The sequence below is a fragment of the Somniosus microcephalus genome, chromosome 6 (genome assembly GCF_052327205.1).
Source record: "Somniosus microcephalus isolate GS21.2 chromosome 6, FLI_Smic_1.0, whole genome shotgun sequence".
Classification (NCBI taxonomy): Eukaryota; Metazoa; Chordata; class Chondrichthyes; order Squaliformes; family Somniosidae; genus Somniosus; species Somniosus microcephalus.
In genome coordinates, this window is record NC_140992.1 from 36,499,458 (window position 1) to 36,787,815 (window position 288,358).

The window sequence follows — 288,358 nt, forward strand, 5'->3', positions numbered from 1 at the left end:
TTTCCCCTCCATTACAAAGTCTCCCAATTCCACCTCTGTAATATATTCTGCTTTCTCTTAATCTTTATTTTTATATTTTACATCAGATCTCAAGACATTTATACAAGGAAAACCTATTCCATCTCCAACTTTTTCCAGTTCTGACGAAGGGTCATCGACCTGAAGCGTTAACTCTGTTTCTCTCTCCACAGATGCTGCCTGATCAGCTGAGTATTTCCAGCACTTTCCGTTTTTATTTCAGATTTCCAGCATCCGCAGTATTTTGCTTTTATACAAGGAAGTAAATGGTCAAGCGCTAAATGATGTTTGGTGGCAGTTAGAATTTTATCAAAATAGTCGCTCAAGAAGGATAGAACTCAATGTTAGGTGCAAATCTGATGCAAGTACCTATTTAAATAGAGTGGCACCAAATGAGAGTTTCTAGCTGGATTGTGACTGGCTTAAGCATGTAAAATTTAAAGCCATGTGAAGACATGTACGCTTATGAACCCAATGTAGTGTTGAGGTTTGGACAACAGATCCAATATTCCAGGTTCCTCCTCAAACTAATAGCAGGTGGTGCTATAGATACTGGGGTAAATTTCCATGGGGTTCCCCTATCTCCTGTAAATGGCAGCTACTCCGGGGATATTGGGGAACCCCTGCGGAAATTCTGCCCCATTTCATATGTAAGGAGATGGAAAAATACAGGGGTTGAGTGTTTAGTGCATTCTGATTTAATGGGAAGACTGGGTGTATGGATGATGTGTATCTATGGGAAAGGAACCCTGCCAGATTGCTGTCTAAAATCAGCCTTGCTCCCGAGTGGAAGCTTCATTAGAAGCATAGAAGATAGGAGCAGGAGTAGGCCATTCGGCCCCTCGAGACTGTTCCGCCATTTAATGAGATCATGGCTGATCATCCAAATTCAGTACCCTGTCCCTGCTTTCTCCCCAGATCCCTTTAGCCTTAAGAAATATATCTAACTCCTTCTTGAATATATTTAATGAATTGGCCTCAACTGCCTTGTGTGGTAGAGAATTCCACAGGTTCACCACTCTCTGGGTGAAGAAATTCCTCCTCATCTCAGTCCTAAATGGCTTACCCCTTATCCTTAGGCTGTGAGCCCCTGGTTCTGGACTCCCCCGCCATCAGGAACATCCTTCCTGCATCTAGTCTGTCTAGTCCTGTTAGAATTTTATAAGTTTCAATGAGATCCCCTCTCATTCTTCTAAACTCCAGCAAATAATCTTCGCTGCACTCTCTCCATGGCAAGAACATCCTTCCTCAGATAAGGTGACCAAAACTACACACAATACTCAAGGTGTGGTCTCACCAAGGCCCTGTACAACTGCAGCAAGACATCCTTGCTCCTGTACTCAAATCCTCTCGCTATGAAGGCCAACATGCCATTTGCCTTCTTAACCGCCTGCTGCACCTGTATGCTTATCTTCAGCGAGTGGTGCACAAGGACACCCAGGTCTCGTTGCACTTCCCCTTTTCCCAATCTATTGCCGTTCAGATAATAATCTGTCTTCCTGTTTTTACCACCGAAGTGGATAACCTTGCATTTATCCACATTATACTGCATTTGCCATGCATCTGCCCAATCACCCAACCTGTCCAAATCATACTGGAGTTTCTCTGCATCCTCCTCACAGCACCCATGCCCACCCAGCTTTGTGTCATCTGCAAACTTGGAAATATTACATCTAGTTCCCTCGTCTAGATCATTTATATATATTGTGAGTAGCTCCTAGCTCCGATCCCTGCGGTACCCCACTAGTCACTGCCTGCCACTCGGAAAAAGACCCGTTTATTCCAACTCTTTGCTTCCTGTCTGTCAACCAGTTCTCTATCCAAGACAGTACCTTACCCCCAATCCCGTGTGCTTTAACTTTGCACGCTAATCTCTTATGCGGGACCTTATCGAAAGCCTTCTGAAAGTCCAAATACACCACATCCACTGGTTCTCCCTTATCTATTCTGCCAGTTACATCCTCAAAAAATTCTAGTAGTATTGTTGTATTATTATATAGTACAACAGTGACTACACTTCAAAACTACTTCATTGGCTGTAAAGCACTTTGGAAGTCCTGAGGTCGTGAAAGGCACAATATAAATGCAAGACTTTTTTTTGTATACAAAATAGTTTGAGGAGGGTGCTGCTCCATTTTGCAGCCAGTGGGTGTGCTAAACACCAAGTCCCCAGCATGAAACCTAGTAGGATTTGGGCCGTTGGCTATACCTTCTTTGAAAGGCCCACAGATGTTAAAGGTATGTTTTTCTGAGCCCTTGGTGATATTTCTTTTCTGCTGTCATTTATGTTTTCATGAGCCTTTGTGCCAATAGTTATTATCTTTTTGCCCTGACTCCAGCAGGATTCCCAGTGGGAATCCTTCAAGCTGACATGTTTGGTGGAAGAGAAGGGCCTGGGGTGGGATACCAGGTAGATCAGGCTGCCTGATGGGCGCTCCTTGCCCTCCCACTGGAACCTCCACTCCCACAATTGCAGAGGGAGGTGAAATAACAATACCGGTGAGACTCCACTTCCCAAAATGGCTGTGCAGGCAGACCCTTGCTGGCGTCACGATGAGATGGGAATGCCTGACTAACCTTTATGCTAAAAAGTTCTTTAGAAGCACCCCAGTCACAGTATGTTATACTTTACATGGTACTGCATGAAAGAAGGCATCATAGACTGCTGGAGAGTTAGCATTGACTGTTCCTACTAAGCTGCTGCTAACCATTTATCCTGGGACACCTATCTGGCAATGGCATGCATTCTTGTCTTTTCGGGGTCTGGGTCAGCAGAGAGGCACATGCTGGGCAGTGCCATCTGCTGCAAGGACGCCTGCAGTGATCTTGCAGTAGAGGTCTGGAACTTGCAGTGACATGCTGAAACGTGACTGAAGCTCCTTGTAGGTATGTTCCAATGCTGGTCTATGGAAATGATGCCATGAAGTGGCACAGAGGGCAACCCTCGCAAGCAGCTCAACTAGCTGCAGAGAGGGGTGAAATTACTGTGCTTTGCAATAGTACTAGTGAGGCTACACTTCCCAAAGTAGGCAGACACCACCTTGACTTCAGCAGCTATCAAATTAGGGGTCGAATGCTGGGCTGCTTCCTTGCTTGTTTGTTTGGAGACTCATTCCTCCAGCTAAGATTCCTTTTCCCTCTATGGAAACCTTCCCTTCAAACCTGCTACTTCTTAATTCCCTGTGTCTTCAGCCTTGGTAATGGCTGCCGAGGGGTTGAGATGCCTTTTAAGCTCTCCGGTAGCTTGTTGAATTTTTCTCCCTCCATTGTGACACATCCCTATAATAAACCGCAACCCTTTGTATTTCACTAACACGATTTTCCTCTTTCACCAGTAGGGTCTTCCCTAGGTCCATTTGAGATTATACCTGGAGTTGTGAATAATTATTTAACTTAGCTTATACTGGAGAATTGAGCACTATTGCACTTGACCATTCAGGCAGGATTAGCATTAGTTCTAAACCATTTTGAACTGACTCAGATAAATATTTATTCCATAATGCCCACTAATTAAACTCTAACTGGGGTTGAAGCTCTGAAAGAACATAAAAATGAAAATCAAAATTTAGTAAGGTGGTTGTTATATGGGGAGTGGAATAGAAAACAAAAATTAGACTGGGTGTAAAGCTGGCTGCCGATTCGCTATCATTTGTTTTGCATAACTGGCGAAGACCAATTTTGCCCCCATAAGGCCTTTGCGATCCAAATGTATGAGTTGACTGACAATGCTCAGCTGATGGAGTTTGTGTGCTACAAATGGAACAACATCATTTATGAGAACTTGCTTCTTCTTCTTGAGCAGTCCCTCGGAACCGAGGATGACTTGCTTCCACACTAAAAATAAGTTCTCAGGTGACTGATGAGTCCAATGTGGGACTTACAGTCTCCGTCACAGGTGAGGCAGACGGTGGTTGAAGGGGCGGGTGGGTGGGGTGCCTGGGTTGACATGCGCTCCTTCCGCACTTTGCGCTTGGCTTCCGCTTGCTCCCGGCGAAGAGTCTCGAGGTGTTCGGCGCCTTCCCGGATGCTTCTCCTCCACTTTGTGCGGTCTTGGGCCAGGGAGTCCCAGGTGTCAGTGGGGATGTTGCACTTTTTCCAAGGAGGCTTTGAGGGTGTCCTTGAAGCATTTCCTCTGCCCACCTGGGGCTCTTTTGCTGTGTCGGAGCTTCGAGTAGAGCGCTTGTTTTGGGAGTCTCGTATCGGGCATGCGGACGATGTGACCCGTCCATCGGAGCTGATTGAGCGTGGTCAAAACTTCGATGCTGGGGATGTTGGCCTGAGCGAGAACACGGACGTTGGTGTGCCTATCCTGCCAATGGATTTAAAGGATCTTGCGGAGGCAAGATTTATGAGGACTTGCTATTTTGCCAATGACTGTTGCACACAGCAGGAGAAAGTGGCTGGGGGTTTCTGCCTCTGTGCTCGCCCGCCCGCCCTTTTGCAGCCATTAAAATTAATGAGTAGAAAATTGTGGGCTGGCTAGTGCAGAAGGTGAAAACTGGGAAAAGGACATCAGAGGATCCCGATTTACATTTTAAAGAGGCCTACTGCCTGACTCAGGAGCTCGCTCCGGCTGCCCAACGGTAAGCCTGGGGGGGGGGGGGGGGGGGGGGAAGACTGCAGTGGCAGTAACAGGCTGGCAAGTCATTCCCCACCATTTTCTGGGCGCTATTGCACTGTTTCCAACAGCTGGGAAGCCTGAAAATCTACTCCCCAGTGTTGATCTGGACATGAAGGGAGCGTGGGTTGTGATAGGGCTACAACATCGTAGCACTGATAACATAAGAAGTAGGAGCAGGAGTAGGCCATACGGCCCCTCGGGCCTGCTCCGCCATTCAATAGAATCATGGCTGATCCAAACCTAGACTCACGTCTGTGATGAAATATTTCCATTCATCACTGCCTGTGACTGAGATCGGTTTCAGTGTCATTTCCCTTCCCCCAGACCTCATTGTATTGTGTACTGGAATGTGCTGTATTGTATACTGGAATGTGCTGTGTGTAGGGCTCCGCCCATACCTGGCCCCGTTTGTAAGCTAGTTCAGTCTGGCCTCAGTCTCCAGAAGGACGACATCTCTCTCACTTACGTGTTACGTTCTAAGTTAATAAAAGCCTTGTTTTTGTTCTGCTAACTTCGAGTCTCGGAATTATTGAGGCACATCAACGTCCACTTCCCTGCCCGCTCCCCATAACCCTTAATTCCCTTATCTGCTAGGAAACTGTCTATCTCCATTTTAAATTTATTTAATGTCGCAGCTTCCACAGCTCTCTGAGGTAGCAAATTCCATAGATTCACCACCCTCTGAGTGAAGAAGTTTCTCCTCATCTCAGTTTTGAAACGGCAGCCCCTTATTCTAAGATTATGCCCCCTAGTTCTAGTACATAAGAACATAAGAAATAGGAGCAGGAGTAGGCCAATCGGCCCCTCGAGCCTGCTCCGCCATTCAATAAGATCATGGCTGATTTGATCCTAACCACCAATCCACTATCACAGAACCATCTCCTGAATCTAACAGAATTAGACACATGAAATAGGAGCAGGATCAGGCTACACGGCCCCTGGGCCCGCTCCGCTACCCACAGGGCCATGACCGATCCGAACCTAGACTCATGTCCAAATTCCTGCCCGCTCCCCGTAACCTTTCATTCCCTTTACTTCTAGGAAACTGTCTATTTCTGTTTTAAATTTATGTAATGATGTAGCTTCTACAGCTTTTTGGGGCAGCATATTCCATAGACCTACCACCCTCTGAGTGAAGTAGTTCCTCCTCATCTCAGTTTTGAAAGAGCAGCCCCTTATTCTAAGACTATGCCCCCTAGTTCTAGTTTCACCCATCATCGGGAACATCTTCCCCGCTTCCACCCGATCCAACCCCTTCACAATCTTATATGTTTCAATAAGATCGCCTCTCATTCTTCTGAATTCCAATGAGTAGAGTCCCAATCTACTCAACCTCTCCTCATATGTCCATCCCCTCATCCCCGGGATTAACCGAGTGAACCTTCTTTGTACTGACTCGAGAGCAAGTATGTCCTTTCTTAAGTATGGACACCAAAACTGTACGCAGTATTTCAAGTGCGGTCTCACCAATACCTTGTACAACTGAAGCAATACCTCCCTATTTTTATATTCTATCCCCCTAGCAATGAAAGCCAACATTCCATTGGCCTTCTTAATCACTTGCTGCACCTGCATACTAACCTTTTGAGTTTCGTGCACCAGGACCCCCAGATCCCTTTGTACTTCAGTACTTTCCAGTTTCTTGCCATTAAGATAATAACTTGCTCTACGATTTTTCCTGCCAAAGTGCATAACCTCACACTTTCCAGTATTGTATTCCATCTGCCAAATCTCTGCCCACTTACTTAGCCTGTCTATGTCCCCTTGCAGGTTTTTTATGTCCTCCTCACTCACTACTTTCCCTCCCATCTTAGTATCATCTGCAAACTTTGATATGTTACACTCGGTCCCCTCCTCCAAATCGTTAATATAGATTGTAAAGAGTTGGGGACCCAGCACTGACCCCTGCGGAACACCACTAGTTACTGGTTGCCAGTCTGAGAATGAACCATTTATCCCAACTCTCTGCCTTCTGTTAGATAGCCAATCCTCTATCCATGCCAGAATATTACCCCCAATCCCGTGATATTTTATCTTAAGCAATAATCTTCACAATCTTATATGTTTCAATAAGATCGCCTCTCATTCTTCTGAACACCAATGAGTAGAGGCCCAACCTACTCAACCTTTCCTCATAAGTCAACCCCCTCATCTCCGGAATCAACCGAGTGAACCTTCTTTGAACTGCCTCGAGAGCAAGTATATCTTTTCTTAAATATGGAAACCAAAACTGATTTTCCAGCCTGCTCTCTCTTCAAGTGAGGTTCAGGGTGAGGAGAACATGAATATGCTGAATTGAATCGAGTGTTCTGATTCCTTTTTAAAAGAGGCTCCAACTTGAACACAGACAAAGCAATGATTTCCCTTGTAACCTTCATTTCTGCACTGCAGGCCAACACATTTAGAAAATGACTGCCAAGATTCTCAGAGAATAGGTGATGTTCCTTCATTCTTAGCAAGTTACAAATATTACAAGTTTCAGATAATATTTTTCCTATATGCATATGACTGACAACACACTAAGCAAAGTACTGACAAAGATAATCAAATATTTGCAGAACATTATGACTTCAGTTCCGTTGTGGTAATGGAAATGTCATATGCAAACTCCAACTAGTCAGAGTAAAAATATAATGTTAGATTAATATCCAGGAGTTTTTATTGAATTTCAGACAGAAATTGCAATCCTTCCACCTCACCTCCGTCCTGTTGTTAATTGCTCACTTGATTTAATTTCCTGAGGGAGGGAGAATCCGGTAGAGTGCAAAGAATAGCCTTGTGGCAGATATTAAAGTTAACATAAGTGGCGATGATAAGTTTTTTTTAAAAAGAGAACCAATCATGTGAAGTAATATGTATTCTCATCACTTGTAAGCTATGCCCATTAAGTATGCTTTTCTCTAACCACAACTAGCTGTCTTTGGCATTGTTATTACCTGTGGTTTGGACAGTTATCAATTTTTCACTCACATTATTCCATGATGTATGTTTTCATAAATCATAACGATTAGGACTCTACCGTGTTTTACCTCTGGTTGTAATTAGTAGTTTTCTGCTTGATCTGTCTCGCGATTGTTTTCAGTGTCAAGGGAAATATCAAATGTGTAGCTCCTCTTTACTCAACAATCATTAAGTTAGTGAGAGACTGCCACAAGCTTGTTTCCTCAATCATAACAATCCAGGATTTTCTGAGGCACTGGTGCCAGGACATTTAACTGTGAATACCAAATATGTGTTGGAGAATTAGTAAAAAATGAGGAAATGACAAATTTCAATAAATACTGTGACACATGAAACTGGAGGAGGTGGAGGACCCAGAAAGACCAATCTTCTGGGTGGTCTTATAAATAGCTCATTTGTTAGAACAGCAGCTTTGGTTGCTGTGGTGATGAATCCGAGTTTTGTATTAATTCCATTCTCTGAGCTTCTCGACACCAGATTCGATTGGTTGTCTTGGTTAGCACCTGAAGTTTTAAACAAAAAAGAAACTTAACATATCAAAGTAGGTTGTTAATTTATACTTACTGCTGTAATGAAATAAAACGTCAGCCCCCAAAATAAAACTGCAGAGAAACCTACTGACAAACCTACAGGAGTTTTTTGAGAATGTAATTGGTAGAATAGATAAGGGAGAACCAGTGGATGTGGTGTATTTGGATTTTCAGAAGGCCTTTGATAAAGTCCCACATAAGAGGTTTGTGTGCAAAATTAAAGCACATGGGATTGAGGGTAATATACTGGCATGGTTTGAAAATTGGTTAACAGACAGGAAACAGAGAGTAGGAATAAATGGGTCTTTTTCGGGGTGGCAGGTGGTGACTAGTGGGGTACTGCAGGGATCAGTGCTTGGGCCCCAGCTATTCACAATATATATCAATGATGATTTGGATGAGGGAACCAAATGTAATATTTCCAAGTTTGCTGACGACACGAAACTAGGTGGGATTGTGAATTGTGAGGAGGATGCAAAGAGGCTTCAAGGTGATTTAGACAAGTTGAGTGAGTGGGCAAATACATGGCAGATGCAGTATAATGTGGATAAATGTGAAGTTATCCACTTCGGTAGGAAAAACAGAAAGGCAGAGTATTATTTAAGTGGTGGTAGATTGGGAAATGTTGATGTACAAAGGAACCTGGGTGTTCTTGTACACCAGTCACTGAAAGCAAACATGCAGGTGCAGCAAGCAGTTAGGAAGGCAAATGGTATGTTGGTCTTCATTGCAAGAGGATTTGAGTACAGGAGCAAGGATGTCTTACTACAGTTATACAGGGCCTTGGTGAGACCACACCTGGAGTAGTGTGCGCAGTTTTGGTCTCCTTACCTAAGAAAGGATATACTTGCCATAGAGGGAGTGCAGCGAAGGTTCACCAGACTGATTCCTGGGATGGCAGGACTGTCGTATGAGGAGAGATTGGGTCGACTAGGCCTGTATTCGCTAGAGTTTAGAAGAATGAGAGGGGATCTCATTGAAACGTATAAAATTCTGACAGGGCTAGACAGACTGGATGCAGGAAGGATGTTTCCCCTGGCTGGGGGGTCTAGAATGAGCAGTCACAGTCTCAGGATACGGGGTAGGACATTTAGGACTTAGATGAGGAGAAATTTCTTCACTCAGAGGGTGGTGAACCTGTGGGATTCTCTACCACAGAAGGCTGTGGAGGTCATGTCACTGAATATATTTGAGGAGATATAGATTTCTGGATGCAAAAGGCGTCAAGGGGTACGGGGAAGTGAGTGGGAATATGGTATTGAGATAGAGGATCAGCCATGATCATACTGAATGGCGGAGCAGGCTCGAAGGGCCGAATGGCCTACTCTTGCTCCTATTTTTCTATGTTTCTAAAGCACTCTGTTGCCAAGTCTATAAATGGCTGATGATCAGTAGTAGTTAAAACTAAATAAAGTTTCAAAGACATTTAGAGAAGCAAAGTGGCTGGCCAATGTTTTCAGACTGAGTATGCTACCCTCGAAATTAGAAATTTCCTCACGTCCTGCTGAGATCCGAGAATGGAATGATTTGGGCAGTGCTGTACCTGCGGCAAGATACGGTAGTCTGGACTTGGTAATGTTTATTTTTATGCTGCAAGAATGGTTTGATTCACAACAACACACATAATTGGTTGGAGAAGATATGACTAACCTTTATGTGGCTGTGGTGTAAACCTGTGGTGTTTGAAATGTTTTAACAGTTGCTGGGCCTTTGCCAATTGTAGACAGGATTTGAACTTGAATCCGATAAGTCGTCAAAGGCCGAAGATTGAGGATCGTAATAAAAGGCTGATCCTGTAAACAATACAAGAATAGATCAAAACTCAGAGTTATAATCTGTAATTTAGCCAAGGGGTTCAAATAATTTATATATGGAACAATGGTGACCTGGGTGCGCTTCCATCTGTCCCTCAGACAGGTTAAAGACGGTACTGTATAGTACAAATTTCCAACTCTAGAGGTCACTATTACAATATAAAAATGCTGAGTACAATTGGGAGTTAATCAAGAATGTTCCAGCAATATGAGATCAGTGAATCAGTGCTCAGCCTCTGCTAACATTAACATCTGGGCTGTATGATGATTCTGGCTAGAAGTTATGGCAGGATCGAACAGAAGAACTGGGCCAAAGGCAGGCAGGCAAGAATCAACAGGGCAATACCTGCACTTCCACAATGCCTAATTATGACGACCACTGCTCGTGCTTGTAAAGGTGGTGCAGAGCAATCAGCCTCAACCTACCAGTAGTAGGTAGATTCAGACCTATGATTTTTCCCACATAAAAAGTTTTCAATCTTAGTTGAATTGTCAAGGATGCTGCTTTTGTTGAGAATATAAATAGTATGCGTCATGGTCAGAGAGGAAGTACCATTAAAGTTTACAACAAAGAAGGAAGTTTGCGTTGGCTCTTTGCTAAAGCAACCTAAAATTAATCGTACTGCTTCATTTTCCCTAGTTAGTTCTGCATATTCCTCTGCTTCAAAGGTGTATCCAAATTTCCATTCAAAGATGCAAGTCTCTGCTTAAACCATCCCCTGTAGCAAAGCATTCATGCTCTGAAGACCCTCTGTGTAAAGACAGTTCTCCTAACTTCTCTCCTCATTCTCTTAATGACAGTTTTAAATTGACGACCCTCTCGTCACTGACTTCTTAATCAGAGGAAATAGTCTTTCCTTATTCACTCCATAAAAACCATCATTGTTTTAAAAACCTCTTAGCCTTCTGTTTCAGTGGAAATAATCCCAGTATTTTAAATCTGCCTTCAAAGCTATAGTTCCACATCCTGGCATTATCTTGATGAATCTATTCAGTTTGCTTTCCAAGGCTTTAATCTTTTTATAATGGGGTAAGTTCATCAAAGCGATGAAGATTGAAGTTAAAATACTTTGTGGCAAAAAACTGGCCTGTGTGGCACCCTATTTCTGGGGGTGCTGAATAAGTGTTCGAGAAATGAATTTTCAATGCCGGCATCTCGCACCCATTTCCCCTGCAAATGCGCTGGCAGCCACATTGGAAACTGGCAACTTCTGAGTGCCTAGGGCAACCACTTGAAACAGGTCTGGGCCCACTGAATATGTTATTTTTTTTAGTTTTTGGACCACGCTGCCAAATTCAACAGAAACGTGTACTCCGCTCAGTTAATTTTGGTTCTACAGTGGCCTTACCAGCAGTTCTTAAAAAGAAAAGTAAAATTATTTGATTTTGATTTTTTACCTAATGTGATGCTAGGACAAACATTCCTACTCCTGCTGGCTCCACACAAATACGGCTCGCTCCCTCCCACGCACCCCCCCAGGACTTGCATGTGGGCCAGATCTGAGTCGGAGCCTGCCAAATTTTCAAGGGCTCTGACTGGCGAAATATATCGATATACCCAAATGGCATTCGCGGCTCTCCGGTTTTATGAAAATGAGGCTTGAGGCTTGTTTTGGAGTGAACTTTGGGCCGACATCTTTGGCTGCATGCTCTCTCACTTCGTACTGATTTCAGGTGCAAAACCATTTTCTCGGCCTTTACCACTATGCTTCATTTTTTTTGAGGTTTTAGAGCAATTAAAAAAAAAAATCTAATATTTAGAAGCCTGTAAACAAAATGACAAATTATCACTGCAGTTGAAATAAAAATGAATGCTTTCTTCCCCTCCCCCACAATTCACATGAACACAGCACCTTACTGGTAACTTACTGGTGGCAGTATTTGAGTTCGGGAAATGACCACGTCTGGTATGACAACTGGTCTGTTAACAGTGGATATCTCCGTCCAGTTCAATTGGTATCCAGTGACCAGCTGATGAGGTTGATTCTGTGAAACCTGCCAGTGAAACTCTCCGGTGATCGAGCCATTTTCAGCAACAAAACTAGCAGTTAGTTTCTCTGCTTTCAATATGACCTTTCCAGAAGCTGGACTGGATGCCTGGCGAAGCCCTGGTATCAAGACAGAAGAAATGTAGTACCATTCAATTCCATGTTCATCTCTTAATGTGCAAATATGTACTGTATGTACACACATTTCTTTTTACAATGGGTTTTATTTTGAAGTTACTTAAATAATCTTCCACAATATACTAAAATATCCCCTGTTGTGGATTTAAGTGTTTCATTCTTAATTCTTGAAAAAAGTTTAAAGAATAAGAATAGCTTAAAAATGAATTGAAGTTAATTAGAACCACACATGTACTTTACCATAAGGAATGAACAACCCCAACAGAAACTGCACAGAATGGCATTCAGACAAAGCCATCTCTTGTTCCCCTCGAATTCATTTATTTATCTTGCATATGTGGACTGCGTATAATTCCAGCCATCTCAGAACACTGTCATCGCCAGCATGCAAAGCGCGTGGGCCAATAGATAGTTTAGTTAGTGGGCACGATTCAACGTCGTGGGACCTGGTTTGTATTTGTCCGCAAGGACATTTGTCTTCGCCACGAAGGTCCCATAGGTGAAGATTGGAAGCGCGCTGTCCCTGTAAAGTTTGAAAGTGGTTCAGTAGCACCCAATGACCAAAAGGGGGACAATGCATCGGCATTCTCGTCATGCCCCGTGAGTAATCGATTCGTGGGTGAAAGTAATGATGCAACCAGCAGACTGAATCAGAGAAATTTCAGATCCCAGTCAGTCAATCAGCTAATAATGAGCCTGCCAATGTTTGAAATGGACTGTGAAATAACCCCCCACCCTCCAGTGGATTACTGATTGAAATACAAGGGAAATTAAAATATTCACAAAGGGGAGAATCTGATTTTAAAATGGAGGGGAAGAATATCTGGGGTGGTGAGCAGCTGCTGTCTTGTATTTATATTTGTAATAATACATCCATCTTGGATCTTTTATATCACTTTTTATTGACTTGACAACCACCTATCAGATACTTGGACATATGATCACATCCAACGCTGCCTGGGAGTGTTCCCTGATTGAGCAGGCAATTTAATAGGTCTAGGACTCAGCCTAGGGTTTTCTAGATTTCCACCTGCTAATTTGGCCTAAAATTTTTTCTATTTTTTTTCTGTCTCCTTGGAGATTGTATAGCTGGCTAGTGGGGTTGGGTGGGGGGGGGGGGGGGGGGGCGGAGTTACAGTATTAAGTTGCACCATGACTGGCCTGATGGACCAGCTGGTCTTTTCCTGTCCGTCATTTTCATATGTTTGCATCATTGGAGGAATCTGGGTGAGAACTAGCACACAAAGTTGAAAGTGGAGTACCTCAGATTATTGATTTTATTCCTGTTGATGTGGGTCCAGCAACACACAGAGCGGGTTCCAAATTGATGAGGTGGTTCTTTGCGAACTGGTTAAACTGGATGGAGTCTACTTTCCTGTTATTGGGCTTGAGCATATTGGATCACCTTGGTGCAGTGCATGGAGCAAATGTGCTGCCTCCAGGTGATTAAATTTAAAATGGACAGAAAATCTGTCTGGCTTCATTACTGGTGTGTGATCCTCTCGCTAGATTTTCCTCTATACACTGCGCCCCAGTTATCCAATGTACTAAAACAGGAAAATGTGTCGCGGTGTCTCTGCTTTTGCGCTGTTATTTATACACATAATAAGGAAGCTGTTGCAACTGTTAGAATTTTGATCCGATATAAAAAGATATATAAACCTACGTACACAAGATCTTTACGGCGGAATGCTAATGCTAGAAGGAAAAAACTCTGCTACATGCTGTAGATAAAGCATAGAAAGTGAATAAAACCAGGGACATTTAGCCCAAGAGTCACACAACAACTATGCAACACAATCTTTTCACCCCCACTCACCATTTCTTGCACAAAGTAAGCGCTTCAACACTTTGACTTTAATTGAACTGCTGCAATGAGGAGTTGTCACATAGGTCACGGCCTGTGTTGCCTGCCCCTGGAGAACGATGGGTTCCACAGTCACCTTATACTCACAAGCAAATAAGAGACCAGTGATAATGAAGTGAGTGCCCTGAAGGGGGAAAATAAATAAATAGCAGAGTGAAGAATAAAGTCTTGTTTTCCTGGTTACATTTAACAGTGGACACAAAGAGGAGCAATTAATAAAGCTGAACCATGTCTAATCTTTAACACACAGCAAGGGCAAATAAAGCAGGCTTTGCTCTGGCTACATTGCTATGCTTCTCATGCATTCATCATTAGCCTCAATGATTTCAAGCACACAGGCGATTGCAAGTGCCGGTTACACTGAAATTTATCTTTTTTTTTAGCTAAAGAATTAACTAGGTCTGTTTCAAGGCTGCATCTGGCATTATGTCAAGAGATATGGAATGCGAGTCTGATGATGCAAAATGAAGGTGAAGAGTAAAGTGAGTTTAAAGGGCCTCCGAATTGCTAAAAATGTGCAACTATTACAATCTGGCCATTTAAATATAATTTAAATTAAAAATTAGTGTTTTCCTTTGCATAAAACAATCACTAACAATAATATATTGATTTTAAAAGCTGTTGCAGCAATGATTTATTATAAACAGTAATCCGTTATTAGAAAATAAATTACTTTAAATGTGTTTTAGGCATCAACTCAAAGCAGCTGAACTCAAATTTCAAGCTTATAAATTTCATTGGAACACACTAAGGCCGCGATTTTGCCGGCGCTCAGAGGGCGGGTTCGGAGGCGGGTCCGCTGTCAAAATCGAAATGATTGACAGTGGGTTGGGAACCCGCTCCGAACTCACCTCCATGCAAGTTTCCAAAGTGTCATGTCTGCGATTTCAGAACAGACCCGACACCAAGCGGCATGGGAGGCATTTAAGATAGTTAAATGCTTGTTAACAACTATTTTGTCATCCTATTTCTATTTTACCATTTTTTTTAAAAATGAGGTTCACGTCGTTCAGAGATCACGTCAGGTAAGTAGGTCGGGTTCTCTAGGTCACTCCATTGTTGTGAATAGGTGACAGCTGCAAAAGTGGTATGAAAGCTACCATTTCACAGCTGTTCACTTTCCAATGTCAGAAGATTGAGCCTTCAGGACTTGGAAGACACTTTTGAGCTTTATGCAGTTTGGAAGTGTTTGGAGTAAACTCTCTATCCACTGTCACCTCCTTGGAGCAAGCTCTCTCACCATTGACATCGCTTCTGTCATCTCAACTTCAGCTGCCATCTATTCCAGCAACACCGGTGCCCTTGAAAAAAATCTCACCTTGGTCCTCTGTATCCCTCCACGATCAGCCCCAACACCAACATCACAAACAACAGCACCAACCTTCTCCACAATCACCTGATGCTGCACAGGACAACAGCACCCGACAACATTGCTGCCCGGGAGGCTAGCGATGGCATCACCATGACCAAATTTACTTCACTTGGCGCTGTACACCCTGGCTGCCACATGATGCGCTGGTTGACACCACCCCACACCAGCACCATAAAGCATCCCTACAATGTCCAAGCTATTCCATGCACAGTCATCACAATTGTGGGGGGGGGGGGGGGGGGGAGTTATGTATCAACATTCACTGGAACTCACTAAGACACTTCCATAAGTGAGCACAGACCTGTCCAATAAGGTAAAGTGTTGAAAATATAGATTTCAATGTTTGACAACACATTAACAGAAACTTTACATGAACATTGGCTAAACTACCCAAGTGTCTACCCTTGTGTGTTGTTAGTTCGTATGGTTGCAGTATGATGAGGGTGAGCGGTGGCTAGTGAGATGGGGAAGTGATAATGTAGATAGAGAGGGATGGGTGGAGATGCAAGGTAAGTTGGTGTGAGTAAAGATGTGCAGGAATAGGGTAGGGAAGGCAGAGTGATGTGGATGTGATGAATGGCACAGCAGGATGAAATGGAGTGTGCCTTGGCAGTAACGTTTCGTGATCTACTCAGATCATTGAAAGGTTTGTGCCACTGCAGCCTGGTCCTCCTGACGACATATCTGCTTGTGCTCTCCTGTCAATGTGCAACCAGGCTGTGTTGATCTCCTGGGGAGGTCTCTCCCGCCCATGGGAAGGGAAGAGAACCTCCCTGTGTGCTGTGACTCCCTCCATAAGCATATGGAGGGGGTAATGGGAGAGCCTGGGTGCAGCCGTGCAACTTTGTGCAGTGCTCGTCAGTGTTTGCAGCACCTCAGTGCTGTAGAATACGGACAGCACAACTGTCAAGATCAATTTGGACATGGCCCCTTTAAGGAAACCGGCTGATGACATGTCATCAAATGACGTCATCAGACCCGCATCCTATTAATTGGCCGGGAACCTCGCAGGGCGGGCTTAACAAACCCTATTAACATAAAATCACTTGGAGAGTGCGGGCTGCAGTAGGCAGCGGGCTGGGACCGTGACACCGACCCGGCCGGCGGAATCGCGGCCTAAGAGTCCTCAGATTTCTGTTTTGCAAGCTTTTAAGTTTCAGTTTTGCAGTCGGAGCGCACATCTTTCTATTCTCACCAAATTTAACCTGGTTTTGGGTGGCGGGGGGAGGTGATGGTTGGTATGTGGTGGCTCTATCGCACAGTATCAGATGAAAAAAGAGTTTTTAGTGAAAAACAGACCTTTTTTGGATGAGGATTAAGAAAGAATTATTGGCTTGTAGCTGGGCCATCCGATGAAAGGCTGCACTGTAGAGTTTGAGTTTTTTTTATTTTTGGTGGGGGCGGTGGGAGCGAAGTAGAATGATCTAGACAACGGAACTAGATGTAATATCTCCAAATTTGCAGACGACACAAAGCTGGGTGGGCGTGTGTGCTGTGAGGAGGATGCCGAGAAACTCCAGGATGATTTGGACAGGTTGGGTGATTGGGCAAAAGCATGGCAGATGCAATAGAACGTGAGGTTATCCACTTTGGTGGCAAAACCAGGAAGGCAGATTATTATCTGAATGGCAATAGATTGGGAGAAGGGGAAGTGCAACGAGACCTGGGTGTTCTTGTGCACCAGTCGCTGAAGGTAAGCATGCAGGTGCAGCAGGCGGTTAAGAAGGCAAATGGTATGTTGGCCTTCGTAGCGAGAGGGTTTGAGTACAGGAACAAGGATGTCTTGCTGCAGTTATACAGGGCCTTGGTGAGACCACATCTTGAGTATGGTGTGCAGTTTTGGTCACCTTATCTGAGGAAGGATGTTCTTGCCATGGAAGGAGTTCAGCGAAGATTCACCAGGCTGATACCTGGGATGGTAGGAATGACGTATGAGGAGAGATTGGGTCGATTGGGCTTGTACTCGCTGGAGTTTAGAAGAATGAGAGGGGATCTCATTGAAACTTATAAAATTCTGACAGGACTGGACAGACTAGATGCAGGAAGGATGTTCCCGATGGTCGGGGAGTCCAGAACCAGGGGTCACAGTCTAAGGATAAGGGGTAGGCCATTTAGGACAGAAATGAGGAGGAATTTCTTCACCCAGAGTGGTGAACCTGTGGAATTCTCTACCACAGAAAGCAGTAGAGGCCAATACATTAAATATATTCAAGAAGGAGTTGGATATATTTCTTAAGACTAAAGGGATCAAGGGGTATGGGGAGAAAGCAGGGACCGGGTACTGAATTTGGATGATCAGCCATGATCGCACTGAATGGCGGAGCAGGCTCGAGGGGCCGAATGGCCTACTCCTGCTCCTATCTTCTATGTTTCTATGACCCAATGTAAATGCCTTATCACACCTGGATAAGAGGAACACCTATGTGAGAATGTTGTTCATTGATTATAGTTCAGCATTCAATACCATTATCCCCTCCAAGCTTGTCAACAAGCTCTGAGCTCGGACTTAACACCTCCCTATGCAACTGGATCCTGGACTTCCTGACGGGAAGACCCCAGGTGGTGAAAATAGGCAGAAACACCTCCTCCACACTGATCCTGAACACGGGAGCTCCCCAGGGTTGTGTGCTCAGCCCCCTTCTGTACTCCCTGTTTACTCACGACTGCGTGGTCACGCACAACTTCAACTCCATCATCAAGTTTGCTGATGACACTACCGTTGTAGGCCTGATCACAGATGGCGACGAGACAGGCTACAGGGAGGAGGTAAGAGCCCTAGGAGAATGGTGCAAGTACAACAACCTCTCCCTCAACATCAGCAAAACAAAGGAGATGATCGTGGATTACAGGAAGCGGCAGGGGGAGGGACACACCCCAATCTACATCGAAGGGGCTGAGGTGGAGAGGGTCAGCAGCTTCAAATTCCTGGGTGTATTCATTACGGAGGACTTAACGTGGTCTCATCACATTGACGTTGTAACCAAGGAGGCATGCTAATGCCTGTTCTTCCTCAGGAGACTGAAGAAATTTGGAATGGCCCCCCAGATTCTCACCAACTTCTACCGGTGCACCATCGAGAGTATCCTGTCCGGCTGCATCACTACCTGGTATGGCAACTGCACCGCCACAGACCGCAAGGCTCTACAGATGGTAGTGAAAGCTGCACAACACACTATAGGAATTAAACTACCTGCTGTGAAGGATACCTACCCCGAGAGGTGCTGGGGGAAGGCCCTGAGAATCATTAAAGACGCGAGTCACCCCAGCCACAACCTCTTTGCCCTGCTCCCGTCCGGTAAGAGATACCGAAGCATACGGTCTCGTACCAACAGGTTTCGAAACAGCTTCTACCCCCAGGCCATAAGACTCATGAACGATTAATTTATTATTATTTATTACTGTTGTTCTATTAGTATTTCTATTAGTATTTTTATCATTGTTATGCCATATTTATTCCAATGTTGGGAGGACTCGTAAAAATCAACATTTCATTGTGCAGTACACATGTCTGTTGCATATATGACAAATAAAATTGAATTGAATTGAATTGAATTGTATCAGAAAAATGATCTGGAAACACCTCAGTTTCTCTGTTGATTTTACCAGAATGACCAATGCTGATGAAGTCGCAGACCAACCAATCCTCCCAACTGAAGTATGAAGCATAGATCTGGGGGCGGTAGGAGAAGAGGGACATGTCAGATGGGGAAGGACTGAAGACTAGCGGAAATCTGAACATATCTGAATCAGTCAGCATTAGGCTTGGCCGAGGAGCATGCTTAATGTTTGCTAATCCTGTAATGGCTTTCCCAAGACTTCTGGTGACCTACATAAATTTAAATGATGAATATGACTAGCTTCTGCACTTTTATCTTTACAATAAATTTCTTGTATCTGTTGTGTGCATTGTGTTTGTCACCTGTACTATGACAATTAAATCTATCAACTTTCTCCTTACTCACTGATCAGTTTTCTGGCCCTAAAATTCTACGGGGCCATTTACACCAGTGTTGCCCCCCCTGACCTCAGGCTTGTGCCAGCTGATACTATCCAATGCTGACCTTGCTGCAAATTGCAAGGGCTAGTTCATTTAAATATCCACCGGTGCTTTAGTAGAGCAACTCCCCTATAACGTGGAAGTAACATTACATTACATAATTTCCTACATTACAACAGTGACTCCACTTCAACAGTACTTCATTGGCTGCAAAGTGCTTTGAGACGTCCGGTGGTCGTGAAAGGCGCTATATAAATGCAAGTCTTTCTTTCTTTCTTTAATGCACAGGCTGGGAATTAGGAGCCCAGCTGATAAAAAGGCAAGCATGGCTGAAAATTGCAGTAGCAGGCCAGTAAACAGCAGGTAAGTAGTAGAGTGTTGAGCACAGTGAGTTGACCGTCAGGTAGCTGTAATGGACAGCTTGTGTGCAGTTTTGTGCCGTGTGTTAAGCATGTCTTCAAGCAGAGGACCTGGCAGAGGCGCCCAAAAAAGGGAGTCGAGCTTTGTAAGGATTCAGCATAGAGGACATCATTTCAGCGAGACCAATCTTCAGACACTCCTGGATGATGTGCAGCAAAAGAGACAAAGGGGGAGAAATTCGGTTGTTAGCGCCACCGATTAACGCCTAGAGACCGAGAAGTGGGGTGCTAGCCAATTTCCGGGCGGGCGCAAGGCGCCTAGCCCCATATTGAGCATGCATTTAGCGCCGGCGCTAAATCTTAGCGCCCGCTCATGGGCGCAGGCTGATTATGACGTCATTTGAGTGTGCAACGCCTTTTGGGCGCCCCGGACCGGAAATTCAGTGGCGCCCCCCTCCGTAGTGCCTGGTGCTAATAGTGACAGCTTACCTGGACCTTACCAAGTCGCTCTCGGGCTGGAGGAGCATTATTTAAAGGGGACTGGTGTGGTTTAAAAGCGGCAGCCATTTTTGGAGCACAACTTCCTCGAGAGCTACAAAGAGTTGCTGAGCTGCACACTGAGAGCCATTTGACCACTGAGCCAGCGCAGGCAGACGATCTTCAGCCTTCTGACCATCACCTTGCTGTTGGTGAGCCTTGACAATGGGAAACCTTCCTGTGGGCACTTATTATGGGGGCTGCATTGGAGGGGAACATGCTGAATCATCTGCAAAGGGCACGGAGACGCTGGGAGAGGGGGGCGGGCATGGCCAGACCTTACGCTGGCAGGGTTTTCCGACAGTAGTTTTTCTACATGAACATGCCGGAGGAGCAGTGTGTCAGAAGGCTGCGATTTAGAAAGGAGGTGATGACTGAGCTGTGCCAGCTGCTTCAGCCAGATCTGCAGCCTCAGATAAGGTGCAGGACATCTCTGTCGGTGGCTGAGAAGATGCCTGCTGGCCTGAACTTCTACGCGAGCGGCTCTTCTCAGGCTGCGCGTCAGAGGCTGATTAGAAGTAGCTTCTAGGCCCCTCTCACAGAATGCTTGCTACCATTCCAAGAACAGGAATGGAACCGGTCTGATACCCCCAAGCCTGTGAAGGGCAAGATGCATGTAAATAGCAGGCATGGCCATTGTAAATGAAGAAAGTGTTTCATTACACAAAATGTGGTTCCTTCAAACATGAGAAAGCTATGGCAACAGAAAGCAAAACTAATACACTGGTGGTTAAAAAGGCATATGGGATACTTGCCTTCATTAGCCGAGGCATAGAATATAAGAGCAGGGAGGTTATGATGGAACTGTACAAAACGCTGGTGAGGCCACAGCTGGAGTAGTGTGTGCAGTTCTGGTCGCCTCACTATAGGAAGGATGTGATTGCTTTGGAGAGGGTGCAGAGAAGATTCACCAGGATGTTACCTGGGATGGAGCGCCTCAGCTATGAAGAGAGGCTGGACAGGCTGGGGTTGTTTTCCTTGGAGCAAAGAAGGCTGAGGGGGGACCTGATTGAGGTGTACAAAATGATGAGGGGCATAGATAGGGTAGACAAAGAGGAACTTTTCCCCTTAGTAGGGGGGTCAATAACAAGGGGGCATAGATTCAGGGTAAGGGGCAGGAGATTTAGAGGGGATTTGAGGAGGAACTTTTTCACCCAGAGGGTGGTTGGAATGTGGAACTCAATGCCTGAAAGGGTGGTAGAGGCAGGAACCCTCACAACATTCAAGAAGCATTTGGATGAGCACTTGAAATGCCATTGCATACAAGGCTATGGACCAAATGCTGGAAAATGGGATTAGACTGGACAGGGATGGATGGGCGGCGCAGACACGATGGGCCGAAGGGCCTCTTTCTGTGCTGTAAAACTCTATGACTCTATGACTCTATGACACTGACACATAACTGCCTCTCACACCCGGGAGACTGTCCAAAACATAAATCACATTCCGACCATCTTCCTTGGCCTTGATTCCACTGCACCAACCAAAGCATCCAATGCCCCATCAGTGAGGCGTTCCACCCTCTGCCTCACCCTTTCCATGTCTTGCTAGGCTGGTGCGCCACAGGTAGGCTCCCACCGCTTTGAAGGCCTACAAGGCAGTGAGTGTGTCTGGTGATGCCAATTGACCTGCCCCTTTAAGAGCTGGCCGGCGCCACTGTGTCTTAGGGAAAGTGATTATTGACAGCACCCTCGCTGCGGCAAAATTGGGTTGCGCCGCTGGGTTAAGAGTAGCGTGCAGCACCTGATTTAGCGCCACAATCACCTTTAGGGGCGCTGCAACCCAATATCGCGCTAGGTGGCGCTAAATTGCGCCTGGCACTAAACTTTGCGCATCGCCAGGACTAGCGCCCCAAACGTGGCTATACCGAATTTCTAGGCCAAAGACTGCTAGGTGCTCACGGGAGGAAACCACAGAAACATGTCTCTAATGTCCCTGGCATAGCACCGATTCAAGACTGTGACCCTGAATTTTCCTCTGTTGTTGTGCTGGGAAACCTGGATGAGTGGGGATGCAAAATGGGGTGGGAATGTTTTCCACTGAGTCCCTATCACTTTTTACAACAATCCAACATTCTGCTACATCAAAAATATACTATTTTTGAGTAATAACAGAAAACGCTGGAAAAACTCAGCAGGCCAGGCAGCATCCGTGGAGAGAGAAACAGAGTTAACGTTTTAGGTCGAAGACCCTTCGTCAGAACTGGAAAAAAGCAGGAAATGGATAGCAAGTTTAGGGGCTGGGAAAACGGGGAGGGGATGAAAGAACAAAAGGGAAGGCCAGTGATAGGATAGAAAGCAGGAGAGATTAAGAGACATTGAGAGATATTAAGAGATATTCAAGGCAAGAGGAGGTGGTAATGGGACAGGTTAAGGAACAAAGGATTGCTCTAGATGAAGTGTGAATTGCGCTGGCAGAATGAAGGACAGCTGCCATGTGGGAGGGAAAAAAAGGCCAAACAAAAAGTGTGGATAAAAAAAAGGAAATATATATATATATGTGATAGGGGCCAAGGTTATGATCTGAAATTGTTGAACTCTATGTTGAGTCCAGAGGGCTGTAGTGTGCCTAATCGAAAGATGAGGTGCTGTTTCTCGAGCTTACGCTGAGCTTCCGTGGAACAATGCAAGAGGCCGAGGCGGTGAGGTCTGAGTGGGAATGGAGCAGTGAATTAAAGTGACAGGCCACCGGGAGCTCGGTTCCCCCTTACGGACTGAACGGAGGTGTTCCGCAAAGCGGTCACCCAATCTGCGTTTGGTCTCCCCAATGTAGGGGAGACCACATCGTGAGCAGCGAATACAGTATACTAAATTGCAAGAAGTAGAAGTAAATCGCTGTTTCACCTGGAAGTGGTGTTTGGGGCCCTGGACAGTGGGAAGGGGGGAGGTATAAGGGCAGGTGTTGCATCTCCTGCGCTTGCACGGGAAGGTGCCGGGCGAAGGGGAAGGGTGCTGCGGGTGGTAGAGGAGTGGACTAGGGTGTCGCGGAGGGAGCAGTCCCTATGGAATGCTGAAAGGGGAGGTGAGGGGAAGATGCCTTTGGTGGTGGGATCACGCTGAAGGTGACGGAAATGGCGGAGGATGATCCGTTGAAATTGGAGGCTGGTGGGGTGAAAGGTGAGGACAAGGGGAACTCTATCGTGGTTCCGGGAGGGAGGGGCAGAGGTGAGGGCAGAAGTGCGGGAGATAGAACGGACACGGTTGAGGGCCGTGTCAACCACAGTAGAAGGGAATCCTCGGTTGAGGAAAAAGGAAGACGTCGGAAGCACTGGTATGGAAGGTGGCATCGTCAGAGCAGATGCGGCAGAGACGGAGAAACTGGGAGAATGGAATAGAGTCCTTACAGGAGGCGGGGTGGGAGGAAGTGTAGTCCAGGTAGCTGTGGGAGTCAGTGGGCTTGTAGTGAATGTTAGTCAATAACCTATCCCCAGAGATGGAGACGGAGAAGTCGAGGAAGGGAAGGGAAGAGTCGGAGATGGACCATGTGAAGGTGAGGGAAGGGTGGAAATTGGAAGCAAAGTGAATGAAATTTTCTAGTTCAGGGCGAGAGCAGCAGATGGCACCGATACAGTCATCAATGTACCGGAAAAAGAGGTGAGGGAGGGGACCAGAGTAGGACTGAAACAAAGAATGTTCCACATATCCCACGAAAAGGCAGGCATAGCTAGGACCCATACGGGTACCCATAGCAACACCTTTGATTTGGAGGAAATGAGTGGAGTCAAAGGAGAAGTTGTTCAATGTGAGAACAAGTTCAGCCAGGCGGAGGAGGGTGGTGGTGGATGGGGACTGGTTGGGCCTCTGTTCAAGGAAGAAGCGGAGCGCCCTCAGGCCATCCTGGTGGGGGATGACGGTGTAGAGGGATTGTACATCCAGTGAAAAGGAGGCGGTTGGGGCCGGGAAACTGGAAACTGTTAAAGTGGCGGTGGGCGTCGGAAGAGTAGCGGATGTAGGTGGGAAGAGACTGGACAAGGGGAGAAAAAATAGAATCGAGATAGGAAGAGATAAGTTCCGTGGGGCAAGAACAGGCTGAAACGATGGGTCTACCAGGGCAGTCCTCTTTGTGGATCTTGGGAAGGAGGTAGAAGCAGGCTGTGCGGGGTTGGGGAACTATGAGGTTGGCGGTCGTGGGGGAAGATCTCCAGAGGAGATGAGGTCAGTGACAGTCTTGGAAATGGTGGCTTGATGTTCGGTAGTGGGGTCATGGTCCAGGTGGAGGTAGGAGGTGGTGTCGGAGAGTTGCTGTTCAGCTTCCGCTAGGTAGAGGTCGGTTCGCCAAACAACAGCACCACCCTTGTCAGCAGGTTTAATGACAATGTCGGGGTTGGATCTGAGAGAATGGAGTGCTCTCTCCACAGATGCTGCCTGGCCTGCTGAGTTTTTCCAGTGTTTTCTGTTATTTCGGATTTCCAGCATCCGCAGTATTTTGCTATTGTACTATTTTTGAGTGCTGGGCATTGGCGTTCAAGTTCACCTGATGGTGGCAGTGTTGATTAAAATAATGCTGCCTACAATGGTGACCTCCCTGGATCCTGCCAAGCTAGCTTTTTGTACATTAGGTTTGTACTGAGCTTTCTTCCAGGTACCAACACCTCCTGCAAATTGTTCCCAGCTCCCACTGACTTTGCTTTGGGAACAGCAGATGATGGAAGGCTCTTAAAAGATTTCTAATATCTTTGAGGATTGTAAATAAACTTGAGTTTATTAAAATGGTTTGTTGTTTTAGTGGTAAGGAAGACAAAGTAAATATTTAAGAATCGTAGCAAAGATATTTCTTAACCTACCTACTCTTTTTTTCTTGGTGAAAGTTATTTTACATTTTCTCTTTCTTCTTTTTTAGGATTGTTTGCATCACACTATAATTTGGCCTCTGGATAAGCACCTAACCTCAAGTTGATACCTGCACAAGATCAGCAACAAGCCTGTGTCCTACCTCCTCACCTTCAAAAGCAACATGCCAGACTGCCTATGTACATGCTCTTAAAATGTAATAGAATGAATGTTGTTTGTGATCTAAAGTAGAGACCGGTGCCCAGTGTGACTAAATAATTTACTTTACCAGTTAGGTAAATCCTCTGTCAACATAATAATGATTGATGCTTATCCCAGGTTCTTTAAACAGTGTTGTATGATAGGTTTCAGTGAACAGGCTGTCCATCTGTACTTTATTATAAACAGATGCCAACTTCAAACATGTTGTAATATGACCAACATTACTGGCTGCAATTTCACAGTAAACCATGAAAATAGAAGCATTGCTTTTGATAATTGCCCAACTTATCTGAAGAAACCAAGGCCGTCCCTCAAAAAGTGTTCAAAACACTGCAATGTGTAAAAATTAACTACTACAGATCCAGAAAAATCTGTAGTTTCCCACATTTCTGCCAATAATTTATGAGAGCCCCTCATAATTCAAAGGATTTTTGTCTCTATCCCATCCATCACACAGATTGACATTTAATGATACTTGTCTTAAGAAGAAACATTACACCTTGATTCACAGGCTAAACATTCAGGGGAAGGAAGAGAAGTGCAACATCACCCATCAGATAAGACAAATGGGTGAGGATTGATTGAAGTCCAACTAAACATTTGTAATGAGATTTATTGAAGGGATAGTCACAATACTCTCTGCAGGAAGACAAGAACCAATTAAGGAAGTAATGGGGAAACCAAAGAGTAGATGTTTATTTTTATGTTGTTCATATGTTTGCCAAAGATTTCTTTACGAAATAGCTTTTAGTTCAAATAGTGAAAGGAAATTGTATTAAATATCTCAGTGCAATTTCCAATTGTCACATTCTGAATGTACACAAGCAAGAAGCACACAGAAAATCTGTCCTCATCTCGAACAGGGAGGAAACTGAAATTAAGCCAATTCTAGTTTCAGCTTTTTCAGCAGGGGACACGTCAGTGGAGAATATAGACTAAAGGAACCGAAGTACATGACGTCCGATGTCACGGTACATCATTTACTGAGGTTCTGAAATGCAATGCTCTGTCCAGATAGAACATTTTGATAAACCACGTTAACATTGTTTCTCTCTCCACAGACGATGCCTGACCTGCTGAGTGTTTTCCACCATTTTGTGTTTTAATTATTAATGAATCATTCATTTGTTTTCTAGTGCAAAGTAAACAGGATTTGATAAATGGAAAGTGCATCATTCAGCTGATCAGAAACTTTAAAACATCAGACCTCTTTGAAATGTTTTGTGGTTCCAAAAGTTTGTTTTAAAAGAAATGAAATGTCTAGAGATCAAAGTTGCAAAATCAACTCATTTAAACTATGAGAAACACTGAGGAGGTAATGTGTTTTTAATTAGAACATTCATCTGCAAGAAATAAAAAAATAATTCAGCTATTATTCGTTGTCTGTTTTTAACAGTACGTAGAAACCAAGCAGATGCATTTTCCTAACCTTGACAGTTGCATGTTGCTGTATTTGTGAATTGTTCTTGGCACAGGATTCTGGTACCCATGTTAACAGGTAGATATTGTGATCCTTGAGACTTTCTGGAGGAACCAAGGAAAAATTCTATATTTATATAAAAACACACACACAGACACACAAAAGTCACAACCTGCTTCATCCTGTCTTTTTAAGGGGGTCATGCAGGTCTCAGGTGGGTACCTGAAGAGTATGATGCACAGCTCACACTGTCGGCTGCACATTGCACTCAGCTCACCAACAAAGCAGTTCTGCGCATTAGTGCTGACATGCATGCGCAGTGCCTCACTTCCCATCTGGTTAATATTTTTATGTTCAGAGACAATACTGCCCACTAGCATTAAAAGAATTCAAAAAGTACGTTTAAAAAGTGCCCTGTTTTTTTTTAAAAGTGGGGCTTCACACTAAGGCAAAGCCCAAGAAATGAGAGGCTACCTGGGTGGTCTCACTACTGTTGCCTTTAATGTGCTGTCAAGAGTCAAGTTGCCAATCTGACTGCTGATTTTCTTTATCATGTGTGCACTGATGCACATTGGAAGCCACACTGCACTGATACAAAAGAGGAAGCATAAAGACATCATTCGTTTTGGAGCCTCTTTTAACGTTAAATTGGATTCTTGTAATAATACCACTTTAGAGCCCAATTGACCAAAATGTGTTAAAATTGTGTACTGCTTGGTAGGATTGTTAACCCTTTTGACATTCCAGAAGAACATTATAACTGAGCTTTACTGTAATTTACATGGTTTTGAAGATATCTTAACTATCGGCAGGCTGCCTGGCGGTAAATATCCCTCTTTCGCGAGGAGGGATCCTATGTTTCATTCCTGACTCAGGATAATAGTGAATCTTTTATATTGAAATTTCACGTCATTCCAGACCTCGGAGTATTTCGGTTATACAGGTGGATTTTACACATTAGCGCTCTAACGCAGACGTTCATGTAATGGGACCATATATCGGGAATTTGGGAGCTGAATAGTTGAAAATCGGAGAGGGTGCACTGACCTCTGCAGCTGAATTCCCAATATGTGCTCTACCACATTGTTTCTCTAGCTGAAAAGCATGACAAATGCAAAGTTACTGCTATAGTTACACTCTTTCTGTGAGTTGCGGTCCCAGTGCTCTGCATATCCAATCCCTATGACAGGGAAAATTGCTAGTTAACTGCAGACCTCAGATAAAAATTGTTATAAAAAACCTCTGGTATTTTTACTTTCCATTCCAGAGGGAGCAGCTATTTGGGGAAAGAACGAGCCAAGCAACATTTTGGGCACACCATGACATCAGGCTCCGATGAAGCTGCTGAGTCAGGCTGATTTCTCTTCATTTCTTTGGATATTCGTTCCCCCTACCTCAACATAAACTGTTCACAAGCCATCCACATTGCATATTTTAAATCATACTCTACTGAATTGGCACATAAGCGATATAAAGATTATGGGGGAGAAATTCGGTATCGTCCCCGTTTGGGACGCTAACTTTTTTAAAAGTTGAAAAAATTAGCGGCAGGCGCTAATGCTTTTCAACTTTTAAAAAATTTGGGGTTTGCGCTCCAGGAAGGAAGTGGAGCACTCAATCAAGCGCGGGACGGTAGGTGTGCAGCGCTGCACAATGTGCCATGCAGCGTTGGAAGGCTCCTTCCCTCCCTTAAAGGGAAGGACCATCGCTGCAGGCTCTGCAAGGGGAAAACTTACCTGGTCCCCGACAGCAGCCGCGATCTGGCCCGATCAGCCCGATGCACTGCAGCAGAGGGCCGGGCTGATCGATCGCTGGCGAAGACAAAGGAAAAAACAAGATATCGCCCCCGAAGTGCCCGGCCTCCCGATGAACACCTCCTGCAGCTACGGGGTTTTCGCCCGGTGATGCTGAAGGGGACGGATCCGAAGTTTGGGTCCGGGGCACTACCGGGGCGATGTGCACGGAGATGACGTCACGATCTCTGGGCGAAGGAGATCGGGGCGCAACGCCATACTGCTGGCGCAAACTTCCTGACAAATTTAGCGGCAGTCGATCTTCTTGCCGCGCCCGGTTGATAAGTGCTTAGCGCCCCGTTATTGCACCCCCCCCCGGAGGTGATAAAGGAAGGTACTAAAGAGGCCAATTTCTAGCCCCTAAACTTAAACATTGTAATTATGGGCTTGTCAGTCCCTTGTATTCTTTAGAACTGCTGGCTAGAGTTAGCTTGGGAGCAGATATTTTCCATACACTTAGTGTTACAATTTGGGCTACACTCTTCATTTAGGCTCACCATAAACCCATGCTTCATATAAACCAGAACTAATGTGAAGCATCTGGGCTATCATGCTGCACGGAGAGCAATCTACCCTCAGCACTGAGTTATATCTAGAATGGGATACCACCAAAAACTCCTGGGCTGAGGTTTTACTTTAATGGGGGTTGGAAGATGATGGGCTGGCTAGTGAAGATATGGAAAACCGCAGCTCCGATCCATCTGATAGAAAACCACCATGGTGACAGAATGTGTAGCTCAGGCTAAACTACCAATTTGAATTTATTGTAAGACATACATTTTTTACACAGTGATCTGGAGGTATGGTTAATCCAAAGAAACACCTGAACAAGCCAAAGGCTGCAGCATTTATTTCTTTAGGAGGCCTCCAAGTGTAGAGTTATCATTCAAAATCCAGCAAAGACACACTGGAGCACCTTGACTATGGCACCAGCTTAGCGTGTAAAGTTAAGGCACATGGAATTGGGGGCAAGGCATCGACTTGGATAGAGAACTGGTTGGCAGACAGAAAGCAAAGAGTTGGAATAAACGGGTCTTTTTCCGAGTGGCAGGCAGTGACTAGTGGGGTACTGCAGGGATCGGTCCTTGGACCCCAGCTATTCACAATATATATTAATGATCTAGACGAGGGAACTAGATGTAATATCTCCAAATTTGCAGATGACACAAAGCTGGGTGGGCGTGTGTGCTGTGAGGAGGATGCCGAGAAACTCCAGTGATTTGGACAGGTTGGGTGATTGGGCAAAAGCATGGCAGATGCAACAGAACGTGGATAAATGTGAGGTTATCCACTTTGGTGGCAAAAACAGGAAGGCAGATTATCTGAATGGCAATAGATTGGGAGAAGGGGAAGTGCAACAAGACCTGGGTGTCCTTGTGCACCAGTCGCTGAAGGTAAGCATGCAGGTGCAACAAGCGGTTAAGAAGGCAAATGGTATGTTGGCCTTCGTAGCAAGAGGGTTTGAGTACAGGAACAAGAATGTCTTGCTGCAGTTGTACAGGGCCTTGGTGAGACCACATCTTGAGTATTGTGTGCAGTTTTGGTCGCCTTATCTGAGGAAGGATGTTCTTGCCATGGAAGGAGTTCAGCGAAGATTCACCAGGCTGATACCTGGGATGGCAGGAATGACGTATGAGGAGAGATTGGGTCAATTGGGCTTGTACTCGCTGGAGTTTAGAAGAATGAGCGGGGATCTCATTGAAACTTATAAAATTCTGACAGGACTGGACAGACTAGATGCAGGAAGGATGTTCCCGATGGTCAGGGAGTCCAGAACCAGGGGTCACAGTCTAAGGATAAGGGGTAGGCCATTTAGGACAGAGATGAGGAGGAATTTCTTCACCCAGAGAGTGGTGAACCTGTGGAATTCTCTACCACAGAAGGCAGTAGAGGCCAATACATTAAATATATTCAAGAAGGAGTTGGATATATTTCTTAAAGCTAAAGGGATCAAGGGGTACGGGGAGAAAGCAGGGACCGGGTACTGAATTTGGATGATCAGCCATGATCACATTGAATGGCGGAGCAGGCTCGAGGGGCCGAATGGCCTACTCCTGCTCCTATCTTCTAAGTTTCTATGACCGCATATTGGTCCATCACTCGTTAAGCTCTTGAATCCCCAACGAATACTTTAACAAGGCATAATCATATTACACTTGGAGATATCTGGTTGATCTGCAGATCAAAGCACTTGGTTTATATTATAATAGATCCTCACAGCTCTGGCATCAGGTTGTGAACATTGGGCACAAAACTGGATAACATCGGGTGGTAGATACAGCAGTAAGTGTTCTGATACTACCTCTCTTTATATTAAGATTATGGAGCATACGCCCCCTTCAAAACAGGACTTTTCCACACAAAGGATTCACAAATACCAAGTCTAGGAACTTTCAGATCATATATTTGGCACTCTAACACATCTCTATCTTTGCTCAAGACTATACTACCTCTCTGTTGCAAGGCTTCTGGGACCTTGGCTCTTAAATTTCCCAAACCTAGATTGAGCAATTTGTTAAACATGCAAAATACTCGTCTTGTTCCAATTAAACTGAATAGTCAAATACTAGCTGTCGCTAAAGGTTCAGGTATAAGGTAGTAAAATAATGTGAGTTGTTATATAAAACAAATACAAATTCTGCTTCTGAGGACTATATTACAAGAGTTCATTACAACTGAAGCTTAGTTGGCTGTCTTACCTCCTTCTGCTTTTTTCCAGTGTACTTTAACTTGCAGCTGGTTGCCATGGAAATAGGGGACTGCTGCCTCCAGACTTGGAATGTCAAACATCTCGTGAATGGATGGAAGTTCATTGGACTCTTTCTCTGTAGTGCTAGCATAATTTGATTGGATGTCTAGATAAAGGAACTCAAGTCAAGTCAAGAGCAATTTTTCTTCCTAGTCCCCCCTCCCAAACTTTGGTTTGCACAAGAACTTGAAATATTTGTATAAAATGCAAAATGTAGCAACTGTTGGAAAAAGGCTTAAAATTGATATTCAAGTAATTTTCATCTCAGCCACACTGTTAAGAATATTGTTATTAAAAAATTTCCGTTGTATATTTTTATGTATTGTCAATTCTTGATGTGGTATAAAGTTCTACTGCAATTCATTTCAACTAAACTTCAAAGTGTTGTAAACATTCTCTCGCCCTATTCCACAGGCAGTATATTTACAAGACCCCCAGGCATAAATGTTTGACCTATACACTAGATCAGACAATGTGACTGGCACAGTTCAAATCTCTTTGCGCTCTCTCGGACACATTTCCTTTCCTTGGGTTAAAGCTCCATTCCTCACACTTAAACCAGATGTTTCAGATTCAAGAGCTTCTCATGCTTCAACCAATGTTACAGTGCCAAATGTCATAACAATTACAGGCCACTGAATGTGAAATCATCACACATTTATCAAAACCAAAATGTGTGCACTACAATTATACTTTTGAGCTCTGACAAGTAAAAGATATGGGAACAGTACCTAAACCATTTGCTTCATCACAGCATTGGTGCTGTGCACCTGTGTATATAAAAACCTGTACACAACTATGAAGGGATCTGCAGACTGGTTGGGCAGGATTTTCATTGGGCCGTGGAGACGGGATTGGAGGCATGTGGGGGTTAAAATCCTGAAATCGGGGGGGCATGAACTCATCCCGCTCCCAACCCACCTCCATGCCAGTTTCATAGGAGGCGGGCACCCGACCCGCACTGGGACCCGCCTCCCCGAGACGGGAAGGGGATTTATGCCAATTAACTGCCTGTTAACAGGTAGTTAACAGGCAGTTTTTAGCCTAATCCCTATTTTCATTCTTGAAGTGTGGGATTCCCGATGGCTCCAAACCACGCCAAGTTAACGAGGCGGGCCGTCGGGATGAAGGGCTTGGAGGGGTCGAGATGTCCAGTGTTCAGGTGAGTGATGGGTGCATGAGTGCAGAGGTAAGTGTGTTTGGTGCGTTTAAAGTAGTTTTACTTACCTTTACAGCCTGCCTTCCTTCAGGTCTCGGGAGGCCCTCATCTCACCGGCACAGAAAGCAGAATGGCCGCGATCGGTCAAAAATTGCAGTATTCAGCTTTCTGTTCCGGACAGATCTCTAAATCATCCTGAGAGGAAGGAATTAACTTAGAGTACAGATTGTCAGTGTTTGACAGCTTCAAACAGCTGTGAAATGCGGATATTTCATCTGTCAAAAGGTCTTGACAGATGAAATATCAATCTGTGACGTCACCTGTTGCCGGGTGGCCCTTAATTGGCCTGCTGAGACCGCTGGGTGGGCTCAACAAGGTCAATCAAGTGAAAATCGTGTGGGTTGGCTACAACTCGATGGAGGCGGGACTACAACACCGAAAGTCGTAGTCCCGCCTCCTCAATGAAAATCCAGCCCGTTGAGTCTGCCACAAGCTCACTTCAATAGCTCTAATAACTGTTATTCCTTGGGGAAGACAGATGCAAAGTACTCATTTAGTACCTCAGCCATACCCTCTGCCTCCATGCATAGGTCTCCTTTTTGGTCCCTAATCGGCCCCACCCCTCCTACTACCCTTTTACTATTTATATGCCTATAGAAGACTTTGGATTACCTTTTATGTTGGCTGCCATTGTATTCTCATACCCTCTCTTTGCCCCTCTTATTTTCTTTTTCACTTCTCTGACCGTGCTATATGTAGCCGGATTCTCAGATGTATTTGCAACCTGACATCTGTCATATGCGCTCTTTTTCTGCTTCATCATACTCTCTATCTCTGCTAATAATAAGTTATTAGAGCTATTGAAGTGAGCTTGTGGCAGACTCAACGGGCTGGATTTTCATTGAGGAGGCGGGACTACGACTTTCGGTGTTGTAGTCCCGCCTCCATCGAGTTGTAGCCAACCCACACGATTTTGACTTGATTGACCTTGTTGAGCCCACCCAGCGGGCTCAGCAGGCCAATTAAGGGCCACCCGGCAACAGGCGATGTCACAGATTGATATTTCATCCGTCAAGACCTTTTGACAGATGAAATATCCGCGTTTCACAGCTGTTTGAAGCTGTCAAACACTGACAATCTGTACTCTAAGTTAATTCCTTCCTCGCAGGATGATTTAGAGAGCTGTCTGGAACAGGAAGCTGAATGCTGCAATTTTTGACCGATCGCGGCCATTCTGCTTTCTGTGCCGGTGAGATGAGGGACTCCCGAGACCTGAAGGAATAAAGGTTGTAAAGGTAAGTAAAACTTCTTTAAGCACTTTAAACACACCAAAGACACTTTCCTCTGCACTCATGCACCCATCACTCACCTGAACACCGGACATCTTGACCCCTCCAAGCCCTTCATCCCGACGGCCCGCCTCGCTAACTTGGTGTGGTTTGGAGTAGTCAGGAATCCCACATTTCAAGAATGAAAATAGGGATTAGGCTAAAAACTGCCTGTTAACTACCTGTTAACAGGCAGTTAACTGGCACTAATCCCCTTCCCGCCTTGGGGAGGCGGGTCCCAGTGGTCAAGGTGTTGACTTGGATAGAGAACTGGTTGGCAGACAGAAAGCAAAGAGTTGGAATAAACGGGTCTTTTTCCGAGTGGCAGGCAGTGACTAGTGGGGTACCGCAGGAATCGGTCCTTGGACCCCAGCTATTCACAATATATATTAATGATCTAGGCAAGGGAACTAGATGTAATATCTCCAAATTTGCAGACGACACAAAGCTGGGTGGGCGTGTGTGCTGTGAGGAGGATGCCGAGAATCTCCAGGATGATTTGGATAGGTTGGGTGATTGGGCAAAAGCATGGCAGATGCAACAGAACGTGGATAAATGTGAGGTTATCCACTTTGGTGGCAAAAACAGGAAGGCAGATTATTATCTGAATGGCAATAGATTGGGAGAAGGGGAAGTGCAATGAGACCTGGGTGTCCTTGTGCACCAGTTGCTGAAGGTAAGCATGCAGGTGCAGCAGGTGGTTAAGAAGGCAAATGTTATGTTGGCCTTCGTAGCAAGAGGTACAGGAACAAGGATGTCTTGCTGCAGTTGTACAGGGCCTTGGTGAGACCACACCTTGAGTATTGTGTGCAGTTTTGGTCGCCTTATCTGAGGAAGGATGTTCTTGCCATGGAAGGAGTTCAGCGAAGATTCACCAGACTGATACCTGGGATGGCAGGAATGACGTATGAGGAGAGATTGGGACGATTGGGCTTGTACTCGCTGGAGTTTAGATGAGAGGGGATCTTATTGAAACTTATAAAATTCTGACAGGACTGGACAGACTAGATGCAGGAAGGATGTTCCTGATGGTCGGGGAGTCCAGAACCAGGGATCACAGTCTAAGGATAAGGGGTAGGCCATTTAGGACAGAAATGAGGAGGAATTTCTTCACCCAGAGAGTGGTGAACCTGTGGAATTCTCTACCACAGAAGGCAGTAGAGGCCAATTCATTAAATATATTCAAGAAGGAGTTGGATATATTTCTTAAGGCTAAACAGATCAAGGGGTATGGGGAGAAAGCAGGGACCGGGTACTGAAATTGGATGATCAGCCATGATCTCATTGAATGGCGGAGCAGGCTCGAGGAGTGTGGTAAACCACTGTTTGTATTCCACTGTGTACATGTCTCGGCTCACTCCTCCCACGAGTCCAGGTATAAAGGTGACTGCTCCACAGTCCTTCTGTATTCTGGACCGGTTGACCACTCGAGGCACACCTTCATTCTCTTGTTAATAAAAGCCTGTTAATTACTCGCTTAATCTCAGTCTTTTGAGTTATTGATAGTGCATCAATTTTATTAACAAGATTTTCTATAATGGAGAAGATCCTCACACCAGCATGCCTGGACTTAGATCATCGGGAGGCGGACTCATCCACCAAGTTTACTCACTGGCTTAGGTGTTTTGAAAAATTTCTGATCGCCTCCGCTGAAACGGTCAAATCGGATGAGGACAAACTGGACGTCCTGACCTCCAAAGTGAACCACCGAGTGTACTCGGTCATCCAGGATGCGACCTCGTACGCGGATGCTATCAAGCTCCTCAAGGACCAGTACACGCGCCCAGTGAACGAGGTGTACGCTAGGCACCTCCTGGGGAGTCGTAAACAACAACCTGGGGAATCGACCGAGGAATACCTTCAGGCACTGTCTGTGCTTGGCCGGGCCTGTGGTTGTAAGGATGTAAAGGCCGCCGTGTACACAGAGGAACTTATCCGGGACGCTTTTGTAGCGGGCCACAGGTCCAATTACACCCGACAGCGACTGTTGGAGCAGAGTGACCTCTATCTCAACAAGGCCTCTGAACTCGCACTATCATTGGACGCAGCCTACCGGGGCATGGACGCCTACTCCTCTGCACCGTGGACGCTGCGGGGAACGACAGCCTGGGACACGGTAGGACCGTCTCATAGCGCCATGCCACCCCAGCCACATCCCAGCAACGACCCAACTACCGCAGCAGTGTCCCAAGGCCAGACAGCAGTGCCCCAAGGCCAGAAATACTACTTCTGTGGCCAGGCCAAACACCCCAGAGCGCGCTGCCCGGCGAAAAATGCGATCTGCTCGGGCTGCAGGAAGAAAGGACACTACGCCAGCGTCTGCAGGGCCAAAGCCACCCCGAACCCCAGCAGCGCCGCGTGTGGGCCGTGCGGGCCGCCATCTTGGGCCTCCCCAGCCATGTGCGAACCACCGGAACAGCAGCCATTTTGGACGCCTCCAGCCACATGGGGATCATGGACGCCGCCATCTTGGACGACAGCCGGGACGCAGCAGGCCCCCAACACCGCCTCATCTGCTACCCGCAGCGACACACCGACCCATACGCTGGCCTCCGTTACGCTGGACCAAGCGAGACCGCACCAGCTGGCCCGGTCCACAATGGACATTAAGGTAAATGGTCACGAAACAATCTGCCTTTTTGACTCTGGGAGCACGGAGAGCTTCATCCACCCCGACACGGTGCGGCGTTGCTCTCTCCCAGTCCTGCCTGCGCACCAGCGGATTTCTATGGCCTCCGAGTCCCAGTCGGCGGACATTGGCGGCTACTGCGTGGTGACTGTCGTAGTAGACGGGACTGTGTACGATAACTTTAAACTTCTGGTCCTGCCCCACCTCTGCGCTGCCGTTCTACTGGGGTTAGATCTACTGGGGTTAGATTTTCAGTGCCACCTTAAAAGTGTTACGATGGCGTACGGTGGACCCCTCCCCCCACTCACAGTCCGCAGCCAGCAGCTTCCAAATTGCCTGCCGCGCACCAGGTGCAACCTCTCCACACTCAGAGTCACCCCCCCCACTGTTTGCTAACCTCACCCCCGACTGTAAGCCCATCGCCACAAAGAGCAGGCGATACAGTGCCGGGGACAGGGTTTTCATTAAAACCGAAGTGGAGCGGCTCCTGAAGGAGGGGATTATTGAGGGCAGCACCAGCCCCTGGCGAGCCCAGGTTGTGGTCGTTAAGACCGGCGAGAAGCAGCGCCTGGTCATCGACTACAGCCAGACAATAAATCGCTACACCCTGCTGGACGCTTACCCACTCCCCCGTATAGCTGATATGGTCAACCAGATCGCGCAGTACCGCGTCTTCTCGACCATTGACCTGAAATCAGCGTACCACCAGCTCCCTATCCGCCCTGAGGACCGCCAGTATACTGCCTTTGAGGCAAACGGCCGCCTCTATCACTTCCTTAGGGTTCCCTTTGGCGTCACCAACGGGGTCTCCGTCTTCCAAAGGGAGATGGACCGGATGGTCGATCAAAATACGTCGCAGGCCACCTTCCCATATCTGGACAATGTGACCATCTGCGGCCACGACTTGCAGGACCATGACGCAAATCTCGAAAAATTCCTCTGCACCGCCAAACTCCTCAACCTGACGTATAACAAGGAGAAGTGCATATTCTGCACAACCCGCCTCGCCATCCTTGGCTGTGTTGTGGAACATGGAGTCATCGGTCCCGACCCCGACCGGATGCGTCCCCTTATGGAACTCCCACTGCCCCGCTGCCTCAAGGCCCTGAAGAGGTGCCTAGGGTTTTTCTCCTATTACGCCCAGTGGGTCCCCTACTATGCGGACAAGGCCCGTCCGCTGATCAAGTCCACCTCTTTTCCCTTGACGGCAGAGGCCCGCTTAGCCTTCCACCGTATCAAGGAAGACATTGCCAAAGCCACCATGCACGCAGTGGACGAATCCATCCCCTTCCAGGTGGAAAGCGACGCGTCCGACTTTGCCCTGGCCGCTACCCTTAATCAGGCGGGGAGACCTGTGGCCTTCTTTTCACGAACCCTCCAGGGCCCGGAGACCAGACACTCCGCTGTTGAGAAGGAGGCCCAGGCTATTGTGGCGGCTGTGCGTCATTGGAGGCACTACCTGGCCGGAAAACGATTTACCCTGCTCACTGACCAGCGTTCAGTTGCGTTTATGTTTAACAACAAGCAGAGGGGCAAAATCAAAAACGACAAGATCTTGAGGTGGAGAATCGAACTTTCCACCTACAATTACGAGATCTTGTACCGGCCCGGGAAGCTCAATGAACCCCCGGATGCTCTATCGCGTGGCACCTGCGCCAGCGCGCAGATCGATGGACTGCGGGCCCTCCACAATGACCTCTGCCACCCGGGGGTCACCAGGTTCTTCCACTTCATCAAGGCCCGCAACCTGCCTTACTCCATTGAGGAGGTCAGGACCATGACCAGGAACTGCCAAGTCTGCGCTGAGTGCAAACCACACTTTTATAGACCAGACACGGCTCACCTGATAAAAGCCACTCGCCCCTTCGAGCGCCTGAGCGTTGATTTTAAAGGGCCTCTCCCCTCCTCCGACCGCAATGTGTACTTCCTCAACATTATTGATGAGTACTCCCGTTTCCCGTTCGCCATCCCCTGCCCGGACATGACCAGTGCCACGGTCATTAAATGTCTGAACGACCTCTTCACCCTGTTCGGTTTCCCCAGCTATATCCATAGCGACCGGGGCTCATCGTTTATGAGCGACGAACTCCGTCAGTACCTGCTCGCTAGGGGTATTGCCACAAGCAGGACCACCAGTTACAACCCCCGGGGGAACGGACAGGTGGAAAGAGAGAATGCGACAGTTTGGAAGGCCGCCCTGCTAGCCTTAAAGTCTAGGGGCCTTCCGACCTCCCGCTGGCAGGATGTGCTCCCCGATGCGCTCCACTCTATTCGGTCACTGCTCTGCACTGCCACTAACGCCACCCCTCATGAGAAAATGTTTGTCTTCCCAAGGAAGTCCACATCGGGGACATCGCTACCGCCATGGCTGACGTCCCCAGGGCCGGTCCTACTGAGAAGACACGTGAGGACCCATAAAATGGACCCCCTGGTCGAAAGGGTCGACCTCCTCCACGCCAACCCCCAGTATGCTTACATTGCGTACCCGGACGGGCGGGAGGACACAGTCTCCATACGAGACCTCGCACCCTCGGGGGCCGCAGTAACCCACTACCACCCCCCCCCCCCACGACCCGATATCCAGCCCCAGCAGACAGCGGGCCTGGGCCCTGCGACCCGCTCGACACCTATGAGGACTACACACCAGTGCCCCAGCCTACGCGGGACTCGACGCCGGAAGCTTCACTACCCCTGCCGTCGCCACGTCGATCACAGCGGCAGACAAGACCTCCGGAGAGACTCCAATACACTAACTTTTAATACACTTCACCCCGCCGGACTCATTTTTAAACAAGGGGTGAATGTGGTAAACCACTGTTTGTATTCCACTGTGTACATGCCTGTACATGTCTCGGCTGACTCCTCCCACGAGTCCAGGTATAAAGGTGACTGCTCCACAGTCCCTCTGTATTCTGGACCGGTCGACCACTCGAGGCACACCTTCATTCTCTTGTTAATAAAAGCCTGTTAATTACTCGCTTAATCTCAGTCTTTTGAGTTATTGATAGTGCATCAAGGAGCCAAATGGCCTACTCCTGCTCCTATCTTCTATGCTTCTAAGGAAGAGGATGCTGCCATAGACATAATAAAAGGAGGAGGTAGTGGAGATGCTTGATAGGATTAAAATTGATAGAGGTATTAGAACAGTTGGCTGTACTTAAAGTAGATAAGGGCAGCACGGTGGCATAGTGGTTAGCACTGTTGCCTCACAGCGCCAGGGACCCGGGTTCGAATCCGGCCTCGGGTGACTCTCTGTGTGGAGTTTGCACATTCTCCCCGTGTTTGCGTGGGTTTCCTCCGGGTGCTCCGGTTTCCTCCCACAGTCTAAAGATGTGCGGGTTAGGTTGATTGGCTATGATAAATTGACCCTTAGTGTTAGGGGGATTAAATACGTGGGGTTACGGGGATAGGGTGGGATATGTGTTGGTGTAGGGGTTACAGGGATCGGGTGGGATATGTGTCGGTGCAGGCTCGATGGGCCGAAATGGCCTCTATCTGCACTGTGGGGTTTCTGTGATTCTGTGAAGTCACCAGGAGCAGATGGGATGCATCCTAGGATGCTGAGGGAATTGAGGGAGGAAATCACGGAGGTACTGGTCATAATATTCCAATCCTCCTTATATATGGGGGTAGTGCCAGAGGACTGGAGATTTGCAAATGTTACACCATTGTTCAAAAAAGGATGTAAAGATAAACCCAGCAACTACAGGCCAGTCAGTTTGACCTCGATAGTGGGGAAGCTTTTAGAAACAGTAATCACAGACAAAATTAACAGTCACTTGGACAAGTGTGGATTAATTAAGGAAAACCAGCACAGATTTGTTAAAGGCAAGTCGTGTTTAACTAACTTAATTGAGTTCTTTGATGAGGTAACAGAGAGGGTTGATGAGGGTAATGCAGGTAACGTACTGTACATGGATTTCCAAAAGGTGTTCGACAAAGTGCCACATAATAGGCTTGCCAGCAAAGTTGAAGCCCATGGAATAAAAGGGACAGTGGCAGCATGGATACGGAATTGGCTAAATGATAGGAAATAGAGAGTAGTGGTGAACGGTTGTTTTTCAGACTGGAGGAAGGTATACAGTGGTATTCCCCAGGGGTCAGATCTAGGACCACTTGATATATATACGGGGATGGGGGATCTTAGCTACAAGGACAGGTTGGAGAAGCTGGATTTGTTTCCATTAGAGCAAAGGAGGTTGCGGGGTGATTTGATAGAGGTATACAAGATTATTATGGGTTTGGATAGGCTAGGCAAGGAAAGGCTGTTCCCACTAGTTGGTGGTACAAGGATTAGGGGGACACAGATTTAAGGCTTTGGGCAAGAGATACGGTGGGGGGGGGGGAGGGGGATGTGAGTAAAAACTTTTTTACGCAGCGAGTGGCGAGGACCTGGAACTCGCTGCTGATGGAAGTGGTGGAAGCGGAGACATTCAATGTTTTCAAGGGGAGACTGGATAGGCACTTGAGGGAAATAAACCTGCAGGGCTACGGGGATAGAGCGGGGGAATGGGACTGACTGGATTGCTCTACAGAGAGCTGGCACGGACTTGATGGGCCGAATGGCCTCCTCCTGTGCCGTTATTGCTCTATGACTCTATATTAATGACCTGGATGTGGGTGTACAAGGCACAATTTCAAAATTTGCAGATGAGACAAAACTTGGAAGTATAGTGAACAGTGAGGAGGAGAGTAATAGACTTCAGGAAGACAGACAGGCTGGTGAAATGGGTGGACACGTGGCAGATGAAATTTGACACAGTAAAGTGTGAAGTGATACATTTTGGTACAATGGTACAATCCTGAAGGGGGTGCACGAACAGAGACACCTGGGGTACATGTGCACAAATCGTTGAAGGTGGCAGGGCAGGTTGAGAAAGCAGTTAAAAAGGCTTACAGGATCCTGGGCTTCATGAATAGAGGCATAGAGTACAAAAGTGTGGAAATTATGATGAACCTGAATAAAACACTGGTTCGGCCCCAACTGGAGTACGGTGTCTAATTCTGGGCACCACACTTTAGGAAGAATGTGAAGGCCTTAGAGAGGGTGCAGAAAAGATTTACGAGAATGAGTCCAGGGATGAGGGACTTTAGTTATGTGGATAGACTGGAGAAGCTGGGGTTGTTCTCTTTGGAGCAGAGAAGATTGAGAGGAGATTTGATAGAGGTGTTCACAATCATGAGGAGTCTGGACAGAGTAGATAGAGGGAAACTGTTCCCAATGGCAGAAGGGTCGAGAACCAGAGGACACAGAATTAAGTTGATTGGCAAAAGACCTTTTTATGCAGCGAGTGGTTAAGATCTGGAATGCACTGCCTGAAAGGGTGGTGGAGGCAGACTCAATCGTGGCTTTCAAAAGGAAGTTGGATAAGTATCTGAAGGAAAGAAATTTGCAGGACTACGGAGAAAGGGCAGGAGAGTGGGACTAGCTGAAGTGCTCTTGCAGAGAGTGGCAGGGGCTCGATGGGCCAAATGGTCTTCTCCCGTGCTGTAACCATTCTATGATTCTAGCAGGTATGAGGAACAGGGGGTTGTTTGATGGTACCATATTATGCAGCATTTTGTGACTATGTGGTACTATGCATTGAAGTACTATTGCACTGCCCCATAGAAAAACCTGGATTTATGTCTTACGGTCATCAAACTGGCGAGCTTCTGATCTCAGCCACTCCATCTGCGGATATGGGCGGGGGAGGATTGAATAAAGATGTATTTGCCCATAGGGGAGAAGATTGGAAATAACAGGCCATGTTATCTGAAGGCTACTTTTAACATATATTCTAGCAGTATGAGGAGCATTAGAGAAAAGCAGAAAGGGTTTCAGTGCTCTAATGTACATGTTATTAATAGCAGGAATGGTTCCATTGCTCTTACCTGTGGAAGGGGTATTAAAGAAAAACAGGGCTTTGCTGCTCTTTAAGCGTTTTTGTCCCCAGTTGGCCACTGCTTGCATTTGTACCAGATATTCTGCGTTTGGCTGCAGACCTTCAATCTCAACTTTGTTCTTTACCTATAAAAGAAATGCATAATTTGCAAGGTTATAAACTGGTTGAAATGTTATCTTCATTAATGCAAAGGACATTTCCTGAATGTTGTCAAGTTTTTGGATTCTATCAGGGCTTGGACTTGTATTTCTACTGAACCTCATTCTCACTGGTTGGGAGAGTGGGATAACCCAGACAGTAAAAACCTGCAAAGGCAACCCTCAATATGCTCAGAGGTTGATTCACAAGGAGGTACATGGGGGGGCGGGGGTCAAGCATGAAAAGCAGATCCCTTTGCATGACATTTAATCTGCTTCTCAGCTTCTCCACATCCTTCCCCTATTCAGACAATTAAATTCAGCATAGTAGCAAAGACCAAATGCTCAAAGATCAATGTGCCTTTTATAGAATCCCTTATGCTTTTAAATCATAAGTTAGTGTGTTGTCAAAACATCTATGACCATACTGCTGAAAATTAATTGTACTGAAAAGGTGGAATTCACATTGGACTTGTGGCAGAATCACCTGCTTTTGCCAGCTGCGAGCTTGCTGCTTTTCTGAACCATGTTATTTAATGTCAAAAATGCCCCTATTAAAGCAGGGCATTTCTGACTAAATTCAGATGCAATACACTTGCTACAGTTGACTTCAGGTAAGTGCAACATGATCACAACGTTGAATTCCAAGCCTGCCAAAGCAATCCATTACTGGATTTTTTTCCCCCACCTATCCACAATAAAAAGGCTCGGAGAGAGGATTTAGAACAGCGCAGGGGAATTGGAATGGTGGCAGCACTGAAACAAAGGGAGGGAAGAATTTGAAATAGTGACATGATACAGAGGAAGGAACGGCAGAACTCAAGGAATAACAGCCAAACGTTCAATTATTTATTTATACTTTAATATTTAACCATACATAATAGATTAAGGGACTAATTAACTTTGGAAAAAAAGGAATGAATAAATAAGAGGCAAGGGCAAAAACCTAACTAGCAGTTGTAAATAAATAATTCAATAAAAACTAAGAAATAGAACTAAAAGAAATCAAATTAAATCCATCTGTTAATCATAATTTTGAATTAAAGGCAAATCAGTTAACAGTAGAAATAGATAAATAAATAACTGCTGTACATTAAATAAATATATAAAGTAGATAAAGGCAGGTCAAGCAGTGTGCTGGGGCTACAGAATGTAGGAATTTCTGGACATTGAGACTGTCATGGATGATCACTTGTGGGAAATGTCAATGTCTTCAGGCAATCTGGCTCAGAGTCATTGAGCTGTCACGCTAGGTAGAGACACTCCAACAAGGGAAGGGGAGGAATATCTGGGTAGTTTACTCCAGAACACAGTTACACCACATAAAGAGATACAGGTACAGGAAGAAGGGTGTGTGACTGACAGTCAGCAGGGTAGGGGGAATCTACCCTAGGGGGAAGTGGAGGCAGAGGAGAAAGCTGCAGAAATTGATTCTGTCCAACAGGGGTGGTGTATTCGCTATCTGTGTGGATAAGGAAGACGACTGCCGGGAGGATGGCCAGAATGCTAACTGAGGCACCGTGGAGCCGGAGGCAATTTAAGGGTGGGGGGATCGGAATAGAAAGGTTGTAGTCTTAGGGAGGTGATGCGCTATCAATTACTCATAAAAGACTGAGAGTTAGAAGAGTAACTAAAGGCTTTTATTAACAACAGAATGGAGGTCTGCCTCGAGTGGTCGACCGGTCCAGGATACCAAGGGCTGGGGAGCAGTCACCTTTATACTAGGACCTGTGGGAGGAGTCAGCCGAGGCATGTCCAGGCATGTACACAGTGGAATACAAACAGGACAAACAGGAATACAAACAGTGGTTTACCACATTCACCCCTTGTTTAAAATTGAGTCCGGCGGGGTGAAGTGTATTAAAAGTTAGTGTATTGGAGTCTCTCCGGAGGTCTTGTCTGCCGCTGTGATCGGCGTGGCGACGGCAGGGGTAGTGAAGCTTCCGGCGTCGAGTCCAGCGTAGGCTGTGGCACAGGCGTGTTGTCCTCGTAGATGTCGAGCGGGTCGCGGGGCCCAGGCCTGCCGTCTGCTGGGGCTGGATATCGGATCGTGGGGGGGGGTGGTAGTGGGTAGTGGGTTACTGTGGTCCCCGAGGGTGCAAGGTCTCTTATGGAGACTGTGTCCTCCCGCCCGTCCGGGTATGCGATGTAAGCATACTGGGGGTTGGCGTGGAGGAGGTCGACCCTCTCGACCAGGGGGTCCGTTTTATGGGTCCTCACGTGTCTTCTCAGTAGGACCGGCCCTGGGGACGTCAGCCATGGCGGTAGCGATGTCCCTGATGTGGACTTCCTTGGGAAGACGAACATTTTCTCATGAGGGGTGGCGTTAGTGGCAGTGCAGAGCAGTGACCGAATAGAGTGGAGCGCATCGGGGAGCACATCCTGCCAGCGGGAGGTTGGAAGGCCCCTAGACTTTAAGGCTAGCAGGACGGCCTTCCAAACTGTCGCATTTTCTCTTTCCACCTGTCCGTTCCCCCGGGGGTTGTAACTGGTGGTCCTGCTTGTGGCAATACCCCTAGTTAGCAGGTACTGATGGAGTTCGTCGCTCATAAACGATGAGCCCCGGTCGCTATGGATATAGCTGGAGAAGCCGAACAGGGTGAAGAGGTTGTTCAGACATTTAATGACCGTGGCACTGGTCATGTCCGGGCAGGGGAAGGCGAACGGGAAACGGGAGTACTCATCAATAATATTGAGGAAGTACACATTGCGGTCGGAGGAGGGGAGAGGCCCTTTAAAATCAACGCTCAGGCGCTCGAAGGGGCGAGTGGCTTTTATCAGGTGGGCCCTGTCTGGTCTATAAAAGTGTGGTTTGCACTCAGCGCAGACTTGGCAGTTCCTGGTCATGGTCCTGACCTCCTCAATAGAGTAAGGCAGGTTGCGGGCCTTGATGAGGTGGAAGAACCTGGTGACCCCCGGGTGGTAGAGGTCATTGTGGAGGACCCGTAGTCTATCGATCTGCGCGCTGGCGCAGGTGCCACGCGATAGCGCATCCGGGGGTTCATTTAGCTTCCCGGGCCGGTACAAGATCTCGTAGTTGTAGGTGGAAAGTTCGATTCTCCACCTCAAGATCTTGTCATTTTTGATTTTGCCCCTCTGCTTGTTGTTAAACATAAAAGCAACTGAACGCTGGTCAGTGAGCAGGGTAAATCGTTTTCCGGCCAGGTAGTGCCTCCAATGACGCACAGCCTCCACAATCGCCTGGGCCTCCTTCTCAACAGCGGAGTGTCTGGTCTCCGGGCCTTGGAGGGTTCGTGAAAAGAAGGCCACGGGTCTCCCCGCCTGATTGAGGGTAGCGGCCAGGGCAAAGTCGGACGTGTCGCTTTCCACCTGGAAGGGGATGGATTCGTCCACTGCGTGCATGGTGGCTTTGGCAATGTCCTCCTTGATACGGTGGAAGGCTAAGCGGGCCTCTGCCGTCAAGGGAAAAGAGGTGGACTTGATCAGCGGACGGGCCTTGTCCGCATAGTAGGGGACCCACTGGGCGTAATAGGAGGAGAAAAACCCTAGGCACCTCTTCAGGGCCTTGAGGCAGTGGGGCAGTGGAAGTTCCATAAGGGGACGCATCCGGTCGGGGTCGGGGCCGATGACTCCGTGTTCCACAACACAGCCAAGGATGGCGAGGCGGTTTGTGCGGAATATCACACACACACAGAATCACAGAATCTACAGTGCAGATAGAGGCCATTTCGGCCCATCAAGCCTGCACCGACACATATCCCACCCTATCCCTGTAACCCCACGTATTTAATCCCCTAATACTAAGGGTCAATTTATCATGGCCAAATCAACCTAACCTGCACATCTTTGGACTGTGGGAGGAAACCGGAGCACCCGGAGGAAACCCACGCAGACACAGGGAGAATGTGCAAACTCCACACAGACAGTCGCCCGAGGCCAGATTTGAACCCGGGTCCCTGGCGCTGTGAGGCAACAGTGCTAACCACTATGCCACCGTGCCCCCCTATGCACTTCTCCTTGTTATATGTCAGGTTTAGGAGTTGGGCGGTGCGGAGGAATTTTTCGAGGTTTGCGTCATGGTCCTGCAAGTCACGGCCGCAGATGGTCACATTGTCCAGATATGGGAAAGTGGCCTGCAACGCATTTTGATCTACCATCCGGTCCATCTCCCTTTGGAAGATGGAGACCCCGTTGGTGACGCCAAAGGGAACCCTAAGGAAGTGATAGAGGCGGCCGTTTGCCTCAAAGGCAGTGTACTGGCGGTCCTCAGGGCGGATGGGGAGCTGGTGGTACGCTGATTTCAGGTCAATGGTCGAGAAGACGCGGTACTGCGCGATCTGGTTGACCATATCAGCTATACGGGGGAGTGGGTAGGCGTCCAGCAGGGTGTAGCGATTTATTGTCTGGCTGTAGTCGATGACCAGGCGCTGCTTCTCGCTGGTCTTAACGACCACAACCTGGGCTCGCCAGGGGCTGGTGCTGCCCTCAATAATCCCTTCTTTCAGGAGCCGCTCCACTTCGGTTTTAATGAAAACCCTGTCCCCGGCACTGTATCGCCTGCTCTTTGTGGCGATGGGCTTACAGTCGGGGGTGAGGTTAGCAAACAGTGGATTTGGAAGCTGCTGGCTGCGGACTGTGAGTGGGGGTAGGGGTCCACCGTACGCCATCGTAACACTTTTAAGGTGGCACTGAAAATCTAACCCCAGCAGGACGGCAGCGCAGAGGTCAGGCAGGACCAGAAGTTTAAAATGATCGTACACGGTCCCGTCTACTACGAGTGTCACCACGCAGTAGCCGCCGATGTCCGCCGACTGGGACTCGGAGGCCATAGAAATCCGCTGTTGCGCAGGCAGGACTGGGAGAGAGCAACGCCGCACCGTGTCGGGGTGGATGAAGCTCTCCGTGCTCCCAGAGTCAAAAAGGCAGATTGTATCGTGACCATTTACCTTAATGTCCATTGTGGAACTAGCCAGTTGGTGCGGTCTCGCTTGGTCCAGTGTAACGGATGCCAGCGTAGGGGTCGGTGTGTCGCTGCGGGTATCAGATGAGGCGGTGTCGGGGGCCTGCTGCGTCCCGGCTGTCGTCCAAGATGGCGGCGTCCATGATCCCCATGTGGCTGGAGGCGTCCAAAATGGCTGCTGTACCGGTGATTCGCACACGGCCGGGGAGGTCCAAAATGGCGGCCCGCATGGCCCACACGCGGCGCTGCTGGGGTTCGGGGTGGCTTTGGCCCTGCAGACGCTAGCGTAGTGTCCCTTCTTCCCGCAGCCCGAGCAGATCGCGTTTTTCGCCGGGCAGCGCGCTCTGGGGTGTTTTGCCTGGCCACAGAAGTAGCATTTCTGGCCTTGGGGCACTGCTGTCTGGCCTTGGGACACTGCTGCGGTAGTTGGGCCGTTGTTGGGGTGTGGCTGGGGTGGCACGGCGCTATGAGGCGGTCCTACCGTGTCCCAGGCTGTCATTCCCCGTGGCGTCCACGGTGCAGAGGAGTAGGCATCCATGCCCTGGTAGGCTGCATCCAACGATAGTGCGAGTTCAGAGGCCTTGTTGAGGTCGAGGTTACTCTGCTCCAACAGTCGCTGTCGTGTGTGATTGGATCTGTGGCCCGCTACAAAAGCGTCCCGGATAAGTTCCTCTGTGTACACGGCGGCCTTTACATCCTTACAACCACAGGCCCGGCCAAGCACAGACAGTGCCTGAAGGTATTCCACGGTCGATTCCCCAGGTTGTTGTTTACGACTCCCCAGGAGGTGCCTGGCGTACACTTCGTTCACTGGGCGCGTGTACTGGTCCTTGAGGAGCTTGATAGCATCCGCGTACGAGGTCGCGTCTTGGATGACCGAGTACACTCGGTGGTTCACTTTGGAGGTCAGGACATCCAGTTTGTCCTCGTCCGATTTGATTGCTTCGGAGGCGGTCAGGAATTTTTCGAAACACTTAAGCCAGTGAGTAAACTTGGTGGATGAGTCCGCCTCCCGATGATCTAAGTCCAGGCATGCTGGTGTGAGGATCTTCTCCATTATAAAAATGTTGTTAATAAAATTGATGCGCTATCAATTACTCATAAAAGACTGAGAGTTAGAAGAGTAACTAAAGGCTTTTATTAACAACAGAATGGAGGTCTGCCTCGAGTGGTCGACCGGTCCAGGATACCAAGGGCTGGGGAGCAGTCACCTTTATACTAGGACCTGTGGGAGGAGTCAGCCAAGGCATGTCCAGGCATGTACACAGTGGAATACAAACAGGACAAACAGGAATACAAACAGTGGTTTACCACAGGAGGTTCAATAATCAGGAAGATAGAGGATATTCTCTGCAGTTGTGATCGAGTGTATAGGACAGTGTATTGCCTACCTGGTGCCAGGGTAAGGGGTATTTCGATGCGGCTAGAAAGGAACTTGGAAAAGGAGGGGTAGAACCAATTGCCGTGGTCCATGTTGGAACCAACAACATAGGAAAGAATAGGGAGGTTGTCCTACTAAGGGAGCATCAGTGGCTAGGAACTAAATTAAAAAGCAGGATCTCAAGGGTGGTAAGCTCCAGATTACTACCCGAGCCAAGTGCTAAAGATATAGGGGGTGATTTTAGCTCAGGTGCGGGATGGTGTCGTGTTATCCGAATTTCGTGTTTCCCACACGAATCTAAATGGATGTGGAAGATTGATGTAATTTTAACTCAATTGGCCAATTGATTTCCAACATGCGGGAAGCCTTTGCAAAGGCATTTTTCATGACTGAAAGTCCCCTCTGATGATGTCATCATTGCTGCTGTATTTAAGGTCTGCAACAAGCCTTGCTTCTTTTGCAGACTGCTAACCTTTTGCCCTTTCATGCTAGAGGAACCTGGAGGCAGAATGACCATCGAGAGAGCTAGGTCTGCTCCCAGGTTTGATGATGTGGCCCTGCAAGCTTTAGTTGAGGGAGCAAGAGCTCATAAAGAGGTGCTCTTCCCTTCTTCAGGGAGGAAGAAGCCTCCCCAGCAGACCAAGGCTGAGTGGATACAGGTGGCAGAGGAGGTCAACTCATTATCAGTACCCCGCAGAACCTGGATTCAGTGCAGGGAGAGTTCATGACCTTCTGCGCACTGGAAAAGTGAGTATGGATTTCCCATCACCCTCAATCTGATCCCCATTGCCTTTCCTCACCAGCACTCAGCTTTAGCAATCTCTTCCTCCACATCCCACTTGACATTGACATCCATGCACCCTTATCCATTCCCTTTCTCTCTATGGTCACATTCACATAACTATTCGGCTATGCAGCCCTCACACTCCTTATCACTCTGATGCTTTGAACACAACTGACAACACACAGGGAGGGCCCTTGGTCTTGCCACCTCACTCCATCTTTCTCTCCTAAGTATCTATGCTATGGAATCTCTACACTCACTCCTTCATTCTCACTGAACCTTCACTTGTCTCCCTCATTGCAGGAAAAGAGAGCTCACAATAAGCGAGAAAGAGCGAGGACAGGAGGAGGGCCACCCTCACTAGCCCACCTCACCCCCTGGGAGGAGGCGGTCCTGGAGATCGTAGGAGTGGAGGAAGATGCGCAAGTGGGGGGATGGACAGACGGGTGCATCACAGCAAGCTGGTGACAGAATAGTTTTCCATCTCTCTCATTGACATTGCTTGAGTCGCTGATAATGATTCTGAAGTTCTAACAGATGGACTTATGATCATCTGCAATATGCAATGTGCATGTAACCTTGGCATCACATCTCTGACTCTTTCCTTTACTCCCCCACAGGACCATCGCAAGCACCTGTCCCCACTAGCCAGGAGGAACAGTCTGAGCATCCAGACTCCTCTGAGGAAGCTGCAACCTCTGAGGGCGCAGCGTCAGCAGAATTCAGCGCACCCAGCACCAGCGCAGACACTCACACCTCAGTGGGACCTTCGGGACATAGAAGTGTTGTCACCTGGTGTATCACAGCTCACAAGTGAGCATCAGCAGATTGTGAAGACAGGGACAGCAGTGGAGAGTGCTAGTCGGAGGGCGCAGGGCTCAGCTGCATGTTGACCCTCTGCCTCTGGGTCCATCCATAAGATCAGCGGTGCTGGAACTCCAGGAACAGATGCAGGAGTCTCTGGCAGGTTTTGTCTCCAGGGTCGATGCGAGTGTGGAGCGAATGGAGGAGTCCATAGCGAACATGAGCAGAGGCTTTGTGGAGTCATTGGCACATCAACGCGTCACCATGGAAAGGATGGCAACCTCCATGGAGGAGATAAGTCGCCAGAGTGCAGAAAACATGGTGAGTGTTCATAATAGAATGACATCTCTTGCGGAGCGATGGGCATCTATTGATCAGAGAAACCAGACCTTCATGGAAGTCCTTCCGAGTAGGACTGCCAGTACAGATACGGGTCCCCATGGCCCCCTGATGTGCAGCAAGGTGCTCTAAAGCCACTTCCAAGCGCTGGCCCCTTCTGGCCTGTGCAGCTTCAGGTGGGTGAGCAGCAGTCTGGCGCTCCTGTTGCTGCTGCAGTTGTTCTTGGTTCTGCTGGTGCCACGGCTGGTGTTCGAGCTCATCTAATGCCCAGAAGGGAAGGAAATAAATGGCTCCCATGCATCTGGTATATGCCTCCGTTGAGGAAGCGCTGAGTGAAGGTGGCGAGAGGGGTTTCCCAGGACGTCACACTGGAGATGGGTGTGAGGCTCCAACCTTCCACAGGTGTGGTTAAGCCTTCTAAAAGTTGCCCCAGACCTGAGACCACTAAGTCCTGCCACCTGCAAATGATGGCTGTTCAAATCTCCTCTTTAATGGTTGACCTGCAGTTGATAGTCAGCAATCGAATAGTGCTCCCGCCAAGTTTCACATTTGTGATTCCTACCAGGCGTGTTTTACGTGGGAAAAGGGTTAAAGTTGCAAAGACCTGTTAAAATAGGATTATATAGGCCATTTAGTGGTAATTAAGGGCCTTAAAGACCAGTCCCACCTGTTGGATGCGGGACGGAGTCGGGACCATCAGACACGCCCGAGTTAAAATTGCTCGGAGTCGGGAACCAGGCTGGGGGGGCCCGCCCGCCAGTTTTTGCAATTTTAACCCCCCCCGGCCGCCTCCAAACCCAAATCCACGGCTCAATGAAAATCAAGGCCATAAAGTGATAAACAAAAACTTATGGAACAGAAAAGGTTGTAGGAAGTACTAATAAAATACCTGTTAAAAATAAAGGAGTAATGAAAAATAGGAGCATATTAAATTGCCTGGAGAGCAATGTACAGAGCATCGGCAACAAAACAGGAGAAATGGAAGCAGTAACTAGAAGTGAGTAAACAGATGTATCACGGATAACGGAAACATAGCTACAGACAGTACAGGATTGGCAGTGAAGGTCAGGGCATATGCAGTTAGTGGACAAGTAGCAGAATGGATTGCAAGACAGCTACAAAACAGAGGGTAGTTTCTCACACTGGCAGGAAGTAGAACATAAGAAATAGGAGCAGGAGTAGGCCAATCGGCCCCTCGAGCCTGCTCCACCATTCAATAAGATCATGGCTGATCTGATCCTAACCTCAAATCTTCTATCACTCTGCATCCACCCGAACCCATGTGATCTCCCGGGAGAGGCGAAAAACCAGATAAAGACCCAATGGCCAATTTGGGAGAAAAAAATCTGGGAAATTCCTCTCCGACCCATCTAGGCGATCGAAATTCTTCCAGGAGATCACTCTGTCCCTATATTTTCTACAGTACTTACCTTCTGTAAAGGCGATCTCCACCCCAGCCAGGAACAGGAATAAAACCATCTCCTGAAATCTAACACAGAATTAGAACACAGTAGGAGCAGAACCAGGCTACACGGCCCCTGGGCCCACTCCACTACCCACAGGGCCATGACCATTCCGAACCTAGACTCATGTCCAATTTCCTGCCCGCTCCCCGTAACCCTTAATTCCCTTTACTTCTAGGAAACTATCTATTATGGTTTTAAATTTATTTAATGATGTAGCTTCCACAGTTTTCTGGGGCAGCAAATTCCACAAACCTACCACCCTCTGAGTGAAGAAGTTTCTCCTCATCTCAGTTTTGAAAGAGCAGCCCCTTATTTTAAGATTATGCCCCCTAGTTCTAGTTTCACCCATCATTGGGAACATCCTCACCGCATCCACCCGATCAAGCCCCTTCACAATCTTATATGTTTCAATAAGATCGCCTCTCATTCTTCTGAACTCCAATGAGTAGAGTCCCAATCTACTCAACCTCTCCTCATATGACCACCCCCTCATCCCCGGGATTAACCGAGTGAACCTTCTTTGTACTGACTCGAGAGCAAGTATGTCTTTTCTTAAGTATAGACACCAAAACTGTATGCAGTATTCCAGGTACGGTCTCACCAATACCTTGTACAACTGCAGCAATACCTCCCTGTTTTTATATTCCATCCCCCTAGCAATAAAAGCCAACATTCCATTGGCCTTCTTGATCACTTGCTGCACCTGCATACTAGCATACTAGAAAGTGGTGTCTGCAGGGTTTCGTGCTGGGACCACTGTTGCTTACTATTTACAGAAGTGATTTGTGTTATATCCGTGTATCTTAATGTTGTGTCCTTCAATAATCAGACAACAGACTGCAGGGGACGATTCAACAGGTGTTTACTGAATGAGGGTTACTCTAGAACTAACTGTACAGATCACTACTCAGGGTTTATAGACAGGTGTGGTCACTGCCGGTACTACAGCATACAGGAGCTGTAAAAAGTAGTTCTCTCCCTTAAGGTATATATACATTACATACATTACAATTTGGACTCAGAAATTTGAGGTATGGTGTCAAAATTGGAAGGTCATACCAAATTGGGTGTACAGCTAATAATGTGCAAGACTGCACCAAAATATAGGGACGGCATAAACGGGCTTGCAGAGTGGGTGGATAAATGGTACGACATTCATTACTGCGATTTGCAAATCAATGATCAACAACCTCTTACAATTATTCATTCAGCAAGTTAATTGGGAAAAAAAACATGGATAGAAACAGGTCTTATAAAATGTGTAGGATCCTGGAAGAAACAAGTTAGCTGCTTTCTTGCTAAAAGCAGCCATTGAATGAACTCCATTGACTTAGTTTCACTGAACCGCCAACCTGGATGTTGTGGATCAAATTATTGTGGAATGCTCTGCAATTAAGCCCATCATATATGGACTTTATTTGATTTTGGGTGTGTTTAGCAATGGCTGTCATTCATGGACTATTATTGTCCAATGTATTATTCTTGAAAGCAAATTACTTTATGATTGCTTTGCCATCTTTATTCCACTTTAATCTGCAAAGTGGTAGGGTTTTAATATACAAATTAGCCAATAATCAGACTGAGCACAGTGCCACACAATCATCTAACGTAAGTATTGAATGCATGAGCTATGTCAATATACATATAATTGAATGCAAAATTAAACATGAAACGCAAGACTAACTGCATCATCTATAACCTCCTGAGGCTCTGCAGGGAAATAGAATGAAGTTGAAAACTGCCCAAATAAAAACAAACAATAAAAAGGAAATCGTTTTGTTTCATGCTAGTTAACACTCAAAAATGATCCCTTTGTCTCAAGAAACTAGAGTTGAACATCTGTTCAAAATATGAAGACTAAAGTAGCCAAAACAAAACTGATCGGTGTCACGGCAGTTACTTGAAAATAACAACTCATTCTCCTATAACTGATTTCTCAATTATACGTTAGTCAAAATAAGAAAATACCAAGCCTACTCTGAAAGACCATATGGAGAAGCAAGCGTTTTATAAACCGATTCAGAATAGTTATCAAGGACCTCTGAAGGAAAACTTTACTTGTGGATGATAATATTACACATTCTAGATTGTTGACTGTGATCCATAGCAATACTCTGGTTGTGAAAACTAGAAGCCAGGCTTTCCCTAATGATGATTTTTTTCAGAAATCCTTTTTTTCTTTCATTTTTTTGTTGTTGAGGCAGGAGAAAATAACTTTAGTTTCTGCTAGTATCACATATCAGCCCCAACAAGCCTTGAACTATTTCTAGGAGATGTGCCAAAAAATATGGCTGATTCTCTCCAACTTATGCCGCCCCTAGATCTCTCTTAGGCAGTCCCTCGGAACCGAGGATGACTTGCTTCCACACTAAAAATGAGTTCTCAGGTGACTGATGAGTCCAATGCGGGACCTACAGTCTCTGTCACAGGTCGGGCAGATGGTGGTTGAAGGGGTGGGTGGGTGGGGTGCTTGGGTTGACGTGCGCTCCGTCTGCTTGGCTTCCTCTTGCTCCCGGCGAAGAGACTCGAGGTGTTCGGCGCCTTCCCGGATGCTTCTCCTCCACTTTGTGCGGCCTTGGGCCAGGGTTTCCCACGTGTCAGTGGGGATGTTGCACTTTTTCAAGGAGGCTTTGAGGGTGTCCTTGAAGCATTTCCTCTGCCCACCTGGGGCTCTCTTGCCGTGTTGGAGCTCCGAGTACAGCACTTGTTTTGGGAGTCTCGTATCGGGCATGCGGACGATGTGACCCGTCCATCGGAGCTGATCAAACGTGGTCAAAGCTTCGATGCTGGGGATGTTGGCCTGAGCGAGAACACTGACGTTGGTGCGCCTATCCTGCCAATGGGTTTGCAGGATCTTGCGGATACCTAGGTACCTTGGCTGAGACAGTTAACTCTGGGTGCGGAAAATCACAAGTGTGAAGCCCCATCTACCACTCTGACATAGTGCCTTACTGCTGCGTCCTCAGACTACCACCAGGTACAGCATTGAATAGGCTTTTTTTTTAATAAACAATTACACGTTTTTTACAGTAATTTGAAGTTATCTCTGATTTTTGTGTTGCTTAAACTCCCCTCCAGTTTAACAGAACTACTGTACCACATATCAGACTTGACCGTAACATTTCAACTCTCTCAGCTGACACAGGTCAAACAGCATTACAACAGGCGTGAAAACAACGTTCCAGTAACTGATAGCTATGTGATCCTACAAATTATTCTCATATGTTTATATCTTTTAACCAGATGTGCAGCTGAGGCTCTCTGAAGCCTTTTGATGGTGCAGTAGGAATACTTTAAGAGCAATTGCCCTGAAGGGCCTTTGAAACATCAAGAAGCATTTTAACGGTTTCCATGGTTACATACAATATGCTTGCAAATATGCTTTCTGATACTTGCTCTATCATCACATACAGAGCCATTCCACTCTCCTGACCTTCAGCCTGGGGGGGGGGGGGGGGGGGAGGTGGCAAGTCGGAGGACCTCCTCGTGGGTCTGCTCCTGGGCCTGGCCAAGGTGGCCATCCACAGGTCCAGGTTGTAGGCAGCCAGTGCGGGTGGTCGCTCTGACTGCCTGCCTCTCTTCTTTGGTATTATGCACGCCCGGGTGGCCCTGGAGAAGGAGCATGCAGAGTCCGCCGGTACACTGGAGGCTTTCCGCGACCGGAGGGACTGGAGGATGTGGTGGTGAGGGTAAATAATATCATTTAAGTTATAAGTTTCCTTTGTTTTTGTTTAGGTTTTCTATTAGTTGGGCTCCTCTAAAAAGTGAGGCACCTTTGTTAGTTTTTTTTTCTCGTTTGATGCCACTAGGGCAACCCGGTGTCTCCTTATAGTTTAATTTAAAAAGGCCTATAGAGGCATTCACAATGTTAGCTGTTACTCTCTGCTCAATTTTGAGTAGATACTGTACATACAAGGACAGTACATTATTCTACACTAATCAAACAGTGTGTGTGTATATATATTATGTACAAAATGCAATATATGTATCAATATAATTTGTTGAGTGTATTCAGTCTGTTCTTGAAAAGAATGAGCAAACATTATATCTAAACACAAGATAGCCATCTACAAATACTCAGTTAGCAAGTACTGACAACGCTGTGCATTTCCAGCATTTTTATTTCAATTTCTAGCATTTTTATCTCAGCTAATCTTATGGTTAAAACCTCGGTCAGGAAAACAATTTAACAACGTCTGTGGATGTTTTGTTACACTCGGTGTTAAGGTCTACACTATATAGTCTCTTGGATTCGACATCACCTGACATTCCTGTAAGTGGACCATACGTCCCCTATGATCAGAAGTTTACCTTTATCTTCACTGTCCAAACTCTAGTTACATGATATTGTTACGACCCTTGTGACGCACTAAAACTCTCTTGTTGTGTGTACAGGATACTCTGATCTTGTATGTGTTATCTCACCTTCCTGAAGGTGGACTGATCAGCACTTTAATGACTGAGGCCAATTGTAAATAATAACCTAGTTTATTTTATGCAAAATTTATGACTGAATATATCTTAAAACTTTTCTGCTACAAGTTTAGGTGCAACCATGGGAGAAAGTAATATCCGATTGAGTGCTTCCAGCAGCCTTCGCTGTAATCTTCCAACAGATCTAATCAGTTCATATTGACAACTTTTGATCTTAGTGAGAAAAGCTTATTTTTCCTGTGAAACACTAACAAACTGACAAATGGGTTGAAATGCCCATCAGTTTAAAAAGCTGATAGTTCACACACATTAAAACAATACAGAAAGCACGTCCTATGATTAACGCAATCCGCAAATAGTTACAGATTATTGGAGGTGAATTTCTTCACTGTTTTCAGTGCATTAGCAGTGCATAAATTATGTAGGAATTTTTTTGTAGTAAGGAAATTCAGGTGGACGTCAATTCCACTGCTTGTGCGGCTTGAAAACCCTTCCCCCGTGTTATTTGCGCTTTCCAGTGATCCACCCACTGGCCTCATTTGCGTATCTGAATGAAAGCCAATGGTGCAGCAGCTGTCAATTTCATATTTATATACTGCCTTCGCACTCTGGGTAAGTCAGATTGAGATAAATGAGATGCACCAGCTGCCAGGACCACCTAATCAAGGCAGTTTACAAGATTGTGAGCTTGAGGAGTGATTTCTACAACTTGGTAACGCTTTATGAGCCAGTTTTATTTTGTGCATTTTTTTTTCTAGAAAGACATTTACTTGCTTCTGACCACCTCTCACAGGGTCAGCTGACCCGAAGATTTGCAGACCCCCCCCCACCATCAGGGCATCTCGGGAGCAGATATGGCTTTCCCTATGGGCATGCATCATAATCATGGAGAAAGAGGAGCCGCAATTGATGGAGCTAAGCAAAGTCAGGCAGCATTCAAGAAGGATGCAGCCCCACCAGGTATTAGCCCCCCTGAAGAGAATATACAGCAACACAGGGCACATCAGGAACTCTCTGAGTAACTTTACCAAAGAGGTAATAGGGTACTTTGTGACTTGCTGAATGAAGACCTGCCACCACTCTCATGTGCCCACACTGCTCTCTGTGGCTACGAAGCTGACCATTGCCCTCAACTTCTACAGCACAGGATCATTTCAGGCAGCCGCAGGGGAGCGCTACATCATCAGCCAGCAAGCAGTATGGGCATGCATTTGTCAGGCCACTAATGTCCTTTACAGCAGAGCAGCACAATTCCTAAGATTTGGCATTATAGCAAGGCGGCTGAGAGATAGGGACATAATTTAATGGGTTTGCTGGTTTCCCAAAGGTCTAGGGTACAATAGATGGCACATACATCTGCATTGAGAGTGCCCACAGAACACCCACTCAGCTACCTCAACAGGAAGGGATTCCACTCCCTCAATGTCCAGATAGAGACTCCATGACTAGTGTGGGACAACAATCAAAGTACCCACTATGTCAATGCCCGATATGCAGGAAATTGCAATGAAGCTTCATCCTTTGTCACTCAACCTTCCCTGACCTTCTGGGGGGCAAAGCACATCCCCTGCTTTCATGTCTGAGTGCCCCACATAGCAGCTGGTGATCAAGAGGACCATCAGGGTGTTGAAAACACGCATTGCGGGCTGGATTTTCATTGAGGCGGCGGGTAGGAGGCGGGACTACAACTTTTGGGGTTGTAGTCCTGCCTCCATCGAGTTCTAGCCAACCCATGCAATTTAGAATTGATTGGCCTTGTTGAGCCCACCCAGCAGGCTCAGCAGGCCAATTAAGGGCCACCCGGCAACAGGTGACGTCACAGATTGAAATTTCATCTGTCAAGACCTTTTGACAGATGAAATATCAGCGTTTCACAGCTGTTTGAAGCTGTCAAACACTGACGATCTGTACTCCAGGTTAATTCCTTCCTCTCAGGATGATTTAGAGATCTCCCCGGAACAGAAAGCAGAGGCTGCAGATTTTGACAGCTGGTGGCCATTCTGCTTTCTGTGCCGGTGAGATGAAGGACTCCAGAGACCTGAAGGAAGGCAGGCTGTAAAGGTAAGTAAAGGTTAGTAGAACTTCTTTAAACACGTTACCCAGACCAAACACACTTACCTCTGCACTCATGCACCCATCACTCACCTGAACACCGGACATCTTGACCCATCCAAGCCCTTCATCCCGACGGCCCGCCTCGCTAACTTGGCGTGGTTTGGAGCCGTCGGGAATCCCACATTTCAACAATGAAAATAGAGATTAGGCTAAAAACTGCCTGTTAACTACCTGTTAACAGGCAGTTAATTGGCACTAACCCCTTCCCGCCTCGGGGAGGCGGGTCCCAGTGCGGGGCGGGTACCCGCCTCCTTTGAAACTGACATGGAAGCGGGTTGGGGGCGGGACCCCCGATTTTGGGATTTTAAACCCCCACATGCCTCCAATCCCGACTCCACGGCCCAATGAAAATCCAGCCCTGTGTGTCTGGATGGGTCAGAAGGGGATCTGCAGTATGCTCCGGACTGAATGTCCTCAATGGGTGCCCTTTAAAACTTTGCCATTCAGGAAGGGTTGTGCTTTCTTGGTGTCAGCCAGTTGCTCCGTTGGTTGCACACTTGCCTCTGAGTCAGAAGGTTGTGGGTTCAAGTCCCACTCCAGGGACTTCAGCACATAAATCTAGGCTGACACTCTAGTGCAGTATTGAGGGAGTGCTGCACTGTTGGAGGTGCTGTCTTTCAGATGAGACGTTAAACCGAGGCCCTGTCTGCTCTCTCAGGTGGAAGTAAAAGATCCCACGGCAGTATTTCGAAGAAGAGCAGGGGAGTTATCCCCGGTGTCCTGGCCAATATTTATCCCTCAATCAACATCACTAAAACAGATTATCTGGTCATTATCACTTTGCTGTTTGTGGGAGCTTGCTGTGTGCAAATTGGCTGCTGCGTTTCCCACATTACAACAGTGACTACACTCCAAAATGTACTTCATCCAGTGGTCATGAAAGGTGCTATATAAATGCAAGTCTTTCTTTCCTTCTTACAACTTTTCTTCCAACTCACACTAATTTGGGTTCAATCCTCAGTTTTCACTCCCTGGTACATTTACTTTTTATTTCATTAATGTTCATTTCTGCTGTCTGAATTTTTCTCCCATCAAATTTACTGGCCATCTTTGTCATTGAGACTCTAATTGTATCTCACTTTCCTTTAGCTTTTCTTAGCTGTGTCTCTGGTTCTTTAACATGTTTTTACATACCCATTTACTTCTTGTCCTTTTTTTGTGATCTGTGTGGTCTCTGTCATTACAAACTTACCATAAAATTCAGTTTTCCAAGCTGGTGATTCGAACAAGCATCTGCCAGTCAATTCCAGCCCCTGCCGTTTGATAGCAGTGCGTGAGCATTACAACTTCCATTTAAATTCAGGCCCTAGCTGCTTTAGCTGTCCTTTCCTCCTTTCCTCTGCACAGTGCTAGTCACTGTGTGTCCTTATCTAATTTGTGACCCAATCGAATCACGCAAACCTCACACATGCCACAACAACTGGTGTCTTCGGCACTTATTCAGTGTACAGAAGGGATTTGTTGTCCTATTAAAACAGACAATGCTGGGCAAATTGTAGGCATGAGCTTTTCAGCTGTGAATCAACTGAGGCATCACCTCGTGCCACAAACATCCATCCATCACTTATCTCCACCTTGGTGGATGAAGCCAGCAGATGAGCCACTATAGCTGTGACTATAGTCGAGTCTTTAGCAGGACAGGGCTCTATCCTTGCATGGAAAATGGTGGAAGGGGAAAAAAGGCAGATCAAAGAATACTAATATATACTTATGGCATTAAAAACAGAAAATGCTGGAAATAGCAGGTCAGGCAGCATCTGTCAGAACTGGAAAAAGTTAGAGATGGAACAGGTTTTTAAGCAAGTGCAGGGGCAGGGAAAGGGGGGGAGGGGAGGAAAGAACAAGATACTTAGGACGTCATTGTCTGCAGTTCACTGCCAGTGACCAAGAAAATGCCTAGTGCAGCACTTAGCATTCCCTGAACAGACATAGAGATACAGTACTAAAAAGGAATGGTTTCTTGGACAGGATTTTCCATTACTACAGCAGAACTTGAAACACCGAAAGGTACAGCCACTTTAGACCCAATTTAAAACTTACTCCTTCAATTATCTTCCAGTTTTCCTTCTTTGTGAGAAAAACAGTTTTCCTAGAAACCCACTGACTCCAGTACATTTTGTAATGGTGAATGAAGAGATCTTCCTCTTGGAGTGGATCCCAGTGAATCAGAAGACTGAAAACGCCGTTGTGCCTTGCAGTGAAGTTGCCTTTCCACAAATTTCTCGGCGCACCTGGTGGTGAAGGATCTGGAAGAAATGTTAAGTAATGGAGATTAAGAAAAAGCGACAAGAAAGCAATCGAATGAAAGGATTAGATGAGACTTGCTCGTGTATAAAATGTCACAAAACTCCTGACATAGAAGTCCCAGGACACTGCATTTAATCCCCACCCACTGCTCGAGATTACCAGCCATGTTGGATTATGGGAAAGGGATGCCTTAAACACAGCTAATGACAAACGCTCTCACTGCTACCAAACTCTTCGGTAGAATTTTTAATCAAAATGGGAAAAAGTTAATTATTTGAGTTGTTTCAACCATTTCCAATCTGCTGATATTAGTACCTGGACAATATCCTAACACAGCTCCTTTGCAAGATGGTAGATGGCTTGAGGATCAAGTATTGCCTGGAGGTTGATGGTTCCTGTGCTGCTGGGAATATGGAATTGTCACCGGTAAAAGGCAATTGGCTAGGTCTAAATAATGAACATGTAAGCAATGTTCCCTCTAAGCTGTGCGCGGGCGCGGCCGCGCAGCAATGTGGAAGATACCGCGCATCGAAATAAACAGGCCGCACTCAACGAAGAAAATTCAGAGGGAACACTGCATGTAAACCTGGTGAAGTTTAGCTGGACTTTTTTGGGGGGTTGGGGAGCAGTTTTGATTTTATAAGTGCAACCCATAATAGATCAGATTGATCATTTTGATCCACGGGTTGCATCCATAATGCAGCTTGCTCACGGTCAATGGAAGAAGCAGGCTTGATGGGTTATTTTTCATTCTATGATTTCTTGTGCAGACAACTGTGATGCCATAAAACATTAAGCTTCAATTCTTCACAAAAGAGTTGACCAGAAGGAATAAAAATGGGAGGACATTTTATATGTGGTGCAAAAATAAATGCAATGAATCATAAAACATTGGTTTAGAGTCATACAGGTGAGGATTATGATTCACAAATGACTCCATTATTTAGAAAGTATTGGCCTATTTACACAACTAAGGCAATAAATATAGTGACACCTCATTATTAGTGATGAGTTTGACTATGCTATTTTATGATTCTTCTTTCACTCATGAAGCAAGATTTTGTATATTGCAATAAATCACTGATTACAGTGAGTTTACAAGCCAATACACAGAACAATAACAACAGCTTGTATTTCTATAGCATCTTTAAAGTAGTAAAACGTCCCAAGGTGCTTCACAGTCTAAAAATAAAGTAAACATACATATAATGCCTCAATAGTACTGTAATTAATTGTTCTCATGTAGATTACTGGCTACAGACAATGTTTTTTTTTTAAAGTCACGGGGATGACTTAGCATTTGGGGTGCACACATTATCAAAGGAAATCCAATATTGCCAAATTGAATGAGTGAATTTCAGAGTTGGCTCTCTGAAGTTTTTTTTCTCCTAATTTATCAGCTTGTGTTGAGGAATAAAAGGCTGACAGCTCCTTTATCACTTGGTCTAGGGCACTAGGTCCTCACAGTGGCCTATTGTCACAAATCAAACTTCAAGGCTTGGCCTCTTGCTCAAACTTGCTGCTGTTTTTTTCCCCACTGGCAGAGTTTGTTTGAATGGTGTCTTAGAAAGCAACAAAATAACTTGAGGTTTTAACTTTTTTTTTAAAAAATAGGCCAACAATCAATGAAATCTTTTTATAATTAACAAGGAGACCTCAATCAGCAGAGTTCTACTAAAATCCTAATGCACCTGTTTGGGTTGTGATCCTCATTCAAGTCAGGCTGAACTCTTTAGCACTTCAACCCTGGGGTAAATGTTCCATGTGATGAAAAAAGAAAAAAAGTCACTGCTGGAACAAAGGTCTATTTTGTATTAAGAAAAATGGTAAACCTTTGATAACATCAAGGCTTGGGGTAGTTTGTGGACCAACATGTTCAGTTGTATCTTTTCTTCACCCCATTATCAGTAAGGGCTCGTCCTTCATCAGGAGGACTTTTGGGGTTACATGTGGGAGGCTGCTGGGTGGAACCTCTGACCTGCCATTTTCTTATTCAAATAAAAGCAGAAATGTAGAAACAGCTGGTCAGCTCAGTCTACAGTTTCATAAGAAATAGGAGGAGTAGGCCATTTGGCCCTTCAAGCCTGCTCCTCCATTCAATAAGATCATGGCTGATCTGCTACCTCATCTCCACTTTCCTGCACTATCCCCATATCCCTTGATTCCCTTAATATTCAAAAATCTATCGATCTCTGTCCTGAATATACTCAGCGACTGAGCCTCCACAGCCCCCCAAAGATTCACCACCCTCCGAGTGAAGGAATTTCTCTTCATCTCAGTCCTAAATGGCCGACCCCTTTCTGGCTCTGCAACTCTCTGGCATCTTCCCCATGCCTGGTCTTTCTGCTATGCCCCCACCTCCCACCCAATTAATGGAGCAGCCAGTAGGGAAAAATGCAAAATGCAAACTTGTAGGAAATACACATCTTGAAACTTTAATACTGTGTCTGTCACAGATACATTAGTTCTACTTTTTATCAAATGCCTTGCTTGGAAATGGACTAGACACATAGGGCCAGATTTTCAGTGTGCCGTGAGGAGGGCTTTTAGGCGTGCGGGGGGGGGGGGGGCAAAAATCCCGAATTCGGGGGTCCCAACACCATCCCGCCCAAAACCCGCCTCCACGTAAGTTTCAAAGGAGGCGGGCACCCGCCCCGCACTGGGACCCGCCGGCCCAAGGCGGGAAGGGATTAGTGTCAATTAACTGCCTGTTAACAGGTAGTTAACAGGCAGTTTTTAGCCTAATCCCTATTTTGAGGGGTGTCGTGTGGGATTCCCGACTGCTCTAAACCACGCCAGGTTAGAGCAGGCGGGCCGTCGGGTTGAAGGACTTGGAGGGGTCGCGATGTCGGTTCAGGTGAGTGATGGGTGCATGAGTGCAAAGGTAAGTGTGTTTGGTATGTTTAAAGTGTGTAAAGAAGTTTAAATTACCTGTACTTACCTTACCAGCCTTTCTTCCTCTAGGCGTCGGGAGTCCATCACTCAGCCGGCACTGAAAGCTGAATGGCTGCAATGTCAAAAGTGACAGCCTTCAGCTTTCAGTGCCGGTGAGAGTTCTAACTGAGTCTGCGTAGAAGGACTCAGGTTAGAAATCAGACTGTCAGTGTTTGACAGCTTCAAACAGCTGTGAAACACTGATATTTCATCTGTCAACACCTCTTAACAGATGAAATTTCAGTCTGTGACATCACCTGTTGCCGGGTGGCCTTTAATTGGCCTGCTGAGCCCGCTGGGTGGGCTCAACAAGGTCAATCAAGGGAAAATCGCGTGGATTGGCCGGACGTCGATGGAGGTGGGACTAAAACCCGAAAGCTGTAGTCCTGCCTCCTTCCCGACTGCTGAATGAAAATCCAGCCCATAGAGGGGGTGGGGAGAGAGCGGGGAAGAGAGAGAGGAGGAGGAAAGAGATGGTAGAGCAAAACAGAGAGGAAAATAAAACAACATCTTGAAAATATTGCTTGTTACATGCAGAATTTTGAACGGCAATAAATAGAATGTACTCAACTCTGACTTTGTGCAGTGCAAATGGTGGACTGTTTGGCTTTGATTTTAACTGCGGGGCTGTTTTGGGCAGGTGAACAGTGGTGAGAGTTAGAAAGTGTTGGGATTGGCTGCTGGGCCATCCTGTGGAGGTCCCACAATTGAGAGAGAGGTGTGATCGAGGGGTAAGCCTAATCTTCTTTTGAGGAGCTCAGAGGAGCTCTCCTGCTCCTCCTGGCTCCACAAGAAAAGTAAACAAAAAATTAAAACTTACCTTTTCGGCCTTCCCCTGAACCACTTCCTTGCTGGGTTGGCCTGGAAGGAAACTCACTGTCGCTTCCCACTGAAGTTGCCTAGTAACAATTGTAATCGGGTACCGATCACGCCATTGGGACCCAACATGACTATGTTAAAAAGGACTTTTGTCATCTTTGGGCACGTTTCTTTGCCACCTGCCCAGTTAAGCAGGTTAAAATCATGGGAGGTCAGCTTCTGGGCAGGTAAGTGCCCTGGGCGATTTCTAATGCCCACCTGCTCGATTAAAAGCGCCCCCTTTGGTAAAGGCCTTAGGGTTCGGTTATTTCCAAAAGGCACCCATTTCAATTGAATGCTGAAGAATTAATAATAAACCACAAAGTTAGAAGGTGGCCTGGTGTGGGCTTACTCCCAAGATCCACCGCAGGATGTGGATCCGATCTCAGCCAGACAATTGGGGTAAAGTAATAAGCAAAAGTGAAGCACTCTGCCACAGGGAGGGGAAAAACTGGTCATCTCCAACCTAATCTCATGCAGTTCTTAGCATTGGCAGCGGTTTCACCGACCTATTTTCTTGATTGGGGTAAAAGAGAGGAGTGTAAAAGCAGAATAAAATATAGCAGCAAACTGCATCAGCAATAGTTACACCGAATATGGGGCCCATATTCAGGATTGTCGGGCCCATATTCAGAAACAACATCAACGCTTTTCATTTGGTACCTCCTGTGTTACATAGCTGGGGACAGTTTCTTTTCAATGATTAGTTTTATCATTGTGGTCCCCCAATATTTCCATTTTTCAACAGCATAAATAAATCTCTTTGTATTAAAATATATTTTAGATTTAGGGGGTAATTGTACAGGCCTACACTGTATTGGGAGCCCATTTCAGAAATTCAGATGCACATTACCTATAACTATCTTTAAAATTAATGTGTACACCAAAATTTCTGATGTGCACAGCCAGCAGGCAAAGTACCTCACCGGACTATTAAAATTTCTCCCTTACACTCAGGTGAATACTGGAGTCACATTTGGTACTGAGCTTTTCAGTTGGTTTCCAGTGACTGGTTTGGTATCCAAGACTGCAAAGGGTGATAGTCCCAACTCAGCTCAATGACAGTCAGGCAGAGACGATAAAGATGAAGATAATAACAACTTGCATTTATACAGTGTCTTTTAATGTAAAATAAAACATATATCCCACTGCACTTCACAAAAGGAAATAGATTCACAAATAGATGGATGCTGAGTAATGGAGGGGGAGATTAGGAGGGGTCAACTGATAGCTTAATTGAAAAAAAAACATGGATATTGAGAACATTTTTAAGGGAGCAGAAATGGAGAGGTAAACGGGTAGAGGGAGGGACTCCAGAGAGTGAAGCTGAAGCAGCTGAAGGCTCTACCATCAAGGCGCAGGCTGTGTTTTGACTAGTTAGGGTTTATTGAGGGTGGAGGCCAGCAGGAAAATATTGGGGTAATCACGTCTACCGATGACAAAAGTGTGGATAAAAGTGTCAGTGGCAGAGGGTTGGAGGGGGGGGGGGGGCGGGGGCAGGAGCAGCCAATATTATGCATGGAAATTGGTGGCCTAGGTGATGGAATGGATTTGGGATTTGAAGCTGTGCTCTGGTTGAAGAGAATGCCAAGGTTTTGCAGAGTCTGGTTCAGCTGCAGACAGTGGCTGGGGAGGGGAACAGAAGCTATCGCAAGGGAGTTGGAAACAATTGCTTTGGACTTCCCGATGTTCAGTTGGAGGAAGTTGTGACTCATCTGCGCCTTTTTGTCAGACATACAGGTTACACAATGTTGTTGGTGGGGCGGGGGGGGGGGGGGTGGGTAATAACGTGTTCTAGCATCTTAGAGAGGAAAGGAAGGTTGGAGAATGGAGAGTAGTTAGAGAAGGTGAATGAGTCGAATGTGGGTTTTTGTGGAGTGGCCTTAGATCAGGGGTTTTGAAAGGGAGCCATTAACTATGTCAGTTAGATTGAGAACAGAAGGGGGAGTGGAGTAGTCAGGAGCTGGATGGCGAGGAGATAGAGACTGGGGGAAGATCAGGAGTGGGAGGTGGGAAAAGGAAGCAGAAGTAGTGGTAGAAACAACTTCTTCACCATCCTCTCAGGATTTGAGAGAGAGTACGTTAGACCATTGAATGTTACAGCACAGAAGGAGGCCATTCGGCTCATTGTGACTTTGCCGAGTCTTTGAAAGAGAAATCCAAATTACTCCCACTCTTTCCCCATGACCCTAAAAAAAATTCATTTTCATGTATACAGCCAATTTCCTTTTGAAAGTTACTATCGAATCCCACAACCCTTTCAGGCAGTGCATTCCACATCATGAGAAGATCAAAGTGACCTTCCACCGCGTTTTAAAACAAAGGAAAACTGGGATGGTACAGATCTTCTGCCAGTAAATCTCAATAAAACATTTAGCCAATACTGCTTTGTGTTTACAAAGCATGCAAAAACATCTAGTCCATAACATTAGTAAGTGTACCATCATTTTCTCTATTCCAACATTGATGAAAGTTGATCACAGTAGTTTGAATGCACTCTTAGTTTCCAAGTCTCTGCAGATTGGAATGTGACTGGGGTGGGAAGGGGGTCATTGATGTCTGATGGGTCTCTATTACAAACAAGCATGCTTATTATCACTATTCAGCAGCAATCACTCACCTCGGGACGAGTGGAAATGTTTACTGGGGGTGGTGAAACCTCGAGTTCCATGGATGTTGACTGCAGCTACTCTGAACTGGTACCATATGTTTGGTCTCATATTTTTCAGACCAACATGTTCTTCCGTTGTCTGGGGTATTGGAAAAAGGGAAATGAAGAGCAATTATTCACTGTGGACTTCAGTGTAATATATTTTTGAAACCCATAGGGATCAAAATGATGAATGATGAGATTTCTTGGACTTTGTAAAATCTCAAGCGTCCCAAAATTAGATGCCAATTGGTCTTTAAAATATTGCATCAGAATATGATGAAATGTTTTAATGGTAATACTTCACATTACTAAGAATTAGCATATTTAGTGGCAAGATCAATAAATAGTTGGACTACTGCCAACTTCCTAACAAACAGCTTTCTCACGGTGATGTGTCGATTTCAAGGGCAATTATTGCTAGTAAAAGGTGTTTATTCCACTGTTCAACATACTGTACAATGTAATATCACAATCTTTGTCAATAGAATCAATGCATTGCTCACACTGGACATTACAACAAAGGTGACCTGCCTCAGCTCTGACTCTGCTACAATTTGGAAAAAATTTGGACATTGTGATCCATGAATTTCCAGTGAGAGACTTTCAATAGTGTAATTAAAGTGCCTACCAGTGTGGGGGGATTGAAGAAAAGGGGTGGCATTTGAGAGAAAGGAAGCATATCATGGGCAAAGGACTGAGTTTTTAAAATTTTATTATATATAAGTTTTCATGCACTCTCAGGAACGGTACATGCTATAATAAAGATTTCACAATAATTGCAAGTAAATGCAGTGATAGTCATGCATAGTTAGAGAGTTCTATGCATTAAGGTGATAGTTGCTTCGATAGGGCCAGCTGTCAGGGTACTAGAAGTATGCAAGGAGGGGGCGGGGTGTGAGATGCTGCATTACACTACAGGAGCAGAGGTCCTCGTCAGGATTGTGCAGGGTGCTGAGGCATATCTCCTCAGCAGGTAGCCCTGGTATCAGTCCAGTTATGGAAGCTTTGGGTGGGTGGGAGGCAGGCTTATAGGAAGGATCCATATCTCCTGGTGTTTCCTCAGCTCCAGGCATAACCCAGGTGTAACTTGGGGGACCATTTAGTGCAGGTGGGATGTGGGGCAGCTGAGATTCCCCCGTGGAGAGTTGAATGTGAGGCCTGGGACATTTGAACTCCTGGTACTCAATAGCATTTGGAAGAGCTGCCTCCCAGCTGAAACCGGCAGGATTGATGCCAGGGCTGGCGGATGGGAGCAGAAATTTGCCAGGAGCCCGACACTGCTGGGGACCCAAAGGAATGATGGACCCTGGCATAAAGTTAGCGCTGATTTGGGGGGGGGGGGGGGGGGGGTCGGTGCTTGAAAGGAGATGCTGGCACTGGGAGGGAAAGGCAAGATCGGGGCTGTGGAGGCCCAAGGACTCCATGCGGGGCCTGGTGGTGCACTCCTGCTCCTCCTGGCCCACAAAAAATCCTAACAAAAGTTAAATAAAAATACTTAACTTGGCTTCTTCTGGCCACTCTGCTGACTCCTGCCAGGTCTGGCCATCGGGATAGAACAAGTGTAGGCCCCCTGATTTTCTGAGTTAAATACGCTGCCAATTACATCATTGGCTATGACATTTGAATGTAAAGTAGGGCCAAGCCTGCTTTGGGTAGGCAGCCCATACCTGTTTTTAGTGGAGCAGAAATGGCGTTGGTGGGAACACATCAAGAATGCAGTGGATTCCTGATCGCCATTTTAATGACTCCTCCGCCCCTAGTGACAGTAGGCAGCCTCTCGGCAGTGCCACCTGCCACAGAGGTGGACAATATCGAGTTTAGGACTGAGGTGTGCATGTGAGGTGGCTCTGTGTTGTAGAGGGTCAGCTGTAAGGGGATCAATTTGTGTTAGATTTTAAGAGCACGGGATCCTGGATGAAGTGCTGGGCATAGACATAGTGAAAATAGTCATGTTGGGTGAAATGACATTTATGGGCCAGCTGGTGGAAGGACACGATTCTGTCCGGGTGGAGCAGTTTTCCTAACCTAGCGATACCTTTTTCATGCCACGCCGTGAAGCCACTGGCATGTAGATCTTCAAAAATGTTACTCTACACCATACATGGGGCCGGCTTCCCTCTAGATTGCTAGTACCAGAGATACTATTGGGTGCTTCTGGTCTTTCCTGGGAATCTGTAAAGAGAAGTGGAGCTGGTAAGGTGGTATTTGCCTCCATGCCAAGCCAGAGGTTTTGGGATAAAGTCTTTTTCCAGGGAATAGTACCCTGTAATTGGGCTGCCCAGTACTAGTGCTTGAAGTTTGGGAGACTCGGCCCACATTGTTTGTTGCAGAGTCAGAGCTCTCTCAGACATATCATTAGCCTTTAAGCTTTGGAATTTTTTAAAAATTTTTTATAGCTCTGACTCCACAACAAAGAATGTGGGCTGAGTCTCCCAAACTTCAAACACTAGTGCTGGCCAGCCCAATTACAGGGTACTATTCCATTGAAAAAGACTTTATCCCAAAACCTCTGGCTTGGCATGGAGGCAAATGCCACCTTACCAGCGCCACTTCTCTTTACAGAATCCCAGGAAAGGCCAGCAGGTGCCCAGAAACACCCAACAGTATCTCTGGCAGCCATTTCAACAAAAAGAATCAAGAGCGTGTCTGCTTTGTGACGTGTGCCTCATATGACAAGCTTACATAAGCAACTGTCTCCCATTTGCTAGCATCATCTTCACTTGGATACATTCCAGAGTTCCACCTTCTCTGCAATATATAAAATACTGGTTCCATAGAAACATTAAACTTGGACATCCATGCAACTGCTAGCTTCCCATTTTTGTCTTCGGTGAAACTCAATTCCTTCCTGGGCTTCAATGGGACACCTGAAGGGCAAAGAAAAGTCTTAAAAACACAACTGTATTTCACAGCATTAAAACGCAATACATGGACTCATGCACAGATATGGGAGATCTGTTGTGTTTGTATAAAAGATCAGTGCAGTCAAGATGCTGAACAAATATCAGATCTTCCATCACTACTGTACCCTCAAATACCTGCTCCTCTGCTGAGGAAGGCAAGTAAGTTACACACTTGGGGTGTGTGCATTGTACATTTTTTAAAATTCGTTCATGGGATGTGGGCGTCGCTGGCAAGGCCAGCATTTATTGCCCATCCCTAGTTCCCCTTGAGAAGGTGGTGGTGAGCCGCCGCCTTGAACCGCTGCAGTCCGTCTGGTGAAGGTACTCCCACAGTGCTGTTAGGGAGGGAGTTCCAGGATTTTGATCTAGCGACGATGAAGCAACAGCGATATACTTCCAAGTCAGGATGGTGTGTGACTTGGAGGGGAACTTACGCGAGACTTGTATAAGAAAAATAGCACCAGATGGGTACTAATACACTGTGTGTAATGTAGAAAATAGGTCATTCATACACATGTAATGTAGAAAATGGATCATTACTGTCAAAGACTGATTTCCCCCAAATGGAGATATTATCCAGTCAGGGTCTTTATATGGCTTATATAGTAATGAGGGAGCCATAAAACAATGTGTGTAATATTATCCTGACAGGATCTTTATATGTGTTTTTAATTAATGAGAGAGGCATATTTTATAGACTATTTTATGAGGTGTGAGGGTATTTTACAGAGGAGCCTTATACAGGTTCTTTCAGAGAGAGAGGTGTCAGAGGCCATGTTGTCATATGGTTTCCCTCAAATGAGCTGCAGCTTTTATGGGACACTGTTATGGACAAGTGTGCGGGGTATGTATAGGCTATAACACAGTGCTATGAGAGAATTCTATCTAGAAAATGTGAGGGGATTTTCGTGGGTCTGTAACAGAAAATCAGGTGGGTTGGAGCATATGCCTGTAAAGGAGCCCGCCCAGTTTTCCCAACATTAAATTAATGGAAGGAAAATTGGGTGGGTTCCTCACAGTTGTGTACTCTGACCGGCACAATTTTCCAATACAGTATTTGCTGTGCCCAGGCCATCCAGCGCTCCTGGGCACAGACCCAAGAAAATCTCCCCATTAACGTGAATAGTCCAATATAAAATAAATTAGGGCTATTTCAGTTATGAATGCTGTCTAGACAATGATCGAGTATATTACAGTGAACATTCTAGAGGCATCACCATCAATTGGGTGATTTTGAAAAGTGAACTTGGGGAAAATATTAATTAGAAGAAACTTTTTCCTGTCTATTTTCTATGGCCCGGATTTTACGACCCCCACGGGTGTGTACGAGGTGTGTACGCACCCGAAGGGGCCTCGCAAGTGCCGGTTTCAGGCATGCGAAGCCTATGCGCCAAAACCCGGCATTTGCGACTCTTGACAGATCATCCACCTGCCCGGGAGAAGGGCCTCTGTGAGCAGAGTTCCGCTTTCTGCATAATTTCCGCCCGCTGAAAACCTTTAACTATCTTGCGCCTGGTAAAAGCATGCGTAAGGCCTGCTTTTACCAGCATAAGAGTTTTAAAAAATTTACATTTATAATTTTAAAATACTTCTTAAAAAAGTTTATTTTTAGCCCCGTAAAAAACTTAAATTTTTAAAAAAAAAATTACATTTTTGTTTAAAATCTTTAATTTAATGTAATTTAATAATTTTAAATGTGATTTAAAAAAATTATTTAATGTTTAACTTTTTTTTTAAAAAGTGATCCCCATTCATACTTTTGACAGATCTGTGCGTAGAGACCTGTCAACAGTGTGAAGGGGTATTTCCTTCTTTGATTGGTTCCCCATGGCCCACGTGATCCCAGGGACACTTGCGAACCGCATGCACCCCTGGGATAGCTGGGCCTCTGCGCATTTCATAGAGCAGAGGCCCAGGATCGCAAGTCTCGGGACCTTCGGAGCCAGCAGGTAAGTGTGTAGATTTTTTCCGATCGGAGGCATCCGCACGCAGGAAGCCTCCGATCGGAAATTCGGGGCCTATATATATTGTTCGAATAGGGAGTGCTAAGGACACTGGGGGAACAGGCTTGGAGGAGTTATTGAGACCAGTGAAATGAAGCTAAATAACCATCAGTAGAGGATTAACCTATATACCTAGGATTGGTTTCTTTCTTTAACCTAAGGTGTTACAGAAATTTTAGAATTCCAACTTTGTGTATTTTAAGTTATCTTCCCTGTGCTCTGCTGGTGGTGGGGAGGGTCCCGTCAATAGCCCCACTTTCCCGGAATTGTCACAAACAGATCATCAAAAATAAAAAGACAGGAGAAAAAGTTAATTGCCTGCCCCAGGAGAGGACAAAAACCTCTGTTACAGAAACAGGCCATGGGGGTCCATCAATTCTGTGCCAGTTTATTTCTCAATGAGCCACTGATTTAATTACACTCTCCTGTTCACTCCCCATATCCTCGAATATTCCTTTCACCCCCTGTATAAAGAATTTTTCTTTTAACCTGCTGGCTAATTGTAGGTTTTTAAACAGGCTAAATTGCCCCAATTTGTTTCTATGGAAGGCTGTTGAGTGTATTGAAAATATTTGGGTATTGGTTTAGCCCAAACTTATTTGCATCTCTGCAAAACCAAATTGTAGGTGAACAAGGACCAAAATGTATACCCAGCACATTCTTGATCTACATGCTCTTGAATGTAAAGCAATGACACAAAATATATTTTGACTTAAACTATTACACTACAGTATACATCATACATACGCTGAATTATATAGCCCCATAAATATATAAAACAAAAATCAACTATGCAATAAGACTTTGCCTTATGCCTATATGTTCCTTACCCTTGAACATATTTGCTGGTGCTTGGCAGGTCTGGCCACAGCCATTGGAACAACACTTTCTAGAGCTTGGGCACTCTGTGTCTGTGTTGCAGCTCTGGACACAGGCTGCTGCAAAGCCCGAGGCTCTCTGTGGTGCTGGACAGTCACCTTGCTTCACTATCTGAATGGATTTCAGAAACTCACAGCTAGTCAAACATTCATGGTGCTTCTAGAATACAAAAAGATACAATTCACTGAATTAAAAACATTCTTTTTCTAACTGCTAAATAAACAGACGCTAAAAGAATCACTCCCGTGTACTTGGGGAGTTGGTTATGACAAAATTTGACACCAGAGTTTAAGTCTGCCTCAGACAGCTTAAAAAACCCATCTTGATGACAGACACAGAATAAATTACAGAAACATATCACAAAGAAACTGGACAGGTCATAGCTATGCACAGTTCATTCTCTCCTCTACCAAGGTTTTTTGTTACTGCTGTTGGAGTCCCTTTATATATTTCTTGCCACCATAGCCATGAGATTTCTAAAGTCACTTATGATAGGTAGACTGTTAACACATTTTTCTTCACTTCCTGGTGCATGAAGTTGAAATATAACCACAATCCATCAGGATAGACTTTGTAGGTACACAAGGGCAGTGGTTTTCAAACTTTTCGGTGTGGGTAATCCCTGCAAATACTGACACTCTTCACATGACCTCTTGTCCAAATTTCTCAAAAAACAATGCTAGCTACCAAAGGAAAACAGTGTTAATGTTGCAATTTTGTACTAGTGCTGGAAAGAGAAACAATATTCAACAAATACAGAAAAGCTATAGGGACAGAATACAGAATTCACGAGACACTTCAGACACTCCGACATGCTGTGTCAGTCAGTAGGAGGGACAAGCTTGCTTTGACCTGTGCAAAATGGATTTGTGGGACAATCGCTGAAAGGGCAGCCGAAAGCTTAAGTTGTTTTGAAAGCAAATTCCAGAAAGCAGGTGTGTAGTAGATGAAAGATTAGTCTTAGATGGGGCAATGGAAGGAGCTAGCAACGAGCAATAATCGAGAGTGAGGAACGGAAGATGTGGGCTGGGACACAAGGCTGGAGGAAATTCTCCATATAGAACTGATCTGTTATATTTTGTATAAAAACTCTTTTTCCTTTGGAGGGGTAGGTAAAGGAAGAGGAAAAGTGAAAAACATAACACTTTACATCTTACCATTATAATTCCTAGGTACCAGTGTAGGGACTATAACTAGAAATACAACCAGAAACTTTTTAAAGTCAATTCAACATTATTACAAAATATATCTAGCATGTTTCTTTTACTGTGATTCAGTCTGTATGATTACCACACAATAAATGTTGTGCTGAGCAAGTAACCTGGGTGAGACACTGGTTGCATTGCCACAGTTCATCTCCTCTTGATCCAGGTGTGACAAACGATGGCCGGGGCTTTCTTTCAGTGTGGATGATCACAGGAAGTTCTGCTGAAAGATCCCCAACATTGAGATACCCCTACTTTCCACAAAACGTTTGGAATGATACACAACTGCCACCATCAGAAATCTTTTCACGCCATTTTAAATTGCTGACAAATATGGGCCTGTAATTTCCGATGCCTACGGGTGTGTATGCATCCGTAGGGGCCTCGCAAGTGCCGGTTTCAGGTATGTGAAGCGCATGCGCTGAAAACCAGCATTTCCGATCTGTCAAGAATCCTCTTGACAGATCGGACGCCTGCCCTGGAGTAGGGCCTCCGCGGGCAGAGAGTTCCGCTTTCTGCACAACCTCCGCCCGCTGAAATCCCTTAAAAATCTTACGCCTGGTAAAAAAGCAGGCGTAAGGCTGGATTTTACCAGCATAAGAGTTTAAAAAAAAGGTAAAAAAATAATTTTTTGCCCACTCATTTATAATGTAAAAATACTTTTAAAAAAGTTTATTTTTAGCCCCGTAAAAAACTTTAATTACTTTTTTCAAAAAATGCAATTTGTTTAAAATATTTGATTTAATGTAATTTTAACTCATTTTAAAAACGTGATTAAAAAAAAATTATTTAATGTTGTAGTGTCTTTTTTCAGTGATCCCCATTCATACTTTTGACAGGTCTACCTGTCAAAAGTATGAAGGGGGATTTCCTTCTCCCATTGGCTCACCTGGCCCACGTGATCCCAGGGACGCTTGTGAACTGCCTGCGCTCCTGGGCCTCTGCGCGCGCGCACCAGGTGAGGCCCAGGAGCGGAAGAGTCCGGACCTCGGGAGCCCTCAGGTAAGGGCATAGATGTTTTCCCCGATAGGAGGCTTCCTGCGTGCAGATGCCTCCTATCAGAAATTACGGGTCATAGTATTTCAAAAGAGAAACTTTCATTCTGATCAAATGGTGCGTCTGCTCTGGAAGCCTTCACAAATTTTCCAAAAGCATCGATAAACATCAGGGGCGCATGTACGCCAAACAACTTGATCCTGGCAGAAGTATATTAAAGGTTACTGACTCCATCTGGAGCGGTTAAAAATATAACTAGGCTCCAGTGCAGGAGGAGTCTTGTGAACTACTGCTAAAACAAAGCAGAGTTTTGGTACAACTGAGTAAGCAGAACTGCAAAGAGATCACTCTCTGAGATTTAAAAAGTGTAGCACAGGCAAAAACAACCTTACAGCCAATTTTAAGAACTGTGGAGGAAAGCCAAATTAAAAGGTGCGCACACCTTTGATAATTAGTTAAATGGAGTCACTTGAGTTCAAAGGGAATAAAAGTGAAGTAAAGACGCAAAAGAGCACCTGAGTAAAGTTAAACTATAAAAGGAGGCAAACAGGAGAAACACAAGAAAGAAAGGGCATCCATGAAAAGCTAAAATCAAAGGGGGCAAACAAGAGTACTGAAGACAGCTATGGGGGACAGAATGAGGGGTTTGCTGTTGTCATGGTACTGGGATCCAGGCAGCACTGGGAGAGGCACCAGCCACCTCAGAAATATAAATATTTAATTAAAATACAATCCTAACTTTAACCTTTTAATTTAAAACCAATCATAATAACACAGGAGCAAAAGTAGGCCATTCAGCCCGTTCCGCCATTCAGTTAGACCATGGCTGATCTGTACCGTAGCTCCATCTACCCGCCTTGGTTCCGTAACTCTTAATACCCTTGCCTAACAAAAATCTATCGATCTCAATTTTGAAATTTTCAATTGACCAAACTTCAACAGCTTTTGGGGGGGGGGGGGGGGGGGAAAGAGTTCCAGATCCTACTACCCCCTGTGTGAAGAAGTGCTCCCTGACATCACCCCTGAACAGCCTAGCTCTAATTTTAAAGTTATGACCTTTGTTCTGGATTCTCCACCAGAGGAAATAGTTTATCTCTATCTACCTACCCTATCAACGCCTTTAATCGTCTTAAACACCTCAATTAGATCACCCCTTAATCTTGTAATCTCAAAGGAATATAAGCCTAGTCTATGCAACCTGTCCTCACAATTTAACCTTTTTAGCCCAGGTATCATTCTGGCAGCACAGTGGCATAGTGGTTAGCACTGTTGTCTCACAGCGCCAGGGACCCGGGTTCGAATCCGGCCTCGGGTGACTGTCTGTGTGGAGTTTGCACATTCTCCCCGTGTTTGCGTGGGTTTCCTCCAGGTGCTCCGGTTTCCTCCCACAGTCTAAAGATGTGCGGGTTAGGTTGATTGGCTATGATAAATTGACCCTTAGTGTTAGGGGGATTAAATACGTGGGGTTACGGGAATCGGGTGGGATGTGTGTCGGTGCAGGCTCGATGGGCCGAAATGGCCTCTATCTGCACTGTGGGGTTTCTGTGATTCTGTGAATTTGCGCTGCACTCCCTGAGGTGTGGTGCCATGCCCAGCACTGAACGCAGTACACTGTACTTTAAATGGGGTCTAACCAGAGCTTTATATAACTGTAACATAACTTCCACTCCTTTATATTCCAGCCCCCTTAAGAAAAAGGCCAATATTCCATTAACCTTTTAAAATTATTTTTTGTACCTGTCGACTAGCTTTTAGTGATTTCTGTACTTGGACCCTTAAATCTCTCTGCTCCTCCACAATTCCTAGCTTCTCACCATTTAGAAAACACTTTGGTTTATCTTTCTTGGGTCCAAAGTGGATGACCTCACACTTCCCCACATTGAACTCCATCTGCCACAGTTTTACCAATCAAACTAACTTCATTTGTAACAGTCATCATGTACTAGCTCTGGGCAGTGGCAATTGGTAAGTTTAGTTGCCTTGGCTATAGATCTCTCTTCGGATTGGTTGGAGTGGCTACCCTCTTGGCGTACCCTGATGGGAAGGAAGTGGAAGGTGGGTTCAGCATCAACAAACTGAGAGGCTCCTCACTGGATGTGACTGCTGTTTATCAAGAGGATTGTCATTTCACCAATTTGTGTAAATATAAAGGGGCATGTTCTAAGTAAGGCAGCAGATGCTCTGAATCATTACATGTCTGCCCAAAGTCACTAGCTACAGAGTGTGCTGTGTTAGAGGGCCAGCGGGAGTTCAGCATTTAAGGAAATCGATCAGGTAGATTACGGCTTTGAACAGCGTCAACGTGAGTTGGAAAAGCTGAAAAATTGGGTCTTTTCTCATTCAAACAATGCCGATTATGGAGCAATATGATAGAAGTGTTTAAAATTATAAAAGGATGGGACAGGATAGATTGAAGCAAACTGTTCCCAGTTGTTGCGGGGTCTAGAATGAAGAGTAATAGATACAAGATTAAATGAAGAGATTTAGAACAGAGGGCAGGAGAAACTTTACACAAAGAGTTGTGAGGCTGTGGAATTCAGTTCCAGGGTTAGTGATTGAGGCAAAAACTATGTCAACATTCAAGATTAGATTAGATAGATGGATGAAGGAAAAGGGGTTGAAGGGACATGATAGCAGGGTGGGTAAATGTGATTAGAACTATTTGCTCGTGCAGAGGGTAAACACTGGTTGGACCGAATGGCTTGTTTCCATGTTGTAACTTCCATGTATAAATGGCTAAGGATGAAGCCAGAAGATACTCAGGAATCTTAGTGGACTTGACGCTCAATATGTCCAACCAGTTTGGAGCTGCAATCCACAAAACCAATAGAATTTTGAACTAGATCGCCAAAACAGTAGAATACAAGTCAGAGGACATTATGATCAAACTGTATCATGCTCTAGTTAGATCACAACTTGAGTAGTGCATCCAGTTTTAGTCACGGAGATTCAGGCGCTGGAAGCAGTGCAGAGCAGATAGAATCAAAGATCTTGGTTATGAGGAAAGACTGGAAAAATGTGGGCTTTTCAACCTGAAAAAAGAGGCAATTGAGAAGTGATCTAATAGAGGTATATAAGATAGTTAAGGAAATGGAAAAGATAAACCAAGAATATTAGTTCAAGTTAAACAGTGGTGAGAGTAGGACAAGTCAAACTAAAAAGATAAATTGAGGACTGATGTTAGGATTTTTTTCTTTACACAGAGTGATAGACATATGGAATAGACTTCCAGAAAGTGGTAGAGGTGAAAACCTTGGAATGTTTTAAGAAACAATTGTATGATTAAAAGAGGAAGGGAAGGGAAGGGACTTTAGGATCTCTCTGGGTGGATGTACAAAGAGGGACCAATTGATCTTCCTCATCGTGTGATGACTTAGTTTACTTTTGTAAACTTCCTCATATTTGTTTCCAATATAGCAGAGAAATAAAAAAAAAACCTAAGAAAAATCAAACAAAGGGAACGGTAAAATTTAAGTATTTCATTTAATTAGAAGTTGAGTTGAATTGCATGCCGAGCAGTTGAGTTTGGCAGTTTAAAGAGGCGAATGCAAAATACAGACTTAAAAAAGTTCACCTCAAAAGAGAACTAAAATAAAATACCAAAGATACATACATTAATGAACGTCTCATTGTTTTTGGATTTTATGTTCCTTGGCAGACGAAGCTCAGCACGAAGGTTGTGACTGGTTGATCAGGACAAATGGTATTCCCTTCTCCCACAATCCCCTCAACAGTGGCTGTTAAGTCTGTGTGTTCCAGTTGTATTAAGATTAATTACTGACACAGACTACAAGAATAAAGTTCAACAGGTCTTTACTAGTTGGAGGTCAGGACTATACTAAATACAATATCACTACACAGTACTTATATACCGGTGGTCACCACCGGTATTACATATACAGCAGCCAGAGAAAGTAGTACATCTCTTAAGGTGGAACAGGCTTAAGTTCTCTTAAGGTGGAACAGGTTACGTACACCACAATCCTCCCTTTTTAGCTTAACAGTCATATCCCCATTTAACATAACATAATAACATATATAACTTCAGGTATAAACAGTTCAAAGGTTCAGTCTCTCAGGAGGCCTTCTGATTCGGTTTGGATAACGCCTTTCAGTGGTCTCTGATTCTTGTTGCTGAGGTGACTCTTCTTGTTGGTTTCCTATGTATTGGACGTCATCATCAGGTACAGTCCCTGCCGAGGTAGATGCTTCAGGTTCATTAACGTCTTCCACAGTTGTCTCTGTCGCAACCATGGGTTCGACCCTTGCTCTTGATTCTACCAGTTGATCCGCATGACGCCTTATCACATTGTTACCAATATCTACTGTGTACATCAGAGGTCCTTGTCTGGCCCGAATTGTTCCGGACTGCCATTTTTCGTTTCCATAGCCCCTTGCCAACACTGGTTGTCCTACGTCGAAACTTCGAGTGGACTTGTTATTAATATGCCGGAACTGTTTGTTTTCCACTTCCCTCCGCACATTTGGTTTTAACAAGTCCAACCTGGACCGCAACCTCCTGTTATAAAACATCATGGCAGGACTTTGGTTAGTCACTGCATGAGCGGCGTTTCGATATGCCATTAGGAAATTGTCCACCTTGTGTTGTAACGGAATCTGATCATCGTTCATGGCCTTTATTGCCTTTTTGAATGTTTGGACAAATCTCTCGGCCAACCCGTTTGTCGCCGGATGATATGGGGCAGAGGTATAATGTTTCACCCCATTCTTCTTTAAGAATTTTTGGAATTCTTCCGACACGAACTGTGGTCCGTTGTCCGAACATATCTGTTCTGGCAATCTGTTCCTTGCGAATATTGTTCTTAACACCGCAATTGTCTTTTCTGAAGTAGTGGTATTCATCTTGATCACTTCTGGCCATTTGGAATGTGCGTCCACCGCAATTAGGAACATGGAGTCCATGAATGGACCAGCAAAGTCAATATGTACGCGTTGCCATGGGGCTGAAGGCCATTCCTATGGGTGTAGTGGTGCGATCGGAGGTGCATTTTGCACTTTTTGGCACCCAGCGCAGCTTTTTGTCAACTCCTCTATCTGTTGGTCAATGCCCGGCCACCATACATAAGCCCTAGCAAGACTTTTCATCTTAACTACCCCCAGATGACCTTCATGCAGTTCCTTTAGAACTCTTTCCCGTAACTTGGGAGGAATAATCACTCTTGTCCCGTACATCAAAGTACCATGGCAGACGGACAGCTGGTCTCGCCTTGCCGAGAATGCCGGTAACAGAGGATCACCATGTGTTGGCCATCCCTTCTGTCACCTCGTAAACTCGGGACAGTGTTGGGTCGTTCCTGGTTTCTCTTTCAATACTTGCATTGGTGACTGGTAAACACTCGATGATGGTAAACACTCGATGATGGTCGAATGAAATAACTCAACAGGGTCAACTTTCGTCATCTCTTCTGCTTCAGGTAGTGGCAGGCGCGACAGCCCATCAGCATTGCCATGCTGCTTTGTACCTTTGAATTCTATTTGATATTGATGTGCCCCTAGGAAAAGGGACCATCTCTGGAGTCGCTGTGCTGTCATCACCGAAACACCCTTCTTAGGGTTAAAAATGGATACCAACGGCTGATGGTCTGTCAGAAGTGTGAATTTTTGGCCCTGCAGGTAATGATTAAACTTCTTCACTCCCCATACAAGGCGGAGAGCCTCCCTATCGATCTGCGCATAGTTGCGCTCAGCGGAGGTCAATGATCTGGATGCAAACGCGACTGGCCTTTCCATGCCATTTGGCAACTTGTGTGAGAGTACTGCCCCAATACCATATGGAGGAGCATCACAAGCCAACCGAATAGGCAGTGTCGGGTTGAAGTGAGCCAACACTTCCTCTGAGGTGATCAATTCTTTGCTTTTGCGAAATGCCTTCTTACAGTTTTCGCTCCATTCCCATGGTACCCCCTTCTGTAAAAGAGCGCTCAGCGGGTGCAGTACCGTGGATAGATTCGGTAGAAACTTATGGTAATAGTTAATCAATCCCAGAAACGACCTCAACTGAGACACATTATCCGGAGCGGGAGCCTTTACAACTGCCTCTATCTTGTCAGGAGACTTATGAAGCCCCTCCCGGTCAATGACATGACCACAGTACGAGATCCGCTTCTGAAAGAACTCACATTTCTGCCGATTAACTCGAAGTCCATACTCTTTCAGTCTGTTGAGCACCAGTTCCAAGTTTGCGAGGTGTTCTTCATCACCATCACCTGTAATCAGAATATCATCCAGGTAACATTGTGTGCCTGGAATTCCCTGTAATACCTGCGCCATGGCCCTCTGCCAAATTGCCGGAGCCGATGCCACTCCAAAAACCAGCCTATTATACCGGTACAAACCTCTATGCGTGTTGATCGTGAGGTACTGGCGTGACTCTTCTTCAACCTCCATCTGCAAGTACGCCTGCGCCAGGTCTATCTTGGTGAAGTGTTTCCCGCCAGACAACGAAGCAAAAATATCCTCAATCCGCGGAAGCGGATACTGCACCATGTGAAGCACCGGATTAACGGTGATCTTGAAATCTCCACAGATGCGAACCTTCCCTGGTTCTCCTGGCTTGTTGCTCGAAGGAAGTTTCATAACGGGAACAATGGGCGTAGCCCACTCACTCCAATCTACCTTAGACAGTACACCTGAACGTTCTAGCGCTTCCAGTTCCACTTCTACAGTAGGTCGTATTGCATAGGGTACTGGTCTGGCTTTGAAAAATTTTGGTTGTGCATGTTCATCAACCTTGATGTTTGCCGTAATTCCTTTCAGTGTTCCCAGTCCTTGCTGGAACACCTCTTTAGCATCATCCAATATTTTGGACAATCGTTTAGGTTTGACATCTTGTTTCCCCGGAATCTACCGTTAGTGCTTTTAAGGAGTGCCAGTCCATATTCATTTTCCTAATCCACTCCCGTCCCAGTAGTGGTGGACCTCCTTCAGGTAGCACATATAAGTCCATTACTTGGCTTTCTTCGCCCTTGTGGACCACTTTTACCTCTATCTTTCCGATGGGGTACACTCTTTGCCCCGTGTATGTTTTCAATATAATCTCCGTATCCCGTAGGGGAATATGTTGGAATAACCTTTTGTAATCTTTCTTATTCATGACCGTCAATGCCGATCCAGTGTCCAATTCCATCTTTACTTGGACTCCTGCTATCTGAAGAGTGACCCAAATTGTCTGGAGATCTGCATCCTTACCAACGTTGTGTACTCTTAAGCTACCCAGTTCATTACTGCTAGCGTCTGAATCTGACTTCTGTTCGTTCGAACTGGTCTTTGTCACCTTGTGCACCTTTATGTATTTTCCTTGCGGTGACTTTTTGTTGCTGGTCTTCTTTCCTGACCGGCATACTTTAGCTATGTGGCCAAGCCTGCCACACGTTCTGCATTCTTGGTTTTTAAACCAACACTGGTTCTGATCGTGTGTTGTCTTTCCACAACGATAACATTTTACAGTACTCAAACCCAATTTATTTGTACTGAGTTCTGGTGACCGTAGCTGCATTACTGCCGTGCCGCTCGCTGCGGCTTCGTGTGCTACTGCCATAGTGACCGCTTTCTCAAGCGTCAGCTCATTCTCCTCGAGCAGTCGCTTTTGTGTATCTTTTAATAATCCACACACAAATTTATCCCTTAGCGCGTCTGTCAGTCCCGTTCCAAACTGACAGTACCTCGCCAGCTTACGCAATTCCATTAAATATTCAGCATTGCTTTCATCCTTCAGCTGCCTTCTGCTGTAAAATTTAAATCGTTCCGCTAGCATCAGCGGCGTGGGGTTTAGATGATTTTTCAGGACAGTAACAATCTCCTCGAACGTCTTATCTGCCGGTTGTAGAACCCGAGGCCTAGAAATTCGGTGGCGCCCCATTCGCCTGGGCGCCGGAATTACCGCTGCGATTGGAGCCGTTGTGCCCGCCGGAAATTCAGTTTGAGCGCCCAAGAGGGACCCGAGGCGCTCCGCGTCCCTCTTGGGGCGCTGAAACTGAATATCGCAGCACAACGTGCCGCAGCGCCACACGCTGCGGCACGGCGCGCTGCGGTACTGCAGGCCTTCATCCCCTTAAGGGGGAGGGGCCTGCACCAGCGCGATGACCGATCGCGAGTGCCGGCAAAAGAGCCCAGCACCGAGGAGAAGTGCCGGGCGCTCAGGACACAGCCGGCACTGCCCGGGGGGGGGGGGGGGGGGGGGAAGAGAATCAGGAGGCCGGGGACGGATGTGCTGGCAGGCGGCCACCGAAAAAAATGGCCGCCCCGCACCTCCACCTAAATTTGCGCCACTACCGCCACAGGTAGGCCCCGTGAACCGGGCGCGATTTGCGACCGGCGTTAGAGGCGGGCGCGACCAAATATTGCTATCGGGGCGGTAGCGGGGCGCTGCGCACACTGATGTCATCGGTGGCGGCGCAGCGCTACAGGCTAACGCTGCCATTAGCGCCCCGCTAAATATCGTGGGAGGCGTGGCCAGTGGCGCTAAAGCCACTGAGTGCCCTCTTTAGGCGCTAACTGGTGGCGCAGCCCACCGAATTTCTAGGCCTGAGTGTCTCATTTGGGACGGCATCCAGAGGAAATTATTATTTTTAAAAATTCGTTTATGGGATGTGGGCATCGCTGGCAAGGCCAGCATTTATTACCCATCCCGAATTGCCCTCGAGAAGATGGTGGTGAGCTGCCTTCTTGAACCGCTGCAGTCCGTGTGGTGAAAGTACTCCCACAGTGCTGTTAGGGAGGGAGTTCCAGGATTTTGACCCAGCGACGATGAAGGATCGGCGATATATTTCCAAGTCAGGCTGGTGTGCGACTTGGGAACACCACCACCTCCAAGTTCCCCTCCATGTGCCTGCTGCCCTTGTCCTTCTAGGTGGAAGAGGTCGTGGGTTTGGGAGGTGTTGCCGAAGAAGCCTTGGCGAGTTGCTGCAGTGCATCTTGTAGATGGTACACACTGCAGCCTCGGTACGCCGGTGGTGGAGGGAGTGAATGTTTAAGGTGGTGGATGGGGTGCCAATCAAGCGGGCTGCTTTGTCCTGGATTGTGTCAAGCTTCTTGAGTGTTGTTGGAGCTGCACGGATCCAGGCAAGTGGAGAGTATTCCATCACACTCCTTACTTGTGCCTTGTAGATGGTGGAAAGGCTTTGGGGAGTCAGGAGGTGAGACACTCGCCGCAGAATACCTAGCCTCTGACCTGCTGTTGTTGCCACAGTATTTATGTGGCCGATCCAGTTAAGATTCTGGTCAATGCTGACTACCAGGATGTTGATGGTGGGGGATTCGGCGATGGTAATGCCGTTGAATGTCAAGGGGCGGTGGTTAGACTCATGCTTGTTGGAGATAGTCATTGCCTGGCACTTCTGTGGTGCGAATGTTACCTGCCACTTATCAGCCCAAGCCTGAACGTCGTCCAGGTCTTGTTGCAAGCGGGCATGGACTGCTTCATTATCTGAGTTGTGAATAGCGCTGAACACTGTGCAGTCATCAGCAAACATCCCCATTTCTGACCTTATGTTGGAGGGAAGGTCATTGATGAAGCAGCTGAAGATGGTTGGGCCTAGGACACTGCCCTGAGGAACTCCTGCAGCGATGTCCTGTGGCTGTGATGATTGACCTTCAACCACCACCACCATCTTCCTTTGTGCTAGGTATGATTCCAGCCAGTGGAGAGTTTTCCCCCCCGATTCCCACTGACTTCAGTTTTACTAGGGCTCCTTGATGCCTCACTCAGTCAAATGTTGCCTTGATGTCAAGGGCAGTCACTCTCAGCTCACCTCTGAATTCAGCTCTTTTGTCCATGTTTGGACCAAGGCTGTAATGAGGTTGAGAGCCGAGTGGTCTCGGCAGAACCCAAACTGGGCATCAGTGAGCAGGTTATTGGTGAGTAAGTGCCGGTTGATAACACTGTCGATGACACCTTCCATCACTTTGCTGATGATTGAGAGTAGACTGATGGGGCGGAAATTGGCCGGATTGGATTTGTCCTGCTTTTTGTGGACAGGACATACCTGGGCAGTTTCCCATGTTGTTGGACAGATGCCAGTGTTGTAGCTGTACTGGAACAGATTGGCTAGAGGTGCGGCTAGTTCTGGAGCACAAGTCTTCAGCACGATAGCTGGGATGTTGCTGGGGCCCATAGCCTTTGCTGTATCCAGTGAGCACAGCCGTTTTTTGAGATCACGTGGAGTGAATCAAAATGGCTGAAGACTGGCTTCTGTGATGGTGGGGACCTCAGGAGGAGGCCGATATGGATTATCCACTTGGCACTTCTGGCTGAAGATGGTTGCAAACGCTTCAGCCTTGTCTTTTGCACTCGCGCTGGGCGTTTGGAATATAGCACAAATTGACAAGCATACACACTGAATCATCTGATAACTTATAGTGGATGTTGTTAAATTTGTGTTTCTTTAAGTGAAATGGGAATGTAGCAGATGTTAACCAAACTGAATTTCACCAATTCTCCTGAATGTCATTAAACTACTAGTGGACTAAAATCGGCCTCCCTAATGGGGCGCAAATCATCTAGCGCCTCCCGCGAAATTCAGCGGGAGGTCATCGCCATGTGCAATGCCCCGGCTGTAATATTGGGTGGCACCCCCCAATTTACCGCTGGACGCCATGTCCGCCGGGGTCAGGGGGGCCTACCTGCGGCCAGGGCGACGCTAGTTAAAGAAGAGGTGGCGGGCGGCCATTTTTGTTGCTGGCCGCCTGCCAGCACCTGCCCCCGTTGCTGTCCCCGGCCCCCATGAAGCCCCCCCACGGGGTGCCGGCTGTTCTCCATGAGCCGGGCACTCCTCTTGTGTGCCGGGCTCGTTTGCCGGCACTCCCGATCCCTGGTGGCCCAGCTGGGCGCCGGGACGTGCTGCGCCAGGCCCCTCCCCTTTAAGAAGCAGCGCCACAATATTGGCTCGCAGCGCCCCAAGAGGGATGCGGGGTGCTTCCAGTTGCGCCCCTCCACCCTCTCGGGGCGCTACCTGGGAAAATCGGCCGCGGGGGCGCTAACTTTTTGCGAAGGTAGCACCACCCAATTTTTACCCCCTAGAAAATGCCTCCTCGTTTCCTTGGATTTATTTATTCTTTTCCTGTTTTCATTTCCTTTGAGAAAGCTTCAAAGATCAAATCTCCAAATATAAAGCTTCAAAGATCAATTCTCCAAATGCATGTTGCTTCTGTTTCCTGATTGGAGCACCGGCCCACATGATCCCAGTTACGCTTCCGCACACGCTGTGCCCCTGGGATCCCTGGGCCATTACGCTGCCCTCTAATACACAGGGTCGAACAGCAAGTTCTCAAAAGAGGGTCCCCATCAGGTAAGTGCGCATTCTATTTGGATGCCGGTGGCGTACTCTGTAGGAACGCCACCGACAGCAAAATCCAGGCCATTATGCCGAATTATTCTGGTAGACAAATCTCAACTTTTTATTTTTATGACCTTGTGGACACTGGTATCACCTTGCACGCCCCCAGAAGTCCTTGGACCCCAGTCTGAAAACCTAAGCACAAAGGTAATCCAAAGAACGTGTTGTCTAGCAAGTCAACAGCCTAACCAAAATGTAACTGGAGGTTTCCAACGTGACCTTCACCTCTCCCACATAGTTAAATAGTTGCTGCAGATCAGCAGGTCACATAGCATTGGAGTTGACCAATCTTCCTTGAAAGCTTCTGACCCTGCCTTGACTTAAGGGTACGTGTAGTTCTCATTGTAAATATTTTACTTGAGTTGAATGCAAAGTATCCCAGGAATACAAACTGTCAGAATGTATGAGAAAACTTTGTTCACAGACAGTGACAATCCAGTTTCTGGGTTGCCAAGAGCCCTGAATACCAGCAACATGCTGGAATGGTAGTTAATTCTCTGTATGTGCACAATTAAAGGGAGTCCATTAGCAAAGCAGAAAAGGAAGAGGAACTGGTTGCTATTAGTAACCATTCACTAAATGTACACAGTCAACTTGAAGTTGTTGTCAACAGGCTAGTAATGTACCCGATGTATCTGACAGCTATTCAATTGCCAAGTTAAAACAAGTTATTCGCAACCTACTACAGATCATTGGTAAGGTCACATTTGTCATATTCTTTGCAATTTTTAATATTCTAACATCAGAGGGGAGTTCTTGACATGTGCTCACTAAGAATCTGAAAACAGCTGTGACCTTATGCCCACTTTGGAACACCACATAGGATTTAGGCACAATGCAATTTTTCACATCACAGTTAATTTTTTTCCCCCCTATTGAATTTCAATAGGATTGTGACCAAAAAAAGAGAAGCAAGCCAGGCCATATAGAAAATAAGAACATAAGAAATAAGAATAGGAGTAGGCCATCCGGCCCCTCGAGCCTGCTCTGCCATTGAATAAGGTCATGGCTGATCATCGACCTCAACTCCACTTTCCCGCCTGATCTCCATATCCCTTGATTCCCCATGAGTCCAAAAATCTATCTATCTCAGCCTTGAATATACTCAAAGACTCAGCATTCACAGCCCTTTGGGGCAGAGAATTCCAAAGATTCACAACCCTGAGTGAAGAAATTCCACCTCATCTCGGTCTTAAATGGCCTACCCCTTATCCTGAGACTATACCCCCTAGTTCGAGACACTCCAGCCAGGGGAAACAACCTCTCAGCATCTACCCTGTCAATCCCCTTCAGAATCTTGTATGTTTCAATGAGATCACCTCTCATTCTTCTAAACTCCAGAGAGTATAGGCCCATTCTACACAATCTCTCATCATAGGACAGCCCTCTCATCCCAGGAATCAATCTAGTGAACCTTCGTTGCACCACCTCCAAGGCAAGTATATCCTTCCTCTGACACTTCAGTGTAATGCTGAGGGAGTGCTGCACAGTCGGAGGTGCCGTCTTTCGGATGAGATGTTAAACCGAAGCCCCGTCTGCTCTCTAAGGTGGACGTAAAAGATCCCAAGGCACTATTTCGAAGAGGAGCAGGGGAGTTATCCCCAGTGTTCTGGCCAACATTTATCCCTCAACCAACGTAACAAAAACAGATTATCTGGTCAATATCACATTGCTGTTTGTGGGAGCTTGCTGTGCGCAAATTGGCTGCTGCGTTTCCCACATTACAACAGTGACTCCACTTCAAAAGTACTTCATTGACTGTAAATCGCTTTGAGACGTCCGGTGGTCGTGAAAGGCGCTATATAAATGCAAGTCTTTCTTTCTTTCCTGAGATAAGGAGACCAAAACGGTGCACAGTACTCCAGGTGTGGTCTCACCAAGGCCCTGTGCAATTGTAGCAAGACTTCCTTACTCTTATACTCTAACCCCTTTGCAATAAAGGCCAACATGCCATTTGCCTTCCTTATTGCTTGCTGTACCTGCATGCTAGCTTGATAGCAAAATACTGCGGATGTTGGAAATCCGAAATAACAACAGAAAATGCTGGAAAAACTCAGGTGGGCAGGCAACATCCGTGGACAGAAATTTGAGTTGATGTTTCGGGTCGAACCCTTCTTCAAAACTGGAAAGAAAAGATAGATTGGAGGCAGGGCTGCGATCGGACAAAAGAAACAAAAGAAGTAAAAAAGAGACAATAAAAGGTATTACAGGTAGACTATCCTTTATCCGAAAACCTCGGGACCAGCCGTGTTTCGGTTTTCGGAAAATTTCGGATTTCGGAAGGTATTTTATAAGACTGGGAAATTTGTCGGGGGTGGGTCGGCGAGGGTCGGGGTCGTGCGCACGACTTACGCTGACCCTCTGCTCAGCGCAAGTCGTGCGCTACTCTGGTCATGTCGTGCGCACGACTTACGCTGAACGAAAAAACCTTCGGTTTTTAGAGGGTTTCGGTTTTCGGAAGTTCGGATAAAAGGTAGTCTACCTGTAGAAGCTAGACGAGATGGTAATAGGCTGAGATTAGGTGTAAAGTGTACTGGCAGGGCAAGAGATAGCTGCCAGGTGTGAGAGAGAAACAAAAGGAAAGGGGGGGGGGGGGAAAGGAGTGGAAAAATTACACTTTTCTTTCCAGTTTTGAAGAAGGGTTCGACCCGAAACGTCAACTCAAATTTCTGTCCACGGATGTTGCCTGACCTGCTGAGTTTTTCCAGCATTTTCTGTTGCATGCTAGCTTTCTGTGTTTCTTGCATGAGGACACCCAAATCTCGCTGAACATCAACATTTGAAAGTTTCTCACCATTTAAAAAATATGCTGTTTTTCTATTCTTCCTACCAAAGTGAATAACCTCACATTTCCATACATTATACTCCATCTGCCATCTTACTGCCCACTCACTTAGTCTATCTATATCCCTTTGCAGACTCTGTGTTCTCCTCACAGCTTACTGTCCCACCTAGCTTTGTATCGTCAGCAAACTTGGATACGTTATACTTGGTCCCTTCATCTAGGTCATTAATATAGATTGTAAACAGTGGAGGCCCCAACACTGATCCTTGAAGCACCCCACTAGTTACAGCCTGCCAACCTGAAAAAGATCCATTTATCCCTACTCTCTGTTTTCTGTCCGTTAACCAATCCTCTATCCATGCTACTATATTACCCCCAACCCCATGAGCCCTAATCTTGTGTAATAACCTTTTATGTGGCACCTTATCGAATGCCTTTTGGAAATCCAAATATACTACATCCACTGGTTCCTTAATTAAACATTTAGGAGAGATCTGAGGCAGAGTATGATCTCTTTTATAAATGTAATTGTTTTAGGAGAGAGCGGGGCAGTGGGATTAGTTTTGTTCAGTCTTCAGCAAACTTGTTCTTTGTCAAAAATACAAGTACATCAGTGATGATGCGATGAGTTAGTACTTCAACATACCACACACATAATGCTGTACTGTAGTTAGATAAGGAGTCTCTGACATATTCCTCAGTGAGTTGTAGCCATTAGAAGTCATACATTTCCTCGTAGGGGAGAAATGCAAAGAGGATAAAAAAGTGAAATAATTTGAAGTTACCCTCAGATTGTGCTCACATGCCTTCTAGCTGCTGGGTCAAAAGAGCCCTGTTGGCAGAGACAATGGATCATGTTGCTTGATCTGTTGAGGAATGGTGTACAATGTGGTATAATACTGGGAGGGGAGAGGCTGAGGAAGTAAAATTTAAAGGAATTAAATAATTCCCTAGATATATAGCAGTTACATGGAATCCGTTTTTAGTTAACCTGTAGTTTCTTTCTCACTGTAACTTGGACACAAAACAGAACCGAAAAGATCTGATTATTCATGCAGTGACCCAAGTAGTTTATTCCAGTCTTTCCGTTTGGTACGTCCAAAACTGTATTTCAATAATTCATTCACTGACTTCAAATTTGCCAATATGGAGCAGTTAAACAATGTGTAAAGCAGACAGGATTTGGGCTATTGCTGTGTTACACAATGCCTTCTGAGCAAGTCTCCACAACAGTCATGCTGCAGAAGAGTTTTAATTCACTTACAGGCTTTTTAATTTCCATGCTAAAGCAAAGTTCATTTGGTGTTGAGGGAATCTTCATCAAAAAAAAATATTTTAAACAGTTAAACATGCAGCTGCTAAAAAAAAAAAGCATGAAACACCTGTTTAGTTCTCAAATTAAATGAAATCAGAGCAGTTTGGTCTGTACAAATACCTGGAAATTATTCATTATAAAGTTGGAAACATACATTACATGGAGTGTGCAATACGTAATGACGGCCAGCACAGCTTGAAATAGGACAGTTTTTCATTATAAAGAAACACTTAGCTCGCTGCAATTTTATCCCATTCACTGCCATAGATCTCAAACTCTAGCTGAGTGTGCAGGCCTGCGGCCAGAGATGCGTTACTCCTTGGCCAGTCTGGGAGGAGAGGAGACTGGAGTGCATCCTTCAGCAAGACTCTTCTCCATCCTAGCTCATTCTTGATTCTTTACTGTTACCAAAGCCATCTACTGTTCACTTTGTTCATCAGCCCAGGTGAGACTAGACACTCACTATATAGGTGAGTCTCAGTGAGAACATGACTGAGGCCAGGATTTGAAATTTGGTCTCCTCGTCTGTGATGCCATACACCAATATACTTCGTTACAGAGCCATCCCATCACCCTCATACCTTTGCAGAACAGTATCAATGCAGACTTTAGTGTTATCCATAAGCTAGCACTTCTAGAAGCACACTCTCTAATCAGTGAAGTACTGCAGCCCTAAATTTGCTTCCCATGCCCCCACAAAGGCTATGACCATATTAGTTCCTGAGATATTCAGGAATTGATATGTGAAGTATTGATGTTTAAGCTACAAACAACTCCTCCAACTTGTTTATTGTAAAGTTTTCTCATCCTCTTCCCCATGATCTCTGCAAGATGATTAGAATAAATCTGCCTCTTTTGAACTCTGAAAGCAGAAGGGTTGTGTGTCTAAAGAAAGGGGTTCAACCAAAAGGGAATAAGCATTCCAGTGCTGGATGTAACCACAGGGAGATTTGACAATCTCATTCTGTCTTGCTCACAACTTTAGGTGAAGAATTTTTTCCCGGTGGAAGGTGGATCATGACATTCCAAGCAATACTGGTTATGCCTGTAGGTGGCACTGCGATAGGTAATTGCATTGATAAGAACTTGCATAACAATACTTACTAGAAGTAAAACTATAGCGCTATCCTGACTAAACAAATATCCATATCCCCACACCCTGACCACTGGGTGTAACTAGAGCACAGATTTTCTACTTCTGTTTCTGAAAGCCAGGCTGGCATTTGGGGGGGGGGGGGGGGGGGGGAGGGGGGGGGAGGGGGGGGGGGAAAGAGGAGGAGGAGATGCTTCAAATGTTAGCTTGGATTGTGGTCCCCTAAATTCTCTCAATTTCTTGCCAACTTTGAATCTCTCAGCCTATAAGGTGTGTAGCATGCTAGCTTTCGATTGTGTGAGGCGTGCCTCCCCCGCAGAGCCCATTCAACCATCTGAGTTCCCCCACCCCCGCCCACCCCTGAAGCAGGTTTTTGGCTCCCTGCCAAACTGAGGCATTACTTTTGGTGGAACTCATCTTTGAAAACAAAACTCTAACGCAGAAAATCCACATGTGTCATTCAGTAATGAGGGTTAATCACCCCAACTGAATGTTTTTGTGCAGCTCCATGTTCTGGTTGACTTCACTTCTGCATTTCTGGCCCCTCGGCGCTTGGCAGCTAACAGCCTCCCCGCACGCGCCCTCCCTCCCCCCTCCCCCACTGACAGTCAACCCCTCCTTTGGTGCACCATTTTGGCCATCAGCACCCACCCTCCAGTGAAGTGTTTTGCTGGTCCCTCTCCCTCGTTGCTCTCCTCTTCCCCTGTGCATCCTCCAATCCTCATCCTCCTTTCTTCATCCTCCTCCTTCTATCCCCACCCTCCTCCCCCTCCCCCTCTGTTCTCTTCCCTCTCCCTTCTTCCTCTGTCCATCTCACCCCTTCCATCTGCTTCCTCCCCCCTCCCCCCCCCCCCCCACCCACACCGTGGTCCAATTTTGCCGCAACTCTCTAACCCTGCACTTAGTCTTGATTTTCTTCTTGGAACGCCCATGGAAGATCAAAAAGTATAGATTAAAAATAAAACAAAGGTGGGTGTTAGGGAGTTTTAAACTCTTCTCTTCGTAACTTAACCAAGTAAACACAAGGGGTTGGTCATCCTTGTGAAGGTCAGAAACATTTTCCAGAGTTTCACGAACCACTGTGATGGGATTTATAATGAACGCATCATAAAGATGCAATTAACTCTGAGCAAACAGAATTCAATCCAAGTAACCATTAAACATTCTCCTACCTCACACTGTCGCTGGCACTGGTTTTTATCGGTATCCCACAACTCTTTGCAAGGCTGTAGACACTGAAAAAAGGAAAACAAAATTAGCCCTCAGCCTATCAGTTTCACTGTAATTAATCCCCACAATCTTTTTCTACCCAACTCATGTTAGTATTTCATTGCAATGAGAGTTTATGTTGGTAGAACATCCCAGATGGCATTACAGCCTTTTAATCATCTTCAAGCTAGTACAAATACACACATGAAATATAACATACACATCTGCCTGAATCTAACAATATTCCTGTTTGCCACAATTAAAATACCTAATCTATGTAAAATTCTGTGCACAAAGATCATACGAGTCAGGTGCAGTTTGCTTAAACAAATCAAGAAGCTAATATAATTTGAAACAGTAAGACTTGAGTGACAGGCAGAGCTTTGCCACTTCTGGTGGAAACAGTGGCATGTTCACATTGCTCATTCTCCAGACTCAAGCGTTTCCATCAACCTCAATTTTCACATGTTCAAAGTGAGTTAACCCTCTAGTGTTTTCTGATTTGCAGTTTAATATTTACAATATGTTTTGAGGCATTGAATGATAGTCTGAGCTTTTTTTTGTTGCAAACAACCATTTGGATTAATTTTTCAAAGTTGTATTAAGATGGACATCTGTTCTGCATTATCTAAACAGACCATCTGCCACATAGCTAGCCTTTAAAAGCAGCGGATCAACCGAGAACTCTAAATTAAACTGCCCATCAAAAGAAAATGAAATCTAAAGTTATTGTACTCTAGTAACACATGAAAAAAACATCTTAATCATCCTTTGGACTAAACAAGCATGGATTGAGAATTGGTTAACAGACAGAAAACAAAGAGTAGGGATACACGAGTCTTTTTCAGGATGGCAGGCTGTGACTAGTGGGGTACCGCAAGGATCGGTGCTTGGGCCCCAGCTATTCACAATCTAGATCAATGATTTGGATGAGGGAGCTAAATGTAACATTTCCAAATTTGCTGATGATACAAAGCTAGGTGGCAGTGTCAGTTGTGAAGAGGATGTGAAGAGGCTTCAAGGGGATCTCGCCAGGCTCAGTGAGTGGACGAGAACATGGCAGATGGAATATAATGTGGATAAATGTGAAGTTATCCACTTTGGTAGAAAAAACAGAATGGCAGAGTATGTCTTAAATGGTGAAAGATTGGGGAATGCAGATGCTCAAAGGGACCTGGGTGTCCTTGTACATGAGTCACTGAAAGTGAATGTGTAGGTGCAGCAAGCCATTAGGAAGGCAAATGGTATGCTGGCTTTCATTACAAGAGGATTTGAGTACAGGAGTAAAGAAGTCTTACTCCAATTATATAGGGCCTTGGTGAGACCACACCTGGAGTACTGTGTACAATTTTGGTCTCCTTACCTAAGGAAGGATATACTTACCATAGAGGGAGTGCAACGAAGGGTCACGAGATTGATTCCTGGGATGGTGGGACTGTCGTATGAGAAGCGATTGAGTAAATTAGGCCGGTATTCTCTTGAATTCAGAAGAATGAGAGGGGATTGTTGAGTCTGTATGTCCCAGTTAATGTTAGGATCAATCACTGGACACAGACAACAAGAATAACTTTTAACAGGTCTTTACTATTCGGAGGTCAGGGCTGAACTGCCCAGCAAATCCTTACACAACACTTATATACCGGTGTGGTCACCACTGGTATTACAGTATACAGCAGCCAAGAGAAAGTAGTACATCTCTTAAAGTAGTTCTCTTAAGGTGGAACAGGTTACATACACCACAATCCTCCCTTTTTAGCTTAACAGTTATATCCCCATTTAACATAATATAATAACATATATACAACTTCATGCAAAACAGTTCAAAGATTCAGTCTCTGAGGAGGCCTCCTGATTCGAGTTGGATAACGCCTTTCAGGGGTCTCTGATTCTCGTTGCTGGGGTGACTCATCTAGTTGGTCTCTTATGGATTGGACATCATCATCAGGTACATTCACTTCTGAGGTAGATGCTTCAGGTTCACTAACTTCTTCCACGGTTGTCTCTGCCGTAACCATGGGTTCGACCCTTGTTCTCGATTCTACCAGTTGGTCAGCATGACGCCGTATTACATTTTCACCAATATCTACCGTGTACATCAGGGGTCCTTGTCTGGCCTGAATTGTTCCAGATTGCCATTTCTCGTTTTTATAGTCCCGGGCTAACACTGGTTGTCCTATTTCGAAACTCCGAGTGGTCTTGTTATTTATATGCTGGAACTGTTTGTTTTCAACTTCCCTCCGCACATTTGGTTTTAACAAGTCCAACCTGGACCGCAACCTCCTGTTATAGAACATCATGGCAGGACTTTGGTTTGTCACTGCATGAGTGGCGTTTCGATATGCCAGTAGGAATTTGTCCACCTTGTGTTGTAGTGGAATTTGATCTTCGCTCATGGCCTTTATTGCTTTTTTAAACGTTTGTACAAATCTCTCGGCCAACCCGTTTGTAGCCGGATGATATGGGGCAGGGGTATAATGTTTCACTCCATTCTTCTTCATGAATCTCTGGAATTCTTCTGACACGAACTGCGGTCCGTTGTCTGAACATATTTGTTCTGGCAATCCATTTCTCGCAAATATCGTTCTTAACACCGCGATCGTCTTTTCCGAGGTAGTGGTAGTCATCTTAATCACTTCTGGCCATTTAGAATGTGCGTCCACCGCAATTAAAAACATGGAGTCCATGAATGGACCAGCAAAGTCAATATGTACACGTTGCCATGGGGTTGAAGGCCATTCCCATGGATGCAGCGGTGCAATCGGAGGTGCATTTTGCACTTTTTTGGCACCCTGAGCAGCTTTTCGTCAGCTCCTCTATCTGTTGGTCGATACCCGGCCACCACACATAAGCCCTAGCAAGGCTTTTCATCTTGACTCCCCCCAGATGACCTTCATGCAGTTCCTTTAGAACTCTCTCTCTTAACTTAGGAGGAATAATCACCCTTGTTCCATACATCAATGTTCCTTGACAGACGGACAGCTGTTCTCGTCTTGCTGAGAATGCCGGTAACAGTGGATCACCATGTGCTGGCCATCCCTTCACTGTCACTTCGTAGACCCGGGACAGTGTCGGGTCATTCCTGGTTTCTCTTTCAATACTTGCATTGGTGACTGGTAAACATTCGATGATGGTCGAGTGAAATAACTCAACAGGGTCAACCGTCGGTGCCTCCTCCTCTGTAGGTAGTGGCAGGCGCGACAGCCCATCAGCATTACCATGCTGCTTTGTACCTTTGAATTCTATCTGATATTGATGTGCCCCTAGGAAAAGGGACCATCTCTGGAGTCTCTGCTGTCATCACCGAAACACCCTTCTTAGGGTTAAAAATGGATACCAACGGCTGGTGGTCTGTCAGAAGCATAAACTTTTGGCCCTGCAGGTAATGATTAAACTTCTTTACTCCCCACACAAGGCTGAGAGCCTCCCTATCTATCTGAGCATAGTTGCGCTCAGCGGAGGTCAATGATCTGGATGCGAACGCAACTGGCCTCTCCTGGCCATTTGGCAACTTGTGTGAGAGTACTGCCCCAATACCATATGGAGAAGCATCACAAGCCAAACGAATAGGCAGCGTTGGGTTGAAGTGAGCCAACACTTCCTCTGAGGTGATCAATGCCTTGCTTTTGCGAAAGGCCCTCTTACAGTCCTCGCTCCACTTCCATGGTACTCCCTTCTGCAAAAGAGCGTTCAGCGGGTGCAGCACCGTGGATAAATTTGGCAGAAACTTATGGTAATAGTTAATCAACCCTAGAAACGACCTCAATTGGGATACATTATCCGGAGCGGGAGCCTTCACAACAGCTTCGATCTTGTCAGGAGACTTATGAAGCCCCTCCTGGTCAATGACATGACCACAGTACGAGATCCGCTTCTGAAAGAATTCACATTTCTGGCGATTAACTCGAAGACCATATTCTTTCAATCCGGTGAGCACCAGTTCTAAGTTTGCAAGGTGTTCCTCGTCATCATCTCCTGTAATCAGAATATCGTCCAGGTAACATTGTGTACCTGGAATTCCCTGTAATACCTGCTCCATGGCCCTCTGCCAAATTGCTGGAGCCGATGCCACTCCAAAAACCAGTCTATTATACCGGTACAAGCCTCTATGCGTGTTGATCGTGAGATACTGGCGTGACTCTTCCTCAACTTCCATCTGTAAGTACGCCTGCGCCAGGTCTATCTTGGTGAAGTGTTTCCCGCCAGACAACGAAGCGAAGATATCCTCAATCCGTGGAAGCGGATACTGCACCGTGTGAAGCACCGGATTAACAGTGATCTTGAAATCTCCACAGATGCGAACCTTCCCCGGTTCCCCCGGCTTGTTGCTCGATGAACGCTTCATGACTGGGACAATGGGCGTGGCCCACTCACTCCAGTCTACCTTAGATAGTACCCCTGAACGTTCTAGCCCTTCCAGCTCAGCTTCCACAGCAGGTCGTATTGCATAAGGTACCGGTCTGGCTTTGAAAAATTTCGGGTTTGCATGTTCTTCAACCTTGATGTTTGCCGTAATTCCTCTCAGTGTTCCCAGTCCCTGTTGGAACACCTCTTTAGCATTGTCCAATATTCTGGACAATCGTTTAGGTTTGACATCTTTTGTACCGGAATCTACCGTTAGTGCTTTTAAGGAATGCCAGTCCATATTTATTTTCCTAATCCACTCCCGTCCCAGTAGTGGTGGACCTCCCTCAGGTAGCACATATAAGTCCATTCCTCGGCTTTCTTTGCCCTTGTGGACCACCTTTACCTCTATCTTCCCGATGGGGTATACTCTTTGCCCCGTGTATGTTTTCAATACAATCTCCGTATCCCGTAGGGGAATATGTGGGAATAACCTTTTGTAATCTTTCTTATTCATAACCGTCAATGCCGATCCAGTGTCCAATTCCATCTTCACTTGGACTCCTGCTATCTGAAGTGTGACCCAAATTGTTTGGAGGTCTGCTTCCTTACCAACATTGTGTACTCTTAGACTACCCAGTTCATTACTGCTGGAGTCTGAATCTGACTTCTGTTCGTTCGAACTGTTCTCTGTTACCTTGTGTACCTTTTTGTACTTTGTGACTTTTTGTTGCTGGTCTTCTTTCCTGACCGGCATACTTTAGCTATGTGACCAAGCCTGCCACATTTTCTGCATTCCTGATTTTTGAACCAGCACTGGTTCTGATCGTGCATTGTCTTTCCACAACGATAACATTTTACTGTACTCAAGACCATGTGATTGGTGCAGAGTTCTGGTGACCGTAGCTGCATTTCCGCAGTGCCTCTCGCTGCGACTTCTTGCAATGCTGCAATAGTGACAGCTTTATCAAGCGTAAGATCATTCTCTTCAAGCAGTCGCTTTTGTGTTCCTTCTTTTAACAATCCACACACAAATTTATCTCTCAGCGCATCTGCTAGCCGTGTTCCAAACTGACAGTACTTCGATAGCTTACGTAGTTCAATTAAAAATTCAGCGTTGCTTTCGTCTTTCAACTGCGTTCTTCTGTAAAATTTAAATCGTCCCGCTATCATCAGCGGCGTGGGGTTTAAATGATTTTTCAGGACAGTAACAATATTCGCGAAGGTCTGATCCGCCGGTTTATTTGGTGATAGAAGGTGCTTCAATCGCCCGTATGTCTTCGCCCCCATTGAGCTTAATAAGGTTAGTGCTTTCTCATCATCTGGTACCTTATTTGCTTTACAATAAACTTCCATGCGTTCTACATACGTGGTCCAATCTTTGCTATCACTATCAAAGGTATTAATGCTCCCATGTTTAGGCATCCTTGCAAGTTTTTAAATTTTTCTTTTTCTCAAAATGGCGGCTTCCCGCGCTTGTCTTCTTCCCCCGCCTACTAAAATGGCGGCTTCCCGCGCTTGGCGGTCTTTCCCGCGCTTGTCTTCTTCTCCCGCCGACTACAATGGCGGATTCCCGCGTTTGCCTTCTTCCCCCGCTGGCTGCAATGGCGATTGCCTTGCTGCTGCCGTTCTCGCCTCCCCAGCGGTTCTCACTCCCCGACGCTGCTTTGCCTCGCAGCCCGGTCCTGTACACCGGCTGCGTTTGAGTTCTCCGTGGCTCTCGAGCCTTAAGCTGCCCCAGTCGCTGCGCCTCTCGGCCTCGATTGCAGCCCGGCCCTTTCTACCGGCCGTGGTCGAGCTCTCCGCCCTTATTCCTCCGTTTTCCCTCCCCTACTCCACAGTCAACGCGGCCGACTTTCTGCTCGTGTCGCTGATCGGCTTACCCACCACCGTGGTAGAAGGGATGATCACTGCCTGTCGCTGATGGAGGGCTTCGTGGTCAGAATTCTTGTTCTTTTTAACCCGGGTTCTTGATGCCTCCCGTGCGATGGTGCTCAGCAGGATGATGAGGGCGGGTGCCTCTTCTCGACGCCCGTTTTGAGGACGAAGCTGCCTTGGATGTAAATTTGCCGCAGGGTAAGATCGGACTCGTCGCCACTGTTGAGTCTGTATGTCCCAGTTAATGTTAGGATCAATCACTGGACACAGACAACAAGAATAACTTTTAACAGGTCTTTACTATTCGGAGGTCAGGGCTGAACTGCCCAGCAAATCCTTACACAACACTTATATACCGGTGTGGTCACCACCGGTATTACAGTATACAGCAGCCAAGAGAAAGTAGTACATCTCTTAAAGTAGTTCTCTTAAGGTGGAACAGGTTACATACACCACAGGGATCTCATTGAAGCATACAAAATTATTACAGGGCTTGATAGGGTGGATGCTGGGAGAATGTTTCCCTTGGCTGGGGAGTCTAGAACCAGGGGCCACAGCCTCAGGATAAAGGGTAGGCCATTCAGGACTGAGATGAGAAGAACTTTCTTCACACAGAGGGTGGTGAATCTTTGGAATTCTCTACCCCAGAGGGCTGTGGAGGCTCAGTCATTGGGTATATTCAAAACAGAAGTCGATAGATTTCTGACTAGTAAGGGCATCAAGGGATATGGCGATAGGGCCGGTGAATGGAGTTGAGGCAGAAGATCAGCCATGATCTCATTGAATGATGGAGCAGGCTCGAAGGGCCGAATGGCCTACTCCTGCTCCTATTTATGTTCTTAAAGTGGGCAAGAATCTAGCTAACAATGCTATTAAGAGATTAAATAAAGTTCTAAACATATACCTTACACCAAGTAGTATTGATAAATGAGAGATTTATAACCCCGGTAATGTTGTACTGACTGGAATTACTTTCCTGAGAGTCATTAGTAGTTTATCCAATGTCTCCCATAGCACATGCATGTGATATAGTTCTTGTGTGTGTGGAATACAAACTTTATTCAATGAACACAAGACACAATAAGCTGACGGTAACTACTTTCCCATGCATCACTGGTAGTTTTAAACAAAAAAAAGGCATTATTACTTCAGCCATCAAACAGGCATGTTAACACATATTTGCTTTCACTTTGTGTAGGGGTCGCCCAAGATGAGGAAGTTGGCACCAGGGAGGAGCAGGAAACAGTCCCATCACATCAAGCATTCCAGACCCTGTAAGCACCAGCACAAGATACATCCACTTTGGGGAATTAGATAGTGTCAAAGTATAGAAACAAAGAAAATGAAAAGTAGTTGTTTCATGATGGTTTCTTTTGATCTGGCACTGGAAATTTTCAAGCAACTGCCAATCTGTAAACTTCGTTCAACAACAGCAATTAACCCACAATTGACCTCCAGATGTCCTATATAGGCATCAATTAAATTATTTTACCTTAAAAGGGACAGGCCAAGTCAAATGCAACTGCACCTCTGCAATGCAGTAACACACGTGCAGTACATCGTATAACACCTCTATCATTATAAAACAGCTATTATTGGGATTTCCATGAATAACATCATGGGGCATCTGGTAGTAAATCACAAAAGTCTTGCATCTAACACATATCCCTCACAATTCAAACATTTAAAAGTGTAAAAGAGGAGAAAGGAACCCAATAATTTCCTGCTGGTTTTTCAAACCTTGATAAGCTCCATTCTCCCCAAGTGCAGAAGCTGGGGATTTACAGAAACTTCCCTCAACAATTAGTCATTCACTTTACTCTGAAGATTCCAATTCTGTCCCACTGAGCACGAGAGTTACATGAAGCAACAGTTTGTGCATACTAAAGTGGAGCAGTGGTGAGTGTTGGGGCATCTCCACATAGCTCATGAACTTGGGAGTTTCAGTGGGGCAGTTTGGACCCATCTCTGTGCCAATCTTGAAGCACAAACACTGAGTCTAAATTTGGATGGTTGGTTGATGAATAAGATCTTATAATTCACAAGCAACAAATCATTAGTAATTTATGCCCGTCTCATTTATAAGTAGAACATTGCATTCAGCAACCCACCTAAAATGCACATGTGGCTTCGTACTTCAACATCTGTAAGGTCATAAAAACAAATCTATTCAAATGAATCTTTAGTAAACTTTATATAGAATAAGGGCTCTATATTCAGGAGCCAGACTGTGACTCACTTATGGCTGATCCTCTTATGAATCTGCTTTTGGTAATTTGAAGATGCCACTGAAATATTCCAGACAGACTATCCAGGTTTTCAATGGGTTTGTGAAAAGGAGCTTTAAAGTTTCAAAGAATGCATTTCAGCCTAAAATGAAAAGGAAGTACTGGAAAAAAAAACTAGGAAAAGAGGATTTAAAAAATGTTATCAAACTATCTGCGATGGGTCCTCGACCCGAAACGTTGACTCCGTTTCTCTTTCCTCGATGTTGCCTGGCCTGCTGAGTGTTTCCAGCATTTTCTGTTGTTATTTCAGATTTCCAGCATCCGTAGTATTTTGCTATTGCGAAGACCTTTAGTTGGACAGTCTTGTGCAGTGTGACCTGGACCCCAGAATGGATACTGGCAGAGACCAGCTGGGGCTATTCCAAGAAATAAGCCAACCTCAGCATTTGTCCCAAAAAGGTGCAACAACTTCCAATAATTACATCAACTAACCCACATTCGATAAATTGATAATCTAAAGGCACAGGAGGCCTGAACAATGTTTCTCATGGAAGCAGGACTACTTTTGTTAAAATTCAGAGGTACATTTTTCTTTGTAATTCTATTAATCCCATGATTTATTGCATTGTGGTATACGTTATGTAAAAGATTACTGCATCTCCAATCTGCTTCTTGTTACTCAGGAGTCCATTCATTTCTTTCGTAAATCATTTTGCTTTCACCCTATTTGATGGCCATTAATCCATAGTCAAGGGAAGATTTATTCTCATCTAATTCAAGGTATTTTCCACTTTTAATTGCAACACCTGGTTCCACATAAAGAACTCAACTTCCATTTAATTGATCACAATTTACTGGTTTTGCCTCTTTCTAAATGATTTTATACTATTCCTTAGGTCCACATTCAAACACCAGCCAAGATGATGGGCAGTAGAACAGCTTTCAGACCTCCTTTAATGCACTTGGCTCAGCTGCTAGGACGTGCTTGTGCAATGTTCCGGCTGACCTTTATTTGTTGCCTCCTTAATAACGTGAATATCAAGAACCTGATGCATGGCAAAATTATGGGTTAAAAATCCACATTCTACCACTCTGGCAGAAAGCAGACCACTAACACACCACGTGGTACCCTTCACAATCTTAAAACCAGATCATGCTCTCCCCTTTTTATAAAATTTTTCTTATGAACCAGCCACTTCCTAGAAGTGTGTTGACTAAATGTAACCAACTCAGAATCAGTTCAGATAAGAAAATGCGATTCAGAAAACAAAGTGCTACAATTAAACAAACACATTTGACATTTAAAATGTTGATTTACCTGACAAAGAAATCTGTGACAACACAGAGCCAGTAATGTATGTACACAATGGTTTTCTCATCACTATGGGAACAGTTTCACATAGCAATAGGTCCTTTAGTTGATACTTTTCCCATTCAGGCAATATCAGTTATCTCCTCCTCTGTTTAATAGGCGGGACAGTTCAAACATGCATTACAAAGCACAGGATTTCTGTTAAACAAACAGTACAGCAGCTCCATTAAACTCCCACCGATATCACAGTTTTTCCACAGCCCTTGTAATTTATTTGAAGTTTTAGTTAAGTTTTGGGACTGAATTGTATTCATAGATTTGACAGGTCTACCTGTCAAATCTATGAATACAGATTCCCCGCTACCATTGGCTCTCCATGGCCCACATGATCCCAGGGGACGCTTCGAACTAACTGCGCCCCTAGGATACGCAAGCACAGCGCGCCGGCAGCTGGAGCAGGCCCAGGATCGGAATCCCATGCGGGCCCACAGCACAACGGCCGGCGCGCTAGGTAAGTGCAGGTCGGAGGCTTGCACCCGCGGGAAGCCTCCGACCCGAATTTCTGGGCCATTATAACAGAACCCCGTTTGTCATTTTTAATACTTGTTGAATCATTCCGATCTGACATCATTTATAAAGCTACAGCTTTTTAGAGAAAGCGAGAGAGAGAGAGAATCCAAGTGCAAGTGAGAGAGGGAGATTAAACTAATAAGGCATATTATCACGTTCTCAGGATGCCCCAAAAGATTTTCGAAACAATGGATTACTTATTGAAGTGTTGTTATGTAGAAAAAAGTGGCACCCAATTTGCACACAGCAATGTCCCATAAGCAGCAAATGAACAAATGATAATTAATCTGATTTGGGTGGTCTTGGTTGAGAGGGGAACGTTGGTCAGAACCAGGGGCAGCATTTACCTTGCGTCTGAAGGTTTGGTTTGGGGTCTCTACATTTTACTAGACAACCATCACTGGATCCGCTCGGGGCCTCGTGCAATTACATAGATTGCATGGTCCTATTGCTGCCCCTGGCGAGAACACTGGGGGAGCTCCCTGTTCGTCTTCAAATAATGCCGTCGGATCTTTTACGTCACCTGAGCAGGAAGATATAGCCTCATCTGAAAGACATCACCTCCAGCAGGGCAGCAGTACTGTACCAAAATGTCAGCCTAGATTAGATGCTCACATCTGTAGTATCTTATAATTATATATGACAAGTTTTTTGGTTTAACACATCTTGCAACTTGAATGGAGAGGTGTTATTCAACATTCAAATTCAGGGAAACAATTCTGGTCTTTGAGTGTTTGGACAGGCTCAGTTTCTAGAAAATCAATTTAAGTGACATCACGTCGGCTGTTTGGAAATGCCAAAAGATGCCAAATTACTTCAACACAGCTTTCACATATTGATGATAGCAAAATACTGCAGATGTTGGAAATCCGAAATAACAGAAAATGCTGGAAAAACTCAGCAGGTCAGGCAACATCCGTGGAGAGAAATTTGAGTTGACGTTTCGGGTTGGACCCTTCTTCAAAACTGGAAAGAAATATTTACTACAAGCCCACTGACTCCCACAGCTACCTGGACTACACTTCCTCCCACCCCGCTTCCTGTAAGGACTCTATTCCATTCTCCCAGTTTCTCCGCCTCCGCCGTATCTGCTCCGACGACGCCACCTTCCACACCAGTGCTTCAGACAGGTCTTCCTTTTTCCGCAACCGAGGATTCCCCTCTACTGTGGTTGACACTGCCCTCGACCGTGTCAGTTCTATCTCCCGCACTTCTGCCCTCACCCCTGCCCCTCCCTCCCGGAACCACGATAGGGTTCCCCTTGTCCTCACCTTTCACCCCACCAGCCTCCACATTCAACGGATCATCCTCCGGCATTTCCGCTACCTCCAAAGTGATCCCACCACCAAACGTATCTTCCCCTCCCCTCCCCTTTCAGCATTCCGCAGGGACCGCTCCCTCCGAGACACCCTAGTCCACTCCTCTATCACCCCAAACAGCCCTTCCTCTTCGCCTGGCACCTTCCCGTGCAAGCGGAGATGTAACACCTGCCCCTATACCTCCCCCCTTCCCACTGTCCAGGGCCCCAAACACCCCTTCCAGGTGAAACAGCGATTTACTTGTACTTCTCGCAATCTAGTATACTGTATTCGCTGCTCTCGATGCGGTCTCCTCTACATTGGGGAGACCAAACGCAGATTGGGTGACCGCTTTGCGGAACACCTCCGTTCAGTCCGTAAGGGTGACCCCGAGCTTCCGGTCGCCTGTCATTTTAATTCACCGCTCCATTCCCACTCGGACCTCACCGTCCTTGGCCTCTTGTATTGTTCCACGGAAGCTCAACGTAAACTCGAGGAACAGCACCTCATCTTCCGATTAGGCACTCTGCAGCCTTCCGGACTCAATATCGAGTTCAACAATTTCAGATCATAAGCTCGGCCCCCATTTCATTTTCTCTTGTAATTGTTCCACTCCTTTTCCCCCCCCCCTTTCCTTTTGTTTCTCTCTCACACCTGGCAGCTATCTTTTGCCCTGCCAGTACGCTTTACACCTAATCCCAGCCTATTACCATCTCGTCTAGCTTCTAATCTCTTTTACTTCTTTTGTTTCTTTTATTCTTTTGTCCGATCGCAGCCCTGCCTCCGATCTAGTTTCTTTTCTTTCCAGTTTTGAAGAAGGGTCCAACCCGAAACGTCAACTCAAATTTCTGTCCACGGATGTTGCCTGACCTGCTGAGTTTTTCCAGCATTTTCTGTTGTTATTTCACATATTGATGTTAGTTTTAGTTAAACTTTGCATGAAGCATAAAAGTTTTCCATCATATGACATGTTACTGCTCATTTATTAGTATGCAAGCCTAGTAAACTGAAAAATGGAAAAGTAAAATATATGAAAGTCAGCTCACCAACGAAGGAGCTTAATGGACCATTTTAAATGATCCTTCAGACAAGCAATTCCACGTCAATGAGGGAAAAGGGAGAAAGAGGGGGGATGCAAAGCAGGGAGGGGTGAAAGGAAAGAAGAAAGACTTGCATTTATATAGGGCCTTTCATGACCACTGGACATCCCAAACCAATTTACAGCCAATGAAGTACTTGAAGTGTAGCCACTGTTGTAATGTAGGAAACGCAGCAGCCAATTTGCGCACACAAACAGTAATGTGATAATGACCGGATAATCTGTTTCTTTAGCGATATTGATTGAGGCATAAATATTGGGTAGGACACCAGGGATAACTCCACTGCTCTTCTTCGAAATAGTGCCATGGGATCTTTTACATCCACCTGAGAGCAGACAGGGCCTCGGTTTAATGTCTCATCCGAAAGACGGCACCTCCGACAGTGCAGCACTCTGGAGTGGGACTTGAACCCATAACCTGCTGACTCAGAGGCGGGGGTACTACCAACTGAGCCACAGCTGACACTAAAGGAGGGGAGGAAAGTTACAATGTATTTACAACACAGACACCAGCCATTTGGCCCAATAGATCCATGCCGGTGTTTATGCTCCACACGAGCCTCCTCCCACCCTTCTTCATCTAACCCCATCAACATATCCTTCTATTCCTTTCTCCCTCATGCACTTATCTAGCTTTGCCTTAAATGCATCTATGCTATTCGCTTAAACTACTCCTTATGGTAACAAGTTCCATATTCTAACCACTCTGGGTAAAGAAGTTTCTCCTGAATTCCCTATTGGATTTATTAGTTACTATCTTATATTTATGGCCCCTAGTTCTGGTCTCACCTGCAAGTGGAAACATCTTGTCTATGTCTACCCTATCAAACCCTTTCATAATCTTAAAGACCTCTCGTAATGCAAAAATGTCGCCGACAAAAAAAGGCAGGAAGCGGCCGCCTTTAAATAGCGCTCCCCCAGCCCCTTCCTGACTGCAAAACGTTTCCCTCAACCTGTCATTGCTAGCGGCAGGCGGAAAGGCAGGGGGCACCATTCAATATCCGGTCCGGGGTGCTACACGCTCGACTGATGTCACGATCTGCGTGGCGGTAGTGTTTCATGCTGCCGCAAAATGTCTGGTCAATTTCGTGAGTGGCGCAAACATCGCCGCACCCGGGCGCTAGCTGCTTTGCGCTCAGCGGGAGGTGCTAATCAACCGAATTTTTACCCCTAAATGTCTTTATATATTTTTTGTTCTCTTCTTCTAATGTCATGTCCACCATGTTAGTCTCTCTGGTAAATACAGAGGCAAAGTAATTATTTAATATTTCTGCCAAGGGAGTGAAGGAGGAGGATAGGAAGAAAGGGAGAAGGAGGACAAGAGGGAGGAGGAGAGAGTGAGGGAGAAACAGAGGAGGGAAAGGGAGTAAGGGGAGGAGAATGGGTGGGGGAAGCAGGTGGAGGGGAATAAAAAGCAGATAATGACCAGAAACTTAAATTTTCAGCTTCAAAATTCAATTGAATGAACAAAGCTTACAAGGAACCTTAACACCACCCTATTGAACATTACATTTTAAAATCACACTGCCAGAGAACATTGCCATATATTACAAAAGTGAAACTTGATTTGTTTGTGAAATCATTTCGCCTTCCCCTGCCCCTTGAGATTGTGGTGCAGACTAAAGTTATTTTTACGCTACACAGGAATTCAGTTACTTTTGGTACAACTGGTTATAGAACTCTAAAATCATTTGGAACTGTACAGTTACAAATGTCTACCATGCGTGTCCTCTGAAGACTGTTTATAACAACATTTCATAACAGAAAGGGCAGGAGATACAGAAATAGCTTGGCCGCTACATTACTGAGAAAATCCGGATAGAGAGTGTGTGTGTGTGAGAGTGTGAGTGTGAGTGTGAGTGTGAGTGTGAGTGTGAGTGTGAGTGTGAGTGTGTGTGTGTGTGTGTGTGTGTGTGTGTAACTTTAAAGAAACACGGGATCAGCCCCCTCACATAGGAGGCAGAAGGAAGACTACAGAGGGTTAGAGCGAAGGGGACCAGGCACCAGATTGCCTGGTTGCATGGGGCAGGCGGTGGCTGGAGATGTAGATGCAGTGGCACTTGCACCCACCTGCCCCTTGCAAATTAGGTACCCTTCCATGACCCTGTAAATGTTGGCAGGGTTTATGCTGCAGGGCAGTGGCGGGTGGAAACCCAGTATAACTGCCATTATCTCATCCTGCAGAGATTCAGGGCCAAATACTCTAACCACAGAGAGGAAGATAATGGGGTTGATCAGCAACCTGCTTAAAAGCTTCACAGTGGTCCTTGGGTGTGGGTCTGTGGGTCGGGTGGTGATGTGGTTGGAGGTGAGGGGGGCAGGGAGGGAAGGTGGTGATTGGTTCCTTTTAATGTGGGGTCAGAAGGAGCACTCCCGTTCCTCCTAACTCCACATTCAGGTAAGTTACCTACCTTCTTGGATGGGGCTAGCAAGCAATCCCTAGGCCTGGTTTCCTCGAGTGCCTCAGGGCAAACTGTTCTTGGAGAGGGGGCCTCAAACAGGCAGTAGGCCTTAAGGGGCCTAAAGCCTGATCCATGTGTGGGTGAGGGACACATTTTTTGTCCTTACCCAAAATGGTGGGTACCAATGTACGAATTGGTTAACAGACAAATAGAGTGCATTGGTAAAGTCCCCAGCCACCTGGCCCATAGTCTCAAATTGAGAGGGTGCACAGTGTGGGTAGCCATGAAGATGATAAATTGGAAGACAAAAAACACAAAAGTAAAATTTATTTAGAAGCATGAATTTTAATAGGCGTGACTCTGAACAGCATCAGCTTCCAATCCATTTTTCTACTCAACAGTTTAATGATACACATTTGACAGTAATTAAGATTAATTCTATACTTTGCCCATGATCTTAGATAACCTGCACACTCATCTATTACAGAACCAGGCAGCTCACAATAAGCATAGGGATAGATTGGGGGCATCCGCTGCCTTGTGTTTATGCCATATTTCATACCAGTTATTGTATAATGACACCATGTTCTTCATAGTCCTACAAAATATGCTGTACTCCTTTCACAGCCGAGACCTAGAATTAAACTTAGCCAAGACCGATGGGATGGAACTCTCCTCTATCAGCTGTAACTGTCATATGTGAAATGAATTTGAAGTAATTCACTGCATGCGAAGCAGTTGGAGATGTTTCTGAGAGATAAAGTGCGGTAAGCCGTTTTTTCTACGAAATAAAGGAGGGTAGTAAAAGGAAGAGGGAAAGATAGCGGAACTCGTGCAGTCTTTTTCTCTCATCTCCTTCTCCCCCTTCTGTGCTAGATTGCAACATGTATCCTGGCCGAGACTGGTAACTCTGCACAGAAGAGACTGAAGTATGACCAATCTGAGCAAAACAGCCGACCACAAACTTATTCCACTAGCCTAAACATCCATCCGCATTATCACTGGCGTACTGTGGATGCAGTGTGTACTATCTATGGGATGCACTGCAGCAACTCGCCAAGGCTTCTTAGCAGCACCTCTCAAACCCTGACCTCCACCACCTTGAAGAACAAGGGCAGCAAGTGCATGGGATCACCATTACCTCCAAGTTTCCCTGCAACAACTTGTATTTATATAGCACCTTTAATGTAGTAAAACGTCCCAAGGCGCTTCACAGGAGTATTATAGACAAAAGATTTGACACTGAGTCACATAAGGAGAAATTAGGGCAGGTGGTCATAGACGTAGGTTTTAAGGAGCATCTTAAAAGGAGGAAAGAGAGGTAGAGATGCAGACAGGTTTAGGCAGGGAATTCCAGAACTTAGGGCATAGGCAACAGAAGGCACAGCCACCAATGGTTGAGCGATTATAATCAGGAATGCTCAAGAGGGCAGAATTAGAGGAGCACAGATATCTCAGGGGGGTGGGGGTTGTGGGGTTGGAGAAGATTAGAGAGATAGGGAGGGGTGAGGCCATGGAGGGATTTGAAATCAAGGATGAGAATTTTGAAATTGAGGTGTTGCTTAACTGGGAGCCAATATAGGTCAGTGAGCACAGGGATGATGGGTGAACAGGAGTTGGTGCAAGTTATAACACGGGCAGCTGCGTTTCGGATGACCTTAAGTTTACGTAGGGTAGAATGTGGGAGGCCGGCCAGGAGTGCGTTGGAATAGTCAAGTCTAGAGGTAACAAAGGCATGGATGAGAGTTTCAGCAGCGGATGAGCTGAGGCGAGGGCGGAGACGGGCAATGTTACGGAGGTGGAAATAGGCGGTTTTAGTTATGCCGCGGATATATGGTCGGAAGCTCATTTCAGGGTCAAATGTGACACCAAGGTTGCGAACAGTGTGGTTCAGCCTCAGATAGATGTTAGGGATTACACAGGATATACAGCACAGAAACAGACCATTCGGCTCAACCAGTCCATGCCGGAGTTTATGCTCCACTCAAGCTTCCTCCCATCTTTCCTCATCTAATTCTATCAGCATATTCCTCTATTCCTTTCTCCCTCATATGCTTATCTAGCCTCCCCTTAAATGCATCTATACTATTCGCTTCAACCACTCCCTGTGGTAGCGAGTTCCACATTCTCACCACTCTCTGGGTAAAGTTTCTTCTGAATTTCCTATTTGATTTTTGGTGACTAGCTTATATTGATGGGCTCTAGTTTTGCTCTTCCCCACAAGTAAAAACACTCTGTATCTACTCTATCAAAACATTTCATGATTGTAAAGACCTCTATTAGGTCACCCCTCAGCCTTCTCTTTTCAAGAGAAAAGAGACCCAGCCTGTTCATCCTTTCCGGATAGGTGTACCCTCGCATTTCTGGTATCATCCGTGTAAATCTTCTCTGCACCCTCTCCAGTGCCTCTATTTCCTTTTTATATGGCGACCAGAATTGTATGCAGTACTGCAAGTGTGGTTTAACCAAGGTTAAATACAAGTTTAGCATAACTTCCCTACTTTTCAATTCTATCCCTCTAGAAATAAACCCTAGTGTTTGGTTTGCTTTTTTAATGGCTTTGTTAACCTTTGTCGATATTTTTAGTGATTTGTGTATTTGTACTTTGAGATCCCTTTGCCCCTCTACCCCATTTAGATTCTTATTTTCCAAGTAATATGTGACCTCCCTAGTGTTACCAAAATGTAATACCTCACATTTATCAGTGTTGAATTTCATTTGCCAATTATATGCCCATTCTGCAAGTTTATTAACATCGTCTTGTAATTTGTTGCAGTCCTCCTCAGTATTGACTATCCCCCCTAATTTGGTGACATCCGCAAATTTAGAAATCGTGTTTTTGATTCCAAAGTCTAAATCATTAATGTAAATTGTGAACAACAGTGGTCCCAGCACTGATCCTTGTGGAACACCACTTCCCACCTTCTGCCACTCGGAATAGCTACCCTTTACCCCCACTCTCTGCTTTCTGTCTTGAAGCCAGCTAGCTATCCATTCTGCTACTTGTCCCCTGACTCTGCATTCCCTGACCTTATTCATCAGTCTACTATGTGGTACCTTATCAAAGGCCTTTTGAAAATCTAGATAAATTACACCTACTGCATTACCCTTGTCTACACTCTCAGTTACCTCTTCAAAAAGTTCAATGAGATATTTTGGTTTCTAGATGTTTTTCCATTTTCTCCTTCATGCACCCTGGGCCTCTCCATTGTTCTTTCCAGCAGATTTGATGTACAGGTCTCTCCAGGCCGAGATTCAAGGCTGCAATGAGCAGGGTGTGGATGGAGAGCAAGATCGACCCTCCCCTTTAAGAACTGGCCGGCACCAGTGTGTCTGTGTTCCATTGCTGAGTTAGCACCTCGCTCCTTGGTGTTAGCGCCTTGAGAGGTGTGTAGCGCCTGCTTTAGCGCTCCAATCACCTCCAGGGCCAATAGAAGCCAAGTTTGCAGTCGGAGGCGATAATTAGCGCCAGGCGCTAAACTTTGCGCCCGGCCAATAATTGCGCTACAAACGAGGCGATACTGAATTTCTCCCCCAACATCTTTTACGCATTCCCCTAATTTGTTTGCAGGGAGAGGGATGGAGTCAGTGGCTAGGAAACTGAGTTTCTGGCTTTGGTCATCCCAATATTTAATTGCGAGGTCATGAATGGAGATCGGAGAGAAACTGGAGAAAGATGTGAGTTCAAGGGTAGGGCAGGGGGGAACCTTAGAGGAAGTTCGGCCCAGTGGGCTAGGGGAAGGAAGGGAAGTGGCAGAGGCAACTGAATGGATGGTCTCAATCTTAGAGACAAAGAAATCCATGAGCTCCTCACACTTGTTGTCGGAGGTGAGGGTGGAAGAGATAGGAGAGAGGGGTTTAAGAAGACGTTTAGCAGCGGAGAATAGAAGCCGGGGTTTATCTTTGCATTCCAGAATGATTCTGAAATAGTGAGCAATTTTGGCAGATGAGAGCAGGACCCGATAATGCTTTAGGTGGTCTAGCCAGATCTGGCGGTGAATGGCTAAACCAGTTGTCCGCCATATCCTTTCAAGTCTGCATCCCTTGGACTTAAGGGAGTAAAGATGAGGACCGTACCAGGGGGAATGGCCAGGGTGAGAGAGAGTAATTGTTTTAATAGGGACTAGGGCATCAAAGGTGGTAGTGAGGGTGTGGTTGAGCAGATCGGTAGCTGCAGAAATGTCATGGTGAATGGAGGGCCAAAGGCTGGACAGTTGGGATTTCATAAGTGCAGTTGTAAGAGAGTTGAGAGAGAGTTTTTTTTTCCAGGGGCAGATACAGCTGGAAGTAGGGTTCGCAGGGGTGGGGGGGGGGGGGGGAGGGAGGCGGTGGAAGGGGGATGTGGGTTGAGAGCGATGAGGAAGTGGCCAGAGATGGCCTTATTTGCGATTGACACAATGGGAGTAGTTTCACACACCATCCTCGACTTGGACAAATATTGCCGTTCCTTCATAGTTGGTGGGTCAATGTCCTGGAACACTCTGCCTGGGAGAACCTACATCTCACAGACTGCAGCTGTGCAATATCCCCTCTAAGGCCAATACATCCTTCCTGAGGTGCATTGCTCAAAACGGAAAGCAGTACTTCAGATGAGATCTGACCAATGCTCTGTACAACTGAAGCGTAACTTCCTCCCAATTGTATGTCAGACCCCTTGAGATAAAGGCCAACATACCATTAGCATTTTTGATTACTTTTTGTGCCAGTCCACTAGCCTTTTGTGACAGCACATGGATACTCAAATCCCTTGGCTCCTCCACAATTCCTAGTCTCTCATTAAGAAAATATTCAGATTTGTCTTCCTTGGATCCAAAGTGGATGACCTCGCCCTTCCCCACATTGAATTCCATCTGTCACAGTTCTGCCCACTTACTTAATCTATCTAGGTCCCTTTGTAACTTCCTGCTATCTACTAACTTAGTGTCATCTGCAAACTTGGATACACAACTTTCTATTCCTTCATCCTTGATATATATGGTGAAAATCTGAGACCCCAGTACAGATCCCTGGGGAACGCCACTTGGCACATCCAGCCAATCAGAGTACATTCCATTTATCCTTATCCTCTGTCTGCTACCTCCCAACCAATTGCCACAAGGTTAACTCCAACTCCCTGGTCTCTCATTTTTGCTAATAATCTCTTTGAATGGGTAGTTCAGAGGGGAAGAGTCAGGGATAGCGATGGGAGTGAAGGATGGAAGAACAGGGAAGGGGTAGTTGAAAGGGGTAGCGGATATGATGGGAGTGAGGGGTGGGGGGAAAAGCATGAGTGAAGGGGGGAAGATGATGAGAAGGAGCAGCTACAGTCATATTTTCCACACAACCCCACCCATAAATATTGCCCTCAGTCATTGGTGGCTACTTTTTCACCCACACCACCCACCTGAAAGGAAAGAAGAAAAAGGCAGAAGGAGAAGCAGAAGATGGCAGTGAAAGAAGCAGAAAGAAAAAGAGAATAGAGACAGAAGAAGAGGAGAGACAGAGGTAGAAACAGCTATACAAAGACAGCAGCGACAGGCATGAGAGTGACCATATGCTCCCACTTACAGTGTGCAACGTCACAAGAGATTGACTTACGCTTTTGAAAATGCTTTGGCAACAAGAAGATTAGAAAAGCACTGCTCCGCAACTGCAGAAATACGCATCTAAGCATTTAATTTGGATCAACAATCTTTCTAAATCAAACAGCTAGGATATCAATCATCCTCACGTGGCGCCATCTGGTTTGAGTGTACAAATAATTCTTCATGAAGCAGCAGTCCTGATGAACATGTCCTTGTGACTCAATGACCCCTTCTCAGATAATCCACAAAACACACTTCATGATAACAATTCAGTGCTTCTCGTCTAAAGATGAAAACATTCATTTAAAATTTTGTAAAACTTAATGGCGGAATTATCATCATGTCCCCATCAGATTTAATTCAACGAATAATTATATCCCGAATGAGCAAAAGCTGTGCGATGCTGAACTGCATCAGTATTTTTTTTAGAAAGACAAACTCTTTCATGTCTCATTCACCGTTCTCCAACAAAAGAAATCTGTCAGCCTACTCAGGCCACTCTGCGACTCGTTGGTGCAGGAGTCACATCACCATTAAATTGACCTCCTTCCATGTAAAATAATAGTGTACTTGCTGCTATTAAGCGGAATATATTTGAAAAGAACATGCATTTTATACAGCATATTTCATGACGTCAGGACAACTCAAAAGTGTTTCACAGGTAATGAATTACTTTTGAAGTGTAGTCATTGTTGTAATGTACGAAACACGGCAGCCAATTTGCACACATCAAGGTCCCACAAATAGAAAATGAGATAAATGATCAGATAATCTGTTTTAGTGATGCTAGTGGAGGGATAAATGTTGGCAAGGACACCAGAAGAACTCCTCAGCTCTTCCTCAAATATTGCCGTGGGAAATTTTAGGTCCATCTGAGAGGGTAGATGGGGCCTCAGTTTAACATCTCAAAAGACTGCACTTCAGAAAGAGTGCAGCACTTCATCAAGACTGCACTGAAGTTAGCCTAGATTATGAGCCCAAGTCCTGTAGTGGGCCTTAAACCACAGAGCCAAGACTGACATCTAGACATAACAAGGAAATACAGAATTTGTTTGATGACCTGGGGGTCCTTGTGCATGAAACACAAAAAGTTAGCATGCAGGTACAGCAAGTGATCAAAAAGGCAAATGGAATGTTGGCCTTTATTGCAAGGGGGTTGGAGTATAAAAGCAGGGAAGTCCTGCTACAACTGTACAGGGTATTGGTGAGGGCACACCTGGAGTACTGCGTACAGTTTTGGTCTCCTTATTTAAGGAAGGATATACTTGCATTGGAGGCAGTTCAGAGACGATTCACTAGGTTAATTCCAGAGATGAGGGGGTTGACTTATGAAGAAAGGTTGAGCAGGTTGGGCCTATACTCATTGGAATTTAGAAGAATGAGAGGTGATCTTATTGAAACATATAAGATACTGAGGGGGCTCGACAAGGTAGATGCAGAGAGGCCGTTTCCCCTCGTGGGGAAATCTAGAACTCGGGGGCATAGTTTCAGAATAAAGGGTCGCCCTTTTAGAACTGAGATGAGGAGGAATTTCTTCTCTCAGAGGGTCGTAAATCTGTGGAATTCTCTGCCCCAGGCAGCCGGGGAGGCTGGGTCATTATATATATTTAAGGTGGAGATAGACAGATTTTTGCAAGATAAGGGAGTGAAGGGTTATGGGTGCGGGCAGGGAAGTGGCTTCGAGTCCAAGATCAGCCATGATCTTATTGAATGGGGAAGCAGGCTCGAGGGGCCAAGTGGCCTATTCCTGCTCCTATTTCTTATGTTCTTATGTATATGCTCACAGTGTAGAGCCACTTCAAGAGTTTACAATGATGCTGACAAAAAACACAAAAATAAATTAAAATAGGTAATAAGAAAACTGTCTCGAAATTCATTTCCCAGTAGAAGGTAAACTAGGGGAGGTACCATTGTGGTGCAAGCGAGTTTCCCGGCAACATCAGTTCCTGCCACTAGCAATTACAATTTAATCTAAAAGCTGTTTAAATGCCAAGTTGGCTACTAGGAGCGTTAACTGCATAGAATGATTGTGGATCAGGATCCTTTTTTGTCTTTGATCTGTAGGAGTCAGGAATTTTATAGTTCAGTAATGGTCAGGTAGTACTATGTACCCAACTAGTACTGATTTTTTAAGCTGCTGTGCCTACCTGATGTCTAAGACAACAGATTTCAAAAGCTTGAGGTAAAATGTAGATTGAGTGTTTTTAAAAACAAGTGTGTGTGTGTGTGCGCGTGTGTGAGAGAGAGAGAGAGAGAGAGAGAGAGAGAGAATGTGTGACAGACAAAGACAGTGCTTTGATTACATATCTGTTGTAGCTTTTGTTTTGCTTTCTATAAGCTTCAGAAAGTGTATTAAGCTGAGGTGGGGGCGAGATAGTGTCTTCATGTTAATGTTAATTCAATTTTGACAAAACATACTAACTAAATTTTAAAGCCAACTAATTATTTCACAATGTTTTGTTGTTAGAAAAGGTCAATGCCAATTATTGCAGAGTATATCAATCTGACTTAATACAATGCCAGCTGCTCATTGATTTCAACAGAGCTTCCCCTTCATCTTTCAGAGATGACTAGACAGGTCTTTTGGAGGCAAGCAGATAAGAATGGATAATTATTTGTAGACAGAAATACCTAATGATTGGGGTTTTCAGCTTCTGTGCTTGCCAGCCTGCAACTTTCTCCCCATTAAAATGAATGGCGAGTGCAAAAGCTGAAATCCTGGACAACATTTTTAAACCAACAAAGCTGTCGATTGAAGAAAACTCCCTTGGAGTAGTGTGCCTCTAAGTCTGGTAAATTTTGGAGTACATGAGCTAAAACAGAGGTAGTTGTGTAACTAAGATCTGCAGATTTTCCATGACAGGGCCTTTTCAAATTCTCCAGAAATCCCAAGAGGTGCAGAGCCTGACTTCAGAGGTTCTGTCTATAGCATTTGTAGCACAAAAGTTAGCACAATTGATTTGTCAGCACCATTTTTTAAAACCTTTCATGTTTTTGTGAGAATCTTGGTATTCTGCATTTATGAACGGTCAAAGGCTACAGCAAGGATTTTTTTTAATTATTTTTTTTTATAAAGTTCAGCGAGGAAATAGGATGGTTATTTTCGTTACAATGATGTCAAGTGTAGTATTTTTGCATAATGTCCATGTGAAATACTAGCTAATATTTAATAGGAAATACTGGTCTCGAACCCAACTAAAGATGGGTGGGTGTGATATGGAGAATTGTTTGATGTAAAAAGTTATTGGTTAGAAACACAAATTCATCTTAAATCATAAAAGTCATCAACTCTATTGAAGCTGTTGATATATTGGGGCATCAGCACCCAGCCACCCACAATGGCCCAAATTTTACTGGAGCGGGGCATATCGCAGCGTGTCCCGTTAGTTAGACTTTTTCCCCTTCAGCTCGAAAAAAATTTGCCCTGTAAGTTGCTGGAAGTGCGAGCTGGAAATGGCAAGGTGAGGGCAATGAGGCATCTGGGACATTGGAACAACGGGACCAACAGACTATCTCCTTAACCAATTAGATTTGAGGATTGAGTTAGAAACAAAGGAATGACAGAGAAAGAGAAATAAAAAAATGAGGGAAAGAAAGATTGGATTAAGGGAGAAAGTTTACAGAATAGGCAAAACATCTCCAAGGATCCTGCGTAACACAACATTGGGAGGGGGGCTGTTCTAATGAGTCTTCCACAACCTTTAATTCGACATCCATAAATAGTGATGTGCAATAATGTTTGATAATACTAATATAGAAAACTCAATTTAAATGTACATGAACACATGCAAGAAAACTCCAGAATGCAGCATAAAAAGTATCCAGCAACCTGTGGCATGATTGCTATAATGTGAAAACATACCAGCACGCAACATGATGGAGTTTTTAAAAGCAGGAAAATATCAGCTATTCCAGGAGCTTAGATATATATATATAAAAACACTGCAAATGCTCAAACTCTGAAATAAAATGAAAACTGCTGAAAATATACAGGCCTGTCAACATCAGGAAAGTGAAAAGAGAATAAACATTACAAATAGAAACCTTCCTTCAAAACTGGGTCTGAAACTTTAATCTTTCTCTTCCTTTTTCAGATGCTGTCAGACCTCCTGAATATTATCCATCACTTTTTGTTTTTGTTTTCAGGATCTTAACCTGCACCAACATCCCAATTACAAAATAGTTTTTTTGTGGGGGTGTGGAACAAGAGGGGTAAAGGAGAAGATTAAAAATAAATAAAAGTGCCACCCAATTTAGTGAATCAGAACATAAAAAATAATGCTCAGGGCTGAATGGGTTTTACTGCGTCGCAAAGTCAACTTACACTTTCACTCTGGTTCCCCATAAAAGATAATCAACTGCTGAGCATACTGCAGTACATCATTCCAGTACCAAACCACTTTTACCAGGGAGACAGGCGTCAGCTGCAATCACAGTACTGACAGCTCATGTGATCCAGTATCCCCAATATGGGTGTTGTGTGATACAGTCAAGGCCAGGCCATACCCCTCATACATGGCTTTAATTTAATCAGCACTGACAAGTTTTGCTGGCTGGTATTGGTCAGCTCAAGGTGGCAAGAGTGCTACTGCAGGTCTGTGAACTATCAGCATCACACGGTGTTCTCAATGGAGACATAGGTTCATGAGCACTACACGTACATGAAGTCTAACAACTATCTTCAAGTAACTGGCACCAGAGCTTAGCCTTGAAACCAGATGCTGTGTTTATATTTTTTTATTGCTGCATGTAACTTAAGGCTATTGGTTAAATTAACTTCTCGGTAACAATTTGTTTTAAAATATACACTATACCTCATTATATTGCAATCAATGCTTATAGTCAAGCCAAAATCCAGATGACATCCATTTGTATAGCTTGAAAGATCGTCAGGTTTTGCACAATAATGCATTGCTACTTCTGTATGAGTGAGTGGCCAGAAATGATCAGATCTCCAGATCTGATCAACAGACACCAAAAACTGAACCTGAACCTCAATTGATACAGTTCTATTGGAAAAACAAAAATGTTCAACTAAAGTTTCCTCTCCATGACTGCAGGGCTGACGTCACAATAAACAACTTAGTTAAAAGTGTGGGAGTGGTGAAAGTACCCCACAATAGTTCCACAACTGTACTACCAACTACGTTCATCCCCAAACACTAAAATATTCAGTTAGCGTTTCACATGCAAGACCAGACCTCTGGACACCAACTGAATCAGTGGCAAGGGTATGGAAGTTGTGGCTGTGGCAAAGACTATGGGGGTTATTTTGGTGAAATCAGTCGCTAAATGGGTGCTCTGCTAATAAGGCACGCCTGTTTGAAAGTCTGGTTTTAGCACGCAATTTTGGGCCTAATTGCTGATTACCATAACTTAGCACTCAAGTGCTCATTAGACACAATTTTTGTGGAGCAGCATATGTGGGGTCCACTCACCCACTTCCACTGAAGGTGTGTGTGCAGCGTGCTGGCTGATAGACAGCGGGACTTTTTAGGATGGCTCAGGGCCTGAGTGAGGGGGTGTGTGGGTTCTTGGACCCGGCAGTGGAGATTTTGGTGGAGGTGGTGGGATGTCCTGTACCCGCAGGGCTGGTGGGATTCCACCTCGCCCTCCTGTCCCTCTCTCCTGCAGCAGCTGGTGCTGCTCTGCCTGGCCTCACGTCCTCCTCCCATTCCTCCTGTAGCTCAAGGGGGACCCCTAGCAAGATGCCGAAGACCAAGCACTCCCTTTCTCCTGGACTCCTATAAGGTGTTCAATAAGGTAGAGTAGTACAGCACTTAGGCCTAGAAATTCAGTATAGCCACTTTTGGGGCGGTAAAGTCGGGCGGGCGCTAAAGTTTGCGCCCGGCGCAAAGTCGATGGCACTTCGCCGATATTCAGTAGCTTCGCCCTAAGAGGTTGCTTGAGCGCTAAAACTGGCGATGCACGCCTATCTTTAGGCGCTAAGCCGGCGGTGCTGAGGGATAGCGCCGAGGCCGGGCGCAGCGCAGGTGCGGTCATTTCTTGATTGACAGCAGACACCGTGGCGCTGGCCAGCTCTTAAAGGGGGAAGGGTCGACTTGCTCTGCTGTAACGGCCTGCACACTGCAGCCTTCCAGCTAGGCCTGAACACTGCTGGTGATCAGAAGGAGCCATGGCAACGGTACAGAAGGCCCGTGAGCGTGCCCTGCGCTTCTCAGCCCATGACTTGAAGGTGATGGTGAGGGCCTTGGAGAAGAGACAGCACATCTTGTTCCCGGACACTGGCAGGAAGCCTCCTACCAGCGTCTACAGGAAAGCCTGGAGGGAGGTCGCCCGCTGGGTGTCGGCCACCGGCGATGCCCCCAGGGACAATGTCCAATGCTGGAAGAAGTTTAATGACCTGACCAGGATTGTCAGGGTGAGTACCCTTTCCAGTCTCCTCCTCATCCTTGCATGTACACCTGACATGATGGGCAAAGGGACCTGAAAGCCCTAATGGCCAGCCCTCAGCCAGCAGCTATGGGACAGTCATGAACATCAATTGCACATTCTGCACTTTACACCATGGGAGGCAGTGCACACCACATCAGGGCTACACACTGGCCAAGCTATTCCACCATGGGAGGCAGCGCACACCACATCAGGGCTACACACCGTACTTACAGGCCGTCCTTTCTCTTGCAGGCAAAACTTGCCAACAACCGAAGGCACCAGGAGCAGACCGGGGGAGGCCGCCCCCAGATCCAGGAGCTCACTCCCCTGGAGGAGCGCGTGAGTCGCCTCATGGGACCCCGGGTGATTGGGCCCGTCGCCTGTGGAGATGCCGACCCTCTTCTGGGCCACAATGGTATGGACATCACCTTTTGGACCTCTCTCGTCGCACTTGCGCATCTGATCTACCTCCTTTGCCATTGTCTGACCAATGCGCTGAATGCCACCAGTCATGCCTCCCTCGCTGACGCCCTCTCCTCACTCTAAAGCTACTCTTGTGCCTTCCTGCTTTCAGCTGGTGACGAGGAGCTCCCTGAAGCTGCCAGTGACAGCCCCTCCGAGGAGGAGGAGGAGGAGGAACAGGAAGGCGGACCATCAGGGCAGCAGTCAGGTGCGGCTGCAGATGCCGAAGTAGTGGACACGTCTTCCCTGGAGGAAGTGTCGGAGGGGAGTGGAGCTGCTGGAACCAGTGGCGTCCAGCAACCCAGGAGGGCTGCGGTTGGTCCGCGGCCTTCCCCCCAGAGGGGGGAAGGATCGGAGGGGAGTGCAGTTGCTGGGCCCAGTCGCCGCCGGCAACGTGGCAAGGGTCGGCCAGCTCTGCCCCCTGCTCCCCAGCGGGAGAGTCCGGACTCCAGTCCGGCCACGTTCAACTCAGAGGAGGCGCGCCACCTCGATCAAATGGCCCAGGATTCGGATCGCCGGCACACCGAGCTGATGGGGGTAGTGGCACGGATGCCTGAGGCCATCGAGTCCCTGGCTAGTAGTGTGCGCGAGTTCGGGGCCTCACATGCCGCGAGTGGCCGGCTGATCAGTGATGCCGTCCAGACAGTGGCTGCTCTGTTGCGGTCGCAGACCAGGGCAACAGGGGCACTGACTGCTGCCACACGCGCTGCGTCAGCCAGGCATCGCCTGGACACCCGCCGCGCTGCAGCAGCACAGCGGGCTGCCCTTCGGCAGATTGGTGCGCATGCTGCAGTGCGGGCCCGGGCGAGTGCCACATCACCAGCCAGGGCCGACCATCCGCCAGATTGCACACATTCCTCCAGCCGTCACCGCCACTCCCCCAGTGGCGTCTCAACGGCAAGCGGCTGCGAATGATGTTGGCCAGGCACAGCTGCGCCAATCACCAGCCGGCCCCTCGAGGGGCAAACCCCGTCTAGGCCGCCCCCCAAGGGCATCTGCCGGAAGGACATCTGACCCTCAGGAGCCTTTCCCCAGCCTCGCAGCAGCCACTGGGCAGAGCTTGCGGAGGAGCAGCAGGCCGGGCAGGGGCCCCAAAAGACGCGACAAGGTCTCGCCCTCGCGGCCCAATAAGTAGACGGTGTGGCCAAGTGTTATTTTATATGGCGATGCCTATGTTTCTTTTGGGGATGGTTGTTTTGTTTCTGGGGATGTTTTTTGGGTTAAGGCCGAGGATAAAGGCCATTTTTGTCCAAATGTTCAGTTATTCCTCCCCAGGTTGTGGGAGCGAGTCATTTGATGTACTGTTTTTTGGGGCCGTTGAATGTTTCTGGGTTTCATGTGGGAAGGGGTTTCATTGGTCTAAAATAAAGATTTCTCTTTATTCAGAGAGTGTCCATGTTTGTTGCTGTAAGTGTTTGTTGCCTTCGCCGGCTGAGGGCTTGCGGAGCAGCTGCGTTCATGTTCCTTCATGGCCACAAGGCATTCCCTGACAGGGTGCTTAGAAGTGACGTTCAATAAGCCGCCGACGGACGGCCCTTCTCGGTCCCTCCTGGGATGGTACTCCTCCTCCTCCTCATGCTCCTCCTCCTGAGGTGGTGGTCCAACGTGAGGTGGCAGTGCCCGAGTCCTGCGGAGAGCCAGGTTGTGCAGCATGCAGCAAACAACGACGAATTGGGACACTCGGTCCGGGGAATACTGCAGAGATCCGCCGGAACGATCCAGGCAGCGGAACCGCTGCTTGAGGACGCCAATTGTTTGCTCGATTATGTTCCTGCTCGCTTGATGACTCTCGTTGTATGCCTCTTCAGCAGGGGTCCTGGGCGCACGGAGCGGGGTCATGAGCCAGGTACACAAAGGATAGCCTTTGTCCCCGAGAAGCCATCCTCTTGGGGGAGGCTGTGCCTCGAACATGTCACGCACAGTTGTCTGCCACAGGATAAAGGCATCGTGGCTGCTGCCTGGAAAGCGGGCATTGACAGCTAGGATGCGCTGCTTGTGGTCACACACCAGCTGCACATTGAGGGAATGGTAGCCCTTCCGGTTGCGGTAATCCTCGGCACGCTCCACAGGTGCCTGCAAAGCCACATGCGTACAGTCAATGGCACCCTGCACCAAGGGGAAGGCCGCGAATCTTGCAAATCCCAGTGCACGCTGATGCTGCCTCTCCAGGGCCATGGGGAAGGAGATGAATTGGCGTCTCCTTCTGAAAAGGGCATCGGTCACCTGGCGGATGCAGCAATGCACGGCGAACTGGGATATGTTAGCAATGTCCCCAGCAGCGGATTGGAAGGAGCCGGTGGCATAGAAGTTCAAGGCCACCGTCACCTTCGCTTCCACCGACAGAGACGTCCTGCTCCTGAGCTTTGGACGCAGATCTCTGCAAAGCAGATGGCAGATCTCTCCAACCACCTCCTTTCGGAATCTCAGCCTTTTTACACATCGCGCGCCACTCATGTTGCGGTAGGAGCGCTGCTGGCGGTATGCCCTGACTGGGTAAGGCCTATGTTGCCGACGCCTGTTGCCCCCTCTGCGTCTAGCCAGGGCTGCCCCTCTCACACCGCGTCTGCGAGCCCTACGGACATGACGCTGAAACTCAGCGTTGGCACCCCATGCAGCCCCCATAATATGCTGCCAAACAGCCAAATATCCAAGAGGCCACTTGCAACGCTCTGGCCTGAAGCCAAAAATACCTGAGCTAGTGTTGGCCCAAATCAGAAAGCTGTCTTCCTTGGTCTCTCTCCAGAAATCCGTTGCACAAGAGTGTTTGCTGCAAAATGCCTGCCCTTTATAGTGCAGGGTAAGTGCCCTTTAATTTACGCTCCCCGGGGCCCGCGTCGGCTCTGTTGCGTTCCACTAAACAAGCGTGCGGGCCGCCGGCCGCACAATGGGGCGGTCCCACTGAAGTTCTGGATCGGGGCGCGCAAAGGGCGTTGCACGAGGATATGATGTCATTTTCTGCGCGCGCAGGTGAGCGCGCGCTAAACTTTGCGCCGGCACTAAATGTCTTAATTTGGGGCGAGGCGCAGATCGCGCTGCGCCCGGACGCTACACGCATAGCGCCCGAAATTCACTTCTCTTAAGGCGCTAACGGCTGGCGCAAGCAACTGAATTTCTAGGCCTTAGTCTTTTTAGGTGAAGTCCTCAGAGAATTTGGGGAACAAATGTTGATAGTGTGTTCAGGCTGTCTTGACAAAGTGTCCTAGAAAGTCTGTGGATGTGTTTCAAAAGTCCTCTTCAAATCACCAGCAGCAAGTGATGCACCTTTCAGTAGTTCAGGAGGGGTTCAAGGATAGATTGGTGTGGGGGCAGGAAATTGCCAGAGATGCTATGGCCACGATTTGATAGGTACGAGTAAAACGAATTGAAGGCAGCCCCACTAAGCTGGACAATGGAGGAGAGGCATTGGAGAAGGATGGTGTGGTTGATCAAAGGTTGCAGAGGATGAGGAAAATGCATTGTAGCCACAGTCACAGAGCATATCATTTGTGACTTTGATTAGGGCTGTTTCAGTGGTGTGGCACGGGTGAAAACTTAATTGGAGAGATTGAATCATGGAGTTATGGGAAAGATGGGCACAGGTTTGGGAGGAGATAATACATTCAAGAAGTTGAGAGGACAGGGAGGTTGGAGATGGGGTAGTAGTTTGCAAAGACAGAAGGGTTGAGGGTAGGTTTTTTGAGGCGGGTGATGATGATGGCAGTTTTGAATGGGAGGGAAACAGTACCTGAGGAGAAGGAGCCATTTACAATGTCAGCTAGCATGGGGGCCAGGAAGGGAAATTGAGTGGTTAGCAGTTTAGTGGAACTGGAGTCAAGGGAGCAGGAGGTGGATCTCATGGACATGATGAGCTCCAAGATGGCATGAGGGAGGTAGGAGAGACATTAGAGAAGGATTTGGGATTAGGGCTGCGTGGGGAGGAGGGGGGGGGGGCGGTGGGGGAAGCCTGGGAGGATGTTTAGCTTGGTAGGCAAGGGGACGGGGGAAGCAGCTGAATGGATGGTCTCAATCTTAAATGTCCTTGCACTTTGACAGCGTAGCTCTCCATCTTAATTGTTACCATTCAGTAAGAGATGGCATGAGGGAGGTAGGAGAGACATTAGAGAAGGACTTGGGATCTCTTTTGACTTGGTGTGCCTTTACATTAGCCTAGGTGGACTATCCAGTGGGCAGCACTGTGCAATCCAATGGTTTTGAATTTCTGTCTTGATTTATAATTTGGTTTGGAAGTGCATTTGAACTCATTACAATGCGGGGCGGAGGAAGGGGAGGGCGGGGTTAGGGTCAAATTCTTGTATGAATTTGATTTCCTTGCTGTGTAGATGGGTACTGACTGGAATATGGATAATACTTATGCTATGATTGCCCTAACGCTATAATTATACAATCAGAACTCCAGGCTAAGAAAATATGAAACATTGTTTAAAAGATAAAACAACTAGATTAGTGATGTTAAGAGAAGCACATGCGGCACATACTGTACATTAAAGAAGAACACGTGCATTTTAATCAAACCAAACATCATTATGTATGTCCTGAAAATTATTGTTACATTTGCTGGATGTACGTCACTGTAAACTCTTTCCAAGCTGTGGCACTGACAAACTGGACACTTCAGCCACATCTTTATTTTTAGCTGCTCTCAAGAATCAATGGGTTCACAACTACACCCATACAAACACATCTATCATAAAATGACATTCCTTCAGTGATAATTTAACTCAGATTTAGACTAAGAGCAGGGGACTTTTCAATCTAAAAATTATGCACAAATTCTTAAACATGCCTTAAAAAAAAAGCTGCTTTCATATCAGTTACCATTAAGCTTTACAGATGGAAACGTTAAAACCAGAAGGGAAACCATATACACAGTTTCAAATTGCAGTGAAATAACTCGCAACATTCCAGACGCATAGTGCACTGTGGTCAATAATTAAAGGCACAATTTACAATAAAAGGCTGCAGGTGGACTTGATAGTAAAGCAATCACTAAGTCACTGGTCCATAGAATGATAACTACAATGGTACACTAATAGAAAAAAATAAGCAGCTTACTTATTATATCTCACATATCTCCATTGTGTTTTGGAGATTTCTGCATGCTCACCCAAGAAGCCTCCTGTATGTGGTAGCACAAGACAATGAGCACATGCTGCCAGCCATGTCAATGTATGGCATATTTGTGTGTTGGAAAACTGTGCCCCCACCCCACCCCGGGCAAAGATTTCCTCTGTGCACCTAATAAATAGGTTTGCAGTTTCACTACTTGTGGCACACACAAACTCTTTGCTCACTCCATGCTATGTATAAGGAGAAACAAACTTGCATTTATATAGTGCATTGCCATGCGCATCAATGAGTTATATTTAGAAGTGATGTCCTTTAAACAAGAATAATGACCAGTTAAACTCTTTTTGGGAGTGTTCATTGAGGGAAGAATGTTCCCCCGTACACCAGGAAAATGACCTACTTTGCTTTGAATAGTATCATGGATCTTTGACATTCACCTGAACAGGTAGGCATCTTGGTTGAGCGTCTCTCACCCAAAAGACTTCGGGTTGGATTTTCCAGGGGGTCAGCAGGCGCGATTGGTGACGGATCGGGTGGAAAAGTGTTTTTTTCCCCCCAGCGGGTTAGGACCCCGCTGTGAACCCACCACCACGCGCCTTTCCCCGATGTCGGATCTATCAGCGCTGAGCAGACCCGACACGCAGCGGCGGGTTCACAGAGGGGGACCTAATTCAGGTAAATAGTGGCTTGCTTAGAGCCACTTAAGAATGAATTTCAGCTCACCTTCTGCATTTGACAGCTCGCCCATAGGGTCCATGCTGGTCGTGGACCACATCGGTCAAGCTGAGGTGGAGGTTCAGTGACCATTGAATCAGCTGTTGAGTTGACAGCTTCAAACGTACTGTAAAAGCTCCCACCTTAGAGATAGCTTCCCTCAGCCACAAACTCTTCCTCACTGCATTTCCACAACAGATTCACCATGCTGCAAGTCTTTACACAAGTCTCCATCCAGTCTGACCTCATTACCTCTCTCACCATTGACAGATCGCTTCGGTCATCTCTACTTCACCTGCCATCTATTCCATCAGCAGGGATGCCCATTATACTTTCTCACCTTGGTCCTCACAATCCCACCACGATCAGCCCCAACACCAGCAGCATAAGGCACACCTGCAGCACCAACAACCTTCTCCACAATCGCCTGATGCTGCACAGGACAGAGGGCATCAGCACCCGACCACATTGCTGCCTGGGAGGCCAGGGATGGCCTCACCATGGCCAGATTTACTTCACTTGATGGTGTACATGATGCGCCAGGTTGGCACCACCCCACACCAACACCATAAAGCATCATCCCAACAATGCCCAAGCCATTCATTTCAAAAATTGCAGGGGGTACCATTATGTCTTACCATTCACGGCAACTCACTAAGCCACTTCCAAAAGGTGCACACATATCTGTCCAAGAACGCAAAGTGTTGAAAATAAAGGTTTCAATGTTTGACACCACATTAACAGAAACTTTACATCAACATTGCATAAAACACCCAAGTGCCTAGCCTTGTGTGTTCTTAGTTGGTATGATTACACTAGGATGAAGGTGAGTGTGAGGGGTGGCTAGTGAGATGGGGAAGTGATAATGTAGATAGAGAGGGATGGGTGGAGATACAAGGTAAGTTGGTGTGAGTAAGGATGTTCAGGAGTAGGGTAGGGAAGGCAGAGTGATGGGGATGTGATGAGTGGCACAGCAGGAGGAGGTTGAGTGTGGCTTTGTACTAATGTTTCGTGATCTACTGAGATCACTGAAATGTTTGCGGCACTGCACCCATATCCTCCTGACGAGATCCCTGCTTGTGCCCTCCTCTGCAACATGCAACCAGGCTGTGTTGATCTCCTGGGGAGGTCTCTTCCACCCATTGGAAGGGAAGAGGACCTCCCTATGTGCTGTGACTCCCTCTATAAGCATATGGAGGGGGTCATAGGAGAGGCTGGGTGCAGCCTTGCACCTCTGTGCAGTGCTCGTCAGTGTTTGCAGCACCTCAATGCTGTAGAACACTGACTGTCCAAATTTATTTAGACATTTGTGCTTAGTCCCTTTAAGGAAACCAGCTGAAGACATGTCATCAAATGGCATCACCAGACCCGCTTCCTTCAATTGACCAGGAAATTTGCTAGGTGGGCTTAACAAGTCCAATCAGGGGAAATTCATTTCAGAGGCCAGGATGGAAACAGCAGCGGGGCCGGGACACGCCACCGACGTCGCCTGCCACGGAACCACAGAGGTTTGTAAAATCCGGCTAGCATCTCCGCCAGTGCAGCACTCCCTCACTACTGCACTGAAGTGTCAGCCTAGATTATATGCTCAAGTTCTGGAGTGGGGCTTGAACTTACAACCTTCTTAATGTCAAGTTTTTGTCTGAAGGGGAGCAAATTTATTTTAAAAACGGCATATTTTCTTCCTGCTCAATTCCTTGCTGGGATAAAGTTCCACAGCTGCTAGACACCCTTCAAAAGCATTGAGCAAGTAATCTTTTTTCATCTGTAAATGTAGACAGTGGTCAACCATAGGAGGGGTATCACAGCTGAACCGAATTCTGTTTTCGTGTGATGCCCACGCCCTTGCATTTCCAGAGCTGGTTGCTGTATAGCAATCATATAACCATAGAAGTTTTACAGCATGGAAAGTGGCCATTTGGCCCACTGTGTCTGCCAGCTTCTCGCTAATCCCATTGCCCTCCTCTCAGGAATAGCTATCTTATTGGATTTCCCGAATGTAGGGGTATTGTGGCAACCTGTAGCGCCCCTTACCATCATACTGGCTGAGATTAGGTAACTCATCACAGATTGGGGATTGAACCTGGGACCTCCCTGTACCGTACAGCTGACTATCGTGCAATCTTCAAATTACAATTTTGCTACTTTTTGATAAAATCAGATAACATTTGGTGACACAATGATGCCGTAGCACCAATTACATTAATGCACAACAGTGTGAAAACCATGTGCACTTTTCCATATTAAAATAATTTAGGTTTGCAGCTCCCTGAACCAGGCACACAATTCAGGTGGCAAGAGGCAGGCAACCAACCTGCTGTTTAGCCTCTGGCAGTACTGTAATCTAAACGCACACAGTATTATTATACCAATACTGCGGTAACAATAATGTACAAGTATACAAAATGATTGGGTAAGAATTTACCCTACCAGATGAATCGATTTGCAACTTTGACGCTAACCTACATGAAATACTTGTTGACAGATCTTTGAAGGCAGTTTGCTGAAATGGTGCAATAACTGACAAAATATCATTATCACATCAGTCACTGATTTTTTTCAAACTTTGCATAAAATTTGAAGTAAAGCCATCAACAATACAAATCCATCTCGTGTCCAAATACTCAACAGTTTGTCTATTTATAGCACATTAACAGTCATTCTTATACCAGCACAAATCTGAACCACACGCATGGCATTGGCCTCCATTTCAGCGTCAACCCATCTTCCTCTGACTATTCACATCAATGGCCCAGATTTTGTTGTAGCAGGGCATCTAACGGCATCTGTTGTTAGTTAGACTTGCCCTTGCATGTTTTGGTTTTTACATTTTTTGCGTGGAAAGATGCTGAAAGTGCAAGCTGATTACTTCGCAATCGACGGAAACAGGGCATCTGGGACCCGAGTGAACAGTGCATGCAACTGTGCAGCTCCTTAACTACTCAGATTGAGGGATTGTGAAATTAACAGCGCAAGGACGGAGATGGAAGTGTAAATCAATGTCAAATCAGGTACAGAAAGAGAAATAAAGAGGGAAAGAAAGATTGGATTAAGAGAGAGAGAAAAAAAGAGACAGAAAGAAAAAGTAATTTAAAAAAATCTACAACAACAATTAGTACCTGAAGGAATGAGACTCTACACTTGCAACTGTTAATTTTCAGAGCCAGAGAGCTTGATTGGCAGTAGTTAACATTTAGCACGTTGTTGAAAAGGGCACTAATGACAAGACTTAACTTTCTGTGGCTAGTTTAGTTCGTATCGATCACACAAATTCGGCAACTTCATGCCATTCAATGCATTTCAATAGTGAGGCAGACAGCGAGATGCCATTTTCATGGCGCAACTCGGACAGCATCTTTTGGGTATTGGCATTTCAACACGCATCTGCTCCTCGCCTGAAGTTGCTGTACCATTTGCGCATAAATAACAGTGAGCGCCATTAGCCTCACCGTTATTTTGAGAGCAAAATCTGGCCAAAAATATGTTTTTATTTGTACTGCACTGTGTGAAAGGAATGGATGGTGAGACAATAAGATTTTTTAAATTTCCACAATGGACCAGGCTTCCCCACTCTGGTGCACTCTGCCAGCTGGCTGCCCAATAGTCTACTTTGGGTGAATTTGTATGGCATTGCGAATATACAAAGCAGGTAAACAAGCTTTCCATGAGGTGTAGAGAAAGGAAGTGTAAAGAGAAGCTAAGCATCTTCATTTAAAAAGTTTCAATTATATAGAGAGTCATCACTGAATATTAACCTCTCCACACACAAATGTACAGGGAAATGTAATTAATGAGTGCAGAATTCTAAATCCCAAATTTTCCAGTAGCACTACATTCTATTACGGTCAATAATGCTGTTCCCGCAGTTGTAGAAGAATATTGGGATGTGCCACTAACATTTATTCCAGTAAAATTTGGAGCTTATATAATGTGTCCTTGAAGTTTAGTTGTGGGATTCCACTATATTCTCAGTATTTCAAAACCGCTTATCCTCCACAATTTATTTAGTTGAAACTAACTCTACTGTTCAAGAGAGGAAACTCTGATTTAATGTAGTTTGGTTTTGTGACAGTGAAGCTGGAAAAGTTTTATTTAGAGTTACTGTTTCCATGTTGTTCGTACTTCAGCCCGTCAGTTATGAAACCAACACACTGCCCATCAGGCAAGGGATTTGAAAAAACAAAAATCAGGACTACTTACTGCTTTTAAAAACTATACAGGACACACATTCTAGATTCATTTTGTGATATTGTGAAAGAAGGGACCAGTTTGAGATCAAACTACACCCAAGTGTCCAGTATAATTTTAAAAGGGCACAAAGTGTTTGGTGATGGATCTTTGAAGACATTTTACCAGATGGTGCAATAACATGGTCGTGCAACATCTTTATCGCATCAGTTGATTTATCTTTTAAGACTTTGTATAAAATTTGAAGTAAAGTTATCAGAAATAAAAATCGCATTCCAAGCATTGCATGTAGCAGATCCAAGAACTTCAATGGCTGTCACCATCGACATTAAAATACATTTTTGGAATGGAGCCTATTTGAAGTACTACGTCCATTTGACAGGAACAGCAGCAGCTTGGGTAGGTTTATAAAATTTCAACTTACTGAGTTGTAAAAAATGCACCATGGCTCAATGGAAGTGAATGCATTTCATGTTCAATGGATTAAACTTTTGCCTCGAGTGCACAAACATCAGCTTTTCACACTGCATTCTAGGCAATGTTAAACATTTACAAATTCCCAGACTGAGCTAGTTTTGTATTTATTGTAGGACAACCTACATCATTTGAAAGTTACCCAGGAAATTCCATACTCAGGGAGGGTACAAAGCCATTGTACACACAGCTCTCATCAGTAACTGCCCATCTGGTACATTTATTATGTTTGGGCAAAGAAAGTAAAGCTTGTAAAGCGATGAAATGTTGACTGCTGCACGAAAACCCGAGGGTGCAACTGTGCAGTGTGAAGCATTTTCACATGTTTTTTATTCCACCCATGAAGTTGAGGGCATCATTTATGAGTAAGGAAGTCAATAGAGAATAAAAATCTTATCGAAATGACATTTTAGTACAATCTAGAAAAAATACAATTTTTGCTTTGGGGAAATGTTAAACTCATTTATGTTTTAGATAAGCAGTTTTTCTGCATGAGTGGAGGAAAGAAAACTTCCAAACCACCCACAATTTACTGCTTGGAGAACCTCCCATCTCACACAGTTCAACTGAATCCAGCAACTTCCCCACAGAACTGGAGGGAGAATCTGAGGGACAATTGCTGTAGCAATTATTAAATGCCTCCGAGTAGTTGGCTAAAACATCAACATACTACTGTGAGCAGATGACCTGCCTACCATCTCAGATCCATAGAAGAAAATAAATTGATTACTGAAATGAGGCAATGTGCAAACGTTTACTAGGTGGTTCAAAACACTCCCCTCCGCCCCCTACAATCTGGGTGTAAGTGTACAAGTCACTCCCCTATATTTAATATGGCCATTGAATATGAAAGATCAATTTTCGATAAGGTCCCGCATAAGAGATTAGCGTGCAAAGTTAAGGCACATGGGATTGGGGGCAAGGTATTGAATTGGATAGAGAACTGGTTGGCAGACAGGATAGAGAACTGGTTGGCAGACAGAAAGCAAAGAGTTGGAATAAACGGGTCTTTTTCCGAGTGGCAGGCAGTGACTAGTGGGGTACCGCAGGGATCAGTCCTTGGACCCCAGCTATTCACAATATATATTAATGATGATCTAGACAAGGGAACTAGGTGTAATATCTCCAAATTTGCAGACGACACAAAGCTGGGTGGGAGTTTGTGCTGTGAGGAGGATGCCGAGAAACTCCAGGATGATTTGGACAGGTTGGGTGATTGGGCAAAAGCATGGCAGATGCAATATAACGTGAATAAATGCGAGGTTATCCACTTTGGTGGCAAAAACAGGAAGGCAGATTATTATTTGAATGGCAATAGATTGGGAGAAGGGGAAGTGCAATGAGACCTGGGTGTCCTTGTGCACCAGTCGCTGAAGGTAAGCATGCAGGTGCAGCAGGCGGTTAAGAAGGCAAATGGCATGTTGGCCTTCGTAGCGAGAGGGTTTGAGTACAGGAACAAGGATGTCTTGCTGCAGTTATACAGGGCCTTGGTGAGACCACACCTTGAGTATTGTGTGCAGTTTTGGTCGCCTTATCTGAGGAAGGATGTTCTTGCAATGGAAGGAGTTCAGCGAAGATTCACCAGGCTGATACCTGGGATGGCAGGAATGACGTATGAGGAGAGATTGGGTCGATTGGGCTTGTACTCGCTGGAGTTTAGAAGAATGAGAGGGGATCTCATTGAAACTTACAAAATTCTGACAGGACTGGACAGACACCACCTGTCCAAGTCGATGATGGACATCAAAGTAAACGGCCACGCCACGACCTGCCTGTTCGACAGCGGAAGCACGGAGAGCTTCATCCACCCAGACACGGTGAGCCACTACTCCCTCCCTGTCCTGCCAACGCGCAACCGAATCTCGATGGCATCGAGGTCCCACGCCACGGACATTAGCGGCTACTGTGCTGTGACCTTGTCGGTTAAGGGTACAGAGTATAAAAACTTTAAACTCCTCGTCCTCCCCCAGCTCTGCGCTGCCGTCCTACTAGGGCTGGACTTCCAATCCCACCTCCAAAGTGTAACCCTAGCATACGGTGGACCCCTCCCCCCACTCACAGTCGACAACCAGCGAAGGTTAAACCGCCCACCGCGTAACACCTGCAGCCTATCCACCCTCAAGGTGCCGCCACCTTCCCTGTTCGCTAACCTCACCCCCGACTGCAAACCCGTCGCTACCAAGAGCAGGCGGTACAGCGCTGGGGACAGAGCTTTCATTAGCTCTGAGGTGCAGCGTCTCCTGAAGGAGGGCATCATCGAGGGGAGCAACAGCCCCTGGCGTGCCCAGGTCGTGGTCGTTAAGACCGGCGATAAAAATCGCCTGGTCATCGACTACAGCCAGACCATAAACAGATACACCCAGCTGGACGCATACCCCCTTCCCCGCATATCTGACATGGTCAATCAGATTGCACAATACCGCGTATTCTCGACCATCGACCTTAAGTCGGCCTACCACCAACTCCCTATCCACCCCGAGGACCGCCAGTACACCGCCTTCGAGGCGAATGGGCGCCTATACCACTTCCTTAGGGTCCCCTTCGGTGTCACCAACGGGGTCTCGGTCTTCCAAAGGGAGATGGACCGGATGGTTGACCAGAACGGACTGCAGGCCACATTCCCCTACCTAGATAACGTCACCATCTGCGGCCGCGACCGGCAGGACCACGACGTGAATCTGGAGAAATTCCTCCGTACAGCCCAACGGCTGAACCTCACCTACAATAAGGAGAAATGTGTGTTTAACACCTCGCGCCTTGCCATCCTTGGCTGTGTAGTAGAGAACGGACTCATCGGCCCCGACCCCGAAAGAATGCGCCCCCTCATGGAGCTACCCCTCCCCCACTGCCCTAAGGCACTTAAGAGAACCCTGGGGCTCTTCGCCTACTATGCCCAATGGGTGCCCAATTATGCGGACAAAGCCAGACCCCTCATGAAGTCCACATCCTTCCCCCTTACGGAGGAAGCGTGCGCAGCCTTCTCCCTCATTAAGGGAGACATTGCCAAGGCCACTATGCACGCAGTGGATGAGTCCATCCCCTTCCAAGTCGAGAGCGATGCATCCGACTTCGCCCTAGCCGCCACCCTTAACCAGGAGGGGAGACCGGTGGCCTTCTTCTCAAGGACCCTACAGGGCCCTGAGATCCGACACTCGTCGGTCGAGAAGGAGGCCCAGGCGATTGTGGAGGCGGTACGACGCTGGAGGCACTACCTGGCAGGCAAACGATTTACCCTCCTTACCGACCAACGTTCGGTCGCTTTTATGTTTAATAACAAGCTGAGGGGCAAAATCAAGAATGACAAGATCTTGAGGTGGAGAATCGAGCTCTCCACCTACGATTATGATATCTTGTACCGGCCAGGTAAGCTGAACGAACCCCCCGATGCTCTGTCATGAATTACATGCGCCAGCGCGCAAAGTGATAGACTTCAGACCCTCCACAACGACCTCTGCCACCCCGGGGTCACCAGACTTTACCACTTCATTAAGGCCCGCAACCTGCCCTACTCCATCGAGGAGGTCAGGACCATAACCAAGAACTGCCAGACCTGTGCCGAGTGCAAACCGCACTTCTTTAGGCCGGACAGAGCAAGCCTGATCAAGGCCACCCGCCCCTTCGAGCGCCTGAGCATCGACTTTAAGGGGCCCCTCCCGTCCTCTGACCGTAATGTGTACTTCCTCAACATTGTTGATGAGTACTCCCGTTTCCCCTTTGCCTTCCCCTGCCCAGACATGACCAGTACCACGGTCATTAAATGCCTGAACGACCTCTTCGCCTTGTTCGGGTTCCCAAACTATATACATAGTGACCGGGGCTCCTCTTTCATGAGCGAGGAACTCCGTCAGTTCCTACTAGCGAGAGGTATTGCAGCAAGTAGGACCACCAGCTACAACTCCCGAGGGAACGGCCAGGTGGAAAGAGAGAACGCGACGGTATGGAAGGCCGTCCTCTTAGCCTTAAAGTCTAAGGGCCTCCCAACCTCCCGCTGGCAGGAAGTCCTCCCGACAGCGCTGCACTCCATCCGGTCACTACTTTGCACTGCCGTTAACGCCACCCCCCATGAACGAATGTTTGTTTTCCCCAGGAAGTCGACTACGGGAACCACTCTACCAACCTGGCTGACCTCTCCGGGGCCCGTCTTGCTGCGAAAGCACGTGAGGGCCCATAAAACAGACCCCCTGGTCGAGAGGGTGAACCTCCTGCACGCCAACCCCCAGTACGCCTACGTGGCTTACCCAGACGGGCGGGAGGACACTGTCTCCTTACGAGACCTCGCACCCTCGGGCACTCCGGAGACACCACCTTTACCCCCCCCCACCACCCCCCCAATTCCAGCCCAGGTAGACGGCATGCCGGAACCCCACGAGCCTTCGCCGACCACGCAGACACCAGCACTAACACCGGATAATGCAGCACCGCCGCTGCGACGATCGGAGAGGCTTACGAGGCCTCCGGACAGACTGACATACCAGAACTGGTAGTACACTTCACCCCGCCGGACTCAAATCTAAACAAGGGGTGAATGTGGTAAACCACTTTTATCGTTACACTATAGTTATCACTGTTGTATTGTTATCACCGTTATCACTGTTGTATCACGATACGAGGTCGCCTCTTGTCGCGCTGTTATACCTGGGCTGACCACCTCCGACTCCGCCCATGGCTCCACCTACCTGCCCAGGTATAAAGGTAGTCGACTGGCTGGTATTCCTCCTTGTTGGACCCGATCACCCACGAGGGTGGGCTCTGTTATTTAGTCAATAAAAACCTTTAGTTACGTTCCTAACTCGTCGCTTTTTATTGGACGAATTGATAGGTATATCAGTGGTGAACCTGTGGAATTCTCTACCACAGAAGGCAGTAGAGGCCAATACATTAAATATATTCAAGAAGGAGTTGGATATATTTCTTAAGGCTAAAGGGATCAAGGGATATGGGGAGAAAACAGGGACCAGGTACTGAATTTGAATGATCAGCCATGATCGCATTGAATGGTGGAGCAGGCTCGAGGGGCCGAATGGCCTACTCCTGCTCCTATCTTCTATGTTTCTACGTAATTTTATAGTATCTGCAAAACAAAATGTAATGAAGTATTGAATTTAAATATTTGAACTATAGACTACAAATGCTGCAGTACACAGGGATCTGGGGGTCCTGGTACATGAAACACAAAAAGTTAGCATGCAGGTGCAGCAAGTAATTAAGACTAATGGAATGTTGGCCTTTATTGCAAGGGGTATGGAGCATAAAAGTAGGGAAGCTTTGATGCAACTTTACAGGGCGCTGGTGAGACCACACCTGGAGTACTGCATACAGTTTTGGTCTCCATATTTAAGGAGGGATATACTTGCATTGGAGGCAGTGCAGAGAAGGTTCACTAGGTTGATTCCTGGGATGAAGGGGTTGACGTATGAAGAAAGGTTGAGCCTATACTCATTGGAGTTTAGAAGAATGAGAGGTGATCTTATTGAAACATATAAGATTCTGAGGGGGAATGACAGGGTGGATGCTGATAGGATGTTTCCCCTAGTGGGGGGTACAGGAAACTTTCGATTTACCGGCACCTAAATAACCAGAAATCTCTGTTAACCGGCAAAATTCAGGAGCAAGTTCAGGTAAGTTTTAATTCATATTAGTGGCCGTTCCTGGATCTTGTGGCTGGGTTCTTGCATCTGTTGCTAAGCAACAGGGACGCTTTGATCTTGTGGCCGGAGTTCCTGCACCTGTTGCAACAGGGAAGCCTGGATTTGTTGCTGTGTACGGAGCTCTCGTACCTTTTACTATACCTCTCTGTAATCTGGACTTTTTGATAAACCGGCACCACGCCAGTCCCGGATAAAAAAAAGTTTCCTGTATCAAGACCTAGGGGGCATATAGTTTCAGAATAAGGGGTCGCCCATTTAAGATGGAGATGAGGAGGAATTTCTTCTCAGAAGGTCGTGAATCTTTGGAATTCTCTACTCAGGAGAACTGTGGAGGTGGAGTCATTGAATATATTCAAGGTGGAGATTGACAGACATTTGAACTACAAGGGAGTCAAGGGGTATGGGGAGAAAGCGGGAAAGTGGTGTTGAGGCCAAGATTGGATCAGCCATGATCTTAGTGAATGGCGGAGCAAGCTCGAGGGGCCGATTGGCCTACTCCTGCTCCTGTTTCTTAATGTTCTTATGTTCAAACCTTACAGAGATGGACTCGCAAGAAGAACCAGTCAAAGTATTTCATCACAAGTTCCAGCTACACTACAGATTATAATGGAAATTCTCTAGGGGCATAAGTTTTTTTTTTGAAGATAAGGTTCTGGTAAGATGCTTTCTTCCTTATCCCAATTTCCCTGCATCACCTATGGTCAAGAAACGTGCTTCCAGGTCTCTGTCAAAGCAGATTTAAAACTAGCTGCTGTGAAGTGCGCACAAAGAGCCTCAGATGATTCTCCCTCCAATTTTCTCTGCGGGCCTCTAATGAACACTTCCCCACTATCACATAACTGAGCTACCACCCCAGCAGCATCAGGATTGGGAGGTTCTAGTTGTGATCTTCATCGCAGTCTTTCACTCTGCCATTCCTCCTTCCACTGCACTCACCAAGAGATTGATTCGGCACATATCCCTATTGGATTGACACTTAAAACCGACTTGAGTGCTTCACATGGCTGAGGCAAGAAAAATATTTCCTTCAATAACCAAAAGTTACTATCTTGCTGCTCACTGCTGTGTTCACTTCAACCCTAAGCATGAATGTCTGGGCCTTTTAAAATGGTTTTGGATAAAGCAAAAGAAGATAATGTTATTCGAAAGTGCACTACAATGCAAGCTTTTCTTTCATCTATTCTAGTCAACAACTCAAATTAATGCAATTACTATTATGGAAATTAGATACAGAAAGAAGAGAACCAGAACCTTAAAAAGACACTTTTTTTTTTAAGAAAGTGTTTACTGAAAACTGTCAATGTTGCAAATGTGTCAGTGTATTGTACAAATGACTCATTGATGTCTGCGCACAATATAACAGCAACTAAAATGATGCGCATTATCCTCCCACCCCACTGACTATAACAAAGTAATTCTAAGTGAACTGTGCTGCAAAACAAATAAGGAGTTCAGTACGATCTGGACTCCAGCTCTAAGCAGCTACTTTGGCACAGCACAGCAATCACTTGTCTGGTGGAAATGTTCCAATAAGATTTGGAGAGATAAGCTATGTTCCATGACATAGGACAAGTGCATCACTGACTTCTTGACAGAAGACCCAAAAACAGCACAATGTACTGCACCTCAGAATGGTACAACCAAAAAAAACCCCGTAGAATCTGAAAGTACATAGCATCACATAAAACACTAGTTTATTTTAACAGCACATTACAGTTTACAGGAAAGTTTAGATTTCTGATGTGTACTATAAATCAAGATGGGTCACCTCATGGTTAAAGGAATTAAGATTAACTTTAACTTCATTTGCTTGTGTTTTGTGCTTGAACAGTAATTGCTGATGACATAATCGATTTTCAACAAGCATCTAGGAAAACATATGTAATGTCCTTGTAACAGGAGAGGGAAAAAAAGCTAGAAATATTTGGAATGTTCAAGACCAATACAGCTACAATTCAAAAGGTTAACGCTGCCACCGCACTATTCAAAGAAAAGTAGTGCCAACCTTGATCAAAGTGGCTCACAGTACGTGTCTGGAATTTGTATGTGGTCGCAGATTTTATTGCAATCATTATAACAATTTCAAAGACGTCAGCCGTTGATGGAGCACACTGTCACGCAAACTTACAGAGGGAAGATTTGCTGCATTAGAAGCTACAGGTCATTCCACATCTGCCACCTCAACATGCTCAGCAGATGACAATTCCCCTCCTTGTCAGCATGAAATGATTTACCAGCTTGCTGTAATAGCACTTTTATTGGAAAGGCTGCACTAGAGATCATACTACACTCTACTCAAACGTCTGAAAAATTAGCAGCAACCTTTGCAAGCTGGAATGCCAAAAAAAAGACCAAAATCCACATGCCCCGCGGAACCATCTCCACACTTCATGGATTTACCGTTGTGTAAATTAGATAATCTGTCATGAGACAGCACAGTATCAAGTTGTAAGAACAGGAAAGCCTAAAAAAAAATTTTCTAAATGGAGACCTATAATACTGTTCATACAGATTTTGACATTCAGAAAGAAGTGCAAGGACCTTCTGAAAATTTGACCCTCAGGGTGTCCGAGATGGATTCTATGTGGCGCATTCAGTGAAAGATTTTCTGTTAAAGTGTATAACAGGAGTTTTTATTTCCCCACCCAGGGCTTCTTGTTCTTTCATTCAAGAAAACTGCACCAAAAAAACTTAAATCAGATCAGAATGAGTTACCAAACATTCAAATAGGATATGGGAATGGAGAATATTTCCATGCTTCTAAATTAGGGAACGGTAGCATAGTGGTTATGTTACTGGACTAGTAACCCAGAGACCTGGACTAATAATCCGGAGACGAGAGTTCAAATCCCACCACGGCAGCTGTGGAGTTTAAATTCAGTTAATTAAATAAATCTGGAAAAAAAAAAGCTAGCATCAGTAATGGTCGTGGACTGGTTGGGCCGAACCTGTGCCGTATATCCTATGAAACTACCAGATTGTCGTAAAGACCCATCTGGTTCACTAATGTCCTTTAGGGAAGGAAATCTGCCGTCCTTACCTGGTCTGGCCTATATGTGACCCACAACAATGACTCTGAACTGCCCTCTGAAATGGCCTAGCAAGCCAGTCAGTTGTAACAAATCACTACAAGAAACAATAAGAATAAAACTGGACAAACCACAGCATCAACCTCGGCACCGACTTCGGACACGACAACAGCACACCCAGCCCAGTCGACCCTACAAAGTCATCCGCAATAACATCTGGGGACTTGTGCCATTGGCACAAAATTGGCACAAAGCCTGACAGTCATACTCGCAGAATCATACCATTCAGCCAGTGTCCCATACTCCATCACCATCCCTCGGTATGTCCTGTCCCACCGACAGGACAGACCCATCAGAGGTGGTGGCACAGTGGTATACAGTCAGGAGGGAGTGGCCCTCGGAGTCTTCAACATTGATTTCAGACCCCATGAAGTCTCATGGCATCAGGTCAAACATGGACAAGGAAACCTCCTGCTGATTACCACCGACAGCCCTCCCTCAGCTGATGAATCAGTACTCCTCCATGTTGAATTCCCACCACTTGCAAGAAGAACTGAGGGTAGCAAGGGCACAAAATATACTCTTGGTGAGGGACTTCAATGTCCATCACCAAGAGTGGCTCCACAGTAGCACCACTACTGACCGAGCTGGCCGAGTCCTGAAGGACATAGCAGCCAGACTGGGCCTGCAGCAAGTGGTGAGAGAACCAACATGAGGAAAAAACCTACTTGACCTCGTCCTCACCAATCTACCTGTCGCAGATGCATCTGTCCATGACAGTATTGGTAGCAGTGACCACCGCATAGTCCTTGTGGAGACGAAGTCCCATCTTCACACTGAGGACACCCTCCATCGTGTTGTGTGGCACTACCACCGTGCTAAATGGGATAGATTCAGAACAGAGCTAGCAGCTCAAAACTGGGCATCCATGAGGCGCTGTGGGCCATCAGCAACAGCAGAATTGTATTCCACCACAATCTGTAACCTCATGGCCTGGCATATCCCTCACTCTACCATTAACATCAAGCCAGGGCACCAACCCTGGTTCAATGAGGAGTGCAGGAGAACATGCCAGGAGCAGCACCAGGTGTACCTAAAAATGAGGTGCCAATCTGGGGAAGCTGCAACACAGGACTACATGCAGGCTAAACAACGGGAGCAGCAGGCTATAGACAGAGCTAAGTGACCCCACAACTAACGGAGTAGATCAAAGCTCTGCAGTCCTGCCACATCAAGTCGTGAATTGTGGTGGACCATTAAACAAGTAACAGGAGGAAGCGGCTCCATGAACATCCCCATCCTCAATGATGGCGGAGCCCAGCACGCAACTGCAAAAGACAAGGCTGAAGCATTTCCAACCATCTTCGGCCAGAAATGCTGAGTGGATGATTCATATGGTCCTCCTCCTCCTCCTCGAGGTCCCCACCATCACAGACGCCAGTCTTCAGCCAATTCGATTCACTCCGCATGATACCAAGAAACAGCTCAGCGCACTGGATACAGCAAAAGCTATGGGCCCTGACAGCATCCCGGCTGTCGTGCTAAAGACTTACACTCCAGAACTAGCCGCACCGCTAGCCAAGCTGTTCCAGTATAACTACAACACTGGCAACTACCTGACAATGTGGAAAACCGCCCATGTATGTCCTGTCCACAAAAAACAGGACAAATCCATTCCGGGCAATTACCACCCCATCAGTCAACTCTCAAATCATCAGCAAAGTGATGGAAGGTGTTGTCGACAGTGTTATCAAGCGGCACTTACTCACCAATAACCTGCTCACCGATGCTCAGCTTGGGTTCCGCCAGGACCACTCGGCTCCAGAACTCATTACAGCCTTATCAAGGCTGTAACATGGACAAAAGAGCTGAATTCCAGAGGCGAGGTGAGAGTGACTGCCCTTGACATCAAGGCAGCATTTTACTGAGTGTGGCATCAAGCAGCCCTAATAAAATTGGAGTAAATGGGAATCGGGGGAATGACTCTCCACTGGCTGGAGTCATACCCAGCACAAAGGAAGATAGTTGTGGCTGTTGAAGGTCAATCATCTCAGCCGCAGGACCTCGCTGCAGGAGTTCCTCAGGGCAGTGTCCTCGACCCAACCATCTTCAGCTGCTTCATCAATGACCTTCCCTCTTGTAGCCATATAAATACTGTGGCTACAAGAGTAGGCCAAAGACTGGGTATTCTGTGGAGAGTGTCTCACCTCCTGACTCCCCAAAGCCTTTCTACCATCTACAAGGCACAAGTCAGGAGTGTGATGGAATACTCTCCACTTGCCTGGATGAGTGCAGCTCCAACAACACTCAAGAAGCTCGACACCATCCAGGAAAAAGCAGCCCGCTTGATTGGCACCCCATCCACCACCTTAAACGTTCACTCCCTCCACCAGCGGCACACCACGGCTACAGTGTGTACTATCTGCAAGGTGCACTGCAGCAACTCGCCAAAGCTGCTTCGACAGCACCTCCCAAACTCGCAACCTCTACCACCTAGAAGGACAAGGGCAGCAGTCGCATGGGACCACCATCACATGCAAGTTCCCCTCTAAGTTACACACCATCTTGACTTGTAATATATGGCTGTTCCTTCATCGTCGCTGGGTCAAAATCCTGAAACTCCCTCCCGAAAGGCAGTGTGTGAGTACCTTCATCCCACGGACTGCAGTGTTTGAAGAAGGCAGCTCACCACCACCTTCTCAAGGGCAATTAGGGATGGGCAATAAATGCTGGCCTTGCCAGCGACGCCCACATCCCAGCAACAAATAAAAAAAATGTTACCTTTAAGGATTGCTCTTAAATCAGAGTGGACCATACACAAGGTGTGGGTTTACTGGTAAAAAATGGGGGTGAAATGTAACTTTGGGCTGGGTCTATAATGGGTAGACTATCGTTTTCCCACCTTGCCAAATTTGACTTTCACCCCATGGATTTCTTCCACATGTTTTGTGGTTTGTATTGTTTACACATGGTTAGGAAAAGGAAAACTAACTTTTGCACCCTCAGAAAAATGAACCAAGAGAGTCATCGTGGCGTCTCATTATGGAGGTCAGATATGCAGTGTGGGGTCCTGCTGAGCCGAGGTCAGGAGCTTTCACCCCACAAGGGGTAAGACAGGGCAGTGCAAGGTGCTCTGGGACAGAGTGCTTAGGGCCAAGCTTCAAGGAGTACCTATAATGTGAATGGACATAAAGAAAGTGTATTGCTCTATACATTTTTGTAAAGTACATAGGAAAGAAAGTACAGCACCAGAATATACTATGCAGGCTGTCCCAAAAACTAATACAAGAGTAGAGATTGGGACTCAGTAGGGCACAATCCATAGCTCATTGGACATGGGTGCTCGAATGTGTTCTGCTACTTTGCTGTCAGCTACGAATCATGATTTAACTACAAATTTTGTTTATTTTTAGTCCAGTCTAGACAATGTAAAAACAGTTACAATTAAAAAATGAAAGCTGCCATATTACAGATGGTTAATAAAAAAATTAACTCCTGATTAAAATCTCCACTGCTTACGCCCAAAACATTTTAAACTCATTCCTTCATTTGCCTTGAACTCAGAAAAAGGAACTGAGCGGTTCTATTACATATATGCGTGACATGTTGCCTTGAAAATTGTAATTACAATTTTGTTCTGTAATTGAATTAAGCCAGAGCAAATTGAGATGTGAAAGGATTGGGTTTATTTTCATCAGAAGCACAACATTTACTTTGTCTATTGTTTTTAGCTGGTTTAGGATGACCAACCCCATCTGAAAGCAATTAGACAGTTTCAGTTTTGATGTGAAAATTCTGTCCTCGCAAGAGCAGTACCCAAACCAGTGAGGTGCGACACTTTAATCTCAGCCCTCTGGGATGGGGAGAGACTGAGACCCTAGTGGTGATTTTAACCTGATTTTAAATGGCGGAAACTGGACGGGCGTGCAGTTAAACTTGGCCTGGAGACTAACTCGCTGACGTTCTGCTCCATTCCTGCTGTCTTCTATCATATCCTGCTCTTCGGAGCAGGTGACAAGGACACTCACCTGAAACCAGTGGTGTCCTTCTTTAAATATGCAGATCGGGCCCCGATAATGTAATCGGGCCCCAACTGCAATTTATCTGATGGCCTGAGTCCTGCTAGGTGAAGCAAGCAGGAAGAGGAACCAAACCCACCCCAAGTACCAGTTCTGTGGAGAGAGAAACAGAGTTAACGGCCCCAATATTAACGTGGAGGTGGGGAGGGTGCGGGGGAGCCTAGCAATGTGGGAAGAACCTAATTTAAATAATTCACCGCATAATCCGACCCGACAGCCGGGCAAATGGACAGCCCGGCCAGTGCGCAGGAGGGCAAACAAGCAGCACGAGGCCGCGGCTGGGGAAGTGGGCCTGGATTTTGTACTGGGAGAGGCACGTTCGGAATCTCTCTTTCTGCTGAAAGGCCCCGGATCATGCTGGCGGTGGCGACCAAACCCACTCAAGGTGCCACAGGCTTCGCGGCCGGGCCACAACCAGGAGCCGGGCCTCTGCCCCCTTATGCGGTGGCAAGTACTGGACAAAGAGAGACAGAGATAGCGAGAGAGTGAGGGAGAGAGAAGAGACACAGACAGATCAGAGAGAGAGAGAGAGAGAGAGAGAGAGAGAGAGAGAGAGAGAGAGAGAGAGAGAGAGACAGACACTGGGTCCGGAGGGGAGACTTGCCAAGCATCTTCACCCTAGAGCTAGATGGGGAGCTCGATGAGGTGGTGACTGGCAAGCTGGAGATCGACCTGGCGTCGAAGGTAAACGGATGGTCGGGGATTGTCTGAGGTGGGGGTGGGTGGGAACTGGGCCCTGGGGCTGAAAGGTGAGCGGAGCAATAGTGATCAGTTTCGGGCTGTGGTTGTTATGTTCATTAATAAATAGACATTCTTATTATGAACACAGCTAGCTTTTGCTAGCTACTTTTATTGAGCACATGTGGACTTGTACAGCATCTTGTAGAGGCTTCCCTCTTGACTGCTGCCTTGTGGGTAGCCTAGCCTCATGGGTAATGTAGTCTTAATATAATATATAGCTGGGTAGTGTAGTCTTATACATACAGCTCTACAGCTCCACCTAGTGTCCACTATAGAATGACATGCTATTGATCACTACATCCCCCTTTCTTTGAGGTTTAACAAAATCAATATCAATCAACTTTCAAGAAAACAATAAAGATAATATCAGTAACACTTTTGTTAGTGCTCTATAAACATAAACATTTTCAAAACAGTCAACACATTTTCAAAGCTTTACATTGTACTCAAAGATTAAGTCTATCAGGCTTTTTTACTTCACGTGTTGATCTTCTCAACACGGGTAAGTCTGATGTGTCTTCATGAGATTGTTCTGGCGGTGAATGACAAGGTGTAGTTGCGGCATTGTCATCAATCTGGTCTTGAATAGTCTCATGTTTTTAGGAGGGAATGGCGGTTCCTCCTGAGAATCTGTCCTTCCTCAGTTCTCACAGTGTATGACCTAGGTCCGACTTCCTCAAGAACTGTAGCTTTCCTGTTCCATGCATCTGGATCCTCAATCCTGACAACATCATCCTTTGTCAATGGTTTTAGAGTTTTGGATGACTTGTCATAGTATGATTTCTGTTTCAGCTTTAACAGTTGAAGTCTCTGTCTCAGTTCCTCACTTTGCTGTTCTTTTGCACAGCAGGGTAGCGTGGTGCGCAACTTGCGACCCATTAGCAGTTCAGCAGGTGAAGAACCACAGTCTAAAAGGTGAGGCTCGGTAGCTCAGCAGGGCGAGATAAGGATCTGACTTGCTTTCTGTCGCTTTCTTCAGTAGCTGCTTGAGAACTTGAACACCTTTCTCTGCCTTACCATTTGACTGAGCATACAAAGGACTGGATGTGATGTGCTGAAAGTCATAATGTGCTGCAAACTGTTGCCACTCCTTACAGTTGAAGCACGGACCATTGTCGCTAACGGCAATCCTGGGAATTCCATGTCGGGCGAAGATGGATTTCACATGCATTATGACACTGCTTGCTGTGGTGCTTGAGAGCAGCGCCATCTCAGGATAGTTAGAATAGTAGTCAGTCAATCACTATTAGATAGTCTTTACCATTTAAATGAAAAAGGTCCATACCAACCTTTTGCCATGCTGCTGTTGGTATGTCAGCTACTATCATTGGTTCCTTTGCTTGTTTGTTTTGGTGTTTCTGACATGTCTCACATTTGCCTATCATGTTCTCAATGTCCTTATTTATGCCAGGCCAATAAACAGTGTCGCTTGCTCTCCTTTTGCATTTTTCAATTCCGAGGTGTCCCTCATGAAGCCTTTTGAGCATGTCTTGACGTAGAGCCTGTGGAATGACTATTCTGTTCTGTTTTAGTAATAGTCCACTTGTGACACTCAATTCTGACCTTGTGAAAATATTTTGGACAGGAACCTTTTGGCCAACCATGATGAATGTTCTCTATTACTGTTGTATCTTTTACTGTTTCTTCTGCTATTTGCTTTGATTTTGTGTCTGACACGGGCAGTGCAGCAGTGACCATACTCACATGAACATCCACGTCTTCTTCAGTAGAGCTCCCATGACTCATTGTGCGTGCTCGGGATAGTGCATCTGCTAACACTATGTATTTGCCTGGTGTGTAGATCAGTTCAAAGTCATATCTTTGCAGCTTCATCATGAGTCGTTGAATCCTTGGAGACATCTCATTCAGGTTTTTTTTTATGATGGCAACCAGAGGGCTGTGGTCTGTCTCAACTGTGAAGGTGGGAAGTCCATATATGTAGCCATGAAACTTTTCTAGTCCAACTACCAAGCCTAGACATTCCTTTTCAATCTGGGCGTATCGACACTCAGTATCAGTCATAGACCTGGAGGCATAGGCAACAGGCTTCCAATCTTCACCCTCTGCTTGTAGCAAGACCGCGCCTAGGCCATCTTTTGATGCATCCGTTGACACTTTGATTCTTTTGGTTGGGTCAAAGAAGGTGAGTACAGGTGTGGTTGTCAGCACTGTTTTGAGGTTTATCCACTCTTGTTCATGTCTTTCTGTCCATGTGAACTCATTTGTTTTATGTAGCAGGTCTCGCAGACAGGCTGTCTTGGCTGACAAGTTAGGAATGAACTTTCCAATGAAGTTTATCATCCCCATGATGCGTAGCACTCCTTTTTTGTCAGTGGGTCGGGGCATTTTGAGTATGGCGTTTACTTTTTCCATATCTGGCTCTATTCCTTTACCAGATAGATTATCTCCTAGGAAAGTGACTTCCTGGACGTCAAACTGACACTTGGCTTTGTTGAGCTTCAGTCCATTCCGGCGTATGCTCTGTAGCACTTTAGTCAGTCTCTCATTGTGTTCTTTCAGTGTGGAGCCCCAGATGATGATGTCATCAACATAGACCCGAACTCCTTCCAGACCTTCAATTATGTGTTCCATTGCTCTATGAAAGATTTCAGATGCAGATATTATCCCGAAAGGCATTCTGAGGAAACAATACCTGCCAAATGGTGTGTTGAAGGTACAGTATTTGGTGCTCTCTTCATCCAGTTTTAGTTGCCAAAATCCTTGTGAGGCATCGAGCTTTGTAAAGTATCTGGCACCTGACATTTCACTGGTGATTTCTTCTCGCTTGGGAATCTGGTAGTGTTCACGTTTTATGTTTGCATTTAAGTCCTTTGGATCCATGCATATTCTTAGATCATTGTTCTTTTTCTTTACACATACCATGGAGTTAACCCAGTCTGTTGGCTCTTCGACTTTCCTGATGACTCCTAGTGTGGTCATTCTGTCCAGTTCATTTTTGAGCCGGTCACGCAGGGGTGCTGGAACTCTTCGTGGAGCATGTACCACTGGCTGAGCATCCTGCTTTAGCTGGATCTTGTAAGTGAATGGTAGAACTCCAAATCCTTTGAACACATCCTGGAAATTATTCACTACAGAATCCACTGAGTCATCTGGTCTGCTTATGGCACAGTTTATACGGTAGACTCTTTTGACCAGTTCCAAGTCCTCACAAGCTTTGTCACCCAGTAGTGAATCAAGCCTTTCAGCCACAACAGAAAACATGAGATGATGCACTTTGTCTTTGACTGTCACTTTAAGTCTGCATACACCTAAGCTATCTATTTTCTGTCCATTATAGTCCTTCAGTAGTACTGACTTTTTCTGTATTTTGGGCTTTTCTTTCATATTGTTGATGTCACTCATACTGATTAAGTTTGCTTTTGCCCCAGTGTCTAGTTTCAAGGTAACTAATGCTCCATTTACCTGCAGTGGGATCATCCATTTGTCCTCTTTTACTGCATTAACTTTATGTTCAGCATTGTCCATTTCTGAGGGCTGCACATTTTCTGTATCCTTTTTGATAGTGTCACATGACACCATTCCTACAAAAAATGTCTCACTTAAATCAGTGTCCTCAATTACATTAATTCGTTGCCCTTTCTTAGTTTTTACTTTTGAAAAGCATTGTTTGGCAAAGTGATTCTTTCCATTACACTTTGTACACATTTTTCCAAACGCTGGGCATTGTCTTAACTGGTGTTTGTAACCACAGCGTTTACAATTAAAAATGTCATCCTCCGATTGCTTTTCATTATTGATTTCACTGAAAGTCTGCGCGTGCTTTCGAGCTAGCTCGCTGGCTTGGCATATGTTCACCGCATTTTCCAAATTTAGTTCGGTTTCTCTCAACAGACGTTCCCTGACTTTTTTTTATCATGAATACCAAACACAATCTGGTCATGAATCATGGATGTTTTGAGCTCAGAGAAATTACATGTCTGTGCTTTCAGTTTCAGATCAGTTATAAAGCTATCAAAAGTCTCATTTTGTTGCTGTGTCCGAGAACGGAAGATGTATCTTTCATACGTCTCATTCTTTTTGGGAGAACAATGTGCATCAAATTTCTTTAGCACATCGTCTAATTTGTCTCTGTTCTCCGCTGGATTAAATACAAATGTATTAAATACCTCTATCACCTGTGGGCCTGCAACCGTAAGCAGCAACGCTATCTTCCTTGCGTCTGGCTTCGTACCGAATCCGATGGCTGCAATGTAGAGTTCGAATTGCTGTTTAAAAGTCTGCCAATTGTAGTTGATTTTTTTTTAGTGAGTTTCAAATGCTCTGGTGTCTTCAAATTCTCCATGTCGCTTTTCACAATTTTCAGCAGATCTTCACCACCCTGGTACCATGTTATGTTCATTAATAAATAGACATTCTTATTATGAACACAGCTAGCTTTTGCTAGCTACTTTTATTGAGCACACGTGGACTTGTACAGCATCTTGTAGAGGCTTCCCTCTTGACTGCTGCCTTGTGGGTAGCCTAGCCTCATGGGTAATGTAGTCTTAATATAATATATGGCTGGGTAGTGTATTCTTATACATACAGCTATATACAGCTCTACAGCTCCACCTAGTGTCCACTATAGAATGACATGCTATTGATCACTACAGTGGTGTGGGTATCGGGGTGGGTATGAAGTCACTCTGGAGCAAATAATGTTAAGAATATAAGGATTAGGAGCAGGAGTAGGCCATATGGCCCCTCGAGCCTGCTCCGCCATTCAATATCATGGCTGATCTTCCCTCTCAGCTCCTCTTTCCCACCTGATCTCCACATCCCTCGATTCCCCTGGAGTCCAAAAGGGAGGATTTCAAACCGCGCTTCGCTGCTGCACTTGAAACAGCTTCAGATTTGAATCCAACCGACTCCCATCTCGGCCCATTTTTATTTACATTGAAATCAATGGGAGAGATGTAAAACTGACTCGCTATCACCCGTTTTACACCATCGTACAAAGTCAACAATCTACCCCAGTTAACTAGAACTATCCCCTCTCAGCCCAAATTTGGGACGGAACCAGATTGTCCTTGCCCAGATTTGGCCGGGGATAAGAGGGTGGGGGAGTCCCCTCAGTCTCTCTCCTATGGATGAGATTGGGAACCCATTGCCTGGAGTTCACTGGTCATGGACTTGTGCCAAAACAATTCAGTGACACCACCATACCCCAGTGCAGACTGGACATGGTGCCACTCTCCACGCTCCATTTGGCACTGCATCATCAGTAATGCCAACTCTCGTGAATTATTCACAAGACACGCGATTTTCAATGAAAATTTACCCCAACTCAAAAAGGGTGGTGATAACGAGTAGAATTTTTAAAGCATTTTTTGTAAAGCATTTTCAGATGCAACAATATAGTTTTTGTAAAGAGCGGTGACCTGTTAGAGATTAAATAAAGCCACTAAAGGAGGCTCATAAACCAAAAAACAACTCATGATTTCTTACCGATCATATCATTTTTAAGAGTGTATCTCATGATTTATGAGAAGGTGGGGTTGGCATTACTGCAAATATAAACAGAAAATGTTGGCAATATTCAATAAGTCAGGCAGCATCTGTGGAGAGAGAAACGTATTTAACGTTTCTGATGAAAGGTCACTAACCTGAAAAGTTAACTCTGTTTCTCTCTCAACAACAACAACTTGCATTTATGTAGCACCTTTAATGCTGCAAAATATAGCTTAACAAGAGCGTTATCAATAAAAATTTTGAAAGATGCAGCCTGACTTGCTGAATATTTCCAGCACTTTTTGTTCATTATATGGTCAGATAGAGCCTTGTGTGACCATCAACGTGACCATGAAGCTGGTGGATTGTCACTAAAAACCCAACTGGGTCACTAATGTCGTTTAGGGATGGAAACATGTCGTACTTACCCAGTCTGGCCTATCTAGTCCGGCCTATCTAGTCCCACCCCCAGATGGTTTGACTCGCAGCTGCCCTCCGAAGTGGCCTAGCAAGCCACCACCAGCAGCTCAAGAAAGCGGCGGCCCACCACCACCACCTCAGGGCAACTAGGTATGGGCAACAAATACCAGCCTTGCCAGTACCATTATGGAAGAGTCATAGATTCACTGAGATGATATCAGAGATGAGAGACATAAAAAGTTAAGTTGTCAATCTAGACCATGGTCTGAAATCATGGACTGGGGCTTGAACCCACAGCCTTTTACATACATTCTCAAGATGTGGGTGGCACTGGCATGGCTGGTATTTATTGCCCATCCCTAGTTGGATCGGGAAAAAAAATAGCAGCTCATGATTTCTATACCAAATCTCATGATTTTTAAGATTTTGTCTCATGACTTACGAGGCGGTGGAGTTGGCATTACTGCCCACAGCACTTGCGTCATTTACATTAGCTTTACCATTTGGACTTTTAATTTTATACTGTCCAACACAAGATACTATGATCAAAAGAAAATGAAATACATTTCAAATGCCCTCTAGCGCTCGATATTAATTTCAATTACTTCCTGTTCAGCTACAAAACCTCAAGATGAGAGCCACCCCAGGCAACATCAAAGATGGAGATTTACATGTTAAACCACATTAATGTCAATTTAGTGTTTCATGTGAAGTGCTGTCAGTTTAGTTAGCATTATTTGCAACTAGTTTTCTATTACTACTGATTTCTGTTACAAAATTGGCCTCATTCTCTTCATACATTTCTAGCACTGAGTGTAAGAAAAAGGCCATTACTTCTGTCCTGTTTAGCTTTTTGTTTCAGGACCAAATATTTTTGGCTCCTCTCTTTTAAGCTTGTTGTGACAAAATTGAATATTTTTGCTTGTCCATGTTTGGCTTGGTAGCTGTCTCTTTAAATTGAGTGTCAATACTTTTGCGCCCCGTTAGCGCCCTAATCAACTAGCGCCTGGGCGCGGCGCCGCTAATGCCTCCCGTGAATTTCAGCGGGAGGTTAGTGGCGGCGCTAACCATTAGCGCCACGGGGCACTGTGCCACTGGCGATGACGTCATCGCTGTGCGCAGCGCCCCGGCTGTAATATTGGGTGGCGCCCCCCGACTTACCGCTGGACGCTATGTCTGCCGGGGTCAGGGGGACCTACCTGCGGTCAGGGTGGTGCTAGTTAAAGGGGAGGTGGCGGGCTGCCATTTTTTTGCTTGCCGCCTGCCAGCACCTGCCCCGTTGCTGTCCCTGGCCCCCGTGAAGCCCCCCCACTTTAATAAGGAGAGGAAGGTCTGCAGTAACGCGGCACGTAGCGCCGTGATATTGGCTCGCAGCGTCCCAAGAGGGACGCGGGGCGCTTCCAGTAGCTACCTGGGAAAATTGGCCACGGGGGCTCTAACTTTTTCGGGGCGCTAAAATTAGCGCCCTGGCAAAGGTAGGGGTGCTACCCAATTTTTACCCCAAGGAATTTTCATAAGTGGCTGCAGGCAGAATCATAGAATAGTACAGAACAGGAGACGGCCATTTGGCCTATCGAGTCTGCGCTGGCTCTTTCGAAGAGCAATCCAGTTAATCCCACTCCTCCGGTTAGCCTAAGTTTAATTAAGTACAAATTATCAAGGCCAGTTTGGTTGTCTGTACAACTGAGGGTGAAACCAAGCCACTTTTGAACAGAACCCGGTTTGATTTATTCATTCTTAGGTATGGCAGCCACTTGTTTTGAAATGTTATTCAAAATGCAGGAAGGACTGGTAAATGCTTTTGGGGACATTCAGAAAAGAGCAGAGTGGAGAGTTTAGTTTAGTCGAAGAAAGCTGAACCAATTGGAATCTTTGCAGTTAGAAAAGATTACATGAAAAGAAACACAGCATATATGGAGAAGTATTTTATAAACTAGCTTAGTATTAGATTGCATCCTTCTATTGTTTTCATTTTGAGAAGGTACATTTTTTTTTTGTTATTTGTTTATGGGATGTGGGCATCGCTGGCAATGCCAGCATTTATTGCCCATCCCTAGTTGCCCTTGAGAAGGTGGTGGTGAGCAGCCTTGAACCGCTGAAGTCCGTGTGGCGATGGTACTCCCACAGTGCTGTTAGGTAGGGAGTTCCAGGATTTTGACCCAGTGACGATGAAGGATCGGTGCTATACTTCTAAGTCAGGATGGTGTGTGACTTGGAAGGGAACTTGGAGGTGGTGGTGTTCCCATGCGCCTGCTGCCCTTGTCCTTCTAGGTGGAAGAGGTCGCGGGTTTGGGAGGTGCTGCCGAAGAAGCCTTGGCGAGTTGCTGCAGTGCATCTTGTAGATGGTACACACTGCAGCCACGGTACGCCGGTGGTGGAGGGAGTGAATGTTTAAGGTGGTGGATGGGGTGCCAATCAAGCGGACTGCTTTCTCCTGGATGTTGTCGAGCTTCTTGAGTGTTGTTGGAGCTGCACTCATCCAGGCAAGTGGAGAGTATTCCATCACACTCCTTACTTGTGCCTTGTAGATGGTGGAAAGGCTTTGGGAAGTCAGGAGGCGAGACACTCGCCACAGAATACCTAGCCTCTCACCTGCTCTTGTTGCCACAGTAATTATGTGCTGGTCCAGTTAAGTTTCTGGTTAATGGTGACCCCCAGGATGTTCATAGTGGGAGATTCGGCGATGGTAATGCCACTGAATGTCATGGGGAGGTGGTTAGAATCTCGCTTGTTGGGGATAGTCATTGCCTGGCACTTCTGTGGTGCGTATGTTACTTGCCACTAATCAGCCCAAGCCTGAACGTCGTCCAGGTCTTGTTGCATGCGGGCATGGACTGCTTCATTATCTGTGGAGTTGCGAATGGCACTGAAAACTGTGCAGTCATCAGTGAACATCCCCATTTCTGACCTTATGTTGGAGGGAAAGTCATTGATGAAGCAGCTGAAGATGGTTGGGTCTAGGACACTGCCCTGAGGTTCTCCTGCAGCGATGTCCTGGGGCTGTGATGATTGACCATCAACCACCACAACCATCTTCCTTTGTGCTAGGTATGACTCCAGCCAGTGGAACGTTTTGCCCGATTCCCATTTACTTCAGTTTTACTAGGGCTCCTTGATGCCAGACTCGGTCAAATGCTGCCTTGATGTCAAGGGCAGTCACTCTCACCTCACCTCTGGAATTCAGCTCCTTTGTCCATGTTTGGACCAAGGCTGTAATGAGGTCGGGAGCCAAGTGGTCCTGGCGGAACCCAAACTGGGCATCAGTGAGCAGGTTATTGGTGAGTAAGTGCCACTTGATAACACTGTCGATGACACCTTCCATCACTTTGCTGATGATTGAGTGTAGACTGATGGGGCAGTAATTGGCTGGGTTGCATTTGTCCTGCTTTTTGTGGATAGGACATACCTGGGCAGTTTTCCACATCGACAGATAGATGCCAGCTTGGCTAGTGGTGCGGCTAGTTCTGGAGCACAAGTCTTCAGCACGATAGCCGGGATGTTGTCAGGACCCATAGCTTTTGTTGTATCCCGTGCGCACAGCCGTTTCTTGTTATCATGTGGAGTGAATTGAATTGGCTGAAGAATGGCTTCTGTGATGGTGGGGACCTTGGGAGTAGGCTGATAGGGATCATCCACTCGGCACTTCTGGCTGAAGTTGGTTGCAAACGCTTCAGCCTGGACTTCTGCACTCACGTGCTGGGCTCCACCATCATTGAGGATGGGGATATTCTTGGAGTCTCCTCCTCCCGTTAGTTGTTTAATGGTCCACCACCATTCACGACTGGATGTGGCAGGACTGCAGAGCTTTGATCTGATCCGTTGAATCGCTTTGACCTGTCTATAACATGCTGCTTCTGCTTTTTAGCATGCCTGTAGTCCTGTGTTGCAGCTTCCCCAGGTCCTCATTTTTAGGTACGCCTGGTGCTGCTCCTGGCATGCTCTTCTACACTCGTTGTTGAACCAGGGTTGGTCCCCTGGCTTGATGGTAATGATAGAGTGAGGGATGTGCCGGGCCATGAGGTTACAGATTGTGGTGGAATACAATGCTGCTGATGTCCCACAGCGCCTCATGGATGCCCAGTTTTGAGGGCTAGGTCTGTTCTGAATCTATCCCATTTAGCACGGTGGTAGTGCCACACAACACGATGCAGGATGTTCTCAGTGTGAAGATGGGACTTTGTCTCCACAATGACTCTGCGGTGGTCACTGCTGCCAATGCTGTCATGGACAGATGCATCTGTGACAGGTAGATTGGTGATGACAAGGTCGAGTAGGTTTTTCCCTCTTATTGGTTCACTCACCACCTGTCGCAGGCCCAGTCTGGCAGTTATGTCCAAGAGTGGCTCAGTCAGCAGTGGTGCTACCGAGCCACTCTTGGTGATGGACATTGAAGTCCCCCACCCAGAGTACATTCTGTGCCCGTGCTACCCTCAGTGCTTCTTCCAAGTGGTGTTCAATATGGAGGAGTACTGATTCATCAGCTGAGGGAGGGTGGTAGATGGTAATCAGCAGCAGGTTTCCTTGCCCATGCTTGACTTGAAGCTGTGAGACTTCATGGGATCCGGAGTCAATGTTGAGGACTCCCAGGGCCACTCCTTCCCGACTATATACCACTGTGTCGGTGGGACTGGACATACCCAGGGATGGTGAAGGCGGCGTTTGGGACATTGGCTGAAAGGTATGATTCTGTGAGTATGACTATGTCAGGCTGTTGCTTGACTAGTCTGTGGGACAGCTCTCCCAATTTTGGCACACAATGTTAGTGGGGAGGACTTTGCAGGGTCGACTGGGCTGGGTGTGCCTTTGTCGTCTCCGTAGTTGGTGCCGAGGTCAATGCTGGGTGGTCCATCCGGTTCCATTCTTATTATTTTGTTTCGTAGCGGTTAGTTACAACTGAGTGACTTGCTAGGCCAGACCAGGTAAGGATGGCAGACTTCCTTCCCTAAAAAGGACATTAGTGAACCAGATGGATTTTTATGACAATCCAATAGTTTCATTGTCAGCATTACTGATACTAGCTTTTCATTCCAGATTTATTTAATTAACTGAATTTAAATTCCCCAGCTGGTGGGATTTGAACTCCGGTTTCTGGATTACTAGCCCAGTGACATTACCACTACGCTACCGTTCTCGTAGAAGGATTTCCACTGTAAATATATATCTATTGCATCATTCAGTTATTCATTTGTCCATCTTTTGTAAAATAATTTGTTTAATAACCAACTTAAAATGAGGTCCGAGGTTGAAGATGGTCTATTATTCCTTGCAGATTGGAAAGAGAACCTAAGGAGGGCATCATACAATTCCAGTAGCTGAAAGCAATTCTCAGAAACTACCCTCTGTTCATTATCCTGGATGTGCTACTGCAAGTATAGCCAGCTATCAAGACCAATAAAGGTACTCTCAAAGGCACATGGAACCAGGTCTCACATACAAGCGAGTGATCTAAGATACAAAAAAAAATTGTCTAGAGTAAGGATAGAAAAGACATGAAAACACCTGTATTCCTTTACTTCCTGAATTAGGAATGACAAATTCTTTTCTGACTGCTTGTGCGTTAACAGCACTAGATAGCAGCCTGCTTTATTAGTTATAAATTCAAGAGAGAAAAGCAGTTGCATTTTGCTCAAAGTTTCCTTATTTTATAATCACTGGTTCCAGACAAAAGACTTTCCTACATCTACATTACTGATTTCTCTCACTTTAAAAAAAAATAGGCACATGTTCAAATCCCTAAAGCATGGTACAATAATGAAGGCCTTTGTATGCAAGTATTAAAGCTGGGAGCTAGAAATGGAGGCACTTGTACACGACTGGAGTGCAACCACCCGCAGGTGTGTGGCTCCTCCTCCATCAACTGCACTCCATGGTGTACACCACATGACTGCAGTAGGCCAACTACATGGTAGGTTCATGATTTTCTGGGATACAAGTGCTCTACTGTGTTGCAGCTACAAATTTAATTACAGTAACTGCAGAGTGTCGATTGACGTATTTTGAGTTTGGGGGGCCTGCCTAGGTTTTTCCCCGATCAGCATTATTCCATTATTCGTGTTAGCAAATTTATTGCGGAGGAATCAATGCTGGAGCTAAAATAATGCTGTTTGGAAAATCTAGGCATGGCGTTAAATCTGTGTTAAAAACAGAGTCCAGCAGTGCTATAGGAACGAGCTCCGACGTAGAGCGCATAAAGTGGACAGTGACAAGTTATGCCTTTAGGTAATCCAAGCCTGAATGGCTGAGTGACACAGATGATCAGTACACAAACACAGTGCATGAGAGAAAGTTCTTTTTTCCTGATTTTGCCTAGGCTTTTAGGGTAAGATGCTAAGTGGCAGATTAAAATGGTAAAGAGAAATGAGAAAGAAACAAAAATCTGAGTGAAGGAACAAGAAGCACTATTCGATCTGGAGTTTGCTAGGCCTTTTACTCAACTAGAAAAGGTTCTAGAAATCAACTAAAGAAAGATTATACACAGACTGACCCAACATCTACCCCTGCATAAATAAATACTCTGCAGGTAACATAGTCACGGCATGGATTTATTCAATTCAAGTTGCATTTGATAAATTTAATGCAGTATTTTGAAGTGACCAATTGGACAGATAAAGAAAAAATTAGGCATATGGCATAAGGGGAATTGGAGCAGCATGAATAGTAAGTTGGAAATGGACAGAAAATGAAGAGGGTAAATGGATGTTGCTTGGATCAGAGAAGGGTTGGCATTATTGGGCCTAATCTTCCTGGATACATATCCGCATGTTAACGACTGTTGTATCCGTGTGTTAATGGAGACACGGAATGCAGGAGTTGGTTTAAAAGGTGTTTACTGAACAAAGTCTGGAGGTGAACTAAAAGATACAAGACACTATACAGGCTTATATACCCGAGTGGTCACTACCGGTATTACAGTACACAGGGGCTCTTAAAGGTACATACACTACAATTCCTCCCCTTTTAGATAATTAGTACATAACATTTTAAGTAATCATTAATTAACATGTTTACAAGAACAATAATCTACACATTTGCTGCAGTTAATCAATTATAAGTCAGTCTCTCTGGAGGCTTCCTGACTCGGTCCGGATAACGCCTCGGTGGTGGAGAAGGTTCTTTTGGCAAGGTCGATTCGGCTTGAATGCCAGTGTCGGGTTCATCTGGTTCCAGTATCACCGGATCGGAGGTAGATACTATGGGTATCTCTGCTTCATCATTAGGCGTATAGAGTTGTGGTGTAGGTTGTCCCTTTTCGGATGACTCTATGATCTGGTCAGCATGGCGCCTTATTATGCTTTCTCCAATGTCCACGGTATACATCAGCAGTCCTAGTCATGTGCAAATAGTTCCAGGCTGCCATTTCTCGGTACGGTAGTCCCGGGCCAAAACTTGTTGACCTATCTGGAAGGTTCTAGTTGGCCTTTCATTCATGCCTTGAAATTGCCGGTTCTCTACGTCCCTTCTGATGTTTGGCTTGATCAAATCCAGCCGGCATCTTAGTCTTCTATTGAAAAACATCATGGCGGGAGTTTGGTTTGTAACCACGTGTTGCATTCCTGTACGCAAACAAGAAGTTATCTACCTTATGTTGTAGATTTATGTCTTCATTACCCATGGCCTTCTTGAAGGTCTGGACAAACCTTTCAGCTAATCCATTGGTGGCGGGATGGTATGGGGCGGACGTGTAGTGCTTAACCCCATTGTTTTTTTTTTTTGTTTTTTTTTAAGAACTTCCTGAATTCTTCGGACACAAATTGCGGTCCATTATCAGAACAGATCTGTTCAGGCAGCCCATTCCTGGCAAATATGGTCCTTAGTACTGTGATGGTTTTTTCCGTGGTGGTGGAGGACATCTTTATTACCTCCGGCCACTTGGAGTGTGCATCCACCGCGATTAAGAACATGGAGTCCATAAATGGACCAGCAAAGTCGATATGTACCCTTTGCCATGGAGATGAGGGCCACTCCCATGGATGTAGAGGGGCTTGTGGTGGGGCGTTTTGGACCTTCTGGCATCCTAGACAGCTTTTGGTCATTTCTTCGATGTCTCCATCGATACCTGGCCACCACACAAACGCTCTGGCTAGGTTCTTCATTTTCACTCCACCCAGATGCCCCTCGTGAAGCTCCTTTAGCACTTTATCCTGGAGTTTGGGTGGAATCACCACTCTGGATCCACACATCAAGGTTCCTCGGCACACTGACAGCTGTTCTCTTCTTTGCGAGAATGCTGGCAACAGTGGTTCGCCATGTGCTGGCCATCCCTTCACCGTTAAATCGTAGACTCGCGAGAGAGTCGGGTCATTTCTCGTTTCCTTTTCAATGGTAGAATTTGTTACTGGTAGACATTCCACTATGGTTGAGTGGAACATCTCCACTGGGTCCACTGTAGGTGCCTCTTCTACCGTTGGCAACGGTAGGCGCGATAAACCGTCAGCATTCCCATGCTGTTTTGATCCTTTGTATTCTATGTCATATTGGTGTGCCCCTAGGAAAAAGGACCACCTCTGTAGCCTTTGCGCTGTCATAATGGGAACGCCTTTTTTAAGGTTGAATATGGAGATGAGGGGTTGATGGTCAGTCAACAAGGTAAATTTTTGTCCGTGTAGGTAATGGTTGAATTTCTTCACTCCCCACACCTGGCTGAGTGCTTCCCTGTCGATCTGGGCATAGTTACGCTCAGCTGAGTTCAACGAGCGTGACGCAAAAGCTATCGGCCATCAGGGAATCTATGCAATAATACCGCTCCTACGCCGTAAGGGGATGCATCGCACGCCAGTCTGATTGGCAGTGATGGGTTGTAATGAGCCAACACTTCCATAAATGCAAAGGCTTGATCACGTCCAAGGAAGGCACGTTTACAGTCTTCGCTCCATTTCCAAATTACTCCAGTTTGTAGCAGTGCATTAAGCGGGTGCAGGACAGTTGACAAGTTCGGTAAAAATTTATGATAAATTACTATCAATCCCAGGAACGACCTTAATTGTGAGACATTTTCAGGTGCTGGGGCTTTTATGACCGCTTCAATTTTTTCAGGTGACTTATGCAACCCTTCTTCGTTAATTATGTGACCACAATATGATATTTGTTTCTGGGAAAATTCGCACTTGGGGCGATTTGCTCGTCGGCCCCGTTCTCTCAGCCTAGTGAGCACCTGCTCCAAATTGGCAAGGTGCTCGTTGTCGTTTTCTCCTATTACAAGGATGTCGTCTAGGTAGCATTGAGTCCCCGGAATCCCTTGCAGGACTTGCTCCATAGCTCTTTGCCAGATAGCTGGAGCTGATGCTACTCCGAAAACCAGTCAATTGTACTGGTACAGGCCTTTGTGTGTGTTTATTGTGAGATACTTTTTAGAGGCCTCCTCAACCTCCATCTGTAGATATGCCTGTGCCAAGTCAATTTTGGTGAAACGTTTCCCCCCGGATAGTGAGGCGAAAATATCTTCTATCCTCGGAAGAGGATACTGTACCGTGTGACGGACCGGGTTTACAGTCACCTTGAAGTCCCCACAGATGCGAATTTTTCTCTGTTCTTCAGATTTATCATTATTCAATGTTTTCTGCATGACTGGGACGATGGGTGTTGCCCACTCGCTCCAATCTACCTTGGATAACACGCCTGCCTTTTCCAAATTCTCCAGCTCTGCCTCGACTGCTGGACGAATTCCGTATGGCACCGGCCTTGCCTTAAAAAACTTGGGAATTGCCGCATCTTCTACTTTTATTGAGGCGGTGACGCCTTTCAAGGTTCCTAGTTCCTGTTGAAACACTTCTTTGGCGTTGGCCAAGATGTCTTTTAATCGTTCAGGTATGACGTCATCATCATTTTTTTTCTTACTGGTCACCGTCAGTGCCTGAATGGAGTGCCAGTCTAAACGTATCTTCCTGATCCATTCACGTCCCAACAGCGGTGGACCACCATCTTGCAGAACGTATAAATACAACTTCTGTATTTCCTTGCCGTTGTATACAACAGACACCCTTATTTTCCCTCTGGGGTATACTTTCTGCCCTGTGTATGTCTTCAAGATAATGGATGTGGCTTTCAAAGGTATATGCGGAAATAGCCGCTCGTAATCCCGTTGACTTATGACGGTCAGAGCTGATCCTGTATCTAGCTCCATTTTAACTGGGGACCCCGCTATCGTGAGGGTAACCCAAATGGTCTGGTAATCTTCTTTGGCAATTACATTATGTAATTTGAGACAGCTTAGTCTCTTGTTTCTGGAGTCGCTATCGCTCTTCTGGTCTTCGGAGCTACTGTCTGTCATCATTTGTACCTTTCTGTACTTTTCCTTATTGATTTTTTTTTCTGTCAGTGGATTTTGTGTTTCCAGATCGGCATACACGTGCAATGTGTCCCATCTTTCCGCATTGCCTGCATGCTTTGTCCTTGAACCAGCAGTCCCTCTGGTCATGGGTGGATCTGCCGCAGCGATAACATCTCTCGAAACCCCGTGTCATTTCATGGGTGCCGAAGTCCTGTGGCTTTTGCTGTATCTCTGCAGCTCCTCTTGCTGCTGCTTCGTATGATACAGCCACACTGAAAGCCTTGTCCAGTGTCAAATCTTTCTCAGAAAGTAGTCTTTTCTGTGTTCCTTCGCTTAGGAGACCACAGACGAATTTGTCTCGTAGAGAATCTGCCAGTCCTGCCCCGAATTGGCAGTGCTTTGACAGCTTTCTTAATTCGGTGAGGTAATCAGCGTTACTTTCATTCTTGTGCTGATTCCTCCTGAAGAATTTGAATCGTTCCGCTATCAGCAGCGGTGTTGGGTTTAAGTGCTCCTGTAGGGTATCAACAATCTCCTTAAAATTCTTGTCCATCGGTTTGGCTGGAGTGATTAAGTTTCATAACAGCCCGTATGTCCTTGCGCCCATCAGATTTAAAAGTACCGATGCCTTATCATTCTCTACTTCATTCGCTGTGCAATATACCTCCACTCTTTCCACATGCGATCCAATCCTCTATATCACTATCAAAAGCAGTAATATTGCCAGTCTTAGGCATCCTGAAAATCAAAAATGGCGCCTCCCGCGCTTTCCTTTCTTCCCTGCCGAGAAAAAATGGCGCCTCCCGCGCTTTCCCGCCGCTGCTGACAACGCTGTTCTCCGCGGTTTTTATTTACACAGATATTTTTAATAGTTGGAGACTCGTTCCCGCCGGACTCTCTGGGACTTTTCCCTCCCTCTGCTTGGTCCGAACGCCGACTTGCTTTGCAGCGCTGGCCGTCTCCAGAGTGCTGCACCCTCCATTTCTGTTTGCCTCCGCCTTCCGACTTGCTGCTCGGCCCCGCTGCAGAGCCACCTGATCGAGCCCCAGCCCGCCGCCCAGGAAGGATTAGTGCAGTACCTGCCACCAGCCCGGCTAGCTGGTGAAACCACAGTTTTTTTTTTTTCTTCGACCTTCGTCTGAGGAATCGATCTCCTTGAGGTGCTGCCGAATTGCAGGTAAGTCCGTTTCCAATTCGTCGCCACTGTTGTATCCGTGTGTTAATGGAGACACGGAATGCAGGAGTTGGTTTAACAGGTGTTTACTGAACAAAGTCTGGAGGTGAACTAAAAGATACAAGACACTATACAGGCTTATATACCCGAGTGGTCACTACCGGTATTACAGTACACAGGGGCTCTTAAAGGTACATACACTACAACGACGCACGCCATTATTAATGCGCAAACCGGCCAGAAAGTTCAGGGGAAGAAGAGATATGGCGTGAGTTGCGAATCTCCAGAACTTGCTGGTTGCCTTACACCGCTCCACCGTTTGCTTCACACAAACAGCATCTCGCCTTTAGCAACCCTGTTATTTTTAAGAACTTGCTGAATTTTCACATTAATTGTCCATTAAATTTACTGCAGAAAGTTAGGGCTCATAATTAACAATGTAAGTACCCTTTTAACAATGTGATAATTGTGAATGCATTGCCAATCAATCTTTAAATGGTTCAATCTCATTCCTGCAGGTCGTCAATTGTTCTTGGAGATATTTAAAATTGCAAATTTTAAATTTTCTTTTTCTTACGTTTCCTTTCAGTGCCTTTTCTTCCCTTCTCTTAATCCAATCGTTCTTCCTTCTCTGTATTTCTCTTTCTGTACATGATTTGACTCTAATTCACTCTCCTCCTCCGTCGTTCCTCTGTTTCTTTCTCAATCCTTAAATCTCATCATGGAGATCGACTGTTGGTCCCGTCATTCACTAAGGTTTCAGATGCCCCGTTGCCCTCGATGTGCCGTAAGCAGCTGGCACTTCCAGCAAGTTATGGCGCAAATTATTTGAGCTGAAGGGTGCAGGAAAAAGTCTAATTAATGCTGCATGTCGCGAGATGCGCCACTCCAGCAAGATTTGGCCCAATGTATCCTAGGGGGTCAGTGCTGGGGTCACTTTCGTTCTAGGTACAAATTTGCTGACGGCAAAAAAGTAGGGAGCTTAGCAAATGGCAAAGAGGACTGTAAAAAAAACATCAGGACAGAAAGAGATCCAATTTAATGTTAATAAGTGTAAGGTAATACATTTTGGGAAAACCAACAAGGAATGGAAATATACATTCAACAGAAAGATGCTGAAGGGTATCGATGAACAGAGAGACCTGGTGATTCAAATACATAATTCCCCAAAAGTGCAAATAACAGGTAGATAAAGCAATAAAAATAAGGAAATCAGCATTTTGGGTTTTATAAATAGGCATATCGAGTGCAAGACCAAAGAAGATAAATTTGTACAAAACATTGATTAGTCCACAGGTAACTGTGTTGCAGTTTTTGATGCCCTGTTATAATTTCATATGTTCTGTATTAAAATTACATATATACTTTATTGCAAATCTAGATGACCTCCAGCACTTGCAGAACACTGCAATCACACAAGTATCACTTGAAAATGTTCAAAATTTTAAAGCCCGATTTTAACTCCCCTGTGACCGATGAGAACGGGCTTGCAGGGGGCTTAAATTGTGACCGTGTGGTACTCACTTTGTTAGTGCCGCATTCACGCTTGGGCTATTTTAACAGGCCGTTTTGGACAACATTGGATGCTCTCACCCCAGGCAAGCGACGGCTTCAGAAATATTCAGAAGTCGGGGTCCGATTACATTATTCGGACTCCAACGTGAATTTAACCCAGGGCTGCGTGACTGTCACCGAGTACCTTGGGCCTCCCGTGGGGCTTCTGCCCCTTTCCTTGACTACGATCGCCTCCTGAAACCGCACCCCCCCACCCCCCCCCCTCCGATTACTTTCCTTAATGCCAGAGACCATGCCCTTCAGTCCCCGGCAGTAGCCTCAAGCAGCCAGAAAACGCTTTCACCGACCTCCATGTCACTGGGAACATGGGAACAGGAGTAGGCCTTTTAGCCCCTCGAGCCTCTTCCGCCATTCAACGAGATCATGGCTGATCTGCATCTCAACTCCATATACCCGCCTTGGTTCCATAATTCTTAATAACCTTGCCTAACAAAAGTAGCCGTCAGGGATCGGTTGTCACAAATGGCCCGAGCCTCACACTGGCATGGCTGTGCAAACCTGCTGCTTGCTTTGGCGCCTGCACGCCCCACTTACGCTCCGTTAAAATCGTGACTACATTGTAATAGAATACCTAATGAGTACATGGACTCTTGTTGAACTATTTTATCAAAAAAACCTAATTACAAGAAATCAAGGCATTAATGCCCTTTTTCTGGAGGTCATTACATGAATAATATTCAATGCATGAGAAATTTTAACCATTACTGAAAGCTTGTAGTAATGCAAAAAAGTTTTGAAAATCTCCTGCAAGCAGAGGCAGTACATACTGATAAGAGGGCATAATTTTCAAGGCTGTATTCTTAACGCAAGAGATTGGAAGACAATTATGAGCCCGCTAGCTTCACAGTTTAAAGAGATCATTTGAACCATTGATTAGGTCACTGCTACAAATCACTTCCAGGTGTGTGCAGATCATGCAGGTTTTTTGGGAGCAAGTTGCAGGCTGTAATATGAAGCAAATGATTCAGTTGCTTAAATATAAACCATCTAAAGTCTGCCCTTTTGACTACATTCTTTGTGACTCACTATGACTTATTCATCAATATTCTTCATGTAATCCATCTGAATCCCATGTTAGATCTCAGTCAAAGCCAATAAAACTTTCTGTTATTCTGTATACAAACAAAACATCTAACTATGCAGACACTGTGTTAGGAGGAAATACAAGATCTAACATTTCCACAAGCCCATATTAAATAAATACATTTATATTGCAAAGTTGTAAAAAATGGGATGGGGTGTATTTGGATTACACTATAGACAAAGGAAGTCTCACCTGAGCACACCTCCTGTGGCCTTTGCACCAAGTTAGAATCTCATCATTCTGCAAAACAAAATTAATTTATTAATTTGCTAATAATCTCCTCCTGTATAATAAATAATGCATTCATACCAATTGAGTAGCAAACATTTAAAAACATGCAGAGATTTTATTTGGTTGTGCTTAGTATGTTCCCTACTTAGTCTTTCTAATTGATTGCTATTACTGGCAGGACTGTTGTAATTAAAGGCCAAAAATGACACAGTTGCTTGCGAAGGGCCATTTCAAAGATGATCAAAATTACCTCATCGACTGAACCAGCGCAGCCAGTGGGGAATTTTAAACGCAAGTGAGTTACGCCGAAAGTCATTCACGCTCGAGTTTCCAACGGTATTTTACGCTCGTTCAAAATCAGTTCAGCCAACTCAGGCCCCACCTACAAAACTGGCCACACCCCCAGGATGACATGGCGAGATTCCTGCGATTGCACTGGTTTGGGACAGCTTTTCAAATTGCACTCAGTTTCTTAAGTGCACAGGCACTCGTGGGCACGTTTTTTAAATATCAAAAAATATTTAATTTACGAAGAAACTGACTAATGTACACCAATGAAACTATTCAATGGTTTACTATAGTTTTGTCCAAGTCATTTTTAGTGATTTGAAATCAGGTTACTCACAGGTGGAGGACTGGACACTTATTTTTTGTGATAAACCCATTTTCAGCTGTATTAATAAAAGTGGACCAGGTTACCACTGTTAAATAGGTTAAGGAATACTTTTTAATGGAAAGAAAAAAAACCTATTACGTTCTAATTGCGCTGGTTCATGAAGATTTTAAGTTTGTGATTATGCAAATGATTTATTAATCAAAAACTTGAACTGTAACCTAACCAGCACAATGTCGAGCGCAGTTTGGCCGCAATTTCCTGATTGCGCCCAAAGTGGAAACTCTACCTCTATACATTTAGAAGAACAGAGAAAAAATTGCTTGCCAAGGTGAGAACCCTGCATGTGCACAATAAACCTGTCCAGACCTCTGTGACTTTCATTAAAAATTGGTTTAACATCTACAGATCACCACATGCAGAATCAATTTCACTTTACAAAAGCAGATGAATCTAATAATGAGATCACCACATTCACAGCTGGCTGTTTATGTTGCTTCACAGAGGGAGTTTAAAAACCTGTAATCCCTTTGGTAACTTGAGATTCAAAGTATGATGACATCACAAATGAAAACACAGTATATGCAGCAATACCTTAGGAAGTAGTGTTTGAAAAATGTCAATCTGCATCTATCGCCCAGATTGTTTTCCAACTACATAGTCACCTTCAACTAATACTATAAATTTTTGTAATCCAGTAACAAAATTTGGTTGCAATTCACTGGTAAATTAACTTACGTATTATATTTCAATATAATTAACAGGAACAGAATGCAAAGTCTTAAAACAACACAACTGCAATGACTACCACATCATCGGCTGAAGAGCTGGGGTTTAAAAAGAGGCTATTACCAGTAGAAGATTCCAGATCAGAGCATTAAAAAAAGACATGCATTTATATAGCACCTTTCACGACCACCAGATGTCTCAAAGCACTTTACAGCCAATTATGTATTTTTGAAGAGGAGTCACTGTTGTAGTGTGGGAAACACGGCAGCCAATTTGCCCACAGCAAGCTCCCACAAATAGCAATGCGATAATGACTAGATAATGTGTTTTTGTTATGTTGGTTGAGGGATAAATATTGGCCAGGACACCGGGGATAGCTTCCCTGCTCTTCTTCGAACTAGAGAGAGAGCAGACAGGGCGTCGGTTTAACATCTCGTCTGAAACTTGAGACTCAACAGTGCAGCACTAGCTATATGTGCTCAAGTCCCTGGAGTGGGACTTGAACACAACCTTCTGGCTCAGACAAAAGTCCACAGCAGCAGTTAGGGGGGAATTTATTTGATTCTCAAAAGATGGATAGTGATTGTGGAAGGGGGTCCTGAGTCAGGGCACAGACAACAATTTCTTTCGCCACAAATTCTTTGGATCGGAGAATTATGGCTAACCCACTAATGAATTGCTTATATTGCAGGTTTAAATTTTGATTGCTCTAAGTATTGGTACCATTTGGTAATTTAGTATGTTTCACATATGAAGTTGCTTGAAAACTAAATGGACTATCATTCTAACTTAAAAAATTCAATGTTTCAGTTATAATGAGCTGGTATTAGAGGCATTGGCCCCATGTAACATTACATTGACGTAGTGGAGATAATGGGGCCAATTGTCCACAACAACAATCTGGCAGTAGCAGAGGTGGCCAAGTGTGGGAGATGGGCTGGAAAGCTGTTCCACTGCCTCTTCAGCATCTGGCATCACCTTCAGCCAACTAACATATTTCCAGCATTTTCTGTTTTTATTTCAGATTCCAGCATCTGCAGTATTTTGCTATTGTTTAACATATCTTTAATTAGTATAATTTTTGAAGTTTGGTGAGTTTTACCTTATGAAAATGGCAATGAACAACTGGGTGTGTAATACAGGTAGACTATCCTTTATCCGAAAACCTCGGGACCAGCCGTGTTTCGGTTTTCGGAAAATTATGGATTTCAGAAGGTATTTTATAAGACTGGGAAATTTGTCGGGGGTGGGGGTCGGCGGGGAGGGGTCGGTGGCGGGGGTCGGGGTCATGCGCACGACTTACGCTGAACGAAACCGTTCGGTTTTCAGAGGATTTCGGTTTTCGGAAGTGCGGATAAAGGATACACTATCCATTATCCGAAAGGGTGGGGGGTCAGCGGTGGGGGTCGGGCGCACGACTTACGCTGAACGAAAAAACCTTCGGTTTTTAGAGGGTTTCGGTTTTCGGAAGTTCGGATAAAGGGTAGTCTACCTGTACATGGTGGCAGCAAGTTAAACTTCAGTAGGTTCTTCACTAAAACTGAATTAGGTGCGGTAAATTGCTATGGTATGCTTGGAAACATTTAAGAATGTGGTGAGAAAATATAAAAAGTAAGCAAACAACACACATTGGTGTCAGGCCATCCTACTGGAGCATCCATTGTTCCCCTGATGTTTGCCCTGGTTTAAAGGGATACATAAATATTTATTTAAATAAGAATTTTGTTATCCAACCATTTAAATGCCCTAAACAAGATAGCAAGAAGCTTTCATCTTGAGAGAGAACATTAAAGTGCTAAAAATAGGAACAAAATAAAGAGGAGCCCAGAGGGAGTGAGAGAGGGGAAGGGGAGAGTTAGCTTCTTGGTGACAATGGGATAACAAGGAGGAGATGTTGACACACTCTTTAAATCCAATAAACCTACACCCAGTAGCCTTATTCAAATGATTTAAAATGTTGGATTGTATAATGAAATGCCACGTATTTAGGGGTTTCTGTGGTCGCGACCGAGACTCCAGGATGGTATGTTGCCTCCCTGGTGCAAGGGTCAAGGATGTCTCGGCGCGGGTGCAGAACATTCTGGAGGGGGAGGGGGAACAGCCAGTTGTCGTGATACATGTTGGTACCAACGACGTAGCTAAAAAAAGGGAAGAGGTCCTACAAGTAGAATTTAGGGAGTTAGGAGCCAAGCTAAAAAGTAGGACCTCGAAGGTAGTAATCTCTGGATTACTACCAGTGCCACGTGCTAGTAAGAGTACAGAGAACAGGATAGTTAGGCTAAATACGTGGCTTGAGCAGTGGTGTAAGAGGGAGGGTTTTAAATTTTTGAGGCATTGGAACCAGTTTTGTGGTAGGTGTGACCTATACAAAAGGGACGGTCTACACCTGTGCAGAGATGGAACTGATGTTCTCGGGGTAATTTTTGATAAAGCAGTTCGGGAGCATTTAAACTAGTATGGCAGGGGGCTAGAAACCTATGTAGTGAAATAGAGGAAAGTGAAAGGCAGACAGAAATAAATGGTAAAAGGGTGAGGAACAAAAAACAAAGGGCCAAACTAATTCATAAAAAATGTGAGCATAAAAAAAGCCTGAGGGTTTTATACCTTAATGCGAGAAGCATCAGGAACAAGGTAGATGAATTAGCTGTGGAAATAGAGGTTAATAATTATGATCTAATTGGGATTACGGAAACATGGTTGCAGGGTGAGCAGGGCTGGGAGCTTAACATACAGGGGTATTCAGTATTTAGGAAGGATCGACAAAAAAGAAAGGGAGGAGGGGTAGCATTGCTAGTAAAAGAGGGGATAAATGCAATTGAAAAGAAGGATATTAACTCAGTTAATACAGAATCTATATGGGTGGAGCTAAGAAATAGCGAGGGGCGAAAAACATTAATAGGAGTGGTATATAGGCCTCCAAATAGTAAAATAGAGGGTAGGGAGGGCATCACGAGGGAAATTAGAGAAGCGTGCAATAAGAGCACAGCTGTCATCATAGGTGACTTTAACTTACATATAGATTGGACTAGCCTAATCAGTAAAAATAATGAGGAGGAGGAATTCCTTGAGTGTTTAAGGGATGGTTATCTGGATCAATATGTCGAGGAACCAACTCGGGAACAGGCTATATTGGACTGGGTACTGTGCAATGAGAAGGGACTAATCAGTAATCTTGTTGTACGGGGACCCTTGGGTCAGAGCGATCATAACATGATCGATTTCTCACTCGAAATGGAGAGCGAAGAAATTGACTCAGAGACTAAGGTCCTGAATTTAAACAAGGGGAATTATGATGCCATGAGACGGGAACTGAGTAGGTCTGATTGGACAACGTTCCTGGGAGGACTGGAGGTAGATAAACAATGGCAAACATTTAAAGATAGAATGACAAAATTGCAAAAATTGTTTATACCAATCTGGCATAAAAGGAAATCTAAAAAGGTGACTCAACCGTGGATAACAGGGGAAATTAGAGACAGCATAAAATCCAAAGATAGGGCGTATAAAATAGCCAAAAAAAGCGCCAGAGCGGAAGATTGGGAACAGTTTAAGATAGAGCAAAGGAGGGCAAAGGGCATGATCAAGAGGGGCAAAATAGCTTACGAAAACAAGCTGGCGGAAAATATAAAAACTAACTCCAAAAGCTTTTATAAATATATCAAAAGGAAAAGACTGGTGAAAACCAAAGTTGGTCCATTGCAGTCAGATACGGGGGAATATATAATGGGAAATAAGGAAATGGCAGATCAACTAAATGCATACTTTGGGTCAGTCTTTACGAAGGAAGACACAAAAAACCTCCCTGGGATATCGGGAAAAATAGGGACATTGGCAAAGGAGGAACTGACGCAAATCAATATCTCTAAGGATATGGTGTTAAGGAAGCTAAAGGGATTGAAGGTGGACAAATCCCCAGGGCCTGATAACATGCATCCTAGGGTACTGAAGGAGGTGGCCCTAGAGATAGCGGATGCACTAAGGATGATTTTTCAGAATTCATTAGACTCGGGAACAGTGCCGATGGATTGGAGGGTAGCTAACGTTACCCCACTATTCAAAAAGGGGGGTAGGGAAAAAGCAGGTAATTACAGACCTGTAAGCCTTACATCAGTTGTGGGCAAAATGCTGGAGTCCATCATTAAGGATGAAATAGCGGAGCACTTAGCAAATGGGGACAGGATAGGACAGAGTCAACATGGATTTACAAAGGGTAAATCGTGCTTGACTAATCTATTGGAATTTTTTGAGGGAGTAACTGGTAGAATAGATGGGGGAGAGCCAGTAGATGTGGTGTACCTGGACTTCCAAAAGGCCTTCGATAAGGTCCCACATAAAAGATTAGCATGGAAAATTGAGGCTCATGGGATAAAGGGAAAAGTTTTGGCGTGGATAGGGAACTGGCTGTCAGATAGAAAACAGAGAGTTGGAATAAACGGCTCATTTTCTGAATGGCAGGCAGTAACAAGTGGGGTACCACAGGGATCTGTCCTGGGCCCCCAGCTGTTCACAATTTACATTAATGACCTGGATCAGGGAGTCGGATGCAGCATTTCCAAATTTGCAGACGACACTAAACTAGGAGGGGGGGTGGGCTCAGAGGAAGAGACCAGGAAGCTCCAGAGCGATTTGGACAGACTGGGCGATTGGGCGGATAAATGGCAGATGCACTATAATGTGGACAAGTGCGAAGTTATCCACCTTGGGTGCAGGAACGGGAGGGCAAATTATTATTTAAATGGCAATAGATTGGGAGAGGGGGAAGTACAGAGAGACCTGGGTGTTCTTGTACACCAGTCACTGAAGGCGAGCATGCAGGTGCAACAGGCGGTCAAGAAGGCAAACGGTATGCTGGCCTTCATAGCAAAAGGGTTAGAATACAGGAACAGGGATACCTTGCTGCAGCTGTACAGGGCACTGGTGAGACCACACCTCGAGTACTGTGTACAGTTTTGGTCGCCTCATCTGAGGAAGGATGTTCTTGCCATGGAGGGGGTGCAGCGGCGATTCACCAGGCTGATACCAGGAATGGCGGGAATGACCTATGAGGAGAGACTATGTAGTTTAGGGATGTACACACTGGAGTTTAGAAGATTGAGAGGGGACCTCATAGAAGTGTATAAAATTCTGACAGGTCTAGACAGACTGGATGCAGAAGGAATGTTTCCCTTGGCGGGTGAGAACAGAACTAGAGGACATAATTTAAGGATAAGGGCTAAACCATTTAGGACAGAGATGAGGGGGAATTTCTTCACTCAGAGAGTGGTGAACCTGTGGAACTCATTGCCACAGAGGGCAGTGTACGCCAGCTCATTAAATATATTTAAGAGGGAATTAGATATATTTCTACGGGCAAAAGGGGTTAAGGGTTACGGAGAGAAGGCGGGGACGGGATACTGAATTAAAGGATCAGCCATGATCTCATCGAATGGCGGAGCAGGCACGAAGGGCCGAATGGCCTACTCCTGCTCCTATCTTCTATGTATCTATGTATCTATGTATTAGTAATGAACACATGATAAAGAAAGAAAAAGACTTGCATTTATATAGTGCCTTTCATGACCACCAGATGTCTCAAAGCGCTTTACAGCCAATGAAGCACTTTTTTTTTTGAAGTGTAGTCACTGTTGTAATGTGGGAAACGTGGCAGCCAATTTGCCCACAAACAGCAACGTGCTAATGACCAGATAATCTGTTTTTGTTATGCTGGTTGAGGGATAAATATTGGCCAGGACACCGGGGATAACTCCCCTGCTCTTCTATCAAAATAACACCATGGAATCTTTTACATCCACCTGAGAGAGCAGACAGGGCCTCGACTTAACATCTCATCCGACAAACAGCACCTCAGACAGTGCAGCACTCCCTCAGCACTGCACTGGAGTGTCAGCCTAACTTTATGTGCTCAAATCCCTGGAGTGGGACTTGAACCCACAACCTTCCGACTCAGAGGTGAGTGTGCTACCAACTGAGCCACAGCTGACACTTGATTTAATACTTCTCAGCTTCTACCTTACTATCACCTTTATTATCCTTTAACCTATGCCATTTTGAAGCATCCATACTCAGCACAGAAAGTATATATATATATAAATAAAAAAAGAACTGTCTGGCAGTGAGTTTTAGACTGCTATTCAGTTAAAGATGTCATCAGCACCATATAATTGGATAGCAGCAATGAGCCTTACTGCCACCTATTAACCTCACCATCATAGACTGGGACTTTAGTTTGGGCAAACTGTGCTGCAGTCAGCACAGATAACTTCACACACAAGAAAACTAATTGTGAAAGGAATAGTTGCTTTGTTTTATTACTCTGTGGCAAAGCTTGAGCTGCTCTCAGTTTACTTTTCAATACTGCAGCAGGGAGCTAAATGTCAGGCGGCAGGAGGCTGCTGCCAGAGCCCTAAAGGAACGGTCCCTGGCACCTGGGTATGTGGTTGGGAGGGGGGAGGAAAGCCTGGGGCAGGGGTGGCCTAAGGTTTCCCTGTGGGGCCCAGAGGAGTAAGCCTGCTGCTCCTGGCCCATAGGAAACTAAAAAGAAAAAATGAAATAAAAACAGAAAATGCTGGAAATACTCAGCAGGTCAGCAAGAAAAATGAAATCCTGATTACATCATTGGAGCATGATCTGCATATTAAAAGGATCTTGCTGCCTTCCGGTGGAAGTCCCTCTCGTCTACTCAGAAGGGTAGTGACGTAATAAAACTCACTACGCACTTGGTTTGAGTATAAAGCAAGGCTTTAATCAACTGGTTTCAGAGCATGGAGGTCTAGTTGTACTTCACTACTTCCTGTCTTACAAAATGTCCCTGGGCAAGCTGAGCCCACGCCAGAGTATTTATACTCCATGGACAGCACCACCAGCTGGCCGTCCAGCATTATTTCATGAGTAGTTTCTTTATGATGAGATTTATAGCAGGTAGGTTAAGGTTTCAACCCACGGGAAAGCAGCGGGATTGGAGTGGGCCAGTCCCATGGGCCATTTTAACTGCCACCACCTTGGTTTCTGCCAGGCGGGCAGGGTTAAAATCGACCCTTTTGACTCTGCAGTGTGGATTCGAAGCACACAAACGAAATAGGTCCAAAAATCTGATCCCGGCCTCTGCCGAGTTAGGTGATCTCTGCTGGGGCAGTGATGGAAGATAAACCCAGACATGCACCTGCAGTTATACAGCACATCAACACATTGAGGACATCATGAAGTCCAGTCACTTTTGTTATGTAGTCAAACACAACAACCAAATCACACTTGGCAAGAGCCCACAAACAGCAAATCAATGAACAGAAGAAATGGGAGCAGTAGGCGGCCATACGGCCCCTCGAGCCTGCTCCTCCATTCAATAAGATCATGGCTGATCTTCTACCTGACTCCACCTTCCTGCCTGATCCCCATATCCCTCGATTCCCTTAGCGTCCAAAAATTTATTGATCTCAGTTTTGAATATACTCAACGACTAAGCATCACAACCCTCTGAGTGAAGAAATTTCTTCTCATCTCAGTCCTAAATGGCCGACACTTTATTCTGAGACTATGACCCCTAGTTCTAGACTCTCCAGCCAGGGGAAACAGCTGCTCAGCATCTACCCTGTCAAGCCTGTAAGAATGTTATGTTTCAATGAGATCACCTCTTATTCTTCTAAACTCCAGAGAATATAGGCCCATTCTACTCAATCTCTCCTCATAGGGCAACCCGTTCATGCCAGAAGTCAATCTAGTGAACCTATGTTGCACCCACTCAAAGGCAAGTATATCCTTCCTTAGGTAAGGCCACCAGATAATCAGTTTTATTGGTTTTGGTTGATGGGGAAACTTTGGTCAGGACATTGAGAAAACTTCCTCCTCTTCGAGGAATGCCATGGGATTGTTTTTGCCCACCTGAGCAAGTAAATGCAACCCCGATTTAATGTACCATCCATAAGACGGCACCACTGACAATGCAGCACTGAAACATCTGCCTAGATTATCTGCTCATGTCCATCATTGGGCTTGAATGCACAACGCTCATACTCAGACAGGAGAGTTGTAACAACTGAGTCACACTGACATTTATAATTGGCCTCCGTATCCCTGGGCTAGGAAGGGAGGCAAAAAAAAATAGCCAGAGTTCCCACTCGTGATCATATTGTGACTTTTGCTAAATGATTTTTTTTTATTCATTCATGGGATGTGGGTGTCGCTGGCAAGGCCAGCATTTACTGCCCATCCCTAATTGCCCGAGAAGGTGGTGGTGAGCTGCCTTCTTGAACCACTGCAGTCTTTGTGGTGAAGGTACTCCCACAGTGCTGTTAGGGAGGGAGTTCCAGGATTTTGACCCAGCGACGATGAAGGAACAGTGATAGACTTCTAAGTCAGGATGGTGTGTAACTTGGAGGGCAACTTGCAGGTGATGTTGTTCCCATGCGCCTGCTGCCCTTCTCCTTCTAGGTTTAAGAGGTCGCGGGTTTGTGAGATGCGGCCGAAGAAGCCTTGGCGAGTTGCTGCAGTGTATCTTGTAGAGGGTACACACTGCAGCCACAGTGCGCCGGTGGTGGAGGGAGTGAATGTTTAAGGTGCCGATCATGCGGGCTGCTTTATCCTGGTAGGTGTCGAACTTCTTGGGTGTTGTTGGAGCTGCACTCATCCAGGCAAGTGGAGAGTATTCCATCACATTCCTGACTTGTGCCTTGTAAATGTTGGAAAGGCTTTGAGGAGTCTGGGGGTGAGACACTCACCACAGAATACCCAGCCTCTGACCTGCTCTTGTAGCCTCAGTATTTATGTGGCTTATCCAGTTAAGTTTCTGGTCAATGGTGACCCCCAGGATGTTGATGGAGGAGGATTCGGGGATGGTAATGCCGTTGATGAGGAAAGGTTGAGTAGGTTGGGACTCTACTCATTGGAATTCAGAAGAATGAGAGGTGATCTTATTGAAACATAAAAGATTGTGAGGGGGCTTGATCGGGTAGATGCGGGGAGGATGTTTCCACTGATGGGTGAGACTAGAACTAGGGGGCATAATCTTAGAATAAGGGGCTGCCCTTTCAAAACGGAGATGAGGAGAAACTTCTTCACTCAGAGGGTAGTAAATCTATGGAATTTGCTACCTCAGAGAGCTGTGAAAGCTGCGACATTAAATAAATTTAAAACGGAGCTAGACAGTTTCCTAGCTGATAAGGGAATTAGGGGTTACAGGGAGCGGGCAGGGAAGTGGACATGAGTCTAGGTTCGGATCAGCCATGATCCTATTGAATGGCGGAGCAGGCCCGAGGGGCCGTATGGCCTACTCCTGCTTCTTATGTTCTTATGAATGTCAAGGGGTGGTGGTTAGACTCTCTCTTGTTAGAGATAGTCATTACCTAGCACTTGCGTAGAGCGAATGTTACTTGCCACTTATCAGCCCAAGCCTGAATGTTGTCCAGGTCTTGCTGCATGCAGGCATGGACTGCTTTATTATCTGGGGAGTTGCAAATGGAACTGAATACTGCAATCATCAGTGAACATCCCCACTTCTGACCTTGTGATGGAGGGAAAGTCATTGATGAAGCAGCTGAAGATGGTTGGGTCTAGGACACTGCACTGAGGAACTCCTGCAGCGATGTCCTGGGGCTGAGATGATTGACCTCCAACAACCACAACTAATCTTCCTTTGTGCTAGGTATGACTCCAACCAGTAGGATGTTTTCCCCGATTCCCATTGACTTCAATTTTACTCAGGCTCCTTGATGCCACGCTCGGTCAAATGCTGCCTTGATGTCAAGGGCAGTCATTCTCACCTCACCTCTGGAATTCAGCTCTTTGGCCATGTTTGGACCAAGGCTGTAATGAGGTCAGGAGCTGAATGATCCTGGCAGAACCCAAACTGAGCATCGGTGAGCAGGTTATTGGTGAGTAAGTGCCACTTGATCTTGATAACACTGTCAACGACACCTTCCATCACTTTACTGATGATTGAGTGTAGACTGATGGGGCTGTAATTGGCCGGATTGGATTTGTCCTGCTTTTTGTGGACAGGACATACCTGGGCAGTTTTCCACATTGTCGGATAGATGCCAGTGTTGTAGCTGTACTGGAACAGCTTGGCTAGAGGCGCGGCTAGTTCTGGAGCACAAAAGCCGGGATGTTATCAGGGCCCATAGCCTTTGCTGTATGCAGTGCGCTCAACCGTTTTTTGATATCATGTGGAGTGAATTGAATTGGCTGAAGACTGGCTTCTGCGATGGTGGGGACGTCAGGAGGAGGCCGATATGGATCATCCACTCTGCACTTCTGGCTGAAGATGGTTGCAAACGCTTCAGCCTCGTCTTTTGCATTCGCGTGTTCGGCTCCACCATCATTGAGGATGGGGATATTCATGGAGCCTCCTCCTCCTGTTAGTTGCTTAATGGTCCACCACCATTCACGACTGGATGTGGCAGGACTGCAGAGCTTTGATCTGTTCGGTTGGTTGTGGGATCGCTTAGCCCTGTCTATAGCATGCTGCTTCTGCTGTTTAGCATGCATGTAGTGCTGCGTTGCAGCTTCCCCAGCCTGGTGCTGCTCCTGGCATGCTCTTCTCCTCTCCTCATTGAACTAGGGTTGGTCCCCTGGCTTGATGGTAATGGTAGAGTGAGGGATATGCCGGGCCATGAGGTTACAGATTGCGGTGGAATACAATTCTGCTGCTGCTGATGGCCCACAGTGCCTCATGGATGCCTAGTTTTGAGCTGCTAGATCTGTTCTGAATCTATCCCACTTAGTACGGTGGTAGTGCCACACAACATGATGGAGGGTGTCCTCAGTATGAAGACAGGCCTTTGACTCCACAAGGACTGTGCAGTGGCCACTGCTACCAATACTGTCATGGGCAGATGCATCTGTGACAGGTAGATTGGGGAGGACGAGGTCAAGTAGGTTTTTCCCTCGTGTTGGTTCACTCACCACCTGCCTCAGGCCCAGTCTGGCAGCTATGTCCTTCAGGACTTGGCCAGCTCGGTCGGTAGTGATGCTACAGAGTCTCACTTGGTGATGGACATTGAAGTCCCCCACCCAGAGTACATTCTGTGCCCTTGCTACCCTCAGCGCTTCTTCCAAGGATTCAACATGGAGGAGTACTGATTCATCAGCTGAGGGAGGGCGGTAGGTGGTAATCAGCAGGAGGTTTTCTTGCCCATGTTTGACCTGATGCCATGAGACTTCATGGGGTCCGGAGTCAATGTTGAGGACTTCCAGGGCCACTCTCTCCCAACTGTATACCACTGAACCGCCACCTTTGGTGGGTCTGTCCTACCGGTGGGACAGGACATACCCAAGGATGGTGATGGAGCAGTCTGGGACATTTGCTGAAAGATATGATTCTATGTCAGACTGTTGCTTGACTAGTCTATGTGACAGCTCTCCAAATTTTGACACAAGTTCCCAGATGTTAGTGGGAGGACTTTGCAGGGTCGACTGGGCTAGGTGAGCTGTTGTTGGGTGCGAAGTCAATGCAGAGATCGATGCCGTCTGGTTTTATTCTTATTATTGTTTTTTGTAGCAGTTAGTTACAACTGAGTGGCTTGCTAGGCCATTTCAGAGGGCAGTTAAGAGTCAACCACATTGCTGTGGGTCTGGAATCACATATAGGCCAGACCAGGTAAGGACAGCAGATTTCCTTTCCTAAGGGGCATTAGTGAAGCAGATGCGTTTTTACGACAATCTGATAGTTTCATGGTCACCATTACTGATACTAGCTTTTTATTCCAGATTTATTTAATTAACTAAACTTAAATTCCCCAGCTGCCGTAGTGGGATTTGAACTCACGTCTCTGGATCATTAGTCCAGGATTACTAGTCCAGTAACGTAACCATATGCTATCCACAGATATCGGACAATGACAAGATGCGAGTTTCACTTGATATGGTCCCACCATCAAGGCAGAATAACCTGCTGAAATTCAATATTTAGATTTGCTTATGAAGAATTGTCATTTGGGCAAGACACCAGAGAGTTGTTGGCATGTACCAAAGGGTGACTGATGCCCATGCAATCATATCTGAGCATGTCCGAGTACCTTCAGGAAAGGGCAGGGGAAAAATGTTCCCTACTAATAGCCAGCTAAATGAAGTCTGCTAGAAAGACAGCCAGTACTCTGTGCTGGGCAGTCTCATGCCACTGGCTACTGGTTCTAGTTTGTGAACAGGAACCTAGGCACAGAGAACAGAGGTCAGTGGCAAGCGTACACAAACTACACATTCCTGAAAATGAATCTCGCTTCAGAAAAGTCACTTTGATCTCTTCAGAGCAAATGGTGCTAGGGGAAAAAAACAACAGGCAGCTCAGTAGTGCTTAGATCAAGGGAACAAGACAGCAATTGTGGGTCAATGAGGCTTTAAGAAAACCCATAAACAAAATACTTAGCTTTTATTGTAGTAAAGAGATATATTTGTTACCCAGATGGATTCAAATCCATATCATAATAGCATATATATTTCTTATTTTTATAACCCAAGTAAAACACTGATTTATTTTCTGCTGTGTGTAAAATGTGTTGCACAGTCAATATTCTTTACACACAAGTCATTATGGAAACAAAAAAGAAACGTGCTTTCTGGGGGAAATGCTCAGGGAAAATATACCTCAAATACATTTAGTTTAACACTGTTGGGGCAGATCATACATGCAGAGTGTGCCTCACTATACTGAATGCGAGATTTGTCTGAGATCTCCTCAAGAGCTCGTATTCATGACAGCTTCATAATAGATTTCTTTATTCAGCAATATGTACTGGAATTTGAAGAGGTTCGCAACCATCTAAAGCATAGATGGTTCCCTTCCTGTCATGTAAAGACTGAAAGGTACTCCCTGTACAGTATGCCATTTAGGTTTAGTTTAGATGTTAAATAACAACAGAAAATGCTGGAAAAACTCAGCAGGTCAGGCTGATGGTTACACAGAGCTTTCTCACTACAGCTGATGTGCCTGCTACTACCTTGGATTCCGGTAGAGGGCAAATTAATAGCAATTACGAACCGAGAAAATGATAAATATGTGTGGTGACTTTCAGGTTAAATACAACAATTCTTACAGGATCTGAATGGTTCAGGTATCTGCATGCACTACAAGACATTGGAATAGAAATACAAGTTGGTAACAAATAATGAAGAAAACATAAAAGGGAAAATTGAAAATGCTGGAACTTTGAAATAAAAACAAATGCTGGAAATAGATAGTAGATTAGTCAGCATCTTTAATGAGAATAAGACAGGTAATGGTATTTTGGGTGTGTACTCTTAATCAGAGTGGTTGTGTTCTGATGAGGGTATGTGCCCAAAATATCATAACCTGTCATTTTCTTGATAGATGCTGTCCTAAGTGTATTTCCAGCATTTTCTGAATTTATTACAAATAATTAGGACCAGATTGTTTTTAAAATCAGTCTTGCTAGTTGCTGAGGTTCTGTTCAATAATCATTTTAATCCTAAAAGATGCATTTTCTATATTGCATAGAAAGTAATTAAAATATAGAGCCAGATATTATTTATAACCTGGTTGTACATCATTAAAATAAATACCTACCCAGTTTTGTGTACCTCATTTTACTTTAATTGATAGCATCTGCACATCACAATGTCATTGCAAGAGAAAAATACCTCAGCAAAGTACACAGCAACATACACAGCTGTCTTAAACCACACGTTTCAGATTACTTTCTAAAAACATGGAAGATTTGCCTTCCTTTTAAGACATCTTTTAAACTACTGTTAATCTTTGTTCTACCTACTTTATCCTACTTTCCTCTACTGCTTTCAAAATGTACACCACTCTTCTGATTGATGATGCCACTATTCCCCACCCCAACATTTTTGTTTTAGTTCCCTCCCCTCCTTCTCTTGCATCTCCATTCCATGCACTAGTTCCCAGCTGAGAAAGCTCAGAGAAGAGCTAGTGATCTGCTTCCAGGCCCCTGCCAATGTCAGTGTGTAACCAGACACTAACAGGTGCACAAGAATTTTCTTTCTATCCTTTGGGGAAGTGGCATCCCCCCTTGAACATTGTCACCACACTTTCCTTATCGCTGTTCGCCATCCCCCCTAAGTTACTGTGGAGGTCAGGAAGTCACTACAGGCAGAACTACAGCTGACCACTGTATAACTTTTACCTGTAGCTCACCTATACAATTCAGCAAAGTACTGCATTACAAATATTTACAGAATTCTCCCAAGAAATTAAGATTTAAAATGCTATTTTATATCCTGCTTAAAAGTTCTTACTGTAATCCTCAGTTTAAAATCAGTGGTTCTGTAGTTTTGTCATTTAAAAAAATTCATATTGTCATGGCTGGAAGAATTATTGTTACTTTCAACCTAAATGAGAAAGGCAGACTACTTTCTGCAAAAATTGTTTTTTAATTGAAAGTTACAAATTCAGGAAGATTAGTCTAATTACAGATCTTAACTACTATGGGAAGGGTAAACTTAACAGGGTCTTATGCACCACTAACTGCTTTAATCACAGGAAATACTCCAAAGGATTAAAGAATCCCCTCTGTCACTGCACAGAGACCAGCTTGAAATAATAAAACACGAAAAGGAGCAATACTATAGAACTGCAAAGCTTTGAGAACAGATCACTGTTTCATAAAATAATGAAATCGTAAATATCTAAAGAAAACACTAATAATCAGTTGAAGCTCATTTTGCTTCACCCTATGCTATAATTAACACACTGCACATTCACAATTGAAAAGGTCCAATTTCTCCATGTGCTGCCTCTTCCTCCACTAATTTTGAAGTTATCTTATCAGGAATCAAGTGCAATCACTGAAGGGGCTGGGACCATCAATTACAGGAGTGAGATCTGGAACACGTTGCCACAGGCCTTGCAAATCTTGTCCAACCCAGGTTAACCCTTTCAGTACAAGGATGGCAGAGGGCACATACGGAAAGATATTTAGGTGTCAGCAAACAGCATTTGATTAACCTAAATGTTTCCAATTCAATTTCACGCAACTCTGCAGCAGTTTCATTAGAAAGGGATGAAATTTAACAAGTCATTTAGCAACTCAAAAATAATGAACATTATTAGAGAGCAATATTTAGAGAAACAGGTAGTGGAACGGATGCCAAGGCATAGATGACTAGATTAGGAAGTGTGACCAAAAGCTTGCTCAATAAGATGGCTTCTTATAGGTGGAGAATGAAGTGGAAAGCCAGAGGGGTTTAGGAAGGGAATTCGAGAGAGTAGGGCCAAGGTATTAAAGGCTCTGGCACCAATGGTGGGGTAAGTGGGAGGGGGGAATGCACAAAAGCTCAGAGGACTGAAGGGCGCTGGAGGGTATATAAAGCCAGAGGAGATTGCAGAAATAGGGTGTGAAACTCTTCAAACTTTATAGGAATCTCAAAAATCTATTGGGACTACTGCCAGGTGTTGCAGCATGTTGGAATTTTGGGCAGTTTAACGTTAAAAAGGACTCAATTCTCAGTCTGTAGACCCAAACAATATTGGATGTTAAGTGTTACTCAGCATAATGCAAAAACAAAACTGATGTGTGTGTGTGTGTGTGTGTGTGTGTGTGTGTGTGTGTGTGTGTGTGTGTGTGTGTGTGTGTGTGTCCGCGGTGGCGTGCAGAGGGGCCCTGAATGTTCTTGGTGCCCAAGACCCTGACCTCTGTATGGATTGTTTACATGGCACACATGTATAATATTGAAATTAAAATGAGTTTAACATTTGATGTGAAAGAAACTCAATGTACAATAGAACAGTGTTCTGTATTCAACAATATGGACTTAGCAGTTAAATATAGCCATAGCATCCACTCTATAGTAACAAAATGACCCCAAGCATGGAAATAGTAACTAACCAATTAATGAGTGATTTACATCACTGTCACACCAATACAACAGACTCTTATGGTTTCTTTTCATTAGGATCTCATCCCACATCATCAATGGCAACATTAAGATACTTTCCACATTCAGTAGCGTTCATTGAACCATCATTAAAATTAATTAGAACGTCTCCAAAAGCCACAAGTGTCATTACACACCAGCATGCGTTTCTCGCCCAACTCCCATTTGCCGGCAAAAACATCAAACAGAAATTTTGAGTAGTAACACAATTTATGGGTAATTCAGAGATCAGTCTAGAAGCAAGTTTTGCTTAAAAATTTCTTGTCTCAAGAGTAACAAAGCCTTGTGTTGAGAGACAACAACTATTCAGAGACTCCACTCATGGAGAAGGGAGGAGAGAACGAGCACTGGAGGGAGAAGAAAAGGACTGGGGCCACAGAATCACTATTAATTTTCAATTTATCAGGAAATTATTTTAATAAACTGTTAGATCCGTGTATCTTAATGTTGTGTCCTTCAATAATCAGACAAAAGACTGCAGGGAACGATCAACAGGTGTTTACTGAATGAGGGTTACTCTAGAACTAAGTGTGCAGTCCCCTACTCAGGGTTTATATACAGGTGTGGTCACTGCCGGTACTACAGTATACAGGAGCTGTAAAAAGTAGTTCTCCCCTTAAAGGTACATACATTACAATTCCTCCCCTTTTAGATTAACAGTACCATAACACTCATTTAACAATTAAATATCAAACTAATTACAATTAACACTTTTAACATGCAACATTAGCTGAAAATAGTCTATTTATAAATTCAGTCTTTGGGGAGGCTTCCTGATCCTTTCTGGATAGCGCCTTTCCCGAGTGTCTTGCTCCTGTTGCGGAGGCGATTCTGGCCCCCTGTCGTCGGTTGGTTCATCAGCTTCCGATGCTACTGTTTCTGAGGTAGATGCACCCTGTACGTCGGGTTCCTCACCAGGTACGTATGGCCGAGACATGGGGTTGACTCGTTCCTGTGACTCTAGGATCTGGTCAGCATGGCGTCTCACAATGTTCTCCCCAACATCCACTGTGTACATTAGTGGCCCCTGCCGTGTGCATATCGTTCCTGGTTGCCATTTCTCTGTTCGGTAGTCGCAGGCCAAGACTGGTTGCCCTACATTGAAGCTCCTTGTCGGCTTCTTGCTGGAATTGCTTACTCTCAACATCTCTTCGTACATTTGGTCTGAGCAAATCCAGACGAGATCTTAACCTTCGGTTAAAGAACATCATGGCCGGGGCCTGGTTGGTGACTGCATGTGTCGCATTTCTGTAGGCTAACAGGAAATTGTCCACCTTATGCTGCAGTGGAATGTCGTCATCGCACATGGCCTTTACTGCTTTTTTAAAGGTTTGTACGAACCTCTCAGCCAATCCATTTGTGGCTGGATGATACGAGGCGGATGTGTAATGCCTTACCCCATTCCTTTTCATAAATCTTCGGACACAAACTGTGGTCCATTATCAGAGCAAATCTGCTCTGGCAAGCCGTTCCTGGCAAAAATGGTCCGTAGGACTGCAATAGTTTTCTCCGTGGTGGTGGAGGACATTTTAATCACCTCATGCCATTTCAAGTGCGCATCCATGGCTATTAAAAACATTGAGTCCATGAATGGACCAGCAAAATCAATATGCACCCGTTGCCATGGAGATGAGGGCCACTCCCATGGGTGTAGAGTGGCATGTGGTGGTGCATTCTGGACCTTCTGGCATCCTGAGCAGCTCTTTGTCAGGTCCTCGATTTGCTGATCGATCCCCGACCACCACACATAAGCCCTAGCAAGGCTTTTCATTTTCCGCAGTAGGCAGTGGCAGGCGTGATAGCCCATCAACGTTTCCATGCTGTTTCGTGCCCTTATACTCGATTTCATATTGGTGCGCCCCTAGAAAAAGGGACCATCTTTGTAGCCGTTGCGCAGTCATCACCGGAACGCCCTTCTTTGGATTAAAGATGGAGACAAGTAGTTGTTGGTCAGTCAGCAAGGTGAACTTCTGCCTGCGCAGATAGTGATTGAACTTTTTCACTCCCCACTCTAGGCTGAGGGCCTCCCCGTCAATCTGGGCGTAGTTACGCTCGGCTGAGGTTAGTGACCGAGACGCAAAGGCTACTGGCCTCTCCGAGCCGTCCGGGAATTTGTGCGACAGCACCGCTCCAATGCCATAGGGTGATGCATCACACGCCAACCGAATTGGTAGTACTGGGTTGAAATGAGCCAATACCTCTTTTGATGTGAACAATTCATTGCTCTTCTGGAAAGCTCGTTTACATTCGTCACTCCACTTCCATGGTACCCCCGGTTGCAGTAGTGTGTTCAGTGGGTGTAGTACGGTAGACAAATTCGGCAAGAACTTATGGTAGTAGTTCACCAGCCCGAGGAACGACCTCAGTTGTGACACATTTTCTGGTGCTGGAGCCTTGACTACTGCCTCAATCTTTACAGGGGACTTATGTAACCCCTCTATCAATAACGTGGCCACAGTACGAGATCTGCTTCTGGAAAAACTCGCATTTGTGGCGATTAGCTCGGAGCCCATATTCCTTCAATAGAGTGAGCAGCTGCTCCAGGTTGGCGAGGTGATCACTGTCATTTTCGCCCGTGACCAGGATGTCGTCCAAATAACACTGGGTCCCTGGAATCCCTTGCAGGACTTGTTCCATTGCCCTTTGCCAAATAGCCGGAGCTGATGCTACCCCGAACACCAGCCGGTTATATTGGTAGAGACCTTTGTGAGTGTTGATCATGAGGTACTGTTTCGAGGCTTCTTCTACCTCCATTTGCAGGTACGCCTGGGCCAGATCAATCTTAGTGAAGCGTTTCCCTCCAGATAGCGAGGCGAAAATATCTTCAATCCGCGGAAGCGGATATTGTACAGTGTGAAGGACTGGGTTCACTGTCACCTTAAAGTCCCCACAGATGCGAACCTTCTTTGGTTCCCCAGGCGTATTACTCAACGACCTCTTCATTACAGGAACGATGGGTGTAGCCCACTCGCTCCAGTCCACTTTGGACAGTACTCCTGAACGTTCCAAACCTTCCAGCTCTGCTTCGACGGCTGGGCGGATCGCATAAGGTACCGGTCTAGCCTTAAAAAACTTTGGGCTTGCATTTTCCTCTATTTTGATCATCGCTGTTATGCCTTTTAGTGTTTTGAGTCCCTGCTGGAACACTTCTTGTGCGTCAGTTAGCATTTTTGACAGTCGTCCAGGTGTGACGTCGTCATCCTTTTTGGCATCTACAGTCAGTGCTTGTATGGAATGCCAATCTAGCTGTATCTTCTGGATCCATTCACGCCCTAGTAGTGGTGGTCCTCCATCTGGCAATACATATAGGTCCATTTTTGGTGTTTCCTTGCTGTTATATATAACGTTCACCCTTATTTTTCCTTTGGGGTAGACTTTTTGCCCCGTGTACGTCTTCAAGACAATCTTTGTATCTCTCAAGGGTATATGTGAGAATAGCCGCTTGTAGTTTCTTCGGTTTATGACTGTTAGGGCTGATCCTGTGTCCAATTCCATTTTCACTTGGACTCCTGCTATCTTGAGCGTGACCCAGATAGTTTGGTGATCCTCCGTTTTGATCACATTATGTACTTTCAGACAACTCAGCTCATTGCTTCCGGAGTCTGTATCACTTTTCTGTTCGTCTGAACTACTCTCCGTCACCTTATGTACCTTCTTGTACTTCCCCTGTGGAGATTTCTTGCTGCTGGTTTTCTTTCCCGACCTGCAGACTCTTGCTATGTGTCCTACTTTTCCACACTGTCTGCACACTTTGTCCTTGAACCAGCCATCATTATGGTCGTGTGTTGTTCTGCCGCAGTGATAGCACTTCACTGTTCCGTATGACATTTCATTTGTGCCATATTCTTGCGGTCTCCGTTGTATCTCTGCAGCACCCAATGCGGCTGCTTCGTGTGATACTGCAATGCTGAAAGCCTTGTCCAGCGTAAGATCCTTTTCCGATAGAAGCCGTTGCTGGGTTCCTTCACTTTGAAGCCCACACACAAACTTGTCCCTTAAAGTATCTGCTAGTCCCGTTCCAAACTGGCAGTGTTTCGATAGCTTGCGCAGTTCCGTTAAATACTCAGCATTACTTTCATCTTTTTGCTGTTTCCTTTTGTGAAACTTAAATCTTTCTGCTATCAGCAGCGGTGTGGGGTTTAAGTGGTCCTGTAGGATTGACACTATGTTTTCAAAATCCTTTTCTACTGGCTTCTCTGGGGTTACTAGGTTTCGTAGTAAGCCATACATTTTTGCATCCATTGAATTCAACAATGCCAGCACTTCCTTGTCATCTGGCACTTCATTCGCCTTGCAGTATACTTGTATGCGTTCGACATATGTCGTCCAATCTTCGACTTCATTGTCGAACGCTGTGATACTGCCGCTCTTCGGCATTTTTGGGTGTGGTTAGACTGGCTTAAAATGGCGTCTCCCGTGCTTTCCTTTCTTCCCCGCTGCGGCTTAAAATGGCGTCTCCCGCGCTTTCCTTTCTTCCCCGCTGCGGCTTAAAATGGCGTCTCAAGCGCTGCTGCCAACGCCGCTCTCGGCGGTCCTCGTGGCAAATGGCGACGCCCTGTGGGTTTTGTGCGCTGCTCCTGCGCTGCTGCCAATGCCGCTCTCTGCGGTCCTCGTGGCAATGGCAGCGCCTCGCGTTTTCCTGCGCGCCTCTCTCCCCCGTTGACGCTGCTCAGCCCTTGAACACCGGCTGCGCTCTGCTCTCTCTCGTCTCTCTCCCCATTGACGCCGCTCGGTCCTGAACACCGGCTGCGCCCTGTGCGCTCTGCCCTCTCTCTCTCTCCCCCGTCGACGCTGCTCGGCCTTTTTCTGTGCCGCTCGGTCGGCTCTAGCCGCCGCTGTCCGGGAAGGGTCTGCGCAGTACCTGTTGCCAGCCCGTTTCGCTGGACCACCGTGACTGGAAAGCCAAGCCTGGCTCTCGACAGCCTCCCCTGCAATGCTCAAATCTCCGCTGGATGACTGGGCGGTTGCCCGTGGCCGACGCCCGTGCTTCTGGACTCGACCTCCTTCCACTGTTCTCCAGGAGCGAATCCCTGGGAGGTGATGCAGAGTTGCAGGTAGGTTCGAATCTGCGTCGTCGCCAATGTTAGATCCGTGTATTTTAATGTTGTGTCCTTCAATAATCAGACAAAAGACTGCAGGGAATGATCAACAGGTGTTTACTGAATGAGGGTTACTCTAGAACTAACTGTACAGATCACTGCTCAGGATTTATATACAGGTGTGGTCACTGCCGGTACTACAGTATACAGGAGCTGTAAAAAGTCGTTCTCCCCTTAAAGGTACATACATTACATAAACCTGCACTGATTAGGTCAAATTCCTTATGAGGGACTAGAAACTAAATGCTACATTTTTGATGATAAAAAAATACCATAGTGATCTAATCTCAGGGTTCACTTAATCAATGAAAGCATAATCATATTACCTGAACTTTCAATGAGGTTACATCCTGTAACTCATTATCTTAGAATCACATAAAAAAAATAATTGTGAATTATATTTTCTCCCTTTCTGCTCCTAGGCCTCCAACTCCAGCACTCTGAGCCGAGTGCTGGAAAGCATACGTCTAACCAACAGATGGCCGCGGGGGGGGGGGGGGGGGGGGAGGAGGGAAGGCAATGTACCTCAGATTTTTCCCTTCCCTATCCCTGGCATGGGTTTCCCAACCCCTTCCATAGCTTTATTCTTGGTCTCCCGAGGTTCATTCTTGGTCTCCATTGAGCGTCACCTATGGCAATATGACTCAGATCAGCAACTCAGTAGAGTGGGGAGAATCAGCCTCGCGTTGCCCCACTTCAAAATAAGCAGAACTTTGGAAGTACAATGTGTTGTACTACTTTGTCTTAATCGATTTTTAAAAATATTAATCCTGCTATTGTTTGATACTGACCAAAAAAATAACCCAAGGAAAAAAGGATTTAAAAAACTGCTTATAAGCACTACCCTTAAAAAGAGGGGAAAATGTACTTATTGCTAAATATACTGTCTGGAGCTACCAAGTTTACTTGGCAAAATAGTGCTACTCTGCCTGGGCCTTTGTAATTTACTCAGTGCACAAGACTACTTACTGCATTGAGTGCTTGGCTACCTCCAACATACATAATTTCAGCATTATGCACTGGCATGGGTGTGTCAACACTGCTGTGCTACGCCTTGGGAGGGTGTATGATTTAATTCAAGGAAGCTAGTTTGTTCAGCCAGGTTCTCTCTACACGTATGTCTGAAGCTTGTTAACATCACATTGAAATGTACTAACTCCCTGAATTTAAGTCCAGCCATTCCCATTGGAATAAAAAGGAAAACAACTTATTCCACACTTTCAATCCGAAATTGGTTGAAAAGGCAAAATTCTGGTCAGCATCTGGGCATGACGCAGTGTCCTGAAGAACTGACAAATTAGCTGATATAACTCACCTGGGAGCACACTGTGCCAAATCTGTTCCTTTTCTCAGTGGCACATAATAATGTGGGTCTGTCCCAACTAAAAAGGTACAGTTGATAAGACAATCAAGTGCAATTAATTATAACTTATGTAGCTATGCAAGGTTTTGTAATAAACACATTTTAAACCTGGGTGGACAAATATAAATAGCCTAATTTAAAATAACCTGAATTAGATCCCGTCAATTTTTGTCTGATTACGCTTCTGTGAAATGTCTTGATACATTTTCCGACATTAAAGACGCTATATAAATGCAAGTTGTGGTTGTTGCAGATCACAATGTAATTTATGTTACAGCTGCCACAGCCACTAGTACAGGAGTGTCTTAGCTTTTTGTTTTTGTGGGGAATTTTGAAAGAAGAAATGTCCTAAATTCTCAATGTCCTAAAGCGCTTCATATCCACTTAACTACTTTGTTAAGTACAGTCACAGCTGTTATGTGAGCAAATGTGGTAGTCAATTTGTGAATTGAGAGATCTCAAAAGCAGCAATTGAATGATCAGATAATCTGTTTTTGGCATGTTGGTTAAGGGAGGAATGTTGACCAGGAGAACACTCTGTTCTTCAAATAATGCAATGGGATCTTTTATGCTTAACTTGGCAAGCAGACAGGCTTCAGTTAAATGTCTCACCCGAAAGACAGCTCCTCTAATAATACAGTACTCCTTCAGTACTGTATTGAATTATCAGGCCAGATTATGTGCTCAAATTCTTGGAAAGGCCTGAACTGAAGACTTCCTACTCAGAGGCAAGAGTACCTCCTGACCACTCAAAGCCTCTCCAGCATATTTAAGGCTCAAGTCAGGAGTGTGAAGGAATATTCATCACTTACCTGGATGGTGCATCCACAACAATATTAATGAGGCTGAGCACCATCCACGACAGAGCAGTTCACTTGATTGGTGCCCCTGCCACTGGACTCAATATCCACCCCCTTCACCACCAGTGCACTGCGGCGGTAGAATGTACGATCTAAACAATGCACCACAGCAACTCGCCAAAGTTACTTTAACAGCACCTCCATCCCCTGTGACCTCTAGCACCGAGAAAGATAAGAGCAGCAATGCTGTGGGAACACCATCACCTCCAAGTTCCCCACCAAGTCACATAATATTCTTCACTTGGAAATTTAGCACCATTCCTTCGCTGGGTCAATATGCTGGAATTTCCTCCCAATACCATTGTGGGAGCACCATCACCAGAAAGACTGCGTGGTTCGAGGAAAGACCACCAACACCTTAGCAGGGCAACGAGGGATGGGAAATAATGTGGCCTTGTTAATTGTGCCCACACCCAGAGACTAAAATAAATAAATAATTAACTTATACATCAGAGACAACAGTGCTAAGTGTGCGTGTGCGGATAAATGGGGATCTATCGGAGGAGAAAAGATAAAGAACTAGAATGATACAGTACCAAAATATTGAAGTATCCCTATATCTGAATGCTCATAGTTTAGCTTTGTAGACTCTAAAACTCATGCTTTTGCGAAATCAAGACAGCTTTCCCAGTCTAAAGATCATATGGATCCTTACAAAGCTACAAAATTACCTACATTGAAGTACAGATCCACCCAAGAAATGAAAACCCACCTGCACGCTGTGGCACACCAAAGAGCTCATAATTTGAATGAGTACGACTGCAAGGACTTTTTAACGATACTGGGGAAATCTGATTTTTTAAGCTAATCTTTGTGAGTATACATAAAAAAAGGTTGCGCGCGCGAGATGTTTCAAAGAAAGAATTCTTTGTTCAGTTGTCAGAGATAGTTAACGTCTTTTTCTTGGTGACCTGCCTAATATTTTAAAGTAATCCTTTTAAATGTATCAAATGCCAGTCAAACAAGGGGCCTGTTCAGGTGAATTATTATGACCCCCCTTCACAAGATTGATCCTGGCTGTGAAAGATAGATTTGGGTAGACCTCCCATGAGCTTTTCTCTGTCGTCATTAACATATATTGTAATTATTCCACACAAAAGAAATGTATTTTATGCTGGAGCATGCAGCTGCACACTTTTAAGCAATGTTCATGTGATGATTTTAACAGAGGAATTTAGGACAGTATTCATCAGTTGCATCTCCTTACTTGGAAGATCAAGTTTCAGCAGCATTTTTATTTTTTTTGGAAAAGAGTCACATTTCTACCCCTTGAAGTGGATACTGTAGGAGGGGAAACATGATTGGATGAACAGATGAATAGGATTCCATGAGCTCAGTACCAGATACTTGCATGTTCTTTGCCCTCCTGCAGCAACCATGGCCTGTAAAGCTGTATTACAACTCATCACTGTACTCATCGATCAGGAGAAGCTCTTATTTTAGATTGTGAAACTCAAATGCTAGCGAGATTTTAGTTAGAAATGTATGCACTCAAGCAGCAGCAATTCACTTACATATCTTATTTTTTAAGATGGGGAGAAATTACAAAAATTGGTGGATCTTCTGTATGGTGAGATGAAGCATTATGGTAGTACAGTAAACTCTTGTTTAAACGGCACTTAATCATCCGGAATACTTTAATAACCAGCAAAATAGATAACTGGTAATCTTGCCGAATCCATCCAGCACTCGTTTTGCCGAGTCCAAGTCTCCTGCGGTGGCCGAGTTAGTCAGTGGTTTTTATTTTTGTTTGTGTTAAAATTGCCATGGTAGGTATACCTCTCTGTTATCCAGAATTTTTCATCAACTGGCACCATCCTGGGCCCATAGGTGCCGGATAAGAGAGTTTACTGTAGTTCAATATATTTGATGAGAGATTTGGGATTGGAAGTAATTTTGAGAGATGTACACACAGAAACAGTGGCATATTAAGCTGTTGACTGGTTTCAGGGAATTTTGAGCAAATTTAGAAAAGTATGACGAATGTTTTGTGCCATGACCACATGCTATATACACAAGATTTTTAATACATCACCTGAAAGGATCTTGAAAAATATTTTGAACAATTTGTTTGGTTTCCTTCTGTTTTATTAGCAGATTGCCCATTTTTGATTTGTAGTTTTTTGAACTTCACGATTGATTTAATTCATGCTTGCTACATGCAGTTGGGCAAATCACAGCTAAACAGCATCAATCAGGTGAAAGAGGGACATAGAAACTGATGACGTGGGACAGATGAAAAAAGTAATGCCAAGGTAGCACAGAAGATTATTACGTTAATAGAGAATTTCCAGAGCTTTCTTCTATTCAATGGCTGGAATGTTAACTTGGAGGCATGTAGGGAGACGGGGGGGGGTGGGGGGGAGGGAGGGTAATGCAGTCGGGAAACCCAGGAGAATGGGTTTCCCGAAGGCCCTGCCGAAGGCCGGGAATCAGAAAGGGGCGGGGGGCAGAAGGCCGGAGAGGGGTTCGGGGGCAGAGGATTGGAGGACGGAGGGGAGAAATCAGAGATCGGAGGCCTCGGGGGGGTGGGGGGGGGGGGGGGGGGGGAGGAGGAGGAGGAGGGGGGGGGTAGAGTTTGGAAGGAGATAGAGTTTGGGGGGAGATAGGAAGGGTCCGATTGCGGGGGTTGGCGAGGCAAGAACGCTGGATCCAGCAGGTAAATGGAAAGGCACTTATCTCCTGGATGCAGCAGGCCTCGCCTCCCTATAGCCGCTGGACTCCCCAAGGCACGGGAAACCCAGCCGCCCAAAGTTAAATTTAAAATGGGGCTTCCAAATGATTCAGATTTTTAACACTTCAACCTCCCACCTGACCCAAACCCGCCTGTTTTTTGGGGTTAAAATTCCTTCCAATATCTCCAAGAATCCCTGCCATGTAACAGAACTGCTCATGGGGGAGTCTGAATAATATATTCTCAATACAATGGGCAGGATATTCATTGGGCCGTGGAGTTGGGATTGGAGGAGTGTGGGGGGTTAAAATCCAGAAATCAGGGGTCCCGACCCCATCCCACACCCAACCTGCCTCCATGCCAGTTTCAAAGGAGGCGGATACCCACCCCGCACTGGGACCTGCCTACCCGAGGCGGGAAGGGATTAGTGCCAATTAACTGCCTGTTAACAGGTAGTTAACAGGTAGTTTTTAGCCTAATCCCTATTTTTAAGGTTGAAGTGTGGGATTCCTGACGGCTCCAAACCACGCCAAGTTAGAGGAAGTGGACCGTCGGGATGAAGGGCTTGGAGGGGTCGGTGCATGAGTGCAAAGGTAAGTGTGTTTGGTATGTCTAAAGTGTTTAAAGAAGTTAAGATTACCTTTTCTTACCTTTTCAGCCTTCCTTCCTTTATGTCTCGGGAGTCCCTCATCTCACCGGCACAGAAAGCAGAATGGCTGCAAACTGTCAAAAGCGAGTCTTCAGCTTTCTGCGCAGGAGAGATTTCTAACCGAGTCTGTGGAGAAGGACTCATGTTAGAAGTAAGACCATCAGTGTTTGACAGCGGCGGGCTCAACAAGGTCAATCAAGTTAAAATCGCGTGGATTGGCCACATCTCGATGGAGGTGGGACTACAACCCTGAAAGTTGTAGTCCCGCCTCCTGAATGAAAATCCAGCCCAATGCCTCCATTAGAAAAGTTAAAGCACATGTACATTTTTATAGCTAATTAAGATTAGCATCAGGAAGATTTTGGTTTTTGGAAACATAGAAACATAGAAGATAGGAGCAGGAGTAGGCCATTCGACCCCTCAAGCCTGCTCCACCATTCAACGAGATCATGGCTGATCATCCAAATTCAGTACCCTGTTCCTGCCTTCTCTCCATATCCCTTGATCCCTTTAGCCTTAAGAAATATATCTAACTCCTTCTTGAATATATTTAATGAATTGGCCTCTACTGCCTTCTGTGGTAGAGAATTCCACAGGTTCACCACACTCTGGGTGAAGAAATTCCTCCTCATCCTTCTCCTGGACAGATGGTATTGAATTCAAACACAACATATTCCAAATATTTCTGTAAGAAAATGTTGACTTAGTGCAGTCCTTGAGCGAGATTGATGGGTGCATATACCTATATCCTAAAATATCTACAATTAGTCAAGAAGATATGATGGAGGTGATATCACACATATGTACACACTAAACTATTGCTCTGCTGAACACTAAATATTTCTACTTCTTGAGGGGAGTGCAGTGTGTTGCAAATCCAACATGCAGAAATACAAAGTGGGAGGCCATTGATTTGGTCTCCACACAACAACTTGCATTTATATAGTGCCTTTAATGTAGTAAAACATCCCAAGCAATGTTTCCTCTAAGCTACGCGCGTGTGTGGCAGTGCAGTAGTCTGCAAGGTACTGCACAGGCCGCTCACAAGCTTTTCCATTTGAAATATTGTGCATGCGCAGAAACCGCACATTGAAATAAACAGGCAGTGCACATCAAAGACAATTTAGAGGGAACATTGGTCCCAAGGCACTTCATGAGCGTTACTGAAAAAAATTTGACAGCAAGCCATGGAAGCTAAAAACAGTGGAGGTCCAGAGAGACTTGGCGATCCAGGTACATAGGTCATTAAAATGTCATGAACAAGTACAGAAAATAATCAAAAAGGCTAATGGAATGCCGGCCTTTATATCTAGAGGACTAGAATACAAGGGGGGTAGAAGTTATGCTGCAGCTATACAAAGCCCCGGTTAGACCACACCTGGAGCACTGTGAGCAATTCTGGGCACCACACCTTAGGAAGGATATATTGGCCTTGGAGGGAGTGCAGCGTAGGTTTACCAGAATGATACCCAGACTTCAAGGGTTAAATTACGAGGAGATTTTACACTAATTAGGGTTGTATTCCCTAGAATTTAGAAGATTAAGGGGTGATTTGATTGAAGTTTTCAAGATATTAAAGAGAACAGATAGGGTAGAGAGAGAGAAACTATTTCCGCTGGTTGGGGAGTTTAGGACTAGGGGGCATAGTCTAAAAATTAGAGCCAGACCTTTCAGGAGTGAAATTAGGAAACACTTCTACACACACACAAAGGGTGGTAGAAGTTTGGAACTCTCTTCAGTAAATGGCCATTAATGGTAGATCAATTGTTAATTTTAAATCTGAGATTGCTATATTTTTGTTAACCAATGGTATTAAGGGATATGGGCCAAAGGCGGGTATATGGAGTTAGGTTGCATATCAGCCAAAATCTCATTGAATGGCAGAACAGGCTCTTGGGCTGAATGGCCTACTCCTGTTCCTATGTTCCTAAGGAGATATTAGGACAGCTGACCTAAAGCTTCAAAGAGGTAGGTTTTAAGGGGCATCTTAAAGGAGGAGAGAGAGGTAGCGAGGCAGAGGGGTTTAGGGAGAGAATTCTAGAGCTTAGGGCCTAGGCAGCTGAAGGTACAGTTGCCAATGAGGTTCTCTCTCATAGGAAAAGGGAGGGGCGAGAGAAATCAGAGCAAAGAAAATCACTCCAGTCACTCTTCTGCACGTGTAAACAGCCACACCAAAAATGGTATTGAAAAATACTTCAGATCAGGCCACCTGTCCTATTGGCTGGGAGGATTGAGAAGAAAATGGAGACAAAATAAATATGACACTTAAACAAAAAGGACATACTATACTTAGTTTTCACAACAGTAAGACAATCCAACAGCAAATACTTCAACTAAAACATACAATTTCACCATTGGCAGCAAGAGGCTATGCAACCGCATTTTTATTTTCGGCAGCAGTGAATAGCTCCCCCAGCTACAATCCATGTTATGTGAGAGCACCAGGGTGAAATGGTAGAATGGAACTGGGATGTACATGGTCATTTCACCTGAAATTACTTTTTAGAACAGTCAATAATATAGGACTTATTAGGATCTTCAGTATGCCCTGATCAATGGACCATAGTTTCTCAATTGGTTAGGGCACTTGATACACCATAAATTATACTCTTCATAACTCCTCCTAACCAGCTAAACTACATTACTAAAGAAAATAAAGAATCAGAGAGACATTTTATATCATGAGATCTGTTTTGCTAATTGCTAAATAAAATAAGAGCTATGCCACTTCCCTCTATAGCAAAGCTTCAGTGTCCAATTATCTAGGAGGGAAGAATGATACAATGAATGATTATACCCATTTATGATCAAATAAAACAGGATTAAAAAGACTGTCCACTTGAATTAAACTTAAGATCCATATAAAAGAACAGAAAGTTTCAAAAACCATTTGTCTGGGTTGGGACTGAGTCTACCTGAAAACGTCCCATTAAAGCCTCCCTAAAAATATATATTTTCAGATCAAAGGGAATACTATGTGCGTGCTTTTAATGAACAATATGCACTACTGCAGTCCAAGAACAAATTCAAGCATGAAACCCACCTACTAATAGGTTATATTCAATGGCACTATTTTAGCTGGAATAGGAAACAGACATAATTTGCCTCCTGCTTTTCACAGCTCCTTATTCTCCATTACAGGATAATAAAGTTGGCGGACTCTCATTCATTCTAACAAGATCCATACGTTATGAAAACACTTTTACCCGTAAGATTTCTCAGATTGCGTCCATACATTCCCACCTGCTTCTGAAATAGCTGCCAGTTTATTACAAGTGAACCCTCTGGCCCTTTGTTATCATGGGTCACTTGTTTCAGTCAAAAGGGTGAATCAACAACCAATGAGGAGTTAGAGAAACACACCAAGTGGAACTGTCCACTCCAAAGGCCAAAATTCCCAGTGGCCAAGACCTCTGCACTAAATGCCAATCACTGTGACATGTGAAATTATTATACCAGTTTTTTGGAAGGACAGAAATAATTTCTGCATTTTTGAAAAGGACCGCCACTGTGCTTAGTTCTGCATTAAGCAAGGCAAAGTATTCGGGATATAGTAAATAAAAGCACAATTTTAAAGAGTTCCTCAGAAAATTACACTAATATTCCATAAAAAGTAATCAAGCAGAGCTTTCCTGATTTGAAGCAAAGAAACAAGACCTGTAATTATACACTCAGTGTTGACTTCTATAGTCTGGACTCAGAGTCCAATTTGTGCTCAAATCAATACTCTGATACTTTATGCTGGTTCTTCACTGCAGGAAACACTCAGTTCCCCAGTGAATTACAAAGGGGGTAGGTATATTATCTTTTAAATCTGATACAACAACAATAAATTGTATTTATATAGCACCTTTAATGTAGTAAAACGTCCCAAGGCGCTGCACAGGAGTATTATAATACAAAAAAATTTGACACCGAGCCACATAAGGAGAAATTAGGGCAGGTGACCAAAAGCTTGGTCAAAGAGGTAGGTTTTAAGGAGCGTTTTAAAGGAGGAAAGAGAGGTAGTGAGGTGGAGAGGTTTAGGCAGGGAAATCCAGAGCTTAGGGCCTTGGCAACAGAAGGCACGGCCACCAATGGTTGAGCGATTATGATCAGGGATGCTCAAGAGGGCAGAATTAGAGGAGCGCCAATATCTTGGAGGGTTGTGGGGCTGGAGGAGATTACAGAGATAGGGAGGGGCGAGGCCATGGAGGGATTTGAAAACAAGATGAGAATTTTAAAATCGAGGCGTTGCTTAACCAGGAGCCAATGTAGGTCAGCGAGCACAGGGGTGATGGGTGAACGGGATTTGGTGTGAGTTAAGACACGGGCAGCCGAGTTTTGGATGACTTCAAGTTTACGTAGGGTAGAATGTGGGAGGCCAGCCAGGAATGCATTGGAATAGTCAGGTCTAGAGGTAACAAAGGCATGGATGAGGGTTTCAGCAGCGGATAAGCCGAGGCAAGGGCAGAGACGAGTGATGTTACGGAGGTGGAAATAGGCGGTCTTAGTTTGCTGCGGATGTGTGGTCGGAAGCTCATTTCAGGATCAAATGTGACACCAAGGTTGCGAACAGTGTGGTTCAGCCTCAGACAGATGTTAGGGAGAGGGATAGAGTCAATGGCTAGGGAACGGAGTTTGTGGCGGGGACCGAAAACAATGGCTTCAGTCTTCCCAATATTTAATTGGAGAAAATTTCTGCTGATGTCGGAAAAGCAATCTGACAATTTAGAGACTGTGGAGGGGTCGAGAGAAGAGGTAGTGAGGTAGAGCTGGGTGTTGTCAGCGTACATGTGGAAACTGACGCTGTGTTTTCAAACGATGTAGCCAAGGGGCAACATGTAGATGAGGAATAGGAGGGGGCCACCAGAGGTAATGATGCAGGAGCAGGAAGAGAAGCCATTGCAGGTGATTCTCTGGCTAGGATTAGATAGATAAGAATGGAACCAGGGGAGTGCAGTCCCACCCAGCTGGACGACAATGGAGAAGTGTTGGAGAAGGATGGAGTGGTCAACCATGTCAAAGGCTGCAGACAAGCCAAGAAGGACGAGGAGGGATAGTTTACTCGTCACAGTCACAAAGGATGTCATTTGTGACTTTGATGACAGCCGTTTCGGTACTGTGGCAAGGTCGGAAACCTGATTGGAGGGATTCAAACATGGAGTTGCGGGAAAGATGGTCACGGATTTGGGAGGCGACAACACGTTCAAGGGCTTTGGAGAGGAAAGGGAGGTTGGAGATGGGGTGGTAGTTTGCAAGGACGGAGGGGTCAAGGGTTGTTTTTTTGAGGGGTGATGACGGCAGATTTGAGGGAGAGGGGGACAGTACCTGAGGAGAACCGTTAACAATGCCAGCTAACATGGGAGCCAGAAAAAGAAGTTGGGTGGTCAGCAGTTTGGTGGGAATAGGGTCGAGGGAGCAGGAAGTGGATCTCATAGACAAGATGAGTGTGGAGAGGTCATGAGGGGAGATCGGAGAGAAACTGGAGAAAGATGCGAATTCAGGGCTAGGACAGGGGTGGACCTTAGAAGAAGTATGGCCCAGTGGGCTAGGGGAAGGAAGGAAAGTGGCAGAGGCAGCTGAACCTTTAACCTTTTCACACCTAGAGAACACAGTTTGAATTTATGATTAAAGAAGATGGGCAATCAGTACAGCACAAAGCTGCATCTTTTATAAAAGATATGAAAAAAATGTAATATTATTTTCTTCATAATATGCCCAACAATACAGTTTGGGTCGAATCATGTATATCAATACCAGGCGGGAGAGCGGGATGGAAGGAAAAGGTCACAAATGTAAACAAAAAGGATGCAAAACAGAACCCCTCAAAAATGTTTTATTGGTGTAATTCACACCATTTATTTGCAAATTCTATTTATTTGATCTCAAGGATTAAGCAAACCAAGAACTGCTCCTTAAAGAAGCAGCATTACTCTGATGCCACCACCAATTTCGTTTATTTTTTGTAATCAGAAATGCACTACAATATGATAAATGATGTCACTGGCTGTTGCTGTGCTAAAAAGCAAAACTACATTGCAATAGCTTTCAAAGTAGCATAAACAGTATCTGCTGAACCCTGTATTTCCCAACAGCCAACATGGCAGCTGTGAACTGTTGGAGGTTTGGGCCTTCATGAAAATTGTCCAAAAGTATAGGGTGCAACAGCCACCCGTTATACATCTCTCCAGATATGAAAAACAGTTGAAATATACAACAAGGAGCTGAACTGATATCGCCCGTTTTACTTCATTATCCAAAGTCAAAATTATCAGCATGATCTTTAAAATATTTGCCTTCATTTGTCTGGCCAGCAGCACATTTAAGGAACTCTAACATTAGTAAAAGTAGTGTGTGTGTGTGTGTGTGTGTGTGTTACTCTATGGAGCCAGATGGAAAGGTCTCATTTGATTTCTGGCCTTTGCTGGTTTAGCTGCCCTCCGCTGGGGTGGTATTGGGGACACAAGAACTAGCCTGATGTCTCCCAGTTTGTTTGGTGGGGGGGGGGGGGGGGGGAAGATGGAAGAAAATATCAGCCAGGGCTCCCACTTCAGATTACTATATAGTGATCACTGCTGGAAAGTGTGCATCGAGAGCATCGTGCTCAGTCACTCACAATGCCCTCCAGGGTTGATTAGCCTGCTGCTACTCACTATCTGCAAAGATGAAAAATTCTAACCACCGCCCCTTGACATTCAACAGCATTACCATCGCCAAATCCCCCACCATCAATATCCTGGGGGTCACCATTGACCAGAAACTTAACTGGACCAGCCACATAAATACTGCAGCAACAAAAGCAAGTCAGAGGCTGGGTATTCTGCAGCGTGTCTCACCTCCTGACTCCCCAAAGCCTTTCCACCATCTACAAGGCACAAGTCAGGAGTGTGATGGAATACTTTCCACTTGCCTGGATGAGTGCAGCTCCAACAACACTCAAGAAGCTTGACACCATCCAGGACAAAGCAGCCCGCTTGATTGGCACCCCATCCACCACCTTAAACATTCACTCCCTCCACCACCGGCATACCGTGTCTGCAGTGTGTACCATCTACAAGATGCACCGCAGCAACTCGCCAAGGCTCCTTCAACAGCACCTCCCGAACCCGCGACCTCTTCCACCTAGAAGGACAAGGACAGCAGGTGCATGGGAACACCATCACCTCCAAGCTGCTCTCCAAGTCACACACCATTTTGACTTGGAAGTATATTGCCGTTCCTTCATTGTCGCTGGGTCAAAATCCTGGCACTCCCTTCCTAACAGCACTATGGGAGTACCTTTACCACACGGACTGTAGCAGTTCAAGAAGGCAGCTCACCACCATCTTCCCCTCAAAGGCAACTAGGGATGGGCAATAAATGCTGGCCTTGCCAGTGATGCCCACATCCCATGAACGAATAAAAAAAATTCAACCTCATGATATGAGAGAGAGAGAAAAAAAATAGTAGTGTTGTCATGACATTTCCCCTTTGTTGGACACAGTGCAAGTAATGGTTTCGCTCCAGCTTCTTTGAATATGGTTTCCAAATTAGGCTCTGGCACATAATGAGAGACAAATCAACTATGTATGGCAAAATCAAACAAAACACAGATACCTACAGAAGCCACAACTGTCCTTGTAAAGTTACAATTATTTACAGGCACTGCAGAACAACTGCAACTATTCAGTTAAGTTGTATTGCTCTTTTTGCAATGGTTAACAGCCTCCAAACATAGGAACAGGATTGAATCCCTTTATCATTTTAAAGAACGCGATTAGCTCATCCCTCAATCTTTCAAACCAGTGTTCAAGAGAAATTAGTGACTAACCACAGGTGTGGTTTTAGCCACATGGACTAACTTTAGTAAAATAAATGGAGTGTGGTAAGCTGCACAACATATTTAGTTAAAAAAAAACGGCTAGCGGCTAACGTATTGGACAACACTGTTCTAAACGCAAGACAGTACAAACCAAATTTATGCAACGTGTCCTCGCAATTCAACCCTTTAAACCCTGGCATCATCCTGGTAAATCTGTGCAGTATCCCCTACAAGGCCAACAGCCAACATATATTTCCTGAGGTGAAGTCGCTAAAACTGAACACGGTACTCCAGATGGAGTTTGACATATGCTCTTTACAACTGAAGCATCACTTCCTCACTTCTGTATTCCAGCCCCTTTGAGAGAAAGGCCAACATTTCATTAGCCCTTTTGATTAAAAGCTAATGCACGGGTACAGGAGTAGTGATTGGTGTACATGGACACTGAAATCCCTTTGCTTCTCCACAGCTCCAAGTCTCTCAGCATTAAGAAAATATTCCAATTTGTATTTCTTGGATCTAAAGTGGATGACCTCACACTTGCCGGTTTTTGCAAGGCTAATGGTGGAGCGGAGCAATTTATGGCAATTCACAACTCACGGCGTATCTCATCGTCACCACAAACTGCTGTTTTTTTTGCATACTAATAACGGCGTGTGCAATTAACTCGCTGTTATTTTCCCAGCAAATTCTGCCCCAATGTCACAACAGAAATTATATTGGATAAATGCCTAACACATATCGATGATATTCTTTTATCTGAAATTTTACGGCGTTAACCAATTTCAAATAAATAGATTATAATGGCTTGAAAATAGACACAAAAATATATAGCACATTAAAGAGTAAATTCACCAATGCTGCGCTCTCAGTAGGGAGACAAACTCCGAGCACAGGCCGAAGAATTGGTGCTGCAGCGTTGTAGCCTCATCTTTGAGCCCATGCTCCTTTGGAGCGAAGGTCTGTTGGGAAAGTGGGATTGGCAAATTTATCCTTCAGTATTCATCTGCCAATCGTAACTTCTGGCTTCTAATTTTCAATTGGATAGTAACAATTCTCCTCTAGGGAGCTTGCAAAATTAGTCTTTTTTTTAATACAAAGCTTAAACAATTAATTTTTAACTAGTATATAAAGCTTCTAGAGTTTCGTTGCGCAGGATGAAAATAAGTGGTATTTCTGGTGAAATCATCGCTCAGCATTGTTGTAGTCTACCTATGGAGAGCTCCTCTATTTTTTGTTTAAACTTTGCAGAATTACATCAGATTCATTTAAATGTTTAGGCTGATAAGTCTCGCAGACCTTGTACACAGTTTGACAGGCAATGGGTAGTTTTTATTCTGCCATTCCAATTTTCTTTCTCTATTCCCATTCCATCTGTTCTGAAGGAATTGGGAGTAACTTTAACTTTTGCTGAATGTGTAAAACAGGTGATATCGGATTGGCCGCTCGTTATACACCCCATCTAATTATTTTTCCCATTGACTCGATGGAAAGGAAAAATCAGGCAGTGTGTATAATGGGCAATCGATCTGATATCACACCATCGATAAAATTAAAATTACCCCCCATTGACTATTTTCCTGGCGTACAGTCCTAAAAGCATCTCACCCAAGTAGCCATTATCAATGTACGAACCTGGATGGCAAGAGTCAACAGGGTAACCAACACAGGGGGAAGGATGGGGAATTGGGTTGCACCACTTAGGAACGCAATCCTATCCTTATCCAACTTCCGCACACATACATTTAGTTGGGTAGGAAGCCAGGGTGATGTTCCCCCCCCTCCCTGATCCAGGAGTGTAGAGGCTATTTGTAGTGTCCTTACTGCTCCCCAATGAGATGAGCTAACACAGACCATACCTGTGAGGGGGTCAAGTTTCATAGCAGTCTGCCTTCCCTGAAATACATTTACGCCCATTGTTTCCCCCGATTATTTTTTTCTTAGATTAAAAAAAGTTTGGTTCCTATAAAATACTTAACAAAATTAAAAAATACATGTAAACTGATGCAATTATTTAAAAATAACAACATGGGACTCCTCTTGCTGGTTGTGTATAATCTGAAAAGGAATTCCATTTACATATAGAATTTTAGCATTTTCTTGGTATTTAAGTTTGTTTTTAAAAAGCACACTTATGTATTGTGTGTTCTATTGTGTGTTCTCCTCCCACCTGTGGTGGCGCTGTCACAGGAGATAAATGGTTGGGTGTTCTCTGTTAAGTTTAGCTCTCTTTGTTCGGAACTTGCCAGAACTTCCTTTCCTTCCAATAAAGCACTTCATGTTTGAATCTCTGAGTTCTGAGTCCTAAATTGTGTCTAGGTAGAAAGGTACCGACACAACAAGTGGCAACGAGGAGCAGATGAATCTGCGTACGTTATGGGTGCAGTGAGTAAACAGAAAATTTAATTTGAAACGTGAGATGGCTACTATATTAGGAAACATCGGTGATTTTGATAAAAATGTGGAGCAATGGAGCGCATATACAGAACGTTTTGACTATTTTGTTTTGGCGAATGCGGTGGCAAATGAAAAGGTTGTGCCTACCTTTTTGAGTGTAATCGGGCCAAAGACATACAATTTACTTCGCAGCCTCGTGCAACCAGATAAGCCAGGAACTAAAACATATAAGCAACTAGTGGAAATTCTTGGAGCACATTTTTCACCAAAACCTCTGGTTATTGCTGAGAGATTTAGATTTCACAAACGGAATCAAGAGGAGGGGGAATCAGTGACGATGTTTATTGCTGCTTTAAAAAGGTTATCAGAACACTGCCAGTTCAAGGAGGTGCTGAATGACACCATTAGAGACAGACTTGTGTGTGGTCTGCAAAATGCAGCCACACAGAAGCGCCTTCTTACAAAGGGCAACCTTACTCTTGAAAAGGCCATTGAAGTTAGTGTCTCCATGGAGATGGCGGAAAAGGAGGCTCACCAGTTGAGTTCAACAGGGAGAGTTCACAAGGTGTCGTCTGAGCCTAAAGGTGCGCGGAACGGCACATGTTACCGTTGTGGGAAAACGGGCCATCACGCTAATGACTGCTGGTGTACGGAGCTGGAATGCCGAAATTGTGGCAAAAAGGGTCACATTGAACGCGCCTGTTGAGGTAAAAAAAGAACAGAGCTGGGAAGCATGGAAGCAAAATGTCTGTATTTGGACAAGAGAGGAAAAAGAGTGTTCATTCAGTGCAGTATGATGGAACAAGCAAAACAGAGGGGAGCGACACCTCTGAGGAGGAAGAGGTGCACATACTGACGGTTGCAGGTGATTCAAATGGCTACTGGGTGTCACCACTGGTGGAGGGACAATCAGTGCGGATGGAGGTGGACACAGGCGTGGCTGTGTCCCTTGTTTCAGACACTGTCTGCAACAAAATGCTAAAGCATCTTACCCTTCAGCCAACAAACATTGTGCTAAAGACGTATACCGGCGAACCTGTGGCCATGAGAGGCGTCATTGAGGTGACAGTTAAATTGAACGGACAGACTGCAAAACTGCCACTATATGTGGTAAAGGGAAATTACCCATCGCTACTGGGACGTGTGTGGCTAGAGAAAATCACGCTGGACTGGCCTGCAGTCCGCATGATGTCAAAAGGGGAGTCAGGTCTGACTGCAGTGTTAAACAAACATGCAGAACTCTTCAATGGGGAACTTGGGAGCATGAAAAAGATCAGCGTGAGACTGGACATTAAACCTGACAGCAAGCCGAAGTTTCACAAAGCCCGACCTGTACCCTATGCAATTAGGCCAAAAGTTGAGGCTAACTTGGAGGCCTTAGTCGAGAATGGAGTCCTGGAGCCTGTGAGCGTGAGCAAATGGGCCACACCCATTGTTCCTGTCCTGAAAAAGGATGGATCTGTTCGAATCTGTGGGGATTTTAAAGTGACTATTAACCCGGTGCTGTCTGCGGAACAGTACCCTCTTCCCCTCATTGATGATCTTTTTACGGGCCTGGCTGGAGGGCAAAAGTTCAGCAAAATAGACTTATGCCAGGCTTATCTACAAATGCATGTCGATGACAAATCAAAGGAGCTGCTGACAATTGTGACACACAAGGGGCTATACAGGTACTGCCGCCTTCCGTTTGGAATTACGTCGGCCCCTGCTCTATTCCAAAGGGCAATGGATCAGATTTTGAGTGAACTGCCAGGAGTCCAGTGCTACCTGGACGACATCCTTGTCACTGGGACAAATAAGGAGGGTCATCTTCTGAATTTGGATGCGACACTACAACGACTGAAAGAGTACGGACTCAGAGTTCGTAAAGACAAATGTGAATTCTTTCAGTCTTCAGTTGAGTACCTGGGGCATGTGATTGACGCTACTGGCCTGCATAAGGCGCCGTCAAAGGTCAAGGCGATTGTGGAGGCCCCAGCACCCCAGAATGTGAGCCAGTTACGTTCATTTCTGGGGCTACTTAACTACTATGGGAAGTTTATTCCAGACTTAGCAACATTGCTGAAGCCATTACATCAGTTGCTATGTCAAGGCAAAACATGGAAATGGACTGAACTGTGCAACGAAGCTTTCGCCCAAGCAAAGAAAGCATTGCTGAAATCGGAGGTCCTGACACACTTCGACCCAAAGCTACCCGTGCAGCTAGCATGTGATGCATCACCATATGGTGTGGGAGCAGTCATATCCCACATCATGCCTTCGGGTGGAGAGAAACCTATCGCCTTCGCATCACGCACCTTGAACAAGGCCGAGAGTAGCTATGCGCAGATCGAGCACGAGGCCTTGGGAATCGTTTTTGGAATTCGAAAATTTCATCAGTACCTGTTTGGGAGAAGGTTCACACTCCTGACGGACCACCGTCCATTGACTTCAATCTTCGGGCCCCACACCGGAATTCCGTCTCTCATAGAGTCATAGAGTCATAGAGTAATACAGCACGGATAGAGGCCCTTCGGCCCATCGTGTCCATGCCGGCCATCAAGCCCTGTCTAATCTAATCCCATATTCCAGCATTTGGCCCGTAGCCTTGTATGCTATGGCATTTCAAATGCTCATCCAAATGCTTCTTAAATGTTGTGAGGGTTTCTGCCTCCACAACCCTTTCAGGCAGTGAGTTCCAGACTCCAACCACCCTCTGGGTGAAAAAGTTCTTTCTCAAATCCCCTCTAAACCTCCCGCCCTTTACCTTGAATCTATGCCCCCTAGTTATTGACCCCTCTACTAAGGGGAAAAGCTCCTCAGCATCCATCCTATCTATGCCCCTCACAATTTTGTACACCTCAATCATGTCCCCCCTCAGCCTCCTCTGCTCCAAGGAAAACAAACCCAATCTGCCCAGTCTCTCTTCATAGCTGAAGCGCTCCAGCCCTGGTAACATCCTGGTGAACCTCCTCTGCACCCTCTCTAACGCGATCACATCTTTCCTGTAGTGTGGCGACCAGAACTGCACACAGTATTCCAGCTGTGGCCTAACCAGTGTTTTATACAGCTCCATCATAACCTCCTTGCTCTTATATTCAATGCCTCGGCTAATGAAGGCAAGTATCCCATATGCCTTTTTTACCACCTTATCCACCTGTTCCGCCGCCTTCAGGGATCTGTGTACCTGCACACCCAGATCCCTCTGACCCTCCGTCTTGCCTAGGGTCTTTCCCTTCATTGTGTATTCCCTTGCCTTGTTAGACCCCCCAAAGTGCATCACCTCGCACTTTTCCGGGTTAAATTCCATTTGCCACTGTTCCGCCCATCTGACCAACCCATCTATATCGTTCTGCAGACTGAGGCTACCCTCCTCGCTATTTACCACCCTACCAATTTTAGTATCATCCGCGAATTTACTGATCATACCCTTTACATTCATATCCAAGTCATTAATGTAGACCACAAACAGCAAGGGACCCAGCACCGATCCCTGTGGTACCCCACTGGCCACAGGTTTCCAGTCACAAAAACAACCTTCGACCATCACCCTCTGCCTTCTGCCACTAAGCCGGATGCAAAGGTGGGCTTTACTGTTATCAGGACACACATACGACATCAAATATCGCAAATCAGACTTGCACGGCAACGCAGACGGTCTCTCAAGGCTACCCTTGCCTGTTACTCCCCCAGAGCCTCGTCAGATAGACATCTTCTACTTTAGACGAGTGGAGGGAGCACCTGTCACTGCAGTTCAGGTGCGAAGGTACACCCGCAACGATCCAGTCCTGTCTGAGGTAATAGACGATGTCATTCGAGGGAGAGCTATAGGAGATTCTCCTAGTTTGAAACCTTACGTTTCAAAAAGAAATGAGCTCTCCGTCCAGGCAGGTTGTCTTCTTTGGGGACGCTGTGTCATCATTCCGCCACCTCTGAGGGAACCTATACTGCAACAACTTCATACAGGCCACAGTGGGATGGTTCGGATGAAGGAAATGGCAAGCAGCTACTTCTGGTGGCCAGGTCTCGATGGGAATATTGAGGAGAAAGCCAAAACATGTTCCCCATGTCAAAGGGTCCGGAATGTTCCACAGCTGGCAACCCTACACCCCTGGGATTGGCCTGCAGAAGTGTGGCAGCGAGTACATGTGGACTTCGCCGGTCCTTTCGAAGAGAAGATGTTTATGGTGGTTGTGGACGCTCGTAGCAAGTGGCCGGAGGTCGCTGTGATGAGGTCTACCACGGCAGAGAAAACAATTGAGAAACTTGGTGAGATGTTCAGCCGTTATGGCTCACCGGAACAACTCATAAGTGACAACGGTCCACAATTTGTATCACAGGAGTTTGCAACCTTCCTGCATGTGAATGGTGTCCAACACATCAGGTCTGCGCCCTATCATCCCTCTACTAACGGCCAGGCAGAAAGGTTTGTGCAAACTTTGAAGCACGCCTTGAAGGCATCGCAAGGTCAGGGCTCAATCCACCAACGTCTGAACAGTTTCCTGTTGTCCTACAGGAACGAGCCGCATGCCACAACCAAAACTTCCCCCACTACGCTCATGATGAAGAGGCAGTTGCGGACAAGTTTTGACTTACTCAAACCTCCAAGGGCAGAGCAGGTTGTCCATTGTCAACAACAAGCTCAAGTTGAAAAGAGAGAGAAAAGAGCCAAGGAGAGACGGTTTCACCCTGGAGAGCACGTCCTAGCTCGAAACTACAACACTGGACCGAAATGGGTTCCTGCTACAGCGATCACGCAGACGGGCCCTGTGTCTTACACGGTTGAGACTGCTGAGGACGTCGTCTGGAGAAGACACACAGATCAACTGTTGCTAGGAGCAGAGACAGCCACAGAGGCTCCAACGGCTGGTTGGCCTGAACTGTTTCCGGATGATACCGCAAACCAGCATCCTTTGCCACAGTGCTCTTCTCCAACACGGGAAGTCAAAGAGACTGCTCCACCTGTGCAAACTCCTGACTTTCGACTGACACAGGCACCTTCTCCATCCAGGCCTGTGTCAATGCCTACTGCTGTGGAAGCCAGCGATGACCGCCGGTATCCTGTCAGAGAGCGGCGGCCTCCAAGACGCTTGGATCTGTAGGCTTAGCGACTTACCCACAAGACTGGGGCAGAATAAACCCCAGGGTAAAGTCAGGGGTTGAGGCAGTCTACCTCTACCCTAGGTTCATTGAGTGCATTGAAAGTAACTTACCTGTTGAGGAATACTGTGGACCTTCCATTTAAGAGGGGAGGAAATGTTATGTATTGTGTGTTCTCCTCCCACCTGTGGTGGCGCTGTCACAGGAGATAAATGGTTGGGTGTTCTCTGTTAAGTTTAGCTCTCTTTGTTCGGAACTTGCCAGAACTTCCTTTCCTTCCAATAAAGCACTTCATGTTTGAATCTGAGTTCTGAGTCCTAAATTGTGTCTAGGTAGAAAGGTACCGACACAACACACACTGTGCTAAAAGGCAGAAATCTTGCGATTGCCAGAGTGTGCAGAGGGGAGGTGAAATCAGAATCAACATTTCTTTAAAGTAAGAGGAGTGAACAAGGAGAAGTGAGATATTCTAGATTTTCTTCAGTGAGTTTTATAAGTGGGCTCAAAAGACTTTTATAGGCTGGGATGTTCCTATATCAAGTTCAGACGAGCATGTTTATTGGAACACATAATATTGAATTCAACGCACAATAACATTGCTGTATCCTATAATTTTAATACAAAGTAAGTCTAACAGAGTGGTTTTCATATTTTTCTGCGTGGGAACCTCCTTGCAAATATCAACACACTTGTAGGTCATTGCAAATATTAACATATTCACAGATACCAATTTTCCTAACTTCTGAAAGACAGTTAACCAAATGAAAACCATACCATCAATGCAGAACTCAACATTGAGTTCAACAATTTCAGATCAGAACCACTGCTCCCATTTTTTCCCCAGACAGTAGCTGTTAGTAAGGATTCTGCTGGTGCCATTTACATCTCTAGACCCAGCTTTTGTTTCTTTACTTGTCCCATCACCACCCACTTTTGCCTTGCACCATCATCCCTTTTGTCATTTAATCTCTCCTGCCTTCCACCCTATCCCAGACCTTCCCTTTTGTTCTTTCCTCCCCTCCCCCCTTTCCCTGCCTCTGTACTTGCTTAAAACCTGTTTCATCAGAGTTGGAAAAAGTTAGAGATGTAAGGTCATCGACCGGAAACGTTAACTCTGTTTTTCTATCCAAAGATGCTGCCTGACCTGCTGAGTATTTCCAGCATTTTCTGTTTTTATTTTAATCAATGCAGGAAGTGGGAGAAAGTCAACAAATACAAAAAAATCTTGAATATGGAATTCTTGAGACACTTGTGCGTTCATGGAACCTGATGTGCCTAGTCCCGGATAAACAGAAATTCAATGGTCTCAGAGACCTGGGGACCCCCTCACAAACAATGTGCATCTACATGCACCCCAAATGCAAAACCTATGATCCAACATATAAATAGTGCATTGCTGAGTGATTGGATTGGACATTTTGCCTCTCTGACTGTAATACTCACTCTACATAAACACAAAGCTAATCTAAATGTGGAGTCCCAAGGGACCAAACTACTTCCCCATTCCTTCACTGCACAGAATTCCAGTGGACTAAACCTCTTGTTGCTTGCACTATATAGAATTACCAACGCCAATATATAATGCAGAAAGCATCTGGTTTTTAATGCTCAGCACCACACTAAATCAAACCAATCCACTGCCATATTTCTCCTGAGATAGAAGTCCTAGGCATGTTAAAAAGGCTCAAAAACAATAAATCGTCAGGGATAGACAATATTTATCCCAGCATGCTAAAGGGAATCAATTGGGAAGATTTGTGAGGCATTGACAATCATTCTAAGGGAGTCATTCGACACGGTGAGGTACCAATAAATTAGAAAGAGGTCAATGTGGTGCCCATATTCAAAAAGGGAAAATTAGATGCAGTGAACTACAGATCAAATAGTCTTACTTCAATCCCATGTAAAATAATGCCATCAATTATCAGGTGTAAATCTGATCATCATCTGTACATGAACAGCAGTCAACATGAATTCCGAAGATAATCCTGCCTGGCCAACCTCCTTGACTTCTTCGAGGATGCAACAGGCCAAGAGAAGAAGGAATTTGACAACGTTTCATGCCAAAGACTATCAGTTAAGCTCAAAGCTATTGGAATTCAAGGTATGGTTTGGATAAAAAAAATTGGCTGAAGGGTAGAAAACAATGAGTACTTGTTAGAGGAGTTAAATTGTGCTGGGGGGAGGAGTACCGAGTGAGGCGCCCCACAGATCAGTTTTAGGACAATTGCTGTTTCTAATTTACATAAAATTTGGACTCAGAAACCCAATGCAAATTGGTTAAATTTGAAGATGATACCAAACTAGGAGGAGCAGTGAAATTGGGGGAGGCAGCTCAGAAATTACTGAATAAACTGGTCTAAATATATAAGCCAGCCAGACAATGGCAGATGACATTTAATACAGACAAATATAAAGTACTACACATTAGAAGGAAAAAATGGGGGACATGCATACTCCATGAATGGTCTTGAAATAACTAACAAGGAAGCTGAAAAAGGATCTAGGAATCTTAGTAGACTCAGTGGTCAAAATGTCCAACCACTACACAGCAGCAATCAAAAAAGCCAGCAGAATGTTGAACAACACAGCCAAAAGAGAATACAACTCAGAGGAAGTTGTGATCTCATCTGGAAATCCAACTTCCATTCTTCCCTCCGACACACAACACTAAAACAGGTGGAAATCAGTTCAAACCAGTTCTTAGGCACACTAACCACCAAACCCAATCAGATTAAGAGGTGAAAGTCTGAGGTTCAAAGGTGACAAGTCTCATTAAAGCGCGATTTCTGCATGCCACACTTGCATATAAGCGGGAATTGAAATAAATTAAACTGCAATAAAACTAACTTTTCACAATTGGAAATACAGGAGTAAAAATGGGACTTTGGAAATGGTTGTCTTAAAATGGGAATTTCAATTAAACGAGTTGCAAATAAACGGGTGTGACTGTGTATCTAAACCTCACAATGCTTGATGTTGTAACAAGATTGCATCTCCCCCAAGGAAAATGTTATCTATTTCCCCCTCTCATGCTGAACCTGAAGAGGCTAGGGCTAGCAGAGAAGGGGGCAGAGGGGATGTAAATGTGTACTCTGGTAGTCTCAGCTCCTGGAACACAACTGACCAAATTTAACATCTGCTGCAATACAATATTCTGCAATATAGTTCTAAGTATTTTTAACTAAGGTTTTCATTTAAACTATGTCATCAAATACAAGAATAAGGTGGTATTAGAGTATTAACATCTGTATAAATATGCATTGTTAATTAGAAACACTGCTTTTTAAAAAAGGTACAACTCCAAGCAATCAATTTATTTCTATGCAGTTCATATTGCAGTGCGTCAGTGAGTCACTGGTTTGGAAGCAACATAGGTTCATACTAAATAACAACAGAAAATGCTGGAAAAACTCAGCAGGTCAGGCAACATCCGTGGACAGAAATTTGAGTTGACGTTTCGGGTCGAACCCTTCTTCAAAACTGGAAAGAAAAGATAGATCGGAGGCAGGGCTGCGGTCGGACAAAAGAATAAAAGAAACAAAAGAAGTAAAAAAGAGACAATAAAAGGTATTAGAAGCTAGACGAGATGGTAATAGGCTGAGATTAGGTGTAAAGTGTACTGGCAGGGCAAGAGATAGCTGCCAGGTGTGAGAGAGAAACAAAAGGAAAGGGGGGGGGGGGGAAAAGGAGTGGAAAAATTACAAGAAAAAATGAAATAGGGGCCGAGGTTATGATCTGAAACTGTTGAACTCGATATTGAGTCCGGAAGACTGCAGAGTGCCTAATCGGAAGATGAGGTGCTGTTCCTCGAGTTTACGTTGAGCTTCCGTGGAACAAGACAAGAGGCCAAGGACGGTGAGGTCCGAGTGGGAATGGAGCGGTGAATTAAAATGACAGGCGACCGGAAGCTCGGGGTCACCCTTACGGACTGAACGGAGGTGTTCCGCAAAGCGGTTTCACAGCCACATCATTTTCCTCAGCAACTGTCTCCGGTTCCAACTTATTCCATGTGGATTCCAACTAAACTTCCACCCTTCGTGCTTCGGATCCACCCAGGATTACAAATATCTCCAAGATATTCATCGTTCCTCGAACTACTGCTCTCGCCGCATCCTGAGATCCACGCTCAACGCCATGCGGCGCCACATGAACACTCTCGACTTCTCTCTTCAGCAACACCGGCGCACTCTATCTCAAAGCTGTCCGGGTCCACAGTTCCATTTCATCCTTCGAATCATCCGACGCTTCAACAAAAAACTTTTTCTTCTTCCTTTCCGATGTCAAGGATCGCAAGCTTCATCAACTCTTGGACACCAACGCCCCTCCGGAACCTTCTTCCCCTTCACTTTCCTCTGACCCCCCTTCTCCCAATCTCACCCCCTGCCGCGTTTTCACTATCCCCTCTGATCTTCCACTCTCTGACCCGGAACGATCAGTCCGCAGCAAAGGCCTGAGCTTCATCTCCTTACGCCCCCACCTCAATTAATTTCGAGTTCGGCACGATGTTGAGCTCTTTTTCCGCCGCCTTCATCTCCGTGCCCACTTCTCTGGCCAGGAGTCTTCCCCCCGCACAACTGACCCTTTCTCCCACTTGCAGAATTCCCGTTCTACCTGGACCCCTCCCCGGTGGCCTCTTACCCTCTCTAGATCTTTTCATCGCTAACTGCCGCCGAGACATCAGCCGTCTCCATTTCTCTGTTCCCCTCACTCACTCCAACCTACCTCCCTATGAACTTGCAGCAATCCATTCTCTTAGATCCAACCCTGACATTGTCATAAACCCGCTAACAAGGGTGGTGCTGTTGTTGTTTGGCGCACTGACCTCTACCTAGCGGAAGCTGAACGCCAACTCTCCGACACCTCCTCCTACCTCCACCTGGACCATGACCCCACTACCGAACATCAAACCACCGTTTCCAAGACTGTCACTGACCTCATCTCCTCTGGAGATCTTCCCCCCGCTGCCACCAACCTCATAGTTCCCCAACCCCGCACAGCCCGCTTCTACCTCTTTCCCAAGATCCACAAACAGGACTGCACTGGTAGACCCATCGTTTCAGCCTGTTCTTGCCCCACGGAACTTATCTCTTCCTATCTTGACTCTATCTTTTCTCCCCTTGTCCAGTCTCTTCCCACCTACATCCGCGACTCTTCGGACGCCCTCCGCCACTTTAACAGTTTCCAGTTTCCTGGCCCCAACCGCTTCCTTTTCACCATGGACGTACAATCCCTCTATACCTCCATCCCCCACCCAGATGGCCTGAGGGCACTCCGCTTCTTCCTTGAACAGAGGCCCGACCAGTCCCCATCCACCACCACCCTCCTCCGCCTGGCTGAACTTGTTCTCACATTGAACAACTCCTTTAACTCCACTCATTTCCTCCAAATCAAAGGTGTTGCCACGGGTACCCGCATGGGTCCTAGCTATGCCTGCCTTTTCATGGGCTATGTGGAACAATCTTTGTTCCAGTCTTACTCGGGTCCCCTCCCTCACCTCTTCTTCCGATACATTGATGACTGTATCGGTGCCGTTTCCTGCTCTCGTCCCGAACTTGACAATTTCATTCACTTTGCCTCCAATTTCCACCCTTCCCTCACCTTCACATGGTCCATTTTTGACTCTTCCCTTCCCTTCCTTGACTTCTCCGTCTCCATCTCTGGGGAGAGGTTATCGACCAATATTCACTACAAGCCCACTGACTCCCACAACTACCTGGACTACACTTCCTCCCACCCCGCTTCCTGCAAGGACTCTATTCCATTCTCCCAGTTTCTCAGTCTCCGCCGTATTTGCTCCGATGATGCCACCTTCCACACCAGTGCTTCAGACATATCTTCCTTTTTCCGCAACTGAGGATTCCCCTCTACCGTGATAGAACTGACACGGTCGAGGGCAGTGTCAATCTCCCGCACTTCTGCCCTCACCCCTGCCCCTCCCTCCCGGAACCACGATAGGGTTCCCCTGCTCACCTTTCACCCCACCAGCCTCCACATTCAACGGATCATCCTCTGCCATTTCCGCTACCTCCAATGTGATCCCACCACCAAACGTATCTTCCCCTCCCCTCCCCTTTCAGCATTCCGCAGGGACCGCTCCCTCCGAGACACCCTAGTCTGCTCCTCTATCACCCCAAACAGCCCTTCCCCTTCGCCTGGCACCTTCCCGTGCAAGCGGAGGAGATGTAACACCTGCCCCTATACCTCCCCCCTTCCCACTGTCCAGGGCCCCAAACACCCCTTCCAGGTGAAACAGCGATTTACTTGTACTTCTCGCAATCTAGTATACTGTATTCGCTGCTCACAATGCGGTCTCCTCTACATTGGGGAGACCAAACGCAGATTGGGTGACCGCTTTGCGGAACACCTCCGTTCAGTCCGTAAGGGGGACCCCGAGCTTCCGGTCGCCTGTCATTTTAATTCACCGCTCCATTCCCACTCGGACCTCACCGTCCTTGGCCTCTTGTAGTGTTCCACAGAAGCTCAACGTAAACTCGAGGAACAGCACCTCATCTTCCGATTAGGCACTCTGCAGCCTTCCGGACTCAATATCGAGTTCAACCATTTCAGATCATAACCTCAGCCCCTATTTCATTTTTTCTTGTAATTTTTCCACTCCTTTCCCCCCCCCTTTCCTTTTGTTTCCCTCTCACACCTAGCAGCTATCTCTTGCCCTGCCAGTACACTTTACACCTAATCTTAGCCTATTACCATCTCGTCTAGCTTCTAATACCTTTTATTGTCTCTTTTTTACTTCTTTTGTTTCTTTTATTCTTTTGTCCGATCGCAGCCCTGCCTCCGATCTATCTTTTCTTTCCAGTTTTGAAGAAGGGTTCGACCCGAAACGTCAACTCAAATTTCTGTCCACGGATGTTGCCTGACCTGCTGAGTTTTTCCAGCATTTTCTGTTGTTATTTCGGATTTCCAACATCCGCAGTATTTTGCTATCGTAATAGGCTCATACTATCCTCTTTCTTTGAAAAGGAGTTTAGTGCTCTTTTCTTGTGGATTTTTTATGATCGACAAACAAAATGGGGCATTTTCATGATTGAGATTTTTTGGGGGGTGGGGGCAATACAATTTCTATAATGAGTACGACAGACAAAACTGCCAATCATAGCTTGCATGTAATCAGAATCTTTTAACATTTCTGACGCAGTTGAATAGCCACTTAACCATTATAAATGTTTGGCGTGGACCATGCAATTGTGTGTAATTGCTGAAAGAAGAATGTGAAAATCTGGATTTACTCACAAAATCATGTACTAAAGATTTAGTAAAAACAAGAGAGATTACTTTCTTGGATAGATAACTCAATCTGAAATTAAAGGCGTGATTTTAACCCTGCCCGCCCAGTGGAAACTGGTGGGTGGCCAGTTAAAATTGTCCGAGAGACTTATCTGTCAACATACCGTTTTGCTCCCTCTTTCTCCTATTTTAACCTGTTCTTCTGAGCAGGCCCCAAGGACACCCAAGTGAAGCCGGTAGGGTCCTTCTTTATTTATACAGAATGGGATCTGTTGATGGGTCCGGACTGCTATTTTAACTAGTGCCCTGAGCAAGAAAGCCATTGTGGCTTTCCCGCTAGGTGAAGTTAGCAGGAGCAGAAGCCGGGGCCAGAAGAGGCCCAAACGGGTACATTTCTTTTTTACTTTCCTTGTGGGTTCCGTAGGAGCAAAAGTGCACCTCAGAGACCCACAAGAGTAGTTTAGGCGTGCCCTGCCCCGGGCTCACCCCTTCTTTGATGGGAAACACTCCCAAAACCTACTTCCCACGACTTAATGGAGTACCGGCGACCGTTCCTTTGGTCCTGGCCCGTGGCTTCCTGCCACTCCACTCCCACCTGCCGGCTAGCTGCCTCATCCTGCCTTTTTCGGGAGGGCAACTGACTTGGGGGGGGGGGGGGGGGGGGCTGTAGCGGAGACCTGGGCAATCACACTGCTGGGATCAGTGGCGTGTGGTGCTCACCTCGGCCTCACCACCCGATTCCTGCTCCGTGTTAAAATTGGGCCTTCAGATTATTAAGAATGGTAATTGGAGTTTTTTTTTAATTAAACAAGACAATTCTATTTTATGCTCACAGATCATGCTATAGTGAATGACATATATGTACACCTGTCACAAACAGTTAAATCAACAAGGTACAGCAAAACAACAGTTGACACTTGTAAAAACACAAATGTGTTCATCTGCATTCATATCTAGGATATGTAGTTGCTCTGCCTACACAGACACAGGTTTCAGAAACAAACCACTATTGTCATTTCTGTTCTGTAGGATCATATTGCTGGTTTGAACTTTTTATAGTCAGTTTATTGCATAGTATTGCCAGCACAGCAACAGGCCATTCCGCACACCAGGTCCATACCAGTGTTTATGCTCCACGCAAGCCTTCTCCCACCCTTCTAAAATGAAAATGAAGTAATCAATATTATGCACCAGATTCTAGAGATGCAAGGGTAGATTTTATAAATTCTTGCTCCCGGCATAGTATTTTGTTCATCGGGAGAACCTATCAAGAATCGAGTTATGGAGATCAACGGGCCCTGCAAAATTAAAATTAATGGACAGAAAATCCTGTGGGGCCCACTAACCTCCCTGCCCAAGTTCCAGATATGCACTCTTGGCATGAAAAGCTCCATGCTCCATTACAGATTTGTAAAATCTATAATGGCACAAGGACACACACTGGAGAGTAGTATTTAAACTGTGCTTCAAATGATACTTGTGATGCATTGCTAGACTAACGCAACATGTCCCGCGTGTATTCAATCTAACATGCAGTAAATTATAAACTGGGAAATTTAACAAAAAGCTCTTGCTTTATTATACTCAAACAAACAATCTCCCCCCATCCCACCAAAAAAATCTAGATCAATGTCATTGCACTTCAGCGAATCTTTTTTCTCGGAGAAAGATGAAAGAGACTTTTTTTAAACCTGACCTTGAGTTCAGTCCCCACTTTTGTTTTTATCCTTCCTCCCCCATGCATAATTCTGCACAGGTTTCTCTGTCCTGACGAGCCCTTAACAAGCAAAAGATGTTTTTTCTTGTTAATTTCTATGAAACTATTTCAGAGCACTGCTAGTAGTGCAAACAGAGGAACAGTACAATACCACATTCTAGTGATATTATTCCCGTACGCGTGCCAATTTTTCAGTACAAATTGACAGAGGGTACTATGGTCCATAATATTTTAAAACATTACCAATTATCCACATTCTGGATTCCCAGGCATTTGGGGAAATGCTTAAAAAGCAATTTTAATTAAGAAGCCACGGTTCAACAGCAACTATGGCAACATAAGGGGCTCAGGCAAGTTGAAAATTAATCTCCTGAACAAGAACATAGTCACATAAACAATTATAATTCTCTCTACTATACAGTTAACTGTCCATGGAAGCTGTCCATTATTGCCCACCTTGGCAACTCCACTAGCCAAAAAATGGACACACAAAGCAATTGTATATATATGGAGTTGCTTCTGGTGAATCAAAGGACATGCTATAAGGGTGTTATGCCTTATTAGGGCCACTGGTTTATGGTAACAGAATAAGTCAAATTTTGTTTTTATTGCATGCTATTCTGAGATTTTTAACAGTATTTTGGGGATTAAATTGCATGATTCTGTTGAGTTTTCCATGAAAGTGATGTCAGTGGCCTTGATTATTATATGTTCCTTCAAGGGTTAATTCCACGCTCCCCGGGAACATATTGCAGATACACAGCCCATACCTTTCTACTCATTAAAATTAATGGGTGTAAAATCACACACTCTGTGCCTGCAATGCGCTCTCTGTGAGCACCACTCCCTGCTTAAGCACGACAGCGCTGAATTGACCCTTTCATTTTATCGGTTATCTTTTTTAAAGCTCAAGATACACAGGAAGATGGTAGACAACAAGTAGCAGATCAGAGATTACTTTGTGGCATTTAGAAGTAGCGGGGGGTGGGTGTGGAGGTAAGATCGTGGATCCCTAGGTGTGGCAGTCCTGGGATGGCACAGAGTACAGAATTTGCAGAGGTGTCGGGGTGCTTGGAATGTGTCAGAACTCGGGATGGGGTTCTTCAGTGTGCATGAATGGGGGTTATCAGGATCTGGCAGTTCTAGGGTTGGGGATCCTGGGGAATGGAATCACAGGCGTGATCCTAGGGTTTGGAATGGATGTTCTGGATATGACGGTGCTTCGAGAGGTCTCAAAGTCTGGAACACTAGGAGAGGGCACTTGGTGTCTGGAAGCATTCGGAGGAGGGCTCTAGTCTCAGAGCACTTACAGGATAGTCCTGGTTCTGGGGCACAGGAAGGGATTCCAGAATTTGTCAGTACTATAAATGGACAGTTGCAGTCCTGGGCTGTGCCAGAATGGGAGGGGGGGGGGGGGGGGGGGGGAGAAAGATGAGGTGGTGATCTTTTATGTGGGAGGACTGAGAAGCAGGTGTCCCAAGATCTGGAAGTAGTGGGGGGAAAGCAGGGTGTTGGAGCACTGGGAGGGGTCTGCCATCTGGGAGCACTGGAAGGAGGGTCCTGGTGTCTGGGAACAAGATCTGGCAACACTATGAGAGGGGTGTCCCATTGGAGCAGATGGGTTGAGAATCTGCCCCCTGACCCACCTCTTCCTCAGGGCCCCTTGCACTCTCACCTCTGTCAGAAAGTTGCAAATTCAAACCCCATTCCAGGATTTAGGAACATAATCTAGGCTAACACCTAAGAGTAGTACTGAGGGAGTGCTTCAGTACTGATTATTGCATTGTCAGAGGTGATGCCTTTTACGTGAAATATGAAACCGAGGACCCATTTGAATGCTCAGGTGGGCATGAAAGATCCTGTAGCACTATTTAAAGAAGATCAGTAAGTTCTTCCGGTGTCCTGGCCAACATTCATCCCTCAACCAATACTGCCTAAACAGATTAACTGGTCATTTATCATATTCCTGTTTGTGGGACCGTGCTGTGTGCAATGTGGCTAGTACATTAGTATACAATCAGTGAACACACGAACACACGCGCAGCACGCGCACGCGCATACACACACACTCTCTCTCTTGGAATCGAAGGGAAAAGTACTAGAGGTGCAAGTCCTGTGACGAGGGGAGCTCCAATCCTCACTTTCTGCACTGTACTGCCTTTCACAAATTTGTTTAACGCACTTTTTGAACATCAACAGCTGTTGGAAATCAAACAGGTGCTGAAGTATGAATAGGCTATGAAAAACTTTCATCTTTATATTACTTTTAAATAGACGACTAGATTTCAAAAGAGGTACATTAGCTGCACAACAATAATTGGGAAGGTCATTAAAACTAAAAGCTATGCAGGTTGCTACAAATATGGGGTACCATCATCTGAAATTTTAGGAATTCTGGCACTTCTCACTGAAGATCTCAACTGAACATTTCAGCTGGTCTTCTTTCTTAGGAAAAGCAGCTTTGTACAATATTATAGGTAAAACATTTCAAAACCATTAAATATAAAGTCAGATTTTGAGATAATGGTTATTAATATTTGGAAGTCTCTCAGTTTGCTGACTTCAGATTCTGTCTGTTGCCTAGGTAAAAATAATTGTCCCCATCCCAGTTTCAAGGGTCTCCCTTTCCATTCTCTCAGTTTCAAGGGTCTCCCTTTCCATTCTCTCAGTTTCAGGGGATCTTCCTTCTCCAGGGGTGGTGTTTGCTTTGTGGGGGCCTTGTGCAAAGGTTCGGTTAAGGGCCTGGGTCCTCTTAATGTCCTCGTTAGTGCATGGGTTCCATGGCCCTAACACCATCCATATCATCACTGATGATGGGGGAAGATCCACACAAACCAGTTGTGCAGAGACAGAATACGTTAAGTTGAAAGCTCAGCCAGCCTAAACAGACCTATGTTGTCTGTGGTGGTCAGTTGCGGACACTGCATCCATTCAGGTCCTCTGAGCCCTGTCCAATTGTACGGGCTGCATGGCCATAAGCCACTGCTGCCCTTCTCCCAGTTTCTGGGTTCTTCCCCCTTCCAGGGGTCCCCCCTCTCCCAGTTTCAGGTATGTCCCTACTCCACTTACAGGGATTTCTGCTCTCTGTCCCAGCTTCAGGGTCATCCATCTCCTGGTACCAGTTTCAGGGAGGGGGGTCTTCCCTCTCCTTGCCCCAGTTAAGGGGGAGTGGGGGTGGAGGTCTCCCCTCTCTTGGTCGCAGTCTCAGGAAGGGTCTCCCCTCTCCTTGTCGCAGTCTCAGGAAGGGTCTCCCCTCTCCTTGTCCCAGTTTCAGGGGGGACTTCCCTCTCCTAGCCCCAGTCTCCGGGGGGGGCCCCTCCCAGTCTCCGGGGGGGCCCCTCCCAGTCTCCGGGGGGGCCCCTCCCAGTCTCCGGGGGGGGGGGCCCCTCCCAGTCTCCGGGGGGGGGGGGGCCCTCCCAGTCTCCGGGGGGGGGGGGGGCCCTCCCAGTCTCCGGGGGGGGGGGGGGCCCTCCCAGTCTCCGGGGGGGGGGGGCCCTCCCAGTCTCCGGGGGGGGGGGCCCTCCCAGTCTCCGGGGGTTGGGGGGGGCCCCTCCCAGTCTCCGGGGGTTGGGGGGGGGGCCCCGCCCAGTCTCCGGGGGGGGGGGCCCTCCCAGTCTCCGGGGGCTCCGGGGGGGGGCCCTCCCAGTCTCCGGGGGGGGGGGGCCTCCCAGTCTCGGGGGGGGGGTCCCTCCCGGTCTCCGGGGGGGGGGGTCCCTCCCGGTCTCCGGGGGGGGGGGGGTCCCTCCCGGGGGGGGGGTCCCTCCCGGTCTCCGGGGGGGGGGGGTCCCTCCCGGTCTCCGGGGGGGGGGTCCCTCCCGGTCTCCGGGGGGGGGGTCCCTCCCGGTCTCCGGGGGGGGGGGGTCCTTCCCAGTCTCCGGGGGGGGGGTCCCTCCCAGTCTCCGGGGGGGGGGTCCCTCCCAGTCTCCGGGGGGGGGGTCCCTCCCAGTCTCCGGGGGGGGGTCCCTCCCAGTCTCCGGGGGGGGGTCCCTCCCAGTCTCCGGGGGGAGGGTCCCTCCCAGTCTCCGGGGGGGGGGGGGGTCCCTCCCAGTCTCCGGGGGGGGGGGGGGCCCTCCCAGTCTCCGGGGGGGGTCCCTCCCAGTCTCCGGGGGGGGTCCCTCCCAGTCTCCGGGGGGGGGGGGTCCCTCCCAGTCTCCAGGGGGGGGGTCCCTCCCAGTCTCCGGGGGGGGGGGGTCCCTCCCAGTCTCCGGGGGGGGGGTCCCTCCCAGTCTCCGGGGGGGGGGGGGGTCCCTCCCAGTCTCCGGGGGGGGGTCCCGTCCCTCCCAGTCTCCAGGGGGGGGGTCCCTCCCAGTCTCCGGGGGGGGGGGGGTCCCTCCCAGTCTCCAGGGGGGGGGTCCCTCCCAGTCTCCGGGGGGGGGGGTCCCTCCCAGTCTCCGGGGGGGGGGGTCCCTCCCAGTCTCCGGGGGGGGGTCCCTCCCAGTCTCCGGGGGGGGGGGTCCCTCCCAGTCTCCGGGGGGGGTCCCTCCCAGTCTCCGGGGGGGGGTCCCTCCCAGTCTCCGGGGGGGGGTCCCTCCCAGTCTCCGGGGGGGGGTCCCTCCCAGGGGTCTCTCCCCTCTCCAGGGGTCTCTCCCCTCTCCCAGTCTCCAGGGGTCTCTCCCCTCTCAATTCAATTCAATTCAATTCGCTTTATTGGCATGACAAGGTACATTATGGGAGTTTTTGGTCGTCATTCAAATTTCTGAATTCCAGGCATATTTTTGTGAATTTTGGGTAGAAATTCTCCCTTATGCCCTGATATTTTCTACAAGCTGTGAGGAAGTGCATCTCTGTCTCCACCACTCCCTGACAGCAGTGAGAGCATATCCTGTCCTCTCTTGGTAGCCGGGTCTGCCTGTGTCTACCTTTTTCGATCGCCAGGCTATGTTCACTAAGTCTGTACATTGTCAAGGTTTTTCTCAGTTTGCTATCCTTTACCATGGTCAGGTAATCAGCCATGTTGTATTGTCTGTTTAGGGCCAAGTAGCAATTGAGTTTGTTTTGGGTTTTTGTTGTTTCTGCCCAATATGACAGAGATTTTTCCTTTTGCTTAGTGACGATTGTGTTGGGTCGAATTCTTTGTGTTACGCTGTCACTGTCCTGGGGCTGGTTATTGTTAGTAGTGTTAGTAGTTACTTCAGAATCCCAGGACTAGTTGACTGAGGGTATTCTTCTTTACGGTCCTCCCAATCTCCAGGGGGGGATCTCCCCTCTCCCAGTCTCCAGGGGGGGATCTCCCCTCTCCCAGTCTCCAGGGGGGGATTTGGGATCTCCCCTCTCCAGGTTGGGATTTGGGATCTCCCCTCTCCAGGTTGGGATTTGGGATCTCCCCTCTCCAGGTTGGGATCTCCCCTCTCCCAGTCTCCAGGGGGGGATCTCCCCTCTCCAGGTTGGTCTCTCCCCTCTCCCAGTCTCCAGGTTGGTCTCTCCCCTCTCCCAGTCTCCAGGTTGGTCTCTCCCCTCTCCCAGTCTCCATGGTGGTCTCTCACCTCTCCCAGTCTCCAGGGGGGTGTCCCCTCTCAATTCAATTCAATTCAAGTCGCTTTATTGGCATAATGACAAGGTACATCTGATGTTGCCAAAGCATCGAAAAACATTTATGGTTGAACACATAAACGCAGATCTATCCATACAGTGTATAAACATGGTGGTCTCTCCCCTCTCCCAGTCTCCAGGGGGGTCTCTCCCCTCTCCCAGTCTCCAGGGGGGTCTCTCCCCTCTCCCAGTCTCCAGGTGTCTCTCCCAGTCTCTCCCCTCTCCCAGTCTCAGGGGTCTCTCCCCTCTCCCAGTCTCCAGGGGTCTCTCCCAGTCTCTCCCCTCTCCCAGTCTCAGGGGTCTCTCCCCTCTCCCAGTCTCCAGGGGTCTCTCCCCTCTCCCAGTCTCAGGGGTCTCTCTTACCTGCAAGCTCCTGAAGGACGCGCTCAGGTGTGCGATGTGCAGGGTGAGGCAGCGCGAGGTGCACCTGGCCCGCGAGACGCTCCCGGAACCCGCGCCGCCCCCGGCTGGCCGCGCGCCGCCGCCCACCGGCAGCAGGGAGCAGAGCAACCCGGGGAGCAGCACCCACAGCCCGCTCGGCATCCCTCCGTTCGGCGCTGCCACAGCCCACACACAAACTGACAGCACTGCAAGTTGCACCGTGTAATCCTCCTGTTGCTTCTCTGCCGGCTGCTGTCAGAGTCTCTGCTGGAAGCAGGCAGGCAGCGCCAGTTTGTGCATTAACAGGGACCAAAGCGGCAACATGTGGGCTCGCTCGAACCACGCCCCCCATCATCGCACCGCCTCTTCCAGCATCCACACCAACCCATCCCTGCTCCTACCTCCTTCCCTTTCCCTGAATGAACACGTCAAGACACCCAATCAAGTGTACTTCTAAATGAACCAATAAACTGTAACTTAAAAAAACATTAAAGTAAACTTAACTTAAATTAAAATGTTGCTGGGGGTGGGGTGGGGGTGTGTGATAATGCACTCCAGTCCCTCCGGTGCCCACCGATCGCGGAAGTCTTCGAGCGTGCCGGCGGACACCGCGTGCTCCATCTCCAGGGCCACCCGGGTGCGAACATGGCCGTGGAAGAGAGGCAGGCAGTCGGGCCGAACGACCCCCTTGACCGCCCGCTGCCTGGACCAGTTGATGGCCACTTTGGCCAGGCCCAGGAGCAGTCCTACAAGGAGGTCCCCCGACCTGCCCGCTCCCCTCCGCACCGGGTGACCAAAGAGCAGAAGTGTGGGACTGAAGTGCAACCAAAAATCGAGGAGCAGCACCTTCAAATAATGCAACCACTCACATTCTATGTAAACATGGAACACGGACTCCTCCAGGCTGCTAAAAAGGCAGGCGGCCTGGGAGCCCAATCAAGTGTAAATAAAGAGCTTTTCTGCAATCATTGTTTAATATGTCAACCAGTGGCTCAGTTGGCAGCACCTTCGCCTCTGAGTCAGAAGGTTGTGGGTTCAAGTCCCTCTCCAGAGACTTGAGCACAAAAATGTAGGCTGACACTCCAGTGCAGTGCTGAGGGAGTGCTGCACTGTCAGATATGTAGCCTTTCAGATGAGACTTTAAACCAAGACCACGTCTGTTGTTCTCTCAGGTGGATGTAAAAGATCCTGTGGCACTATTTTGAAGAAGAGCAGGGATCCCTGCTGTCCTAGCCAACATTTATCCCTCAATCAACATCACAAACAGATTATCTGGTCATTATCACATTGCTGTTTGTGGGAGTTTGCTGTGTGCAAATAGACTGCTGTGTTTCCTACATTACAACGGTGACTGTACTTCATTGGCTGTAAAGCACTTTGGGACATCCTGAGGTTGTGAAAGGTGTTATAGTGTAGGTTGGGAAACTAGATTAAAAGATATGACAGTAGAAAAGCAATGGCAAACATTGAAATAAATAATTCATAATTCGCAACAAATATACATTCCCTTAAGGAATAAAAACACCACGGGAAAATGTCCAACTGTGGCAAACAAGTGAAATTAAAGGTAGTATTAGATTAAAGGAAGAGGCTTATAATGTTGCCAAAAAGAGTAGTAAGCCCGAGGACTAGGAGGATTTTAGAATTCAGCAAAGGAGGACCAGGAAATTGATAAAGAAAGGGAAAATAGATTTTTTTTCTTCTTTTTTATTCATTGATGGGATGTGGGCGTCGCTGGCTAGGCCTGCATTTAGTGCCCATCCCTAATTGCCCTTGAGAAGATGGTGGTGAGCCGCCTTCTTGAACCGCTGCAGTCCATATGGTGTAGGTACACCCACAATGCTGTTAGGAAGGGAGTTCCAGGATTTTGGCCCAGCGACAGTGAAGGAACGGCGATACAGGTCCAAGTCAGGATGGTGTGTGGCTTGGAGGGGAACTTGTAGGTGGTGATGTTCCCATGCGTCTGCTGCCCTTGACCTTCTAAGTGGTAGAGGTCCGGGTTTGGAAGGTGCTGTTGAAGGAGTTTTGGCGAGTTGCTGCAGTGCATCTTGTAGATGGTACACACTGCAGCCACAGTGCGCCGGTGGTGGAGGGAGTGAATGTTGAAGGTGGTGGATGGAGTGCCAATCAAGTGGGCTGCTTTATCCTGAATGGTGTCGAGCTTCTTGAATGTTGTTGGAGCTGCACTCATCCAGGCAAGTGGAGAGTATTCCATCACACTCCTGACTTGTGCCTTGTAGATGGTGGAAAGGCTTTGGGGAGTCAGGAGGTGAGACACTCGCCGCAGAATTCCCAGCCTCTGGCCTGCTCTTGTAGCCACAGTATTTATATGGCTGGTCCAGTTCAGTTTCTGATCAATGGTAACCCCCAGGATGTTGATAGTGGGGGATTCAGCGATGGTAATGCCATTGAATGTCAAGGGGAGATGGTTAGAGTCTCGCTTGTTGGAGATGGTCATTGCCTGGCACTTGTGTGGTGCGAATGTTACTTGCCACTTGTCAGCCCAAGTCTGAATGTTGTTCAGGTCTTGCTGCATATGGACACGGACTGAGTCAGCATCTGACGAGTCTCGAATGGTGCTGAACAGTGTGCAATCATCAGCGAACATCCCCACTTCTGACCTTATGATGGAGGGAAGGTGATGCGCTATCAATTACTCAAAAGACTGAGGTTAAGCGAGTAACTAACAGGCTTTTATTAACAAGAGAATGAAGGTGTGCCTCGAGTGGTCGACCAGTCCAGAATACAGAGGGACTGTGGAGCAGTCACCTTTATACCTGGACTCGTGGGAGGAGTCAGCCGAGGCATGTACAGACATGTACACAGTGGAATACAAACACCCACACAGGCAGGTATAACAGTGGTTTACCACATTCACCCCTTGTTTAAAAATGAGTCCGGCGGGGTGAAGTGTATTAAAAGTTTGTGTATTGGAGTCTCTCCGGAGGCCTTGTCTGCCGTTGTGATCGACGTGGCGACGGCAGGGGTAGTGAAGCTTCCGGCGTCGAGTCCCGCATAGGCTGGGGCACTGGTGTGCAGTCCTCGTGGGTGTCGAGTGGGTCGCGGGGCCCAGGCGTGCCGTCTGCTGGGATTGGATATTGGATCGTGGGGGGGGTGGTAGTGGGTAGTGGGTTACTGGGGCCCCCGAGGGTGCGAGGTCTCGTATGGAGACTGTGTTCTCCCGCCCGTCCGGGTACGCAATGTAAGCATACTGGGGGTTGGCGTGGAGGAGGTCGACCCTCTCGACCAGGGGGTCCGCTTTATGGGTCCTCACGTGTCTTCTCAGTAGCACCGGCCCTGGGGACGTCAGCCATGGCGGTAGCGATGTCCCCGATGTGGACTTCCTTGGGAAGACAAACATTTTCTCATGAGGGGTGGCGTTAGTGGCAGTGCAGAGCAGTGACCGAATAGAGTGGAGCGCATCGGGGAGCACATCCTGCCAGCGGGAGGTCGGAAGGCCCCTAGACTTTAAGGCTAGCAGGGCGGCCTTCCAAACTGTCGCATTCTCTCTTTCCACCTGTCCGTTCCCCTGGGGGTTGTAACTGGTGGTCCTGCTTGTGGCAATACCCCTAGCGAGCAGGTACTGGCAGAGTTCGTCGCTCATAAACGATGAGCCCCGGTCGCTATGGGTATAGCTGGGGAAACCGAACAGGGTGAAGAGGTCGTTCAGACATTTAATGACCGTGGCACTGGTCATGTCCGGGCAGGGGATGGCGAACGGGAAACGAGAGTACTCATCAATAATGTTGAGGAAGTACACATTGCGGTCGGAGGAGGGGAGAGGCCCTTTAAAATCAACGCTCAGGCGCTCGAAGGGGCGAGTGGCTTTTATCAGGTGAGCCCTGTCTGGTCTATAAAAGTGCGGTTTGCACTCAGCGCAGACTTGACAGTTCCTGGTCATGGTCCTGACCTCCTCAATGGAGTAAGGCAGGTTGCGGGCCTTGATGAAGTGGAAGAACCTGGTGACCCCCGGGTGGCAGAGGTCATTGTGGAGGGCCCGCAGTCTATCGATCTGCGCGCTGGCGCAGGTGCCACGCGATAGAGCATCCAGGGGTTCATTGAGCTTCCCGGGCCGGTACAAGATCTCATAATTGTAGGTGGAAAGTTCGATTCTCCACCTCAAGATCTTGTCGTTTTTGATTTTGCCCCTCTGCTTGTTGTTAAACATAAAAGCAACTGAACGCTGGTCAGTGAGCAGGGTAAATCGTTTTCCGGCCAGGTAGTACCTCCAATGACGCACAGCCTCCACAATAGCCTGGGCCTCCTTCTCAACAGCGGAGTGTCTGGTCTCCGGGCCCTGGAGGGTTCGTGAAAAGAAGGCCACGGGTCTCCCCGCCTGATTAAGGGTAGCGGCCAGGGCAAAGTCGGACGCGTCGCTTTCCACCTGGAAGGGGATGGATTCATCCACTGCGTGCATGGTGGCTTTGGCAATGTCTTCCTTGATACGGTGGAAGGCTAAGCGGGCCTCTGCCGTCAAGGGAAAAGAGGTGGACTTGATCAGCGGACGGGCCTTGTCCGCATAGTAGGGGACCCACTGGGCGTAATAGGAGAAAAACCCTAGGCACCTCTTCAGGGCCTTGAGGCAGTGGGAGTTCCATAAGGGGACGCATCCGGTCGGGGTCGGGACCGATGACTCCGTGTTCCACAACACAGCCAAGGATGGCGAGGCGGGTTGTGCGGAATATGCACTTCTCCTTGTTATACGTCAGGTTCAGGAGTTGGGCGGTGCAGAGGAATTTTTCGAGGTTTGCGTCATGGTCCTGCAAGTCATGGCCGCAGATGGTCACATTGTCCAGATATGGGAAAGTGGCCTGCAACGCATTTTGATCGACCATCCGGTCCATCTCCCTTTGGAAGACGGAGACCCCATTGGTGACGCCAAAGGGAACCCTAAGGAAGTGATAGAGGCGGCCGTTTGCCTCAAAGGCAGTATACTGGCGGTCCTCAGGGCGGATAGGGAGCTGGTGGTACGCTGATTTCAGGTCAATGGTCGAGAAGACGCGGTACTGCGCGATCTGGTTGACCATATCAGCTATGCGGGGGAGTGGGTAAGCGTCCAGCAGGGTGTAGCGATTTATTGTCTGGCTGTAGTCGATGACCAGGCGCTGCTTCTCACCGGTCTTAACGACCACAACCTGGGTTCGCCAGGGGCTGGTGCTGCCCTCAATAATCCCCTCCTTCAGGAGCCGCTCCATTTCGGTTTTAATGAAAACCCTGTCCCCAGCACTGTATCGCCTGCTCTTTGTGGTGATGGGCTTATAGTCGGGGGTGAGGTTAGCAAACAGTGGGGGGGTGACTCTGAGTGTGGAGAGGTTGCACCTGGTGCGCGGCGGGCAATTTGGAAGCTGCTGGCTGCGGACTGTGAGTGGGGGGAGGGGTCCACCGTACGCCATCGTAACACTTTTAAGGTGGCACTGAAAATCTAACCCCAGTAGAACGGCAGCGCAGAGGTGGGGCAGGACCAGAAGTTTAAAATTATCGTACACAGTCCCATCTACTAAGAGTGTCACCACGCAGTAGCCGCCAATGTCCGCCGACTGGGACTCGGAGGCCATAGAAATCCGCTGGTGCGCAGGCAGGACTGGGAGAGACCAACGCCGCACCGTGTCGGGGTGGATGAAGCTCTCCGTGCTCCCAGAGTCAAAAAGGCAGGTTGTTTCGTGACCATTTACCTTAATGTCCATTGTGGACCGGGCCAGTTGGTGCGGTCTCGCTTGGTCCAGCGTAACGGAGGCCAGCGTAGGGGTCAGTGTGTCGCTGCGGGTATCAGATGAGGCGGTGTTGGGGGCCTGCTGCGTCCCGGCTGGCGTCCAAGATGGCGGCGTCCATGATCCCCATGTGGCTGGAGGCGTCCAAAATGGCTGCTGTTCCGGTGGTTCGCACATGGCTGGGGAGGCCCAAGATGGCGGCCCGCACGGCCCACACGCGGCGCTGCTGGGGTTCGGGGTGGCTTTGGCCCTGCAGATGCTGGCATAGTGTCCCTTCTTCCCGCAGCCCGAGCAGATCGCATTTTTCGCCGGGCAGCGCGCTCTGGGGTGTTTGGCCTGGCCACAGAAGTAGCATTTCTGGCCTTGGGACACTGCTGCGGTAGTTGGGCCGTTGCTGGGATGTGGCTGGGGTGGCACGGCACTATATGAGACGGTCCTACCGTGTCCCAGGCTGTCGTTCCCCGCAGCGTCCATGGTGCAGAGGAGTAGGCATCCATGCCCCGGTAGGCTGCGCCCAATGATAGTGCGAGTTCAGAGGCCTTGTTGAGGTCGAGGTCACTCTGCTCCAGCAGTCGCTGTCGGGTGTAATTGGACCTGTGGCCCGCTACAAAAGCATCCCGGATAAGTTCCTCTGTGTACACGGCGGCCTTTACATCCTTACAACCACAGGCCCGGCCAAGCACAGACAGTGCCTGAAGGTATTCCTCGGTCGATTCCCCAGGTTGTTGTTTACGACTCCCCAGGAGGTGCCTGGCGTACACCTCGTTCACTGGGCGCGTGCACTGGTCCTTGAGGAGCTTGAGAGCAGCCGTGTACGAGGTCGCGTCCTGGATGACCGAGTACACTCGGTGGTTCACTTTGGAGGTCAGGACATCCAGTTTGTCCTCATCTGATTTGACCGTTGCAGCGGAGGCGATCAGGAATCTTTCAAAGCACCTAAGCCAGTGAGCAAACTTGGTGGATGCGTCCGCCTCCCGATGGTCTAAGTCCAGGCATGCTGGTGTGAGGATCTTCTCCATTATAAAAAAATCTTGTTAATAAAATTGATGCGCTATCAATTACTCAAAAGACTGAGGTTAAGCGAGTAACTAACAGGCTTTTATTAACAAGAGAATGAAGGTGTGCCTCGAGTGGTCGACCAGTCCAGAATACAGAGGGACTGTGGAGCAGTCACCTTTATACCTGAACTCGTGGGAGGAGTCAGCCGAGGCATGTACAGACATGTACACAGTGGAATACAAACACCCACATAGGTATAACAGTGGTTTACCACAGAAGGTCATTGATGAAACAGCTGAAGATGGCTGGGCCTAGGACACTGCCCTGAGGAACTCCTGCAGTGATGTCATGTGATTGAGATGAATGACCTCCAACAACCACAGCCAGCTTCCTTTGTGCTAGGTATGATTCCAACCAATGGAGAGTTTTCCCCTTGATTCCCATTGACTTCAGTTTTGCTAGGGCTCCTTGATGCCACACTCGATCAAATGCTGCCTTGATGTCAAGGGCAGTCACTCTCACCTCACCTCTTGAGTTCAGCTCTTTTGTCCATGTTTGGACCAAGGCTGTAATGAGTTCAGGAGCTGAGTGGCCCTGGCGGAACCCAAACTGGGCGTCAGTTTGCAGGTTATTGCTGGGTAAGTGCCACTTGATAGCGCTGTCGACGACACCTTCCATCACTTTGCTGATGATTGAGAGTAGACTGATGGGACGGTAATTGGCCCGGTCAGATTTGTCCTGCTTTTTGTAGACAGGACATACTTGGGCAATTTTCCACATTGCCGGGTAGATGCCAGTGTTGCAGCTGTACTGGAACAGCTTGGCTAGGGGCGCAGCTAGTTCTGGAGCACAAGTCTTCAGTACTATTGCCGGAATGTTGTCAGGGCCCATAGCCTTTGCAGTATCCAGTGCCTTCAGCTGTTTCTTGACATCACGTGGAGCGAATTGAATGGGCTGAAGACTGGCATCTGTGATGCTGGGGACCTCAGGAGGAGGCCGAGATGGATCATCCACTCGGCACTTCTGGCTGAAGATAGAATATGAGAATAAACTAGCAAGAGACATAAAAACAGACTGTAAAAGCTTCTATAGGTATGTAAAAAGGAAAAGATTATTGAAAGTAAACATGGGTCCCTTACAGGCTGAGACAGGAGAACTTATAATGGGGAATAAGGAAATGGCAGTGAAATTAAATAAATACTTTGTGTCTGTCTTCACGGAAGAAGATGCAAAAAACCTCCCGAAAATAGTGGAGAACCAAGGGAATGAGGAACAGAAAGAAATTAGTATTAGTAAAAAAATAATACTGGAGAAATTAATGGGACTGAAAGCCAATAAATCCCCTGGACCTGATGGCCTACATCCTAGTGTTTTAAAAGAGGTAGCTATAGAGATAGTGGATACATTGGTTGTCATTTTCCAAAATTCCATGGATTCTAGAACGGTTCCAGCGGATTGGAAGGTAGCAAATGTAACAAGGGATATGGGGATAGTGCAGGAAAGTGGAGTTGAGATATTTACGAAAGGAGGGAGAGAGAAAACGGGGAGCTACAGACCAGTTAGCCTGACATCAGTAGGGAAAATGCTAAAATCTAATATTAAGGACATGGTAACAAGGCACTTAGAAAATAATAATAGAATTGGGCAGAGTCATCATGGATTTATGAAAGGAAAATCATGTTTGACGAATCTGTTAGAGATTTTTGAGGTTGTAACTAGCAGGATAAGTGGGAACCAGTGGACGTGGTGTATTTGGATTTTCAGAAGGCATTCGATAAGGTGCCACACAAGAGGTTATTATTCAAAATTAGGGCTCATGGGATTGGGGTAATATACTAGCATGGATTATGGATTGGTTAATGGACAGAAAACAGAGAGTAGGAATAAACGGGGCATTTTCGGGTTTAGAAGAATGAGAGGTGATTTCATTGAAACATACAAAATTCTTACAGGGCTTGACAGGGTAGATGCAGGGAGGATGTTTCCCCTGGCTGGGGAGTCTAGAATCAGGGGTCACAGTCTCAGAATAAGGGGTCGGCCATTTAGAACTGAGATGAGGAGAAATTTCTTCACTCAGAGGGTGGTGAATCTTTGGAATTCTCTACCCCAGAGAGCTGTGGAGGCTCAGTCGTTGAGCATATTCAAGACAGAGATCGATAGATTTTTGGATATTAAGGGAATCAAGGGATATAGGGATAGTGCAGGAAAGTGGAGTTGAGATAGAAGATCAGCCATGATCTTATTGAATGGCGGAGCAGGCTCGAGGGGCTGAATGGCCTACTCCTGCTCCTATTTCTTATGTTCTTATGTTCTTAAATCCAAGTCTTTCTTTTTTTCTTTCTCGCACCTGGCATATTTTAAAATTTGGCGAATATTGGATTGCTCTTGATCATTTCATTCTTTCCTCACCTCCAAAAATATATTGGAGTGGAATATCCATGAATGGTTGATGGAATGCTGTGGTGAGCTTTTTCGCCACAAGTGGCTTATTATGTTCCTAAGTGACACAGATATGACCCTGATGAACCTTCACACGGTGCCCATAATTACCTATTTCCAGCCACCCGGTATGTAACTGCCCCATCTCAGGAAATGGGTTGATTCAGGTCTGTGATAGCCTATTTAAGGGGCTGCAGCAGCCCTTCAAGAGGCAGCCTAATTTTTTTGCTGGTCGTCCTTTGTAATGCAAATTTTGCACTTATATTTTAAGTTTTCAAAAATGGGCTTCCATGGTTGTCTAACTACTGCAGAGGACAATGTTGAGCTTGGTGTTTTGGCCTACTGAGTAGTGCACATTCATGAAATGGACAGGTAAATGTCTCTTCCATAAGCAGTATTTCCTGGCTGCAAAACTGTTACTCTGATGATTCTTCATGGTTATTGTCAGTGTTGTATTCGGTGCTGTTTGGAATTGAGCCCCTTGCTCCACCATCTCTTTGGATGCTGGCATTTTGAAAACTGTAGTAGGCTACAATGATCTTGGAGTCTCTGCCAGGGCCTTACTACAGAATCACCCATCCCAACCTTCCCCAAACTATCTAGGCATCCAAAGAGCTGTTTTGAGATGCCAATAGTCTGTTCTATGATTACCCTGGGAGATGCAGGGATATTGTTGTATCTACAACCATTTTATGACCATGGGTTTAATCCCTGAGGATAAAATTGGTCTCCTGGTACCACCCTTCAAGCCTACCTTCTCTTTTAAATAACTGGGGCACAGAAGATTTGACTTAAGCGTGACTGCTGCCTGGGAACATTTGAGGCAGAGGAAGATGCACGATTATGGGAAGATAACAGGGCAGAGTTAGTTTTGGATTTCTCTAGCAGAAAGCCACATAAGCATGATAGGCCAAATGGCCTCCTGTGATATAAACTTCTGTTATATGGGATCTACATAATTCTGTGCTGCTGGTCACTAACCACCTGAAAATTGATGGAGCGGGAGCCTTTTTAGTTCATGAACGCCATGGTATTGTGTGTAAGGGCCTGGATGACCACAAAGGTGCCATCAGAATGTAGGCACAAAATTTAAAATTACACATCATGCTTCCAAATGCTGCCCCACCTGCCCCCACCATGCAATCATAGATATTCCTGAATATATAGGGATACTTCCCCAGAACAATTTTTGAATTTTATATTAAAAATTGTGTATTATAGTAAATTTTAGAACATTTTTTATTTCATTGGTGATAGAATAGTAATGTGGAGAAAATACATTTCTGTTAATCTATATAATGTTGGCCACAACAATACGTTGATTCAAACATTCAGTGTTATAAGGACAGAGAGAATTTTTACTGTAAGAGTTCATCAACCAATTCTTACAATCAATTTTAATCAGCAGTTTCATCAATATTTTGCTGAGAAATCTTCAATGTTACTGTTCAACTTGCAGATTTACGATTAGTTGCAATCACCCTTATACATAAATACTTACTCTATATCATTTGAAACAGATGTAAAGTTAGCAGATTAAATTCCTATCTCTTTTCTCAATTAAAATGCTGTTGCTATGCAGTTTTCTTCATGCGGGCAAATAGCAAAAACAATGTGGTCTGCATGCGCGAGTGCATTGTGACAGTCATGTCTGTTGGTAGCTGATGCCTCACAATACACTTATAACTGTGAAACCATCCCAATGTGGAGCTCCCCATTGCAAAATAAAGTTTCCACTTCAGTAAAATGAGGTTTCTGCTCTGCTCCAAATAAAGTTAGCCCAACCATAGCTCTAACCATAATCCTAAATCTAATTTTAAACCTAGAATAAACCTAACTCTAGATCAAACCCTTTATCCTAACCATAACTCTAACTCTAAATATAATTCTAACCCTAACTTTAACACTAAACCTAAATTTAAATCTAACCCTTACCCAGACACAAAACCCCAACCCTGGCACAAAACTCCAACCCGAAAGTACCCCAAACCCACTAACTGCGATCCTAATCACCTCAAACCTGGACCCTCACCCTGAGCTGGACCTAAACCTGGATGCTAACCCCAACCCTAAAATACCACCAATTCTAAACCACCCCAACCCTAATCTTAATTCTGACTCTAACCCAAAACCCTAACCCTAAAGTGACTCTAACCCAAAACCCTAACCCTAAAATACCCTCCCAAACAAAGAGTCCCCCAACCCTGATGCTTATCCTGACCCTAACCACCCTAGACCCTGACCCAACCCCAAAACTCTAACCAGAAACCCTAACCAGAAAATACTTTTCCAAACGTGACCTTAACCACTCTGGACCCTAACCTTAACCCAAAAACTTAACCCTTAAATACATTCCCAAATCTAACCACACCCCCCCTCAAGTCTACCCTGACCCTAATCCTAAAATAACCCCAACCCTAAAAAAAAACTTAATCCTAATACTGACCCTATTCACCCGAACACTGACCCCGACCTCTACCTGTGATTCAGAATATGCCCCCAACTTCTAATGCTAATACTCACCCCGATAGGGGCTGACTTAACCCACAACACTTAAGTATCATAGAACCATACAACAGTTACAGCACAGAAGGAGGCCATTCGGCCCATCGAGCCCATGCCGGCTCTCTGCAAGAGCACTAGTCCCACTCCCCTGCCCTTTCTCCGTAGCCTTGCAAAATGTTTTCCTTCAGGTACTTATCCAATTCCCTTTTGAAAGCTGTGATTGAATCTGCCTCCACCACCCTTTCAGGCAGCGCATTCCAGATCCTAACCACTCGCTGCGTAAAAAAGTTTTTCCTCCTGTCGCCTCTGGTTCTTCTGCCAATCACCTTAAATCTGTGTCCACTGGTTCTCGACCCTTCCGCCAATGGGAACAGTTTCTCTCTATCTACTCTGTCTAGACCCCTCATGACTTTTAACACCTCTATCAAATCTCCTCTCAACCTTCTCTGCTCCAAGGAGAAAAACCCCAGCTTCTCTAGTCTATCCACGTAACTGAAGTCCCTCATCCCTGGAACCATTCTTGTAAATCTTTTCTGCACCCTCTCTAAGGCCTTCACATCCTTCCTAAAGTGCGGTGCCAAGAATTGGACACAATACTCTAGTTGAGGCCGAACCAGTGTTTTATACTGGTTCATCATAACTTCCTTGCTTTTGTACTCTATGCCTCTATTTATGAAGCCCAGGATCCCGTATGCTTTTTTTAACTGCTTTCTCAACCTGCCCTGCCACCTTCAACGATTTGTGCACATATACCCCCAGGTCTCTCTGTTCATGCACCCACTTTAGAATTGTACCCTTTAGTTTATATTTCTTCTCCTTGTTCTTCATATCAAAATGTATCACTTCACATTTTTCTGCGTTAAATTTCCTTTGCCACGTGTCCGCCCATTCCACCATCCTGTCTATGTCTTCTTGAAGTCAATCACTATCCTCCTCACTGTTCACTCTACTTCCAAGTTTTGTGTCATCTGCAAATTTTGAAATTGTGCCCTGTACTCCCAAGTCTAAATCATTAATATATATCAAGAAAAGCAGTGGTCCTAGTACTGACCCCTGGGGAACCGGTACCGCTGTATACCTTCCTCCAGTCCGATAAACAACTGTTCACCATGACTCTCTGTTTCCTGTCACTTAGCCAATTTCATAAACTGCTTCCCTTGAGCAAACAACCCTAATAAAGGGAGGCATAATCTGGTGAGACCGGGACCAACCCCATTACAATAACTCCAGCTGAGGATATAAATCGACCAGATATTGGCAAGAAAAACTGGACACGAAGTAATAAAAAGCCTGATCCAAATAGAAGTGGCAGGCTCCACTGCAACATAAACTCCACCAATAAATGAGAATATGAACACAAGAACGGACAACTACTTTCCTGCCTGTGCCCCCTAACCAATTCTTAACTGTAAACCTCTAAATCTAACTTTCGCCTCTAACAAAGTAAAATAACCGTTCACATAATTTCTTTTCAACATGCAATATAGAGATACAACCAATAGTGTATGATGTCATTTCATATCGCAAGCATAATTTCTGGCACATTTTCCAAGAGTACAAAATAATCCTATATTAGTTTTCAATTTAAAATATTCTGTTCATCACAAGATGTCAGTTGTGAGGAAGAAAAAACATTTGTGCACTTTTGCATTCAATGCATCAAGAACTTCCTGTTTATCTGTAGCATGATTCTAATGCACTCTGTTGTGCCTTAGATTGGTTCCTGACAGGCATTTCCATTTCCCACATGGGCCGGAATTTTACTGGTGCTCAGAGTGTGGGTTTGGAGGTGGGTCCGCTGTCAAAATCACAAAGATTGACAGCAGGTCGGTATCCCGCTGTAAACCCGCCTCCTTGTCAGTTTCCCAAGTGTCGGGTCTGTCATCCCTGAACAGACCCGACACCAAGCGGCAGGTCAGCCAATTTAGATACTTAAAAGCTTGTTAATAGGTAGTTAAGAAACATTTTCCCATGTACTTACCCTTTTACCAGGTTTTTAATGAGGTTCCCGGAGAGCGGGTATCACGTCAGGTAAGTAGGTCGGGTGTTGTGTCAGCATGGAATGATTTACTAACCTGACAGCTGCAAATGTTCTATGAAAGCTCCCATTTCATAGGTCTTTACTTTCCAAGGTTAGAAGCTGTTGCTTACTGCATTTGGAACACAGATTGAGCTTTATGCAGGTAGCAAGTGTTTGGAGCAAACTCTCTAATCAGTGTCACCTCATCGCTTCTGTCATCTCAACCTCACCTGCGATCTATTCCAACAGCATCGGTGCCCTTGAAAAAATCTCAACTTGGTCCTCAGAATCCCAACACAATCAAACCCAACACCAGCATCTCCGGGCACACCAGCAGCACCAACAACAACACCACTTTCTCCGCAATCACCTGATGCACATTGCTGCCCAGGACGCCAGCGATGGCCTCACCTGTTGTGTATGTACCTTTAAGAGAAGAACTGATTTTATACTGCAGTACCGGCAATGACCACACCTGTATATAAAGCCATAGCAGGCTTCTGTACTTCAGTCTTAAGTTACCCTCTGTTCAGTAAATACCTGTTATTATTGTCCTCCTGCAGTCCGTGTATTATTGATACTCGGACACTACACTGGTGACGAACAGGTTCGAACTCACCTGCAGTACTGCATCACCTCACGGGGATCTTTCCCTGAGAAGAAGCTTCTTGGAGGTCGAAGTCAGAGCAACGGGCGTCGACCACAGGCAACCGCCCAAGGATCCATCGGAGTTCGGAGAATTGCAGGGGAGGCTGTGGAGAGCTGGGCTTGACTCCCCAGTCAAGGTGTTCCAGCAAATCGTGCTGGTAGCAGGTAGTGCGCTGACCCTTCCGGACTGCGGCGGGCTCGAGCTTGATCGAGCGGCTCTGCAAAGGGGCCGTGCAGCGTCGTCGGGAGGAAAGAGAGAGAGGGTGGAGCGCACAGGGCGCGGTCGGTACTCAAGAAGCGGGCAGCGTAGAGAAAATAAAACGAGGGGAAGGAAAAGTGAGACGCGCCGAAGCCGTGGGTCGCCGCCATTACCCTGTAGAACGCTAGGAGCAGCGTGGCAGCAAGGGGAAGAAGGAAAAGCGCGGGAGGCGCCATTTTATTCCATTGGGGAAGAAGAAAAAGCACGGGAGGCGCCATTTTAAATCACCCAAGATGCCGAAGAGTGGCAGTATCACTGCTTTCGACAACGAGGTAGAAGACTGGACCACGTATGTGGAAAGAATTGAAGTGTACTGCAAGGCAAATGAGGTGGCCGATGGAAAGAAGGCGTCGGTATTATTAAATTTGATGGGCGCGAGAACGTACGGCCTATTGTGGAATTTAATTACCCCAGCTAAACCAATGGAGAAAAGTTTTGAAGAGATTGTTATTATCTTACAGGAACACCTAAACCCTACACCGCTGCTGATAGCAGAAAGATTCAAGTTCCATAAAAGAAACCAGCACAAAGATGAGAGCAATGCTGACTATCTTACGGAACTACGCAAGTTATCGAAGCACTGCCAGTTCGGAGCAGGACTGGCAGACACCTTACAGGATAAGTTTGTCTACGGGCTCCAGAGTGAAGGAACCCAGAAAAGACTACTTTCGGAAAAGGACCTGACGCTAGAACAGGCTTTCAGCGTGGCAGTATCCTACGAAGCAGCAGCACGGGGAGCTGCGGAAATACAACAGAAACCACAAGAATACAGCGCTAACAAAATGGCGTATGGAGCAGAAAAGTGCTATCGCTGCGGCAGAACAACCCATGATCAGAAGGACTGCTGGTTTAAGGACAAAGTATGCAGGCAATGTGGGAAAATGGGACACATAGCAAGAGTCTGCAGGTCGGGAAAGAAAACCAACACTACAAGAACTACTAAGGAAAAGTACAAGAAAGTAAAGAAATTGACAGACAGTAGTTCGGAAGATCAGGAGAGTGATAATGACTCCGGGAGCAGGAGACTAAGTTGTCTAAAGTTACACAATGTGATCGCAAAGGAGGATCACCGAACCATTTGGGTCACCCTCATGATAGCAGGGTCCCCAGTAAAGATGGAATTGGACACAGGATCAGCCCTAACTGTCATGAATTGACGAGACTATGAGCGGCTATTCTCACACATACCCTTGAAGGACACGTCCATTGTATTGAAGACATACACGGGGCGAAAAGTCTACCCCAGAGGAAAAATAAGGGTGCCAGTTAAATACAACGGCAAGGAAACACAGAAACTGTATCTATATATACTACAAGATGGAGGACCACCATTATTGGGACGTGAATGGAGGTGGAAGAAGCATCTAGGAAATACCTCACGATAAACATTCCAAAGGCCTTTACCAGTACAATCGACTGGTATTCGGGGTAGCATCAGCCCCGGCTATTTGGCAGAGGGTGATGGAACAAGTCCTGCAAGTGATCCCGGGGACCCAGTGTTATTTGGACGACATCCTGGTTACGGGCGAAAATGACAGTGAACACCTTGCCAACCTGGAGCAGGTGCTCACTAGATTACAGGAATATGGGCTACGAGCCAACCGCCCCAAATGCGAGTTCTTCAGGAGACAAATCTCGTATTGTGGCCACATGATTGATGAGGAAGGGTTGCATAAGTCGCCAGACAAGATTGAAGCTGTAGTCAAGGCTCCAGCACCGGAAAATGTGTCGCAACTGAGGTCGTTTCTCGGGTTGGTGAACTACTACCATAAGTTCTTGCCGAATTTATCTACAATTCTGCACCCACTGAACGCCCTGCTGCAAACTGGAGTAACATGGAAATGGAGTGATGAGTGTAAGCGTGCCTTTCAGAAATGTAAATGCCTAATCATTTCAAAAGAAGTATTGGCCCACTACAATCCAACACTACCGATTCGGTTGGCATGTGATGCGTCTCCCTACGGCATCGGAGTGTTGCTGTCACACAAATTCCTTGAAGGTTCAGAGAGGTCAATAGCCTTTGCGTCGCGCTCGTTAACCTCAGCCGAGCGTAACTATGCCCAGATTGACAGGGAGGCCCTCAGCCTGGTGTGAGGGGTGAAGAAATTCAATCACTATCTGCACGGGCAGAAATTCACCCTACTGACTGATCATCAGCCCCTGGTCTCCATTTTTAACCCAAAGAAGGGCATTCCGGTGATGACGGCGCAACGGCTGCAAAGCTGGTCACTTTTTCTAGGGGCACATCAGTGCGACATAGAGTACAAGGGTACGAAACAGCATGGAAACGCTGATGGGCTGTCGCGCCTACCGTTGCCTACGGTAGAGGAAGCACCTGCAGTGGACCCTGTTGAGATATTCCATGCAACCATAGTCAAATGTCTACCTGTTACAAACTCAAGCATAGAGAAGGAAACCCAAAATGACCCGACACTTTCTCGGGTCTATGATTTGACGGTGAAAGGATGGCCAGCACATGGCGACTCACTGTTGCCAGCATTCTCGCCAAGGAGAGAACAGCTGTCAGTGTGCCGGGGGACCTTGATGTGTGGATCCCGAGTGGTAATTCCACCCAAGTTGAGAGATAGCGTGCTCAATGAGCTTCATGAGGGTCATCTGGGAGGGGTAAAAATGAAGAGCCTAGCCAGGGCGTTTGTGTGGTGGCCGGGAATCGATAAAGAAATCGAGGATATGACCAAGAGATGCACAGGATGCCAGAAGGTCCAAAACGCTCCACCACAGGCCCTGCTACATCCATGGGAGTGGCCCTCATCTCCATGGCAATGGGTACACATTGATTTTGCTGGTCCATTTATGGACTCAATGTTTCTAATCGTGGACGCCCATTCGAAATGGCCAGAGGTCATCAAAATGTCCTCCACCACCACGGAGAAAACTATTGCAGTCCTACGGACCATCTTCGCCAGGAATGGCTTGCCAGAACAGATTTGCTCCGACAATGAGCCACAGTTTGTGTCCGAGGATTTCCGGAGGTTTCTGAGGAATAATGGGGTGAAACATTACACATCTGCCCCATATCATCCAGCCACAAATGGATTGGCTGAGAGGTTTGTTCAGACCTTTAAAAAGGCAATAAAGGCGATGCATAACGACGGCATACCACTACAACACAAGATGGATAATTTCTTGTTTGCTTACCGGAATGCGACACATGCAGTCACCAACCAAGCTCCAGCCATAATGTTCTTCAACCGAAGTCTAAGATGTCGCCTGGATTTGCTCAAACCAAACATAAGATGAGATGTTGAGGATAAGCAAAGCCAACCAGGAGCTTCAAGATAGGGCAACCAGTCTTGGCCCGCGACTACCGAACAGAAAAATGGCAGCCAGGAACGATATGCACACAGCAGGGACTACTAATGTACACAGTGGACGTTGGAGAGAGCATCGTGAGACGCCATGCTGACCAGATTCTAGAGTCACAGGAACAAGCCAAAACCATACCACGAGCACCTGGTAATAAACCCGAAGTACAGATTGCACCTACCTCGGAAGCAGTGGTATTGGAAGCTGACGAACCAACCAATGACAATGAGCCAGAATCGACTCCGCCGCAAGAACAGGATACTCGAGAAAGGCGCTATCCAGTCAGGATCAGGAAGCCTCCTCAAAGACTGAACTTATAAATGATTATTTCAGTTGATGTATATAGTACAGAGAAAATTGTAATTGTAATTAGTTATTATTTAGTTGTTAAATGAATGTTATTTACTGTTTATCTAAAAGGGGAGGAATTGTTGTGTATGTACCTTTAAGAGAAGAACTGATTTTATACGGCAGTACCGGCAGTGACCACACCTGTATGTAAAGCCATAGCAGGCTTCTGTACTTCAGTCTTAAGTTACCCTCTGTTACAGCATTGCTGGCTGTGCAGCTGCAGGCACAAGCAGAGGGAGCAGCCAGACTAGGAGAGTGGATTAAAGTGGTGGTCCCCTGACCAGGCAGAGGAGGAGAACGCTGGACCACCACCACCTCCACCTCCACCATCATCACAGCAACTGAGGTGCCTGGAGAGAGAGAACAGAGGAGGAGAAGGAGAAGGGAGGCCAGCAACAACACCAACCAGGGGAGAGGCCTTTCCCATTACTGCCTCCCCAAATTGGCCTCCACTTCAGGAGAGGGAGAGAGGGGAGAGAAACCACCATCAACCAACACCAACTGTTCGGAAGGAGGGAGGAATATCATCTTTCAAAATATCTACAGGTGGGTGTTATTTGGGGCACTCTCCCAAAGACTTTGGGCTAAAAATTCGGTATCGCCACGCCAGGTCTTTAGTGCCCGAAATTTTGCGCTCGCCCGGATTCCCGTAGCGCCCGCCTGAAATTCAGTTGCGCCACCCGAAGACGGAGGCGGGCGCTATTGCAGGGTTTGGCCGCCTCGTTTGGGGCGATGAAAGTCAGTTTCAGGCGTCCAGCTGCCGCTGCGGCACCCGATGCGGTGCGGCAGGCTGGGGTACTGCAGGCCTCCTCCTTCTCTTAAGGAGGAGCTGCCTGCAGCCGTGAGATCGCCGCTGGATTCCCCCGGCAAATGAGCCCGGCACCACGGAGAAGTGCCGGGCTCGCGGGAGTCAGACACCAATGCCGCGGGGGGGTGGTGCAGGAGTCCGGGGAGGGAGGTGCGGCCAGGCGGCCGCCGGGAAAGCGGCCGGCCGCCCTTCCACCTTTATGTGCCGGCCTCTCGGAGCTGCAAGGCACCGTTTTTCAAACGCTGTTTGCGGCCGCTACAGGCAAGGCGGCCGCAACTGAATTTGGCCATCGGCACGGAATAGCATTGGAACCGGGGCGCTGCGCACACCGATGACGTCATCGGTGCTGGCGCAGCGCTACCGGCTAACGCTGATGTTAGGGACCAACTGAATTTCGGGCGCTAAAAAACTTCCGGCGCAAACCACTGTATAGCCAATAAGTGGGCGCAAACGCGACTGAATTTCTAGGCCTTTGTATTTTAGGTGGGGGGAGAAAAGAAGAAACAAGGCTGGAACATCAAGGGGTGTCTGTGTGTGGTTCTTGTTAAAAACTAGGCCACACACACCACTAATAAGCATCCCTTCTATTGCCTGACCTGGGACAGCTGGAGCTGCCTAGGTGAAGTGGTTAATTCCATTAATTACATCGTTAAGACCTGGTGCAGGACTGAGCCTGGGCATCTCCAACTTTCCCAGGTGACGACATCTTCTCCCCCTGCCCGAAGACCACCACTATTAGAGACTTTAAATTTCCATCAGGAGAGTGCACCCCTGCCAACACCCACCCACCCGCCATCCTGAGTGGCGGCCTCCCTCCTTCCCACCCCTGCTCTCTCTCTCTCTTTGTCTCTCTCTGCTCTCTCTCTCAAGAGGCACCTCTACTAATCTTTTTATTAATTGCCACTTGAGCAGAGGGGAGAAGGCCCCTCTCCCAATTCCAATCAATAGGGGGAGAGGTGTGCCTTCAATTTAACAGCACCCTCTGCTCAAGGGAGGACTTTTAACCCGAGGCCATTAACACTTTCAGGCCTGTGACTTGGGGTGGGTGTGTTTCTTTTTTAAAAAACCACCCCATAATGGCGTCTGCTTCATCACCGGTGACGGGGCCAGCCAGGACTTATGCGGGAGTGGCAGCCACAGCCACAGCCACAGCTGCTCCCTCTGCTTCTGCTGCCTCGTCACCTTTTAGACTAATAACCAAAAAGCCTGGGGTGAAGAGCTACACTCACCCCACTATGACCATTGAGGCCTGCGTTAAAGTCATGGCTGGGGTTGTCAGCCCCTCAGCCATCGTAGCGGCCTCAAAAATGTATGGGAAGGCTGTGTTCTTCCTGGGGTCGGAGCGGGCGGTGTCCCTGGCCGTCACCAAGGGGCTCACCGTGGGCGGGACCTTCCTGCCGGTGGACCCCTCGAGGCCACCGCGCAGAGGGTGGTTATTTCGAATGTCCCACCCTTTGTTCCTGGTGAGCTCCTCCTCCCCCACTTACGCCAACTCGGGGAGGTGAGGTCGGGGATTACACCCATCCCGCTCGGCTTCCGGGAAGCCAGCCTTCACCACGTCTTCTCCTTCCGGCACCAGCTGTTTATCCAGCTGGCGCGGGAGGAGGACACCGACGGGGCTTTCGTCGTCCTCCACGAGGGGACCGCCTATCGCGTCTTTCGGATGGTGTGTGGTGCCACGCCTGCAAGGAGGTGGGGCACATCAGAAAAAACTGTCCCGCCTCCAAGGCCGCCAGATCGTCTGGCGTGGCCGAGGCTGGCGCCGCCACCGCTCCTCCCCCCGGTTCTGTCCGCGCGTCGGGAGCCACTGATGCACGGTCGGAGGCCGATGCCATCAGGGCCTCCGGCGGGGGGGAGGGAGCGCGTCCGGGCAGAAGGAAGGCGCGGCGAAAATCGAAACACCTCAGGGCGGGTCCCCCCGTGGATGGCCAGCCCCTAAACTTAGAGCCCCTGACACTCGTGCTCCTCGCGGAGTTGGTCGGGGCAGATGTGAGTGGGAGGGGCCTCATGCCCGAGCCTGTGGCCGCAACCGCCGTAGCGGAAACGCCATTACCTGCGGCCGGGCTCGGGCCTGAGGAGCCCGATAAACCTGCTCCGCCGGAGGGAGCTGAGGAGGAGGCCTCTGCAGACATGGAGGTCTCCCTTGCTCCCTCCGTGCTAAAAAGAAGGCGCGACCCCCTGGAAGAGGAGGAGGACTGGGAGGAGGAAGGTCCGTCCGAGCAGGGGGAGTCGTCGCCCGCCGCGGGTACTGCGCCCCCCCCCGCTGTCGTCATCACCAGCGATCGGCAGGGGTTGCCTGTCCCTCGGCAGGCTGAGGCAGATGTGTCTGTCCGGTGCGTGCCTCCCGGGGATGGGGACGAGACCCTGCCCGTGCGGGGGGTCGCGGAACAACCCGCGGCGGAAATTGACATTCTATCGGTGCCGTTACCCCTCGTCAGGTCGGGCAGCCTGGGGTCTGGGTCGGGCGAGCTCGAGGATAATGAGCTCGCCCAATGCGACCCGGACATCTCCCAGAGGCTGCTCGACCTGGTAGAGGTTTTAATTCAAAACACCCCATCCGCTGGGTCGGAGGTTGGTGGCGGGGAGGAGGATGGCCCCCTGGCTGTGTCTCTGGTGCCGGACGTACTGGAGGAGCTGGGAATTGTTCTCTCCCCGGTTTCTCCGGTCGTTCCGGTGTCTGGGGCGGAGGGGAGCTCTGAACTGCCGCCATCTTCTGGCCCAGCACCCCTAGAGGAGCCCAGGGAGGAATCCTCTGCCGCCGATCCTGGGGGTGGGATCCGGGCGGAGGCGGGGCTGGCTGGTGCGGCCGAGCCGTTCGCTGCGCACTGCGCGGCGGATGGGTCGGCCGCTGGTGACGACCCCCTGGAGGAGGATGGGGACTCGGTGATGGGCACGGAGGACGATTCGGACTCCAGCGCCGACGAGGCAATGGATGACCTCGTGCCCCTTGCCGAGTCTCCCCTCATTCCCGTAAGGGAACACCGGGATTTTATGGCCACGTGCCTGGGTCGGTGCAATAAGGTCTGTCTGGCCCTCGACAGGTGGTCAGAGTTGGCGCTGCTCATCGTATCCGTCCACGCCGCCATTAAGATCATGGGCGCGGACGAGGGTGTGAACCCGCTCGAGCTGCGTCGGCTCAGAACGTTTCTCACTGGGCTGCTGAGGAAGTGGCGGATGACCAGCGGCTGCGCTTCCTCCCCCCGTTAGGTGTAGGTAGTGGTTGCACTATGCTTCTGACATGAAGATAACCATAGCCAGCCTCAACATCAACGGCAGCAGGGAGGCGCGCCGCAGATTCAATAACTTCTCGGTCCTTCAGGACGGGATGTATGCGGTGTGCTTCCTGCAAGAAACCCACACCATTCTGGGAGACGAAGCCACGTGGCTCCTGGAGTGGCAAGGAGGGGTCAGCATGAGTCACCTCTCCAACAATTCCAGCGGGGTGGCTATCTTGCTGGCCCTGCATTTTCAGCCGGAGATCTTGGGGGTCAAGGAGCACGTGCCGGGCAGCTTGCTCCAGGTCACTGTTCGCCTGGGGGGCGTGCCGCTCCACCTAGTGAACATGTACGCCCCTCAGACCGGTGCGCAGCAAGTGCGCTTCTTCGAAGAAGTGTCCGCTCTTTTGGGCTCCGTCGACGTGGGCGAGTGCGTTATCCTCGGGGGGGATTTTAGCTGCAGCCTCGAGGCGAGGGACCGTTCGGGTCCCCCGCGAAGCCCGGCGGCGATGGAGAAGTTGAGGGACCTGGTCGGGTCCTTCGACTTGGTGGACGTCTGGCCAAATCTCCACCCCGACTCCAGCGCCTTCACTAGCGTGAGGTCTGGGGGAGGAAGGTCCAGAATCGACCGCCTCTACATTTCCCAGGCGTACGTCTCCTGTGTACCGGCGGCTTCCATGCGGCCGGTGCCGTGCACGGACCACCACCTGGTGTGGGCGGAGCTCGCTCCGCTGTGCGCGCGGGGGGGGGTCCGCGTACTGGTATTTTAACAACCTGCTGCTGGAGGACGCGCGGTTCCGGGATTAGTTTTGTCGGCTCTGGGCCGACTGGAGAAGGAAGCGGGGGGGCTTCCCCTCCTTTGAGGCTATGGTGGGATGTGGGCAAGGCTCACATCCGTCTCTTCTGTCAGGAGTACGCGAAGGGGTCGACCAAGAGGCGGGAGGCCCGGGTCGGGCGGTTGGAGAAGGAGGTGCTCGACCTGGAGTCCCGTCTCGGTCAGGTCGTCGAGGATCCGGCCCTGCGGAAGGTGTACGAAGAGAAGAAGGGCGCGCTGAAGGACCTGCAGCTCGTCGGGTCCCGAGGCGCGTACGTGAGGTCGCGGATCCAGCTCCTGCGGGACCTGGACCACGGCTCCCCCTTCTTCTACTCGCTGGAAAAAAGACAGGGGGACCGTAAGCAGCTCTTGGGGCTGCTGGCTGACGACGGATCTCTGGTCTCGGATTCAGAGGGAATCAGCGCGGAGACCCGCGCCTACTACGGGGCTCTGTTCTCTCCGGATCCGTCCAGCAAGGATGCGCGCAGAGTTTTGTGGGAGGACTTGTCGAAGGTCGGCCCGGAGGGCGCCGAAAAATTGGACGCTCCGCTAAGCCTGGCGGAGCTGACCGGCGCCCTCCGCCAGCTCTCTAGGGGAAAGTCCCCGGGGCTGGACGGGCTGACCGTGGAGTTCCACAGGGCGTTCTGGGACGTCTTGGGGGGCGACTACGCGCGGGTCCTGGGGGAAGGTTTGGCGACCGGGGAGAGCGGTCATTGTCCTGCTGCCTAAGAAGGGCGATCTCCGTCTCCTTAAGAACTGGCGCCCGGTCTCCCTCCTCAGCACGGACTATAAAATCTTTGCCAGGGCCATGTCTGCTCGCCTTGGCACCGTGCTGGCCCACATGATCCACCCCGACCAGTCCTACACGGTCCCGGGCCGGACCATCCACGATAACATCCATCTGGTCCGGGACCTGGTCCACCACTCCCAGAGGGCTGGTCTGTCGGTCACCTTCCTTTCCCTGGATCAGGAGAAGGCGTTCGACAGGGTGGATCACGAGTATCTCTTCGGGACTCTGCGCGCATTCGGGTTCGGGACGCATTTCGTCGCCCGGATCCGACTTCTGTACGCCATCGCGGAGTGTCTGATTAAAGTTAACGGGTCCTTGACGGCGCCCCTTCGCTTCGGGAGGGGGGTGCGTCAGGGATCCCCCATGTCCAGTCAGTTATACGCCGTTTGCGTGGAGCCATTCCTGCGCCTCTTGCGGAAGAGGTTGATGGGACTGGCTCTGCAAGGGCCGGGCGTGGAGGTGGTCCTCTCGGCTTACGCCGAAGACGTGCTCCTCACGGTCACGGATCCCGCTGACTTGCGAAGGATGCGGGAATGCCAGCAGATTTACTCAGATGCATCCTCCGCCAAGATCAACTGGGAGAAATGTTCCGGACTCCTGGTGGGTCAGTGGCGGGTGGACTCCCTGCCGGAGGAGTTCAGGCCTTTCGCCTGGAGCACCATGCACCTCCTCTATTTGGGAGTCTACCTTAGCCCTGCCGAGGACGCCTGGCCGGCGAACTGGCAAGAGCTGGAGGCCAAAGTCACTGCTCGCCTAGGACGCTGGACAGGACTGCTCCGAGTGTTGTCCTACAGGGGCCGAGCGCTGGTCATAAACCAGCTGGTGGCCGCCATGTTGTGGTACCGGTTGGTCACTTTGATCCCTCCCCCTGCGTTTGTCGCCAAGATGCAGAAGAAGCTCATCGACTTCTTCTGGGACAAAAGGAAGCACTGGGTCTCTGCCGCGGTTCTGTGTCTCCCGCTTAGGGAGGGCGGTCAGGCGCTGGTGTGCCTTCGCACCCAGCCTGCGACTTTCCGTCTTCAGACGCTGCAGAGATACCTGTACGTCGCGAATCCTCTGAGATGGTGTGCGCTGGCGATGTTTTTCTTCCGCCAGCTGCACGGCCTCAATTACGACACGCAGCTCCTGTTTGCGAAAGTGGGCGGCAGGCGTGCCGGCCTGCGGGAGCTGCCTGTCTTCTACCAGGAACTACTATGGGTTTGGAACTATGTCGCTTCCAGGCGGAGCTCTTCCCCCGTCAGGAGCGGCGGCTCTCCTTCGGGAGCCGCTGCTCAGGAATCCGCACCTCCACGAACGCGGGTTCGGGCGGCTGGCGGAGGGCAGGGCTGTGCCTGGCAAGGTGACCAGAGTCGGGGACCTGCTCGATGGCGGAGGAGCGGGCTGGATGGCGCCAGAGGAGCTGGCGCGGCGCCAGTCCTGGGCCAACGTCCGGCTCGCGGTCGAAGACATCGAATCGGTGAAAGTGGCACTGGGCCCCGACTCCACTAGGTGTATTGAGGTGGCTCAAGCACGTGGGGCGATCCCGTCCGAGCTTACCCCCGTTCGGACGGAATTCCTCATCGGCGCCTGGCCCCGAAACTCCCCTCGGGAGCCGGCGCCTCACAACTTGAGCCGTCTCGAGGAAATACCCTCCGTGCCTTTTCATTCCGCGCGGAGGGGTTTCCTGTACGGGCTGCTCCTGCACACCCTCCACTTTGCCATCTTCGTCTACCGTCCGGACACGCCTTGGCGTGGCGTCTTGCCGACTGGCGGTGGCAGAGGTCCCCAATGGAGGGCTCTCTACGCGGGAGTCCTCCCTTGTTCCATCAGGGACTTGGCCTGGAGGGTGTTGCACGGAACGGTCCCGTGCAATAAGGTTTTAAGTAGGTTCACGGACTCCCAGTCCGCCTGCATTTTTTGCGGCCTGGAGGAGTCCGTGTTTCATGTTTATATGGAGCGTGAGAGGTTGCAGCCCCTCTTTCACGACTTGAAGGGGCTGCTCCTCGATTTTTGGTTGCACTTCAGTCCCACGCTCTTGATCTACGGTCACCCGGTGCGGAGGGGAGCGGACAGGTTGGAGGACCTCCTTGTGGGCCTGCTCCTGGGCCTGGCTAAAAGAGCCATCAATTGGTCCAGGCAGCGGGCGGTCGAGGGGATCGTCCAGCCGGATTGCCTGCCTCTCTTCCGCGGCCATGTTCGCACCCGGGTGGCCCTGGAGATGGAGCACCCGGTGTCCGCCGGTGCGCTTGAGTATTTCCGCGACCGGTGGGCGCCGCGGGGACTGGAGTGCATCATCAACCCGGAAAACCAAATTTTAATTTGATTTGTTAAGTTTTAGTTGAACTTTTGTTTACAGTCCAAATTGTTTTTTTTTGGTACAAACAAAAAGAGTACCCTCTGTTCAGTACCTCATTCACAGCATTGCTGGCTGTGCAGCTGCAAGCAGAAGGAGATGGAGCAGCCAGACTGGGAGAGTGGACTAAAGTGGTGGTCCCCTGACCAGGAAGAGGAGGAGAATGCTGGACCACCACCACCACCAACTCCACCATCATAACATCAACTGAGGTGCCTTGAGAGAGGAGGCCAGCAACAACACCAACCAGGGGAGAGGCCTTTCCCATTCCTGCCTCCCCAAATTGGCCTCCATTCCAGGAGAGAGGGGAGAGAAACAACCAACAACCACCAACTGTTTGGAAGGAGGGAAGAACAACATCATCTTTCAGGTGGGTGTTATTTGGTGCACTCTCCCAAAGACTTTGTATTTTAGGTGGGGGGAGAAAAGAAGAAAAAAGGGCCGGATCATCAAGGGGTGTGTATGTGTGTGTGTGGCTCTTGTAAAACACTAGGCCACACACACCACTAATTAAGCACCTCTTCCTATTGCCTGACCTGGGATAGCTGGAGCTGCCTAGGTGAACAGCCCAATTGTACATCGTTAAGACCTGGTGTGGGACTGAGCCTGGGGCGTCTCCAGCTTTCCCAGGTGAAGACATCTTCTCCCCCTGCTAGAAGACCACCTTCAAAGACTTTAATTTTTCTTCGGAGAGTGCACCCCTGCCGACACCCACCCACCCACCATCCTGAGTGGCGACCCTGCCTTTGCGGCCTCCCTCCTTCCCACCACCCCCCTCTCTCTCTCTCTCTTTGTCTTTCTCTGCCTTTCTCTCTGAGGCACCTCATTCCATCTTTATTTATTAATTGCCTATTGAGCAGAGGGGAGAAGGCCCCTCTCCCAATTTCAATCAATAAGGGGGGGAGGTGTGCCTTCAATTTAAACAGCTCCCTCTGCTCAATTGAGGACCAAAAAATACCTGAGGCCACAATTAACACCTTCAGGCCTGTGACTTGGGGTGAGTGTAGCCCTTTTTAGAAAACACCCCAGAATGGCGACTGCATCTTCGCCGGTGGCGGGGCTAGCCAGGACTTATGCGGGAGTGGCAGCCACAGCCACAGCTGCTCCCGCTGCTTCTGCTGCCCCGTCACCTTTTAAACTTATGACAAAAAAGCTTGGGGTGAAGAGCTACACTCACCCCACTATGACCATTGAGGCCTGCGTTAAAGCCATGGCTGGGGTTGTCAGCCCCTCAGCCATCGTCGTGGCCTCAAAAATGTACGGGAAGGCTGTGTTCTTCCTGGGGTCGGAGCGGGCGGTGTCCCTGGCCGTCGCCAAGGGGCTCACCATGGGCAGGACCTTCCTGCCGGTGGATCCTCTCGAGGCCACCGCGCAGAGGATCGTCATCTCGGACGTCCCACCCTATGTTCCTGGTGAGCTCCTCCTCCCCCATTTATGCCAACTTGGGGAGGTGAGGTCGGGGATTACGCCCATCCCGCTCGGCTTCCGCGAAGCCAGCCGTCGCCACGTCTTCTCCTTCCGGCGCCAGCTGTTTATCCAGCTGGCGCGGGAGGAAGACACCGACGGGGCGTTCGTCGTCCACCACGAGGGGACCGCCTACCGCGTCTTCTGGATGTCGGACGGTGTGCGGTGCCACGCCTGCAAGGAGGTGGGGCACATCCGGAAAAACTGCCCCGCCTCCAAGGCCGCCGGATCATCTCGTGCGGCCGAGGCTGGCGCCCCCGCCGCTCCTCCCCCCGGATCTGCCCACGCGTCGGGAACGTCTGATGCGCGGTCGACGTCGGGGGCTGATGCCACCAAGGCCTCCGGCGGGGGGGGAGGGAGCGCGTCCAGCCGGAAAGAAGGCGCGCCGGAAAAATAAACACCTTAGGGCGGGTCCCCCCGTGGATGGCCAGCCCTTGCTCCTTGCGCCCCTTACACCCGCGCTCCTCGCGGAGTTAATCGGGGCAGACGCGAGTGGGAGGGGCCTCGCGCCCGAGTCTGTGGCCGCAACCGCCGTAGCGGTAACGCCAATACCTGCGGCCGGGCTCGGGCCCGAGGATCCCAACAAACCTGCTCCGCCGGAGGGAGCAGAGGCGGAGGCCTCTGCAGACATGGAGGTCTCCCTTGCTCCCTCTGTGCTAAAAAGAAGGCGCGACCCCCTGGAAGAGGAGGAGGACCGGGAGGAGGAAGGTCCCTCCGAGCAGGGGGAGTTGTCGCCCGCCGCGGGTACTGCGCCCCCCCCCCCCCCGCTGTCATTACCACCGGCGATCGGCAGGGGTCGCCTGTCCATCGGGAGGCTGAGGCAGATGGGTCTGTCCGGCACGTGCCTCCCGGGGATGGGGACGAGACCCTGCCCATGGGGGTGGGCGCGGGACAACCCGCGGCGGTGATTGACATTTTATCGGTGCCGTTACCCCTCGCCGGGTCGGGCAGCCTGGGGTCTGGGTCGGGCGAGCTCGAGGAAAATGAGCTCGCCCAATGCGACCCGGACATCTCCCAGGGGCTGCTTGTCCCAGTGGAGGTTTTAATTGAAAACACCCCATCCGCTGGGTCGGAGGCTGGTGGCTGGGAGGAGGATGGCCCCCTGGCTGCGTCTCTGGTGCCGGACGTACTGGAGGAGCTGGGAATTGTTCTCTCCCCGGTTTCTCCGGTCGTTCTGGCGTCTGAGGCGGGGGGGGACTCCGAACTGCCGCCGTCTTCTGGCCCAGCGCCCCTAGAGGAGCCCAGGGAGGAATCCTCTGCCGCCGATCCTGGGGGTGGGATCCGGGCAGAGGCGGGACCGGCTGGTGCGGCCGAGCCATTCGCTGCGCACTGCGCGACGTACGGGTCGGCCGCTGGTGACGACCCCCTGGAGGAGGATGGGGATCGGTGATGGGCACGGAGGAAGATTTGGACTCCACCGTCCACGAGGCGCTGGATGACCTCGTGCCCCTCACTGAGTCTCTCCTCATTCCCGTAAGGGAACTCCGGGACTTTATGGCCACGTGCCAGGGTCGGCAAAATAAAATCCGGCTGGCCCTCGACAGGTGGTCGGAGCTGGCGCTGCTCATTGTGTACGTCCGCGCCGCCGTTAAAATCATGGGTGCGGACGAGAGCGTGAACCTGCTCGAGCTGCGTCGGCTCAGAACGTTTCTCACTGGGCTGCTGAGGAAGTGGCGGCTGACCAGCGGCTGCGCTCCCTCCCCCCGTTAGGTGTAGGTAGAGGTTGCACTATGCTTCTGACATGAAGATAACCATAGCCAGCCTCAACATCAACGGTAGCAAGGAGGCGCACCGCAGATTCAACAACTTCTCGGTCCTTCGGAACGGGAAGTATGCGGTGCGTTTCCTGCAAGAAACCCACACCGTTCCGGGAGACGAAGCCACATGGCTCCTGGAGTGGCAAGGAGGGGTCAGCATGAGTCACCTCTCCAACAATTCCAGCGGGGTGGCTATCTTGCTGGCCCCGCATTTTCAGCCGGAGATCTTGGGGGTCAAGGAGCACGTGCTGGGCCGCTTGCTCCAGGTCACTGTTCGCCTGGGGGGCGTGCCGCTCCATCTAGTGAACGTGTACGCCCCTCAGACCGGTGCGCAGCAAGTGCGCTTCTTCGAAGAAGTGTCCGCTCTTTTGGGCTCCGTCGACGTGGGCGAGTGCGTCATCCTCGGGGGGGATTTTAACTGCACCCTCGAGGCGAGGGACCGTTCGGGTCCCCCGCGAAGCCCGGCGTGATGGAGAAGTTGAGGGACCTGGTCGGGTCCTTCAACTTGGTGGACGTCTGGCCAAATCTCCACCCCGACTCCAGCGCCTTCACTAGCGTGAGGTCTGGAGGAGGAAGGTCCAGAGTCGACCGCCTCTACATTTCCCGGGCATACATCTCCTGTGTTCCGGCGGCTTCCATGCGGCCGGTGCCGTGCACGGACCACCACTTGGTGTGGGCGGACCTTACTCCGCTGCGCGCACGGGGGGGTGTCCGCGTACTGGCATTTTAACAACCTGCTGCTGGAGGACGCGCGGTTCAGGGATTCGTTTCGTCGGTTCTGGGCCGACTGGAGCAGGAAGCGGGGGGGCTTCCCCTCCTTGAGGCTATGGTGGGACGTGGGCAAGGCTCACATCCGTCTCTTCTGTCAGGAGTCCAACGATGTGCGGGTTAGGTTGATTGGCTATGATAAATTGACCCTTAGTGTTAGGGGGATTAAATACGTGGGGTTACGGGGATAGGGTGGGATATGTGTTGGTGTAGGGGTTACGGGGATCGGGTAGGATATGTGTCGGTGCAGGCTCGATGGGCCGAAATGGCCTCTATCTGCACTGTGGGGTTTCTGTGATTCTGTGATTCTCAGTACGCGAAGGGGTCAACCAAGAGGCGGGAGGCCCGGGTCGGGCGGTTGGAGAAGTAGGTGCTCGACCTGGAGTCCCGTCTCGGTCAGGTCGTCGAGGGCCCGGCCCTGTGGAAGGTGTACGAAGAGAAGAAGGGCGCGCTGAAGGACCTGCAGCTCGTCGGGTCCCGAGGCGCGTACGTGAGGTCGCGGATCCAGCTCCTGCGGGACCTGGACCGCGGCTCCCCCTTCTTCTACTCGCTGGAAAAAAGACGGGGGGTCTATAAGCAGCTCTTGGGGCTGCTGGCCGACGACGGATCTCTGGTCTCGGATCCGGAGGGAATCAACGCGGAGACCCGCGCCTACTACGGGGCTCTGTTCTCTCTGGATCCGTCCAGCGAGGATGCGCGCAGAGTTTTGTGGGAGGACCTGCCGAAGGTCAACCCGCAGGGCGCCGAAAAATTGGACGCTCCGCTAAGCCTGGCGGAGCTGACCAGTGCCCTCCGCCAGCTCTCTAGGGGAAAGTCCCCGGGGCTGGACGGGCTGACCGTGGAGTTCCACAGGGCGTTCTGGGACGTCTTGGGGGGCGACTACGCGCGGGTCCTGGGGGAAAGTTTGGCGACCGGGGAGATGCCCCTCTCTTGGCGCAGGGCGGTCATTGTCCTGCTGCCTAAGAAGGGCGATCTCCGTCTCCTTAAGAACTGGCGCCCGGTCTCCCTCCTCAGCACGGACTATAAAATCTTTGCCAGGGCCATGTCTGCTCGCCTTGGCACCGTGCTGGCCCACATGATCCACCCCGACCAGTCCTACACGGTCCCGGGCCGGACCATCCACGATAACATCCATCTGGTCCGGGACCTGGTCCACCACTCCCAGAGGGCTGGTCTGTCGGTCGCCTTCCTTTCCCTGGATCAGGAGAAGGCGTTCGACAGGGTGGACCATGAGTATCTCTTCGGGACTCTGCGCGCATTCGGGTTCGGGACGCATTTCGTCGCCCGGATCCGACTTCTGTACGCCGCCGCGGAGTGTCTGATTAAAGTTAACGGGTCCTTGACGGCGCCCCTTCGCTTCGGGAGGGGGGTGTGTCAGGGATGCCCCATGTCCGGTCAGTTATACGCCGTTTGCGTGGAGCCATTCCTGCGCCTCTTGCGGAAGAGGTTGACGGGACTGGCTCTGCAAGGGCCGGGCGTGGAGGTGGTCCTCTCGGCTTACGCCGATGACGTGCTCCTCACGGTCACGGATCCCGCTGACTTGCGGAGGATGCGGGAATGCCAGCAGATTTACTCGGACGCATCCTCCGCCAAGATCAACTGGGAGAAATGTTCCGGACTCCTGGTGGGTCAGTGGCGGGTGGACTCCCTGCCGGAGGAGTTCAGGCCTTTCGCCTGGAGCACCACACACCTCCTCTATTTGGGAGTCTACCTTAGCCCTGCCGAGGACGCCTGGCCGGCGAACTGGCAAGAGCTGGAGGCCAAAGTCACCGCTCGCCTAGAACGCTGGACAGGACTGCTCCGAGTGTTGTCCTACAGGGGTCGAGCGCTGGTCATAAACCAGCTGGTGGACGCCATGTTGTGGTACCGGTTGGTCACTTTGATCCCTCCCCCTGCGTTTGTCGCCAAGATGCAGAAGAAGCTCATCGACTTCTTCTGGGACAAAAGGAAGCACTGGGTCTCTGCCGCGGTTCTGTGTCTCCCGCTTAGGGAGGGCGGTCAGGCGCTGGTGTGCCTTCACACCCAGGCTGCGACTTTCCGTCTTCAGATGCTGCAGAGATACCTGTACGTCGAGAATCCTCCGAGATGGTGTGCGCTGGCGACGTTTTTCTTCCGCCAGCTGCACGGCCTCAATTACGACACGCAGCTCCTGTTTGCGAAAGTGGGCGGCAGGCGTGCCGGCCTGCGGGAGCTGCCTGTCTTCTACCAGGAACTGCTATGGGTTTGGAACTACGTCGCTTCCAGGCGGAGCTCTCCCCCGTCAGGAGCGGCAGCTCTCCTTTGGGAGCCGCTGCTCAGGAATCCGCACCTCCACGAACGCAGGTTCGGGCAGCTGGCGGAAGGCAGGGCTGTGCCTGGCAAGGTGACCAGAGTCGGGGACCTGCTCGATGGTGGAGGAGCGGGCTGGATGGCGCCGGAGGAGCTGGCGCGGCGCCTGTCCTGGACCAACGTCCGGCTCGCGGTCGAAGCCATCGAATCGGTGAAAGCGGCACTGGGCCCCGACTCCACTAGGTGTATCGAGGCGGCTCAAGCACGTGGGGCGATCCCGTCCGAGCTTACCCCCATTTGGACGGAATTCCTCATCGGCGCCTGGCCCCGAAACTCCCCTCGGGAACCCGCGCCTCACAACTTGAGCCGTCTCGAGGAAATACCCTTCGTGCCTTTTCATTCCGCGTGGATAGGTTTCCTGTACGGGCTGCTCCTACACACTCTCCACTTCGCCATCTACGTCTACCATCCGGACACGCCTTGGCATGGCGTCTTGCCGACTGGCGGTGGTGGAGGTCCCCAATGGAGGGCTCTCTACACGGGAGTCCTCCCTTGTTCCATCGGGGACTTGGCCTGGAGGGTATTGCACGGAGCGGTCCCGTGCAATAAGGTTTTAAGTAGGTTCACGGAATGCCAGGCCGCCTGCATTTTTTTTTTGCGGCCTGGAGGAGTCCGTGTTTCACGTTTATATGGAGTGTGAGAGGTTGCAGCCCCTCTTTCACTACTTGAAGGGGCTGCTCCTCGATTTTTGGTTGCACTTCAGTCCCACGCTCTTGATCTACGGTCACCCGGTGCGGAGGGGAGCGGACAGGTTGGAGGACCTCCTTGTGGGCCTGCTCCTGGGCCTGGCTAAAAGAGCCATCAATTGGTCCAGGCAGCGGGCGGTCGAGGGGGTCGTCCAGCCGGATTGCCTGCCTCTCTTCCGTGGCCATGTTCGCGCCCGGGTGGCCCTGGAGATGGAGCACGCGGTGTCCACCGGCGCGCTTGAGTATTTCCGCGACCGGTGGGCGCTACGCGGACTGGAGTGCATTATCAACCCGGAAAACCAAATTTTAATTTGATTTGTTAAGTTTTAGTTGAACTTTTGTTTATTTACAGTCCAATTGGGTTTTTTTTGGGTCCAAATAAAAGAGTACCCTCTGTTCAGTAAACACCTGTTATTATTGTTCTCCTGCAGTCCATGTATTATTGATACTCGGACACTACATCACCAAGTCCAGATTTACTTCATTTAACACTGTACACCCTGGCTGCCACATGATGCACCAGGTTAGCACCACTCCACACCAGCCCCATAAAGCATCTCTGCAATGTCCAAGCCATTTATTTCACACTCATCACCATTGGGGATGGGGAGACGTTATCTCTCACCATTCACTGGGACTCACTAAGACACTCCCAAAGGTGCACACAAATCTGTCCAAGAAGGCAAAGTGTTGAAAATAAAGATTTCAATGCTTGACAACACATTAACAGAAATTTTACATGACATTGGCTAAAGCACGCAAATGCCTACCCTTGTGGGTTGTTAATTTGAATGATTCGACAAAGATAAGGGTGAGTGTGAGGGGTGGCTAGTGAGATGGGGAAGTGATAACATAGATAGAGAGTGATGGGTGGAGGTGCAAGGTAAGTTGGTGTAAGTAAGAATGTGCAGGAGTAGGGTAGGGAAGGCAGAGTGATGGGGATGTGATGAGTGGCACAGAAGGATGAGGTTGAGTGTGGCTTTGCAGTAACGCTTTGTGATCTACTGAGATCATTGAAAGGTTTGCGCCACTGCAGCCAGGTCATCCTGACAACATCCCTGCTTGTGCCGTCCTGTGAAATGTGCAACCAGGCTGCGTTGGTGTTCTGGCGAGATGTCTTCCGCCCATTGGAATGGAAGAGATTTTGCCTGCGTGCTGTAACTCCCTCCATAAGCATTTGGAGGGAGTAATGGGAGAGCCTGGGTGCAGCCGTGCCGATTTGTGCAGCGCTTGTCAGTGTTTGCAGCACCTCAATGCTGCAGAACACTGACAGCACAACTGTCAAAATGAATGTGAACACGGTCCCTTTAAGGAAACCGACTAATGACACGTCATCAAATGACGTCATCAGACCCACTTCCTATTAATTGGCCGGGAACCTTGCAGGGCGGGCTTAACAAGCCCCATCAATGGAAAATAATGTTGGAGGCCGAGATCGAGACAAATGCGGGGTCCTTGCACGTCACGGACGTCGCCCGCCACGGACCCATCGAGGTGATAAAAATCCAGCCCATTCTATTTTGTTGCCATTTTGACTGAGATTGCAAGTGGTAGATTATTGTCAGGTTTTGGCTGTTTGCTAGCAGCCAAAAGGACAGTCCAAGCTACTTTCACTTAGGACTCTTGTAATTGTCAGAGAGAATGTTGAACAGTGAGTTGTGTCAATCAATTGTACCAGAAAGTCTCCCTGTTTCTATTCATCGTATTCTGTCTGTTCTTATACGTGGCTTTCAAATCCAATATATTATTTTTTGTTAAATGTTTCCCTGTGTTCACAAAAAACAGAAAACAAAATCACTCAGCTAATATTAGGACTTAAAGGATTTACTCCTGATTAATTTTTGAGAATTATACCACATACATGAAATATTGTAACATATGTATAGTCTCCTTGGTGAGACATTCAAACCTGGGAATAGAATTGAGGATATCAGATACACAAGAAACTAGGTTACTATTTTCCAGAACTTCATTAATTTAAGTATCATATCAGAGGACAGGACAATGCTTCATGAAGCTCCAATGCTCAAAATTAAAGTTGAGACGTGAATAAATGAATTATAGATCCATTAGTCTTAAGAACATTCTTCAAGATGCTACCGCTCATCGCCTAAAAGACGTGGGGGCAATAAGGAATGGGCATTGGGATTTCATTATCTTAGTGGATGAGAGTGATCTAGTCAATACATTATACTTGGATTTTCAAAAGCTATTTGTTAACATTCTGCACCTGAAGATTTTAATCGATATATATATATATAATAATCCTGAAAGGAACTAAAAGTAAATTACCTAGTTAGATTGTAAACTGCCTTAACAATAGTTACATTGACAAGTTCTAATTGGAAGGCAATGTTTTATACATTTCCATACTGGTCTTTCTGGATTGCTTGCTAATTGCACCCTGTTTTAAACTGAGAAACTTAGGTGAAGGGCCAAGATTCATAGTGCTTTCACACAACCATTCAAAACAATATTTGTAAATTTTTATTAATATTTTAAAATTAGTTGATGATATGTACCAGGTGATTAGTGTTGGAGAGATTGATAACCTTCAAAGAGAACTAGATAATTAGGTATAAAAACAGAAAATGCTGGAAATACTCAGCAGGCCAGGCACCATGCTGCTTGACCTGCTGAATATTTCCAACGTTTTCTCTTTTTTATTTCAGATTTCCAGCATCTGCAATATTTTGCTTTTTTTTTAGATAATTAGGCAGATGGGCTAAGAAATGCCAATTGGAACTTCATGGAGAAATTATAAGGTGAAATGCATATTTGTATAATAGTTAGCAAACATTTGTTACACAATGGCCAGGCCTCCAATGTAAAAGATGGAAAGGAAAAAATAACTTGTTGTGTTTATCAACCAGTAACTGAAAGTGTCTAGTCAAAGTGAAGCTATTGGCAGGAAGACTAAGTCCTGGACTAAAAGTCAAAGCAAGTTATTTTCTGGCTGTGTTACTCATCAATGAGGCCACACTCAAAATTATTAAGTAAGGAGAGCTAAAGATAGTTTAATGGTACACTATATTTGTTTGCGTTTTGCTACCAGGCAGCTGGAGGATTTAGGAGTTCTAATTATACAGTTGTTGTGGGCTGTGGGTGAGCTGTGTTTTGAAGATTTTCTTCAAAGGAGTTTTCAAAGTAAAAATAGTCCAGTAATTAGACTGTGATGTGATCTCTATAAAAATATAAAATATAAATATTTGATGAAAACAATGTATACTTATGGCATAATCCTAATGGGGTGAAATTTGTCTTGGGCGGTAGCACAATATAGGGGATAATGGATTAGCAGCTTGTTTTACACTCTGCCTGATTTTTGTTTCCCTTGATTTCGGCGGGTGGAGTGTAAAACAATTTGCCCATTCCGTATTGCCTGTTTTGCACTATCGCTCAAGATGAATTTCATCCCCCTAAGTTTCTATTTCCTTGGTAATTGATTTCATACAGTGTGATGTCATTTCAGCAACAACACACAACCTGTCTCTCATATATAAGAACCTTTCTGGACACTTTCCAAGGAGTGTTTGATATACCTATCAATTCGTCCAATAAAAGGCGACGAGTTAGGAACGTAACTAAAGGTTTTTATTGACTAAATAACAGAGCCCACCCTCGTGGGTGATCGGGTCCAACAAGGAGGAATACCAGCCAGTCGACTACCTTTATACCTGGGCAGGTAGGTGGAGCCATGGGCGGAGTCGGAGGTGGTCAGCCCAGGTATAACAGCGCGACAAGAGGCGACCTCGTATCGTGATACAACAGTGATAACGGTGATAACAATACAACAGTGATAACTATAGTGTAACGATAAAAGTGGTTTACCACATTCACCCCTTGTTTAGATTTGAGTCCGGCGGGGTGAAGTGTACTACCAGTTCTGGTATGTCAGTCTGTCCGGAGGCCTCGTAAGCCTCTCCGATCGTCGCAGCGGCGGTGCTGCATTATCCGGTTTTAGTGCTGGTGTCTGCGTGGTCGGCGAAGGCTCGTGGGGTTCCGGCATGCCGTCTACCTGGGCTGGAATTGGGGGGGTGGTGGGGGGGGGTAAAGGTGGTGTCTCCGGAGTGCCCGAGGGTGCGAGGTCTCGTAAGGAGACAGTGTCCTCCCGCCCGTCTGGGTAAGCCACGTAGGCGTACTGGGGGTTGGCGTGCAGGAGGTTCACCCTCTCGACCAGGGGGTCTGTTTTATGGGCCCTCACGTGCTTTCGCAGCAAGACGGGCCCCGGAGAGGTCAGCCAGGTTGGTAGAGTGGTTCCCGTAGTCGACTTCCTGGGGAAAACAAACATTCGTTCATGGGGGGTGGCGTTAACGGCAGTGCAAAGTAGTGACCGGATGGAGTGCAGCGCTGTCGGGAGGACTTCCTGCCAGCGGGAGGTTGGGAGGCCCTTAGACTTTAAGGCTAAGAGGACGGCCTTCCATACCGTCGCGTTCTCTCTTTCCACCTGGCCGTTCCCTCGGGGGTTGTAGCTGGTGGTCCTACTTGCTGCAATACCTCTCGCTAGTAGGAACTGACGGAGTTCCTCGCTCATGAAAGAGGAGCCCCGGTCACTATGTATATAGTTTGGGAACCCGAACAAGGCGAAGAGGTCGTTCAGGCATTTAATGACCGTGGTACTGGTCATGTCTGGGCAGGGGAAGGCAAAGGGGAAACGGGAGTACTCATCAACAATGTTGAGGAAGTACACATTACGGTCAGAGGACGGGAGGGGCCCCTTAAAGTCGATGCTCAGGCGCTCGAAGGGGCGGGTGGCCTTGATCAGGCTTGCTCTGTCCGGCCTAAAGAAGTGCGGTTTGCACTCGGCACAGGTCTGGCAGTTCCTGGTTATGGTCCTGACCTCCTCGATGGAGTAGGGCAGGTTGCGGGCCTTAATGAAGTGGTAAAGTCTGGTGACCCCGGGGTGGCAGAGGTCGTTGTGGAGGGTCTGAAGTCTATCACTTTGCGCGCTGGCGCATGTAATTCGTGACAGAGCATCGGGGGGTTCGTTCAGCTTACCTGGCCGGTACAAGATATCATAATCGTAGGTGGAGAGCTCGATTCTCCACCTCAAGATCTTGTCATTCTTGATTTTGCCCCTCAGCTTGTTATTAAACATAAAAGCGACCGAACGTTGGTCGGTAAGGAGGGTAAATCGTTTGCCTGCCAGGTAGTGCCTCCAGCGTCGTACCGCCTCCACAATCGCCTGGGCCTCCTTCTCGACCGACGAGCGTCGGATCTCAGGGCCCTGTAGGGTCCTTGAGAAGAAGGCCACCGGTCTCCCCTCCTGGTTAAGGGTGGCGGCTAGGGCGAAGTCGGATGCATCGCTCTCGACTTGGAAGGGGATGGACTCATCCACTGCGTGCATAGTGGCCTTGGCAATGTCTCCCTTAATGAGGGAGAAGGCTGCGCACGCTTCCTCCGTAAGGGGGAAGGATGTGGACTTCATGAGGGGTCTGGCTTTGTCCGCATAATTGGGCACCCATTGGGCATAGTAGGCGAAGAGCCCCAGGGTTCTCTTAAGTGCCTTAGGGCAGTGGGGGAGGGGTAGCTCCATGAGGGGGCGCATTCTTTCGGGGTCGGGGCCGATGAGTCCGTTCTCTACTACACAGCCAAGGATGGCAAGGCGCGAGGTGTTAAACACACATTTCTCCTTATTGTAGGTGAGGTTCAGCCGTTGGGCTGTACGGAGGAATTTCTCCAGATTCACGTCGTGGTCCTGCCGGTCGCGGCCGCAGATGGTGACGTTATCTAGGTAGGGGAACGTGGCCTGTAGTCCGTTCTGGTCAACCATCCGGTCCATCTCCCTTTGGAAGACCGAGACCCCGTTGGTGACACCGAAGGGGACCCTAAGGAAGTGGTATAGGCGCCCATTCGCCTCGAAGGCGGTGTACTGGCGGTCCTCGGGGTGGATAGGGAGTTGGTGGTAGGCCGACTTAAGGTCGATGGTCGAGAATACGCGGTATTGTGCAATCTGATTGACCATGTCAGATATGCGGGGAAGGGGGTATGCGTCCAGCTGGGTGTATCTGTTTATGGTCTGGCTGTAGTCGATGATATTGATATACCTATCAATTGATATAAAATTGATATACCTATCAATTCGTCCAATAAAAGGCGACGAGTTAGGAACGTAACTAAAGGTTTTTATTGACTAAATAACAGAGCCCACCCTCGTGGGTGATCGGGTCCAACAAGGAGGAATACCAGCCAGTCGACTACCTTTATACCTGGGCAGGTAGGTGGAGCCATGGGCGGAGTCGGAGGTGGTCAGCCCAGGTATAACAGCGCGACAAGAGGCGACCTCGTATCGTGATACAACAGTGATAACGGTGATAACAATACAACAGTGATAACTATAGTGTAACGATAAAAGTGGTTTACCACAGTGTTGCCACCCCTTCATCTTTCCATCTGTAAACTGGAGCTCATCCAAATCTCTGCTGCCCACATCCTAACTTGCATCAAGTCCCGTTCAGCCATCACCCCCTGTGCTCGCTGAACTATTAAATTAAAAATTCTCAACCTTGTGTTCAAATTCGTCCATGGTCTCGCCCCTCACAATCTCTGTAATTTCCTCCAGGGTCTTAAATCTAAACAAAGCAAACTACGTAGGTATGAGGGGCAAGTTGGCTAAGGTAGATTTGGAAGCTACATTAAAAGATATGACAGTGGACGAGCAATGGCTAGCATTTAAAGAATTAATACATAATTTACAACAAATATACATTCCTTTAAGGCATAAAAACCCCACAGGAAAGTGGTCCAACCGTGGCTAACAAGAGAAGTTAAAGATAGTATTAGATCAAAGGAAGAGGCTTATAATGTTGCCAAAAAGAATAGTAAGCCTGAGGACTGGGAGGATTTTAGAATTCAGCAAAGGAGGACCAAGAAATTGATAAAGAATGGGAAAATAGAATATGAGAGTAAACTAGCGAGAGACATAAAAACAGACTGTAAAAGCTTCTATAGGTATGTAAAAAGGCAAAGGTTAGCAAAAATAAATGTGTGTCCCTTACAGGCTGAGACAGGAGAAATTATAATGGGGAATAAGGAGATGGCAGGGAAATTATAACAAATATTTTGTGTCTATTTTCATGGAAGAAGACTCAAAAACCCTCCCGAAAATAGTGCAGAAACAAAGCTCTAGCGAGAATGAGGAACTGAATTATTAATATTGGTAAAAAAATAGTACTGGAGAAATTAATGGGACTGAAAGCCAATAAATCACCTGGACCTGATGACCTACATCCTATGGTTTTGAAAGAGGTGGCTATAGAGATAGTGGATACATTGGTTGTCATTTTCCAAAATTCCATAGATTCTAGAATAGTTCCCGCAGATTGGAAGGTAGCAAATGTAACCCCACTATTTAAGAAAGGAGGGAGAGAGAAAATGGGGAACTACAGACCAGTTAGCCTGACATCATTGATAGGGAAAATGCTAGAATCTATCATTAAGGACGTGGTAACAGGGCACTTAGAAAATAATAATAGGATTGGGCAGAATCAACACGGATTTATGAAAGGGAAATTGTGTTTCACGAATCTGTTAGAGTTTTTTGAGGTTGTAACTAGCAGAATAGATAAGGGGGAACCAGTGGATGTGGTGTATTTGGAATTTCAGAAGGGATTCGATAAGGTGCCACACAACAGGTTATTAAATTAGGGCTCATGGGATTGGGGGTAATATACTAGCATGGATTGAGGATTGGTTAATGGACAGAAAACAGAGAATAGGAATAAACGGGTCATTTTCGGGTTGGCAGGCTGTAACTAGTGGGGTACCGCAAGGATCAGTGCTTGGGCCTCAGCTATTCACAATCTACATCAATGATTTGGATGAGGGGACCAAATGTAATATATCCAGGTTTGCTGATGATACAAAGCTGGATGGGAATGTAAGTTGTGAGGAGGATGCAAAGAGGCTTCAAGGGGAGATAGACAGGCTAAGTGAGTGGGCAAGAACATGGCAAATAGAATATAATGCGGAGAAATGTGAAGTTATCCACTTTGGTAGGAAAAATAGAAAAGCAGAGTATTTTTAAATGGTGAGAGATTGGGAAATGTTGGTGTTCAGAGGGACCTGGGTGTCCTTGTACAAAAATCACTGAAAGTTAACATGCAGGTACAGCAAGCAATTAGGAAAGCAAATGGTATGTTGGCCTTTATTACAAAAGGATTTGAGTACAAGAGTAAAGGGGGGAGAAATTGAGTCATGCCCCCTTTGGGGCGCTAACTTCGCCAGGGTGCTACTTTTAGCGTCCCGGAAAAATTAGCACCCCCCCGCGGCCAAAATTGAGTGGTAGCGCCCCATGAGGGAAGCGGGGTGCTACTGGAAGCACCCCGCCTCCCTCTTGGGGCGCTGCGAGGGAATATTGCGGCACGTCGCGCCGCGGCATTGCAGGCCTTCCATCCCTTCTTAAAGGGCAGGGTCCTTGTGCAGCGCGACAGGGGGCCCAGCTGGGCCACAGGGGATCGGAGTGCCGGCAAAAGTGCCTGGCACTCAAGAGAAGTGCCGGGATCTTGGAGCACAGCCGGCACTCAGCGGGGGAGGCGGGTCATGAGGCTGGGGGCAGCAGTGGAGGCAGCTGCTGGCAGGCGGCCAGCAACAAAAATGGCCGCTCGGCACTTCGCCTTTAAATAGCACCGCCCTGGCCACAGGTAGGCTCCCCTGGCCCCGTCAGACATAACGTCTGGCAGTAAGTCAGGGGGCGCTACCGAAGATTGTGGTGGGGGCGCGAGCGGGGCATTGTGTGCGGCGATGACGGCATCGCCGGCGGCGCAGCGCCACGGGACGCTAACGGTTACCGCCGCCGCTAACCTCCCGCTAAATTTTGCGGGAGGCATTGGCAGCGCCGCGCTCTTAGGGCACTAACGGGAGGCGCAAAGCAACTGAATTTTTCCCCCAAGATGTTTTACTGCAATTATATAGGGCCCTGGTGAGACCACATCTGGAGTATTGTGTACAGTTGTCGGGGGTGATTTTGCCAGCCCTGGGGAGGCGGGTTTGGAGGTGGGACTGCTGGGAAAATGGCAGAATCTGGCCCATCCCGCCCCCAACCCACCTCCGCGCCATCTTCCCAGGCAGCGGGTACCCAACTCGCGCCGGGTCCCGTCTCCTGGAGGCGGGAAGGGGATTACAGCCACTTAACTGCCTGTTAATAAGTAGTTAACAGGCAGTTAAGAGGATTATCCTCATTTTTCCAGCAGAGGTGCGGGCTTCCCGACGTCGGGAAACCCCACCAGGGTCACCGAGGCGAGCAGTGGGTCTGCGGGGATAGGAGGGGTGCAAAAGTGTGCTGTGGAGGTAAGTGATGGATACAAGTGTGGAGAGGTAAGTATGTGAGGCGAGTGAAAAGTGATAGAAAATGTTTACTTACTTTTGTTTCTTCCTGCAGGCTTCAACAGTTGGGGAACCGAAGACTCCTCACCTCCACGGCAGAGATGATAGAATGTCTGCTGCATTCTCCAATGCAACAACCATCTAATTTCTGCTCACAAAAGAGGTTTGATGAGTCTTGAATACAAGGACTCATCAAACAACAGAGAGTGTCAGTGTTTGACAGCTTCACAGAGCTGTCAAACGATGATCAGTCATCTGTCAACATTTTTTGACAGATGAAACGTCATACGCTGACGTTCTCTGTAACTGGCTTCCCCTTAATTGGCCTGCTAAGCCTGCTGGCGGGCTTAACAAGGTCAATCAAGGGAAAATAGCGTGAGTTGGCCACAAGTCGATGGAGACGGGACTAAAACCCGACAAGCAGCAGTCCCACCTCCAAGGCGCCCCCATTGGCAAAATCACCCACTTAGCCTCCTTACCTAAGGAAGGATATTCTTGCCATAGAGGGAGTGCATTGAAGGTACAGCAGACTGGTTCCTGGGATGGGGGATTGTCCTATGAGGAGAGATTGAGTAGACTAGGCCTATATTCTCTAGAGTTTAGAAGAATGAGAGGTGATCTCATTGAAACGTACAAAATTCTTACAGGGCTTGACAGGGTAGATGCAGGGAGGATGTTTCCCCTGGCAGGGGAATCTAGAACCAGGGGTCACAGTCTCAGAATAAGGGGTCGGCCATTTAGGACTGAGATGAGGAGAAATTTCTTCACTCAGAGGGTGGTGAATCTTTGGAATTCTCTACCCCAGAGGGCTGTGGAGGCTCAGTCGTTGAGTATATTCAAGACAGATCGATAGATTTTTGAATATTAAGGGAATCAAGGGATATGGGGATAGTGCAGGAAAGTGGAGTTGAGGTAGAAGATCAGCTATGATCTTATTGAATGGCGGAGTGTGAAGGAATAAGCCATATAACCTATTCAGAAAAATACACCATTCTATGAAAGAATTCTGGCTTTATTAAAACATGACAAACTGGGTCTGGAAATCTAGAAACTTAACTATGAAAAAGCTATGATAGCATTCTGGCTATTGAGATCATTGTTGACACTGAATCAATAACCTTATTGAAACAGAAGGTTAAAGGCTCCTGGCAGTCTGATCCTTTGGGAACACGATAATAGTTCACCCTGTATAAGGTGTTCTAATTTACAGCTCGTAAAGAAGCACATAAAAGTAACAAACAGCTGCCTTTGTAAAAATGATACCAAATAAAGCGCACCTGTTATTACACCGTTTTTTATGATAAACTTAGAACACCTAGAGGAGAGACATGGTTCTGTAGTGCTACCAGCTGTGGTGACTGCAAGAATTGCAGGGGTCAGCAGAAAAATGACTAGAGATAATTAGCTTACATCAGCAGAAAACCTTAAAGGAAATACCACAGGAAAAGGGTATAAATATTGAACTCTCAAATGGGATAGTAGACTCGCTTAAAGGTGCAAAGTGATTCTCGGCTTCAGAGCCAGCTCTGTAAGTCTCCAACTCTTTGTACCTCGGGGAGCAAAGGTACTGTATTTGATTTTGGTGGATATCCTGAATAAAACTAGGAACTGTAAAACTGTAGCGAAGTTAAGATTTGAGAGTAGGTTCTCTGATAATAGAATTGTAAGCTTTCTTTTTTGGAACTGTTAATGTTTGATTGATTCACCAACTGTAAATGATATGTCGGTACTTTAATAAATCTATATATTTTTAGAATTGTCTCACATAATACTTCTGTATCAAACTCGCAAACTCAATCTCTGTACACTCTTTGGTGAGGAGTTGCAGAATTCTGGGGGAGTTTTCCGGACCCTCATAATATCCAGAACATTACAGTCTAGCTAAACTTATTAAAAGTGCTATCTGGAGGACGGTAACAGTTTCAGGTTGTTCCTTTCCTTTAGGGAGAGATAGTCTGAACCTTTAAATCCAATTAAGCGTCATTAGGATTCGGCTACCTCAAACTTTAGTTGAAAGTGAATGTCTGAGGAATACGCCTGATCCGGGGTAGCCCTAAAGAGGCTAGGACTAGTAATTATCCCTTCAGGAGCAGGCTCGAAGGGCCAAATGGCCAACTCCTGCTCCTATTTCTTATGTTCTTATGTTGTCCAGCCCTACAACTCTCCGAGAACTATGCGTTCCTCCAATTATTGCCTCTTGTGCATCCCTGATTTCCTTCGCCTCACTGTTTACGACCATGCCTTCAGTTCTCTAGGTCCTAAGCTCTAAATTCTCTGGCTAAACCTTTCTGTCTCTTCACCTCTCCTCCTTTAAGATGCTCCTTAAAACCTGCCTCTTTGCCTGTCCTAATATCTCTTGATATGGCTTGGTGCCAAATTTTGTCTGACAATGTTCCTGTGAAGTACCTTGGGACATTTTACTACATTAAAGGCGCTATATAAATGCAAGTTGCTGTTGTTCTGGGAAAGATAACAGGGAGTAAAATCAAACACAGTCAAAAATAACTTTTTTATGTAAGGCAGAGCAGTGACAAGGCGGGAAAGTGTTCCAAAGAACACGAGTGTAGTGGCTGAAATATTAGCCTGCGATCTTTGTGTGTCAGTTTGATTCAGTAATAGCACTCTCAATTCTGAGTCAGAGGGTCTTGGGTTGAAGTCCCACTCCAAGATGTTAGCAAATACTCTAGGCTGACATTGCAGTACAAAAGGAGTGCTGCATTGTTGGAGGTGCTGTCTTTTGGATGAAACGTTAAACCAAGCCCCATCCAGTTCAGGTGGATGTAAGAGGTCCCATTCTACTATTTGAAGAGTCAGGGAGTTCTCCTGGTGTCTTGGACAATGTTCATCCCTAAATCAACAGATTATCTGGCCATTTATCTCATTTACTGTTTGTGGGACCTTTGTTGTGCTCAAATTGGCTGCTGCATTTGCCTATAAAAAAACAGTAAGAAACATTGTGGGACATCACCACACTTTTATAGTACTGCATGTTTTTTTGGAACTAGCATAAGGAAAACAAACGTGTTGTGCCCAGGTGGTTACAAAGTATTACAAAGTATTTACAGCACAGAAATAGGCCATTCGGCCCAACTGGTCCATGCTGGTGTTTGTGCTCCACACGAACCTCCTCCCACCCTTCTTCATCTAACACCATCAACATATCCCTCTATTCCTTTCTCCCTCATGTGCTTATCTAGCTTCCCCTTAAGTACATCTATGCCTCAACTACTCCCTGTGGTAGCGAGTTCCACATTCTAACCACCCTCTGGGTCAGGAAGTTTCTCCTGAATTCCCTATTGCATTTATTAATGACTATTTTATATTTATGGCCCCTAGTCCTGGTCTCGCCCGCAAGTGGAAACATCTTCTCTACATCTATCCCATCAAAAGCTTTCATAATCTTAAAGACCTCTATCAGGTCACCCCTCAGTCTTCTCTTTTCTACAGAAAAGAGCCCCAGCCTGTTCAATCTTTCCTGATAGGGCTAACCTCTCAGTTCTGGTATCATTTTAGTAAATCTTTCTTACACCTTATCCAGTGCCTCTATATGCTTTTTATAATATGGAGACCAGAACTGTTCACAGTACTCCAAGTGTGGCCTAACCAAGGTTCAATACACGTTTAACATAACTTCTCTGCTTTTCAATTCTATCCCTCTAGAAATGGACCGCGTACTTTTTTAATGACCTTATTAACCTGCATCACTACTCTTAGTGATTTGTGTATCTGTACCCCCAGATCCCTCTGTTCCTCTACTCCATTTAGACACAAAGGCCGTGATTTCTCCAACCTCGGCGGGACCATGGCGGGCGATGTCGGTGGCTGGTCCTGACCCCGCTGCTGGCTCCAGCCCGCTGTCCAAAATGATTTTCCCTTGATTGAGCTTGTTAAGCCTGCCCAGTGCGTTTCCCGGCCAATTGAAGGAAGCGGGTCCGATGACGTCATTCGATGACGCGTCATCAGCCGGTTTCCTTAAAGGGACCATGCGCAAATTTAGTTTGACAGTTGTGCTGTCAGTGTTCTACAGCATTGAGGTGCTGCAAACACTGACAAGCACTACACAGAGGTGCACGGCTGCACCCAGGCTCTCCCATGACTCCCTCCATATGCTTATGGAGGGAGTCACAGCATGCAGCGTGGCCCTCTTCCCTTCCAGTAGGCAGAAGAGACCTCCCCAGAACACCAATGCAGCCTGATTGCACATTGCACAGGAGGGCACAAGCAGGGATCTCATCAGGAGGACCAGGCTGCAGTGGCGTAAACCTTTCTATGATCTCAGTAGATCACGAAACGTTAGTACAAAGCCACACTCAACTATATCCTGCTGTGCCACTCATCACATCCCCATCACTCTGCCTTCCCTACCCAGCTCCTGCACATCCTTACTCGCACCAACTTACCTTGCACCTCCACCCATCCCTCTCTATCTACATTATCACTTCCCCATCTCACTAGCCACCCCTCACACTTACCCTCATCCTAGTCCAATCATATCCACTAACAACACACAAGGGTAGGCACTTGGGTGTTTTATGCAATGTTCATGTAAAGTTTCTGTTAATGTGGCATCAAACATTGAAACCTTTATTTTCAACATTTGGTGTTCTTGGACAGATTTGTGTGCACCTTTGGAAGTGGCTTAGTGAGTTGCAGTGAATGGTGAGACATAACGATACCCCCCGCAATGGTGGTGAGTGTGAAAGCAATGGCTTAGACAGTGTAGGGATGGTTTAAGGTGTTGGCGTGGGGTGGTGCCAACCTGGCGCATCATGTGGTAGCCAGGGTGTAGAGCGTCAAGTTAAGTAAATGTGGCCATGATGAGGCCATTCCTGGCCTCCCGGGCAGCAATGTGGTCGGGTGCTGATGCCCTGTGTCCTGTTCAGCATCAGTTGATTGTGGAGAAGGTTGGTGTTGTTGTTGGTGCTGTTGGTGTTGGGGCTGATTGTGGTGGGATTCTGAGGACCAAGGTGAAATAGTTTCAAGGGCACCGATGCTGATGTAATAGATGGCAGGTGAACTTGAGATGACAGAAGCGATCTGTCAATGGTGAGAGAGGTTGTTCCAATGAGGTGACACTGGATAGAGAGTTTACTTCAAACACCTGCATAAAGCTCAATCTGTCTTCCAAATGCTGTAAGCAACAGCTTCTGAGATTGGAAAGTGACCAGCTGTGAGATGGGAGCTTTTATAGCACATTTGCAACTGTCAAGTAATGAGATGATTCCATGGTCATACAACTCCCGACCTGTTTACCTGGCGTGATCCCCGAGCAGCGTGGACCCCATGGGCGACCTTGTAAAATGTAAAGATGAGCTCAAAATACGTCTTAATGGGTTGTTAACAAGGGCACAATGACCTGAATTGCCTCCCCCGCCGCTGCCTGTTGGGTTTGCTCAGCGCTGACAGACCCGACATCTGGGAAAGGTGTGTGGTGGCGGGTTAACAGCGGGGTCCCGAACTGCTGTCCAAAAAATGTTTTTCCCACCCAACCTGCCACCGAACACACCCGCTGACCCCCCCAAAAATTCCCCCCTTATTTTCCAAGGAGTATGTGGCCTCCTTATTCTTCCTATCAAAATGTACTGCTCACACTTATCTATATTGAAGTTCATTTTTCAATTATACGCCCATTCTGCAAGTTTATTAATGTCTTCCTGTAATCTATCGCATTCCTCTTCTGTATTAATGGGTACGGTAGCATAGTGGTTATGTTACTGGACTAGTAATCCAGAGGCCTGGGTTAATGATCTGGAGCTGGGAGTTCAAATCCCACCACAGGCTACTGGGGCATATTAATTAAATAAATCTGGAATTAAAAACTAGTATCAGTAATGGTGACCATGAAACTACCATTTTGTCGTAAAAACCCATCTAGTTCACTCATGCCCTTTAGGGAAGGAAATCTGCCATCCTTATCCGGTCTGGCCTATATGTGACTCCAGACTTGCAGCAATGTAGTTGACTCTTAACTGCCCTCTGCGGTTCAAGAAGGCGGCTCACAACCACCTTCTCAAGGGCAATTAGGAATGGGCAATAAATGCCGGCCTTACCAACGACACCCACATCCCATAAAAAAAACTGCATCCCCCAATTTGGTGTCATCTGCAAATTTTGAAATTGTACTTCTGATTCCTAAGTTCAAATCGTTTATGTAAATGGTGAACAACAGTGGTCCCAGCACCGGTCCTGTGCAACACCACTTTCCACCATTTGCCTATCTGAGTAATTACCTTTAACCCTTTTGGAATCCATGCTGACTACTCTTTGTTATATTTTCAGGTTAAAGCTCTGGAACCACAGACTTTTTAAGTAAAAGTGGTACTGGTCCCAAAAGTGTAGTATAATGGAGATGTAGAATGGCTGTTGTTACAGAAATATTTGACGTGATAAATGATATGCTGTATGACTCATGCACTAATAATATGTTGAAGTCCCATGAATGGATTAAAATATAACGTTCAGATATGCCTCTAATTCAATAAAATATTGTTTTGAAAAGGTTAATAAATGAATTTTTGCACATAGGTTGAAAGACATACAGAGGCTGCTTACACATATGATTTAAAGGAATAATGCTATCTGTATCTGGTTATCACTAGAAGCAGCTTGTATGATGCCGCCTCAGTCACAGGATATTGTGACGGAGGCAGCATATTTCGGTTCTTTAATACACATGTACATAGATACCAAATTAACTGAGAGATTTAGAGCTGAGGGCAGGAGAAAATTCTTCACACAGAGTTGTGAGGCTGGGAATGTACTTCCTGGGTTAGTGATTGAGGCAGAAACTATATCAACATTCACAGCTGCAGGCCCCAAGGTAGGTGGATGTCCCATCCCACTGAAGATACGGCAGGAATTCATTAAAGCAGAAAATCCCACCCTCTATTTCCACTATGTTCATCAAGATAAGTAATACTGGGTTCCAGGATTGATCCCTGGAGGCTCCGCCGGTCACATGTACTCAATTAAAATCATTACCATGGATAGCTGCCTCAAAACATCTCTTTACAGACCATTAGAAGTTCAGGTTGTTTTTAAATGTGAAACAGGACCTTATGCATTCTTAGGGTGAGACTTTAACCAAGATACTGTAGGTCAGATGAGCACTAAAAATTAACTTTGAAGTAGGGAGTTCTCCTGGAGTCCTGGTCAATTTTCCTCCCTCAATAGCCCAAAACAGATTGGTCATTCAGCCAATTGCTTTCTGTGGGATTTTTGCTGTATACAAATTGCCTACCACATCTGCCTGCATAAAAACTGTCACTGCACTCCAAAAAGTAATTCATTATATGTGAAGCGATTTGCGACATTTTAGAAAGACATGGTATGATACTATATAAATATGTCTTTTTTTCACTGTTTCTTATCATCTAGCCAATTAATAATCTTGGAACATGTCTGTCTCAAATCCCTCTGCACCACCCAGCAAAAGGAAGCTTTAAGTTTATTTTATTAAACTATGACTTTGTTTCAAATTTAAAAAAAATCTAAATCCCACTCCAAGTTGAATACTGGTGACTTTGTCTTTCACAAGCTTCTCACTCACTCATTCATGGGGAGAGATCCAGAAAAGGGGCTTTTTCCTCGTGGTAAATAAAAATTTATTGTAAACTATTCCAATGCATTGCGTTCGAAAAGCATCGCACCATATGGTTTTCATTCAATGTGGGCTCTCACATCATGTATTCTTAAAATAAATACATTAATTCTGATCTGTACTGTTATTTATATCACACACATGCAGGATGTATAAAATTCGTATTAAAGTCTTTGGTTAGGGAGAGGAAATGAGATTCCCAAAAACAACATTAGATGTTGCACCAACTGTCAGTACAGCTCGTGTAACCCAAAACCACTGTGGGAATCTGTGCTATCTCTAGACAGCTGGGAGTAGACTCTAGGGTCTCACAATTCTGATCCTCGCAAGGTCAAACTAAACTCACTAACGACATTTTGGCCAAGATTGTTGAAGCACACAGGTCAATAAAAAGGATTCACACACTGTCTTTTTATCTCTGGGAGCTAGGTTTGAATCCAGTCCATACTGATAGGATGAGAGCTATTTCACTCCGCTAGTTGTAAGAGTCCTTGTTTCGGGTTCTCACAACTCACAGTTCCTAGTAGGTGTGAGTCCATAACACAAAATTACCCACAATTCTGCACTAATTGCCACTAAATTATTCATCTTAAAAAGTGAGGCCATAACACAGACATATGAAAAAGGACGTGCCAACTGGTCCATCTAGCCCAGCCCACTCAGACATGGTGCAGCCTATGTGTACCATGAACCCAACCCCTGGTTACGTAATCTCTTGAGAGAGGCAAAACAATCAGAAAAAAAATTTTAGACCTGAAAAAACTCTGGGAAATTCTCTGCTGACCCCTGAGGACAATCAAGCAAGCTCCAAGGGACTGCAGTAATGGATATCAATAATTATAGCCATCTCTCATCAACCTTCTATAACTTGAGATGTCCTCAACTCTCAGGAACTCATTCAGCTCCTTTTGGAAGGGTTGCAGTGAACATATACTTGCTACATGTTTTGATAATCTATTCCAGAGGTCGATGACTCTTTGAAAAGAAATACTTCCTGGCATCTAACCTACGTTTTTGAATTTTATACTCCTGCCCCTAGTTCTCCCAGCTCTATTTAGCTCAAATAATTTACTGACCTGGACAAAATCTATTTCCTTCATCATTTTATAAACCTCAATCATAACACTTTGAAGTCTACACTTCTCCTATGAAAAACCCCCCAAATTCCTTGAAACTATCCTAAGAGTTAAGAGCCCTAAGATTAGATATAATTCCAGTTGCCTTCCTGTGGCCCTTCTTCAGGTCCTCAATATCCTCCAGTGCTTGAGACAGCCAAATTGGACACAGTATTCTAATGTGGCTGTACCAATGATGCCTGGTATAGGAAATGGAACTGTTGCACGAATGCAGTACAGGTTTTCTTCTGAAGCGGAGCGCAGCCTTGGGAGTGATTGCTGCTGACAATGAGTATTAAAAGTGAAAAAGGTACCACTGTTAACACTGACGCTCCTCGCCTTAGTGACCAGAAAAAAATCATCAAAAATCAACATTTAATTTAAAAGAAAGTTGTTCTCAGGCTGTGGGCAACACCAGCATGACTGCATTTATTGCTCATCCCTAGTTGCCCTGGTAACAGAATGGCTTGTCAGTGTGCGACAAGAGTCACAGAATAGGTAGGAATGGCAGGTTCCCCTCTCTGAAAGGCATTAGTGAACCAGTTGGGGTTTTACAACAATCTGGTAGCTTTTAATGGTTATTTTTTTCTGATTCAATGAACTCAGTTTCACAACTTACCAGGGTGGGATTTGCACTCATGACTTTTGAGTTGCTAGTCCAGGACTATAACCACTGTTTTACCGTACCTAGTGTATAAGCAACAATAAAGAATCCTGATGGTACTGATGATGAAACTGCTTCATTAAATATTCTGTTTTACTGATACTTACTTTACCGTTTGTTGTGTTTCATGGAAAATTGATTAATTAATATTAATATATGCTACGATTAATTAAGCTTGTTTTGGGCTGGTAAGTTCAGTCACTTACCTCACTGAGTTGCTAGGCCGATACTTACTGGTGGTGACAGGGGATTGAGGGCAAGTTGCTTCACTTAGATTAATGGAGTATGTTATGAGCACCGACTAGTGGCCACAAAAGTGCTGCACAGTCTGAATCTTCAGAGTGAATTTTTAGACCGAACTGACCTTCCTGGCCTATCATGACCCGTGTATATGATGATGGTGATATGATTTAAAATTATTTTAAAGAAGATTAAAGTGAGACATATTTTCAGTGGGGTGTCAGAGTGGTTAAGTAACCCATGCACTAACAGAGAATAGCATCTCAGTTCATTAATTAGCTGACAAAATACATGATCTGATATATGCAAATAAAAATGAATATTTCTGCAAAAATAAGCTAAAACAATCTGATTGTAAACTAACCCTGTAACACTGAGTCATTCAGATGAAAATAACATGTTGCTGATCTTTCTTCATCACTTTAGCATTGAAGAAATGCCTCTTTTTAAAAGACAGTGCTATCATCAACTCAATTGAAGATCTGTCAAGGCTGATTGAAGATACCAACATAAGGTCAGAAATGTGTTTGCTGATGACTGCACAGTGTTCGGCGCCATTCGCAACTCCTCAGATAATGAAGCAGTCCATGCCCGCATGCAACAAGACCTGGATGACGTTCAGGCTTGGGCTGATAAGTGGCAGGTAACATTCGTGCCACAAAAGTGCCAGGCAATGATTATCTCCAACAAGTGAGAGTCTAACCACCGCCCCTTGACATTCAATGGCATTACCATCGCTGAATCCCCCACTATCAACATCCTGGGGGTCACCATTGATCAGAAACTTAACTAGACTAGCCACATAAATACTGTGGCAACAAGAGCAGGTCAGAGGCTGGGTATTCTGCGGCGAGTGTCTCACCTCCTGACTCCCCAAAGCCTTTCCACCATCTACAAGGCACAAGTAAGGAGTGTGATGGAATACTCTTCACTTGCCTGGATAAGTGCAGCTCCAACAACACTCAAGAAGCTCGACACCATCCAAGACAAAGCAGCCCGCTTGATTGGCACCCCATCCATCACCTTAAACATTCACTCCCTCCACCACCGGCGTACCGTGGCTGCAGTGTGTACCATCTACAAGATGCACTGCAGCAACTCGCCAAGGCTTCTTCGGCAGCACCTCCCAAACCCGCGACCTCTTCCACCTAGAAGGACAAGGGCAGCAGGCGCATGGGAACACCAACACCTCTAAGTTCCCCTCCAAGTCACACACCATCCTGACTTAGAAGTATATCGCCGTTCCTTCATTGTCGTGGGTCAAAATCCTAGCACTCCCTCCCTAACAGCACTGTGGGAGTACCATCACCACACGGACTGCAGCGGTTCAAGAAGGCGGCTCACCACCACCTTCTCAAGGGCAACTAGGGATGGGCAATAAATGCTGGCCTTGCCGGCGACGCCCTGATCCCATAAACTAATAAAAAAAATGGTTAAACATATAATAAGGGTATTGGCTAATCTTCCCTTCAGTATATCAGTGACAACACTGGCTTGTATTTTTGTGTTTCAGCCTGAAGTTTCGTATTTCTGATTGACTTACTTAACTTTAACTGGCAAAGTTCTTGACATTTTACTTTCCCATCCTCAACTGGTTTGCCTATTCTCAGCTCCCTATGGGTTATCCATTATTGCTTAATACTAGTGGATCTCCCACAGCATTGCTCATGGTGAATGGTGGATCCGCTGGCTTGAAATGCAGTGCATCAAGTACCGAAAAAAGTCTGATGCTGATTTTATATTTTTGCTGTTTTGTCGACACTGCTAATTTCTGAAATGCTGGTTGCTTTGCAGTTGGTGCAGCAACCCTAATATAAATCTACTGGATTTGCGAAGGGAAGGCTAAGTTAATTTATTTTTAAAAACAGGCTGTATGACTTCCCAAGATGAAAGGGTATTAGTGTCAGATGGCAAGCCAAATTATTTTCCAGTACATCCTCTCTTGAAGATCGTCCAATTTATACCTTGGGCAGGATTTTCATTGTGCCGTGGAGTCGGGATTGGAGGAGTTGGGGGGGGGGGGGGTTAAAATCCCGAAATCAGGGGTCCCGACCCCTTCCCGCATCCAAACCCGCCTCCATGCCAGTTTCAAAGGAGGCGGGTACCCGCCCCGCACTGGGACCCGCCTACCCGAAGCGGGAAGGGATTAGTGCCAATTAACTGCCTGTTAACAGGTAGTTAACAGGCAGTTTTTAGCCTAATCCCTATTTTGATGTTGAAGTGTGGGATTCCCGACGGCTCCAAACCACGCCAAGTTAGAGGAGGCGGGCCGTCGGGTTGAAGGACTTGGAGGGGTCGAGATGTCGGTGTTCAGGTGAGTGATGTGTGCATGAGTGCAAAGGTAAGTGTGTTTGGTGTGTCTAAAGTGATTAAATAAGTTTTACATACCTTTTCTTACCTTTTCAGCCTTCCTTCCTTTAGGTTCGGGGAGTCCCTCATCTCACCGGCACAGAAAGCAGAGTGGCTGCGAACTTTCAAAAGTGACAGCCTTCAGCTTACTGTGCAGGAGAGATTTCTAACTGAGTCTGTGAAGAAGGACTCAGGTTAGAAGTAAGACTGTCAGTGTTTGACAGCTTCATACAGCTGTGAAACGCTGATATTTGAAAAGCTTTTGACAGATGAAATTTCAGTCTGTGACGTCACCTGTTGCCGGGTGGCCCTTAATTGGCCTGCTGAGCCCGCTGGGCGGGCTCAACAAGGTCAATCAAGTTAAAATCGCGTGGATTGGCCGCATCTCGATGGAGGCGGGTATTATGTCCGTGTGTAATTGAGACACGGACTGCAGGAGTTGGTTATAACAGGCCTTTACTGAGTGGAGACAAACTGGAACTAACTATGCAAAGTTACTACACAGGCTTATATACAGGGGTGGTCACTACTGGTACTGCAGTATACAGGGGCTGCAGAATATAGTTCCTTCTGCAAAGTACATACACTACAATTCCTCCCCTTTTAGCTAAACAGTACATAACATTCGATTAATAATTAAATAACATATTTGCAATTACAGTTGTCATATACATTAGCTGAAGTTAAGCAATTATAAGTTCAGTCTTTGAGGAGGCTTCCTGATTCTGTCTGGATAATGCCTCTTTGGGGTATCAGGTCCTTCTGGCAAAGTTGATTCTGAATCAACGTCGTTGTTGGGTTCGTCTGCTTCCAATAGTCCCGATTCTGAGGTAGATGCAATTGGTACTTCGGTTTCATCACCAGGTGTATCGGATCGTGGTGTGGAATTGACATTTTCCAGTGACTCTAGAATCTGGTCAGCATGGCGTCTTACAATGCTCTCTCCAACGTCCACGGTGTACATTAGAAGTCCTTGCCGTGTACAGATCGTTCCTGGCTGCCATTTCTCTGTGCGGTAGTCCCGGGCCAAAACTGGTTGACCTATCTTAAAACTCCTGGTCGGCCTTTCATTCATATTCTGAAACTGCCTGTTCTCCACATCTCTTCTGATGTTTGGCTTAACCAAATCCAAGCGGCATCGTAGTCTTCGATTGAAGAACATCATGGCTGGAGTTTGGTTGGTAACCGCATGTGTCGCATTCCGGTAGGCAAACAAGAAGTTATCCACCTTGTGTTGTAGGGGTATGTCTTCATTACACATTGCCTTGATAGCCTTCTTGAATGTTTGAACGAACCTCTCAGCCAATCCATTGGTGGCTGGATGATATGGGGAGGATGTGTAATGCTTAACACCATTGTTCTTTAAGAACCTCCGGAACTCTTCAGACACAAACTGTGGTCCATTGTCGGAGCAAATCTGTTCAGGCAGCCCATTTCTGGCGAATATGGTTCGTAAGACTGTGATAGTTTTTTCTGTGGTGGTTGATGACATTTTTATTACCTCTGGCCACTTTGAATGTGCATCCACCGCAATTAAAAACATCGAGTCCATAAATGGACCAGCAAAATCAATGTGCACCCTTTGCCATGGAGATGAGGGCCAGTCCCATGGATGTAGGAGGGGCTTGTGGTGGGGCGTTTTGGACCTTCTGGCATCCTGTACAGCTCTTGGTCATCTCTTCGATTTCTCTATCGATTCCCGGCCACCACACAAACGCTCTGGCTAAGTTCTTCATTTTTACCCCTCCCAGGTGACCCTCATGAAGCTCATTGAGCACTCTATCCTTCAATTTGGGTGGAATTACTACTCTGGATCCACACATCAAGGTTCCTCGGCACACTGACAGCTGTTCTCTTCTCGGCGAGAATGCTGGCAACAGTGGTTCGCCATGTGCTGGCCATCCCTTCACCGTTAAATCATAGACCCAGGAGAGTGTCGGGTCATTTCGTGTTTCCTTTTCTATGTTTGCATTCGTCACAGGTAGACATTCGACTATGGTCGAGTGGAATATCTCCACTGGATCCACTGCAGGTGCTTCTTCCACCGTCGGCAACGGTAGGCGCGACAATCCATCAGCATTCCCATGCTGTTTAGTTCCTTTGTACTCGATGTCATATTGGTGTGCCCCTAGGAAAAGAGACCACCTCTGTAGCCGTTGTGCTGTCATTATTGGGACGCCCTTCTGAGGGTTGAAAATGGAGACAAGAGATTGATGATCAGTTAGTAGAGTAAATTTCTGACCATGCAGGTAGTGATTGAACTTCTTCACCCCCCACACCAGGCTGAGGGCCTCTCTGTCAATCTGGGCGTAGTTACGCTCGGCTGAAGTTAACGAGCATGACACAAAAGCTATCGGCCTCTCTGAACCATCAAGGAATTTATGTGACAGTACCGCTCCAATGCCGTAGGGAGACGCATCACACGCCAGTCTTATCGGTAGTGATGGGTTGTAGTGAGCCAATACTTCTCTTGAAGTGATTAGGTCTTTACTCTTCTGAAAGGCCCGCTTACATTCATCGCTCCATTTCCATGCTACTCCAGTTTGTAGTAGGGCGTTCAGTGGGTGCAGAATTGTGGACAAATTCGGCAAAAACTTATGGTAGTAATTCACCAATCCGAGGAATGACCTCAGTTGCGACACATTTTCAGGCGCTGGAGCCTTAACTACCGCTTCAATTTTGTCAGGGGACTTATGTAACCCCTCTTCATCAATCACGTGGCCACAATACGGTATCTGTTTCTTAAAAAACTTGCACTTGGGGCGATTGGCTCGTAGCCCATGTTCTCTTAGTCTAGTGAGCACCTGCTCTAGGTTGGCAAGGTGTTCACTGTCATCTTCACCTGTCACTAGGATGTCGTCCAAGTAACACTGAGTCCCCGGAATCCCTTTGCCATATCGCCGGAGCTGATGCTACTCCGAATACCAGTCGATTATACTGGTAAAGACCTTTGTGAGTGTTTATCGTGAGATACTTCCGAGAGGATTCTTCAACCTCCATCTGCAAATATGCTTGTGCTAGGTCAATTTTTGTAAAACGCTTCCCTCCAGATAGTGAGGCGAAAATATCTTCTATCCTCGGGAGAGGATATTGTACTGCGTGAAGGACTGGGTTCACTGTCACCTTGAAGACCCCACAGATGCGAACCTTCCTTGGCTCCTCAGACTTATTGTTTAATGTTTTCTTCATGACAGGAACGATGGGTGTCACCCACTCGCTCCAGTCTACCTTAGATAACACGCCTGCATTCTCCAGATTCTCCAGCTCTGCCTCGACGGCTGGGCGAATTGCATATGGTACCAGTCTTGCTTTGAAAAACTTGGGAATTGCATTCTCTTCTATTTTTATCGAGGCGGTTACGCCTTTAAGAGTTCCCAGTTCTTGTTGAAATACCTCTTTGGCGTTAGCTAAGATTTTTGACAATCGGCCAGGTGTGACGTCGTCATCCTTTTTACCAGCCACCGTCAGTGCCTGAATGGAGTGCCAGTCTAAACTTATCTTTCTGATCCATTCATGTCCCAATAACGGTGGTCCACCATCTTGCAGTATGTACAGATACAATTTCTGTATTTCCTTGCCGTTGTATTCGACAGGCACCCTTATTTTCCCTCTGGGGTATACTTTTTGCCCCGTATACGTCTTCAAGACAATGGATGTCTCTTTCAAGGGTATGTGTGAGAATAGTCGCTCGTAGTCTCGTCGATTCATGACGGTCAGGGCTGATCCTGTATCCAATTCCATTTTGACTTGGGACCCTGCTGTCGTGAGGGTGACCCAAATGGTTCGGTGATCCTCTTTTGCGATTACGTTGTGAAGTTTGAGACAGCTTAGTCTCTTGTTCCTGGATTCACTATCGCTCATCTGGTCTTCGGAACTACTGTCCGTCATCTTTTGTACTTTCCTGTACTGTTCCTTAGTAGCCTTTTTGTTGTCGTTAGTCTTCTTCCCAGACCTGCAAACTCGTGCAATGTGTCCCATCTTTCCGCATTGCCTGCATATTTTGTCCTTGGACCAGCAGTCCTTCTGGTTATGGGTTGTTCTGCCGCAGCAATAACATTTTTCAAATCCCCGTGTCATTTCGTGGGTGCCGTATTCCTGTGGCTTTTGCTGTATTTCCGCAGCTCCCCTTGCTGCTGCTTTGTACGATATTGCCACGCTGAAAGCCTTATCTAGCGTCAGCTCTTTCTCTGAGAGTAACCTCTTCTGGGTTCCTTCACTCAGGAGTCCACAGACAAATTTGTCCCGTAGAGTATCTGTCAGTCCTGCTCCGAACTGGCAGTGCTTTGATAGCTTGCGTAGTTCCGTAAGGTAATCAGCATTGCTCTCATCTTTATGCTGATTTCTCCTGTGGAATTTAAATCTTTCTGCTATCAGCAGCGGTGTAGGATTTAGGTGTTCCTGTAGGATATCAACAATTTCGTTAAAACTCTTCGCCATCGGTTTGGCTGGAGTAATCAGGTTCCGCAATAGGCCGTACATTCTTGCGCCCATTAAGTTTAGTAGTACCGATGCCTTTTTCTCATCGGCTACTTCGTTTGCCTCGCAATATACTTCGACTCTTTCCACATACGTGGTCCAGTCTTCTATTGCATTATCGAAGGCAGTGATATTGCCAGTCTTCGGCATCTTGGAAATCTAAGATGGCGCCTCCCGCGCTTTGCCTTCTTCCTCGATTTAACAAAATGGTGCCTCCCGCGCTTTCTGTCTTCTCCACTGCTGCTAGCGCTGTTGCTGGCGTTTTATGCCTTGATGGCGACGCCCTATGGTCTTCGCGCACTTCCCCCCGCGCTGCTGCTAACGCCGCTCTCCGCGGTTCCCGTGGCAAACTGCAGCTCCTCGCGGCTTTCTGCGCTTCTAATTTCTTTTATTTCCCCGTCGTCGGAGCAACCCTGCGGGACACTTTCCTCCCTCTTCTCGGGTCTGTACGCTGCCCGGCTTCGTAGCACCGGCCGCGCCCTGTGTGCTCCGCCCTCTCTCTCTCTCTCCTCTTCCCGACAACGCTGCTCGGCCCCGTTGAAAAGCCACCCGATCGAGCTCTAGCCCGCCGCATCCCAGGAAGGATCAGTGTACTACCTGCCACCAGCCCGCTTAGCTGGAACACCATCGACAGGATAACCAAGCCCCGCTCTTGACAGCCTCTCCTGCAAATCTTCAACTCCGATGAATCAGAGGCGGTTGCCCACGGTCGACGCCCGTTTCTTCTGTTTGTTTTCTTTTTTTCTTTTTTTTTCTTTCTTCCTTCTGGCCTCGACCTCTGACAACTTCGCTTCAGGGATGGATCCCCATGAGGTGGTGCAGACTGTAGGTAAGTTCGGATCTGCTCGTCGCCAGTATTATGTCTGTGTGTAATTGAGACACGGACTGCAGGAGTTGGTTACAACAGGTCTTTACTGAGTGGAGACAAACTGGAACTAACTATGCAAAGTTACTACACAGGCTTATATACAGGGGTGGTCACTACTGGTACTGCAGTATACAGGGGCTGCAGAATATAGTTCCTTCTGCAAAGTACATACACTACACCTGGCACTACAACCCCGAAAGTTGTAGTCCCGCCTCCAACCTGACTCCTGAGTTAAATTCCTGCCGCTTGTGTCTGAACCTAGAATCAAAGCTGCTTGTGATGTTCATGACTCTGGTTGACCAGAGATGATGTAAAATCACCTAAAAGAATTTTGGATGAGAAACAATTCCCTACATTAATGAAAAGGATGGGATAAATAGTATTAAATTTAGAAGGTGCAGAGTAATTAAGTGATATCTCTGACGGAAGAAACTTTCTGTTCTTTAGCGCCACCTGCTGAGTAATAAGTGAAAGCACATATCTGAACTTCAAATGATGTTAACAGATTTTGCATAGGCACACACATCTCTTGCAATACATAATGATAATTTTCACTCAACATGATATTAAAACTTTGTTGCGGAACACTTACTTCGTGTGCTATTATATCAAAATTATAACTGCGTATACGAAGAATTTGTTTGCAAATTTGTCATGCATAAAGGTGATTCTGTGATTCGGCACTGCCAGCAGGGAGTGGTGCTTGCAGGGAGGACAGCACAGGAGTTAGAGGGAATCTTTCTACATTGTTCCAATCATTGGATCAGGAGTCTAATGCCGGCTTTTACTACTCTCCTAAATCGACTACGGGATTACAGGAAGAATTAAATCTACATGTTAAATTTGATAATGTACCATTGCAAAAACAGCTGGCATTACACGGTCGGGCACTGATGGTGCAGTGCAGCATTAGCAGGGAGAGCTGATCAGGAAATCGTAGGCTCCTTGGTACCTGATGTTTTGTCTTAAATTTTAAATTAATGGATGGAAAATCTGTCCTCGTTGCAGGCGCAAGGCAGGTACAAAAAGGACCAATTTCAGGGAGCAAAGTTCTGCGCCTCAAGGCGTCCAGGGTGGCTGCCTAAAACAAGCGTTACCCCCTTGCATATGCTAATGAGAGGCATAATACCTTTATAAGGAATCTTACAAGAAATTGGTCTGCACCGCTTAGGTGTTCGGGACATGGATGTGGCCAAGCCAGTGGCTGCCATCGTAAACGTAAGTGGCCGAAGAGCTCCTCCCAGAGTCGCAATGCGGTTTCCGTCCACTAAGGGGCACAATGGACATGATCTTCACCGCACGTCAATTACAAGAGAAATGCAGGGAACAGCACCAACCGCTGTACATGGCCTTCTTTGATCTCACAAAGGCCTTCGACGCTGTCAACCGTGAGGGATTATGGAGTGTCCTCCTCAAATTCGGCTGCCCTCAAAAGTTTGTCACCATCCCCCGCCTGCTTCACGACGACATGCAAGCCGTGATCCTGACCAACGGTTCCACCACAGACCCAATTCATGTACGGACCGGGGTCAAGCAAGGCTGTGTCATCGCACCAACGCTCTTCTCGATCTTCCTTGCTGCAATGCTCCATCTCACCCTCAGTAAGCTCCCCACTGGAGTGGTGCTAATTTACAGAACAAACGGCAAACTGTTCAACCTCCGTCGCCTCCAGTCCAGATCCAAGGTCGTCCCATCCTCTGTTGTCGAATTACAATATGCATATGACGCTTACGTCTGCGTTCACTCGGAGGTTGAACTCCAAACCATCGTAAACATCTTCACCGAAGCATACGAGAGCATGGGCCTTACACTGAACATCCGTAAGACAAAGGTCCTCTACCAACCTGCCCCTGCCACACAGTACTGCCCCCCGATTATCAAAATCCACGACAAGGCCTTGGACAACGTGGACCACTTTCCATACCTCGGGAGCTTACTGTCAACAAGGGCAGACATCGACGACGAAGTCCAACACCGCCTTCAGTGTGCCAGCGCAGCATTCGGTCGCCTGAGGAAGAGAGTGTTTGAAGACCAGGAACTCAAACCCAGCACTAAGCTCATGGTCTACAGAGCAGCAGTGATACCCGCCCTGCTGTATGCCTCAGAGACATGGACCATGTACAGCAGGCACCTCAAAGCACTGGAGAGGTACCACCAACGCTGCCTCCGCAAGATCCTGCAAATCCATTGGTAGGATAGATGCACCAACGTCAGTGTTCTTGCTCAGGCCAACATCCCCAGCATCGAAGCTTTGACCACGCTCGATCAGCTCCGATGGACGGGTCACATTGTCCGCATGCCCGATACGAGACTCCCAAAACAAGCGCTCTACTCGGAGCTCCGGCACGGCAAGAGAGCCCCAGGTGGGCAGAGGAAACGCTTCAAGGACACCCTCAAAGCCTCCTTGAAAAAGTCTTACATCCCCACCGACACCTGGGAATCCCTGGCCCAAGACCGCACAAAGTGGAGGAGAAGCATCCGGGAAGGCGCCGAACACCTCGAGTCTCTTCGCCGGGAGCAAGCGGAAGCCAAGCGCAAGGAGCGCATGTCAACCCAAGCACCCCACCTACCCGCCCCTTCAACAACCGTCTGCCCCACATGTGACTGAGACAGTTGGTCCCGCATTGGACTCATCAGTCACCTGTGAACTCATTTTTAATGTGGAAGCAAGTCATCCTCGGTTCCGAGGGACTGCCTAAGAAGAAGAAGAAACAAATATATTTTAAAAGTTATTTCTGTGGAGCCAGGAGGAGCAGGATTACTCCTCCTGGCCCCACAATACTTCTGCCAGCCACGATTGGACACCATTCTGCTGTTATTCCAACCTCCCTCCATATTCTTACCTAAGGGCTGCTGCCGGTGAGGCAGGCATTCTGAAATTGCATTCTTTTGTTGGGTGAGCTGCCTGTGAAGGCCCGACTGGTGCCAGCAGCTCGCCCGAAATATTTTGATTGGGCTCGAGGATCAATTTCTTGAGATCCTCGGCCACTATGCAATTTCCACCCCTGTGTGCCCACGATTTCCCGATCAGCGCTCCCTGTGAGCACTACTCTGTGTTGGAAGCGATCAAGTGTGGTATCGGCCCTACTGTATGCAGCTATGGTTGCCACACTTTCAAAGGACATAGATGTAATTGGAAAAGGTGCAGAGAAGAGCAACAAGAATGATCATGTGTAAAGGGGTTGAGTTATGAGGAAAGATTAGAGAAGTTTAAGCTCTACAGTCTAGAGAGAAAAAGGTTAATGAGTGACCTTACTAAGGTATAGGGGGGGAAAATTCAGTTGGTTTGCACCTCCCGTTAGCGCCTTAAGAGGGCGCTAATGGGGCGCAAAGCAACTGGCACCCGGGCGCCGCTCACAAAACTAACTAGACATTTTGTGGTGGCGCTAAACACTACTGCCATGATCTCCTGCGCCGGCAGATCGTGATGTCAGTCGAGTGTGCAACGCCCCGGTAGCACCCCGGACCGGATATTGAGTGGCGCCCCCTGCCTTACCGCCTGCCGCTAGCAACGACAGGTTTTGCAGTCAGGAAGGGACTGGGGGAGCGCTATTTAAAGGTGACCGCTTCCTGCCTTTTTTTGTTGGTGATATTTGTGCACCACGCATTCTGAGAGAGAGAGAGACTTCTGGAGAGATTCAACGCTGTGTGAAGGAGTTTTGGGTACTGAGCAGCACTTTGCAGGTTCATTTTGATTTGCCCTTCCTTGTATCGATTTAGAAGAGACTGTGGGGGCTGCACTCTGAGCTCTTTCCCTGGGCCTCTCCATTGTTCTTTCTAGCAGATTTGATGTACAGGTCCCTCCAGGCCGAGATTCAAGGCTGCAATGAGCAGGATGTGGTTGGAGAGCAAGATCAACCCTCCCCTTTAAGAACTGGCCGGCGCCATTGTGTCTGTGTTCCATTGCTGACTGACATCACATGAGCTTCGCCAGCGCTCTGAGGTAGCGCCTTGCTCCTCAGCCTTTGCACCTTAAGACAGGTGTGTAGCGCCTGATTTAGCGTTCCAATCACCTCCAGGGGCGATAAAAGCCAAGTTTGCAGTCGGAGGCGATAATTAGCGCCAGGCGCTAATCTTTGCGCCCGACCGATAATGGCACCCCAAATGGGGCGATACTGAATTTCTCACTCATAAAATATTAAGTGCCACAGATAAGAAGAACTGAGAGTATTACCTTTAAGATCAGTCAGGCCAGTAGAACAACAGGACATACATTTAAACTAGTGAGAAGTAAATGCCAAATAGATCTTATAAAACTTCTTTACTTTAGGGGTGATAAACATTTTGCATGATCTATCAGGTGAGGTAGTGGGATCAAAGATGTTAGGGGAGTTTATGATGCTAGACTGGGTGAATTGAAAGACTAGAGGGAATATTCTGAAGTGTCAAATGATGTTTTTTGCCTTTGATTTTTGTTCCTGTGTTTTAAATTTCACAAATAACCTCCCAGCGATGTCGGGGAACATAGGGTCTAATGAGAGGGAGGAACTGAAAGAAATCAGTATTTGTAGGGAAATGGTGTTAGGGAAATTGACGGGAGTGAAGGCCGATAAATCCCCAGGGCCTGATAATCTACACCCTAGGGTACTCAAGGAAGTGGCCCTAGAAATAGTAGATGCATTGCTGGTCATCTTCCAAAATTCTATAGATTCTGGAATAGTTCCCATGGATTGGAGGGTAGCTAATGTTACCCCACTATTCAAAAAAGGTGGTAGAGAGAAAACGGGGAATTACAGACCGGTAGCCTGACATCGGTAGTGGGGAAAATGCTAGAGTCCATTATAAAAGATGTAATAGCAGAGCACTTGGAAAACAGTGACAGGATTGGACAAAGTCAACATGGATTTACAAAAGGTAAATCGTGCTTGACTAATCTACTGGAATTTTTTGAGGATGTAACCAGTAAAATAGATAAGGGAGAACCAACGGATGTGGTGTATTTGGACTTTCAGAAGGCTTTCGATAAGGTCCTGCATAAGAGATTGGCATGTAAAGTTAAGGCATATGGGATTGGGGACAAGGTACTGACTTGGATAGAGAACTGGTTGGCAGACAGGAAGCAAAGAGTTGGAATAAATGGGTCTTTTTCCGAGTGGCAGGCAGTGACTAGTGGGGTACCACAGGGATCAATCCTAGGACCCCAGCTATTCACAATATATATTAATGATCTAGATGAGGGAACTAGATGTAACATCTCCAAGTTTGCAGATGACACAAAGCTGGGTGGGCGTGTGTGCTGTGAGGAGGATGCCGAGAAACTCCAGTTTGATTTGGACAGGTTGGGTGATTGGGCAGATGCATGGCAGAAGCAGTATAATGTGGATAAATGCGAGGTTATCCACTTTGGTGGCAAAAACAGGAAGGCAGATTATTATCTGAACAGCAATAGATTGGGAGAAAGGGAAGTGCAATGAGACCTGGGTGTCCTTGTGCACCAGTCGCTGAAGGTAAGCATGCAGGTGCAGCAGGCGGTTAAGAAGGCAAATGGTATGTTGGCCTTCGTAGCAAGAGGGTTCGAGTATAGGAACAAGGAAGTCTTGCTGCAGTTGTACAGGGCCTTGGTGAGACCACACCTTGAGTATTGTGTGCAGTTTTGGTCGCCTTATATGAGGAAGGATGTTCTTGCCATGGAGGGAGTGCAGCGAAGATTCACCAGACCGATACCTGGGATGGCAGGAATGGCGTATGAGGAGAGATTGGGTCGATTGGGCTTATACTCACTGGAGTTTAGAAGAATGAGAGGGGATCTCATTGAAACTTATAACATTCTAACAGGACTGGACAGACTAGATGCAGGAAGGATGTTCCTGATGGCTGGGGAGTCCAGAACCAGGGGTCACAGTCTAATGATAAGGGGTAAGCCATTTAGGACAG

At 46.8% G+C, this 288,358-nt stretch overlaps 1 protein-coding gene across 1 annotated transcript; it reads right to left on the bottom strand.

Moving 5' to 3' along the window:
- Positions 1 to 7,068: 7,068 nt before the first annotated feature.
- anos1b (anosmin 1b) lies at positions 7,069 to 222,975 on the bottom strand. The gene is made up of 14 exons (XM_085990034.1): positions 222,613 to 222,975; positions 164,625 to 164,672; positions 92,935 to 92,997; positions 72,966 to 73,173; positions 69,912 to 70,096; positions 67,197 to 67,326; positions 60,578 to 60,783; positions 42,146 to 42,281; positions 31,106 to 31,261; positions 26,623 to 26,717; positions 13,890 to 14,061; positions 11,814 to 12,052; positions 9,781 to 9,923; positions 7,069 to 8,103 (listed from the first exon to the last, which is right to left on the bottom strand). Exons 1-13 carry the CDS (start codon positions 222,790 to 222,792, stop codon positions 9,783 to 9,785), a joined length of 1,959 nt encoding a protein of 652 aa, XP_085846160.1. The 5' UTR covers positions 222,793 to 222,975; the 3' UTR covers positions 7,069 to 8,103; positions 9,781 to 9,782.
- Positions 222,976 to 288,358: the final 65,383 nt, after the last annotated feature.

What these genes read in the sequence shown, in the direction of transcription:
- anos1b (XM_085990034.1), bottom strand. Translation starts at nt 222,792, where the DNA reads ATGCCGAGCGGGCTGTGGGTGCTGCTCCCCGGGTTGCTCTGCTCCCTG. An exon ending in AGTGCCAGCGACAGTGTGAG is followed by an intron (nt 73,174 to 92,934) that starts GTAGGAGAATGT and finishes TTTGTATTCTAG; the next exon opens with AAGCACCATGAATGTTTGAC. An exon ending in AGCAACATGCAACTGTCAAG is followed by an intron (nt 14,062 to 26,622) that starts GTTAGGAAAATG and finishes TTCCCCCTTCAG; the next exon opens with GGCACTCACTTCATTATCAC.